General features: G+C 24.8%; 28 protein-coding genes, 1 long non-coding RNA gene and 8 other non-coding genes across 68 annotated transcripts in view; 20 read left to right on the top strand and 17 right to left on the bottom strand.

Moving 5' to 3' along the window:
* Positions 1–8,093: 8,093 nt before the first annotated feature.
* On the bottom strand, positions 8,094–9,087 carry LOC122854020 (apolipoprotein D-like). Its single transcript, XM_044154433.1, has 4 exons — positions 8,984–9,087; positions 8,769–8,902; positions 8,316–8,495; positions 8,094–8,232 (listed from the first exon to the last, which is right to left on the bottom strand). Exons 1-4 carry the CDS (start codon positions 9,005–9,007, stop codon positions 8,094–8,096), a joined length of 477 nt encoding a protein of 158 aa, XP_044010368.1. The 5' UTR covers positions 9,008–9,087.
* A 9,620-nt stretch (positions 9,088–18,707) lies between these two features.
* LOC122855481 (ankyrin repeat and SAM domain-containing protein 1A-like) lies at positions 18,708–46,454 on the bottom strand. 3 transcript variants are annotated; one of them, XM_044156865.1, is made up of 16 exons: positions 46,214–46,454; positions 41,216–41,296; positions 40,977–41,133; positions 40,750–40,895; positions 40,534–40,656; positions 38,516–38,742; positions 38,211–38,427; positions 36,507–36,722; positions 36,092–36,362; positions 35,305–35,991; positions 32,500–32,671; positions 23,287–24,122; positions 21,125–21,439; positions 20,868–21,026; positions 20,664–20,801; positions 18,708–20,438 (listed from the first exon to the last, which is right to left on the bottom strand). In XM_044156865.1, the coding sequence occupies exons 1-16, from the start codon at positions 46,315–46,317 to the stop codon at positions 19,857–19,859; spliced, it is 4,431 nt and encodes a 1,476-aa protein (XP_044012800.1). In that variant the 5' UTR covers positions 46,318–46,454; the 3' UTR covers positions 18,708–19,856. The 3 variants fall into 3 exon arrangements, with proteins under 3 accessions (XP_044012800.1, XP_044012802.1, XP_044012803.1); XM_044156867.1 differs by lacking the exon at positions 36,507–36,722 and having other exon boundaries at positions 46,214–46,453; XM_044156868.1 differs by lacking the exons at positions 36,507–36,722; positions 38,211–38,427; positions 38,516–38,742 and having other exon boundaries at positions 46,214–46,453.
* On the top strand, positions 20,539–20,611 carry Trnam-cau. The gene has a single exon. It is a non-coding gene; the product is annotated as a tRNA-Met (tRNA).
* Trnav-aac lies at positions 23,091–23,164 on the bottom strand. The gene has a single exon. It is a non-coding gene; the product is annotated as a tRNA-Val (tRNA).
* Positions 46,455–46,535: 81 nt separating the features above from the next.
* Positions 46,536–49,593, top strand: LOC122855482 (transmembrane 7 superfamily member 3-like). Its single transcript, XM_044156869.1, has 8 exons — positions 46,536–46,736; positions 46,835–47,167; positions 47,293–47,549; positions 47,614–47,785; positions 47,863–48,003; positions 48,068–48,217; positions 48,878–49,138; positions 49,201–49,593. The coding sequence occupies exons 1-8, from the start codon at positions 46,676–46,678 to the stop codon at positions 49,392–49,394; spliced, it is 1,569 nt and encodes a 522-aa protein (XP_044012804.1). The 5' UTR covers positions 46,536–46,675; the 3' UTR covers positions 49,395–49,593.
* A 1,967-nt stretch (positions 49,594–51,560) lies between these two features.
* On the bottom strand, positions 51,561–69,941 carry LOC122855483 (paired box protein Pax-6). Its single transcript, XM_044156870.1, has 10 exons — positions 69,286–69,941; positions 67,586–67,883; positions 63,307–63,553; positions 62,589–62,769; positions 60,399–60,675; positions 57,450–57,614; positions 57,251–57,333; positions 55,475–55,743; positions 55,121–55,377; positions 51,561–52,897 (listed from the first exon to the last, which is right to left on the bottom strand). Exons 2-10 carry the CDS (start codon positions 67,596–67,598, stop codon positions 52,809–52,811), a joined length of 1,581 nt encoding a protein of 526 aa, XP_044012805.1. The 5' UTR covers positions 67,599–67,883; positions 69,286–69,941; the 3' UTR covers positions 51,561–52,808.
* Positions 58,332–58,403, top strand: Trnad-guc. Its single transcript has one exon. It is a non-coding gene; the product is annotated as a tRNA-Asp (tRNA).
* On the top strand, positions 58,580–58,651 carry Trnad-guc. Its single transcript has one exon. It is a non-coding gene; the product is annotated as a tRNA-Asp (tRNA).
* Trnad-guc lies at positions 58,776–58,847 on the bottom strand. The gene has a single exon. It is a non-coding gene; the product is annotated as a tRNA-Asp (tRNA).
* A 558-nt stretch (positions 69,942–70,499) lies between the features above and the next one.
* Positions 70,500–73,521, top strand: LOC122855484. The gene is made up of 2 exons (XR_006374075.1): positions 70,500–70,695; positions 73,006–73,521. It is a non-coding gene; the product is annotated as an uncharacterized LOC122855484 (long non-coding RNA).
* Positions 73,522–79,017: 5,496 nt separating this feature from the next.
* Positions 79,018–79,089, bottom strand: Trnad-guc. Its single transcript has one exon. It is a non-coding gene; the product is annotated as a tRNA-Asp (tRNA).
* Positions 79,090–79,265: 176 nt separating this feature from the next.
* On the bottom strand, positions 79,266–79,337 carry Trnad-guc. Its single transcript has one exon. It is a non-coding gene; the product is annotated as a tRNA-Asp (tRNA).
* A 5,988-nt stretch (positions 79,338–85,325) lies between these two features.
* On the bottom strand, positions 85,326–88,408 carry LOC122855485 (calnexin). The gene is made up of 7 exons (XM_044156871.1): positions 88,193–88,408; positions 87,656–87,960; positions 86,618–87,576; positions 86,405–86,545; positions 85,814–85,936; positions 85,529–85,732; positions 85,326–85,459 (listed from the first exon to the last, which is right to left on the bottom strand). Exons 2-7 carry the CDS (start codon positions 87,906–87,908, stop codon positions 85,403–85,405), a joined length of 1,737 nt encoding a protein of 578 aa, XP_044012806.1. The 5' UTR covers positions 87,909–87,960; positions 88,193–88,408; the 3' UTR covers positions 85,326–85,402.
* A 231-nt stretch (positions 88,409–88,639) lies between these two features.
* Positions 88,640–93,662, top strand: LOC122855486 (probable phosphorylase b kinase regulatory subunit alpha). 4 transcript variants are annotated; one of them, XM_044156872.1, is made up of 7 exons: positions 88,640–90,284; positions 90,355–90,464; positions 90,558–90,708; positions 91,269–91,447; positions 91,517–91,667; positions 91,771–91,797; positions 91,871–93,576. In XM_044156872.1, the coding sequence occupies exons 1-7, from the start codon at positions 88,826–88,828 to the stop codon at positions 93,424–93,426; spliced, it is 3,633 nt and encodes a 1,210-aa protein (XP_044012807.1). In that variant the 5' UTR covers positions 88,640–88,825; the 3' UTR covers positions 93,427–93,576. The 4 variants fall into 4 exon arrangements, with proteins under 4 accessions (XP_044012807.1, XP_044012808.1, XP_044012809.1 ...); XM_044156873.1 differs by lacking the exon at positions 90,558–90,708 and adding an exon at positions 90,981–91,128; XM_044156874.1 differs by lacking the exon at positions 91,771–91,797 and having other exon boundaries at positions 91,871–93,662.
* A 17-nt stretch (positions 93,663–93,679) lies between these two features.
* Positions 93,680–95,203, bottom strand: LOC122855488 (39S ribosomal protein L28, mitochondrial). Its single transcript, XM_044156876.1, has 6 exons — positions 95,061–95,203; positions 94,704–94,870; positions 94,382–94,640; positions 94,168–94,311; positions 93,902–94,086; positions 93,680–93,822 (listed from the first exon to the last, which is right to left on the bottom strand). The coding sequence occupies exons 1-6, from the start codon at positions 95,082–95,084 to the stop codon at positions 93,768–93,770; spliced, it is 834 nt and encodes a 277-aa protein (XP_044012811.1). The 5' UTR covers positions 95,085–95,203; the 3' UTR covers positions 93,680–93,767.
* Positions 95,204–95,309: 106 nt separating this feature from the next.
* LOC122855489 (riboflavin kinase) lies at positions 95,310–96,295 on the top strand (the record flags this gene model as incomplete). Its single annotated transcript, XM_044156877.1, has 2 exons — positions 95,310–95,777; positions 95,848–96,295. A coding segment is annotated over exon 2 (438 nt), but the record flags the coding sequence as incomplete, so codon positions are not given.
* A 548-nt stretch (positions 96,296–96,843) lies between these two features.
* On the top strand, positions 96,844–100,037 carry LOC122855490 (clathrin interactor 1). Of its 2 annotated transcripts, none has more exons than XM_044156880.1 (7): positions 96,844–97,225; positions 97,335–97,414; positions 97,758–97,879; positions 97,979–98,978; positions 99,043–99,177; positions 99,245–99,466; positions 99,586–100,037. In XM_044156880.1, exons 1-7 carry the CDS (start codon positions 97,188–97,190, stop codon positions 99,666–99,668), a joined length of 1,680 nt encoding a protein of 559 aa, XP_044012815.1. In that variant the 5' UTR covers positions 96,844–97,187; the 3' UTR covers positions 99,669–100,037. The 2 variants fall into 2 exon arrangements, with proteins under 2 accessions (XP_044012815.1, XP_044012814.1); XM_044156879.1 differs by having other exon boundaries at positions 96,845–97,225; positions 99,571–100,037.
* A 1,184-nt stretch (positions 100,038–101,221) lies between these two features.
* Positions 101,222–103,250, bottom strand: LOC122855493 (nucleolar protein 56-like). Its single transcript, XM_044156891.1, has 2 exons — positions 103,031–103,250; positions 101,222–102,808 (listed from the first exon to the last, which is right to left on the bottom strand). The coding sequence occupies exons 1-2, from the start codon at positions 103,031–103,033 to the stop codon at positions 101,294–101,296; spliced, it is 1,518 nt and encodes a 505-aa protein (XP_044012826.1). The 5' UTR covers positions 103,034–103,250; the 3' UTR covers positions 101,222–101,293.
* A 491-nt stretch (positions 103,251–103,741) lies between these two features.
* LOC122855491 (conserved oligomeric Golgi complex subunit 7) lies at positions 103,742–110,476 on the bottom strand. 3 transcript variants are annotated; one of them, XM_044156881.1, is made up of 8 exons: positions 110,401–110,476; positions 109,291–109,454; positions 106,904–106,993; positions 106,217–106,402; positions 106,019–106,150; positions 105,767–105,950; positions 105,504–105,697; positions 103,742–105,425 (listed from the first exon to the last, which is right to left on the bottom strand). In XM_044156881.1, exons 2-8 carry the CDS (start codon positions 109,381–109,383, stop codon positions 103,998–104,000), a joined length of 2,307 nt encoding a protein of 768 aa, XP_044012816.1. In that variant the 5' UTR covers positions 109,384–109,454; positions 110,401–110,476; the 3' UTR covers positions 103,742–103,997. The 3 variants fall into 3 exon arrangements, with proteins under 3 accessions (XP_044012816.1, XP_044012817.1, XP_044012819.1); XM_044156882.1 differs by lacking the exons at positions 109,291–109,454; positions 110,401–110,476 and adding an exon at positions 107,095–107,551; XM_044156884.1 differs by lacking the exons at positions 106,904–106,993; positions 109,291–109,454; positions 110,401–110,476 and adding an exon at positions 106,489–106,575 and having other exon boundaries at positions 103,747–105,425.
* Positions 106,904–141,290, top strand: LOC122855492 (longitudinals lacking protein, isoforms H/M/V). 5 transcript variants are annotated; one of them, XM_044156886.1, is made up of 9 exons: positions 106,904–107,012; positions 130,489–130,567; positions 130,659–130,955; positions 135,693–135,842; positions 136,596–136,871; positions 136,954–137,037; positions 137,129–137,180; positions 137,260–137,533; positions 137,645–141,290. In XM_044156886.1, exons 3-9 carry the CDS (start codon positions 130,749–130,751, stop codon positions 138,267–138,269), a joined length of 1,668 nt encoding a protein of 555 aa, XP_044012821.1. In that variant the 5' UTR covers positions 106,904–107,012; positions 130,489–130,567; positions 130,659–130,748; the 3' UTR covers positions 138,270–141,290. The 5 variants fall into 5 exon arrangements, with proteins under 5 accessions (XP_044012821.1, XP_044012825.1, XP_044012822.1 ...); XM_044156890.1 differs by lacking the exon at positions 106,904–107,012 and adding an exon at positions 108,361–108,831 and having other exon boundaries at positions 137,660–141,290; XM_044156887.1 differs by lacking the exon at positions 106,904–107,012 and adding an exon at positions 108,383–108,831.
* A 4,021-nt stretch (positions 141,291–145,311) lies between these two features.
* LOC122855494 lies at positions 145,312–146,664 on the top strand. 3 transcript variants are annotated; one of them, XM_044156893.1, is made up of 6 exons: positions 145,316–145,406; positions 145,517–145,575; positions 145,784–145,870; positions 146,000–146,212; positions 146,312–146,462; positions 146,549–146,664. In XM_044156893.1, exons 1-6 carry the CDS (start codon positions 145,355–145,357, stop codon positions 146,650–146,652), a joined length of 666 nt encoding a protein of 221 aa, XP_044012828.1. In that variant the 5' UTR covers positions 145,316–145,354; the 3' UTR covers positions 146,653–146,664. The 3 variants fall into 3 exon arrangements, with proteins under 3 accessions (XP_044012829.1, XP_044012828.1, XP_044012827.1); XM_044156892.1 differs by having other exon boundaries at positions 145,337–145,406; positions 145,502–145,575; XM_044156894.1 differs by having other exon boundaries at positions 145,312–145,575.
* Positions 146,665–147,608: 944 nt separating this feature from the next.
* On the bottom strand, positions 147,609–154,270 carry LOC122854022 (bromodomain-containing protein DDB_G0280777-like). The gene is made up of 8 exons (XM_044154434.1): positions 153,470–154,270; positions 153,184–153,400; positions 149,844–153,098; positions 148,816–149,037; positions 148,440–148,622; positions 148,139–148,356; positions 147,903–148,058; positions 147,609–147,830 (listed from the first exon to the last, which is right to left on the bottom strand). The coding sequence occupies exons 1-8, from the start codon at positions 154,268–154,270 to the stop codon at positions 147,630–147,632; spliced, it is 5,253 nt and encodes a 1,750-aa protein (XP_044010369.1). The 3' UTR covers positions 147,609–147,629.
* Positions 154,271–156,127: 1,857 nt separating this feature from the next.
* Positions 156,128–162,073, bottom strand: LOC122854023. The gene is made up of 10 exons (XM_044154435.1): positions 161,745–162,073; positions 160,594–161,678; positions 160,358–160,517; positions 160,015–160,286; positions 159,729–159,940; positions 159,504–159,614; positions 157,668–158,023; positions 157,038–157,355; positions 156,681–156,949; positions 156,128–156,585 (listed from the first exon to the last, which is right to left on the bottom strand). Exons 1-10 carry the CDS (start codon positions 162,053–162,055, stop codon positions 156,209–156,211), a joined length of 3,471 nt encoding a protein of 1,156 aa, XP_044010370.1. The 5' UTR covers positions 162,056–162,073; the 3' UTR covers positions 156,128–156,208.
* A 1,200-nt stretch (positions 162,074–163,273) lies between these two features.
* Positions 163,274–165,605, bottom strand: LOC122854024 (nanos homolog 3-like). Its single transcript, XM_044154436.1, has 3 exons — positions 165,476–165,605; positions 163,474–163,699; positions 163,274–163,358 (listed from the first exon to the last, which is right to left on the bottom strand). Exons 1-3 carry the CDS (start codon positions 165,603–165,605, stop codon positions 163,274–163,276), a joined length of 441 nt encoding a protein of 146 aa, XP_044010371.1.
* Positions 165,606–166,961: 1,356 nt separating this feature from the next.
* Positions 166,962–175,747, bottom strand: LOC122855496 (transmembrane protein 230). Of its 5 annotated transcripts, none has more exons than XM_044156902.1 (4): positions 175,575–175,747; positions 167,479–167,600; positions 167,273–167,395; positions 166,962–167,194 (listed from the first exon to the last, which is right to left on the bottom strand). In XM_044156902.1, the coding sequence occupies exons 2-4, from the start codon at positions 167,575–167,577 to the stop codon at positions 167,057–167,059; spliced, it is 360 nt and encodes a 119-aa protein (XP_044012837.1). In that variant the 5' UTR covers positions 167,578–167,600; positions 175,575–175,747; the 3' UTR covers positions 166,962–167,056. The 5 variants fall into 5 exon arrangements, with proteins under 5 accessions (XP_044012837.1, XP_044012834.1, XP_044012833.1 ...); XM_044156899.1 differs by having other exon boundaries at positions 175,566–175,747; XM_044156898.1 differs by lacking the exon at positions 175,575–175,747 and adding an exon at positions 168,402–168,550.
* On the top strand, positions 169,493–173,600 carry LOC122855495. Of its 2 annotated transcripts, XM_044156895.1 has the most exons (5): positions 169,493–169,926; positions 170,956–171,067; positions 171,917–172,033; positions 172,236–172,747; positions 172,818–173,600. In XM_044156895.1, the coding sequence occupies exons 2-5, from the start codon at positions 170,963–170,965 to the stop codon at positions 173,221–173,223; spliced, it is 1,140 nt and encodes a 379-aa protein (XP_044012830.1). In that variant the 5' UTR covers positions 169,493–169,926; positions 170,956–170,962; the 3' UTR covers positions 173,224–173,600. The 2 variants fall into 2 exon arrangements, with proteins under 2 accessions (XP_044012830.1, XP_044012831.1); XM_044156896.1 differs by lacking the exons at positions 169,493–169,926; positions 170,956–171,067 and having other exon boundaries at positions 171,920–172,033; positions 172,196–172,747.
* A 138-nt stretch (positions 175,748–175,885) lies between the features above and the next one.
* LOC122855497 (GATA zinc finger domain-containing protein 14-like) lies at positions 175,886–212,208 on the top strand. 2 transcript variants are annotated; one of them, XM_044156904.1, is made up of 6 exons: positions 175,891–176,354; positions 184,037–184,288; positions 206,579–207,149; positions 207,998–208,417; positions 208,494–208,844; positions 208,920–212,208. In XM_044156904.1, exons 1-6 carry the CDS (start codon positions 176,340–176,342, stop codon positions 211,364–211,366), a joined length of 4,056 nt encoding a protein of 1,351 aa, XP_044012839.1. In that variant the 5' UTR covers positions 175,891–176,339; the 3' UTR covers positions 211,367–212,208. The 2 variants fall into 2 exon arrangements, with proteins under 2 accessions (XP_044012838.1, XP_044012839.1); XM_044156903.1 differs by having other exon boundaries at positions 175,886–176,354; positions 208,494–212,208.
* A 3,660-nt stretch (positions 212,209–215,868) lies between these two features.
* LOC122855498 (LIM domain-binding protein 2) lies at positions 215,869–257,958 on the top strand. Of its 7 annotated transcripts, none has more exons than XM_044156910.1 (10): positions 215,869–217,021; positions 217,111–217,807; positions 248,278–248,371; positions 252,705–252,807; positions 253,193–253,365; positions 253,432–253,662; positions 253,737–253,866; positions 254,615–254,739; positions 254,835–255,077; positions 255,171–257,958. In XM_044156910.1, the coding sequence occupies exons 1-10, from the start codon at positions 216,988–216,990 to the stop codon at positions 255,267–255,269; spliced, it is 1,929 nt and encodes a 642-aa protein (XP_044012845.1). In that variant the 5' UTR covers positions 215,869–216,987; the 3' UTR covers positions 255,270–257,958. The 7 variants fall into 7 exon arrangements, with proteins under 7 accessions (XP_044012845.1, XP_044012846.1, XP_044012847.1 ...); XM_044156911.1 differs by having other exon boundaries at positions 215,870–217,021; positions 253,737–253,860; XM_044156912.1 differs by having other exon boundaries at positions 215,871–217,021; positions 253,450–253,662.
* Positions 257,959–259,204: 1,246 nt separating this feature from the next.
* LOC122855499 (heat shock 70 kDa protein cognate 5-like) lies at positions 259,205–262,362 on the top strand. The gene is made up of 3 exons (XM_044156913.1): positions 259,205–259,456; positions 260,077–261,337; positions 261,549–262,362. The coding sequence occupies exons 1-3, from the start codon at positions 259,373–259,375 to the stop codon at positions 262,262–262,264; spliced, it is 2,061 nt and encodes a 686-aa protein (XP_044012848.1). The 5' UTR covers positions 259,205–259,372; the 3' UTR covers positions 262,265–262,362.
* Positions 262,363–263,280: 918 nt separating this feature from the next.
* LOC122855500 (ethanolamine kinase-like) lies at positions 263,281–266,189 on the top strand. Its single transcript, XM_044156914.1, is given in 7 exon segments — positions 263,281–264,209; positions 264,588–264,634; positions 264,636–264,711; positions 264,783–265,048; positions 265,170–265,396; positions 265,515–265,737; positions 265,816–266,189. Coding segments are annotated over 7 exon segments (1,023 nt in total). The 5' UTR covers positions 263,281–264,083; the 3' UTR covers positions 265,874–266,189.
* Positions 266,190–266,567: 378 nt separating this feature from the next.
* On the top strand, positions 266,568–269,321 carry LOC122855501 (heat shock 70 kDa protein cognate 5-like). Its single transcript, XM_044156915.1, has 3 exons — positions 266,568–266,839; positions 266,957–268,217; positions 268,424–269,321. Exons 1-3 carry the CDS (start codon positions 266,756–266,758, stop codon positions 269,137–269,139), a joined length of 2,061 nt encoding a protein of 686 aa, XP_044012850.1. The 5' UTR covers positions 266,568–266,755; the 3' UTR covers positions 269,140–269,321.
* Positions 269,322–269,913: 592 nt separating this feature from the next.
* LOC122855502 (protein ENL-like) lies at positions 269,914–273,680 on the top strand. 2 transcript variants are annotated; one of them, XM_044156917.1, is made up of 5 exons: positions 269,914–270,965; positions 271,046–271,219; positions 271,294–272,041; positions 272,120–272,250; positions 272,327–273,427. In XM_044156917.1, the coding sequence occupies exons 1-5, from the start codon at positions 270,843–270,845 to the stop codon at positions 272,447–272,449; spliced, it is 1,299 nt and encodes a 432-aa protein (XP_044012852.1). In that variant the 5' UTR covers positions 269,914–270,842; the 3' UTR covers positions 272,450–273,427. The 2 variants fall into 2 exon arrangements, with proteins under 2 accessions (XP_044012852.1, XP_044012851.1); XM_044156916.1 differs by having other exon boundaries at positions 269,917–270,965; positions 272,114–272,250; positions 272,327–273,680.
* A 741-nt stretch (positions 273,681–274,421) lies between these two features.
* Positions 274,422–274,492, top strand: Trnag-gcc. Its single transcript has one exon. It is a non-coding gene; the product is annotated as a tRNA-Gly (tRNA).
* Positions 274,493–276,207: 1,715 nt separating this feature from the next.
* On the top strand, positions 276,208–282,135 carry LOC122855505 (tumor necrosis factor receptor superfamily member wengen-like). Its single transcript, XM_044156924.1, has 5 exons — positions 276,208–276,822; positions 278,099–278,494; positions 278,587–278,767; positions 280,164–280,292; positions 281,052–282,135. Exons 2-5 carry the CDS (start codon positions 278,102–278,104, stop codon positions 281,216–281,218), a joined length of 870 nt encoding a protein of 289 aa, XP_044012859.1. The 5' UTR covers positions 276,208–276,822; positions 278,099–278,101; the 3' UTR covers positions 281,219–282,135.
* A 1,024-nt stretch (positions 282,136–283,159) lies between these two features.
* Positions 283,160–286,365, bottom strand: LOC122855504 (zinc finger protein ztf-16-like). Of its 5 annotated transcripts, none has more exons than XM_044156920.1 (6): positions 286,087–286,365; positions 284,900–285,119; positions 284,607–284,838; positions 284,276–284,544; positions 283,871–284,206; positions 283,160–283,804 (listed from the first exon to the last, which is right to left on the bottom strand). In XM_044156920.1, the coding sequence occupies exons 2-6, from the start codon at positions 285,076–285,078 to the stop codon at positions 283,333–283,335; spliced, it is 1,488 nt and encodes a 495-aa protein (XP_044012855.1). In that variant the 5' UTR covers positions 285,079–285,119; positions 286,087–286,365; the 3' UTR covers positions 283,160–283,332. The 5 variants fall into 5 exon arrangements, with proteins under 5 accessions (XP_044012855.1, XP_044012854.1, XP_044012857.1 ...); XM_044156919.1 differs by having other exon boundaries at positions 286,091–286,363; XM_044156922.1 differs by lacking the exon at positions 286,087–286,365 and adding an exon at positions 285,815–286,015.
* Positions 286,366–286,529: 164 nt separating this feature from the next.
* On the bottom strand, positions 286,530–288,073 carry LOC122854025 (testis-specific serine/threonine-protein kinase 1-like). The gene is made up of 5 exons (XM_044154438.1): positions 287,830–288,073; positions 287,469–287,772; positions 286,850–287,409; positions 286,684–286,776; positions 286,530–286,607 (listed from the first exon to the last, which is right to left on the bottom strand). The coding sequence occupies exons 1-5, from the start codon at positions 287,929–287,931 to the stop codon at positions 286,530–286,532; spliced, it is 1,137 nt and encodes a 378-aa protein (XP_044010373.1). The 5' UTR covers positions 287,932–288,073.
* Positions 288,074–288,150: 77 nt separating this feature from the next.
* Positions 288,151–288,358, top strand: part of LOC122855507 — an 805-nt gene continuing 597 nt past the window's right edge. The window contains exon 1 of the mRNA XM_044156934.1: positions 288,151–288,358. This exon is cut by the window's right edge and continues 78 nt beyond it. The gene's annotated coding sequence lies outside the window, so the exon portion shown is untranslated.

Below are 288,358 nucleotides of genomic sequence, written 5' to 3' on the forward strand. Positions count from 1 at the left end.
CGACCCTATTCAACGAACAATATAGAAAAAAAAAAAACGGTAACTCTAAAAAAATATATATATAAAATGAAATTATATATAATATATTTAATCAGCTCTTCACTCTTCATTCACAAAACTAATCATGTCTCAATTCTTTTTTTTTTCTTCTTATTATAGATACAAGATGCAAGTTTTTTTTTTTTTTGTATTTTAACAAGTAACAAAAGAATGTATCTTTATTTTTATTTTCAAAAAAAAATATTAAACTCAGAGGGTTTTTTTTTATTAAAAAAAAAAAAAATACTATTATTTTGGCTGGAGTGATTTTTTATTACTGGGTGATGATATATGTATTTTTTTTTTGCCCAAAGTTTTTTGCCAATTAATAAAATTTATATACAGTTTGTAAAAAACAAAAAAATGATTTATAAAAATTTGGTATTGGAGATATAGTTTTTCTTGAAAATATGTATTTCAATTCATAAAAGTTTTTGACAATTATAAGTTATACGTACTTAATTTTCCAATGTTCAAATTGTAATTTATCGACCAACGAACGAACCAAGAAACGATATTTAATGCTGCAAAAAGAAAACCTAAAAAGAATTGCAATTGTAAAAACTTGTCTTATAAAAAAAAAAAAATAATAAAAAGTTAGATAAAGAAGAGCTTTGGTATATTTTTTCATACACTCATATCTACTTTTAACTTTTACAAAAATGTATTTTCATCTTTGAATTTTTATTGCTTCTTTCAAAATAAAAATCTTACATTTTTTATCCATTAATTTTTCCTTGTAATTTTTTTTTTATTTATGTCGAGATTCCAACGCATCTTTCAGATCGTGGGAATTTTTTTTTATCAACTATTCATAAAGCTTTTTATTCTTTGAAATTTTATGAATAAAAAAAGAATTATATTTTCTTTAAAATATTGTGTAAATAAATAAAAATTGTTAAATGATTTTTTGAACTTTTAAAAAACATGAATTTCCAATTTGCCAACAATGCTGCTAAATATTCAAAATGTTTAATTGTAAATATATATTTTATGTAACACATTGCGACGTTTGTCAAATTGTTGGAGTTAATCCGGTTATGGGATATCATTTGGCTGATAAAAAGAGATAGATCTATGCTAGAGGGGGTGGACAGGGGGGTTGATAAAATTCAATGAAGTGAAAAACTTGGATATATGGTTGAAACAGTCAAGGGATGTATCCAGGAGACACGATCATATTTAAGTATAAAAAGGGAGAAGAAGAATATATATATATATAAATAAAATGAGTATGGACATTACATTGTTGGGGTAGAAAAATGCCTTGAACTGTTTTGATGATTGTATGTATATCTATATGTGTGTAACATGACAAGAGTATGAGGGAGTCGTAACGAAACGACGCTGATTGCAGGCACAGTAATGACAACTAGGGTGAGCAGTAGCCTGGAAGTAAGTAAAAATTTTAAATTTAGTTACAGCTCGCGTGCACCAACACCGGGCGTGTTTTTGATGTGGTCGTGGATGTGGAAAGTATCACTATGGGGGTTTTAAATGATCTTCATGACTCATCGTTTGAATTAAAAAAATTTTTTTATTTTTAAAAATTCATTTTTTGGCAATAGAAAAAATTGTAAAATTTATTTTTTCTAAAATTTAATATAAAGAAAGGAAAATTTATATTTTATATAATTTATACAGCTAAATTTTAATGAAAAAAAAAAATTATTCATGTATGAAAAAAATGTTTTTTATTTTTTATATAATAATTCAAGGCTTGCTAAATGATGAAAAAAAAAAAGGGGCGAATTTATAAAAAAAAAAGGGAAATATCAATACAGCTATAGGCCGTTTGATAATATTCGCAGCGCGTAGAAAAAAAAAAAAAGAAAAAAAATTATGTGAGATTGGTGGGATTGCGAGGGTGCGTCCGGGTTTAATAAGGGCTGCTGAATTTCACACTGACTGACTATACAGTGTGTGGTGAAAATAAAGAAGAAAGCAAAGGAAACGTAAAACGCGTGAAGAGAAAAAGGAAGTTTGAAGTCTGAAGAACAGAAAATATAGTAAAAAAAAATATATAAAAAATGAGAAATGGTGAAAAATACAAGCGAGGGAATAAAATATAAAATAAAAAAAAACAAAAAGAGGATATTATGTGGAACCAAGGGCATAAAAAGGGATCGAATTGAATAAAATTTGTGTGTGATACCGCCATGGGGGTCGTTGTAGAATCTATGAAACATGTATAATATAAATCCAAAATGTAATAGTATACAGCCTATTATTTTTATACTATTTATAATAATGCTTACCGATCAACAGCTTGATTATTAGTGTATCAGAATTTTGCACATAACTCATAAAACTAATGGTCTATGTCTACAGTATTTTTTTTCTTTTTTTTGCAAAAACTTTTAGCAAAAACTTTTATTATATTTCTATATAGAAATATATTTTTTTTTTTATATTTTCTTTGTGTTTTTGACATTGTATTTTTATAAGAAAAATAAGCTAAGGAAATGTTTGATTTTTTTTTTTTTTTATATTGTTCAAGATATCTGTAATTTATCATTTTTTGTTTTTTGCTAAAATAACTTTTTTTTACTATTTGATAGGTTTCAAAAAAAATAGAAATTTTATTATCATTTGCAAATAAAGATAAAGAATGATAAAAAAAAAATGTTTTAAAAATTTTATTATATTCGAAAGAGTATATAAATTATTTAATAAAAAAAAAAATTGAAATTCCTATTGGTGTTTTGGCAGATAATGGCACGTGCGATGATCTCTCTTGTCTCACATACCAGTGTGCCACTTTGGTTGCTTGTTGTCATGAGGGTAGATGGAAAATTCCGATCTTTTCGTCACTCTCGCGAATGATTTTCCACAAGAGCACCTCTCTTTCATTTCTATATAACCCCTCTTTGATGCTTGTCAGCCATCTACAAATACTAAAATACATGTATTGATATTGATTATATATAAAAATAAAAAAAATAAAATAAAACAAAAATTAAAATTAACATCAGAATGCAATAGAAATACACTTTAAACTGATTACTCTTTATTTACAATCTCGAGAAGGATTTAAATTTTTTTTATATGCGATTAAAATCAGTGAGTGCGTATTTATATATTTATTTCTTTACTCAAACAGCTGTGAATATATATACATTTTGTCTTTTTATCTTTTATGAAAGTAAATACTCGAATAAACTGGACAAATCATTAAGGCAAAATGGGATTGTTTTAATGCCATTCAAGTTAATCAAATTATATTTTCAATAGCTTGTTAATGAAAAAATATTTAAAATATTAAAATTAACCGTATGAAATATGAAATATTATTTAAAATATTAAAAATTTAACCGATTTTTATGATTTTTTTTTTGCAAATATTTTTTATATAAAATTGCATGAATTTTACTATGTCAGTTTAATGTATATATGTATTTTTCTTTTATATATATATATATTTTATTTCTCTCTTTATTTTTCTATCCTTCCGCAAATCCGCAGCTGCCAGGCGCAGCAATCACTCGACCGGAAGTAACACGACTACTGCCTAACACACGTATCTTCTATACCTCTTGTTCAGTAACTTCCCCTCTCACTCCCATCATCCCTTAAATCCACAGATATATATATGCCTTTTCATATACCATACGCAATCTAGCCACATTGTGTTTTTATATTTATTTTTTTTTTTATTATTTTTTTAAATCAAACAATAGAGCATTAAAATAATAAAATAAAAAAATAAATTATAACCCTTCTATATATAAATTTTTATAAAACATATATTGTTAATAATAATAAAAAAAATATATTAAAATTAAAAAAAAAAGAAAAATATATTTTTAATTTATAGCTTTATAGTTTTTATTTAATTTTTTTATATTTAATTAATGAATTAAATTTATTTTATATTTTTAAGAATTTTATATCGTTAGATTATTTTTTGACAATTTTTAAAAAAGATTTACATTGTTTTTGTATTATTAACAATATGTATATTTTGAGCATAACACATGTATATATGTATTTATAATAAAGTGTGACCAATGCGCATGAAAACACGCGCTTCTGTCCAACCCCTGTTTCCCACCCTTCAAACAAACACCCTTGTCTGGCCCGTTTCAACCCTCCTATCAGTATAGTATCCGCCCATCACTATATAATATCCACCACATTTTTAATATAAAAAAAAAAAAAACAAACGATATATATATTTACACATAAAAACATATCAATATATTTTTTAAATCAAAATAATATAAAAGCATATTTTAATACTTATTTTATTTATATTCAATAATCCTATTTTAAAAATATTAAAAAGAACAAAGTTAAAAAATAAATTCCACTGTTTTTTTTTTTGTTCAATTATATATTTAATATATTATTTATAAAGATTAGAAATTATATAAGATTTATAAATTTTTTTTTAAAAGTTAAATCATCAAAGACACTAAAAGTTTTATGTGAGTAAAAGTTCAACCCCCAATTTTATTTATTAGAATAATTTCAACATTACTCAACGTTAAAATTTAATTTTTTTTGTTTCGTGAATATTGGTTTATTCATTTAAAGCCACATCTTGAAATTAAAAAAAAAAAAAAAAGGGATATGTGTCGGTTATGTTAAAAATATTGTATAGAGTATAAAATTACCAGCACAATATTTTTGATATTGAATATAAGAGATGTATAAATGAGAATAAGTCTCTTTTCATTAGTTGAAGTAGTATAAAACCGCGAAGAACCAACCAATGGTTGTATAACGAGTCATGTCATTCAACCAACGAACCAGTCTCTTTCTCTCTTCATTTATATCTGAATAACTTGTACATCCTTCCATAGAACATTTCATGATCCACTCTTGTAGTATACAGATCCATGGACTCCTCATCTTTCGTGCGGTTGACTCGTTTTCAATGAATACAATGGCGAGCAGATCATATTGAATATGAAAACGGGAAATCAACGAGCAACGCTATATAGACCGAGGCGGATTTTCACGGTCTGCTCTTTGTTAAAAACAGAAAAATATTATATATATACATACAATCGTTATAATGATAATAATAAATCTATATGACGAAAAGAGAGAGACAGAAAATTAAAAAAGAAACTAAAAAAAAAAACTCCCTGATGATGGGTTGAAAGTAAAAAATAAATAAAAAAATTTTTAAAAAATGCATCATGATGGGGAGAATTATTATACACTGTGCCAGAAATTGAAAAAAAAAAAATAATACAAAAAGTGTATGGAGATTTTAGTCGATTTGCAAAATCGAAATTTAAATCTGCTGATATTTTTTTTTAAAAACATGATTTAAAAAATATAAACTATGTCGGATTATTTGTGTTGTTTTTTGTTGTTTTTTTTTATATTGGTGATGATAATCTTGATGGGTTTTATATCATTTGATTTTATCAAAAAAATATATATTTTTTTTTATATTGAAATAACGTGACTTTTTTTTTTTTTATAAGAAAATATTATTTCCTCAGGGGCCAAGAGGACTTTGTTTGAAGTGTACGAAATCGAGATATGGTATGTCTGACTAGAGGATTACATTGGGGGATACCCATCGGAAATCCTTGAGTTTGGCCAGAATGAAATCGAGAGTGATTCAACTGCGAGACTTATCTGGATTATTTTTTTTTTTTTTATTATTTTGTATTTATATATATTTTTTCTTTAACTGATGGGCCACCTACATTTACGAAAGCTGCAGCTAACAGTCGGTTGGAGAACCCCCTCGACAAAAATTCATTTATCCCTGGGCTATTTTACACTTGTAATTTTTTATGATTTTTTTTTTTAATTCAACTATCATGTTAACCACCTTTTCTTGTGATTTATCAAGCAAAACTTGAGTGAAATTTTTCCTACATGCTGCACTTTAGATTAACCAAAGTGTAAAGTTGAAAAATATGTTTTTTTAAAAAAACACATCTTCTAAATTATTGTATTATTTTTAAATATTTATTTAATTTATATACTAAATTTTCATAATTATTATGCTGGCTTGTCTTTCAAGCACTGCTTCATCTCTGGCATTAAATTACAGATTCAATGACACTCTAAAATTTGTCTTTTATGAAAATTAAAAAATTAAAAATGTCAAGATGGAAAGAAATTATATATGAAATTTATGGTAATTTATTTTTTTAAACAAATGACAATTTGATCTAGTGTTGAAATTATATATTTGGCATGAATTTCCCTGGCGATACTTGACCATTATTCAGCAAAATTTACTTTATCAATAAATATATTTTTATTTAAGAACACAATTTTTTATTTTGACTGTTTGGCAAAAATACAACTCAACAAATGTCGTTACATGAGATTTATTATATTAAATTGTTAAAAGTTTTTCGCTTTATTTCAGCCATTATATATTTTTCAACGCGAAAGCTTATCAAAAAAAAAAAAAATTTATATTGACAAAAGTTTTTATTGATTTTACGTATCAATTCGACATCCTTCTATAAAAGTCAAAGAAAAAAAATCCAACTTTACTTGTTTATAACTTTTAAAAAAATTTATTTACTGCAAAAATAAAAATATTTCATTGTAAAATAAATTAAAGCCAATATTTTGAGAATTTTTAAAAATTATTTATCATTATATTTATGAAGCCAATAATTTACTAATCAATAAATCTAAGTTCAAAATTTATTTTTCAATTTAGAAAATTAAGCTTCAATTGTACTTGACATTGTGTACCAACTGTCAACTCAATTTTAAATTATTCTCTTGTGTATACATAAAATATAATTTTATTATTCGGATTTTTTTTTTTTATATCAAGTTTAAAAATAAGAGATATACAAAGATATTTAAAACTTGAAGAAAGTATATTGGAAATAAAAAAAAAAAGCGTTAAAAGTTTTTGTTTTGTATATACTTACGAAACAAGTAAAGAGGAACGTCGAGATGACGCCAGTCTGTCAAATAGGGAGGGTTTTTCGGATATCATGAAAGAGGGTAAAAGTTGGGTGGTTACTGAGGGGGTGGGTTTTAGCAATAAGGCGGTTGAGAAAACAGGAGACAGTGGCAGATGCTGAAATTTTTCTTGCTTGGCTTGTTTTACCATCTCCCTTTTTCATTTTTTTTTTATCTATTTTTTTTTTTTTTTATTGTTACCCCTCTTGGTGTGGTATATATACCCTTTGGTCGTTTTTTGCTCCACCTCTTTATTTTGATCCTCGCCCTTGCTACAATATAAAAATTTTTTAAATAAAAAAAAAAGATAGTTTTTTGACGATGAAAAAGATTTTAATTTTTTTGTTAGTCTTGTTTTTTCAACTTTAAATGTCAACAAAATTTAATTTATTTAATTTTTTTTTTTTTTTTTTATATAATAAATAATGTGTTGTTTAAATTTTAATTCATTGGATTTTGTGATTATTATTTTTTTTTTTATTTAATTTCTTTAACAATTGTGAGAAAAATAGAAACGGAAATTTTTCATTATGAATATTTATTATTTTTTTTTATATTTAAATGTTAACACGCTTTTTTTATTATTAAAAAATTTTTTTAATTTTATTTTTGTGAAAATTGATGTAGCTTAGATTATGTACTTGAAATATTTGCTAAACTTTTTTGTACTTGATCAACAAAACAATGAAGATAAAAAATAATAAAAATCTTATTTTACTCTGTTTTTTCTTTGCTCATTTTATTTTTTATTATCTCATTTTTTTTTTCTACTGTGTTTTGGATTGTTTATTTTGTCATCAAAACGATAAACGTGGAAAAACGACATTGTTTGGATCAAATGAAAACTCGAGTAAAGAACATCAAGTCAAGCGAAAACTACACAGATCGCAGAAAAAAAAATATATATTTATATAAAAAAAAATAACCGGAAATCCTTGGAAATTTTCTTTAGCTAGTATTATTTTTACAAGAAAAAAATTACCAACAGAGTAGAATTTATTTTAAAATAGTAAATATAAATAAATTTTTTAAACGAAAAATTTCATAATTCAAAAAAATTGAAACATCAACTGAATTCATCAAAATATATATCGATGAAAAATTTTTCAATCATGTCAATATTAACAGCTCAATTAAATTTATTTTTTTTATTTACAATCTTTTTGATTTACATTTTCCAGAATATTTGTTGGAATATTATTGTCACGTAAAACTTCCATAACACGTTCATTATATTCCGGCGCAAGTATTGGTCTTCTTGAATGAACCCATAATAACATCAACGAACTGTTGAAAAAAAAACGATATAAACACCGTCAATAGATTATAAATAAATTACGTAATAAATTGAGTGAATAAAATTAATATACCTTTTGCCAATTAAAGGTAATACTCCCACGACAATTCCATAATTATCATAGTCGGTATCCAGCACAGTCAACTTGGCAACATCAATAGGCAGCCAAGCTGGATACCTTGCATGAAACACTGACTTTGGATCATTTAATTTTTGAGTTGCTGAAACCACCAATTTATGATTTTTTCCAGTTCTAAAAAAAATATAAAATATAATAATTATTAACAATATTTAAAGCAAAATTTATTAGTCATTTTATAAAATGAAAAACAAAAAAAATTAATAATAAAATTTGATAAACAAATAAATCATTAATATTTAAAATTAATTATGATATATTTTGATGGGGTTTTTAATGTTTAATAAATTCTAAAAGTAAACACAATGTAAATAAATAAAATAATATCAATTTATGCATGAAAAATCATTGAAAATAATTTTTTAAATAATATTCAATTAAACTCACATGCCACTCACAGCAGAAAGTGTTAAATCATACTGGTTTGATATTTTAGTATTGGAACGAATAGCAGTTGAACATTTATCATTGTATTCAAGAAAATCTGGAATTCTTGCAGTTATATACCAGCTATTTCCAAACTATTTTAATGAAATAAAATTTGATTTATAATTTACTCGAAATATAAACAAGTAATTAAATTATTTTTTTCGTAAAAATACCTTGGTTATATTGAAGTTTGACATCGGTGTAATATTTGGAGTATCAATAAAAAATTTTTGACCAAATGATTGACTTAAAAGTATTAAAAAAATAAAAACCACAAACATTGTTAATGATTTTTTTTCTATAAAGTAATGATAAGCCGATAATATTTTTAATTTTTATTTAAACTGATAATAAATTGAAATAAACTTTCTTCTTTATATAGAAAATATTATTGTTATGATTTTTGTTGAACGACATTTAGTTGAATCAAAAATATGAGTATGTATTTGAACAAGCTAAGAAAATATTTATCAACTATTCAAGCGTATGAATTTCTAGTAATTTCATTGGCTGAAGCTCATGAAGTCACTCTAAATATATAATTATTTCCTGGTATTCATTGTTTTGAATTTTATCAAAATGCTAATGATTTGTTTTAACAGATGATTCAATGTTATGTCTCTTCTGTGATATACACTTGATATAATATTTATTTATGATTAAATTTTTTAAACTAAAAATATTTATCAATTTTATTGGAAATTTTGTTATTATTTTTTTTGTAATATTAAATGGATCTATGATTGATCTTGCTTGGTTGTTGATCAGTACTGAATGTTTTTCTTGAAATTTTTAAATAATAAAATTTCAAATCTGTTGACTTTCTAATATTTATTTGTAAACTGATAGACACAACGTTAATAACACAGTGGCTTATTCAAGAAACTCTGTACCTTTTTTCTCAATTATTTATTTAATTGTTTATCAACTTGGAAATATCAAAAAATAGGCTAAAAAATTTCTCCACGATGTGAAGAAATAAAAAAAAAAATTTCAAAACAATTGGATAATTATAACATTAAATATATTAATTATTCAAAGAACATTATATTTATTTTTAAATACTAAAATTACAAATAATTACTCCACTAAACATACAATAAAATCTTTAAAAAAAAATCTTAAATAAAAAAAATAATCCACAAAAGAAAAACCCCTTTTCTTTCATCTTCTTTATTAAAATTTTTGACTTTAAAAAAATATATATGAAAAATTTAAATGATTAAAAAAAAATTTATCTCAATGAAAAAAAAAAAAATGTCAAATAAAAATAATAATAAATCATGGAAAAAATGTTCAAAGAAATTTACTATTTTTATTTTTTCTCAGCATGGGAACCCTTGCACTTGTTCTACACCCGATTATTCGTACAAAGTGCAATTATTTTTCAAAAGCTTCAACCCCAATCCACACTTAATTTTTTTTTTTTTCCCCTTTTATTATTACTATTTTTATTTTTCCGACATTTTTATTTTATTTTTTTGCAGTACATAATTTCACACCAAAAAACAATGATTCCTCTGATTTTTTTTTCCCTCATTTTAATCGATTCCCGAAGGGCCACTTGAGATCGTCTATAGCTGGCTATTGATATATTTGTTAAACAAAAAAAAAAAAACCACAACAAAAAAATAAGATCCAGTAAATAAAGGATCATTTTAAACAATACAAAAAACAGAACAATAGAAACAAAAACCTTTTAAATTTTTTGCTTAATTGACTTTGACAAATTACCAATGACATCCAGTCAAATTGGAGTAATTAAAACAATCAAAAAAAAAAGTTAAACGACATCAATTACATTAACTACCTCAAAATGCTACTCCAATTTTTTTTCATAAATTCGATTTACAACTTTCTATTTTTAACATCAAACAGAAGACAAAATTTATCACAAAAAATATCAATTTTTTGTAGTATTTTAAATACACATCAACATTACGCAATCATTCAACTAAAAAAAAAAGCAGCTTTCATATAAAATAATGCACCGCAAACTTGAAAAGTTAAATAAGAAAAAAAAAAAAATAAATAAAACTACTTTGATGTAAATAATTTAAATGACAAAATAAAACAAAGTTAAAAAATAAATAAAGTTTTGTCGCGCGTCGTTGTATCAAAAGACCGATAAACAAAGTCACCTCTCATCAATTCGCAAATAGTACTTGTAATATATTTTTTATATATAATATTTTTGAATTGTTGGCGGGGGTGATTTGCCAAGCAATGGTATAAAATACACCCTCGTTATTAATAGCAATACAAATCTCAAGAGTCATCGTAAACTCTTCAATCTGAATGCCTTCTGCTCGTGACGTCACACTCATACTTAATATTTTCCCCTTGTATTATTATTTGTCCATGAGTTTGTTGTGTTTTTGTGTTGTTGAATGACTCAATCGTTTCACCACGCGACTGAAAAAAATATAATCCAATGGGATATGCACTTGAAATATCAGGCATCAAGTCAGCATGATCAATCGACTGCGACAGAGTCATACACACATAAATTCAATAAAAAAAGAATAAATACAAGAAAGAACAACAACCACATATACATCAGACTAACTTCAATTAACTTTACTGATTTTATCGTTGAAATTTTCAATGGTAAAACACAAGTGTATATGAGGCACCTTCGTACCCTCATCATCATCATCATCTACATAATGATTTAATTGCATCACAAATTATTTTTATTTCTTTCATACTCACTTTCATTTCAATTTTCAAGATCCCCTCAGGGAATAGCCAAACGTTTTTGATTGACTGACGATGACATTCATAAATTTTCTATATACAAATATATAAACATCAATAACACATGAAATAATAATACAATTATTATATTTTATTTATTTCATTCAATAATAATTAATAACAAAAAAACATTTATATCAATTTTTTTCATGAAATTCAAAATACCATGAAATCACTTTTATTATATATACAATTGTGCAATACTGGCTGAGTGATTCCTCAGAAATATATTTTCCAAAAAGCCTCGAGGATATTTCATTAAAAGCTAATATTAATTACAAATAAATTACATTGTATTATTTAAAAATAAAAAAAAAAAAATAATCTACTTGTTGGTTTGTTGAGTCTATTGATAAAATTGCATAAGATTGCTTGATGGTTTTATATAATGCATTGGTGGTTAATCAGTAACTAGAGTGTAAAGAGAGAGAGAGAGAGCAAGAAGAAGTGAGTGAGATTAACCGGAAGTGTGCGGGTAGACTCAATAAGCTCAATATTACTATCATGTGTATATGAGAGGAAGGCAACAGTATATGTATAATTACAAATAGATGTTTATTCATCACACTATCAATAGGATCAGTATGAAAGAGGATACAACTACATGTAGAGTAGATGAAATTTTGCCATGAGCATATAGTGATATATCCAGTCAAATAACTAAAACGTAATTAACGGCTAATTATCAAATAGATATATAGCCCTGAAGGCATGATTTTGCTTGGTCGATGTGAAGAGTAGAAATGTCAGGTGCAGGTATTGCAGCCAGCAGCTCTGATGCTGTTGTTGATGATGTGTTGATGCTACGATGATGATGATGATGATGATGATGATGGGGATGATGATGATGATGTGAGTATCTATCTTTTAATATTATATATGCTTCTCATGCGAAACAGTGGACTAGTTGATGTGTGTTTATGTGTTTGTGTCTAGTTTATATATATATAAGGGTAAAAGGTATAGTGTCTATCGTCAATATTGTGAACGTGAAGGAGCATCGATCTTCCGGTTGTCTGGATTCTCAGTATCCGGGTATTCAATGCCTGTCATCCGGGTTTATATGCATACAACGGTCAACTGAACTTGTGGTTATCAAGCTTTGAGGATAGTTGGGTCTTGTAATGAGGTTCAAATACACTCTTGTTTTCCATCTCTTTATTCATCAATTTTCTATTATCTTATATATTATTGTTATTTAATCATCATGTGATAGTTTGATTAATTTTTTTTTCATTTTGATGGGTCAGTGATTGTATATAGTTTGTTGGCAAGCATATAGCTTTATGATTTGAGTACCTTTATATATTCTTCTGATATGAATCTTGATCCTGAATATTCTCACTCACTTTTAGCTCTCATAAGTATGACTGACACTTATTGTATTTGGATGTCCTCGTCAGTAATTTTATATATTTATATGCAGAGAGGAATTATCATTTGATGGAAAAATACACACGCACACACAAGCTTTTTGATATAATATATATCTGATGGTACTTTGACATCGTTGAACGAGCCAGTACTGTAAAGTATTATATAATAATAATAATAATTAAAAAAAAAAATACGAGGGATTGACAGTGGAAAAAAAATGGATAGAAGAAAAAGGGCGTTTTGTCATTGGCCTGGTCGCACTTACCCTGAGCCTAGAACGCTTCAATGATCACCAAATAAAATACATATACATACACGCACGTGGCTCAGTTTTTTACCTTATTTATATTTTTTTTTTATATTTATTATTATTTTTGTATCACTTGTGTATTTTATTTTATTTTTTTTTTCTTCTTTTGACCGTGTATTCAATGTATAAAGAGCGTGCGCGTAACGCCCCCGTGACAATAATACATAATGTCTCAGGCGCAACAGATTTCGCGGGCACGCACCAGTGGTATAAGCTCTGGCAGACTTGGAAATTATCATGCCTCAATGAGCTTTATATATACATATAAAAAAAAAAAAATATATATTTATCATCAATAATAAAATGGTATATTTATATTTAAATTTTAAGGGTTTTATTTTTAATTATGTATAATAATTTTAAGCATGGTTAAATGATTTTAAAAAATTCGTAAAGTATTGTTTTTATTTTTTTTTAAATTGTAGTTTTAAAAATAGAAAAAAATTGGTGGAAGGTAGATTGGTGATATTAATCTTGTTGAAGGAGAGACTGATATGTTTGTTGGCAAACATCAGTGAGTTTGAAGGATCGGATAGGATTTACACGAGATCCAATGACTAGCAATATATTATTATCTGTTTATTTTGTTTATAGATTTATATTTTGTATACGGGGTTGAAGATGAGGTGAGAGAATATACCAACCCTTCGATGACCTATCTATGTCACATAAATTTACTCGGGGATTAAGCTCAATAATTTATCCTTTTTTATTTTTATGTAAAAAATTTTTTATAAAAATGTCATTTGTTGTTGGTTTTTATGACTAGATATATAATTTATCATTTTTTGTCTTGAAAAAATGTTGATATGATTGATGTAATACTCGGTTGAATTTTTCAACACAATTTTTTTTTATATTTTATATATAAAAAAATTGGAAGCTTTCTTGAAAAAATGAGGGTAAAAAAATAAAAAAGTTACTCAATTTGTTTTGTTGGAATAAAAAAATTCAAGAAATCGAGCTTTCATCGCACCAATTCGCAGACACTTGCTGGTTTTTTTTTTTTTTTATTTTTCTTTTTGTTACTTTCATTTCATTTATTTCTAGCTGGTTTTTATTTATTTTTTTTTTAGCTGTTGTAGTGATCTTAGAGATGCCTCGGGAGTTTTATAGACAAGTTGCTTTTTTCGTTCGTGTGTATACGTGCATTGTAAACGGTATAAAGGTCCCACCGCAAATGTTGTTTGCACGCACTTATATAACAACGTCACGCACAAACCGCGCCCTCGTTTATTTCTTTTGTTCCGGGCTATAGTAAGGGGTGCTCTTGATCGTTTCTGCACTTTATATATGTTTTGTTTACTATGGGTGAAAATATTATATATTGTTGCCAATCATATTTATTTATTTTTTTTTTCTTTTGACTCTTTGTCGAGTTCCGGATATACTTACACAATCATTACAGCAAATAAGCTCAATTTTTTTCAAAATTATCATTTGTGTAGTTAATTTTTAATAAAATAATATTTACAATTTAAAAATTTTTCGATTAATTAATTTTAAATATATGATTAATAAATTAACCAAATAATTTTCTAAATAATTTATTTTTAAATCATTTATTTTAATAATAAAAAAAATATTTAAAAAAAAATAAAAAGAAATTATCAAAGAAATGTATTTATTTATTTAAAAATATGTAATTATTTTTTTAATATAACTTTATTAATATTAAATAAGTCTATATTAATTTTGTTTTTAATTATTTCTACAATGATAATTTTTAAATTTAAAAAATGAAAATAAATTCCAACAAGATAAACAAGATGTTAATAAAATAAAAAAAATAAAAAAATGATCCACATCTGGTAACAATTAACTGGCTAATCGAAAAACTTTATAGTAAAATCAAAACTTAGTTAATTAGCATCTTTTAATAAAACTTGCTTACAGTTGAGTAAAAGTTTTCTTCTTCTTCGACCAAGTCACACACAAAATTATTCAAAATATCAACATAATATTAACTCAACATTTAAACTATAAAAAAATACATGAAAAAGAAAAATAAATACATATATAAAATTTAAAAAATAATAATTCTTACCCTCGTCTTACACGTCAGTTACTTTGACTCGGTGATTTTCTGTACCGTTAGGCATTTTTTCTGTCAGCTGAAAAACTCGAGTTTTAATTAACACAAGGATCATGGAGTGGGAGGGGGAGGGGATAAATTAGCAACAATTTTTTATTCAGATATATATATATTTTATTTCATATATATATTTTTTTTTTATATTATTCTAATAAACATGAACAATAATAAATATAGAGCATACAATCATAAGAACATAGGATTTTTTTTTTTTTTTCATTTTTAAAATAATACGTCTATATTCGCATTCGTCGACGGTAATTATTTTTTTTGCACGGAATATTTTTTTTTGATTATCTCCGTTCATCACATCTATAATTTTGTTATTTTAAAATCTATAAATTTTTTTTTTTCCATTAAAACTACGTGATATAAATTATCATTTTTTTTTTTCATGACTATACATTTTGAATTTTAAGGATTATTAATTATATTTTTTAATTTGATAAAACCAATCGACGAATTAAAAATAAAATTTATTAATTTAAACAACATAAAGTAAATTTTTTTTTAAAATAATTTACCGATAAATAAAACTAGTTAATAATAAAAAAAAAAAAAATTATTAATAGACAAACAAAATATCACATCGGTTAATGATTGCACCGATCGAAAGTCAAGTACGAGTGATGTTAATTTATTATTATCAAATTAATATAAATTTTTTATTTGTTTATTATCGGAAGCACAAAAGTGCATTATTTAATTAATATTTATTTATTGTTTATTTATTGTTTATCTCTGTTAATAAATTATTAAATTTTTTTTCATTTTTTTTCACATCGTATTGCCTCGACATTGTTATACCCTATATCCTGCCACTGTAATTAATAATTATGACTGGTTTTTATTTTTATTTTATTATTATTTACCTGTCGAGTTACTCGTCTAATAATTTTATTTACCATTTATAAATATGTAGATAATAATTACAACATTGCACATTAATTTAAAATGAATTATTTTTTTACGCTTATTTTATATTATGCGTTTTTTTTTTTTTCATACTCATTCTATATATGTACATTATTTTTTAATTATTTTTATTAATTCATTGCATTTTGTTTTTGTTGATTTTTTTTTTTCACATAAAATTATTCTCATATAATGACTCGCAATCAATCACACTTTACATTATAATAATTATCTCAAAAAATTTTTCTAAAAATTTATTAAACTGGTGTTATTTATATAATAATAATTATCAATACTTGTGCGATATATTTAATTATTAAAAAATATTAACAAATAATATATAACAAAAGACGAAAAATTTTTTAAAAAATTAATTTTTATTTTTAAACTTATTAATTGATTTAAAAAACAAAATAAATAAAAAATTGTGCTGTTAAATTTTTCGTCTTTGTAATTATTAATAAATAATAAAAAAAAAAATAAACAAATAAACAAATAACAATTTCAAAAATAACAGAAAGTTATAAATATTGTCAGAGTTTGAAAAAAATTTTTTTCTATTTTATTCAAGAGATTGTAAATGATTAATCACATTAATAATCAATGTGATTTATTAATTTGTTTATTAATTTAATTAGTACAATAAAAATTGTTTATGAAATTATTAATAAACATGATTTTTTGTTGAGTAGATTTTTCATAATCGTATTGCTGTTCTATTGAGTAAAAATAGTGTTGGGGGTGTTTATCTCACCCTCTTGTAGCTATGTAAACTATCAAGCATAGAAAATTTCGGCATTTAATATTTTATCTCCCTTTAACATTAACAAAACTCTTGGATCCTTCTTCAAAGTTTGCCTTTAAATGCCTTTTTATATTTTTTTTATTTTTTTCACCCCTGGCATTATAACTCCGAAACTAAATTCAGTACAATACACTATCCACACCCTAAATCATCTTTCCAATGTTTGAGCTGCCGTAACAACAACAACAACAACAACAATATAATCACTATTCAAAAGTGAATTTTCATCGTTCATCTTGTGTTCATACAAATCATGTTATATCCCCCTTTTGTTTTTTTATATTTCAATTTTTTATTATTCATATTTATGTATTTGCACTTGTACATAAATTTATTAATAATGTCACTCATTTATATTTCATTTCTCCATCTCTATTTCTATTTTATTGTACCACAATTTTTGAAAAAAAAAAAAAAGAAATATTCAAATGTTTAATAAACATTCGTCCAAAATATTAAACAAAAAAAATTTTACATTTATTTGTATTTTATTAACTGAATGCTTGACTTGAAAGATTTATTTTCGGACAAATATTTTCATTATTATTTTTTTTAAAAATTGAATAATAAAATTTTTATATTTTTTTTATCAAATTATTTTTATTATTATTCGTTGAGATTTATTTCAGGCTTGATACTTATTTTTATATATTAATTTTATTAATGCATTGAAAAGATTTCTTTAGATATTTTTGTGAATAACGAATTTTTTGAAATTTTTTTTAGTTTTTTTTCATTTGCTAATTCTTGCAATGAATGCGCTATATTACTAAGAAGGTTTTTAATTTTTTCTATACGACTCTTGTAATTTCAATGACATGAAATACTCAAAGTTGCCAGTGCTAATGATGACCTCTTTTATATATATTTTTAATTTCTATCAGAGTTTATACATCAAAAGGATATTTTATATATTTTTTTAAATAATATTATATATTTTGTTTTTTTTATTAAGATTAAATTTGTTTAAATAAATTGAGAAAGGGATGAAAATAGATCTCAAGTATTATTCAGACTTTTATCAGTCTTTCATCAATATCTATTTATTTTTTTTTCTACAAACATTTATCATTTCTATATAAATTATAACGTAAATTTTTTAAATAAATTTACCATTTTTTTTAAATTATTTTAATTGTCGTTTTGTTATTGAGACAAAATTTATTTATATTGTTCCCAAATGTAATGGGATTTGATTGTGTATTTTTATACTTTTTAAATGTTTCCTGGACATTGGCAAATGAAATAATTTTATCTTGGCAGGAATTAATAAAAGCATTTTAAATTTATCAACAAAATAAAAATATATTTTCGCGTGCTCAACTTATATTCAATTCCAAAACACTGTGCATCATCTAAAAAATATTTATCTATCAACAAAAATTATTTATATAAATTATAAATTTTTTTTTTTTAAATTAATTCAAGTGCTATGGTATGTCTAGTTTTTAATCTTTAATTTTTTACGATACACAAATTTACGTGTAAAATGCTTTGGCGCGTGCTACCCTTATCACTAAATTTATTTTTGTTTTTAATTTCATTTTTTAAACAAATCGGTCGGCTCAATTTAATTTTTTATTTTCATTCAAAAATTTATTCTTTCAAAATCTTTAATTATTTTTTTTTTGGCAGTTATTATTTTATTTTTTTCTCAATACTATATATGCAATAATTATTTGAGGAATAATTTCTAGAGTACCTGACCCTTTTTTATTTTTTTTTTTTCTACGTCAAATGGATTTGCTAAATTCGATCTTGCCTCTTTGGTTTTCAGCACAATACAATTTGCTTTTGAATCTGTTTTTTGCTTTATTTTTCATGTCATCATGTAAGTCGTAATTATGCTCGAACGTTTTAATATTCAAATAAAAAAAAGTCTAAATTTCTAGGACCGTTTAGTAGATTTAATTGGGTTAACTAGCATGCTTGTCAATTTTATAGCTGAATATTTGGCTATGAAGATTATCTATCGCCTAAAAATTTTACTGAGTTATTAAAAGTTGATTTTATTTTTATTGGCAATACTTTTTTTTCAAATATTATTTCAACAAGAGCTCTCAGTCTTTGAGGATTAACTATCGAAAAATTTAGGCTGACACTATGTAAAATGATCTAAAAATTTACTTTTTGGTGTTGCGAATTAAATTTGTATACTTTTTGTTTTTTTAATGTTCAACTAACAAAATAAAAAAATCAATATATTGAGCATTGACGTAATTTAAAAAAAAAAATTTGGAATGTTAAATAATAATTTTTTAATAATTTAACAAGTCAGCAAGTTTGGCATATTTTACGATGATAAATTACATCATTATCAATCAAAAATAAAATAATCAAAAATTGTATAATAATGAGGCAAAACTTACCTCCTCAAAATTTCATATAAACAATTGAAAAATCCTGAAAAAATTTTATTGCAAAAATCACGAATAAAAGCATCATGAGTCAAAAAAAGAAAGAAAAAAAAAAAAAAAAAATCTATATATTTATTAAAAATCTAACACATTTTTTTAAATATTTTTTCTTATTATTTTTTTTTTTTTTCACTAAAAATAACTCGTTGCACATGACCGAGACAATTTAATGGACATAAAAATAATTGTCCAAGTATTTAATTAATAAATAATTCATCACAGTTTGGCCAACGTAAAATCACCTGGTGACATCAGAAGGATATATAGATAAATAATATATATATATATCAAAAAAAAATATATATATATAAAAGAAAATTCGTTGATTTTCATTTAAATTTGTTTGAAAATTTTTATGTTTTTTTTTTTATAACTCTTCAGATAGTGCAATTGGTGCACGTGAACCAGGCTTCATGTCTTTGACACCAACTCCAATATCATCAACTGGTGTTGGTACTAATTTTAATTGATTTCCATTAATTTTTATGTCATTAACTGAATGTGATCTTCCATGTGTTATCAATGGTTTTGTACTTGTACTTGAATTACCATTTGAACAATTATTTGTCGTTGTTATTTTTGGTGAATTTGTTATTAAATTTGAATTATTATTTATTATATTATTTTTTGTATTTGTTGAATTTTTAGTTAATGTATTTGTTGAATTTTTAGTAAGCGTATTTGTATTACTACTTGTTTTAATTTTAATTTTAGATTTTAATGTTCCAGTATTTTGTAAATTTTTATCATCATTTGTTGTTTTATCATTTGTTGAATTAATTTTTGTATTATTTATATTTGAATCTATTAAATTTCCCGTTGCAAGACTTGCCAATTGATTTGCTGATTGTGAACGTACTGTTTGACTACCAATTTTTTCACGTAAGGCCATTTGATATGCTACCTCGAATGCTTGTCCCAGGGTCAGTATTACTTCGGTTGCTTGGTCCTGCAAAAATTTAAAAACAAAAAACAAAAATAATATTAAATAGTCAATGTATTTTTATAAATTTTGCTTAGATAGACATTTGCGATGTCCGTAAACATAAGCCTTCGTAGCGCAGACGGCAGCGCGTAAGTCTCATAATCTTAAGGTCGTGAGTTCGATCCTCACCGAGGGCATTATTTTTTGCAATTTTACATGAAAAAAAAGTCAATAAATATCATTATTTACCATTGTTGGCACACAGAAAACGTGACAAAAGTGTGTACGACTTGCATGATCCTTAGTTATATATGCAAAATGTGTTAAATCATCAGCATCTTGACAGGCGCAATGAATATTACGAATTTCATGATCACATATTGGTTCCTATTAACACAAATTAACAAAAATAAATTACCTGTACAATTTACAATAAATAAATGTTAAACTTACACTAGTTGAAGCATCTAAAAATCTAACACCACGATATGATATTGCAAGTGTTATTCCCAAACTAACTCTTGGATCACGACATGTTTTTTTTAACTTTTGTATTGATTTTTTAGTTGATTCAGTACCCCTTAGTTCCTTGACAACAGTAGATCCCAAATACTAAATTATAAATTAAATTAAACAACAATTATTATGTGATTTAAGAATTAAAGTTTAAAAAATAAAAAAAAAAATATTAAAAGTTATTATCAACTTACATTGGCAATGTATGTAACAGTGCCAGTGACTAGAGCTTTTGGTTGATGTCTCCACTGTGTCTTGAGGGTTGATGGTACACCAAATAATAATTCTGATGGTGCACGTATTTCTAGCTGTTCTGGTGCTGTTGATGTACCATTATGAGAATTTGGTCGTTGTGGTGGTTGTGGTGCTGGACGATTTTTTCTATGTCTAAGTGTTCCGGATGTTGCTGCATTTGTTCCACTAACTGTAATCTGACTATGTCCATTGTCTTGATTTGCATCTGGTAACTTTTCTCGTATTTCCTCCTTCAATTGTTGTATACTACTCTTCTAAAAAAAAAATAAATAAATTTAAATTAAATCTTTGTTGAAAATATTACATATTTTAAATGATAATTTAATTTCGTTTATAAAATTCCAACAAGAAAACCAGTTTAATATTATTCCTTGTATCAATTTAAATATGCGTGTGTGTGTGTATTTCTTGTATGTGTATCTATTTGAGAAATCGGAGCCCACGATTTTTGTAACAAGGCTCCTCTCTTTAAATAACCACACAGGTTTTTACCACATTGAAATCAGACACGCCTGAATGTAAAATAAATTTAAAAAACCCTCAACCATTAAATCAATAAACATTTTTTTTTCATGTAATATTATTTAACAAAAAAAAAGAATGATTAACAATAAAAATAATAAATTATATGTAAAAATATATCCAAAGATTTTTGGGTAATAAAAAACATACCGTGTATAATAAAATTGAAATTAAAAAAATACTCAATGGTAATAAAAAACAAGTAAATTTATTGATACTGAAGTATAAATATATAAATAATTTTGCACTGAGCAATACGTTGAATTGAGTAAGCTAATTAATGCGAGTTAAAATTGAACAATGAACATGTTGATAATTACTAATTAGACAAAAAATAAAGGTGTGTTGAATAAACTTGAAAATAAAAAAATAAAAAATTGATGACAAGTTATAAAAGAGGTGGATAAAGTGTGTGCACTCAAATGGGAATCGACTAAAGTGTTGAATTCACACAATGTTCGAATCTCCAATTAGCCACGTTATTTACATTATCATATATACAAGATGAGCAATATATAAAGAGACTAAACAAAAAAATAAAAAAAAGGAATATATTTATAAAATAGATTTTTTTTTTTTTTGAATGAATGAAAGAGCAATTCGTCCCCATGAATATTTTTTGTAATACATAGAGAGACTGCGAAATGTTCTCATTGTATGAAAATATATATATAAAAAGGCCAGGCTTGTCTCCAACTCAGCACCCTGATATGACACTATGAAGAGAACGAGCTTTCTCCCTTGGTTTTCACAGTCACATACACCCCACTAGGGACACGTCTTTTCATCAGCAGACTGACATTCAAGGGATGTCAAACATGGGGAAAATTTTTGATATATATATACAGAAACACATATGCGGAGTATAAGGTCTAGCCAATAAAGTACTAATTTGATAGAAAATGATTGTCATGCCAAGGGTGCACTTGAAAATACCTGGTTTTACTAATTATCTTTACAAGACCCCCCCAACTGAGAGAACGATAAAATTTATCGTGATACATTGACAATTAATTTCAAACTGGTTACTATAATATTATGGGGTATATAAATTGATATCCTGCAGTGATCATCATCATCATCATCATCCTGATAAGCAGTGAACCGATTTTATTTTATTTTTTTCTCAAATGTTCTTTTATTTATTTATTTTTAATTATTTTTTCTTCAACTAAAAATTTATACAGGATTTAATTTAAAATTGTGCTTAATTTGTTTATCTAATTGGATAATTATTTTTATAATTAATTAAAAAAGCAAGAGTGGGGGAGGGGATTAAGGTAGGAAGAGATGATAGAAAAAAAAATTGGAAAATTTATTTGATTGAATTTGATTGTTAAATTGTTAATAATTAAATATTGTTGAAAATAGCAAAAGATAATTTGTTCTCGCCCAGGTTCGAACTGAGGACCTTCCGCGTGTTGGGCGGATGTGATAACCAACTACACCACGAGAACCGGTGTTTTGTAAAATGTTTCTAAGCTACTAGTCCGACGTGGTCACGTAGAAACTTGTCTACAGTGTTTATGATAATTTTTTAAAAATTAAATTTAATAATTTTTTATTGAAAAAAACATACCAGTGTGTTTAAATCTTTATTGAGATCTTCTAAATTTGGACCACCAGATCCATTTGTTTTTTGTCCACGTGGTGTTGGACCAGTTACTGATGATAATATTCTTTTTCTATGTCCTGGTTTTTGTATTTCTAATACAGCAGCTAATTCAACTTCCCATACTCTTTTAACACGTTCCATATCACAATATAAATGTTTTCTAAATGTTTCTGAATAATTATCAAGATGAATAGCTGCTAGCCATTCATCAACAGTCTTTGATTGTATATCATATTTTTTATCAATAAGTTTATTAAGTGTTAATGATGAATTCATAATAATAGCTCTATCATGTTCACTTGTTATTCCCATTTCTTTTAAATCATTATCTTCTAATATACCATTTATAAAATCTAAATCATCATATCCATAATTCATAAATAATGATTCATACTCAGTTAAATTTAAATTTATTAGCCATTTATTAATGTCTGTTGGTATACTTGGACTATTTAATGTATCATTTGTAAAACCAAGTCTTGATTGAAATTCTTGTTCAAGTTCAGTTACAAATACTGATTCACGAACTAATCCAGTACCAAATGATGCCATTATTTCTGATATTTTAGCCCATTCTTCTTGCTCATCAAATGGTGACATTATACTCAATGATTTATTATCATCTTTATCACGATTTATTTCATTATTACGAAATGTATTTTCATTTGTATTATCATCTAAACGTTCAACAGTACAATCAGCTCCAGTTCCCATACCGCAACCACCACTTTGACCATATACGTTTCGTAATCTTCGTAATGTTCGTGGTCGCTCGGCAGTCACCGAGCCTTTTAACAAACCTATTAACAAACAATAATCAATTAATTATTTATTAATTATTTCAATATATATTTTTGATTTTTTTCAATATCAATTGTAACATGTATAAAATATTTATTTCACATTTTATCCACGTTTTTCCTTTAAAAATATTAATTAATTTAACCAATGAAAAATTAAATTATTATTTTTTAAGTTTAATAAAATTTATCTTGGCTTTAGAATAGCTTCATAATATAGTAATGAGACAACTGTCAAATCTCACAAGTATAAAAAAAAAAATATAATATGAATACAATGAATGAAAAGAAAAAAAAATTAAATTAAAAAATTAAAATAAATAAAAAATGTAAAATACAAAGTGGATGAGGATATAAAAATGAAATAAAGTACCATGTCTTTTTAAAGATGCTCCATAGTGTTCATTGCTCTGTGAATGTTTTGATTATTATGAAAAGCTCATAAAAATATATACTAAATGGAAAAGAGAAAACCACTCTAGTTACAAGTGGTAACGTACGTAATTTTAATTAAAGTACCATGAGGAAAGAGGTAACATTCACGTTGTCAACATTGTCTCACCTTTCGTGTTTTTTTTTTTTAATTTTATTTTTCATTCTTCTTATCACTATTATTCTCAACCCTTTTTTTTTATTCTTTTTTTTTTACTTTACACTTGGTGAAATATTACTCAGGTAATTATTTAACTTATACATGAGTGAATTATATATAAATTTTTTCATTAAAAAATATAACGTTAATTCAAAAAAATTTTTAAAAAAGAAAAAGATAATAATTTTTATTTTTCATTTAAATATTTTAATCATCAAACTGATAATTATAATTTTAATTTATTTATCAAGGCTTATTTTAGTTGTTTTTTTTAAAGCTATTTTTTTTTATTTTTAAGATGCGTTAGGCTACTGACCGAGGATACAAAAATAGAAATCACGATGCCACTCAACCGAAAATATATATCCAAAGGTCAATCGTCTAAAAATCAAACTTGATACAAAAAAAAAAAAAATATATAGTTAAAAAAAATAGTAATGATTAATTTGATAATTAAAAAAAAAAAAAAAAAAAAAATATTATTCCAGCTGTGTCGACGGATGTGGCCGAGGAACAATAAGTCATTTGACATTCGAAAGCTGGTAGACAAATAAGCAAGCATGCAAGTCGTCTTCCATAAATAATTCATAATAAAAAATATATATGCGTGTTTATAAATTCAAGCTGCTAAAGTTTCAAGTTTAAAAAAAATATATTTGGCATTAAATATCAAGTTTAGTATAGTCAGTGTAATATGTCAAGTTGTTAATATATCCAGCAATTTTCTTGACTTGAAAAATAAAAAACAAAATATAATTTCTCGGTCATTAGACAAGATATTAAATAAAAAAAAAAAGTATTTTATATCTTTGAGCAATGAAGCATGATCAAAAACCAGCCTTGAATATTTTTTTTTTCAAATATTATCTATAATTAATGAAAATATAAAAAAGAAATGATCTATTTTTAAATTCTCAATTTATATAAATTAATAAATAATTTAAAATTATTGCGACTGCACCTGGATGATTGTCCAGTTTTGCGTAATGTTGTTTGAAGGGTATAAACAAAATAAAAATAAAAAAAAAGTTTTTATCCATGTAACCAAGGCCTATCGCAATGACACCAGTCGCATACATTGGGCATTGTCAATTTAAAACACAACGTGATATAGATGCCACTGTGAAATGTGTGTTCAACCAAGCCCAACGTTTATATATACTGTCAAGCGTAATCTAATAGACCGTACACCTTTATATATATGTATAAATATAACAACAAAACATAGACGTGATGCATTCATCCATAAATTAATGGGTGGCACTTGTTAGCCAATCATTTGATAGAGATTGTCCAGAACAGAGTCACCAGGCAACAGCTGCTGACAACCTGTTTTTCCATCAGGTGTAATATATAAATTTTCTAATGATTTTCTATTTTTTTTTTCATTTCATTTACTGTTTATCATCATCTAGGTATTTTTTTTTCTTTAAAAATATTACCATAATTTTTTAAATTAAATTTACCATCAACGTTTTATGGGCTTTTTTTTTATTTTGCAAACTTGGTTTTTATTATTGACGAGATAGCCACTTACCTGGAGGTAAATAAAATTATTATTAGAATTAAAATTGGCATAGTGGAATGCTGTTTTTAAAAATATATATACGCAAGAGTCAAGTTTTATGATGCTACATATAGCTCGCGTGATTTTCACGTGGAGTATGTAATTTTTATAATTTTTTATTTCTTTTACGGTAATAAATAGAAATCGCGTGTGTTATTTTTACTCTTGGATAAAATTAAATTCATAATCTATATTTTTATGGTTTATAAAAATATATATAATGTACATCTTGAATTGAAATTTATTTTGAATAAATTTTGATGAGACAAGTGTGAATTTAATTACTTGCAATTGTTTAAGAATTAAATATTTCTCACGATATTTATTTTATAATGTACATTGAGGTAAACATATATGAGTTGTTTGAATTAAATTAAAACCCATATATATATTGTCGTTTTCTTTGAGACAATGTTCACAAAGTTTGCGCATAGAATTATTTCAAAGTCAATGCGAAGATTTTATTTGTACATTAATTATATACAATAAAACTCAAAGTAGGAAGTTTTTATTGTTGTTTAAATTATACAATTATTAAAATTCATAATTATTTTTATCAAGGCTATAATGAAACACGTGATGTTCTGAAATATGTGTACGCCTCTTTTTAGATATACACAACATATTGATTAAAAATTTATCTAAAAATATATTTAATTTCGTTATATCATCATTGAGGAAGAGAAAAATTATAATTCTATATAATTTGGCTTTTTAATTAATATATAATTTTTTTTTTCTGTATTAACTCTTACGAAGTATATAAATAATAAATTGACTATTTTTTTTTTTTCTCATTTTCTTATGTAAATCTTTGAGTCAATTTGTAAATATAATAATAATAAATTCTCCGGGTTTTAATGAAAATCAATTTCAGTATTGTAGTCATATAATGAATATAGGTGTGTTGTAATATTGTGGGCGCTAAATTTAAAAAAATAAAAATTTTCTTCTCATCAGTTAAATTAGTGACGCAACTATTGTGAGGACAAGGCTATTATTACCTTTGGGCGTAACGAGAGCAACAAGTAAGCAAAAATTTTCATACGATATTTTAAAAAAATATATAAATAAGATAAAAATAATATAAATAAAATATAAATAATACAAGTAAACCATGTCACTAATAAATAAATAAACAAAAAAAAAAAATTGATAAAAAAATTTTTTCAACAAAAATAAAGCTATTGTCTTGAATAATTATTAATTAAAATATATAAACATTAAATAAACAAAATAAATATAAAATAAATAATTTAAATAACGTAAAATAATAATAAAAAAATTAATTAATTAAATAAACAAAGAATTAAGCAATCGATTGAATTTTTAAATAAAATTTTCATCTAGATTTTGAGCTCAAATAGTAAAAAAAAAATTTGATATTATTTCTGATGATAATGATAATAATGTTTAATTTTATAGTAGTTTTTTTTTTGTTAAAATTTTTCGAGTATATAAAAGGTGGTTTAGTTACAGACACATGTCACTTTGGTGTATTTGTAACCACCTGCAGGAAAATTAATATTAAATTATAACAGTAGACCCGCAGACAGTTGTCTTCTTTCCTGTTGACATGTCTCACTTGTTATTTCACATAAAAAAAAAAATATATTCAACAACCATTTACAGTCATCAACAATATATCAGTTATATACTCAATATTAACAATAACACTATATTACACAATAAAACCCACAAGTATTTCTATTATTTTTTTTTCGTCATATTGAGCTTAAATTCCAAACAACAAAAGATTAATATATACAAGTAACCGAGAATTCCAATCTTTATTTCCTTTTAATTTTTTTTATATTTCGTTATCATAATAATAAAATATATATTGAATTAAATAATAATTATTATCAATATTTAAATATAAATTAAAACTCTGTTTTATTAATTTTAAAAAATAAAAAAAAAGAAGAATAATTGTAAATTTTAAATAATCATATCAACTAGATAAATTAATTTTTTAAAAATTATTTCTATTATCAAATAATATATTTAAAACAATAATATAAATTTTACATATGAATATTATTTTAATATTTAATTGTCTTACCAATTTTGGCTGTTTGAATAAAACAATTATTTAAAAAATCCAGTGAAACGTATAATGTTTTTTTTTGTTTTTTATCACAATTTAATGTGGCTCAACAAATTGCAACACTGATGACACGATAAATATATATATAAACACAGTATTTTATTATTATTTTTCAATATAAAAAAAAGAGATCCGGTATAAATATAAAAGTGTAGTAATACCACGAGTTTAAATTGTATGAATATATTTAACATGCGTTTGAACTCGGTGTGTGATATGACGATGGCACGAAGCCAGTTAACGAGTAAGCTAATTCACCAAGCAAACAGCAATGTTGTTATTATTAATTATATTATTATTATATTTGTAAGTTTAAATTAAAGAGAATATGCGTGAATGTGTTATGTGTTACAAATAAAAAGTTGTTGTTGTTGGTTTTTTTTTCTTATATATCTTTTAATGATTTTTAGAGGTCAGAATAATATATGATATGTGTGTAATGTTATATTTACTTTTAAGTATAATTTTTAGTACATGTTTGCGCGACTATTGCGCGGGACTGACTAAGAAAAAAATACGGGCCCCAAGCGATACACACGGTAGCGCGAGCGTGCGCGCGCCAACCTTTACCGCGAGATATCAACGGGCCCAACAAATTCAAAAAGAAGAGGGGGACTTATAGCAGGTGTGTGTGTGTAAATAATTAAAAAATATATAAAGCTTAATTAAAAAATGTTAACAATTGTTTTTTTTTTTTCATAATTAATATACTTACTGAAAAATTTTAAATACATACGAGAAAAAGGATTAAGCCATTTGAAGCAGTAGCTTCCCCAAACAGCTGGCGTCTTTGAATGACTCATAACTATGAAGAAAAAATATATATATAATTTTTTTTCATTTAAAATAAATATATATATATTTTTAAATAAATTTTTTTATATTTTTCAAGAGGCACACACACACACAGAGAGCAAGAGAAGAAGAGCATCAGCAGGTCAGTGATTTAAGTTTTGGGTCAAGCATAGATTCTAGGCTTAGCTTTATATTTATTATTTTTGTATTTTTTGTAAGCAGTGGAATTTCATCTTGATATATTGAAATAATAAAAAAAAGGGTATAGAAAAATATTATATATATATTAATGGATAATAAAAATAAATAACCAGGGCTCTTGAGACTTGTGACACCGGCATGGTAACAAAGAAGAATTGAACGATGTGGACAGCAACGATGAATACAATATTAAGCTGACATTGCGAGATTATATACGTGTATATTTATTGTATGCACATGTACATACACACATGTGTATATTTAAATTGATAAATTATATGGGACCGTAATGATATAAAAGCGCCGGTAGCCAATGAAAAAAATATACACAAATAAGCAATAAGACCCTCATATTATTTATTCAAATAATTAATATCATTTGTGATGATAATTCTCAAACCATTACCGAATTTAAATAAAACATATGCATATTTTATATATTTGTTAATAAAATACAAATATTTTTTTATATTTATATTTGCAATTAGCTAAAATATAAATAATAAATTTTCTTTTAAATTTATTTATTTTTCTTTACTGAGAAAGTAACGTGAACCACATTATGATTACAATTGTAATTTAAAAAATAATATATATAAAAGAGTCACAGAATGATACTCGTTAAGCGGATAATGACTTTAGACGAATGTGAGACACGACAAACACTCCCACACTTAACAACGCATTTGTTAAACTGCAGCGATATTATATGCACTTGGATGATGATTATTATTGTTATTTATTTTAGTCGTCAATCAGGAAAAAGATCAACGTATTTGTGTGTGAATAATGATAATATTAATAATATTAAAAATGAGATTGGTAGAGAGAATAAAATTTAAAAAAAAAAAAAGGCGAAAACGATGTGCTGTCGTGTGAGTCATGTCTCACGGTCCACGCATTCCAACAGTGATGTCATGAATCGCCCGCCTGCTTGGATATTTAAAAAAAAAAATTTATATAAATTATTTATTTATAAACTAAAAATTAACAATTATTTGCACGTGTTTTTTTTTTTTTTTTTTTCATTATTTAAAACGAACAAATTGGTAGAAGAGATTTTTCGAATCGAAATTTTCTAGTGCGATTTCGATTACTTTCACTTTTACTATATGAAATTTCGAAATAATTTCTATAGAAATTTTTTTTTTTTTTTCATTGGTTTTTTTTTATGGCTTTTGTTGTTAATAATTGTGGATATTTTTTTATTTTGGTTGGTTTAATAGTAATGTTGTTTGAAGACGACAAACATTGAATGCATTTCGATAAGAATAAAGACGATTTATTGTTATCGGTGGAAAAAGATAGGAGGAAAAAAAAAAAAATGATAATATTCACTCTCGAAGGATCAATATAGAATTTTAGAAATATTATTTTGTATTTTATTTTTTATTTACTGATCGAATCGTTGCCTGATTGATGGTCAAGGTGAGTTTTTATTTTTTTTTTTTTCTCCTTTTCGTGTTGTTGACAGACAAAATTATCTTATCAAGGGGAAAAAAAATTATTATAATTTATCTATGATAATAGTCAATTAATATTTTTAATAATAGATATTATTATTATTATTATATTGTTGTAATATTTATGAAGAGCTAACAACAAATCATATGTGTTAAATAAATTAATTTAATTTTTGAAAGTTTTCTGGTGTAAAATTGTGAAAAAATTCTCGACACTTTCACGACTATTGTTGGATTGTTTTCTTTGATTAATAATATATAATTTTTTTTATAAATTAATTGCAAGAGTTTTAAACAATAGTGAGAATAATTTAATGTTTTTTAATTTTGTTTCTCACCTTGCTCTACTTATGGAACTCCTACGTGCAATTTCCATTGAGTCATTTAGTTTATTAATTTTATAAATCACAATTAAAAAAAATTAAAAATCTTACCTCAATTGTTGATTATTAGAAATACGATGCATGCAGACACTCAGCTATTTTTAAAAATAATAAATAAAAAATTTAAAAGCATTTATTTCCTGTTTTTTAAAATAAAAAAAAAAAAATTCACAATGTTAATTTTAAACATTATATTATGCAATAAAAATTCTACATTTTTATTTTTAAAGTTTAAAAATAAATTTAAATAACTCATAAAAATTCCGTTATCAGCATCATCTATAAAAAAAATTCACACAAAAACCAAACGAGACATCACAAAAGCCAACAGGACAATAAAAAAAAGCTTAAAAAAAAATTAAGACAAAATTTTAAAACATACATAATTTATTGACACAAAAAAAATGAAAAAAAAAAAACAAACCTAAAACAATTATTGCACAGTCCATTAAATTAGATAATATTATTTAAATAAATTATTTGTTAATACTTAGTAACTAAAAATAAATACTCAAAAAAAAAAAAACAAAAAAAAAGTACTGTGCTTTGAAAATGTCAATAAACAATAATTAATATTTCAATTGTTTATAAACAAAAAAAAAAAAATCTATTACACATAAATATTCTTTAACTATCATTAACATTATTCCATATAATTATTAATAATTTTCAATACAATAACAATCGAATAATTTGCTAATAAAAGACGAAATTTATATTTAAAATTTTTATAATTCAAAAAACATTATCGTAAATAAATTTAAATATCAATAACAATAATATATTTATAAATTAATAACTGTCTGATTGTTGAGTAAAATAAGAAATATTAAATACCATGAGCAAATGATTTTTTTAAATAGAAATTTAACAATCCAGGCAAATGACACACAATGCTTATTTTGCTCTTATAAAATTCATCGGGTTGGCACATACATATAAATTCACATTGAAGTAATTAACAAATGGCCATTAAAATTACTGACGTTTCAGTAAATAACAAATCCCCTCTGTCTATATTTAAATTAAAAAAAAAATATATAAATAAATAATAACAACAATGACAGCAATTACTCAAAATAAAAAAAATAAAAAAAATTTTTTATACTGTCAATGAGAACTTTTAATTTGGTCGTTAAAAAAAATTGTCAATGGTTAAATAATGTTTTTTAAAATATTCATAACTTTGTGATAATAATGAAAAAAAATATATAAATAATAAAAAAAAGCATCATGCGGTACAGCCAAGTGTTTGTTGGGATTTACCTGCAAATGGTACATCACCAAAGTACTCCTCGACATTGTCAGTTGACATACTCTTATCAGATAGTGAAACACTTGACAATGATCCACTGGATGCATCAAGTGATCCTGGTTGAAATTGTAATAATTCTTCTTCAGTTTCTGTCTCCATGTCTCTTGATCGTCTTTTGTAAACCTAATCAACAAACAAAACAAAATATAAAATTAATAATATTCATGATATTATCAATATTGATTTAAAAATTATACATATTTTTATACCAATATTTTTATTTTCCATCCAATGCCAAAAATGAAATGCAGCTAAGACACTTGATGCACCTTGATAGAAAGTATCATGCAACTAAATAAAAAATAAAATAGGAAAAAAAGCAAAAATAGAAAAAAAATATAATAGCAAAAAAATTAAAAATTGTTAAATAAAGCATTAATAAAAAAAAAAACTAAATAAAAATCAATGTAAATTTATGAAAAATATATATATTTTTTTATTGAAGCATAAACAAAAAAAAAATAAATAAATATTTTATAATATAAAAATGAAAACATGATGTGCAAATATGAATAGGGAGAGAGAAATATGAGTAGTGCGTGTTTCTCATCCGTAAATATTTAACACAGTAAATACCACACGATGTTAAGTTTTGTTGAACGTGTGTATTCATCAGTGATAAAATGCCTGAGGGAAAATATACACGACAAGAGAGAGATTGACGCTTGTATATATATTATGATTTTATATGCATTTCTATTTTTCGACAAGTTGACATGTTTAAGTTACAACAGGATCATAAGTTGTTTAAACAGTTATATAATACAATTTAAATTTAAAAATAAATAAATAAATTTAAAAATAAATAAATAAATGAAATACATTTGAATGAAATTTAATGTCAAATGTCAACCACCTAATTTAATAAAGATAAAAATTATCAAAATTGATGAATGAATTTCCAAGACACAAAGAGGTACTTGAATTAGAAGAAAAACAATGAGAAGGTGTATATTAAATGTATACTAAATAAAGACAAATTTTGAGAAAGATAGATGTAAAATTAATGGTGGTAAAATCTTCATTATTCAGAGGGTGTGTATGTTGGCATCTTGCATTTTGCTGCTTCGTTTAATACGCGAAAATCAACCAGCCAAAAATCATTTTGAAAACCCTTTATTTCTCTCTTGACTATACTCTCGTCATACACATAAATTTGAACTAAATGAACTTTACTTAAAACTTGTATATTCAATGTCTTTGTCATATTTAATATTGTATCATTTATTTTACTTGTAAATGACATAAAATTTTCATATTAAATAGTGATATAAAAATTAAATTAAATATTATTTATACATTTTTTTTTTTTACATTAAAATAGATGAGAAAAATTTAAATGAAATAATGTATTTAATTTTGTTTAATTTGTCATAAAGATCAATGCTACAATAAATACGTAAATCTTGTTTGATAAATCACATTTAGTCAAGTAGTTCATTTCTCTTAGCCACATAGGACAAGTTCATTGAATCGTGACACCATCAAGGTAAGTTCAAACGATCCAACACACACACACACACAGAGAAAAAGAGAGAAAGATGAAAACACATTGATGATCTTTCGCAGTGCTTGGATAGTGTAAAAGTCATATATGAAAGCATTCAAATATATATTTGACAAGAAGAAGAAGAAGAAGATGAAGAAAATAAAAAAGAAAAAAATACTTTTGACTTTACAGAAGTTTGAGTTCAATAAATATATATATTGACAGATATATAAATAAAAAGATAACCCGAGGCAAGTGAACAAGATTGAGAATGATTTTCAAGCAATTCAAATCTTCATGATCCATAGATATATATTTATTTCATAAAGCATGTTTGAATCCTTTTACGAATATGTGTATGATGAATTACTGGATTGATGCATATGCAAAGTTATAAGAAGATGAAATGAGATAAACTAAAAGAGAGAGAGAAAGAGACAAGTAATAGTATGTTCAAGTGTATTGCTGAAAATGTGTTATGGTTATATACAAAGTGTTAGGGTGGTTGAACGATATGACGATGACGACATTGAGAGAAGACGAAATATATATGCTTGTATACAAGAGAATGATCACAGGATGATACTGGCGTCAAACGGCTGATACTCAAGTGCCTGTGAAGAGCCAAAGTGTACACATATATACACACTGCCTTCTTGTAAATCGCATCAGAGATCAAACATGAATTTCTTCAGCTTCCAACGACCCTCAATATACATCCATCATATATATATAAATTTCTTATTCTAAACTTTTTTATATTTCGATTATTATTATTATATTTTTACGTCAATTATTTAAACAATATTCCTATAATTTATTTTGTTTTGTTTTTTGATTAATCAATTGCTTCAATGATTTAGATAGAAATTTTTGATATTTGTTGGACTTGACATTCTCACTAGCACGATGAAAAAAATATATATATATTTTTGTATTGAAAAAAAAAAGTTGAATATAGTTTTGAAATTCAGTACTTTTGCTTTTTGATGCGTGTCAATATATCTGGCATTTTGACGGTGATATTAACAGTACCGTGAGTAGTAGTACCACACTCGAAAAAATTCATTCATGTGTTATGAATTGAGCGCCGTTTGACATTTTATTCATATATAGTAGATATTTTTTCAAGTGAATTTACGGTATGAGAAATAAATCTTGATGCAACTGATGCATGGACATGAAATTTGATATGAATCTTTTTTCCTTTCGAAGAAATTTTTTTTTTATTGTCGAAAATATATATACATATTTTTGATTGACTCACCTGACTAAGCGGTCGAATTCTTTCGTGAATTGATTTTTCAGCATGCATTGCTGATGGTGGTGGATGATCTGGTGTTGGTGGTTGTACATAATGAGTTGGACTTGTTGGTAACATCATTTGTATACGTTTTAATCTTTTATCCATTGCTTCTCTACCATCATTAAATAGCTGTCCATAATTATTATCACGTTTTTTATCTAATAAACTTTCTTGTGATGTTTTTAATCCTAATAATGTATTTGTAACATAATTTTCTTCATATAAACCACTTTCACTACACGGTGATTCATCAATATTTTTTTTTGTAATATCATATTCAAAATTTTCATATGCTTTTTCACAATGTCGACGTAATTTTCTTCTTGGATTTTGTAATTTAACTAAACGATCACCATAAACAGCTGTCAATGCAACTGGCTCAATATCAGAACGTTTATTATTATTATCATTATTACGTGCATTCATATCAACATATTGATCAACACTTCTTGTAACATGACGTAATTGATCTCTACGTGATTGTAATTGTTCAAGATCAATGTGACTTCTTGCTCCACTACGTGCAAGAAATAAATATTCATAATTACTTGGACCAAGTGAACAATCAGCTGACAATGACATTTGTGTTTGTAAATGTGTTGGTGATACTGATAAATTTCTTCTTGGTGGTTTTTTTGGTGGTGTTGGCTAAACAAAAAATAAAATATAAGATTTTAGAGTTTTATTTTTTATATTTTTTCTTTGTATTTCAACTTGAATGATGGTATAGAAAAAAGTAAAATCTTACCGAGACTTTACTATTTGATGCTGGACTGTGCAAGGAACTGGACAATGGTGCCATTGGTAAATAAATACCAGGTATACCTGTATCATTTGGTAAAAAACGTCTTTCCCTTGGGCTTGGTCCACCAATACTTGAGGATGATGAAACACTCAATTGATCTGATTCTCTACCACTAAAACCCGGTGGTAATGTTAAAGATAAATCTTCTGAAGCGTAACTACTCTCTGTACCCCTTGGCACTGGTGGTGTTTGATATAATCCACTGTCAGAACCTCTGTTTAAATATCAATATATACATTTAAACAAATAATAATAATAACACAAAAATAAATAGTAATATTAAATAATAAACAATAATATTAATGTTGTATTTAATAATATATATTTTTCATGTTAAGTGTGCCAACAACAATCCTACCGTGTTGTGTTATGTGGTGATACTGGTGTTGTATTGCTAGATGTGTTAATTGGTCTATCTTCAGGTGTTTGATCATAACTATCAAACGTATTTATTGAATTCAATGTATCGGACATTGACATGAAGACACTATCAAATAATGAACTCAAATCAGAAATGTTGTCATCAGTTGTTGATGGAATTTTTTCATATAATCCACTGGACATCACAGCATCGCTGAAATTTTTTTTTTTTTCATTTTGTTTTATACTTGGGACCAGGTCAAATAATAATAATAATAGTATTTTTAATAAAATAAAATAAAAATAGTTGACAGAATAAAATAAGGTAAATCAACAAAAGAAAGTAAGCGTTAGAAGGGTGGTTGATGGTGGATTTCTAGTGAGGGTTGGCCGTCACCGAGGTCGGTGAGTACGATGGTTATGAGTTTTATGCTGAGATGGGCTAACATTTACATTGTTTAACGTGATGGATTCAGTGGCAGCGGTTATACAACGTCGAAATATATATATATGTTATTCAGAGAGCCAAACATTGATGGTGGTAAAGTGAATGTTGGTTTGACTATGGCTGGTACTTGGCAATGCAGTATTATACAATTTTACTTGAATATATATATACCATTGGGGTCTCTCTTACAAATTCAACATTTATATATACTGCACACATACACATATATTTATTTATCAATGTCTGTAGAAAGTTCCAAGTGAGGGTGACCCGAGAAGAGAACCACGCGGTTGGACTCTCTACTACCATCCCGCCTGCCTACATCAAGAAAATTAAACCAAGCCAAGCGATGTTTAACGCGCTGTAGCAACACGCTGCTACTATTTCTACAAACTATTCCTTCTTTTGCAATCCAACCTCTAGCTTTATATACTCACCCTTATATTCACAGTATAAACCACATGGTTATACCTCTCTCATCATCATGCATCAACATATATATTCTTTGCTTTTGTTTGCTCACATTTTATATATTAAACATCAAACCAGTATAACTATATCGAGCTTTTTTTTCACTTGCAAAATATTACAAACTTCAACGGTCAAAATACCATTTTTTATTATTTTTTTTTTTCATTAAAAAAAACAATTAAAAAATATTGTATATATGCTAAATAATAATAATTTTTTTCTTTTTTTTTTTTTTAATATAGATTTTTTATTTTTTTATTTTGCTAAAGGGGTTTTTGTTGGGATGCTCTTTTTTTTTTAACTTGGCTTTTCTTCGTGTTCTGATTTTACTGTTTGTTTGTTGCATTTTTTTTTTTTTCTTTAGAATATTTTTTGTTGTATATGTTCAGTAAGCGTGACACACGTTGTGCAAAATGTAAAAAATGATAATGAGAAGGCGGACTTAAACAAAGTGGGTAGTAGTACTGCTTTTCGTTATCATTTTTTATTATTATTATTGTTTTGTATTATTTATTTTTAATCTTGAAAGGCATTGTTTTTGAATGAAGGATTTTTATTTTGTTTTATGTCATATATAGAATTGTAACTTAATTGGATTCTTGCGAGACTTAATGTCAACAGTGTAAGAAGGATTTATACCTGTCACCATTGTTAGTATTATCATCCATCATTTATGCAAAAGTGTTTTGTATATGTGTTGTTGTTTTGATATTTAATTTATCATCATAAATTATTGAATTAAAAATAGGCTGTATTATATTATTATTTTTTTTGATAACTTACAATGACATGACAGAGGTGCCAGATACACGACGATCTTCGTCTCGTGGTTTATGATAAAATTGCCATTGTGTTGGTGATGAACCCTCAACTGGTGACATGTCATCACCGGGTCTAACATTTTCATATGGACTACCAAGTGAATCATTACTTTGAACAGGTATTGGTGGTAAATTTTCACTATCACCATCACTCTCACCTTCAGTTGGTGATCTGTGTCCTAATATAAATTAATAAAACAATTTATTATCATCAATTTCTTATAAAATTATATCAATAATCAATAATCAATATTATTAATAACTAACTTCTTATGACAGCAGTGATATCTTGTGTAACATGCGGTGGAAATTGACCCAATAAATCAAGCACAGTATTATGCCTTGAATCTCTGATACCAAGATCAACACCTCGATCAAGTAGGGTACGTACAACTTCCATTTTACCACAAAGTGCAGCTTCATGCATTGCCGTACCAGCTGAAGTTCTTGTATTAACATTAACTCCAGATGCAAGTAGCACTTCAACAACAGCTCTATGAAAATAAAAAATATTATTTAAATTATTATCAATAGTTGATTATTAATCAAACATAAAACTTTTGTAGATTTTTTAATAAATAAATTGACAATTTTGAATGATTAAACAGCGAATCAATTCCTCAGTGATTCAATGATCAAACAAGCATAGTTTGATACATAGCTTCATGACAGTCTTCCGGTATTGGCTGTGTGTCTATATGATGATAAAGCTGAATTGAATATAATGAAAGTGAACAAGAGAACCAAGAAGATAAAGAGAGAGAGATAAAGTAAATATCAATGAATCAAGCTGTAAAATCATACCATCTATTGTCCATAGAATTGTAACTGGTATATCGAATTCACATGTTGTTATTACTACAGCATATATACATCATACGGGTATTTATTATGGCTTACCAAAAGCATCGATATTCAATCTGATAATTGACATTACCTTACTCATATATCTCTCTTTATTATCATCTCTTTTTTATCAAATTCAAAATCGTCATTTATTTTAATATTAAATTTTCATTTTAAATCATTTTTTCTTTTTTTTTTATCCATTTGCGTAACATAACAATTCAATGAACATACACAATTTAATAATCCCATTAAATTCAACACATTCATCAAGAATTTCTCCTGTCATTGACAGACTATTTTATTTTTATTTTTAAACCCTTCAAAAAAATTAATTACAATGATGATTTTATTTTTTTTTTTCATGTTATTTAATTATATGATAATAAATAATTAATTTTATTATTGTAAATGAATTTTTAAATTGTATATAAATGATTATGGTACTTCAACATTTGGCTATTATTGTTAGCATCAAACTGGCAAATCCAGTGAAAATCATTCAACTGTTATGCAACACGATCATAGCATTATTGGCGAGGCGTTGTTGAAACGATTATTGGACTAGGTATAACGCGTTTTATGTTTAACAAATGAAAAAAAAAAAAAAATTAAATTAAAATACAAATAATATCCGGTTGAGCATTACTATCATTTCTCATTCCATTATCTCATCATATATTCAATTATTTATTGTAACTGACAATAGTTTAGTGGTAATTTTAATTTAACTATAAAAATTATTCCTCAAAAAACATGAAATTAACATTTGCATTAAAATAATTAATTTAAATTATTTATAAAAATTTAAATCAATTATTTATCGTTGTAAATTAATGACAAAACATTAACCAAAAAAATAAAATGATATTGATTTTAAATTTATTTAGTAATGAAAATTTTTATTGAAACAAATTTCTCGTGTATAAATTATAATTACGTAATAGAAAAGCAATCAGGCAAGATGAGCATTAAATAATTGTATATGAAGACATCTTATGTCTTTGTGACATTGTGCCAGACAAAGATGATATTCATGACAAAGGCTTGACTGAGAACTTGAACTAGAATACCAATTTAACCAGGTGGCTATAGACCAGTTACATCACCAACAACAATAACAACCACCATCATCACTACCACTACTACCACTGCTGTTAATATCATTAACTTGACAATATATGTATAGATTGAAATATCTATGTATATTCAACTAAACTATGTATTATCGTACTGAAATTTTAGATTATGCAATGCTCTGTGATTGGCTATAATCAGCAAATGGCTTGGTATCGTAACACAGCATGAAAAGGGGATCGTCTATTCGTTAAACATAAAGGGTAATTTATATACGCACCATGGTAACGTAAAGTTTACATCAACAAATACAATTTAATATTTTTTAAATGGAAAAATTAATAGAAATTATTTAAACTCACCTGTGGCCATTTCTTGATGCCAAGTGTAATGGAGTATGTGGAAATATTCTAGATGAGGAAGAACTACGAAGTGGTTCAATTAATTCTGGATGTCTTCTTACTAATAATTGTACTGTTTCTAATCTAGATAAAATAAAAATATATATTATTTTTTGATATTTACATTGTGTATTGATTAAATATATTTTAATTTATTTTTAAAAGTTTTTTATTTACCTGCCGTATTGAGCAGCAAGGTCCAAGGCTGATTCACCACGACTGTTACGAATACCAGGGTCACATCCGTATTGTAACAGCTGTGCAACAACTTCCGTGTGACCATATTGTGCAGCACAATGTAGTGCAGTCTCATTATGCAATGTCTGAATGAATAAAAAAATAATTATTTAAACATGTTTATTTAAATTAAAAATAGATGTATATTTATTTTTTGAAATACTAACAGCAAGATTAACATTTGGAATTGATGGACCTTGACTGAGGATTAGTTTAACAATGTCTGAGTTACCAGCCCATGCTGCCAAGTGCAGAGGAGATGATCCTTTAGCATCAACAACATTTGTTGATGCTTCATGTTGCATCAACAACTTGACAACATCTCTGAAAAACATTAAATTAATTATAGATATACAATATATTTTTGTACATGAAATTATTTATTTCTGTTTGTTTTTTTATTTACCTGTGACCATTTAGAGCTGCATGATGAAGAGCAGAGTATCCACTAGCATCTTGCACATTAGCTCCAGGTCCTCTTCTTAAACTATCAACAACAAAAAATTATAGGAAAGGAAAATTATTATTTGAACATAATCAGTCATGGATTTTTTGCAACTAGATACAAGTCTTTGTCATCATCTAAAATTATAAACACGTAAATTGTATATATGACTATTGTATTGCGTGAAAATTTTGAATTGTTTCGTTTCGCTTTGAGAGTTGAACTCATTTTCGCTTCTATTCGTTCAATTAATTCAACGAACGATCTCATTCACATCTCTCACTCCAACAAAACCAACCTACCCAATTCAAATTCTCATCCTCTTTTTATCTTTCTCATACATAAATATATATATATACTCAAAACATGTTTGTACTCGTCGAGCTTCATTTCCGCAATCAAGAATTCACGTTTACTCACGTCAACATCTGTGTGTCTCTGTGTGTGTGGATCCAGGACAATTTAATCGTGTGAAATTTGTAACTTAAATTTATAATAATATACTCTTGATAATATTTTTTATTTATTTATAAAAATAAATAAATAATTTCAAGCAGTATTTGTTAAATAAATTTTATTTTTTGATAATTTTTAATATAATTTTTATTCCAAGAAAAAAATGTATTTTTAAAATTACGATTTCTTCAATAGAAAAATAAAAAAATTTACTATTTTATGTTAATTTTTAATGATAAAAAATATATATATTTCAAAAATTAAAATTACTTTCAAGATAAAATAATAAATTTATTTAATTTCAAGGAATATTAAGTGAATATATATTTTTTTTTTTTTGGATTATCCATTTGGCCCATGTAAACATTGAATAACGTAACACATGATAAAATTACATGATTCTCGTCAATCTATTAGCTAACGAAGCCAATTCTCAAATACTTGGGTAACACATGTTCTCGTTAAATAAACCATTGTTGCATTTAGTTTACGTTAAAACTTTGACATTGAAGCTGAATAAATTCACAAGGGATGCTAAATAAAAAAAAAAGCAAAAATACATTTTTTTTGTATTTAACAATTGAACCCTTTCAATCATCAAAAAAAATATAATTTTATTATCTCATTAATAATATTTATGATTGAGTATTTGATGATAAATATCATGTGTTATTTGAGTTACAATATTTATACGTTTTTCGATATTTATTAGTTCTATGATATTAACACATATGTTCATCACCCCAGCTCTCATAAGACGATGACAAAGTGGCCCCCAGAATTTATTACAAATATATAAAAATATTATCTATTTATTTTCCATTCATCTAGTGACATTTCTCCATCATCGAAATGATTTTTATATTACTAATTTCCCATTGAAGCAAAGAAATAAAATTCATCATAAAAAGCCTCTTCATCTTGACTTGAACCTGAGCTTTTTTCAAAATGTCTCAATGATTATATTGCAATTTTATTTTTGGCTTTTTTTGTACGAAATAAATTTTGCCTCGTTATAAATCCCTCAGTTCATTTTTATATACTCATCATCAAAGTTCAAGATGAACCGCCAAAGCTTTCTCTGATCTCCATTGTATCAAAACATCAAAAAAAAAAAAAAGGATGAATTGCGGTTTGAGAAGGTCCTTTTTGTAATTCGTATGAGCAAATAAATAGAGGGAAGAAAAAATAGAATTTATAAAATGCAACGACTTGGTGACACAAGTTAGGAAAAAATATAAAAAAAAACTGGCACGTGGCATGTTTTCTCTGTGTATTTTTCTCTGGCTCGAGTACCTCTTCTCTTCTCTTGTTCATTTCTACAATTTTTTTTTCATTTTACATTTATGTTTTTCATGATATTGTCAAGATCACATACTCAACAACACACACACACATAAATTACTTCCCCATTGACCTGCACCCTCTAGCAATTCCTTTAGATATTTTTTTTTATTTTATTTCTAACGTTTCTTGATGTTATAATAAAATTAATTAAACTAATTTCGAAAAATAAAATTTAAAACAAGTATAATATTAAATTGTCGTAATAAATTTTCATGAAAATTATAATCCCTTATTTTCATTAGTTTTCTGTAAATATATCCTGCTGTGTGTGTGCCATTTGTGGCACTCGGATGTTTCCACAATTTTTCTTAATTAAATCTTATATGACAATACAACAAAAAAAATATTAAACAAAAGTAATATATATTTTTTTTTTCACTTGCTTGTTAGTAGACAGATAAATTCTACAATTAAATTTAATGCTAGTTTATTAAAAGATGTATTAAAATTATATCTTCAAAGTGAAAAAAAAAAAAAAAATATAAAAAAAAGCATTGAGTTAAAAATAAATTTTAAAAGGATGATAAAAAAATTATTGAAAAAGGTGTTGAGAGAAGGTTGAAGGTTTTTTTTTTTTTTATCTATTTATTTTTGTATAGGTGTGGGTTGGAACAAGGGTGGTGACGACGAGGCTATCAATCGATATTGGCAACTTCCAGCGAAGAGGAAAAACGATATGGACCGAGACGTGTATTCTTGCCGGCGGATACACTCTGGATAAAGTGCCCCGTCAAATAAACACAATAAATTTATTTTTCTCAGTGTCTTTTGCTTTTTATCAATAGTCACTTGATCGTGTATTGTCACTCAATTCACCTCATCATCATTATCCAGCTTGTTTCAATGATATTTAAGTATAAATACAGAATTTTTTTTTCAATTTTTGTATTTTTAAATTAATAATTAATTGAAAAAAATTCTACTCGAGTTATGAGTAAGTTGGTAAATATATTTATGAGGAATTTAAGTGTGTTTAAACAAGTGCACTTTGTCATTTGTCATTTTAAAAAGGAAAATTAAAGAGGAAGTGTAAATGACTAGAAATAAAAAAATTTATAAAAATAGTAATAATGAGGCAATTGAAGTACTTGACTTTAATATTCGCATTTATAATTTAAATAATTTTTTTTTTCTTTTTAAAAATTTAATATTTTATAAATATATTTTTTTTTTTCAATAAATAAATACATTATTAATTAAATTTGTATTTTTTTATATTTAAATTTTTTTAATTGCAATTGAGTGTGATTTAAAAAAAAATATTAAAATAAATAAATTATTTAAATTTAGCTAATTTTTTTATTGAATAAATTTAGTAATAAATTTTAAACAATTGACTATTAAATAAATAAAAAAATTAATTATTTAAATTTGTATTTTTAATAGTAATCGAAATTGATTAATAAATTTTTAAAATTTGAATTTTTATTACTACAATTTAGGGTAATTATTTCAATCAATTTTTTTTTTTTAAATTATTAACAAATACTATTATTTAAAAGTAAAAATATTTAACTATTTTTTTCTTGTTTCAAAAAATTACCAATTCAATTATTCAATTGGCTATGAATTTTTAACTATTACCTCATTTTTAAATTTTAAATTAAAAAATTATGAATAAAACACATGTAAAAAGCCATATTTAAAAATAAAAAAAAAAATTTGAAAATATTCTTGAATTAATAGTCGAGAGGATAATTAAGATTTAAAATTCAAGTGATGATAAAAATATTTAATGAGTCAATTATTGAGTGTGGTTGATGGAGAAGTGCATTTGCTGACACAGCTCGATTGGTCTTTGCTTGCTCAAGCATAAAAGAGACGAGAAAAAAAATAAAAAAAAATAATAATAATGAGAGACTGGGTCAGTAGTGTCAGGGGAACATGTATACATTTTCATAAACCACATGTACATAAAAAAAAATATACCATACAAATGAATAATGATAATAAAATTAAAGAAAAAAAAAAAACAAAATTAACAAACTAATTAAATAAATATTTAACAAATTAATTTATAATTTTAAATGAATTATAAATTCATGAATTATTAATTTAGTATTTAATTTTAATTGATGTTAACAACTTATCATTTGTCGAAAAATGATTTGTATAAATTTACGTTAGCCATTTGAATAATCAATAACAATTAATTTAACAATTGGAGCATAAAAATTTGAGTATAATTTAAATTTCTTTTTTAAAAATAAAAATTTACAATAAATATAATTTCAATGAGTCAAATTATTCGAGTAGAAACTTCCTGTCTTATCAAGTACACCAAAAATAAATTTCGACGTCTGTTAAAAAATAAAAAAAAATGTAAAAGAATTTTAATAATGTACAAAAAATAATTCCATCGACACGAGTCTCTCATTATAAATGTTAAAAATAAATTCTAAAAATAATATATAATATATTGAAATAAATAAAAAAAAATATATATTAATTTCATGTTGTCTCAATGAGTCATATGATTAAAAGCCAAATTATCAGCTGTATTATGATAACGTAGATAATTTGTTGTCCTATGTTCAAAAAACAAAAAAATTTGTTGGCTATATTAGTCATAGAAATAGCCAGTTAAAATTATAAACAAACTCGTTAATCTTGATTAATTAATAAATTTTTGAATGAATGAAAGTTGATCTCAAAGACGTATCGATTGAATTAGAAAGCGAGAGATGCGCGCGTTGTGAACAGCCGAGGATTATTAGCTCTGGTTAAGGTGGCAGACAAAATAATAATAAAAAACCAGGACACACTGTACACTTGTCCTGCTCCATCAATAAATAATTATTATTTTTTCAAAATTTAACAGCCAATATATCAATCCATAACCAACAATTAATCTCTCAACATTTTTAAAACAGCCTACTTATTTTTTATTAATAAAAAACAATTAAAGAAAAAAAAAAAAAAATACATGGTTTTTTCCCATCATCATCAGACATCTGAGGTCATGTTTGTTTTTTTTTTATTTTTTTTTTCAATATCAAATTGACAATTAAAATGACAAGTATTATAAAAATAATTTCGAGTATATTGTTAATAATATTTGTGGATATTTTTAATTAATCAAGTATATTTAATAAATAATTTGATGAAAAAAAAAAAAAAACAAATGTTGTTAAAATAATGATGGTTGACACCCACCTTGCTAGTGGACCACTCCTTTTAGCTCTTTGTCCAAGTATTTTCTCCACGACAGTTACATTTCCACTTCTTGCTGCCTCCAGCAGCTCTTGATCTTTTCCCATTTTCCATTTATTTATTAATAAAACAAACACTTAATAACACAATTATTAAAAACACACATTTGATTACAAATATTACTACGATACGATTGTTTCATTGATCCAACGTGGCCATCTTTGCCACGACTGATGCGACATCATGTGGTGAAATCAAATAATATTTATTTTCACCCTCTTTATACTTCACCACCCCTTGAGATACCCATATTTTAATGTTGAATTTTACGTTTCTCAGCTGTTGCGCCCTGACGTTTCTATAGAAAAATATTTCAGTGTTTATACACAACAACAACACATCAAGTTTCCTTGGAGGAAAAAAGTCATTAGCTGCTCTCTAATTTACATGAATGGATAATAAAAAATGAAGGAAATATTTATTATTTTATTGAGCATTTTATGCTTTGTCCAGGCACAGCTCAAAGGTATTTATAATCCAAACAAAACCGGTGTAAACATAACCTCAAATATTTGTTATATTTTTGATACATTTGTTGTTAATATTTTTGTTTTTATTATTTAGATAATGGATTTATCAATATAACAATAACAGGATTTAATGATAAAGCAATTAATGGTCAAGCAGTATCAAAAAAAATTGATCTTGCTCCAAAAAGTGTATCAACAATAAAAATTGAAAATATTCCAGTTAATGTTACATATTTAATTATTCAAGTACATACACATGAAGATGATATTATTATTGAGTATAATGAAACTGTTGGTAATCAAACTGAAGTTGAAGGATCCAATATTGGTCTTGTGTTAAATCCACAAGAACCAAGGACAATTATTAAAAATAAAAATAATAAAAATATAAGTGTTCTTGTTGCTGTTGTTTATTATTTATCTCAAGGTAAGCTGATATATTATTTGATGAGTCATAAACATTTGTGTTGTTATCGAAATGTGCATGAATAATAAATATTATAATCACTTTGGAATGTAAAAACATATTAAACATATTTATTTTATTTTCAGGACCAATACCAGGTGCTTGTAGTATAAATTCTAATTTAAATATATCACCGTATTTAAAATTATTACTATCAGATGGAAAAATTGAGGTTGATGCACAAGCAGCATCATTTGAAAAATTAAAATGTGATAATGATAATCAAATAAGCTATGATGCATATCGTTTATTTATAACTGAAGGTGATTATTCATCTGATAAATATTTTTCAACAATATTAAAAATGATTACTGTTGATGATATTATCAAAAATGGAATTAAGGTAATTTTGATTATTTAATTATTGTTTATAGAAATATCATAATGTATGTTAAATTAATTTGTAGATACCAGCTGCTGTTACGACAAGCCAAATGAGAAGAGTATACAGTGCTTATCCTGGTACTGGATCTGCTTATGCTATGATTGCTAATTATGGAAATTATTCATCAGCATATGTTACAACATTTTCATATGCTTGTGATCCATTTACAGATCCTGAATCTTGCAATTTATTTAGTAATTAAAATGAATGATAATTAATTAACAAAATACTTGATTGTATATTAATTTTTTTTTTTTTTATTTATTTTCAGGTGATACATTTACAAAATTTGTTTGTATTGTTATTCTAATAATTGGTAGTTGTTTAACATTTATTGGACATGCTGGACCAAGCTTTGAAATGTTTCTTTGGGGTTCAATAAATGGTGCATTTATTGGCTGTATATTATCTGGTAATTAAATGATATTTTAAATAATAAATTGCAACAAATTTTTTATTATTTATATTATTTACAGCTCCAATTGGATGGTCAATGTTGATTGGTCTTGCAAGTGGTATAGTATCACTGATATTTATTGGAATGGAAATATCATTTATTCCAACATTTCAAGCTGCCTTGACCACATCATCCCTCGCATTTGGAATCATCTATTTTTTTATTTCCGGCAAGTTAAAATACTTAATAAATTGCCAAAGAAAAAAAAAGAAAAACAACTTTATATATACACACACAATAAAAGCCAGTTGAGGAGGGTTTTATTTTATTTTTTTAAATCAGGGTGTAGGATAGACATGGAAAAGGAAAAAAAAAAAAAAAAAAATACTTGGTTCAAGGGATGAAGAGTAGTAGCAAAAAGGTTTTTTTATATATATATATTTTTCTCTCCCTGTGTTGGCCTTCTATCAATGTTATCCAGTCATGTGGAAATTCAGCCAGCCAAATCCCCCCATGCAGAAGCGGCTAGGGCACTCGTGTGCCTCCCGCCCTTTCTCACCATGACGCGCGTATTTTCCTGCAGCCACCCTCGTTTACACACACACATACATACAGATTGTTTCCTATTTTTAACCCCCCTAAAATTTCTATATTTTTACGACCCCTAAAGTTAGAATATGTACTATATATTCCATGATGTATACGATAACCAGCTTGAAAGATTCACATTTACCTAATTGCGTCCCCAATATTTATTTAGTCCACAACCTATTTAGATTACACGCTTGGTACATGGGTTATTGCATAAACTACATTATTCTGGTATGCTTTAAATCACAAAATAGAGCCTTAAGATATTTTTATTTATATTGCTAATTTTATATTTCAGATGGAACAGAAATTTTCGAAATTGATAGACAATTTTTTTTAATTTATTTGGTATTAACAATGATTGTACTTGTATTATTTTGCTCATTTCCATCATATTCAAATGTATTTTTTTCGTCATTCGTTGGAAGTTATATGATACTTTTGCCATTTGATTTTTGGCTTGGATCAAATCTGAAATATATTGTCATTAATATTGTCAGACGATTGACTGTTTATGAATTTAATATTGCAAGAATAGATCATCCATTTCAGACATATGGTTAGTAAAAATTAAATGTATTTTAAATGGTTTTTGATAATTAATATGTTGTTTATTTTTAGATATTATTTTGATGATTTTATGGGCTGGTTTGATGCTTTGGGGTATCAAAAAACAAAATGAAAATGTTGAATTTGTTACAACAGTAACATCAACTGGAAGTTTTCCAGTCTTGAGTGGATCTAGAAATAACAGACGTGTTTTAGTCATTCGTGATTCTGATGATGTAACACGAAGTGCTGGTTTTTTTGCTTAATTAAATTTAAAAAAAAACTATATCACTTTAAAAATAATTTCATGCACTTAATTAGTATATAAGAAATGTGTTTTTTTTTTACTTTTTCTATTTGACAAATATTTTTCTATAAAATAAAATAAAATATAAAAAAAAAAAAAATTTAAATAACAGTGTTGTTGATTAAAAATTAAGAGATAATAAAAAGGTACTAATTATATTTTTTTCTTGTTATTATTTCTTTTGAAATTAAAATGAAATAACATTTATTTAATTAAGACAGTGACACCTAACAATTGTTGATTAATGTTTTTTTTTTTTTCATTTTTCTACTTACAATCTTAGAGGTAATCACAGCAACAATATTATCTTCTTATTCACAACACTTACATTGATAACTGTCGCATTTAAATATTATATAATTCCATTTTCATTTTATAATTTATTTATTTATACGCATTACACTTGTGTATTATTTTTTTTGTTTTTTTAAATTTTTTTTTTACAACTACAAGTAATACAAGAGTACTCGAAAAAATATTCAAACAATTTTCTTGTCGTTTTTTCTTTTTAAGTACTCATTTATCACAAATAAAAAAATTTTTTTAATTTATTTAATGAAAATTTGTAGCTCGTCTGCATTATGATTATTAAATTATATATATTTTTATTTTTTTTTGTACAAATTCGTCGTTAATGAGGGTGGAATAGAATTTAATTAAGAATTTTTAAAATTTTATTTCAATTTGTATTATTCATTGGATAAAAAAATGGATTTTTTTTATGTTGGCTTGTTGCATCTTGGTTTAATGAGTTCCTTTTGTGATAAATCCTCTCTCCAATTAACACCTCCAACGAAAAATTAACGCCACAATGGCTTATTTTTTAAATAATTAAATTATATTTACAAGATACAGGAAAAAATAGGTCGTTTATCAATTCAATTATTTAATTTTCATTTTTATTATTTTTTTTTTTTTTTACAACCTATATTCCCTCACAACTATTTACCAATATATTTAAAATTTTTTTAATTTTTTTTTTCGTCATTTTAATGAAACTTCAGACACCATAAATAAACATTTGGATATAATATTTTTTTTTTATATTTCGATTTTGAATCTGTTACGTAACATTAAACTTTTTTTTTTTTAATTTTTATTTTTAGTTCCAAAAATATAAATTTACGACTAATTTACATTATTCATGAATTTGTTTGATCGTTTTTAATTAATTTTTTTTTTACTTTTTGTTTTGCTCTTTCGTCCCTATTTTTTTTTTTATATTATTATTACTAATTGTCATTTTATTTTGAAAAGGTTTTTTTACTTTTTTCAGTATTATTGTGAATTGGGAGGGTTGTGTATATATGATGCTATAGAATATTATTACATTTGTTTATTGTTTTTAATTATTTTGATAATGCTATTTTTTAATTTTAATATTTCCGTTTGAATTATATATATTTTTATTATTTATTTTGTGGTTTGTTAACTATTGAATTTTTATTATGAGACGTGCATTTTTATCCTACAATTTACAATGATTATTTAATTTGTTTATTTATTAGATTTTTTTTTTTTTTTTGATAAATCATTAGTCTAAGTATTGCTGGGGATTTAAATGAAAAAAATTTAATTGTTTATCCAAATAAAACTTGTTGAATTGTAATGCAAAAAAGAATTTTTTTTTTGCTTTTATTTCGAGGAGTATTTTGAAATACACAATGTACAAGTTGATGCCAATTAGTGTGATATTTTTACCTCGAAAATTCAAGTGACCAGGAGGTCCAGTATTTGAGGTGAATAAACTCCAAATTCACACAACCGCTTGAAAATTAATTAACTTTCATCACAGCTGACTAACTTTTAATTTAAAAAAAAATCTTTTTCCTTTATTTTTATTACCGAAAAATAATAATTTTGATTTATTAAAAATTGACTAATCAATTATCGAAATTTATTATTCTTCGATCATTAAAAATTATATGTACTAAAAAAAATTAACGCTTGGATTTTCCATTTTTTTTTTATTATTATTAATATTGTTTTTATTTATATATTTTTGCGACTATGAGAATTTTTTATATATTTTATTTATTACTTTTAAATGTTTGAAATTATTTACAAATTTTTTTTTTTTTATGTTACAATTATTATCTAACGAAAGTAACAAATGCTATTTTACATTTTCATTTTTTTTTTTTGTTTTTTTTTAATTTATACACGAATTATATTTATACTAATAATAACTACAATTTATTTTATGTTTTTTTTTTTTTATTTTAAAAATTTATTTAATTTTAACAAATAGAGAAGCGTACTTGCATAAGAATGAATGAATAAATTTATTGCTCAAAGTGAAATTAATTTCACAAATATTTTTTTAATTATTATTATTCTATATATATATTTATTTGTAATAATAAATCGCTTTTTAATTTTTTAAATTGATTTATTATTATTGTGTGTTTAAGTATGTACTTGATCAACTAAATAATTAACCAGATTGATTAAATAAATGAAAGAAATTTATATGAAAAAAAAATTTAAAAATAAATAACAGATTGAAGTAGTATGAATCAACGTTTGTGGAAACACGGTATAGTGGTTTAGATACGACGCCATATCTCAAATCCAAACGCGATGGCCGACCCCAAGAAAAGCCACCCTCAATGCTATCAAGAATCCTCCCCAATTTCACCCACAAAATATATACCTCGCTTCTCATTCCATCACCACCACCACCATCATTTCTTTTTTTTTTTTTTCTATATTTATTTTTTTCCCTTATCCCAAAACAGCTCATCTCGCGAATCAGTCAGCTCCCTTTTTTAAAATCTCGCGAGAATACCACCAGTTAACTGACGATAATAAAAAAAAAAAAATTTATTTATTTATCTCAATTGCAATCAGCAAAAGATTTTTATTTATATACTTTTTTTTTTTTTTTGATTTAATAAATTATAAAATGAAAAGAAAAAAAAAAATTCTATTTAATTTTTTTTATAATTAAAATTATTATTATTAATTTCTGAAACCCTGTACTTGTGACCCGGGTATTTTTAAAAACCCTGTCAGTGTTTTTTTAATTTTAAATAATTATGATGATGATGATGATGATTTTTTAATGAGGAATTTTATTGGATAATGATATATCCAATTTATAATTTCACTCACTAGTGTCAGATGTGTTAACTGGTGTTGTTGATGGTGTGATGCTGCTTTGATGATGTTGATGATGATTATGATGATGTAAAATTTGTTGATTTGTTGATGTTGGTGATTGTGATGAATGATGATGTATACCAAGTGATGCTAAAAGAGGTCTTGTCATTAAACTTGGTGATGATGATGATGATGGTGGTGGAATTTGTGGTGGCGGGCTTTCCTGACCAACGAGTAAACTCGCTGGTGGAAACCCGAATAGCTGGGATCACTGAAGTCTTGGCCAATAATTACCAGCTAAATCTTGACTTTGTGATGGTATTTGTACTGGTACTGATACACCTGCTGATATTACTCCTGTAATTATAAAAATTAATATTCATTATTATTATTTTATTTTGTTTTTCAAATTGTTTGATGTAATATTATATAAATAGATAAAAATAAAGTTATATTGTACATTGTATATATAGTGTAAAATCGATGATGGAGAAAATTCATCTCTTCTCAACATCAAACCGTGTAATAACGTAACTAGAGAGAATGTTGTCTGGATGGTGGGCGTTTAATGAGCAAGTGAAAGTTTTGTCGCGTCGGTACGCCTGCCTAAAGCGATTATGATGGATATAGTTGAAGCACGAAAGCACGTTTTACAGAACAAAGTGAGCAAAAACAAAACAAAGACTAAAAAAAAAAAAAAAAAATATTGAGTGGATAAAAATGTATAGTCAAGGGTAAAAAGAGTATATATATAAAACAAAGTCAAAAGAGATTTTTCTCTTTTATTTATTTTTTAATTTATAAAAAAATAAAAAAAAAAAAAAATATAAATTAAACAAGCAAGTTGTTTGTAGACACAAGTATCAACAATATGGTTTTCCAAGAGTGCTTAGTGTTTAACAACCGCGACATACAAGAATATATATGTTTAAAAAAAATAATATACATATGAAAAATATTCGTTTATCAAGGATTTAAAAAATAAAAAATAATATAAAAATATTAAAGGGAGGCTATAGGCAAATAGGGTTGTCCCTTGGTTCAGGTATCCGTTATACAATATATATAAATATAAATATTGTACCACCACCACCACCACCACCGTCACCACCATCATCACCACCACTGACATTCCCAGAATGTTCCACTCTATTCTAGTTGGTACATGCTATGCCTCCCTATTTCCTCCCCTTTGGGTTCGCACGTTATTGAGCGCTCGCCCAGCCGAGGCGAGACCCAACCCATCCACATTCTCCGTTTTATCCGTTTTCACCCCACCAATTTATATCTCTCTCTCTCTCTCTATTTTCTACCCCTCGACCAACTCTTCCATTCGTCTCGCCCTCTAGCAGCAGCTTTTACTAAACGCGACGTTGGCAAGGCGTAAAGGGGAAGTCGTTGAGCTTTGAGGAAAATGGAAAAATAAAAAAATTCAGAAGAAAAAGAATTTAAAAAAAAAAACAAGATATATAAAGTTTTTCAAAAAAAAAAATAAAAACCACTGAATGTTGTTGTTTTTTTTTTTTTCTACCAACCCTCTTGCACATCATCAAGTTCCATCTTTTTACATTCTACTGATGCTTAACGTAATTATTTTATTTTTAAAACTCATTCTTTCTATTTTACTTTTTTTTTTTTCTACCCTTAGTTGTGTTGGGCATTCTTTGATTCAAACCACGCCACCCAACACGAGATTTGTTTTAAAATCCTTTTACAATTCCGCTCGTTTATTCATGTGTATTGGTGTATTTGTTGATGCTCCTGGTGACCAACACCAAAATAGATACAGTATATATTGCGTGTGAAAAAGATTTTTTTTTTTTTGTCTTTGTTCTTTGTGGTATTTTTTTTATCTCACTTTTTCGATTGTAAAGGTAATAAGGGGTACACTGGTAATCCGATACACGCTTTATTTGCAACAATGAATTTACTGTGTATATATTATATCCTAAACTTTTTTAAAAAATCGTTTTTTTTTTTTTTTTTATATTGTAAATTTGTGTTTGTAAAAATTTTATAAACAAGTATTCAAAGAATTATTTTTATATTCTATGAAAAAAAAAATTTTATGGTAATGCTAACTGCACCAACATGTTACTTTATTTTCATTCAAATTAAAAAACATAATAATAAAAAGAGGATTTCCGTAATGCTAAATTCATAATCTGATATTTTTTTATACTTAAAAAAATATAAAACATTTATGCAATTATTTGGCACAGTAGCAAGCTTTCAAAAAAAAATACTAAAAATTAATTTTTACAAATAAAAATTAATATGTAAGCTTGGCTTAAAAAGTGGATAGTATTAAAATAAAAGTATATAAATAATTTGAAAAAAAAAAAAAAGAATAAAATGCGAATCCGGTGGTATATATAAATTTTCACTTTCCCCAAGAGTACACAATGGGGAAGCAAACTTTTTCATGTGTTTGACGACAAGTACCACATGGGATTTACCACGTAAATATATATAAAACTATAAGGGTTAAATTAATAATGACCCACCTGTTTAAAAAATCTTACAAAGCAAAAAAAAAAAAGCCGCTGATTAAATTAAAAAATAAATAAAATGAATTACCAGTAGCAGTGGAGGTAGTTGGCTGATAAGTTGCACCACCAGGTCCAGCTGGTTGTCCTCCTGGTGTTGTTGGTGTGACACCATGAGATGTTGGTATACCACGATGTGGTTGTGAATGTGCTGATGTTGTATGTGCATGTGAATATGATTGTGTTAATGAATGTAATGGTTCATGAAAAACATAAGCTGGATAACCTTCAGCTCGTTGTTGAAGACAACTACTTCCCATTGAACCACCCAAACTTCCTGACATTGAACTGGAATAATTCCCATATCAACAAATTTAAATTAACATTTATAATCTGTCATTTATTTATATTTTGAAAATTAATTTTAAATAATATTAATAATTACCTATAAGTATCTGGCATTGTTGCTATTGGTTGTGGTATTGATGAATACATTGCATTAAATCCAGCATTGAGTGGTATCCTTGGTGTTGCTGGTGCAGCTGCTGGTGCTGATGAACCACCTCCACCACCTCCTCCACCACCACCACCTCCTCCTCCACCTCCACCACCTCCGCCACCTCCACCGCCAACAACCTGATCAACAGCAGCACGTCGTTGATTACGTAATTTTTCTTCTCTACGCCATTTTGCACGACGATTACTAAACCATACCTACAAAAAAAAAAATATAAATATATATTTTTTTTTTATTCTAATAGGTATATTTGCATTGCTTTAATTTTTTTTTTTTAAATCTATTTTTTCTTTTAATAAATCAACATTCATTCTGTTCAACATTTATTCATGAAAAAAAATTTAAACTAATGATTTTCTATGTATATTTTTTAAAAATAATAAAAATATGAATTTTTTTCAGTCGATATATATTGTGTGATATTTTTTTTTATCTTTCAAGCATTGTTGGAGTAAAAGTTGATGGATGATAATCGGCGTGGACCCCTTGACGGGCAAGAGACAGGTTGGGAGGATGGTTTAACTGCTTGAAAAGTCAGTGAATGTATATAGAATAGTGAATTGGCAAGTAGTTTTGATATATATATACATTATTCTATAGAAAGACCAGAGGGTAGGTAGATATGAGAGGGGAAGAAGAAGCGGCCAATCAGAGACCAACCGTCCCCCGGGACACGACGTTGCTATGGTACCGTCCGAACCCTCTTAGGCCTCCAAAACCTCCATCTATATACCCTCTTTATTATATCTATATTCTATCTTTTTTTTTTTTTCAACCCTCTTTATTTATCCATTTTATCATACACATCCCGTAATGTCTACATACATGTAAATATGTTTTTTTATACATAAAATATGTATCTTTAGTTTTAGTCATTTATTCACAACTTGACATGTGATGAAATCCATGTATCATTAACACAAGTGTATTATTAATTCAGTGAATAAATTTAAACACTCGTGTTCAACTGACAAATAAAAAGAAAGTGTTTATTTAAATTTTTTTTTTCATAAAGAAATTAATTTTTTTAACTTGTAAAATATATTTTTAGTTGATGTCATTATTTTTGTTTATTTTTTTTTTATTTGATTTTATATATTGCCCTCTTATTTTTTATCATCTCACTTTGGTACCTCCTGGTTTCCTGCACTTAGCAAGATCAATACCAGCCAACGAGGCTTGAAAACATGCGTCAACATGGTCTTGCACTGTTAGCATATACGAAAACATATATAACGAATTCTAAATCTTTCATTTATATCAAACAAACATACATCTTTCTCATTCACAAAATACATATATACTGAGTGTGTATATTTATAAATCAAACTAGCTTTATGTATATACTGATTACTGATACATCAACACGTATTTGTATGCATTTACACAATGATAAAACAACGATGATAAATAAAAGCTATAGGTTTAAACAATGTCCGACAATTCTGCGCACATATTAGCTCGTGTTATATGTGTATGTCACCTCTAAATAATCTGAACTATCTGTTTATTCGACACATAAATTATATACATGATTTGATAGTGAATATATTTATTTTTCTATATAAATATTTTTCTAATTATATTATTTTTATGTGTGAATTTTATTAGGTTTGAATTTAAAATATAATGATTTTAATTATGATGATGATGATGATTAAATAACATTGGAGAAACATACACTCAACGCACATTCACACTCACCTGGATACGTGCCTCAGGCAATCCAATCTTCTCGGCGAGACGTTCCCGCGCAAATACATCTGGATAATGAGTCCTCTCGAATTCTGAAAATTATTTTAAATTATTTATATTTTATGTGTTAGTTTTTATTTTAATAAATAATTATTTATATTTATTTTTTTTAATTGGATATTTATGTTTTTATTTTTTATATATTTACCTTTTTCCAATGCGTCAATTTGTTCATTGGAAAATGATGTACGATTACGTTGAAGTTTACGTTTAAGCCTTAATCGTACTTGTGAATCTTCATCGCCTGATGAATTGTGCTCGGAATTACCGTCTGATGTTGTTTCTTGTTGATGTGACAATAGTGATACCGTATCTGTAAATAAAAAAAAAAAAAAAAAAAGAATTTAATTTTATACCAGTCAATTGAATAATTGTTGCAAGTTTTTAATAATTAGTTTCATATATAGTTTAATGATAGATCATATAGATCATGTCTCCGTGTGGTATAGGGGTTGGAAAAAAGGCGGAGAAAAGTGGACGAAAAACAGAGAAAGGTAGACAAAAAACGGAGAAATATTTCCACCAGGGACGTATAATATTATTACAAATATTATTAATTTAAACAATGATATAATTTATGAATAAATGAATTTAATATACATGGATCAAGTTGATGAAGACATGAAAGGTTGTTTATAGACAATTCAAATAAAATAAATTTCAAATTTTTTGAAGTTAATGAATTGTAATGTGAAAATAGTGGGATTATAACTTTGTATTTTTATAATTATACATTTTGTAAGTTTTTATTTTCATTTTTTTATTGGTGATTTTCTATAATAAAGCTTGAAAAAATTTAGCACTTTCTTTTATTTGGAATTTTTACCGGTAAAGTCTATATGTTTTCTATACGGAAAAATACAATTATTATTATTACAATTTTTCCGTATAGAAAACATATAGACTTTACCTTTAAAACAGAACTACTTTTTTTGGCCCTTAATGAAATATTTACTATGGTCAATTAAAGAATTGTTGTTATTTTTTTATCTCGAGCTTCATATAACATAAAAATGTCCAAGCATCCATATCTTCGGTAGTATAGGGGTGAGTATCCCCGCCTGTCACGCGGGAGACCCGGGTTCAAGTCCCGGCCGGAGAGTTTATTTTTTGCTTTTTTATTTTGTTTATTTATTTATAATTTTATTTCTATTTATTATTTACTTAATTGTCAGTTTAAAAATTTATTGAATTTTTTGTTTTGCTATTTTTAATAATTACATTTTGCATTTATCGATAATGGGTCTCTTATAGTGCAATAATAGATCATCGATCATCTCTTCGGTAGTATAGGGGTCAGTATCCCCGCCTGTCACGCGGGAGACCCGGGTTCAAGTCCCGGCCGGAGAGTTTATTTTTTGCTATTTTTTTTTATTTAATTATTAATTTTAGATAAAAAAAAATTAAATTTTTGTTATTATATTATATGGATAATATTTATGGGCCTTATTTTTATAATAATAGCAAAAATAAACTCTCCGGCCGGGACTTGAACCCGGGTCTCCCGCGTGACAGGCGGGGATACTCACCCCTATACTACCGAAGAAGATGGACACCACTATTTGTAAACCAAACAAAAGGCAAACATCATATTTCAAAATTACCAAAGAAAAAACTTTTTGTTTTGTATTAAACTTACTATTAAAAGTTTCCAACAATTATCTTTTTAAAAAATATTCATGTATTGTTATAGAGTAAAATTATAATTCATAAAAGCTGTATTAAATAAATAGAAAATAAACGAAAAAACTAAATGAAAGAAATAAGTTCAATTTGTAGTAGACAGTCGGCTGTCAACCAGTCCTGAGCGTCATGCGATTATATTCCGCTTCCGTGAATCGAACCCCGCGCGAATTTAAGCGTCAGCTGGTTGTTTTCTCACTTGCTCCTTCAATAAACCGGACATTGAGGGTTTCTACTCATCATCTATAGTTTTATCCTTGTATATTTGAAGCATTTCAAAAGTCTCTTCAGGAAAATACCAAGCTCTTAGTCCAGTTGACAGCCAACACCAATACAAACACAAAACACATACAAACAAAGATCCAAAGGAAAAAGAGAAAATGATAAAAATAAAGAGAGAAAATTTATCCAATTCAGGGAAGCTTTGTGAGTTTCGAGAAAAGAGGGTTGTAAAAGCAAGACAGTTGACACAGAGAAGAAGTCACCACACCAATATCCACCATCACGTATAACTAGCAGTAAAACTACTTGGATCATGGAACGTCTCGATTGCAGTTCGTCCGATTGCACTTGATTCCATTTCACTGAGTTTACTAGCTTCACCTATACACACTCAGTATCCCACCCCTTGTATTAATTTATATATACATCATGTCAACAACAGAAACAATGCTAATTTATCAAGTTTTGTTTTGCCCAAAAATACATACAACTCTCGAGGATTAAAAATAATTCAAAAAGTAATGATAAAAAGATTATTGGAGATTTTTACACCCACCCTATCATTTGCCCATCAGGTATATCTAAAGGTATATAAAGACAAAAAAAAAAAAGAAAAAGAGAAGGCTGTATGAGTGATGGACAATGGTGAAGAAGGAAAAAATATATTGGGGGAGACATTGAGTGTTGGAAGCCTCTGAACAGAGTCGATTTCATGGGTACATAGGTTAATCTGACTATTGAACATTTAATGTGGTACTGAGGAAAAATTCTCTAGCCACATCTGGAATCGTCATCTGCGGGACAATCTGTGCCGCAATCCAAAACGCTTGAATGATTTGATCCTATTAAATAACGTGCGAGGGCTGAGAATAATATAAAAATGAAAATATATATTTTGAATCATCCACGTGATGATATAACTTTGTTCTAACTCAAAAACTTGAAGAAGAAAAAAAAAAATTCCAAGAATTTTCATTTCAAAAATGTGTCACAATAAAAAAAAAGAATAAAAGAATTTTTATATACATGCGATGCCTTCTTGAACTTGTCCATCAACAGAAGAGCGATTTAAAAAAGAAAAAAAAAATCCAAAGGATAATACCCAAGTATTGCGCCCTCAAAATTCGGATTAGGATAAAAAAAAAAATCTAAAGTAACAATTTTAAATATAGAAAAAATGTGAAGAATTTACCAGAACGTTTTAATAATGAATCATCACGAGTATGAAGTTGACCAGTTGGTATCAATGATTGTCCTGATCCTGGTGCTGTTGTTGTTGGTATACCAGTTGCAAGTGGATGATGTGATGGTGTTGCTGAGTACCATGCTGGTGGCCAACCAGTAGCTTGTCCATTGAACATTCGTAATTTATCATAAACACTTTCAGCACCTTGATGTGCTTGTACTGCTGCTGCTTGTTGTTCCTTCTGTGATGCTAAATTTCTCAGTACCCTGTTTATCGAGGACACCTGCATTTTGATCAACACAAAAATAATTGATAAGACAATTGTTGTCAATAAACCATTTTTTTTATTTATCAAAATATCCCATCATTCTTTTTCTTTTTTTATTTATTGTTTATTTTTTTTTTAAAGGAAGTGAATTGAATTTTATATTAAAAATAGATTTTAATCAACAAAATTTTATTATTCTATATTTATAAATTTTTTATTATTTTTTTGATTGTAAAATATGACAATGAGGAACATTGTCATTGAGTGGATCAACTGGTCCAAAGAAACTCTATGGTTATATGAATATAACGGTTAAAATTTATGATGAAGAAAAGGGTCGGTGAAAAACAGAATTTGGACTAAAATGAAAGGACACTAGAGCTATCCAATTATTACATAAAACCACTTTGCCTTGTGGCTTGCTTCAATTCTCTGTTGTACATCGTATAAATATACAAACTGGTTAAGATAAAAAGTATACTTGTCTCTCACAGTCTCGAGTCACTAACACTGATTTATTCTACATCTATTCTACAGTTATATGTATATAAAATATAATACGAGACATAGAAACAAACCACTCGTAATAACCATCAAAAACTCTTAACAATATTCCACAAAGTTATAACGAATTGTCATCCAATTTTGCATCAATTTTCCATCTCTTTATATTTTATTTCTTTTCATTTATCCAGAATGAAAATTTTTAAAAATAAAAAATATATCACAGCTAAAATTAATTAAAATAATTTACATCTGTGATTGTAGAAAAAAAAAAAAAATAATAATCTATATTCCCCTTAAAAAAAATAAGGCAATTCACATCAGTCAAAATCAGCCAGTTGGTAATTGATTTGTAGGGTCGCGAAATAATTCAAAGGATGAAATTTTTTTTTTTTTTTTATTATTTCTGGCTCGTGCGGATGAGTTCTTGAAGGCGGGTGGCTGTATTCTCATCTGTTAATCGAAGCCAGTAGTTGGCCATACAAAACAGCCACACAAATCAGTACCTATGGCTATGAGTAGTGATGCAGGCCATTACACGCCTTACCGATCACGAATAATTGTTGAACACACACGCCTAAATGATTCCATTCATCATAGTATTATTTGAATGCTGCTGAAATTTCTCTTTTTTTTTTCCTTTTTTAAACTAACGTGTGGCAAAACTTTTTACCAACTATGTATAAAAAATTTCAAAGCTAATAAAATTTTATATTTTAATCATTAATAATTTTTTAAAATCGATAAAATTGGTTTGTTTATTTTCACATTATTATTAGGCTATTTTATTTTTTTTTATCCGGTAGATAATGATAGTAACGCGTGTCCAAGATATTAAATTGAAAATACGAGATCTTGTAAATGGTCATTTTCCGTTTACTTTGATGGGGCTGATGATGATGATGATAAAGATTATTCAACAATTGGTATAGAATACCAGGATGTTTAGAAAGATATATATATATTTTCTTTTCTTTTTATATAAAAGGGAGACAGTGAAACTATTTTATTGACTGGTGTAGGGTGGACACAGTCAGGATCAAGTAATGGAGCGATTACCCCAACCCTAATCGACCCTTTATCTATGACCCCCTGTCCACCCCCTCATCATGATCGTATTGACGAGACTTTGATTAGGGTCGAGTGCCAGGATCCGACGGGTAAGTGTGTCGATCTTCAACTTCTTTTTTTTTTGCTTTATAAATACACATGTACAAGATCTGCCTCTTAAGCTTTTGCCCCCTTTTTTTTTTTTCGTTACAAAATTGTATTTATCTAAATGTCGTTACATTTATATTTCTAAAGAAACATTTTTTTTTTATTTACTCAAAGGCTCATTTAAAATAAATAAAATTTTTTTTAAACTTTAACTAGTATAATGATAATTTTGATATTTAAATTTAAGTAAAAAAAAAAAAACTTACACTTGGTATATTGTCATTATTGCAAACACCCTCTTGCAACAATCTGTCTCGTATTTCCCATGCAAATATTGATGGACATTCACGTTTATAATCAGCAATTTTATTAACAACTGGTGTTGTTGCAACACGTGGTTTACTACCACCAATTGCTCTTGGTTTTATTGAGCCAGTTTCATAATATCTGTAAATTAATAATTAATAGCTGATATAATTACTGACTTGAAAAGAATATATATAAATTTTAAAAAATAGTATAAAGCATATGTGGCTCAACAAGATTTGGTGGATTGAATAAATTCGTAATAGTAATCTTGTATATATGTGTGAATAGTAATGACCACAAATTATATGTGATGAACGAGTCACAATGTGAATTCATTGTATTCCCCTTGCAATTTATATACACCACAGCTGAATATATATGTTCTCGTTAAAGATGAATAGCGTTTGAATGTCCTAAGGGTAAATTCAATTCTATTGGTATATTATTGTCAATGTATATGCGCACGCGTCTACACATATTACATGTCTGGATTACGAATATATTCAATCATCAAATTTACAATTAAATAAAAATAAAAAAAATTAAATTTATTAGCCAATGGCTTTCTTGATAAATCATTGTTTTTTTTAAATCTTCTAGATAAATTTTTTATCAAAGTAAATATTAAAAAATGTTAGGAGAGCTTTAAATTAAATTTAAAAAAAAATGACATACCTTCCAAGTATTTTAGAGACACAACCATTGCTGACTTGTAATATTCTTGATATATCACATGGTCTAGCACCACTGTGTGCAAGTTCAACAATTTTTTGTCTTGTTGAATCAGGCAATGGTCTTCCATTAACATAAACACCACCAAGTTGATTAACACCACTGTGTCCAGCAGCTGAACATCCAAATATTGAATTTTGTCCAACCATACCACCCATACCTGGACCACCACCATGCATCAAATCATCCTCTGTAAATTTCAATTTCATACAATTTAATCTGACACACATATATTCGCATACAAATGTTGGATTAACATTGGCCAAGCATTAAAGTGACACAATGTCAATATATACATGGTATAGTGCAATTTAATTCAACCACATAATTTATGCCTCATAAGATTTAATTAATTAAAAATTTAAAATCTTTAAATTATTTATATTCAATTATTTTGTAACAATTAAATGACAATAATTTTTAACTTGATAAAAAGTGTTACGCGCACCTTTTAACAAGTTAAAATTTGAAATGTAATTTGGTTTTTTAAATGTGTGATAAAATATTTTAATTAATAAGCAAAATAGTGGAAAATTAATTTCATCTTATTTTCATGTCTTATGTATTTCTTGCTTTTGCCTTTAAGATAAACACAAATATATTTTCATAAAATTATAAATGAGAAACATATTAAAATATTTTACTTTGAAAATTGAAATTAATTTTTGCTCTTAATATAATGTATAGCTTGCTTTATATAAATAATTTTAATATTAAATTAATTTTTTTTTTCTTTGCTTGTATAGTAAATAATTTATTAATTATAATATGTTTATTATTAAATTTAATAATGATGAAACATATTGATAAAAATAAAAATAATAAAAAATGTTATATCACACATTGTGTTAACTATGAGATACACATTTTTTTATTTATAATTTCGCGTTAATCTATGCAACGACCAGGCAAAAGCGAGTCATGCCGCAAAGTGATGCAAAAAGGTTCTACTTGGCTGAGCGTGAAACGGGACACAGATTAAATCCTATCCACTGACAGTGTGTGCAACGACGTCGCGGCGCTCGTCGTCGTCGTCATTCTCCAGCTTTTTTTTTATTATTTTTTTTTCTACCCTATTTTATATATATTTATTCACTTTTTTCATCCAAGTGTCTACATACTCTTTACTCATCCTCACCAACCAGCAGCAATTTTTCTCTTCATCTCTTTTTTTTTTTTACTTGTTTTTTAAAATATTTAAATTTTCAAAATCATTTTTTTTGTAGATGATTTAATTGTTTTAATTTTAATACAAGCTAATAAATATATTTTAATTTTATATACTGCTTTTTAATCGACAAATAAAATTATATTCTTTTTTTTTATTTAAATAATAATGCACTTTGATGTGCAATTACTTTTTTTTTCAATTTTTTTTTTTTTTTCAATTAAAGCATCCTCAACGCATCCAATTGAGCTATAAATATTTTTTTTTTATATTCACAATCGCTCTTTGAATATTCGTTGAACACATTAAGCCATAATGAGTCTCGATTTCTAAAAAAATTTTTTATTTCAATTTTTCTCTTTCAATATCGAGGGTACAAAATCATGCCGGTTCTCGTTAACGCGACAGCTCGAGTGTATTTTTAAAAATAATCATAAAAAAAAAATTGAACTGTGTAGTCAATGAAATTCAAGGACTTCGATGAATAACCCCATCATTTTTTTTTATTCAAAATACCATTTGAAAATAATTTCATAATTAAAAAAACAATTTTATGCGTGGAAAATTGGCGATTTAATTACCCTAGATTTTCATTATCCACTCTATGATCATATTCAACAAATGCATCGCTGATTTTTAAATTTTTTAACATTTATATTTTTATATATTTTTTATATGCAATTGCACGAAACTAGAATGAACATTATCCGCATCGTATCGTGTTTTGTTTCCATTATCGAATAACGATTAATCGCATGTTACCCATCCTCCATTATTATCTACTTTTGCATGTACATGCTAATGCCAAAAAGGGACGAAACATGGTAAAATTGTCAAACCAGTTGTATAAACACTTAAATTAAAACCACAAAAATAAAAAATAAAATAATTAAACTTCATGAACAAATTTAAAATCAAATTATATTTATATTCCTTTTATTTATTTTTTTTTTTTCATATCAAATATGTTTTTATCTAATAATTAATTAATTTAACATTGATTTATAAATATAATTGATTCAAATTTTTATATAATTTATTTTTTTATATATCAAGTATCTATTGGATAAATATTTTTCACTATAAATTCATTTTCTTTTGAGTTTTGCCACATGATACTTTGATTTTTATTAAACGTTGGATTAGATATTATAAAAAAATATAAAATGACAACAAGGGGTGCTTTTAATGCACGTGCCAATATACTGTCACATTATGTCAACATTAATAAATTTTAAATATCCATCAATAAAATAATAATTATTATTTAAAAAAAAAATTTATTCTAAAAAGAAAATCCATCAATTTTTTTGTATATTCTTTTAATTTTATTATTAATTAATTTTTAATGATAAAATATAAATTATATGTATTTTATCAAAACTCTAATGATGAATAAAATAATTATAAATATTTTTAACGATGATGATAAGAGTGTATAATGTATATCTTAATGAATAAGGGGAATGCCGCATCAAAAACACCCTCTTATCATTTTAAGTACATATTTTTACCTCGTTGAAATTTCAAGATCTCTTGTTAAATCATTTCACTCATTATACATATATATATTAAATACTGAAGTGTTGATAAACTCTCAACTAAAAATAATAAATTTCAAAAAAATTAATAAATATTTATAAACAAATAAATAAATAATCAAATTAGAAAAAAAAAAAATTCATAAAATTTGATTAAAAAATAAAAGAAAAAATTGATTATTAAATATAAATAATTAATTGTTAATAAATATAGAAATTAATTATGATTCTGGATATATATTTAAATAATTAAAGAATATTTATTTTGATGCATATAGAAAAGCAGTGACTGCGGTTGGCCCATAGGTTTTATCTTGTAACTTTATACATATTGATAGTTTGTTGGCTTCCGTCGGGGCAACAGCCCCAGTTCATGTATTAGATAATAAAAATATATAATATGAAATAACCAAGGGTGACGACATGATGTTACCTTTTTTACAATTTTTTTTTTTTTTTTTTATTTCAATGTTCACCTAAAACACCCACTCGGCCTCACTCGACCCCTAAGTCACGCCACTCTATACAACGCTCTTGCAGGGTATCGGGTTCATGATCCTACTGTTAACTTACAATACAAAAAAAATATATATTTTTATATAAGAGAACCCGCATTACTGACTTATTTTCATGTGGCTAATTTTTTTTTTTTTTTTCTATCTATTTTTTAAGTATTTTTTTTTGCATTCAGTTTGTCACTCGATTAACCCTAATTTTCCATTTTTCAATTTTTGATTTTCTATTTATTTATCAATAATTTTTTGGTATAGTATTATATAATAATTTATTTATTATTTGTTTTTAAAAATTGGCTTTTTTTTTTTGCTTGTAATCATTATTTATTCATGTATTCATTGATATATATAAATATTTTTTTAAATTATTTATTTTTAGTATTATCTTGTCGATAAAATTAGCATATTTTGAATTTTTAATGAGACAAGTATAGTATACTTGATCATTTCTTATATGTTGGTTTTTTTTTTTCGAAAAAAATTGAGATTTTCTTTTACGACTCGTTTAAATACAACCAAGATAATAATAGATTGGAGAATTTTTATTAAGTGCCGGCAAAATGCTTATCGTGTCGTTTTTTGGCTACCGAATCAAGAACAAATAAAATTAGTTGTATAAAAAAGACTAAAAGAGTTGAAAGAATTTTTATTTATTTAATTTCTTTTTTCTTTTTTTATTTAAAAAAAAAAAAAATGACTCCCCGTTGTTTCAGAGAAGTTGGGATATCCCTGATGGACATTCTCGACAACATTCAACTTGAAAAATTTAGCTAAAATCAATTTTGTATCCTCGTCAAATTTAATATGTATTTATATATACATATAGCCTGTTCATTTCAAAATTTAAAGACAACTTGATTCAATATCTTTAACACATATCTCATGATAAAATTCTTTGTGCAATTTTTTTTTATTTTTATTTTAAACTTTGACGTGTTTTTTTTTGTTAAAATATATTTGGATTGTTAATGGGATGATGATTTTTTTTTTGGACTAACCTTTGTGTGGCATTTTCCAAAAAGGTGGCTCGGGGGTGGATGAGCAAGGGTTAGCCACCCCCGCGCCTAACAGCGTTCTTGCCGCGTGCAGCGCCGCCGCGGCCGCCTCTCTATTTCTAACAGCCGCAGCGCTTGGCGGGTAATCTGAAACTCCGTCACTTCCAATGACACCACCACCACCTCCACCACCACCCCCGTTGACAATGTTTGTACCACAAGAACGTAAATTCAAGCAAAAACGTACACCACTATTTGATACACCACCACCGATGCCACCACCGGCAACGCTAACACAATTCTAAAAAGAAAAAAAAACATATTTTATTAATTAATTAATTAAAAATATATTTATACATCAAAATAAAGTTATTTAAAAAATATTTAATATATTTTAAATTACCCAAAATGATAATTTAAATTCAACAGATAATTTACAATGAAAATATTGAAAAAAAATATGAAAAAAAATTTTTATTTTAATTTGATAATATTTGTACAAACAAGCTGAATAATTTAAATGTTTTCATCGCTTAATTTTGTTGATATTGTTGTGGTTAAAAAAAAAAAAAATTTTATGTATTCATTATTGTATTTATATATTTTTTTTTTTGTACAAGTGAAAGGTATATAGTCTCGCGAAGGAGTATAACACGATATTGTACCGTCGGCCACTTTGAAAGCATCAAGATCACACGTAATAAAAAATAAAAAAAAATAAATTTATAAATGTATAAAGAATAATAATAAATTTTATGAAAAAAAAAAAAGAGCCTTTTCATTCGTAATAATGATCATAACTGCCTCGTAATCCTGAAGAGTTAAGCCCCTGCATACGCCAAGATTTTAGCCTTTAGCATGTATTTTAAATTTTTTAAATATATTTTTTTTAAATTTTCTTTTTAACTGTACAACTGTGCCATTGCCTCTTCATCACACTTCTATAAATCTAGTTTGTGAAAATATAAATGTAATGAGTTTTACGCGGTTGCTAACGAGTTTTGCTTTTCACTGGTTCAAAAGCCTTCAGGGATTTTATTTTTAAAAAAAGTATATCGCTCTATCTTCTTGCTTTTTTTTGTACAATAAAATTATAATTTTATTTTCATCTGGTTGTTACATATTTCATGAAAAATATGCCATTTAAGTGCTCTTTATATATTTTTAAAACTATTATTAAATTATTTTTTTATTATAATAGCTTTTTTGTGAAAAAAAAAAATCAAAATGTACATCAAATTGAATATTGTATACTTATAGGTAATATATCCTTCGGGTATATTTAAAAAAAAAAAAACATAATAAAAATACCAATATCAATTCCAAAAAATGAATTGGAAAAAAAAAAAATCCGCTTTACCAGTATTATCCTCAGTGTATTTTAAAAATGACAAGGACCCGCAATAAATATACAAGAGAAAAAAAAATAAATATAAAAAAGTATCAATCAGGTATTTGAAACCGAAGACTGAGTCTTGGGGGCTTAAAATTCGTCGCAAGCGAGACTTGTGGTTTTTTAAATAGAAAAAAAAACATAATAAAAGCAAAAAAATGATACACCAAGCCGCTCAAGTGCCCCACTATATTAACAACAATGCACACACAAAAATAACGAGTTTTAAAAGACACCGTAATTTCCCCAAAATAGATAAATTAATTTATAAAATTTATGTAATTTAATTTTCTAAAAAATAAACACATACCGTGTCGAGAATGGCCGTGATCAGGCCGGATCCTGTCACCAAAGAAAAATCACTCTACTCTTTATTTAAAAAAAAAATAAATTTATAATAATAAAAATTAATCACTGAATTTATGAAAAAATAAAAAAACAATATTCACTTTGCTCCAAAAAAATATAAATTCACTAAAAAAACAAATTTCGATATTTTCACTTTCACAGTTATCTCAACAAAAGTTTTCGAAATAATTTCTTAGAAATTTTTCGACAAGCAATCCACATTCACCGTCGATCATGTATAATTAATATTCACTTGTAACATATCCCGTTAATAAAAATCATCATCACGTTTACAACTAAAATCACAATTAAAAAATGTTAATATATTTGTTTTTTTTTTAATAAATATATATTAATGTATTTTTACAATTGAAAAACAAAAAAAAAATAAGTAAAATCGTTTCGTTATGGATAATTTATAATTTATCTGGTTGATGATTCTTTGTCGCGGATGATTGGACGATTGAGCGACGGTGCATTTAGTTGATGTTGATGTTACAGCACGTGCGATATATTTAAAAACCGGGGGTGCAATGACGCGTCGCTGTGCTGCGATGCGCGGTGCCCGATTGACCACCAGTGTCTGTTTCGTTACCCTTAGCTTAAAACGTAGCGCAGCGCAACACAAAATAGTCAGAAATATATTTTAGTATATTTCACATCTCTTTTCATCTCTCCCCTAGCCCTTATCCCACCCTTCATCCCCGATTTATACATATATATTAATCCCCTCTCTTAATTTTATTTTTTTTTTTCTCTTGCTCTCTCTTTACTATGTTTAATAGTAAAAATATTATTCCCCTTATTAACTATCCTTGTTTGACACACAGTGATTTTGTATTGCTCCAAATATTTTGTCTTCACCGTCGGCACGTTGGAGTAAAATGTTGGCGTGGCTTTGGGTACCAGAAGAAGGAGAACTATCGAATCGACAAGGCATATTAAAATTTATACCCTCTCCATAATTTTACTTGTGTTCTCTTGCTCTCTTTTTCTCACTGATGCTTGCAAGCTCACTCACTCACTTGCGCTCTTGTTCACTTTACTCAACTCAAAATTTTATTGTCGCGATTGCGGAGAGATGAAAGAAGGGATAAACCGTGGGGGCGTTACCAAGCTTGCGCTGTTGGCGGGTTGATTCACAACATGAGAAGACGCCATTGTTCTATTGCGAGTACTGCCTTCCCCTGTTTTGTTGTCGACGATTTGACGCCGGGCGTCCCGACGTCACTTTCATCCTGCCGACACAATTTTTTTATACTTATATCAAACCAATATTTTTTTTTATTTATTTATTTATAATTATATTTTATTTTTTGGCTTATTTTTTACAACATATTTTACAATCACATCAATCTTTTTGGCAGACAAGGTATTTATTAATTTTTTAAATACACTTTTTTACAGTCTTGTATTTTTTTTTCAATTTGAGTTACAAGTTTGTTGGTTTTTTTAAATTTTTTTTTTTTTGCATGATTTTTTGTTGTTTGGGTTTTTTTTCATGTGGAAATTTTTAATTTTAATTTTTTTTTAAATTAGGTGCTTGATTTTTCAGCGACGGACGACATCGCGACGCTTAAAATTAGAAATTTTATTTTTTTTTTTTATTCTCAAATTTAGAATATAGTTTGAGCTTTTTTATTTGTACAATTACGATACGTGTTTTTTTTTGTATTTAAAAGTAAACTGTAAAAATGTGTAATTTAAAAAAATAGTATTCAATAAATTTAATCGGCGTAAATTTACGTTTTTTTTTTCTTTTTGTATTATAAATAAAGCGCGGTTTTTTTGGTGTGAAATAAAAAAAAAATGTATAGTGATCTTTGATATATAAAAACTTGGGGGTTTGTAAATATTTTCAATCTCAATGTTACATTTTTATATCATTTTTTTTTCTTTAATTTACAATATAAAACCATGTATCATCTATTGTATACACAAAATGATCGACGCCTCTCTTATACGCTTGAAATAATCAATTGTGATTACCCAAACGCGTAAATATATTGTGCAGTGAATAACAAACCAACAAAAAAAATAAACCAACAGAATATATTTCTATAAAAAAAATAACAAAATTTATCAAATAACCAAAAAGATAATCTTGACAATTTGAAAATTATCATTTAATTTTAATTTGAAAGAATAAATTTTATATTCAATTTATAAATTTTTGCTGATTTAAAAAATCCATCAGCTATTTTTCTATTATTTTATTCAATTATATAATTAACAAATTAAATAGATTTATATTTTTTTAATTAAATTTAGATAATATATAATTTCTTTTTAAAAATAATTTAAATATATTTAATTGAGCTTTTTGTATTGTTTTTTGTAGTCTCAAGTTTAGGGATGAATTTTTTTAGTTAGAGTTACAAAACAGGTGGCTTGACAATTTAACTTCAATTATACTTGTGTACCTAGTTCTTACGTAACTTCCTCACACCCACATACGACAATTGAGGTGTCAACGTGTGGCAACGCCCAAGTCCAACTGCTAGTTGTCAAGTCCAACTCAATTACAACCTGTAGAATATAAAAAACTTCATTTTCATCTACAACAAATTATTTTATTTAATCCTGCTAATTAATCCATCCACTAAATAAATATAATTAAATAAACAGCTATATAATTATCTATTAATAAAACTCTACTTAGATAAATATATAATTGTTTAATTAATTATCAATAAACCATTAGATTTATCGGAAATGTCAACTGTCATCTTTAATTCATTAGAAATTTTTTCCTCAAAATTTAAACTGGTTTCTTATCAATTCAATAATAAATCATTCAAAAAAACCATCAATCGATTTGACACCACTCTCTCCCTCCCTCTTCTCTACTCCCATTACCAAAAAAAAAAAAAAAAAAATCAAAGAACTTTTATATAAATTTCACTTGTAAAATAAACAAATTCAATTTAAAAAATTTTAAAACAATAAAAATCAATAACAAGTTTTAAAACTATCAAAAATTAATTCATTTATTTTTTAATTATTGAAAAAAAAATTTTTAAATACCACCAAATAATTTACAAATTAAATTGTAAACTAAAAATAAATAAAAATAATTTTTTTTCTAACATATAATATTTATTTATTCAGTATATTTATAATAAAATTATCCTAGCATCAAAAATTGGCTGATCAAAAGTCACGTGCCCCTCATCAAATTTTCTATGAATAAAAATAAAAAAAAAAAAAAATAGCTATCGTATATAACTATTTAAATATATAACATATATATTTGTGATATAACTGGAAGCTCAACGAAACCATCAGCACTTCAGTCACGCCCATCTATCTCGCCTTTTTGGCTTATCCATCATCTGATTCGATTCGTTCCAAGTATTACTCACTTTTCATGCCTCTTCACCTACATATCCATATCCATTATATTTTTTTTTTTTTACGTCATTGTGTTTAACTAGCCCCAACTTTTATCAAAATTAAAATAACAATTCAATTTATTATCAACAACAAATGTTTATAATTAATTTTCAATTCAAATTTCAATTGGAAATTTTCTATTTTCTTTTTACCATTTCATAAATTTCATTTATACGTAATTTGTTTTGAGACATTTAATATATATATTTTTTTATTTTGTCATAATACAATTGTATAATACCATGTGTATTTTGATATTTATATATTTTTTTTTCTTCAATTACAGGGTTCACCAAGTCTGCCAATGTTGCAGTGTTTGTAGATCAGTGTATGAAAGATGCTACAAGAAAAAAAAAATATATACCGTCCGCCATCTCGGTGTAATCAGACACCGTTGGTAAAAATAAAAATGTATTTTTCAGAAGAATAAAAAGGAGATATTGAATGTAATTGAAAACAGAAAGATCGTCTCTTGTGTGATCTATGCCGCGACTTGTTACCGCACGCGCGATCATCTTATATTCAAACCGGTGTCTTTCATTACTCAATTTATATTTTTTTTTTTTGTTAAATTTTGCTTTAAAATCATCTACGTATTTTTCCTTTTAACCCAATTATATTCATTTAATTTTTTAACAAATAATTTTCCACTTGGAAAAATTAAAAATAAATATATAAAGTCGAAAAGTTTTAAAAAAAACAACAAACAAATGATAAATATAATCCTTTGAATTTTGTTTAAAAAAATTTTTGTATGTCCATTGGTTTTTTAAGTAGGTGTAAATACTGTAGACGAGCTAAAGATGATGGTCGGCAAAAAGATGAAAAAAAAAATTAAGTAAAAAAAGCAAAGCCGCCAAAAAAAAGGCCGGCTTTTTTTTTTTATTCTATTTCTTTTTATTATAAAAATATATATTTTTTTATAATTTCAATGGAAAATATTTTTCTCACAGTTTATATTTATCCTTCAATTTGTTGAAGAAAATAAAAAAAAAAAAAAGCCGCGGTATATATGCATAGAGAAAAGATGAAATCCTACTGATTTTTTTTTTTTTTTTTTTGATATTTATTATTTAAGGGATAAGGGTGTAGAGGGGATGATGAAACATGAAAGAAAAGCGCCAGCCTACTGTCCTCTATTAACAATTGGGAACCACAACCAGTGGCCAACATACGTCTACATAAATCACCCTATAATATTTTTCTTTGTTCATCATTCAACCAACCACCAGATAGATATTCTTTTAACCCTTTCACACCCTTCAATCAAATTTACAAGCTTTATAAAAAAATATATATATATTTATATATTTAATCATTTTTTATAATCATTTAACAAATTTTATTTTTTGCCAATAAATAAAACTAAAAATCAAAGAAATTTGTATTATTTTATTATTAATTTAAAAATAAATAAATATTTTTGTTCAAATAAATCGATGAAATATTAATTAATTTTATGAAAAAATTGTACTTCTATTTAACAAATTTTATTGATGAAATTTTTTCATTTTAATATACTTTTTAAATTGTTTTTGATAAATATATAATTTTTTTCATTTATTTATAGTAGTACATAATGTATATAGGTATATGATAATTGGAAAAAAAATTATTTTAATAACTTATTTTATCAATTAACTAATCAATTTTTTCTAAATGAAAAATTAAAAAAAATAAAACAATTTTACATATTTTTTTATATTAAACTAGTTAAAAATAAATGTATAACATTTTAAAAATAGATAATAATTTTTATCTATTTTTGAGCTAATAAAAATAAATAAATACTGTTAAAAAATTATATTTTAATAATTTAAACTATTCCAAATTTTAAAAATATAAAAGAAAAAAAAATGATTCAAACAATTTTCCTTATCAATTAACCAATCAATTTTTCCTTAATAAAAATATTAAAAAATAAAATGTATATCATCAATCTAAAAATGATTATTTACCTAATTAATAATTACATAAAAAAAAAAATTTATTTCTAATAATTTAAATTAATAAATTTTATAAATATAATTTTTAAATTTATATCATTTATCCAAATTATTCCATTACATGTATTCATATTTGTACTCTATATATTTACTTGATAATAATACACAAAATACACAACACTTGAAAAAAATTTAAAAAATATATATGCAAATACAAAATACACATATTATTTTTTTGTTTATTTATTTTTTCATTTTCTAAATGGAACATGATGGTAGTTTTGAATGAAAAGAAATAAAAAAATATAAATGAAAAAAAAAAAAAAAAAAATGGTGGTCTGCAGTACAACCCCCGGACTCATTATGGCAACATGCGGTAAGTATGCTCGTGCTTAAGTCGTGCCGACAGCCATATATATATAATACTAAACCTACATGAGTATGTACAATGTACATCTATCTATCTGTATATATAAAAATTGTAAAAAAAAAAAAAAAAAATAAAAAAATATATTTTGGGGGTATATAACATCCCTTATTTCGCGGCGGCTCATTGCACGCCTCGGCGCATCCCAATGCTCACTCCTCCCGTGTATATATATTCCTTCACTTTATCCCCCTTTATTTTCTCCCTCTTTACTGCTCTTGGAACACTACATTTTCTCTCTGATAGAAACTCCAGGTGGTTTCATCCCTCAAAACCAGGCCGCATTGCATTTTTTTTTTTTTTTTCTTTTTTATATTTCAAATGATGATAGAGCCAAAAAGCAAAACAGACAACTACTCATAGTGAATCTTCTTCGATGGGCTCAGGGGGTCGCAGCTGCACTTTTAAAAAATTTTTTTTTTCACTCTTACATATCAACTATTTTACAAGCAACAATTATTGTCACCTTTAAAAAATTTTTTTCTTTATTTTTTGCTTAAAAATTGTTTTATTTTTTAAATTTAATAAAACTTCAATTAATTAATGTTAAAAATAAAAAATTATATTACATTTATTATGCATTTTTTAAATAAAAGTTTTATAAATATTTTTTTTTTAGAAAAAGCTTTTTAAAGTTGCATTTTTTTATTACATAAAAGTTTTTTTTTTATATTTTTTTATATTTTTTTATATGGAAAAAATAAAGGACAGCGATTTGAGTGTATGTCTATATATAGCCTGTATATATTTTCGATATATTTTAAAAAAAGAATAGCCAAGATAAGCCGTTGAAGCGGCGCCATAAGAAGCATCGATACCGCGGCTAAAAAGTAATCTCTGATGCTTTTACGATGCCGGTGCGAATAACGTTCTTACCGCGTGCGATCATCCGACCACGGATTTCAATGGCGGTACCGTTTTTACAAATAAACTATTATTATTATCAAATATATGTGTGTGTGTGTTTTTTTTTTTTTCATTTCTTTATTTTTTTTTTTAATTTTAAAAAAAGCGAACCCCATGGGGCCAATACGAAGGAGAGTATTAGAAGACTCTTCTCAGTTAAGAAGCGAAGGCTTAAGGGAGGCCCGTGTTTCCACTTCTTAGCATCACATGAAGAAAAAAATATAAAAATACATGAAAATGAAGAATGAAAAATATATATATATCTATCACGCATCGATGTACATTCGACAATAAAAACTCCGTCGTTTTGGTACTGGTGTATATTACTTTTCAAAATAGCCGGTGTGACGTAAATTCAGCCGCATATTTTTTTTTCTTTTTTTACATTGTAAAATAGATATATTTTTTTTTTTCTATTTTCTCCATCAACAAAGCAATGTTTACCGACAAAATTTTCCTTGGATTACTCGGCCTTTTTGATGCAATTTAATTTTTTTCAAAAAAAAATCAAAAAAATTGTCTAAATATATATTTTAATTTTATTTATGAAATTTAATATAAAAAAATTTTCTATATAGAATTTATTTTCTTCAGGTAAATTTTTCAACCCCATTTTATAATTTTTTCTTTTTTTTTTTGGTTTTTCGATATTACATGTATTTTTTTTTATTATTTTCATTTTTCAATACAAGTCTACCGACCACTTATCCAATATATTTACCTTCGATGATTATTTTTTTTTTTTTTTTTGAATTATTATTTTTATTTTATGATTTTTTTTGAAGACTGTCTTTGTCATCAGTCATGCGTGATATACAACGGTCCCTTGAGTCAGTCTAATGGAAGGAGAAAAGTCTTTCTTTGATGCCATGCCGAAGATTCGATAATTTGATAGTGATTTTTCTCTTTTGGATCAACACCGATCTGCTATTACTTCGTTTCCTTCGTGACACATTTTTATTTTTTTTTATTTTTTCTTTTTAGTTGACATGGATTCCATCATCAGTGTCCATCAAAAAAAAATACAAGAAAATAAAAAACCATATACAAATAAAGAACTAATTAATTTTTAATATTACAAATATTTTGAAAAAAAAAATTGATTATCTATTTTTAATATTCTGCTATCTTTGATAATGATTTTAACTTGATGATAAAATATTTTTTTTTTCTTTTTTTATTTCATCTTTTGAATAGATTTAGATTTAGCAGTTTTGATGTTTAAGTATTATGTTTTTGTTTCGGATACTTCAGAAGTTGAGAGTGAGTAAAAAAATATATATCTTTTTACATTCCTCAAAAGCTTATATATGAACACATCGACTATCAGATCGTTCATCGGCTTCTATGTTTTTTTTTTTTTTTTTTTTGTATATAATGAAAAGGTGGTGGATTTGTTTCTGGGACTTTAGCAAGGGCAGCAGACTCTAGTCGCCTCATGTCAAAAACCAAAAGAATAAAAAAATGTATATATTTGTCTAAAAAAAAAATAAAGAAACATGATTTTAGAGCTTTATTTCAAATATAAAAAAAGATAATTTACAAAAATACACCAGTAGCTTAAAATTCATCAAGCGAAAAATGAAAATATATAATTTTTCTTACAAAAAAAATAAAAAGTGCAGAGTAAATGTTACCGTCTTATTTTTTTTACTTATTAAAAGTATTGAAAGGTTTTCTTTATCAATGTGGTGAATAAAAAGTATGTCGATTCTTGTAATATATATATATTTTTTTATCTTTCTTCTTTATAAATCAAAACATAGCCCTTTTTTTTATTTTTTTGGCTTTGAGAAAAAACGAACAGTTGCTCGTCTGACGGGTCGTCCAAGTTGTATCACCCACATTATACGCAACAATGATCACATCGCGATATATACTCGGGTTTTTATATTCATTCAAAAGAATCTTTTCCCCCTATCAATGATTATATACAACTCGTAAAATGAACAATTTCACCAGCATGAATTTCCCAGAAATAAATCTGCAGAATAAAAAAATATATTAGAAAGAAAAAAAACAAAAAATTGATCCTATTCTTGAATTTGGATACAAAAAAAATTATATTAAAAAATTATTGTCAGAGATTGAATAATTGTCAATTTATTTATTGTTATTTGTTAAATTTGTGTATTTATTTATCAATTAATTATTATGAAATTAAAAAATAATTACCATATCGAAATATAAAATAAAATATGATTTTTTTTTATAAATGGGAATGGTTTTATTTAATTTGAAAATAAAAATAAATAAAGGTCAACGTATGAAGAAGATATTTTTGATGACTTGTGCTACTGGTTGCGATGCTGTCTTTTTGAATTTTAAATACATAATATTAAAGTTGATATATAAATATGATTATTATCAGTCTGAATATTTTTTGATAACCCTTTTTGTCTTTTTCATTATATTATTATTTTTGATCTTGATAAATATCTACTCTCTTGACTGAATAACTCGATCAAAAGCCGCACAAGATCACAGCGTGTGGTGGTCATTTCATTATGTATATCTTGAATGTCCCTCGGTATATAAATATCTTTGCAATAACAAGATGTTGACTTGGTACATCTCTTGGTTGTATTTTAAAATGAGAAAAAAAATTAAATTCATAAATATATTCAAATAAAGGTGTATGAAATTTAAGCAGAAATTAAAATAACAGCATAAATGAGATGGAAAAGATATTATCTTTTATCAATCAAATTAAGATATGATTGTGTTTTTTTTTAGGAATAAAATTTTATTAATTTAATATTTGTCCAAATGATCAATTAAATAGCTGTTGTTCATTTTTAATCTCGAGCTTGATATAGTGTATGAATATCTTTGTGTCCTATAAGTCAGTGTATCCCGCCTGTCACGCCGAGGTTCAAGTCCCGGCCGGAGAGTTTATTTTTTGCTATTATTATAAAAATAAGGCCCATAAATGTTGAACAGATGATATAATAACAAAAATTTAATTTTTTTTTATCTAAAATTAATAATTAAATAAAAAAAAATGGCAAAAAATAAACTCTCCGGCCGGGACTTGAACCCGGGTCTCCCGCGTGACAGGCGGGGATACTGACCCCTATACTACCGAAGAGATGATCTATGATCTATTATTGCACTATAAGAAACCCATTATCGATAAATGCAAAATGTAATTATTAAAAATAGAAAAACAAAAAATTCAATAAATTTTTAAATTGACAATTAAGTAAATTATAAATAGTAATAAAATTATAAATAAATAAACAAAATAAAATAGCAAAAAATAAACTCTCCGGCCGGGACTTGAACCCGGGTCTCCCGCGTGACAGGCGGGGATACTCACCCCTATACTACCGAAGATGTGGATACTTGGACATTTTTATGTTATATCAAGCTCGAGATAAAAAAATAACAACAATTCTTTAATTGACCATAGTAAATATTTAATTAAGGGGAAACAAAAGTAGTTCTGTTTTAAAGGTAAAGTCCATATGTTTTCTATTTGAAAAAATTGTAATAATGATAATAGTATTTTTCCATATAGAAAACATATAGACTTTACCGGTAATACAGGACCAATTTTGCATAAGACAGAAGAAATGAATTTTTCATCGCAATTATTTAGTATATTATCAATATATATTCTTCGATACCAAATACTACTCTTGACATCGTTAAGAATAATGCCTTAAACGCATACTGACCATATATGTTGATTTATGAAACACTTCAATCAAATTGTATATATTGAATTTATTACAATACATAAACTGATTAATTTATGTTATCCACATTCCACATGAAAAAAATTTGAAATTAATTTTATTTGAATCATCTAAACAACATGGTGATGAGTCTTTATGTCTATCTCCATGTTATCCATGCATATTAAATTCATTTATTCATAAATTATACCATTTTTTAAATTAATAATATTTATAATATTGATATACATCCCTGGTGGAAATGTTTCTCCGTTTTTTGTCTACCTTTTTCCGTCTCTTTTCCATCATTCTCCGACTTTTGTCCAACTTTTTCTATTTTTTCCGAAAATGATCCATGGTTGGAGAAATTGCCGAGAAATATTTTCACCAGGGGTATTCTTATTGTAATTAAATAATATAAAATTAATAATTAAATAGCATGTTTAATGGGCATATGTCTCAAAGACATGACAAGCTGCATTGACAGGCTGCATTTCTCTATGTCTCTCTCTCTCTCTCTTTGAATATTCAAATGTAAAATTTATATATATAATTTTTTAATAAACTTGTGTGAGCTGCATAATAATAAAACAAGATCTTCCAGAATACATGAAAATAAAAAAATTATTTACCAAAGAGAAACACACGATTGCGAGACCACCCTGCCTTCAAACGATCATGTTTTAAACACGTAAAATTGCCGCCCTCTCATCCATCATGTGCACAATCAAAATCAGCTTGTCGTCTTGCAACGAGACCTTGTTAACTATAATCGCAAATATGTTTTTCGACAATATATATCACAAAATTTATCATAAAAAAAAATTAATTTCTAGCTTTATCAAAAAAAAAAAAAAAAACAAATTCATTCAAGTTATATAATCCATTAAAATTCCATCATTAAAATAATTTTTTTATAAATATAAAAATTATAAATAAAAAAAAAAAAATCATTTTAAAGTTATGGATAATATTAGGATCAAATTTCAAAAATTTAAAATAAGTATAGGTCAAAGAAAACCACCTGAAGAAATTTGATACTATTTGTCACCCACTGTGTTAAAGCTAGGGTCAACCCAGGGAGTCTCCCTCTATTTTTAATATTTTTTTTTACCTCTTGAAAGTGGCATTTACCCGGTTCATATAGAAGAGTTAAAGAAACAAGATTATAGGTATCCAAATATCCAAAACCCTTGGCTATAAACCGACCTATACTCAGATCAAAATCTTTTTCTTTTTTTCTCAGTTATATATTTAAAATGTACGTATTGATTTTCAACATTTCTTTTTTTTTTTTTTTCTTTTTGACAATGGTCCATTCTTGCTTTTTTTTTTTTTAGATTCATTACACTTAACGAGAAGATTATTATTTAAAGAGGATTACACTAATTCGAGTGGGATCATCAAAATATATTCTTAGAAAAATTATTTGTTTATTTAAAGACTAATAAATTATAGACATTTATTTATAAAAACAAAATATAATTTATTTTTTTATTTATTTATTTTTCAACTTTAGTTTATCATTTATTTGATCAGTGTATATTTTTAATGTATGGCTATCACAACGATGACACAATGATGGATGATATCCACCATCAACATTCGAAAAAAAAAAAAGAAACCAACTTCACACTATTTTAAAAATAAATATAATATTATACATTTAATCTTTCGTAAAATTTCAGCCAACCAAGTAAAATATATTTCTGAAAATAGTAAAATTTAAAATAGAAAAGAAAAGGTAAAAAAAAGTATTCCCATGTGGCAATATAAAAAATAAAAAAAAAAGAGCTAAAATTTTCAAGACAAGTAGAAAACAACAATGGGTTTATTGATAAGTTGATTTGCCACATACAAGGGTTCAAAAAAAAAAAGTTTTAAGTTGTAGACAATAATTACGAAAGCTCGTTAGTAACCCCCAGGGATAATTCACCCACCTGTCTTTATAGAAAAGAAAAAAAAAAAAAAAGCCGCCCTGCATCACTTGTGGTTAGTCAACGCACGTGCCATCAATGTATATATATATTTTGTTCGAGCCCTTTCAAATTGCAATTGCATTGCTCAACTGTAGTCTGTACATTCATTTATATATACAAGATCAAAGACACCTTATTCCATTAAATATAAATATAAAATTTAAAGAAATTTATATCGAGGGAATTTACAAAAGATGAGTCACACAATATTCGATGATTAAATACATTATATATTTTGCGTATCATACACATCTAATTGCGTTATTCAATGATGATCAATCAGCCAATTACTTCAGCAATGACGCTTGTCGACAAAAAAAAAATATATTATAGAAAGTTGTTTGTGTTCATCAGTCATATCTTGCGAATAAAAAATATCTAAAATTCAATAAATAATAATAATATTATTATATTATTTTGAATATTATTATGGTAAAAAATAAATAAGATACATCCTCATCACAACAAATACAGAGCTTTGTAGCTATATGTATTATTTTTTTTTTTTTAAAGCGTTGAATTGACAACGGTTTCCTTTGATGTTTTTGTCGGTTTCTCATGAAGAGACTGCAAACATGTTCACTGTAAAAATTATTTAAACAAAATTAATAAATGTAGAAAATTAATTATAAATTAAATTATTTAGTTAATGTTTATTATTTAATTATAAATAAATGAATTATTTATTTATTAAAAAAATTATGATAAAATTTAAAAAATAACATGGTATTTAAATACTGTATTAATTATTTGAATATAAAATTATAAATCGACTATTGTCATTGACAGCTAACAATATATCATTCAATGAAAATTTTTAAAAATAAAATCACATTATTTCGTTGATTATATTGATATTTATTTTATTTTTTAAAATTTTACACTGGCAAATCTTACGTAAGACAAATTATATTTTTAATTTCTATTATTCTTCAACGAAACAATTGACTATATTATTCTTATTGTTAAAACCAAATTGATAATGAATCTAGACTATTGAATCACATGAGTGATTATTGAAAAATGAAAAGAAAAAATAAAAACATAATTTCGTCGATTTATTTATATACAAATTTCAACCTGTCTGGGCATTTTCATCACGTTGTCAACACAATGTATCAAATAGTCTACGTCATCCAGAAGTCATGAATTTTTTTTTTTTCTATAGATAAGTACACCATTCATTCGTTCATATTTTTTTATTATAAAATATAAAATGAACGTTGAAATAGATGATGATATCAATATGTCTATTGTCAGTGTTTAAAATCATTCAGAGTTTTCATAATTCTTTTAAGAATCATGACATTATTGACTGGTTTTAACAATTGTTACTGGAAGAGTCAATTCAGGGAGTTGCTTCAATGGAATGAAAAAAAATAAATTCAAATGTTTGTGTGTTAGAAATAAAAAATAGAAAAAGGAACGAGAATACGAACACAGGTGGGAAATACATAGCTAGATATATTATTTTCTTTCTCTTGTTCGATCCAATTCATTCATAAAATTTAACAAAAAATATAATTTTAAATTTCATGGCAACTTTTACCATTGATAGACACATTAAACTTGGTATATTATTATACCTAGACTATATATTTCAACAAGAATTTATTATTTCTTTTGGGGTGAACAAGAAGCACCTTTTACAATTTTTTTTTTTCTTTTTTTTCTATTTCAATGTGACAATGATGACCAGGGGGGCAACGTTTGGCAAAAAAAAAAAAAATCTTCACAATAAAGCCATTTGTCAAAAGATGACTAGGTATGAGCACTTCATTTCAAGTGGGCGGTTCTTTAGATCCTCAATAAATTATAAAAAAAAATTCCCAAGATTTTAAACATTTTTTTCTTTTTACTTTGTAGCAATTTATATATTTTTTAAAATTTTTTCCATAAAATTTCTATATAAATAATTAAATGAATAATTAAATAGTTGACTAAATTTATTTTAGAGTATTTTTTTTTAGTTTAAAATTACATCGTCAAAATAAATATGCATGAAGAAAAAAAAATATATATAAATTGATAGTTGAAGCGTAGATAAACGTGTTTCATAACGTTCATGTTAGTAGGGGTGTTGATATTGGCATTCCCCTTTTTCTTGTACCTCTTGAAAAGTCTCGATTAACCCAATCCGATTATGACAAAATCATGACAATGACTTTGATGATGATAATAATAATGTATATTTTTTTTTGGAGTGAATACAATGATGGGATAATGGACAACGTAACGGGGTTTTATGATGACATTAGAAGGAAAAATGATCGACTGCTTGTGGACGATTCTCTAGGTTCAAATAGGGATGAACATTTAACATCATGCAATATATACTTCAGGAGGGTATATTCATTTTTTTTTTTTTTTTCATAATTTTACCTCTCCCTGACACTCGAAAAATTCGCCACGGCCAGCTGTAAGTACCCTGTGTTTTTTGACATCGAAAAATTTTTATTTTATTCATTTTTTTTCATTATTATAGATGTGTATTTAAAATTATAAATAAAAAGAGAAAAAATAAATTGACTGAGATGATTTTCGACTGAATTTATTGTGAAAGGAAAAAGTTCTTTAACGAAATTATTTTTTGGAGTAATAAGTCAATTAAATTTTGTAATTTTTTTCGTTTTAATAAGTTGTAAGTTAAATTTAATAAGTAAATTAAATTGTTCTTAAATCGATTAGCTGATAAAACGACTTTATGAAATCTTACAACCTTCGTTTTTAATAAAGAGACAATCTAGTTTTAATTTTCAATCCTTTTTTTTTATCGAAATGACAATTTTTAAAAATTTCTTTAATTAATATTTATCAAGTGTTGCAAGGAAAATTTATATTTTTATGTAAATAAATTAATTGTTTATTAAATTTTATAAATGGAAAATTTTTATATTCAATACTGTCAACGTCATCTAGCGATACACAGCTGTTCGTTTCGATTCGAAAATTCTAAATTACCAACCCTCAAAATGATCCTCTTTCTCTCCTTTTTAATATTATTTATTTATATATTTTTTTTATAAATAAAATACTTAAATTTCTAATAATAAATAATTTTTCATAAACAAATTAAATGGTATAATATTTTTATTTAAATTTACAAACATGATTATCGCGAGTGCGAAAGTCAGTGAAAAAAAAAAAAGGTATGAAATTGATTTGATATATTATTTAGATTATTATTTTTAATTGCAATGAGATTACCACATTAAGTGTTGCTAATATTCATTCAATAACAATATTATTAGTGATGTAATGAGGCCACTTTTACTATAATTAAACAAAAAACAAAATTCACACAAAATCAACACTAAAAAAAAAAAAATCAGGAAACTTAAAAAGTTTTAAAAAAATTAAAAAATAAAATAATTAATAATGATTATTAAAATTATTTTTAAATACCAATTAAACACAAATACACTATGACATTAAAATATTTGTTCTTAATCTTGTTTTGATGCTGATTGAGAATTTTCTGTTATTTTTTTTTGTTTTTTTAGTGTATTAATTGTAATAATTCTTATAGAAACAGTAAGAAATAATTCATCACACTTATTGTGGAATGTGAATACTGTATTGATTACGTAAAAAATCATGATAATTTAATTCGTAAAGTAATTATTATCATTATTAATATTATTTTTCCTAATTTTTTTTTCCTGTTTTATATTCTTTTTTTTTTTTTTCTATTAAAAAAAAAGAAAAGAAGATATTGTTTTAATCTTTACAAATAAGATTGTTATTCTTTATTTGGCTTTCTTCTACGTGGTCCATCAGTGTCTCCCAAATTTTCATCCTTAAATTACAAAAAAAATAATAATGAAATATTCAATATTTGAGATAATTTTCTTAAATTATTATTTACCTTTTCTTCACTCTCTACAACTTGATCAGTCTCATTGATGTTATCACTGTCAACATCATTTTCACTCTCTGGTGCAGCCTCATTTTCTCGAGGACTTTGTTCAGGTGTTTCTGGCAAAACATCACCAGGTGATTCATCATCAAGTGGATCAACATCATTGCCATTATCAAATTCTTTTGTTGGATAAGTATCTTCCATTGAATCCTAAATAAATTTATCATTAAGAATAAAATTTATAAATAATTATCAAGTGCAATTGAGGAATTTAAAGCAATTATAAATTACCTGTGTACTAAAGCAGCAACAATAAACAATTAATAATACAGGAATAAACGCAACGATAATATACACAGCCCAAATCCAAGGATTTTCACTTGTAAAATTAACCAATTGATTCCAAACGCTCCACTAAAATAAATACAAACAAAAAAAAATAAAATAATTAAAGCAATGACTAATTTACTCTGGCTAATAATCTAATCTAATTTATAAATTACAGCAGGGCCTGAGGAATAATTAAAGATACACAATTAATAAATGTACAATTATCAACGACAATCAACTGGTTCCTAGCTTTTGATTGTTTATTTATTTTTTGGTGCTGGTGATGGTGATTTAGTTGGTACCTCTCTTGCACGTTTGATTAGATACCAGATATATATTACAACTGGTATTGCACAGTAGATAAAATACGCTGCCCACCAGCCCGGTTTGTAGTTCATTGACTTCATCATACGACCCCACAAACTTGCCTGTTTTACTCGCATAATTATTCATTTAATTTAAATTGTATGTGTTTATAAATAACACATTTAAATTAATAATAATATTATAATAATGATTAATAAATATATAAATTTAAACATAAAAACTTACACTTTCTCTTGCTATTTTATTACGACGTATTTCAAATGTATCATCAGCCCATTTTTTAGCAGTAGCTTCATCATCAGTTATGATTAAATTATCAAAAAGAATATTACCAGATATTGACCACAATTCAAATCCAATTGCTCGCTAAATTATTCAATAATAAAAATAAATTATTATACAATTAAAATGATGAAAATAATGATGATATTTACTTACAATTGGCATCATTTTAAATGGATTTACATCATTAAAATAATCTGGATTATGAATAAGTCTTGGTTTCCATTTACCCTTGTAATTGACATTGTTTATTAATGGTGCACGCCATTTACCTTTAAATCTTGGATTATCAATTAGCTTTTGTTTATATGGACCACATCCAGGTGCATTTTCACATTTTGGATTAGCTATTTCTGGTGGTTCCCATTCACCATCAATTTCAATATCCCAATCATCTGGTTTAACTGAATCTGGATTTGGTATATTTATTGGTTCATCCTCAAGCCAATCATCTGGCATTTTATCATTTTCATCAACAATTTGAGCTGGTGCATCTTCATCCCAATCATCAGGTTTAACTTTTGATGGATCTGGTATTTTTTCTCTATCATCCCAATCTTCTGGTTGTTTATCATTTGGATCTTCAATTTCTAATGGTGGATTAACTGGTGGTTGAAAATCATCAAGTAATGATCCTTCATTTATTATTTTATTATCAATTTTAATTGTAAATGTATTATCTGGTCGTACAATTAATGTATATAAATGTGGTAATTTATCTTTAAAAAAATCTTCAAGTCTATCTTTTGGTTTTTTACAATGTTTTTCTTCAATTGTACCATTTAATGGATTTTTATGACGGAATATAAAATGTAGTTTATGATCATTACCACATTTATCTGGTCCAAACATAATTGTATATGGTGTTTTATCATGAAATTTTTTTAAATCAATTTTACCATTTGAATCTTCAGTTAATAATTTAAGATAAGCACCACCACATTCTTGTCCTTCTTGTAAATAAACTTCATACTGTACAATCAATGGTTTATCATTAAATACAAATGGTTTATTTAATAATGATGATATTGCAGCATGACGTGCTGTACTTTTTAAAACAAGACCAAGGTCTCCATTTTGTACACTTCTTATTGGCTCTTCAATTGCCCAAGTACCTAATTTATCAAATAAAATAATTAATTTTATTTTATATAATTTAATGTTAATTTAATAATAATACAGGTATTTAATTACCATCATATTTTGCTATTTCCTCATCGATTCCCTCTTTTTTGGCCTCGGATTTAATCCAATTTCTTGAAAAACTATCTTGATCATCAAAATGCTCAGCTAAATATGCAAAACCTGATAGAATTGGACTTGTATAAGCAACTACTTTTTCTTCACCATCACTAAAATCTTGATCATGACTTAATTTTTCATCATCTTCAGCAATTATACCACTAATTAATAGCAAAACTATTGTAAATACAAATAGTTTAGCCATTTTCGTTTTATAATAATTCAACTATTTGTTATGTATTTTATTTTCTTGACCCCTGAAAATCGATTAAAAACAATAGGCTTATTAAATATTTATTCATTTGTTTTTAAATAGGCCAATAAAAAATTTTTAAGTTTTAAATAAAAAAAATGAATAAAATGTGTAAATGTTCACATGACTCGCCCATCATTCAACTGATAATAAAAATTAAATGATGGAAAAATATATATGAAAATAAATCAACACATAAATTATTTATAAAAAAATTAATAAATAATTAAACTTACCGGTATTATTGATGATTAAATATGGCAGTGAACAGACATCGTTTGTCAATAAAATTAACTGAAACCAAGTATCGAATTTATTTAATATAATTATAATCTAATCTATTTACACGTAGCTTTTTTTTCTTTTTATTTTACTGGATATCATGCGATCAAAATGATGATGAATATAAAAGATCACAAGTCTACATGTATATTGTTAATGAACAAGACAGAGAGAGAAAAAAAAAAAAAAAACAAATATACGTGGACAATTTACAAATCCAAGATGTCGTACAATTTTTTTTTATCAACTTTAAACAAGCTAGATCTCTTTTATTCCTACATTTTCTATTTATTTTTTTTTGTAATTTGACATTCATTCAACATTGTAAATATACGTAAATAAATATTAAAAAAAAAACAACAAGTATAAATTATTTTCAATTAATCTTGATAACTTGAAGAAGAATATAAAAATAAAAAAATGACAATTGCAAATTATGAATTTTGATACAGAATAAAATATAAGATAGAAACAAAAAAAAAAAAAGTAAGTAAATAAAATTTAAAAATCTATTACACAACGCAATATAAATAAATTATATTTTTTCAGTAATAATAAATATAAATAATAGAAAATACAAAAGGAAAATGAGAAGCCGAAGTAATTCTGGTGTCCGTTTGGACTATTATCAACGTGTTGTTCATAAAATAATAATGAATCATCAAAATCCAGTGACTGGATTATTTCCAGCAAGTATGGAAAATAATCATGCATGGATACGTGATAATGTATATTGTATATTAGCTGTATGGGGTTTATCAATGGCATATAAAAAAATAGCTGATGCTGATGAAGACAGAGCTAAAACATATGAACTTGAACAAAGTTGTGTTAAATTAATGCGTGGTTTATTAATGTCAATGATGCAACAAAAATCAAAAGTTGAAAAATTTAAAATAACACAAAATCCACTTGATGCATTACATGCAAAATATAATTCAACAAATGGACAAACAGTTGTTGGTGATGATGAATGGGGTCATTTACAAATTGATTCAATATCATTGTATTTATTAATACTTGCACAAATGACAGCATCAGGACTACAAATTGTATTTAATTTAGATGAAGTTGCTTTTATACAAAATTTAGTATTTTATATTGAATCAGCATATTGTACACCAGATTATGGTATATGGGAACGTGGTGATAAAACAAATCATGGTTTACCAGAATTAAATGCAAGTAGTATTGGTATGGCTAAAGCAGCAATGGAAGCTATGAATGAACTTGATTTATTTGGTGCAAGAGGTGGTCCAACATCTGTTATTCATGTATTAGCTGATGAAGCACAAAAATGTCAAGCTGTATTACAATCAATGCTACCAAGAGAATCAAATTCAAAAGAACTTGATAGTGGTTTATTATCAATAATATCATTTCCAGCATTTGCTGTTGATGAACCAAATTTAATACAACAAACAAGAGATGCTATAACAAAAAAATTACAGGGTAAATATGGATGTAAAAGATTTTTACGTGATGGTTATCGTACACCAAAAGAAGATCCAAATAGACTGTATTATGAACCATGGGAATTGAGAATGTTTGAAAATATTGAATGTGAATGGCCATTATTTTTTTGTTATCTCATTTTGGATTATTGCTTTCAAGGTAATACTGAAGGTATTAATGAATATACAAAAGCACTTGAAGATATTATGATTAAAAGTGATGATGGTATGAAACTTGTACCAGAGTTATATGCTGTTGCACAAAAAAATGTTGCTGCTGAATATGCTGAACCTGGTAGTCAACCACGTGAGGCACTTGGTAGAACACCATTTAAATGGGCACAATCATTATATATACTTGGTAAACTTTTACAAGAAGGTTTTTTAGCTGTTGGTGAATTGGATCCACTTAATAGACGTTTATGTAGTGAAAAAAAACCTGATGTTGTTGTACAAGTTGTTATTTTAGCTGAAGATTCTGATATTAGAGATAAAATATCACAACATGATATACATGTACAAACAATTGCTGAAGTTGCACCAATTGAAGTACAACCAGCAAAAGTATTGAGTCATCTTTATACATATCTTGGTAAGATTTATCATTTTTTTTTTGTATATAACAATAAATAAATATTTAATGGTTTTTTATTAATGACAAGGTCGAAATAAAAAATTGGGACTTTCTGGAAGAAAATCTAGAGATGTTGGAATACTAAGTACAAGCAAATTGTATTCACTTCATGATAGAATATTTGCCTTTACTCCTCAGGTAATTTAACATTTAGAAAACTATAATTTATAATAATAAAATAGGGTTTATTGTATTATTATTATTTAAAACAAATAAATATATTAATAACAGTTGACGGACATGACTCGCTTCTACATCGCATCGGACTATGAACTCATGATCGATATATTTAAAGGCGAAATAAATTTCTTGAAGTCTAGCTGGCAAAATATGTTAGGTCGTCCTCTAGTTATTTTGCCCATCAAAAAAGGTCATTTAAATGGTAAATTTAAAAACAGAAAAAGCAAAAAAAAAAAACAAGCTCAAATAATACATTTTAATTTTTTAATTAGTTTGAAATCTAACAATTTATTTATTTTTTTTAAATAATCATGCTTTAATAATTAATTTTTCATATGCAAGTATTGACATTATAACTGAGACAATAGTTGAATATTTTTAAATTCTATAATTATAATATAGAAAAAAATATAGAGTGTTTGTTGGTTGGTTGGTTTTTTTTTTTCTTTTTTATTTTGTGCATGTTTACTGTAGAACTTTGATGCTGATGAATTCTACGTGACAAATGATGCAGCATTCTTGGCTGATACATTTACAACAAATTTGGCATTTCTTGGTATCAATTGGAAACAAATGCTTGGCAGACCAACAGTGGTAATTGTTGCTACCCATGGACTAACTGGTCTGTTATTTTTATTTTTTATTTTTCATTAATTTTTTTATGTTTATCATCATGACTAATATAATTTTTTGCCAATAATCCAATTCATAATCATCAATAATTTGTTTATCAGTTAAGTTAATTGTTTTATTTGCTTACAGATCAAGGAAAAATACCACTTGCAATGGTAACAACAATGAAAAAATTAAAAAGTGGATACATCAATGGTACCAGAGTATCATTGGGTAATTTAAATGATTTCTTGAGTACATCTAGTATAACAAATTTAAGTTTTCTTGGTAGTTCAGAAGATGGACGTCCTGATAAACTAAATCCCCAGGTAATTTTATTAATTTAAATTAAATTATAATTCAACAATTAATATGTACTTTATTTACAAAAAATTTAGGTACATCAATATCTTGAGGAACACTTGATGCGAGCATTTCCACATCGTACTGGTTTACTTAGTCGTCCAGCAATTCGTACTAAACCAAATATACGAAGAAGAATGTCTGTCAAGGGTGCTATTAAAAAAACTCGATCAATTGCTGTTGAATGTAAGTATTTAATTTGTTTATTAAAAGAAGCATGAATTTTTCATTTAATAAACTGTCGCATGCTGCCTGATAGCTTAATAAAATAGTTGTAATTTATATACAGCTGGGTTTCCCACAATTCTTCAAGAATGTAAGTGCATGATGCTTTGAAATAAAACAAGAAAAAAAATAAAATTAATATAAAAAACGTTTAAATTATTTAGCTGAAATATTAGGAATGGCTGGTGAAGATAGAAGACCATCAGTTGTACTTGCAACAAATCCATTTATCGAGGTGACTGATACAAGTGCAACACTGAGTCCAAAATCAACATCACCAGATTTATCACGTTCAACAAGAACACCATCACCAACAGATGAGCTATTACCATGGAGAACATCACCAAAACCTCATCATCGTGTTCGTAATTCATCAGAGACACAATATGCTGATACTGAGGTTGAAGAATTAATGGCAATGTTACGTGAAACAGAAAGTTTAGAAGAACAAGGTGATATATTACAGTATCTTGTTGATTCACAAGGTTTAATGTTTAATACTGGAATGATTGAAAATGGACATCCTGTATTAGTTAAAGATTTATTAAAAGGTTTATATGAAAAAGCATGTCAACAAAAAATGTGGGGTATTGTTAGACATACTGCTGGTATGCTTGGTAAACGAGTTGAAGATTTAGCAAAAGCTGTTACTGATTTATTAGTACGTCAAAAACAAGTTACTGTTGGTATGCCACCAACAAATGAACATACTATTATTGCACCATTACCAGAAAATGAATTACGTTCATTAATACATATGGCATATGGTGATGATGAAAGTACAGCAATGTTAACACAAGAATTACTTGTTTATTTAGCAATGTTTATTAGAACAGAACCACAATTATTTTTAGAAATGTTAAGATTAAGAGTTGGTTTAATAATACAAGTTATGGCAACTGAATTATCAAGAACATTAATATGTACTGGTGAAGAAGCATCAGAACATTTATTAAATTTATCACCATTTGAAATGAAAAATTTACTTCATCATATAATGAGTGGTAAAGAATTTGCAATAAGTAGTGTTGGACGTGGTAATTTTTCAATAATAAGCTGTAAATCAAGTAGAGTTAGTAAAAAATCACAAATTGGAGGTTTTTTAAATGTTGATCAACCAGATGAAATTGAACCAGATAGACAAGGACAATGGTTACGTAGAAGAAGACTTGATGGTGCATTAAATCGTGTACCAAGAGATTTTTATCCACGTGTATGGCAAGTTTTAGAACGTTGTCAAGGACTTGTTATTGAAGGTAAATTATTACCACAAAATTTAACACAAGAAATGACATCTGGTGAATTAAAATTTGCACTTGCTGTTGAAACAGTATTAAATACAATACCACAACCAGAATATCGTCAATTAATTGTTGAAGCATTAATGGTATTAACACTTGTTACTGAATATAATGTTGTTGCATCATTGGGTGGTCTTATTGCTGTTGAACATTTAGTACATAAAGCAAATGCAATATTTCTTGAAGATCAAATGAAAATTGATGGTGATGCAACATTATGTTGTGCTAAACCAAAACAACAAAGAGAAACAACATCAATGGGTACATTACTTTGTGGTGGTGCTGCTTATATTTGTCAACATTTTTATGACAGTGCACCAAGTGGTACATATGGAACAATGACATATATCACCAGATCAATTGCTTCTTTACTCAATTTTTTTCCAAAAGACGGTGATATTGAGTGCAGTATTTCGTAATTTCATTGTTTTATTTTGTTTTTTGTTTTTGTGAGTATATTATTTGTTGTTTTTATTAGAGAAAATTATGTATAAAATATTAATTAAAAGCTATTCATAATTATATTATGTATTATTTTACAATCTTTACCAAAAAAAAATATGACTCACTTGTCTTCCTTTCTGTTCTTTGACCACCACTTTGAACGATACAATTAATAAAAAATAATAAGACTTCTAACGATTGAAAGAAAAAAACAAATGATATATGATATATTTTAAAAATTCCATTTATTTAATTTCAATGGTTTTTTCATGATGATATTTACAGTATTAATAATTCTCATATTTCTAATTATAAATTATTCAACACTTGGAGATTTAGAAAATGGATTAATCTTTGAAAGCCATGAACCACTGTTGAAACAAAAAAAAAAATACATCAAACAATCATCAATTTATAAATTATAAATAATTTTAAATAATATTAAATTACCTTGGTTTTTCAACTTCAACATCAGCAGCTTCAGCAATTTTAGCTGCTTTTAATTTAGCAATTATTTCTGATCTGTAAACGTGTTTTAATGGTACTGGTTGAACAGACCATTTGTTAATCCAAAGATGTTTTTCTATAGCTTGTTTGTATGTCAATCCATACCACTCAATATCCTCTCTTGTATACTATTAAAAAATATATTTAAAAATTAATGATTATTTTTAAAAAACAATATTGTTAGTTTATCAAAATATTTTTATACTAACTGAGCTAAGATAATGCTTGTATTTGTTATAAATTTCATCTCGTTTTTCTTCATCATCTGGATACAAAGTTTTATCCCAAAGTGCAATTAAAATTTGACGTTTTATTGCCAATGCCAGGGCTGATTGTATGTCACAAGCTGGTGTCTAATTAATACATTAAAAATCATTATTAATTACAACAACAAATAATTGCAATAACTAAAACAATAACAACCTTGAGTAAATAATGATCAAATCCATAATTTTCATGAATCAAATCAATGGTTCTTCTTGTAACAAGTGTAGACATATGTTTGTCCAATACTTCACTATAAACAGCTGATCTTAATAATTTTGGTACCCAAAATCTTGGTGTTCTTCTGTAGTATCTGCCTTTTTTAATAAAACCCTGTACAATAGCTTCACCACCCCATATTCCTTCATGCATTTGTTTTGGATATCTCAAAGGCAATGCATGATTTTGTACTGGTAATCTGATAAATAAATTAAACAATTAATATTGCTATATCATTTTTTTTTTAATTTTCAATACTTACACACGACCATGATGATCACTCCATTCATATTTTTTAGGATTTTCTATGTAATGTACCGGTTTTGGTTTTTGGATTTTCCATTCATTGTAAAATTTTTTATAACTCTCTGGCAATTCTGCACCAATTCCATTGCGAAAACGATTTGGAGGTGGGAAATAATACATACGCTAAAATAAATCATTCAAATAATTAGTCATATTAATTTTTTAAATTTTAATAACACAATTGACATTATTGTTGAATTAACAATAATAAATTTTTCTTATGTAGGTTAGAATTATTGACAATAAAAAAAAATTATTTCTACAAATTGATTAATCGAAATTCATTGTTTTTTTTTTAAATTTTTATACTCACATTTATGTGCCTAATTCTTGACATTTTATAAACTTTTATTTAAACTATTAAACAATTAACAATTTCATGCAATTGATGCTCTCTTTTTTTATATTTTTATTTTTCTTTTTTTTTATTGGGAAGTGGGAACACTTATCCGTAAGATGGCAGTACTTAAATTTTTTTATTTTTTATTTATTTATTATTATTAGTTTTAAGTAATAATTATTATTCAATATTTGTTCATTGATAAATAATAAGCAATAAGGATAAATAATTAAGTACAATATAATAAAACTACGAGTGGAAAAATATATTAACAATTTTTTTTTACTATTTCATCATTTAGGTATTTTATTGAGGAATAATCATCCATTAATTATTCTCTCTGATGTTTGTTATAAATATATTATTAAATTGTTTAAACACGTCAAATATATACAATAAAATAACAAAAAAAGATATACATTATTGACCTAATTTTATCAAGTGTTATCAACAAGATAAAGTTAAAAAAGTAAAGTATTATTAGCCAAGTAATCAAGTATTAATCTACAAAAATCAAGTGAAAATTCCAAGTTGAATTAACAAAAAATATCAAATAAATATTAACAACAATATAAAAAAAATTAAAAAACAAAAAGCTGGAAAATTTTTCTGGTTTTATCAAAAGGTAGCTTTACATTAATCCAACCTAATCAAAAAAAAAAAAAAGAAAAACAATTGTGAAAATCAAATGTAAGTAAACGTCTTTTGTTAAATTTATTTTTGCAAAATTATTATTAATTAATTATTAAATTGTTTATAGATAAGGCAAAATGGCATACAAACAATTTCTACCATATTTTGCATCTGGAAAAATAAACAAAGGATTTGGAAGAGGTTCAGCTGCACTTGGTATTCCAACAGCAAATTACCCTGAAGATGTTGTATCAACATTACCAGCTGAATTTGATAATGGAATATATTACGGATGGGCTGGACTTGAAGGAAGTGTTTACAAAATGGTACTTAGCATTGGTTGGAATCCATTTTTTAAAAATATTAAAAAATCCATGGAAGTACATATTTTACATAAATTTTCCGGTGATTTATATGGAAAACAATTGAATATCATAATAACTGGATTTATAAGACTTGAAAAAGATTTTTCATCATTAGATGATTTAATTGCTGAAATTAAAAATGACATTAAAATTGCTGATGATAAATTAAATGATGAACAAATGTTAAAATATAAAAATAATGATTTTTTAATAAATAATAGATAATTAATATTATTATTAATTATAATATTGTTATTATATATTTAATTTAAATATATATTATTCAAGTTTTACAAATTTTATAATTATTCAAGTATTTTTTAATAAATACAATTGTTACTTAAATTTTATGATAATAATTCTTCATTATTTCATAGATATTTGTGCTTAATTATACCTAAAATTTTATTGTCATTATTATTAATAATGTGTTACTAATAACAATTAAATTTAATGTTTTATTTTATAAATATTGTTAATTTTGTTTCGAATTCATTGATGATATTTTTAATTGAAAAAATAATTCATAATCAATTGTTGTATGTGGATTTAAATATATTTTATTTGTTTAAATAATTTTCTGTTATTTGCATTTGGTCTATTGTTGTTGTTTAATAAATAATCATGAAATTTTGACAGTTCATCATGAAAAATATCGAAAAATATACACACGTGATTCATCCATGAATGATAATAATAATAATTGTTGGAATGATGTGAAATAAGGTACAAGAAGTTACAATCGAACTCGAATATGTTTATATTTTTTTTGTAGCTGCTGGATTTCGATTTTGATCGAAAATTAATCAAAAACATCTCATCGACTGCGTGGAAGTCAGGCAAAATAACATGGCAACTTTACTGATGACGTTCCAGTTGTTTTTTGTGATTAAAAAGTGAAAAATAATAGTATCAAATGCGCCTGATTAGTCCATCTGGTAGTAACCAGACAGTACATTCATTTGGTAATTAATTAATATAACAAATTAAAAAAAATTGTTATCAAATTATCAAATAATTCATAAAGGAAAAAAAAAAATTTGACAAATATTATTTATACTCATTTATTTTGATTGAAAGCTAATAAAAAAATATTATCATCATGAACATGTGGAAAATGCGAGAATTAATGGACAAGGCGTAAGTTAAATAATTAACAACAATTATATATTTTTTTTAAATAATAATAATAGTTAATTAATTAATAAATTGTTGTTTAATTTTTTTGAATATTGTTATGGAAATTTAGGACAAATGTCGTGATGAATTACACTGAAACAGAAGCAAAAGTACGTGAAGCTACAAATGATGATGCCTGGGGACCAACAGGTAAATAAATAAACAATATAAAAAAAAAAATTGATAAATAAAATAAATAATAATGACGTCAAATTATGCCGAATCACAAGCTTTTATTATTTTCTTATCTAGATGTCTTATTGAGATTAACAATTAAATGACAAAAAAAAAAATATCAAATAAATACTCAACGACAATAATAATAATGTTAAAATGAATATAAAAAATTATTTGATATTATTTGTTTGTTAATAACAATTGATGAAAAAATAATTTTTTTAAATAAAAAAAAAAAATCTTTTGTTAATTGTATAAAATAATAACAGCCTAATAAAATTATAACAATAATAATAATGATACTTGTTTTTAACAGGTGCTATGATGCAAGAGCTTGCTCAAGCAACATTCACGTATGAACAATTTCCCGATGTAATGTCAATGCTTTGGAAGAGAATGTTGCAAGAAAATAAACGTAATTGGCGTCGTACGTACAAGGTAACAAAATAAAAATAAAAAAAATCATTCCATTTTGTATTATTTTGATGTTTTATGGAAATAATTTCGATTTAATTCTTTTTTTTTTTTTTTTGATAGGCATTGTTGTTGTTGAATTATCTTGTACGTAATGGTTCTGAAAGAGTTGTAACATCATCACGTGAACATATATTTGATCTTCGTTCATTGGAAAATTATAGTTATGTTGATGAAACTGGTAAAGATCAAGGAATAAATGTACGTCATAAAGTACGTGAGCTAATTGATTTTATTCAGGATGATGATAAACTACGTGATGAACGTAAAAAAGCTAAAAAAAATAAAGATAAATATATTGGTATGTCAAATGAAGCTATGGGTATGAATTTTGGTGCTGGTGATAGATGGTCAGATAATCCAAAATGGACAAAACCAAAAATTGATTCATACAATGATTGGGATAAAGATATTGGTAAAAATAAAGATAATAATTATGATGAACATAATAATAGTGATGATGGTGAACGTGAAGATTCAGATAATGATCAACAACATCAACCACATCAACAACAACATCATCATCATCAACAACAAAGTCCTAATAAATTTAGTGAAAAAGATAAATCAATTGATAAATTTGATAAAGTTAAAAAAATAATAACAACAAATAATAATTTACATATTAATAAAATAAATAGACAAATTAAAAAAGTTGATCTTGGTGCTGCAGCTAATTTTGGCAAAGAACAACAACAATTATCAAATAAAAATACAGATTTAATAAAAACAAAAAATAAAAATGATATATTAAATGATTTATTTGATAATAAAAATAATGACAATAATAATACAAGATCAATTATTGATAATGATGATGATGATGATTTTAATCCAAGAGACAATGATTATACACCAGTTGTTAATAAAATTAATAATAATTTTGGTGATTTTACAAATGCATTTAGTGGAGTTAATAATAAAAATGATAAAAATGATGAATTTGCTGATTTTACAACAGCATTTGATTCAAATTTAACAATTGGTAATGATAATTGGGGAACAACAACAACAAATTTACAAAAAAATACACTAAATAATTCTGTCAATTCAAATGTTGGAGGTAATTATTTATTAGCAATTATATTTAATTAAATATATTTAATAATCATTTAATTTTATAACAGGTGGTTCACTTGGCACAGATTTACTTGCTGACTTTGATGGCTTCACATCATTTAGCTCAAATACATCAAGTAATAATGTCAATGCTTTTAACTCAAATAATATGATGATGAATCAAAATGCAAATTTAACAATTGGTAATATTTAAAATTTAATTATCATTAATAAATATAATATTATTTTATATTAATATTGTTATTTTAGATACAAATTTATTATCACCAATGAGTGTTAATAATTCTCATACAATTGGATCATCAAATAACAACATATTGACAACTCAAGTTGGTTCAACTTGGGCTGGTGCAGGTTTAAATATTGATCTTGATAATCTTCTTGGTAATAAAAGCAAACAAACTGGTGCAGTATTGAGTATGAATCAACTTGCTAGTAACAGTCCAACTCATCAAGCACCACGTTCATTTGGTAAATAAGTTTTTATTTTTTTTATTTTTTTGGATCATATTTCATAATCATTGTGTATGTCATTTTCAATTTATCATAATCATCAATGAATTCTCTCAAAATAGAGGATACAATTACAGTGCCAACAACAACAATGGGACTTGGCAGTCCAAGAGCTCCAACAACGCAGCAATCAACTAATTTTTTTCCAAAATTTCCCTGAGATATAAATTTTGAATTTATAACATCACAATTAATTTAAGTTATTATTCAGATTGTTTATCAACAGCTAGGTATGTTAACTAACAAAAATTTATGATATTTTGTTTTTTTTTTTTTCTTTTTTAAATAAAAATTATACAATTAATTTGATCAACAAAGTTTTTGTCATGTTAATATTGTAAAAATATATATACAATCGAGTAAAGTGTCTTTCAATAATTAATAACAAATGAAAGATTTTTAAAATTGTTAAAAATATATTATATATCAAGTCGCTAATGTTTATCGTTTTTTTAATTATTTTTTTGCGACAAAGAGTGATGGACAATACGTGCTTCCCCCCAAAATATTAATATAATAATTGCACCAATAATACGTATGGTTTTTTTTGTTTGTTTTATAATTTTATATTTGAATTTATGTTTCAAATAATTATTGGCTATTGTCGCACAAAGTTTATCAACTTTTTTTTTGTTCTAAATTTATTAAAGTAAATTTTTTACAATTATAAGCATATCTTGATGAAAAATTGAATCAATTAATTTCAAGTATATTTTGATGATTAAAATAAGAAAAAAATATCTAACAATCAGTTGATAATAATTTTGCTAATTTGTAAAAAAAAAATTAAATAATCAGATATAATAATTAACATTCCAAGATTGTTAATTGCAATTAAATTTATTTGTAATATATATTGTATAAAAAAGAAAAAAAAAAACTCGTGCTAAGTGATTTTAACATATCCATAGTTTATTTGTTGATAAAAAAACAAAAACAATTATAAAAACAAAATGAATTAATTCCATTTTGCTGTCAGCTTTTCTTTAAGTTTTCAAATTTTGTTTTTTAATTATCATTTAACTTCCCAGGGGTAATTCAATGACGACGATGATGATTCAATTTAATTTTTTTTTTCTTTTATACAAAGATTTTTAAATGAATATCTTTATTGCATTTTATTTTTAAATAATATTAATAATTTTTAAATTATAAAAACACTGGCAGGGTTAATTAATAAAAGAAAATAATTAAATTTGTATAAATTTAATATTATACTATCTTTGCAATAATAGTAAACAAATTTTAAAGAAAAAAACTAGAAAATATTCAGCAGAAAGTAAAAAAGGTATTTTTAATTGTTTTTAAAAATTATTGTAAATATTTATCTGTTTGAATGAGTGAAAAATTCACGAGGCAATTTGATTGATCAACGAAATAAAAATCAACTGAAAATTGTAAACAAAATAAAAGTAAAATGTAAACTTTAAAAAACATCTTGGTAAACTAAAAAACAACCAATTAATACAATTACATATTTAAAAAAAAAAGAAATGAATGATTTTTTTAAGATTAATTTAAAATTATAATTTTTTTGTTGTTTTATTTTAATTATTATTAAAGTTTAATTGGTGCTGGTTAATTATTTTATAAATTATTATTAAAATTTGATTATATTATTATTAAAAAAAAAATAACTAAAAACAATTTACAATAAATTTTAATGGATTTTTTCGTTATTTATTTATCATGATTATATAAAGATACATATTATTAAGCTATATAAAAAAAAAAAAAAAAGAAGAGAAAGAAATATTATGAATAGAAATTAGTGAACAATGTAATTTATTCATCAGCTGGTTTATTCTTTTTTTTCTTCTTCTTTTTTGGAGCTTCTTCAGCTGGTGCATCGTCAACTGGAGTTTTTTCAACATTTCCATTGCCATTTGTTTGTCCATTTTCTTGGTTTTCACCATTTTCACCATCTTCAGAACGCTTTCTCTTCTTCTTCTTTTTCTTTTTTGATGATTCTTCAACAATACTTAAATCTTTTTGATTTTCAATAGCTTGTGCAGCTTCTTGAAGTGCTTCTTTCATAACTTCAATATTTTTCTTGGGTACATCACCAGTTTCATAAAACTTGAGTCTATCCTCAACTTGTTCCTTTAATTTTTCACCAAATATACTTGATGGTACGTCAGTAAAACAATCAATTCTTGATGCAATTGAACATTTATTTGCAAGGTATCTTGATATTCTACCTTTATTTTTAGCACCAGCACGTCCAATAAATGTCGAGTGGAATAATAAACCATATTTTGGTGTATTACCTTTTGTCTTGAGTGCTCTAAACAATGCTTTTTCAGCACCAAGAATTTGTACTGTTGATGCTGGATATTTAGCCAAATTTGTTAATGAACCAGCATGTGAAATAAGTCGAGCACCAACTTGATCACCAATTAATGTTGCTAAATTTGGTGCAACTGCTGTCATTTTATCACTCAAATAACCAGCAAGTTGTTTACGATAATCAGCAAGTTTAACAACACGTTCAGCAAACGTTTCAATATTAAGTAAATCAACTGGACTTATATCCATACCCATTGATGATTTTGATGCATCAATAATTGCTTGTACTTTAGCACTATCCATAACAATTTCTTCTAATGCTTCACGTTTATCATCATTAAGTTCTTTACGATTTTTAATTAATTTTGTAATTTTAGCATATGTATAATTATCTGGTACAATTTTGACGAGTTCTGGAAAATGATAACCGTACCATTCACGTATTCTCATACTAAATGTATTAACATCTTTATCCAATTGATCAAGAAGTGCAATTGATTGTATAATCATATTATCAACACGATTAACATTAAACTTAACCTTGGCACGTGAATAACTATGTCCAAGACCAAGTTGTGCAACACCAGCTGTTTTTGGTGTAAAACCTTTGACCATATGACTAAAATGATGTCTTATACCTCTTATTATTTCAGGTACAACACCAGTATGATCACATTTAAAACCAAGTGCTTCAGATATACTTGCACCAAGTTTTGGATCAGATACACCAATAACAAATTTTGATTTTTTTTCAGCTTTTGGAACAGTTGTATCAAGGAAAATTTTTAAATCTTCTGGTACAATACCTTCTGATATTGAATTAATACCTTCCAATGCTGATGCTGCTGTTTTAAATGGTGAAAAACCAATTAAATTAACAAGTCCATTGAATCTTGATAAATCAGTTACTGATGCTTCAACTTGTGGCAATAACATACCAACTTCTTCAAATTCTTTTACACTAAATAGAGCATAGCCAGCAGCATGCTCATAGAGAACATGGAGTCGCCCCTAAAAAATAATAAATAAACAAAAAAATTAATTAATTTGATTATTTAATAATTAATAATAATTAATTATTTATTTATTATAATTTGTTTATAATTCAATGTTAATTAGTTGATTAATTTTTTTTTTTTTTTATTTCTTTTGTTAATGCCTCGTGTTGAAACATAACCCTAAAATTTTTCTATAGTAAAATATTTAATTAATTGAATTAATAATTCAACTTACCATTTTTGATTATTGTTTTAATAAACAATTATAAACGTCGATATTTATTTAATGTATATATTTTTTTAATACATTATTTATTTAACAAATTGGAGTTTTGTTGTATAATTTATTAATAGGCCGCCGACAAATGGTGAACCATGTGTGCCAAGCGGTGTTTTAGTCTGTAAAAAAAATAAAATCCAGCGTGATCCTCTCTCTCTCTCTGCTTCTCTCCCGGAAATCAAGACCAATCATCGCCATTTTTTAATGATGGATATCCGTTTTACATTTTTTTAGTTATCAAAATGGACGGCATGATGGTGCCACTTGATGAAAGAGAGAGAGAGAGAGAGAGAAGAGAAAAAAAAAAAACAAAATAATTTGTGTTTATCTATTTTTTATCATGATGATTTATACGCGCATGCTTTTGAAGAAAAAAAAAATTCAAGTTATAAAAAGAAAAAAAAAAAACATTTCAAAACATACAAAGTTTGTGAACATGGCTGCTATTCGTTACCCAGACAGCTCTTGACTTTTCACTAGGTAACTATTTATCATTCAATAATTAACACTTGAAAATAAAACAAAAATTATATCAATTTTTTTTATCCAAAAAGTTATTAACAAAATAATAGTAAAATTATCAATCAAAGCTTGATTAAATTGAGTTAAAAATAGTGATATTTTTGGACGATTCCAAGATCGATGACAACAAGATAAAAATAACTATTTATAAAATATTATTTATTTATTGACAGTATGATAAGGTAATTCAAGTTTTAATACAAACAAATAATTATTAATAAATTATATAACAATTAATTTCAACAATTTACATCAATTTTATCAGATAAATTTATTAAATTATAAATCACACCCTTTTTTTTTTTTTCTTTCAAAATTAGACATTTTCTTCTCGAAATAAATAAACAATATAATAATATTTAAATACTGAATAACAAATTAAATTATCAATAACAATTAATTAGCCAGATGATGGAATATTTCTCATTTGTCTAACAGCAGCAACAATTCTTGGATTACATCCAGCAGCACCAGTTTGATACTCTTCACTTGTTAATCTCAATAGCATTGACATTTGTTGAAGATTATCAGACAATGCTAGACCAAGTTCTTCAAAGACATTACCCAAATAATCAATGTCAGTTGCAAGTTGTTTACATCCACTGTTATTTATTTTATCAATACCACCAATTGTTTGATCTTGAAACATTTGACATGTACCTTTTGCAATAATTCCCAATAATGTATCAGTAAAACCAGACTCAGTTGAGCCACGTGTATACTGTGAATCAGCTGCTTTTAATGCATGCATTAAACTTGGATTATCACGTAATAAAAATGGCTCTAAATGTTGTGGCAATGTCATTAAATATTGTCCAACTTGTGTTATGTATTCTTGTGGTGAAAAACTATAATCTGGAAGATCAATAGCATATGTTTGTTGATGTTCATCATTTGACCATGCTGGTGCTTTTTTAATTGTCAATAATTGTGTATAAATTGGCGAAAATATAACTTCATATGTTGTACTATGTAAATCACCACAAATTGAATGAATCAGCTTGATAATTTCTTCCAATAATGTTTTATCATTTTTTTTTAAATTCATTAAAAAATCATCAACTTCTTTTATATCATTATTATCTAATAATAATTCTTGATATTTTAAAAATACATCATTTTCATTATTATTTTTTTGTAATTTATTTATATCATCAATGATATTTGTTGTTAAAAATTTTTCAAATTCTTCAATTTTAACTAATACATCACCAATTATTTGTAATAGCGTTAAACACATTTGAAATAAATTCCAATCTTCATGTTTTGTTTTAATTTTATTAAATTTTTTAATACAGCTACGATATTTATCAAGATATTTTTTAAATAATATATCAATTGATATTATTAATTTTTGATAAGCACAATTATCTGTAAATAATTTACATCTTTTATATGCATCATTAGCATATTCAATGATTTTTGATATACTCATTGATAATGAATTAATTGTATCACTTAAATCATCATGATTATCATCAATTGTATCAACTTGTTGTGTTAAATATTCAGTCTCATATGTGTTATATTTTTTAACATAAACAACATATGGTTGATAAATTGCTTTGGCAAGTTGTAGTAATTTTTTTTCATTGTTTACCTTTTTTTTAAATGACATATCTATTGAGCCATTTAAATTAACAGCAAAATGACGTGTTATTTGTTTTAATTCAATGAGAAATGTTAATTGCATTGATGTTGAATATTGTTTTAATGCTGTTGATATACAATCTGGTATACTTGGCTCTAGGCTCTGCAACAAGTCTGTATAAATATCCAAAATTGTTATGATTGATGCATCAGGAAATACGTTGTTTGACCACTTGACCTGTTTGATAAATCATTGTGTTTTAAAATATGTTTAAAAATACAAATGGCAATTATTATTTTCAATATATTTTCATACCTGATCATGCCACTCGGATAAAAGTTTATCATAAAAGGCATGAAGCCAGTAGGATATATTTTCATCTTGTGCGATTTCTATGATTTTTCTCCACTCTTGACAAAGTGATACTTTTAAACAATTATGATAGTATTTCAACAACTGAGGTAGACGATTCATCTTATCAAAAATTGTCACATATAATTTTGATGAATCTAAATGAAAAAAAAAAAGAATTTTAATAACAGTTAATGAAGAAACAAACAGTTTTTTTGATTTATTACCTAAATTTTTAGCTGTAAATGCATGAACAATTTTTGGACTAATAACAGCCTCAAGACGATTTTTAAATCCATCAAGTTGCATTTTTTTATCCTCATAATCAATGGCATTTGATAACATTGACAATGATTTTTGCATACTACATATTTTAACAGCAATATTTTCAATATCATCTGTTTCAAATAGCTAAAAAAATTAAATATATTTTTCAGATAATTTAATCATTGATGTGTTTAAAAAATAAAAAGTTCTACCTCTTCAATATCATTGGCTAAAACACTCCAATTATCAGCCTCATGAAGACTCTGTTTAGCCAGTTGAAGACTCATTTTTATTTTGTCAATTTTTTCCAAGGCCATCATGGATGATGAAGTGTCATTATCAACCTGAAAACAATTGATATAATGTAAAAAAAATAACAATTTAAATTATTTTTATTTTGTCAAAAGTACCTTGGCTATTTCTTGTTTAACTGATACCATTTTTTCTTTCAGTGATAGAGCTTCCTGTTGAAGAATTTGTGTATCCCGAAGTATTCTTGGTAAACTTGACAATACAGATTGACTTGTCTCTTCAAGGGATCCATTAAATTGTTGTACGTAAAGTTGTAATTTCATAACCAACGTCGAAACATAAGCCTATCGAAAAAATGAAAATCGAAATTTTAATTTTTCATGAATATTTAAAGAAATAAATAAATTTAATATTATTTTATCAATTTTACAGATGGAGTATGATAATGTATGGTATATTAAAAGAAAAAAATTTATCATCACCAAGTTGTATGTTCATTCAAAGAAGAAAAGAATACAAATTAAAAAGAAGGGGATAAAATGAAGAAAAAAAAAAAAATTGAAAAAAAAAAAAAGAAAAAATATATATTGAAGTAAATAAAATTGAATTTATCATTTAAAAAAAAAATTATGTATGGTGTCATTGACCGGGTACGTCAATGGGCCGATTGAGAACACTCAGACGAGGGCTTGTTACTGAATTTAAAAAATTATATTCAGTACAAGACACTAAAATTTATATCGTGGAGCCACTGACACCCATCATACACAAAAAAAAAACAGAAACAAATTAATTTTAATTAATTATTTTGATTATTTGGAGTTTTTTTTTGCATTATCACTTACATCTTTATCACCCTGTGCTTCAGTGGATTTGAATTTCATGTTTATCCACTTCTTGACGTCAAAATCATCATCTGAAAATGCTGATATATCCTGTTAACAACATTTCAAGGTTAGAAAACATTTTAATAACATTTAAACATTTATTTTTTTTATCTATTTTCAATACTAATTGAGTCTTATCAATTACTTGCCATTATGTTTTATTTTAGAGCCAAGTTTATATTGTTTATTTTGTTTTTATTATTTATTTTTTTTTTTTAAAAGAATGGCTATTGTTGTCCGGTTTTGTTTGACAGAAAAACATTGGCTTGTCTGAAGTTGGCTACGAGATAATCGATTTATCGAAAAAGTAGACAACTTCTTCTTCTCGTTTTTTTTTTTTGTATTTTTTTTTTTAATTTAACATTTATTTTTTTCATATCACACATCCGCGTTCTATGATAAGATATGTATTATGTCAAATTTCAACATTTTTTTTTTTAGAAAAATAACTCGAAAAATAAAAGTTTCAAGTTATTTTTAAAAATCAATATTATCCAGGTATCTTGTCTAATCTTATCTCACAATTTCTCATAATAAATTTGATGATTTCATCAAATTTCATGGTACACTTGTGAATGATAACATTATTTATTTTTCTATTTTTAATCATATAAAAATTGAACAAAAATACATAGATATTCTTGATAAATATTTTATATTTTAAATTTATAGAAATTTCAATCGATTAGTGCATTATTGAATTGCCCGAACAAATAAAAAAAATAAAAATAATAATGCATAAAGATAAAAAAATTTTTTTATATATTTTTTGCAATATTAAAATGAGAAGGAAAAAAGAGAGCTTCGTTATCGTATGCTTCCGTTTTCTAATGACCACGCCTCCAATCAAGTTTTGCGCCTTATCAACTGCGCAACAATTGAAAATACATATTTTTAATATTCAAAAAAAAAAATTAATAATAATTTTAAATTAATGATAATATTATAATTAAAATGATGATTCTTTTTTCATTATTTTTTTATTCATCATTATTGTATGTTTTATTTAAGCATACATAAAGAAAATAAATTTAAATATCAAAAAAATATTATTAATAATTATGTAGGATGCATTATGTTAGTTTGCAATTATTTTTATAAATTGAGTTTAATTAGTGGTAAATTTGTGGTCAGTACCGAAACCAATAGACTCGAGTTTGCGCGTCGCTTGTAATATTAAAAAATAAGAAATTAAAAATAAAAAAAAATAGTTAAAATTATTCGTTGCGAAATTGCTGTGAAAGAATTTAATTAATAACTTAATTGATTAATATTCTTTTGAAGAATTTTTTATTAAATTTTATAGAGAAAGAGGGAGAGAAAGTAGAAGAAGCTAGATGTTGATGGTATTGGCAATTGATTTAGTTGATTTTTTATATTTATTATTTAGTTTAACTAAAATATTTCATCAGACTTGTCGCGAATTTCATTGAGATATTAGCTAGTTTAAAAAAAAAAATAATAGTAATAATAATAAGAGGAGGCTAGTCCTGCTCCGTTGATGATTTTCATCATGAAAATTTGTTGAAGCACGCAAGGAATATTATTGTGCCGGTCAGTTGCAAATTGTTATGTATATATGTGTGTAGTCCCAGCCGAAATGTTCCGATTGATCCCGAGACAGGGTAAAATAATTCCCATCGTAAAATGAGATAAAATAAAATCATTGGGACCAATCTCTCTCTTCGTGTTGCTAATCCATACGATGGCTATTTTGTTCCGGTATAAAATTGCTTCAACACAAATTCAACACAACACGAGGATTCAATATTTAGCTTATTTCATTCATAAATATTCGGAGCCATTTCCAACTTGATATACATATATTTATTTACTCCAAATTCTTCGCAACAATTAACAGCTTGATTGTTAATAAACTCACCAAGGTAACCTCAAAATATAATAATATTTTAATAATAATTTTATTTATTTATTTTTGTTTATTGAATGACTCATTTTTTTTTTTTTCGTTTTTTCATTTTTTTTTTCAATCTGTATCTAACAGTTGTGAGTAATATATTTGGACCAACTGTTGATTCAGAATTTTCTTAGAAAAAAAAAATATAAAATAAAACAAACAGTGAATACAATGAGTGAGAAAAAAATGTTTTTCTTAGTCTTGCTCATGTTTTGCTGGTAGAATAATTATTTAATTAATTTAATTTTTTTAATTTGTAGTTTTTTTCTTTTTCTTATTTGCAATTATTATTTTAAAATTACGTTGCATTATTTATTTAGTAGAAAAATATCTTGCATTACAAAATATTATTTTTTATATTTAGCTGTAAATATAGTTTTTTTTTTTAAATATAAAAATAAATAATAGTTAATTTTTGAATTATCACCTTTTGTTCATTTTGTTGAGCATGATCATGACCGATCGATACTCTTCGAGCGTATCCGCAAGGGTCCTTGACCCATTCCATAACATCGTCCATGTCTTGATTCAATGACAATGAAACTTAAAATACATAAAATGAAAAAATAAAAAAAAACGTAATCACCTTGTCTGGAATAAAAAATTACAATTTAACATTGTCATGTTGAATTTTTCTTTAAAATAAAAAACTTTAAATTCAAATTTAAAAAATATATTTAAATAAATTTTTCAAAAGATTAATTGTTTTTATTAATCACAAAAACTGTTTTATCGACTGTGAAAAAATAATATAGATCAAAATAAAGGAAAAAACAAAACGGCGGCAAAAAATTACTCCAAATTGATTAATTCGATTTCATAATATTGCCATTAAATTTTAGGCCCCTTTTTTCTTGCTTAAAAATAATTTAACAATGTATTGATTTTTAAAAATTCTTCAGTAAAAGAATACATAACCGGCGTCTACAGTGTAGACCCCCGGACAAGAACCGCGTCGGTTTTAAAAACGAAAAAAAAAAAAGAGGCTAAATCGGCAAGAACACGGACAAAAGCGAGACAAGCACGAAAATAAAAAATTAAAAAAATATATATAAAAAAGAAAAAAAAAAAAACAAGACCAATGGTGGAGAAAGAGAAAAAAAAAGTTGAAAAAAAAAAAAACGGCATATATATATTTGCGCGGTTCGTTGTTGCGAAGTTGTCCGAACATTAACGAATATATATTGCAAAAAAAGGGGATGCAATAACGAACAAAATAAATTTCCTCCACTCATCTCTCTCACTCTCCCACTATTGAAAATTTATATATATTTTTTCTCTCATTTCCCCTTAATGCGTCGACTCGTGTATAAATTCCCCCCCACCAAAATACTATATCAACTTTTTCACTTTTTTAAAAAAATTTTTTCTCTCTTCATCTCAACGTAACGTGTTTTTTTTTTGTATTATTTTTAACATTTCACCGCATCACAAAATAGTCATCTTGTCTCTTTCTTTTTATATATATTTTTTTTCCCCTCTTATTTCACCCTCTTGTGTGTGTGTATGTGTGTGTGTGCCTTTCCCACCAACAAACCTCTTGCCAATTCAATTTTTTTTTCATTTAACTATCTTTGTCTATCACTGTGTATTATTTAGCTTGTCTCTTTTCCCACCGCGTTCTTAACGTCAAACCACTTAGGACCGTGGTGCTGTGAGCACGTACATAGTAAAATTCAGTAAAATTATTTAGTCTCTCTCGATCTTTCGTGCTTTCGTGTTAATACTAAAAATTCCGGCGTTTTCCACCTGATCGAGTGCTGGCGGTCCAACGCCATCTTGTCTTACACACTAAAAACAAATAATAATAATAATAAAAACAACATATACACACACGCGTTATATTATTAAATATTTGTTTTTGCAATTAAACATTTTTCTTTTGTTTCATTTATTTTGATAATACTAAACACACACACACATCTCAGTGGCAAGAGTTTAATTTTATTTGTGTTTTTATTATTCTTTTTTTGGAGTGAATTATAATAATAACAACAATAACAACAACAACAACAACAACGACCAATTGTTTTATTAATATTTATTGTTGTTATTTTACTGTGTGATTGGTTCATTTAATTGTGTTTTATTTAAGACTGGAATTTTTTTATCTTTATATTGTTATTATATTTTTTATTTCCCCGTATTATTTTTTTTTTTTTTTATTTTACTTTTTTGAATTTCTTTTTATTTTTTTCGTTCACACGTCACACATGTACCAAGCGATAATATGTCTCAACAATGTGAGTGTTGGAGGACCGTGAGTGTGTTCGGTTCAGTGTATTTACTTGAGTGCGTTAGAAAAAGGGGGCAAAAATAAATATTAAAAAAAAAAACACAAGATAAAAAAAGAGATATATATTTTTTTTTTTTACAATTTTTTTGTGTGAGGGGAGTTTTTGTTAACTTGGACTTGCCTGAATAAATAAATATCTTTTTTGGACATTTTTTTTTAATTATTGTCTACGTTGAAAACAAATATGTGAGTTATTTTTTAATACTTAAATTATTTTGGAGTAAAAGTTTTTTTTTTTTTTAAATATTTTTTATAATTTACGTATTGTTTGTTGTGTTATTCTGTCAATCTGATTCTCATGCTGCTCTCAAGTTCATGCGCGTGCGTTTACCCGCTCTTTTATGTGTCTTCACATGTTCACGTTTTTTTTTTTTTTTAAATTTATTTTAAATACCTAATTTAATGCCTCTAACATAATTTAAAAAACTATATATAAAAAACAAACATCCAATTCTAAATGCGTAATTTTTTAAAAATAAAAATATTGATTAAAAAAAAAGTTGATAATGAAAATGGAAAAAAAAAAAAATAAAGTTTTATGTTTTTTATTTTTCTCCACTTAAAAAAATAAAAATAAATGATAAGAATTATTTTAATACCTAAAAAAGAGTTAAAGAAAAATATAATATTTATATTTTTAAAAATAAAAAAGTTCTAGTTAATTTTTAGTAAAATTTTTTAATTAAATTTTTTTTAATTTCAAGTTAAATAATGGCTTCTTTTCATTTGAGGTTTTAACCTCGCCTTGAAGCCAATATACAACGTAGTATATACGTATTTAAAAAAATTTTTTTAATAATATTTTTACGTATACTTGTAGAAAAAAAAAAAAAAAAAAAATTAAACCCCTCCGTATATTTTATCACGGTGTTTTCGAGAGGTAATCGCGCGCGCATGGGCGACGACGCCACGTAAGATGGGGTACTCGCCCTCTTCAACCCCCTCCATCACCCCCTATTTTTTTTTGAATTTTTTTTTTTTTTGCAAAAAACCCGTAATACTCCACCTCTTTTCTCTATACCAACTCAACTCTTTTTCTACACTGGGCTTCCCACCTATCCCGCCTTTTTATCTCCTTCCTTTTCCTACAAAAATTTTTATTATTATTTTTTTACTTTTTCTCGCATATTTTTCATTTTTCTGCTTCTTGTTTTTTTTTTTTTTTTTTTTTTTTTTTTTAACGAAGCCGACGGGGTATCGAATCAATATTAATTTCATAGATGCTCAGCTCGTCGGCTGGTCGACACTCTCTTACGTATTTCGAAAAAGAAACGAAAAATTTTAAATTTCTATTAATTAGGTCGTTGTATTGTTCGGTTTTTACTTAAAAGAAAATTAAATACTCGATTTTGTGTTGATTATTATTATAGTAATTTAATTTATTTATTTTATTTTTTTTAATTAATTAATTCATTTATGAATAATATTTGTGTGTTGATAAAATGAGTCAGTGAGTTAACAGTTTAACGCACAATTCACATGGTGCAGACAAGTGGAAACTGTGTAGGTCAGGTTAGATCTCATCTTGTTATTATTTTCTGGTATGTGAATGAATTCATTTTTATATTTTTAAACATGTTTATTACGTACTTTGCAAATTAATATACATTTTTTAACTCTAAATTAAACGTGTACCTGAAAATATTAGCTTTTTTTATTTTTCAAAATTAATTTCAAGTGTTATTTTAGAAAATATTTATATATTTTTATCAATTTTATTAAATACGTACTTTGAACTATGAAAACTAAAATTTATGATTAATTTTTAAAAATTATTTTAATCATAAATTTGTATTTTAAAAATAATATGTATCAAATTAAACACTTTGTACTTTGAACTCTAAAATTCAATTTTTTATTAAAATATATATTTATCATAATTAAACTGTTATTTTTAAAATTTTTAAATTAATATTTTGTTGTTAGTTTAGTTGGGTATTTTTTTTTTTTTTAATTAAAAGTAAAAATTATTTTTATAAAGATTGATAAGTTTTTTTTTTTTTCATTTTATATTATTTCTATTGTTAAGTTTTTTATTTTTAATTTAATGACGAAATAACAAGATTAGTATGTTTATTTAATCATTTTATTTCTCGGAAACAACAATAATTATTATGTGGATTTTTTTTTTTTTTTATTATTACTCTCCAATATCAATTTTTTTATTTTTTTCATTTCAAAAATGTTTTTTATTTAATCACGCAGTTTAATTTCTGTGTGCAAAATAAAAAATAAAAATTCTTGGAAAAATAAAAAACAAGATAAAGTTATATACATATATTTTTTTTTTTTTTTTTCATGATGAATCATTATTTAATCAGTAGGAAAGCGATAACCAAAGTGTTTCATTTTTAACAACAATAAAATAAAAAAATTCTAGAAAAAATAAAAAAATCCCTCAGCAAAAGTTTAACAATTTTTTTTCGAATATTAAATTTTTATCTGTCTCTAAACTCTTCACTAAACAATTAAACAATTCTATTTTTTTTTTCTAATTAATATATCCTATTAAATGAAATTTTTTAAAAATTGAAAAAAAATTTCTTTCACAACTGTATAGAAATTGTTACGCGCTGTTTGCTCCAAAACACCTAGAGTACTTGTTAACTTGAAAATAAAAAATTTATAAAAATCAACAACAAGTCGAGACACCGAGTATTTATACACCGGAAATAACTGCAAAAAGATCGCGAATAAAGGGCAAGGGGTAACCCGGGGGAGGAGGAGAGAAAAAGCGAGAGAAAAAAAAAAAAAAATGATAGTACCAAGGTCGCCGCACTCGTGGAAATTCTCAAGTGCAATCCTCACTTATTCTTATATATTATTCCAACATTTTTATTACTTGGTTTTCCTAATTTTTTTTTTTTTCCAACTCTTACATTTTTATTTATTCCTCATAGATGTTTTATATTCTCACCGGATACTTTTAAAAAAAACCATCTCACACACAACTTGGTAATGAGACTCAATTTTTTTTTTATTTTCATTTTGATTTATGTCTTGATTTATTTCATAAAAATTATATATCTTTTTGTTATTGCTCGGAAGTAGATTTAAATTAATGATAGAATACTAGAAAAATATAAAAATATATTAATTTAATTTGAAAATATAAAATCAATATATTTTAATTATTTTAATATCTAATGTATTTATTTTTTTTGTTTTTTGATATGACTGGTCAATGACTCGTAAGATTGACTTGTCAGTAACACATGTATATAAAAAGTTTACGTACATGCACATTCAACATTTGTATATATTTACATTTATAATTTTATCAATCGAGTCAAGTATTGACATTGTCGTCGTCGTCGTCGTCGTCGTCATGTGCAAGAAAAAGATAAAAAAAAATATAATTTCCTCATATCATTTGTGACATGATATTTATTATTATAACATCTTGGTAAATTTTTAATGATGATTATTAATTACACACCCTCATAATCAAAATATTAATTGATTGATTCAATTTTAATATATGAACACGCATATTTTTAATCAACATTTCCTTATTATCTTGATTTTAAATTGGCCATTTATTTTTTTTTGCATATTCATTTATATATTATTTTTCTTTACTGGTTTACTTTTCCAGATAAATGAAAATTATCCAAGTCAATCGAGCATGCAATGAACATTCAAAAACAGATTATAATATTATATATTTTTTCTTTGTTAATTTTATTTATTAACATTCTGATTGCATTCTAATTATTTAATATTTTCAAGTACCTTTTTTTTTAACAAAAATTAATTGGAAATTTTAAATATTCAGCAATTATCAGCAATTATCGATCTCGTTATTATCAATTATTATCATTTCTCGTTTAAAATATTATATTTAAAAAAGACAATTTAAATATTTAACAAAAAAAAAAACATTATAATTGTACTTTTATATTATTTCTATTTTAAATTGTTCTTTTTGTTTTGCTTTTTTGTCCCTTTTGGCGAGATAGAACACTCGACTTTTACCGCATGGCAAAGCCACTTTTACAAACAAATCCCAAGTCACGTGGGAATTTTTATTCAAGTAACTTGTCTGCCAAATAAAACTTTATGTCAATTATTTATATACCCTTTATTTATACTCGCAAAATGATAAAAAAAGTTAATCAATATTTAATTTAAACTATAAAAAAAAATAAAAACATAATTTGAAAATTCAAATTTTCTAATGTTTAATTAAATAAATTAGAAAATTTTTTTGGTTTTATTTATTGAGGTTGATTTATTAGAAAAGTAACTAGTATTTTTGTTGGTAAATTTTTATTTATTTATATATTTTTTTTTGTCACTTGGAAAAAACTTTAAATTCTCGAGTTTGCCGGGGGCAAAAAGTCTTGACTATGATTAATGGCCAATGTTGGAATTTAGCAAACGTGTGCGATAGAAAATTCTCAAATATAAATTATTATTATTATTACAGTTGAAAAATAAAAAATTAGAAAAAAATAACATATTTATCATCAAAGAAAAAGGAAAAATTACAATTTTAATTTTTTTATTTTTCAATAAAAAATTGTTATGAACTTTTTCATATTATTTTTATGGTATTTAAAATATAATTTATTTAAATATATAAATAAAATATTAAAATTATTCATTTTCTTTAAATATTTTATCATTTTTTTTTATTTTAATATTTTTTTTTGCAATACTTGTGCAATTACGATGAATATTGCATCGTTCAAAAGCTGATATGGCTGATAAGCCTGTGTTATCTCGAATATAAAAATACAACGACTGATGCAGTATAAAATTTTTTTAAACATTTTTTTGTTATTATTTTGAATTCTATATGAATGATAAATATTTCACCATTTAATCATTGTTTTTTTTTTTTTTTATTTTTATCATTTTGCACAATGCAACGAAATTAATATTTGCATTTTCTCTTTCATTTATATAAAATTCCAAAAATTATATCCAACAACAAGCATTCAAAATAAAAAATCAATTTTTCAATCTCTATTTTTTTACCAAAAGTAAATTATTTTTCAATGACGAGTTTAATATATTTTTGATTGTCAAACCTGCAGTATAATTACTCTGATTTTTTTTGTCCCAAAAAACAAAAATTATTTAAATATAAATAAAAAACTTAAAAATAAAAACACATGCGTGTCTGTTTTGCGATAATAATAATCCATATTTTTTCATTTTAAATATTCGTGATATACCGGGAGGGGGAGGAGAAGGCATCAAGTATGATAAAAAAAAAAAAAGGATTGAAGAGGGGGTTGCATAAAATGATAAAAAAAGAAAAAGGAAAATGTAGAATATAAAAAGAAAATATATATTGGTAGGGGTGTGTAAATAAAAAAAAAAATTTTATATATATATAAAAAAAAAAGTAATATATATGAGGAAACAAAAGAGGGAGCGCAATGAGGAAGAAGGGGTTGCAACTTGGGAGGGATGACCGACGTCCAAAGTAGGAGGCTTGATCGAAGGCGAACAAGGGTTGTCGCGAGGGGGTTCGATATTTTTTTATATAGATATAAGAGAGGGTGAAAAAGAAGAGCCAAGAGAATATTATAAAATCGTCAAAGCATTTTTTTTTTTTTTTTTTTATATTTATTCTTCTTGATATATATTTATAATTTTACTTGTTTATAATTTTTTTTATTTATTTTTTCTTCTACTTACGTCACTGCTAAGATAAATATTTTAAACAAATAATGAAAATTGATTTTTCAATTTTAAAAACCAATGAGTAAATAGCAAATATATATAGACAATTTTTTTCCCCTCTTTTTATATATATTGCAAATTTATATCCCTCTTCAATTTCCCAATAGCAATTATTATTTATATTTTTTTTATTTTATTTTTTTTGATCAATTTCCGAGTTATATTATTGTAATTTATATTTTTTTATGCTGGTTACATTTTATTGTGTGTGTGTAGAATTTTTTTTCTTTTGACATTTGGCTTTTGTTATTATTTATTTAAGGCTTTTGGCAATTTTAAGGGTAGTTGCGTGTCTACTTGGCTGCTCGTATGAATAAGTGCATTGACAATAATTATTATATACTTTATAGAGACAATTTTATTTATATTTATTTTTTGCACAAACTGTATTGATAAAAGACGCGCCAACATATTATTTTCCAGAACGTGTTAACCTAATTTTTTTTTTTTTTTTCTTCTTTTTTCTCTCCTTTGTGAGAGAGAATAAACGAGTACACAATTGTGTATAGTCATTTGATTTATTTTCACAAGCTTTTATTATATTTTACCATGTATTTTTTTTTTTTTTTTTTTATAACATTTTTTTTTTTATTTCAGTTAGAGAGATCTAAAGTAAATGTAGCATTGATTTTATATATTTTTTAATTCTATCATTGTTATAGTTTTTTTTTTATTATTTCAAGACTTTTGGTTTTCATTGTACAACAGTCACATTGTTTTTTTTTTTTTTAATATATTTTTTACAATTTTTTTACGTTTTTCTATATCAATTCTTTGACTAGTATTATTATACTTTTTTTTTGATTAATTTTTTTCTAAATAGTAAAGAAACACAGCAGTGTATATTTGATACCCAAATAATTTACATTTGAATAGGCTCTACTGTCGACAAACTAGCAACAAAAAAAAAGTAAAAAAAATAAAAAAAATATTTAGAAGATTTGAATCAAGTCTCATTACCATGATAATGACATTTTTTTTTTTTTTTTCCTCCATATTTTTAAGTTAGAAAAAAAAAATAGAAACCATCATGAGTTTTAACTATTTTTTTTTTTTCTAATGAAATTAATTGTAGCTGATGGGAACAGAGTGAAATAAGAAATAAAAAAAATTGGAGTAAAAAAAAAAATCGACATGTAGGAAGAAGCTCAAACAGGGTTAATGCACTTCGGGCTGGGTTATAGTTTTTTTTTTTATATAGAATTTTACCCAACTGGGTCTTCTTGCTGCTTCGGATACTCAATTCTGATTATTATTGTATTTTACTAAAGTCCAACGGTTAAATCTAATTTTGTGGAATAACCTGCAAGCTCTTATTTTTTTTTTTTTTACTCAGTATATATATATTTTTTTTTTTGTATAAAACCAGGGTTGGAGAACGGCTGTTGTAGACAACCCTAGACTAGAGATTTATTTCCTCCTACCAAAAGTAAAAAAAATATAATTTTTTTTTATATACAGCTTTATCTTAAAATTTTTCTAATTAAAAATAATTTTTGTATATTTTTATGAAAAAGAAAAAATAGTTTTTTAATTTAAATTTTCTCTCTTGGTTAATTGGAAAAAAAATTGTTTTAAATATTGTTAGTGTTAAAAATATGGCAATGCCAGAGGCGATAAAAACCTTGTAATCACAATTAATTAATTGGCCAAAGTCAGCTGGGAGAGAAAAATAAATTAAAAAAAATATACTGGTAGAAAACATCATCATGCTTTTTTACTCTCCTTAATTCGTCGACGAGAAGAGGGATTTAATCATTCAAGCATTCTCATAAATTTATATTCACAAATATAGCTTGTTTATTTTTTCATTAATAAATTTGACAAAAGTCTCTATTAATTTAAATTAACATGTTCATCTATCAAATGTCGCACGTAACCATTTATTTAATTTTAATAAAAAAAATTTTCTAAAAAAAAAAACCCAAGACAAATATAGTATGAAATTTTATCTTTTTGTTATTTAAAAATTTGAGTTTGTCTGTTATATTTTCTTAGAAAAAAGTCGGCAGTTTAGAAAAAAAGATTTTTTTTTATTTTTTTTGTTGAGTCAGAGAGTAAAGAGGGACAGCATCAGATAATTTTTCAAATTTTTTCAAACTCTCACAGCTCAACTTATCTATCTCTTTTAAAAAAATATAAAAAATATATTAATAAACTATTGTCATTATTCTTTAACAAGATAATAATAAAAAAATAATAATAAAATTCACGAGAATATTAATTACAAAGATAAGAAAATGAAAAAAAAAAAAATAATAATAATTTTCTTTTTTTAAATTTATTTCGCATCAAGGCGTGCTTGGTTTTTAAAAAAAATATAAAAAAAAAGATAATAAATAATAATAATAATAAAATAAAAAGTGTATATGTACATTTATATTTTTAGTACAAAGCACAATTGCCGCCCTGACATCCTTCTTGCCCCTTATCCCTACCCTCATCTTGTTTGTCTCCCCTACCTTAACTTTAATTTTTTTTTTACAATTTTTTTTGATCATACCTCTCCTTCTTTAAATTACCCATCACCCTTCTTACCCCCCACCCTTAATAAAAATTTTCTCAACATACACATAAACAAGCATACAAACTCCTACTACTAAAAATTCTCACTCGCGACTTTTATTCACCCCACCATCATCACCACTGCCACTAACTATTTTTTTTTTTTTTTTTTTTTTTTATCATTTATTTTTTTAATCGGCGTATCTTTTTTTTTTTTTTTTTATATGTATTCTTTCTCTCTATCATTTTTTTCATTTACCTCCCCTTTATTTCTCCTCAAAATTTTTTTAAATTTTTTCTTCTTTTTTTATATACCGACAACTACCACACTCTGAAATAAATATATTGGGAAAAAAAAAAAAAGACCTCGCAACTTTAATGTTACATTAATAAAAAAGCAACAATCAATATCTTCCCGGTAAAAAATTTTTAATCTATAACAGAATTTCCGAGGAAAAAGCGCGCGGCGCGTCGGTCGAAGAAGGAGGAAAAAGAGGAGGATGAGAAGGAGGGAGAAACCTCTTTGCGACGTTGCCAGTATTTTTAAAAAATATATATATATTTTTTTTAAATGCAAAATATAAAAGCAATTTATCTGTATCTCACGGTTTGTCTCATAAATTATTATTTTACTCCGAAAAAAAAAAAAAATGAAAAATTTATGATTTTAAAAAATGTCTATTTTTATTTATGGAATAGTTGATTGATAAATTAATGCTTTTTTTTTATTTTAATATTTTATTTATCAATTTGTGTAATCTTGTTTATTTTGTAATAATTTTTTTTTTTATATTTATATTGTGATATTGAATATTTAATGCAGCCAATTATTGTCGTTGAACTCAAGTGCATTTTGAAAATAAAAAAAAGCTGATATATCACGTGTGCGAATATGACCAGGTGCGTGTGTAGTATAACCAAATAGGAAGGAATATAATAAATAAATAAAAAACAAGTAGAAAACAAGCATTGCGTGTGTATTTTACAACAACCGGATTTTTACGGTATATATATATTAAAATAACTACACGTGAAATAATTTTCATGATTTTTAAATATTTTTAAATACTCTTTTTTTTTTTTCCTTTTTAATATATTTAAAAAAAGATAAAAAAATATATATATTATTTTTTTTTACACTACTGATATCACTAAAATATTCTCCAAGTAAATTTAATGAAAAAAAAAATATATGTTATCTCCCCTTTTGACTCAGCACTGTAAATAACAAACTCCAATTTTTGAAATAGAAAATACACACAATATTTTTAACTACAATATCCACCCACATTATAAAAATAAATTTTTTTTTAAAATATCAATTACACAATTTTTTTCTTATCAAAAATAAAAATAATATTTTTTATTCTATTTACTCTATTATTATTTATTTATTCGTCTAAAAATAGAAAATGAAAAAAAAAAAAAAAAAAAATGATATTTCTATTTTAGTCAATTGGGGACAGGTTGAGGGTTAAAGTATAATATTACCTGTGCAATTATTAAATAGTACCAAGGGGTGGATAAGTCATGTAAAAGGTGTGTTTTTTAAATGTCTCGTCGTAAAAAAAAATAATAATATTGTAACACACGTAACGTAAAGTGGCGGGACCATTGAATGAGAGAAAAAAAAAAAAAGAGTGATTGCGGTGAATTGAGGACAAGGGGGTGATTGGGGGAATAAAAGAGGGAGTTTGACTGAATGGAATGGTACTCTGTATGGACCAGGGGATCTAGGGAGGAGAAGAGGCGGGAGGGAGGGTGACCGTCAGTGAATAACATGTATATATGTTTTGAATTAAAGGGTAGGAAGCCGAGGATGGAAGAAAGGGAATAAATACAAACCGGGGTACGGAGGGGGATTACTACACACGTGCGTCGTGCTATTTTTTATTTATTATTTTTTATATTTTTCATTGCAAATATAACCTACACTACGTGTACAATTGTTGCGTAAATTTATATTTTTTTAAAAACTTATTTGATAATGTTAAAATTACGTTTTGTATTTTTGGAGTAATTTTTTTTATTTGGAGTTATTAAAAAATACTCCAAAATGGTAAATGAAAAATTTTTTAATTTATATTTTTATAAAAGCTAGAAAAAAAGGGTTGATAAATGAAAAAAAAAAAAATTGAATGATATTTTTATAAATAAATTTTGTCATCGTTTGAAGTTAGTTGTTTTTTTTTTTTTTTTTTTTTTTTTAATAAATGTACATAACGAATTGATTGCAGGTTTCTTCTCCCCTTATATATGAATTTTTTTTTTTTTTTTTTTTACTATTATTCAATGACAAATGATTCATTCTTTTATCATTTTTTTTTTTTAATTTAAAAATAAAAAATACATGATATAAAAAAGTAATTTTTTTTTTTTTATTCATGTACACAATGGTATGGGGTCTGTATGAAGTTGACAGTGGGTCTTTTGTACTCCAAATAAATATATATTTTTTTAAAATGAATTTAAATGGCGAACGCAACAATGACTCTTTAAATACATATATATTTTTAAAGAAAATTATTTATTTTTTCTAAAGTAAATTGTTTTTTAACGAAAAAAAAGCAAATACATATTTTTTTTTTTTTTGTATTTTTTCTGTTGAAAATTTTTGACATTAATTTTATATATTCTCAAGTATAGTATTTTTATGTGTTAAAATAATTATCAAACTTCCGGCTAGTTCTATACTGTCAGTCAGAATAAATAATTTAAAAAGTTTGAAAATTTAAAAATATAAAAACTGAATAAATTGATACAAAACCACTTTAAAAAATTTTTTATTATTTGAAAATAAAAAATTTAACATTAAATTTTCAATCCGACATCGACTTCCGGTGAACAAATCACCATCAATAATGCATTCTCGACCGATCGTTCATTCACCTCACTTAAAAAAAAAAATGATACAGAGTAATAATAAAAAATGAAATAAATATACAAAGAATAAAAAAAGAAAAATTCAAGACCCCTTTGAACGTCATTCTGACATCGATCGTTCAAGTTTCTAGCATGTACAATTTAAAAAAAAAAATTCAATTCGAATTATACATTTGATTGGCATTTATTGTTCCAGACATACAAATAAAAAATATTATAATATAAAAATAAATATAATATATAAACTTGAAAATAAAAAAAAACTACAAAATAATTTGCTCGAAATAATTTATCAAGGACAGTATCACATCTTTCATCATCATCATCTTCATAATAATTTACAGTAAAAAAATTTGCTCGGAAAAATTTATTTAAAAAACAATTTGATGATGATGATGATGGGGAGTTGAGGAATTTCCCCATCAAAGACAAACGTGAATTCCCGGCATGTCTTTAGTTTAGATTCTCAAATAAAAATAAAAAAACAATTTTTTTTTTCTTTTTTTTCATAAAATTCTTCAAGTCACAATGGGTATGTATATAAAACTCTTTATACATATTCGCATATCTCAAATCTAGGGAGTCGTCTAATGATTCTGCATTATAAATTTAACATTCGTATATAAATATATAATTTTTTTATAATAATTTTATTTGTATTTAATCCCACGATGCTTTGATCTACCTTAACAAAATGCGAGATTAAAAAAGTAAATGGTATAAATATGTATAATAATATTACATTGCGAGTGTATAACACTAGTTGGAATATAGGCACTTGGAAAGGCACAGTTCAAGTGTGTATTAACAACTCCAGTGTCTTTTCTTGCTTCACCACCTCCATAAACTCCTGCAACTTGGTACATTCGCAATGCTTAAAAGCTGCACACACAGTGGTGGTAGACAAAAGAAAAATTACCCACACATATATAAATTTAAAAGTACATACACATGAACAAAAAAAAAAATTAAATAAAAACTCGAGCTGCGAAAGAGGTGAGAGAGCCTTGATATAATAAGAAGAGACAAAAATTAAGTTAAAAAAATGAAGAAGATTTTTTTCAAATAAAAAGGAAAAATGAAAAAAAAAAAAGAAAAGAGAAAATAATAACATTTATAAAATTAAAAATAAAAAAAACCACGGTTTGGATGATAATAAAAAAAAAAACCCCCCATCGTCCAGATAGTCGTCTACCCGGGTTTCGACCTCGACGATGATACGACAAAAAATCAGATGCACGGCCATTGGCTGTTCTCAATTCGAATTATTGGCTTCCCCTGGTTGTCGTTCGTCAGATACTCCCCCGACTTGCCCCCATTTCCACCACCTAACATTTTTTATTTTTCTTTTTCTCCCTATTTTTATTTTTCTTTAATTTTATATTTTTCTTTTTTTGCAAAACCCCCTTGTGCACCATCGTTTCTCTACTGCTACTCTCGTCGTCATCGTCGTCGTCGTCGTCGTCGCCGTCATCTCATCCTATCACTTTTTTTATTTCTTTTTTTCATTTTCTCTGTTATCTTTTTCCTTTTTTTTTTTTTTATACCCCACCCCCCGCCCTCTTTGGAGAACGAACGCGCCGTGCTTTCGACCCGAGAAAGGCCGAAAAAACTTTGAAAAATAAAAAATTAAAAAAAAAAAAAATCCAATTTCGTTGCCATAGCGACCGGCGTGTGCGTCGACTTTGATAAAGATCCCCCCTGTTGCCACCCCATCAACCCAGTCCTCCCTATGTCCCCCCTTTTATCAACCCCCCCACCTCTTTACCCTTCTTCTTCATCTATGGTCTGTATACGAGACCGACAAACGTTGTGTATGTATATATTTCTTCCCTGGTTAAAAATTTTTTCTTGTTTCGGTCCGCGCCACACAGACTCCATACTCTTGTTTTAATTTTTTTTTATTTTTAATAATAATAAATATATTTTTTATCTTCAATTTCAATTGGTATTTGTCAAAAGAAAATTAATAATAAAAATTGTAATTATTATTATTAAGAAAAAATTAATTGAAAAATTATTATTTTTTAAAAATTAGTTGTTTAAATTTTTTTGTTTTCCATTTGTTTTTTTAAGATGGGTTTAATAATAATTATTATATGACTATTATTATTTTAATGTTAAAAATAAAATAAAGTTTAATTTCTTTTTTTTTTTATTTTTTAATAAAAAAGTTTATTCGTAAAGTAATAATGGGAGGAAGCTTCTCTCACATGCATGTATATGAAAAACTTTTTTTATTAACATTAATAATATTTTATGGTTTTTTTTATTTTTTTATTTAAAAATTAACAATATGAGTTGTGGTTGATGTTTTTAAATTATTTTTAACAAAAATTTTTTTATATAGACTTTTACGTAACTATTTGTCTCTCTTTGTTTTTCTCTCTCTTGCTCTCTCGCTCGTTTTCTCTTGAGTATCGTTTACAGATAGTATGTAAAAAAGTATCTAAATAAAAAAATTAATACAAAAAAATGAGAAAAGCAATATCCAACTGCGTTTACAACATTGCCTCGTCTCTCTATTATAATTTTTTTTCTCTATTTATTTTTTTTTACGTCTGATGCACCCCCTTAATCGATTTTTATTTTTTTTTTTATATTAAAATTTTTCAGTCAAAATGGAATAAGGTTTCTCGAGGATACTTTTACATAATTGTTCAATATAGAAGATTCATTTTAATTTTATTTTATCCATTTTCAACCACCACTCCAACTAAAATATATATTCTTCTTTTATTTTTTCAACTCTTTTGTCTCTCCATCTGACTCAAAATTTCGCAATATATATTTATATTTTTCTCATAGAAAAAAATTCTTCATTCAACCCTTTTATTTTCATTCTAGCAAATTTATTTTTAATTATCAATAAATATATTTCAAAATAATCATTGACATGCACTAATTAATTCAAATATTTTAATTACCATTACTCCAAACAAATTTATATAAAAAAAAAGAAAAAAAGGTATAATTTAAAAAACACTTGTATGTTTTTTAAAAAAAAAAATTTTTTATACTATCATCATACAAGTGATTGTACATGAATGCAACTGTGTATGTAAATTTTCGTTAATACAATAAAAATGCAACAAAAAAAAATGATAAAAAAAATATTAAAAAGACTTAAAAAAGAAAAAAAAAATTGAGAGAGATCTTGTAAGATTTCCAAGAAAAACATGCATATATTTTACATAGATATATATTTTTTTTTAAATGTATGAATGTGTGTACTAGTACTAGTATTATTATCATCGTAATATGTATATAAAATAATGCCCACACACGCTCAACCCCGAGGGGATAATGCCATGAGATATGAGGATATTACCGTTTGCAAGAAAAACCAGTCGACGTTGTTGTCGTTGTCGTAGTTGTTGTTGTCGATACTCTTGTCTCTCTTGCACAACACACACACATACACACTTTTACATTATGTATATATAAAATATATTATAAATGTGTGGAATGTGCTATAGACGATGAACCAAGACTACGATTACGGAACAACGTTGACCCAGGCTCGCGCTTATTTTTCTTTCTCTTCTTCTTCTTCTTCATCATCATCTTCATCTTTAATTCACTTTATTTATTATTATTATAATACTTTTGCTGGCGGCTTATGATATTTCATTTATTATTTATTTTTAAAACTGTTATTTTTTTAATTAAATATTTTTTTTTTAATTTTTAATTTGGTATGTGGCAAAGAGGTACCACAAAATTCCGGAGTTATTGAAAATTTCAAAATTTTGGAGCCACAAGTATTTCAGAATTTTCAATAATTCCAAGAATTTTTAAATTTTGAAAATCAATATTTTTTATTATTATTATTAAATTTATTTATAAAAATAATAATTTTTTATTTTCAACAACTGTTTTAACATCTGGCTAAATTTAAAATGTTAATTTTTTTTTTATTTCATTTTGAAAAATCAATACGTGATGAGCAAAGCTTGACCCCTTCAACAATTTCATCCCCTTTTTAAAATTTTTTTAAAAATACATTTTTTTAATATTAACGCTTTAAAATCATATTTAGTTTTTAAATTATACATTGATGATAAAATTATATTATTCGAGTTCCGGGATAATGGTAATATATTTTTTTCATTTTTATTTTTTGTTCATATGTTGCTGCTTGTGGATCTTTTCGTTCCCATGATATAACAACGTTAGAATATACACTCCAGCTGTATAAAAATATTCAAGATAAAAAAAAAATTATAAAAAGACAGAGAGCAATAGATAAAGAATAAGAATCGTGAAAGAAAAAAAATAAAAAGTGGCGGTAAAGAAATGTAAAAGTCGATAGGAAGGGTAAATTGTTTTTTTAGATTTTTTTTTCTATAAAACTGGTTCAATTTTATTTTATTTTAATATTATTATTTTAAAATGCGGGTTAATACCAGCTAAAAACCGGTTGTATCTACGATGCAACACACCGAGAATATTTTTAATTCTATAAAAATGAGCAAAAAAAAAATATTAAAAGACGAAGATATATAAGTTTTGAAAAAAATAAAATTATTTTCAACAAGATATTATAATTTTTTTTTTTTATTTTTAATTAATTAGAAATCTTGTATCTGTTATTATATTCTCTCAAAGAAAAAAAAAATAAATTCTCCATATATTTATTTTTCTTGAATTATCTTTTAGCAATTTTTAATTAAATTTAATTTTTTTATTGATAAAAAAAAAAAGCTATACTACATTTTATTTATTTCTATTTTGAGGATGTTGTAATTTTGCTATAATAATATTATTTTTTGCAATATAATGTATATAAACAAGTACCACGTGTTTTTGTGTTAAGTGAAGTCGATGACGTGCTGGATCTACCTCACGTGCTTCAAGGTTTTCTCCTCCTCTTTTAGTCTCCCTTTGTGGTGGTGATAGTAGTGGTAGCCAATTCCCTTCCTCAACTTCCTCAACATCAACTCGTTTTTTTTTTTCTACAACATTTATATAACTGTGTGTGTGTGTGTGAAGCCACTTTTCAACACTCATTCATATGCAATAACTGTGAATGATACATACACACACATATATATTTATTTTCGCACCAACAAGTGGCCCTTGTTGATCAATCCTCCTCTTCACTCTACTCTTGCCTCTCGTAATATCAATTTTTTTTTTTTACACATTTTTTACACCGTTGCAAATTAATCTTGTTGTTTTTCTTTTTTTAATAACAATTTTCCTAATTGATTCATTAATTTTTATACTTATTAATTTATATTTTTTTATTAATAAATTTTTAAAATTACAAACAGTTTTGTTTTCAAAATGATAGAGAAATAACTTTTTTATAAAATTTTAAATTATTATCTATTTTTATCAACTGTAAATACACCTGTTTTTTTTTTTTTTTGCTTTACTCTTTTTTTAAAGCAAGCTTTATTTTTTTTTCATATCGGTCAATTGATTTTTCTTTTTATAAAATTTTATTTATATTTAATAAAATTGTTATTATTATTATTTTTATGCTTTAAATATTTAAATTTTTAAAATTATTTTAAATTAATGTTGAGAAAGTGCAAAATATTTTAACAAGATTTTTAAATTAAAAAATTGCTTAGAAGAATTTTAGTATTATTATTGTTGTGAAATATTATTGCTTATTTATTTTTTTATTTTATAATGTGTTTATTACGATAATATTTTTGTGTATATATATTATCACCAACACAACGATCAAAAAATACCGTTGAAAAATCATCGTTGATCGTGAATCGCAAGAGTACATTGGACTTGGCCTCTTTCATCTCTCTCTCCCTCTCCCTCTTTCTCTCTCATATTTTAATAAAAAATATAAAAAACAGTAAAAAAAAACGTACACTCAATTTATCTGTTAATTTAAAAAAAAACAAAAATTTTTTTAAATAAATAAATAAAATAGTTTGAAAATTTTTTTTTTTAAATTATTTTTAATTTTATAAATTAGGTCGTTTTAAATATTTAAATTATTATTCAATTAAATTATAGATTCGGTCAAGGTAGAATAAATATACTATATCAATATAAAAAAAAAAAAAAAAAATTATAAAAATAGATTATATATAGATTAAATATAAAATTGAGGAAAAAAAAAAAAAAAAAAAATCCATAAATTTGCTTTTTACGAGTTTGTTTTTTTGCTATTTTAATAAATTGATGATGAATTTGATAATGAAGTTTTTAATTTGTCAATAGAATGATCTAATGTTTACATTTGATGTAACACGTGTGTTATACATACAGTTAAGTTGTATTTAAATATTTAAAAAATCCATGTGTGTGTGCGCGCGCGCGCGTATTTACGTTAAAGTTGTGCGTGCGATGGTTTGTTTTGAAGTGGATTGGCATGCTGGTTGTATGATTGTGTGAGTTTGTGAATGGAGCTTTCATTTATTATATGTGGTGTAGATAACGTGATATCAGCATTCAGCAGTAACACGGTGCGAGCATTCAGTGTGAATTAAAATGAAAAAAAAAAAAAAGCGTGCATGAATTTGTTTGACGTCAATTTAAATCTACTCTGCATCATTCATCTTATTTTTTAATTTAATTATTTTCATATTTTAAATTACATGTACTTGTACATATTCAAGTGATAGTAATTTTTTTTTTTTTTTTAAATTCATATTAACCAGGTGTGAATTTTTTTGTTATTTTGATATAAAAATATTTATTTTATCAAAATGATAATTAAAGTTATCTTTTTTTTTTTTTAAAACTCGTAAAAAAATATTTAATCTTTATGTTTTTTTTTTTGCTTCTTTATTTAATTTAATTTTTTTATATTTTTAAAAAGTTTTTCCTTATCATGTATATTAATTTTAAAATCATAAAAAATTTTAAGTAACTTGTTTACAATTTTAATGACAAAAATTTTTATATTTTTTACAATGAAAATTTATTTATCAATGTGAGAACAATATATGACGAAAATTAAATTTATTATAAATATATATTACTTTTACTATATAGCCGGAAACAATTTCATGTAAACAAGTTTATTAATAATTTTTTTTTTTTCCATAATATATTTAGTTTATATATATTTTTTTATTTTTAGAAACTTTTGAATTGCTGTGAATTTTCACCAGTCAGTAATCAGAGCCTCCCCGACATAATAGAAAGTACCAGTTGAATCTGGGATACATTTTACCTCAATGAACAAAGACATGAAAAAACAAATTAATGAAAAATAAATTTGCAAATATCACAATTATTTATATTTTTAATTTTCTCGATAAATTTTTTTTATCATTTAAACTAAAAAAATAACATGCAACAAAGTCCAATGATAAAAGAATAAATTTATATTTTGTTTTGTATTTTATATTCTTTGATAAAAAACTTTATTAAAAGTAAAAAAAAAAATGAATATAAATATTCTCCCCAGATGAATAATTTTCATTTGCTCACATGCCATTTTTAAAATTACGTCTATGCAAAATTTGCTGACCTTCATCCCCTTGTGATTCTTTTGACATCAGGGATGTAGTTTTTTATTTTTTATCTCTTCATGAAAAGAAGACAAATAATATAAAAAAAAAATATATTTAAAAAAAAAATAGATTATGAGTCACCCTAGAAAATACTCGATCGATTTCATCCGAACATTTTCTGGGGGTTGTTCCAATTTTAAGCCTCCACCCTCTAAATTGAAGGGCTTTTACATTCTCCACCCTGTTCTTTTTTACTCCCTACACCCCCTGTGAATTAATCGAATTTAAAAAAAAAAAATTTTGTCATTTTAATTTGCTTTTTTTTTTTTTTTTTCTTTATTTCCTTTTTATATAAAACTTTTTTTTTATTTATTTTTTCATTGAGATAAAAATTTCGCATAGTAATTTTTTTTTTTTTTTTTCTCTGCCTCGGGGGATAAAAGGGGGTTGATGATTCAAAAAAAATAAAATATAATAATAATAATATTAATAGGGGTATTAAAAAAAAAAAATTATATTTTTAAGAAAATTTTTAAATAATAATTTTTATTATTAAATAAATTCTTTGTACTTGTTATTTATTTTAATTTTTTTGTTTTTTTTTTTATTCTTCATAGTAAAGAATAAATTTTTCTGTAAAAAAAAAAAAAAATTAAATATTCATAACGTACACGAAGCATCGTGTAATAAAGCTTCTGAATTTTTTAATTTTGTAAAATGAATTATTATTCAGTTTTTTTTTTTTAATTTTTCTACCAGTTGAAATTAAAATTTTTAATTTAATTTTATTTTTTGTTTACAGATAAGAGAGTTTATTGCTGGAAAAAAAAAATATAAATATATACAGTGCAGGAAGAGCCAAAGAACTGCAAAAAACTTTGGTAAAAAAAATATAAAAAAAGAGTAACATTTTTAATCATAAACAAAAGTAATTAAAAATGAATATTAATATATTATTTTTTATGTTTTTAGGTGTAAAAAATACTGGAGGATTGGAATATAGTTAATTGATAAAAATTAACTGTTAAATTGTTGATTAAATTGTTAATAAAAACAGTTCGTATGCAACAACGACGTAGTAGCAGTGTTTCCTCAACCCAATCAACGACACAATCATCAACAATGTCGAATATATTTCCACAACAATATTGTCTACGATGGAAATACCATCACAGCAATTTACAAACAATGTTTTCACAATTACTTGAAAGACAAGCATATTGTGATGTTACACTTGCTTGTGAAGGACAAACACTCAGGGCACACAAGGTAAATTTATTATCAATATTTATAAATCATTAACTTTAACATTTCATTTTTTTTTTTTAAATTTAAAAAATAACAATAAACAATGGGGCTTGCAAACAAGGGTGAAAGAAACTATTGATTTTAACTAAAATGAATTAATTTTTGAATTTTCTATAAAATAAATAATAAAAAAATTTATTAATTTAAAATTACTTGTATAATTCAATTAAATTACGTAGAAATTAAATTTTAATAAACAATTAATACAACGGTAAATTAATAATTAATATTAATTAAAAAAAAATTTATTGTTTTTCGTTTTTATTTTGCAAATATTGATTTGATTAAAAATAATGAAAAAAAAAAATTATTTCTTTCAATGGAAATTTGATAAATAAATTTTATAAAATTGCTAACAATTCATAATATTTTTTTAACAAATAAAAAAAATTAATTCAATAACAGACAAGCCATCAGACTGAAAATAAATAAAAAAAAAAATTTTTGATGAACGATCGAATTTCTATTTCTTATTTCTCTCGTCTGTTTCTGCAGACACAAAAAATGTTAAAAAATAAAATAAGCCATTTTTATTATTTTTATTAATTTTTTTTATTCATTTTTTGATATCCCCTCTTTTTTCACCTTCCACCCAATGTCATATTATATTTTTTACCATGTTATACGATTTCTCATTCCATTCTCTCATTTATTCTCTTTTCGTCTACGTTTCGCGAAAAAAAAAATATATTTTTTTTCATTTTTTTAAATAATAATAAAACTAAGAGAAAAAAAAAAAACGTACTCCATCAAAGTTGAGTATTTGGCTGTTTTTTTTTTTATTTTTCATATTTTTTTTTTATTTTTTACTTTTGGTTAAGCTCCAAATTGTAAAATCAATACTTTAGTAGTAAATTTAGAATAACCGGGCATCGTTGTCGTTGCCATTATTATATTTGCGTGTATAAAAAAATAAACTAAATAAATTTGCAAAAAAAAAAAAACGATATTACAATGTTTTTTGTAATAATTAAAAAAGTAAAACATTGAAAATTAAAAATTAAAGGAAATAATGAATGACTGTGTAACCACGGAAATGTTAATTGCAACATAAACAATAAAAATTTTAACTTTAATAATGGGGTTGATGAAAATTGTCCTTTTCTAAGGGTTGTAAAAGGGTTTATTGTCCAATAAAATATAAGGGTTTTATCCCAAGACAGTTGTAATAAATTATCTCTTGACTATTTGTTTATTTTTATTTGTTTTTTCTATTTGAAAATTTTTTTCCATCAACTTTTTAACATAATATTTGGATAGCTTTAATTATTATAAATAATATTAATTATATATATTTGTTTTAAATAATAAATATATAATTTAATACTTTTTTTCATTTCATAGCGTGTTTTTTAATTTCATCGTCTATAACAACTCTGATATAAACTACATTTAATTTTTTTTTTTAAATTTTTTTAAAATTGAGGTAATGTACGTGTCGATAGCCTGATTGTTTCGCATTAAAACACTATAAAGAGAAATTTTTATTTCAATATAAAAAATAATGTTTTTTCTAATTTAAAAAATCATAAATTATTTTTTTTTGTTATTTAAAATAGTAAATTAATTTTTTCTATATTAAATTATCGATATTATTTATTGTTAACGAGGATGAAAATTATTGTAAAAAAAAAAAGAAATTTAAATGAATATTGAAAGATTGATTGATAAATGCACGTGTTAATTGAAGTTTATCGGATGAACAAGTTACCACATAAACTTGATATAAAATTAACATTTAATTCACTTGTTAAATCTTCATTCAGCATCATCAACCCCATCCAGAATAACCAATTTATTACATTCAATTATTATCACAAAAATTTTCCAGTAAATTAAAACTCCATATCAATTTCTCTTTATTATTTTTTTTTTTTGTTAACATTTTAAAACACTTCAATATTCTCAATTTTAAAATAAAAAAAATGTGACTAATTTCCGGCTTGAAATTATTATCATCATCCTAAAAACTATATGTTAAAAATATATATAAAATACATGTCCAGTATTATCTACAAGGCTATGATAAAACCCAATCTTTTAAAATATTTTTTTAGTACTTGACTATCTACGAAAAAAAAAAAAATATATATTAAGAAAAATAAATTTTATCTTTGTTATACTTACTGATTTTTTTAATTTCGAAAAAAATATTATTTACTGAAATAATAATAATAATGTAATATCTTTGTAACATTCCATTTTGTATATAATTTTTTTTATCTTTTCGAAAAAATTTCATCATCAATGAGTCATTTTAATTTATATTTTTTTTCCACTAAAAAAAACTTGCGTCATTAACAACTCAGCATTTTTTAGAATTTTTTTTTTTTTCGAATAAATTTATTTTTTATTTTAAATGTGTGTTTGTGTGTGTGTATTTCTAACGAATTTCGATGATGGAAATTTGAACTAACTTTGCGTGCTAGTATCCGCTTGTCTATATTTTTTTTTCAATTTTATTTTTTATATCCTCGTTTTGCAAAATAGAAAAAAAAAAAAAAAAACTATGTATACAGTTTTATTTTTATTTTTTTATCATTTCAACGTATGTGTGACTCATTTTACGATCGATATTTCTAAACGACGAAATAGTCTTCCACGAGACAATAGAATTTATTTTCACTGGTTGTTGATCTATTTTACAAACCTTTTATATTTTATCTCTTTTTTTTAATATAGATTGATGTTTATATTCTTGTGCTGTTATAAACAATATGACCCGATCTTTTATCTAGACAACGTAAAAAAAAATATATAAAAAAATTCTAATACATATAAAATAAATAAATGTTGAAGCTTTTACAACATGTCTTTGCATTTCCCCCCGAAGTGTTAGATTATAATCTAAGTGATACACAAAATCGAAATTTATTTTTACTTTTTTTTTCGATAGAAATTTTCCATAATAATTAATGAAAAGAAAAAATTCTGTAGGTGATTTGTATTTATCTATTTCAATACTTTATAAATATATCGATTTATCATTTTTTTTTATTCTCAGTAAAATAATATTTTTCTTTATACATAAAAAAAAAAATTTATACTGTTTTATATTATTTTTTTTCTATTGACATTTCTATTTTGGAGTAGAGGCGTTTTGATATGAATTATCTTATAGATAACTATGGTTTATATATTTTTTATTTATCGTATATATAATTTTTTAAAAAAACCATTCCATCTGCTGTCATCGACCCCATCATTATAATTTTTATCAATTTTATCTTACAAAGAAATATCAATTTTTTTGTTAGCTACAATTTCGTTTTTTTTTTACGTCTCGATAATCTGTAATTTAAAATATTTTCTCTTTGTTAAATTTAAATTTTTTTTAGCAAGTGTTAAAGAGAAAAGAACAAAGCAGTGATAAAATATAAAAAATATAAAAAAAAACTGTATAAATAAATATGAAAAAAAAATGAAAAAAAAAAAAAAATTTTAATAATAAAACGCACGAAAATTGTATTCATTATTTCCGGCCAGTAAAAGATGTAAAGACAGAAAATAAAAAAATATATATACTCAAGTGTAGAATAAAAAAAAGGATGATAAAAAAAAATTTGAAAAAAAAAATTAAATACAAACGAACGCGTACAGCCGTTAATTAATTCCGCGCCCGAAGGGACATGTACGTGAGTAGCAATTCCACTGAGTGACTCATATCTCGGAAAATATATATTTTTTTTTTTCAAAAAATCACCCAAGATATTCATTCGATTATTTCAAAATAAAAATAATATAAAAAACTAACTAACTTTCGTCTCAGCATAAAAAATAAATTACTATATACCAAAAGTAAAGTAAAAAAAAAGGTAGCATCGAAAAAATTTTTCATTTTAATTTTATTTTTTTATAATCCTCTCCCCTTGAGCTGAATTTTATACGTTTTTTTTCGACATTCTCCATTTTTTCTCCTCTGTTTCTCATTTCCCACCCCTTTATCCATTTATTTTATAAAAAAAAAAATATATATACACCCAGGGGGGGAAAGGAAAAGAATGAAAAAAGAAAAAATTAAAAAAAAAGGATAGCTGCGCTGTACGCGAGTTTATAGAGTTTATTACCAGGAAGAAAACGAAGGTGGAAAAGAGAAGCCAAAGTCTGGAAGAGGGCAGACATGAGAGGGGTAAATATTGAGGTAGATGGAAAAAATAAAAATAAATATAAATAAAAAAAAATTGTATGCGCCTTGGTTCACAAGGTAGAAAAGACTCGGAATATTTCGATATGAAGTTGGCGGTATAATTTCAATTTTTCTCTCCTTCCTTTTCTCGCATTTTCTCTCTCTCGTAATAAATTTTTTTATTTTTTTTTATTTTTTCGTTACTTTATTGCTGTATTTCACCATAAAAAAAAGTCAGTATAGATATAATAAAACGATGGTATAGTGTACTCGTTGAGTACTGAAAAGTTGACGGCCAAAAGAGAGGCGGCGCTTTCCTTTACGGCCTTATTTGCGGACGATGTTAAATTTCAAGGAAAATCAATACAGACTTCAACTTGGGCATTAAATATTCAGGCTATTGACTAGTCTTCCTATATATTTGGGCGGGGCTGAGATAAATAATTGCCCTGATTTATCATTTATCTTAAATTCATTTAAATTGGAACGAAAAAAAAACAATCTTTTCCTTAAAATTTCCTTTTTATTTTTATTTTTTGTTAATTAATTAATTGTCTTTTGGCTGATTACAGGTTGTGCTGAGTGCTTGCAGTACATATTTTGATACAATATTATCACAATATGAGGAAAAAGATCCAATTGTCATAATGCGAGATGTCAAATTTTCAGACATAAAAGTTCTCGTTGAATTCATGTACAAGGGAGAGATCAATATCGATCACGTAAGAATTTTTTTTTTAATTTAATTTTATTATTATTATTTAATTTACGTGGGATGGATTTTTAATTAAAATTCTTTTATATTTACCGTATATTTTTCTTTACATTTAAATATTATTACTTTTATTTTAACAAATAAGAAATTATTTTTTTCACAACAACAAACTACCTACTGATTTTTATTTTTTAATTTCTATTTTTTTTTTTTTTTTTCATCGAAGATACTTAATTATTCAATTGGAACGATACCGTTCAACAGTTGAACACTGTGTGTTCTCGAGTTACAGAATTTTAAAAAATAAAAAAATTATTTCGAAATAGTAATATTATATTTGTTTAATTTTTTTTTTTGTTTTTATTTAATTTCACGATATTTTTTCTATTATACGGCTGTTAGAAGGGAATGTATATATTTTGTTCGAGAACATTTATTTCAGCGTGTGGCGCATAGAGGCCTTGTGACCCACATTCAAAAATATATATATATTTTTTTTTATTATTTTATCATATAATTTGTTTTTATTTTTCCGCTTTTTTTTCAATTCAGCGAGACGATAGAAAGCTGCATAGAAAGTTACAGCTATCAATTTGTATTTTTTTTATTTTTTAATAATATTTCAAAATATATTCTGCGGTTTTTTTTTTAATTAACACATACACACATACCTACAAACTTACAATGAGATTATTTAAATGTTATTTTTCTATTTTTAATTAATCAATGAATTATTTTTTTTTTATTTTTTCAAATATAGACAAGACTGTCGTCATTATTAAAAACAGCGGAAGATCTTCATATAAAGGGTCTTGCTGAAGTTAGTTGGCGAAGTGATCCAGTACAAAATGAATTAAGTAATAGTGGCCATAGTCCTGGTGCATCATCAACACCAGGTGTTGAAGCAGTACTTCGTGATGATGGTGATGAATCACCACCAGCAAAACAAAAAAGAAGAGGTCGTCCACCACTTGATGATCCACCAGCAGCACATGATGTATTTACACCAAAAATTACATGTGTTACCGGTGCAAATGTAAAATTTATTAATCAAATAATCAAATAATATTATTATTTTAATATTAGCTTTAATTAATTCATTTTATTTTTATTTTTAGGATGAAATGTTGAGTGAGGGTGATCATGAAAGTTGGGACGATGAAATGATGATTAATGAAAACCATGATAATCCAATGCCACCGGTAATTAAAAATTAAAAAATTAAATTTTAATTATAATTATTAATAAGAGGTTAAAAGTATTATTAATAATTAATTTACATATTTTTTTTAGCTATCTTATATGAAAGACGATCCAGCAAGTAATTCCGATCAAGACAAAAAATGTATGTTACAATTTTTTATATAAAAACATTGATTAATAATAATTGGTTAATTAATTTGAATATATATTTTTTTGTTTAGCTACGACATCAACAACACCAAACACACCGACAAATTCAAATGCAACAAATTTAGCAATACCAGAACAATTTCGTGATGTTATTAAAATGAATGATTATTTAACAACTGGACGTAGACAAGAATTTTGGGAAGAGCCATTTACAAGACGTGTTATGGATGCAATTAAAAGTAAAGAATTAGAAATGAAATCAGCTGCTGAAATTCTTGGTGTATCATATGGCACACTTTATGGAAGATATCGTGACAGTTATGGTTGTCTAAAACATCCATACAGGTAATTAAAAAAAATAATAAACAATATAATTTAAATTTGATTAATGCATTAATTAAAAACAAAAATAAAAAAACCAAATTGTAAATAATAATATTAACAAAAATATTAAAGTTTTAATATATTTAGAGTACGTGATTTTTGGTCTGAGCCTGGACCAGCTGAGGTATTATCAAAATTACGAAGAAAAGAAATAACTCTATTTCGAGCTGCTGAATTTTTAAATGTCACCGTCCATACATTAGCAACATATTTATCAACACTACAAGGACCAGATAGAATATCATTAACTGGTGAATTAAATTTATCATCAATTGATAATAATGATGAACAAAATGATGCTGCTGTTAATGATATATTACAAAAATTAAATTCACCAACAACAACACCACCAACAGCAGCAGCAGCAACAACAACGACATCATCAACAACAATACCAACAACATCATCAACATTAAAACGTGGTAGTAGTAGTGTAGGTGGTTGTAGTGATAATGGTAATAGTTTTATTGATTTACAATCATCAATATCAAAAGCAGCAACATCAGTACTTGAAAATAATCCAGATATAACTATTGTTAAAACTGAAAGTTTATCATCACGTAAACGTGAATATTCAAAAATTATTAATACTGAAAATAATAATGCTAAGTTAATGAGTGGTGGTGGTGTTAGTGAAGTTACACAACAAAAAATTACTGATCCATTGTCATTAAATAATGATCATAATAAGCCCTAACTATATAGACCATATTTTACACAATTAAATGATACAAGATTATTTAGAAATCATGATTACAGAAATCAAATTTCTCCAACAAGATTTTATTCAAATTTATTTACTCGTTTTATCACTAATTTTCATTTCAAATAAACATTTTTTTTTTTCTTTATTATATTATATTATTTATTACGATGATGATGATGAACTCGTATTTTAAATTTGAATGAACGTTTTTTTTTTTTTTTTGTAACGTTGATTTATATATATATATTTTTTTTTCAATTAGTTTACACATCTATCTTAGTGGTGTTATTATTTTCTAGATCATCTTGTCTATCAACCAAAAAATAAATTTTTTTTTTCTTCTGTTAATTCGACTGAAAATTGATTACAATCAATTATGCATTTAATTTTTTTTTTTTAATTTTTTTGTCTACACGTCGAAAGAGTGATAATGGCCTTCGAATAGTGAGATAAAAAATGAAAATTTATAAAATAAAATTTTCTTTAAATAGTATTATCTATTTGGAAAAACAATTTTTTTATAAATTCTTTTTTTTTTTTCATTTTTTTTAAATTATTTAAAAAAATAAAAATCTAATTTTTCAAATAATAGATGTGATTTTTTGTCTGCAAATTGATGAGCAAAAAATTTGTTAATATATTATCGCATATGTGTGTATAAATGAATAATAAATATGCGAAAATATTTAAAATTAATTTTAATATATATTTAAATATATCAGCATTTAAAAAACAAAAAAAAAAAAAAATTAATTATAATAATAAAGACTATAAAATGTATATTTTAATTAAATTTATTATTTTTTAAAATTTTTTACAAAAAAATTACTTTAAAATTATATTATTCATTACTCATTGATGTTGAAAAATTGCAATTATATTTTTTTGTTTTATTTAAAAGAAAAAAAAATATTACAAATAGTTTTTTTATTATAGTGCACTTTTCATTGACACAAAATACACACAGGAGAATACATGATTGACCTAGTGATTTAAAATTTTATTTATATATCAGAAAAAAATATGAAAATAAAAAAAAAAAAAAATGTTTAAACACAATCCAAGTGAATATATTATTTCTTTTGAAAGATAAAATTTAATTTTTCAATCAACTCGAACGTTTTAAAAACGTCATTCGAGGCGTACTGTCGATAAGCATGTATAAAAATAAATTAAAAATTAAAAATTGATACACGCAAAGCGAATTATAAAAATTATTTAAAAAAAAAAAAAAAAACTATGCTTATCAGAGCGTTTAGAAAACGGTAAAACAAAAAAAAAAAATTATAATAATTATTATTATTAATATAATAAAATCTAAAATTAATAAATAAAAATTGTATATTTTTTTTTCCATTTTCTATACGAGTACATAAACAAAAAAAAATAAAAACCATATGTACTGACTTTTTTTAGGTATTTTTAGTATCATTGTTAGATATTAGAAAAAAAATATAAAAATTGTACGTGAGCTTTTTTTTTACACACAAAAATGTCAAAGAATTATGAATGATTTTTAAATTTAATATATATTTTTTTTCTATTTAATTATTTAAGTGTGACCAATAAGTTTAACTGAAAATTGGTCATCGATCAATTGTATATCAAAGACATTTAAATAATTATCTGTAAATTATTATTTACCATTTTTTTTTTTCCTATTTTTTTTTAATGTTTAAATTAAAGGATAACGTCCATTGTAAATATCAGTGCAATAGCATGAATAAATAAACAATTTAAATTAATAAAAATGAAATAAAAAAAAACAAAAAAAAATATTATTTATCTATCAGCCAATTACAAAACAGCTAAATGAAAAATACAAAAATAAAAAAATAAAATAAAAAAATATTGATTGTCGTTATAGCATAAATAAATAAAAGTCAAATATATTTTATGGCAAAGTAATAACGGAATCTTCAACTGTAATAATCTAGGTCAAACTAAAAAATTAAAACAAAAAAAATTATTAAAACACACAATCATATATATATCATTCACAAAGCCACAAATCAATTGACTGTATTTTTATTTAATCCGATTTTAAATTGTTATTATTATTATTATTAACAAGAAAATTGATTTTTATTTTTTCAACGTGTTATCTACTCGAGCTAAATTCAAATAACAAAATAAAAAAAAGTTATGAAACCAGGTCGGCCGTACTAAATGTAATAAATGTGGAATTGTTCCGACTAAAAAAAAATAAAACAAAACTATTGACTGGACAATGAGTATTTGCTGATTGTTAAATGATAAATATGTTTAAAGATTAATTTAAAAATAGTAAGTGGTATTTTTAATTCAAAAAAAACAAATTAACAAATATTTAAAAATCAATAAACAATAAATAAAAAAAACAAGACTGTTCCATTTGGAATGTCTCATGACGACACCTTGGGCACTTGTACGGAAATCGAGGACAAAATAATACAAAAAAAATGAAATATTTTTACGTTTTCAGTACCACGAATTATTTTTATATAAAAAAAAAATGAAAAAATGACAAAAAAAAAACATTAAAAAACTTAGAAAAAATGAAAAAAAAAAATGGATAAATAAAAAAAAAAATAATTTTCTATATTTAACTAGAAGGCAAAAGCATTGTGATATTTTTATTTCATTGTAAATTTAGTTGAACTTGATTGATGATGTTTTTTATATATAATTTTATGATTTTTTTTTTCTATTTTTTATGTATGACCAATTGAAAATCAGTTCCAAAGACTGTTTAAAAAAAAATGGAATAGATCGGTTGATTGATTCACTCAAAATCGTGTTCGATTGCTTTACGAGTGCCCCAACCGATCGTCTAGAATTATTTAAAATATATTATTTAAAAAAAAAAACAATTCATATGATTTTAAATTAATTCATGAAAATTATGGATCTGTTGTTCATTCATAATTATCATTCAATTTTTTTTTTTTATTAATTAAACTCATTGCGTCTCATTGAATGGTGTATAAAGTTAAAACAATATTAATCATCAATAAATATTAAAAATAAGACTAAGACATACCAATGAGAAATGTAAGAATATTTTAGTTTTTTTCTATTTTTTTTTTTAGCCTTAGTTCTATACCTATCGCATATCAAGTGAAGAAAATTTAAAAAAAAAAAAAAATCGAATACTTGAGAAGCACTCTGTATTGCCTGTGAAAATGAATTAAAAAAAAAACAAAAAAATAAATAAATAATTGTCTCAATGTAATGGTATAATACTGAAAAGAAAAAAAAATCTGTTTAATTATTTTTGTTTTTTTTTTATATTAATTATTTGTTTAAACATGACATTGGGACACAAAAAAGACCACTTACTCTAATGAGTATACGACTAGAAGTATTAAAAAAAAAAATATTAAAATAATTAATTAATAAACAAATGAATGGCCATATTTTCAAAATAATTATCTGATTTTTTTTTTACTTTATTTATAACTTTAATATATTTATTTTACATAGATAAAAAATATAAAATATGTTTAAAAAAAAAAAACACATCACTGTATACATGAGGTATGATTGAAAATACATCCTCTTTCCTCTCGATAATAATTTAATTGTACAAATTAAAAAATATATATAAATAAAATAAAATTGTTTATTTTTTCTTTTGTTAAAAAAAAAAGCAAATTGATTTTTAATTAAAAGTGGCTACTAATTATATGAAAAATTAATAATTTCTAGATGTTTTATCATAAAAATAAATAAAATATTTGAAATAATGAATAATAAATAAATTTTGTTGGCCATTCATTTGTACCTTTGTATCACTATCAAAAAAATAATTCATTTTGAAGATTAAATAATGAAAATAATGTGTGAATTATATAATTAAAACTGCAAAAAAAAATATAAATAATTGAGATGATTATATTGATGTCCACCCGGTCATCACCACCATGAGACTAAAAATAAAATAAATTTAAAAAAATATCATATGTGTCATTTGATATGAATTAAAAGATAATTGATTTATAGAATATAGTAATGTATCATCGTTTTATACACAAAAAAAATTATAATTAATTATTCTGCGTACACCAACTGTTAACGCAGATAATTAATGAAATATATTAAAATGAAATTGGCTTATACAAATAATGTATAATTGATAAATAATTAAATATAATATATATATATTTATACTGTATTATTAATTTGGAACGGACCATCATGAAATTGGCATTTAAAATTAATAATCTTTGAAGTATAATATTGTATGATTAATTTTAACATTAAGAAAAACAAGTAAAGTCATATATATATTTATTTATCGAGAAAATTGTATCTCGAAATTTTCAACAAGTGCCCATATACATTTATTGTACATATATGAGGAATTTTCAATTTTCCTTCTGGGTAACTTGATCGTCGCTATTATTAAAAAATTTATTTATATTTTACTATTAGTCATGGAAAATATTTTTTTTTTTTTTTTTCATAAATTATAAGTGGATATTTGATTTTATAATTATCTTGTTTGTCAAATTAATTGTAACTTGATTTATTGTAATAATTTTTAAGTTTATAATTAAAAAAAATCTAAATAATTGATAAAAAATAATTAAAAATAATTCATAAGTATATATGAAATATATTAAATAATAAATGAATAAAAACAAATTATGATGAAGATTTTTCATTGTGTATTTTTTTATGTTTCGAAGAAAGTAAGATTTCCAAAAATTTAAAATACCTCTTTGTTCATTCTATGTTCCTGATATAAAATTATTTTATTTTTTTTTTTTAAAATTCCTACAGAAAATTTAAAATTATCAGGAAAACATGGAAGAAATAAAGTAAATTCTCTTTGATTTGGAAAAGTATGATATAAATTTGATATTATTTGTACAGCAACATCCGTTTTGCCAGTACCCGGTGAAGCAACAACAAGTGTTAAACCTGGTTGCATACCAGAATGTATTGCTTCAACTTAAGTTGGTGTAAATGGTATTTGATTATTTTTAAGTTTATTTTATTTATATGGTCTTCTACTTAGGAATACATGTGATTCAGCAGTTATTATATTTTTTTTTTTTTCATAATTATCATTATTTGTATAATAATGATTATTTCTAAAATCTAATAATGGCATTCGATAAAACTCGTCGAGTTAGAAAAAAAACGAAGAAAATTTTTTCACTCATTCCTCCGCATGGGTCAATTTGGGAGAACTTCGGAGTAACCGCGGAGAAATTCGGAGTAATCGAGGAGTAATTAGGATAAATGTTTGCGTATAAAAAAATTACCATCAATACAATGCAAAAATTGTTCAAATGCTCTTTCGCACTTAGCATATACTCTCCTCCTTTTTTGATCGATGTTGGACGTGATAGTAGCAAGTTTAATTATTCAAAAATGAAACAAGATATTCATTAGTTTTAACTTGTCCTGGAGCAGTTTTAATTTTTTTTTAGCGCCTGCTTTTTTGGTGTTATTGATATTCTTGGATCATTGAAAAGAGATGCTAGAACAGCTTCGTGTTTATCATCTTGAACTCGACTTGTTTTACTGCCATATGATATCATTGCGATACCTCTTCTTGCCACGTTCATATCACACTCGTGGAATTCATATGGCAATCCTGCAGTGCATACCAAATTGCACCATGATAGAACAAATATTCCACAGTTATTGTTACTCTTAATTCCATCTCTTTGTCTTGGAATATCTTGAGGTTCATACAAGGACCATTTGTTCCAATCAATATTTTGGTTAATTTTTTCATTTTCATCGGTTATCAAATTCATGAACCAACAAACACCTGATATAAGTTCAGATGGAGTTGTTTTTTTTAATGAATCCAGATACATTATTTTTTTCAATTTTGGAAATACTAATAATAATGTCCAATGTTTTTTTTTATGAACTGGCAAAAGCCATAAACGTTTTTCCCACGGTCTTACTTTTTTTGCCCATGACTTCAAATTCAATTCGTTTCCTGGACTATCATCAGTGATTTTACTAGAATACATGGAAATGGCAATAATAGTAATCCACGTGTTTTTTCCCCATGATCTTGTAATAGTAATAAAAATGTATCTATCACATTATCATCAATACATGTATTTAAATTCAATGTTTCCAGGTTACTTGTTGGGGTATGCAATGGGGAAGCAATACGTATGAGGCAACCCTGGTAAAAATATTTCTCCACGATTTCTCCTCAATTTCTCGCGATTACTCCGAATTTCTCCGAAATTGACCCATGCGGAAAAATGAGTAGAGAAAGATATCAAAATTTTTTTCCGAATTTTCTCCGAATCGACTTGGGTGAAAGAACGTTCGGTAATATTTCTCCGATAAAAAAAAACCCGTGCAGAAATAATATATACAATTTATTTATCATCTCCTGTCCCTCCTGTTTTCCTGATATTTCAAAAATAGAATTTATTTCTTTAAAAAATAATAGAAAAAATAATAAAAAAAATCTTCTAATTGAACAGGATCATAGAACAAGCAAAGAGGTATTTGATACAATTTATGGTTGTACTCCAAACATTCCTGTTTTCCTGATATTCCGAAAATAAAATTTATTTCTTTGAAAAAAAATAGAAAAAATAATAAAAAAAATCTTCTGTTTGACCAGGATCATAGAACAAGCAAAGAGGTATTTGATTTAATTCATGGTTTACCTCCAGTTTAAAAAAAAAAAAAATATTATCTTAACAATAAATATCAAGTTTGGTGTGTAAATATTAGCTGTGTAACAGCGATCCCGCGTCTTCGGTGCGTGATATATTATATGCATATTCTTGTAAATCTTTTTCCTCATTTTTCATTTTCATAACCCAAACTAATTAATTGCCGAAAATAAACAAACGTAGCAATACCACACAATAACATTTAAGAGAGAAAACAATAAAAGGGTAATTTACCGCTTATAATTATATTTAATTCATGGTTTACATGAAAACTGTCGCACGACACTCTCCTGCTTGATTCGCTTTATAAAAAAATGCTAAAAAATTTCAACCAATCAGATTACGAATAAATTACGGTCAAGTGCCCTTTTTATTGAAGGGGAAGCCTTAGGCTTGCGGAAGCTGGACAGAACTCGATGGAAGTTGATGGAAGTCATTCAGATTTTTGTAGGACGATCGACTGTACAATTTTCCATAAGTACGTAATTTTGTCATTTTAAATAAGAGTATTAAACTCAACTAATTCAGTTGTATATAATTATCAGTCTTTGAATTTTATAATTACCAAAAAAGTTTATGTTTTCGGAGATCGTAGGGCGTGCAAAAAATTTAATATGACCACTACAATGCCATCGACAAATGAAGAGGTTAGTTGAATAAATTAATTTAAACTTCAAAATATCTTAAGATATTAATAATTATAATTATTAACTAATAATTATATTCATAACGCTATTTTCATAGTTTAAGAATTTAAAGGTTTTAATTATCAATATGTGAAATCGAAAAAATATAAAGATGAAATCTTGCATTTATCAATCAGCTGTTTATATGATGTCATTTATTTTTTTATAGATAAGTCGTCGGAATACTTTCTTCAGCATCTGCAGTTCTGTTGATGATGCTGCTATACCTGCTATATGTACCTCACTCTATGGCATTGTAAGTATATAAAATGTGTATAATTTTCTTTTGACCAAGTTCAAAATTAAGTTAACAGTTACAATAATAACAACAACAACAACAACAACAACAACACCATACTAAGAAATTAATCTTTTTACTATTTAGATTTCAACTCTGTTGTTACCATTAACGGTACGAGGTCCTATTGGTGGTCAATATGGTGTGTTGATACTGGTACTCGCGGACCATGATGACCCATCTACTACTTATCAAGAATTTCATTTACTGACTTTGACAGATATGTCCATTTCACTTGAGATGTTTCTGATAAGCATGCTCTTTTTTGCGCATTTAATAGGTTTTATTAGTGTGATTAAGGTTCGTTGAAAAAATAGCAAAGTTATGGTGATTTTATTTTTTTCTATGATATAGATTTTTTTTTTTTAATTGTTAATATTTTTTTTCCCTTAATTCTAGAAATGGATGAGAGGCTTAGTATTTTATTCAATTTTCTGTTTCGTCGAATTTGTGCTAAGTTTATTATGGTTGGCCAATGTGTTGGGCGGACATATCAAGTCTCATGTTATGTCACAATATACATTGGGATGGTATTGCTTCTTTGCTGTCGGTATGTTGAAATAATCATGTTGAATTTTATTTTTTTTACTAATAATTCTCAGCGGTCAATTTCAAAAATGTATTTTTTTTTTTTAGTCATCCAAGTCATCTCTTGTAACGCAGTTGATTCTTTTTGCGATGAAGGAGCAGGAAAAAACAAGAAATCTGATGAAGAATTACCAAGTATCATGGTTGTTTAGCGATGATCTTTTATAATACAAAATATTTAAAATATTATTATATTATTATTATAAAAAATTATTATTTATATTATTTATAATTAGTATAAATTTATAAAAAAAAAAACTACAAGTTTGAAAGCAGTTTACGAAAAAACTAAAAGTTTTTAATTTAATTATTCTCAAATAATAGTACAAACTTAAAATAATACTATAAAATAAATATAAAGTGTAAATTATCACTTTTATAACAAAAAAAAAAAATCCTTTTTTAAATAGTAAAATAACGTTTAATAACGATAGGAACTTCTACGAATGCAAGTCCATAAACAGCAAAGATACATCCAGACAATGGATGTTTCTCAATAGAAATAGAATACTTCTACTTTCTAGACATAAAAGTATATCAATTCTGTATTATCAGCAACAGCTACAATGGTCGAAGAAAAATCTTGTATTTATAAAAAAATAAACAAGTATAATGTAAATTTAACCATACAGCTATTTATAATTATTAATTACAGTTATTTATAATTATCAATTACTATTTAGTCATGTATTTTTTTGTCAAATTAATATTTAATATAAAAAAAAAAACAAGTTTGTAATATAAAAAAAAACACACACACAGTGTGATAATCTGTAATGAAAAACAAAAATTCTACTAATTTTTTAATAATTCTAAACTGAAAAACAAAAGAAAAAAATAATACTATCAATTTAGTGTTTTTTTAGTTAGTATATATACAATAGTAAAATATTTGTACAAACGGAAAAAATAATAATATCAAAAAGCAAGATGACAAATTATCTTAGATTTAAAAAAGAAAGAAAAAAAAAAAAAGAAAAATTATTTAAAATTACAATTGTATAACCAAGCAATAATTATAAAATATTAAACGAACTAGTAATTATTACTGCTTTGTTTTTTTTTTTTAAATCGAAAAAAAAAAATAATAAAACGAAAAATGGCGAAAATCAAGTAGATAAATAACAACTTAAACTAATGAGTGATTTGACTTGACGTAATTGACGATTGAATAGTCTAAAATTTTATAAATCCTTTCATCAATTTCAATCATTTTAATTTTTGGCTCAAATTTATCAAGTACTTCAAGTAGCCTTAATTTTGTCTCATCAATAATATCTTTATTATTGCACTCAGTATAAGTTGGTTTATTAAATTCACTGGGAACAATCTGTCAACAATAAAATCAAAATTAAAAAAATTAAATTAATAAAATTAATAAATAAAAAACAATATATTTTACCTCAATCGTTAGATAAACTGAAAATTCTTTAGGTCCTGGACGTTCAATAAGATGCCACAATTTATTTGAAATATTTTCAAGTAAATCATGTATTCGTAAGTATATTTCTTCCTCATTCCATTGAGTATGGATGACCATTGTTGTCAAAGTACCAACCTTCATTAAAATAAAAAATAAAATAAATATAAAATATCAAAACTCAGCACAGCTTAATTAACAATAAAACAAATATTTACTTTAATTATTGAGTATGCACCAAGACCAATTGCATATGAATACATTTGATGAGCAATATATCTATTGATGTAAAATAATTTCATAACGAAAATTCTTAATGTTGATATAAAAATTGGTACTTTATGTTTGAGCATTAGTAATCCCATTGACATCAATTGATCATCATTATTATGTCGTACCAATGATGCAACAACATTATGAACATGTTTACGTAAATCTATAAATAAATTTTCCATTAGCTATTTGATAATTAAATAATTAAAATTAAATGATAATATATTTTTGTATTATTTTTTTTACCAATTGGCTCACAACAACTGCTTTGTTCTTTTAATAATCTTTCAAATAAATAATATGCCTCTTTTGGATAATCTTTACACAAACTTTTAAGCAATAAATTAATTAATGGTCTTCTCAAATATTCCAGCTTAGCATATTCTTCTGGATTCATTTTACTTCGACGTACAAATATTAAATTATGTTCTGAAATTAAATTTAATATAATTTTAATGAAAATTTATATTTATATGGCTTTTTTTGTTTTGTATTATTATTAACTATTTATATGTACGTACTTGATTATTAATTGATTTATTAAATTTTTAAATAATAATATAATCAAAATTGAATAAAAAAATATATAAAATGTTATTTTAAAATTAAATGAAGAACTCACGTTTTACCAAATCAAGGGCTTTCAAAAGATGACGATTTGCAATATAAATTTCGATAGTTAGAATTATATGTGATGTTGATAATTCAATACGATAAGGTTGTAGAGTTTTGACTAATTGATAAGCAAGTCCCATTGCACCAGTATCAGCAAGTTTTACTAACAAATAATTACCAACTTTTATCAACAAATTCAGAAGTTTAACAACATCGTTTCCTTTGTGCACTAAAAAACCGTCAAATAACAAATATATATACAAATTATATCAAGGAAATAATAGTAAACTTAAAACTATTAATTGTGTTGTTTGAAATAAAATAAAACTTTTTTTTTTTTTTTTTTTTTTTTTTTTCATGTTTTAAACACATTTTTTTTTTTTTTAAAAGAAATAACTTTTATTAAATGCGATAATCGCTTATTACATAATTGATTACACTTATTTTATTTTTTTAAAAAAATTTGAATCATAATTAGTAAAGCATTGTCTTTGTTATTTTCTAGATTAGTTTTTTTTTTTTTTTTTTTTGTTTTTTTTTTTTTCAATTAGCATAATTTAATATATTTTTAATTACTAAAATAAAAAAATGTATATAAAAAAAGGAAAAAAAAAAAGAAAAAAAAAAGAAATTTATATTTTCAAAAACCAATAAAGTCTACAGAATAGTTTTAACAAAAAAAAAAAAATAATTTTTTGGTTTTTTTTAAATTAACTTGTCAAGATGCAAAAAAAAAAAAAAAAAAAAAGAGAAAAAAAATCAACCATCAATTATAAATTTCATTCAATGATGGTTGACGGTTTTAGAATAATATATATACTGATATTATATATTTTTTGTGATTTTTTTTTTGGTAAAAAAAAAAGGAAAGATTACATAATAATAAATTTTTGAATAAAAAAAGTAATAATGATAATATAGTAGTATAAGTAATAGTAATACTTAATAAATATATAAATAAATATATATAAACTTAAAAAAAATTAATTTCAATTTGGTCAAATAGATCATCATTTATACGAAAGAATTTATTACCTGATAAATGTATAATCTCAGCCAGATGATGAGTTGCCGTCATAATTTCTTTGCATAAAATTGCATAAAAACCACGTGCAAATGGTGACAATTCATTTGTATTTATTTTAACATCATTTAATATTTGTATAACTGCTTTGTAATTATTTTTTTTTAATTCATTACGAATTATTTGTAAATTATTATGAAAATTAAACAACTGATTTTGATAAATACACACTGGTTTACTGACATTATCAACTATTTCAATTTCATATCCATGTTCATCATCATGATGATTATTACTTTCAATAAAATCTACATTATCAATTTTATCATCATCATCATCTTCATCATTATCATCAACAGCACCAGCTGCTTCATCATGATTATTATTATTATTATTATCGTTATTTAATAATTTATTAAGTTTACCAAGTCGTTTTTTGATTCCAGTCATAATTGGTGGTAAATTAATTTGTGGTATTGTTGCTGTTGATGAACCTGGTGACTCAATTGATGGTGCTTCAACCTTATCATCATATTTCTCAATTGTTTTATGATCATTTAAATTATTAAGCTCATATTTATCTTCAATTGTTTTTAATAATTGTGACCAACTACGTATTAATGATTGATTCAAAGTGTTAGTCACCTCTTGTGGTAATTTACTCATCATATTTTTTTGAACATCAAGTGCTTGTTCAATACTTACTTTGCCCAATAAACACTCATTTAATATTGATGGTATTATTTCATTTGGTGGTTGTTCCAACATCAATATCAACTCACGTAATGTTATCCAATAATTACCATTTTCAATGTAATTTTTAATTTTTTTAATAATTATTTTTGGTTTATATGAATCATCTTTTTTTATTGTTTTAATTAAAGCATTGACAATATGTACTGGTGGCATTTTTCTTTCAGCAAGTTCAATAACTGTTGGTGCTAATAAACCATATACTGGCTCATTTATTTCATCAACAAATTTATCAACAATATCATTGTATAATTCAAGTATTAATTTTGTAGTATCCATATTTTTAATTGCATTTTCATAAACACGTGTTACATAACAATGCCATCCACGAAATATTGCATAATCCATACGTAATTTAATAACATATGGCTGTTCGTCATTTAGCAATTCATCTTTTGGTTCTAATATATGCTGAAAACGACAATTTGATATTTTTGGACAACGTGAACGTTTCAACATACCAAAACAATAACCATTAAACATTTTAATTACACCTGGTGGATATTCATTTATTCTTGTTTTTTTATTATCAATATTATCATTGTTGTTTATCATGGACTTGTTTGAATTATCAAATGTTATTAATTTACGATTGTTATTGTTATGATGATGATGATGATTAATTGGTATTGTGTTTATTTGATTTTGATTCATTTCGTATTCATCAAATACTTGATTAAATTCAGCATTGTTATGTTCAATAAATGGATCAATATTATTTAAATGCATTTTTTTATAATTATCATCGTCATTTGAATGATTTGACATTGTTGCTATTGATATTGGTGTTGTTTTTTTTTCATCATCATTATTGTCTTCTGTTTCAATGTCATCAATATCACCACCAAATAATGATATTTCATCGTCATTATCTTGATTATTTAATTTATCTTTTACACTTTTGTCATCTAATTTTTCACTCAATTGTAAATCTTCAGTGTCTGTAATGTCTTGATCAAATGACATGGCATTATTTGGCTTTTCAATATTGTCTTTCAATAAATTTGATGAAGTTTTATTTTGTAATTTTGTTGTTGATCCAGCATCACATGAACAATCTGTTGGACAACATGAATGACTTGATGATGAACTTGATAATTTATCATCAATTTCTAATTTATAATTGTCACTTGATGATGATGATGCTGATAATTTTTTATTACTTGTTACTGATAAATTGTCAATTACTTTTGTTGAACCAACTGATAATTTTTCTGTTGGTTGTAATTCATCATCAGTTAATCCATCTTCATGATAGTCAAGTATTTCATCCACTAGTTGTGTTTGATCAACTGAAGCATCTTCATTTTGTTTTACCTCATTATTAACAGTAAATAATTGTAAATTATTTTTAGTCAATTTTGGTGATACTGATTTGTCATCATTCGTTATCATTTTATCTTTATCAACAGTATTGTTATTATTTTCAATCACTGAATTATCAATATCTTTATTTAGCCATTTCATAATAAAATCATCTTGAACTTTTGTACCAGCTGTTGTTTTTACTGCTGCAATTGGACTTTTACTTAATGAACGACTTGATGAATTTTTTTTCAATTTATTTAATGAAGATTCAGAACTACCTTCTTCTTCTTCATCATCGTCATCTTCTTTCTGTCTTTTTCTATCAAATTTAAACCTCTTTGGACTTGGTGATTTAATATCTGTTTCAATTTTTCTTTTTGTCTTTTCATTATTAATTATTTGTGAACCAGCCACATTATTAATGACAGACTCTTTTACATTATTATCATCAACAGAATTATTTTTAATCATCAAGTTTTTTGGCTCATTAAATGTATGTAATTTATCAGTGTCAGTGGTTTTTATTATGAATTTTTTATCAGCTGACGATTTATCAAATCTAATTGGTGAAAATCTTTTGATTTTAGATGGATTTTCATTTGGTGGTGTTGTTGGTACCGTCTTGTCAGTTGCACAACTTGAAATTGATACATTTCTTTCAGCTGTTATTTTATTTGTCATATCAGTTGACATTCCAGATGATTTACGTTGATAATGTTCAATAATATTTGGTGTTAATTTTTCTAAATCAACAGACAATGCTTTTTCTGATATTGATGTTCTACTACATCTACTTAGTCTACCATCATCAAGCACTGAATGACGTCTACCAATTTTTTTTTCACCTTGATTTTCTTCATTTTCAATTGTCAATTTATTATAATTATTTTTAATGTCTTTTTTTGATAAACAATTATCAACATTGTCATTATCAGTTAATTTAATTTCAGTTAAATTACCATTTGTGTTTTTATCATTATCAGAAAATTCAATTTCATTGACTTTTTCATCGTTGCCACGTTTTTTAACTGGTATTTTTTTATTTGCAAATTTAATTGAACCTTTTGGAAGTATTTCAACTGCTTTTACTAATGGTTTTGGTTGTGAATCATCAACATTTTCATTTGTATTTAATTCTTTGTCTTCAATTGTACTTACTACTTGATTAACATTCATGCTAATCAATATTTTGTTGTCACTTGAGTCTAGGTATTTAAAAAAGAAAGCAAAAAATAAATTAAAATTATAAATATAATAATTGTATTATTTAATTATAAATAAATAACTTACCATTAATTGGTATTTGTAAAAGCTCAACAACGTCATTTGTAACATCTGGCAGGTCAGCAACTGGTGGTAATGATAGTGTTACATTCAATCTCTCACGATTGACACAAATATTTTCATTGCATTCAGTATTTTCACATGAACAAAGTTTTGGAATTGGTAATTTTACAACTTCAGGCTCAACAACAACATCATCTGTCAATAACTTTTGTCTTTTTTTATATTTTCTTGGTTCATTTGATTTTTTTTTTTTTCTTATATTACTTTTTTTTTGTGTCCATGGTCTATCATCATCATCAATTGTTTTTCTTTTACGTTTTTTATTAACAATAATTATTTTTTTCTCTTTTTTCTTTTTAATAAAATCATCTTTATTAACACTATAGCCTTTTTTAACAGCTTGTGTTTTAGATAATATATTAAATGTTTGTATTGTTCCATTAAAAGAAACTTCACGTGTTGATATTGTTGGACTTGTTGATGCTGTCTCTGGTGATGATGGTGATGATGGTGCTAAATTATTTTGATTAAATGATAATGATTGTGGTGGTGGTGGTGTTTTTGATGATGAACATGAAGATGTTGTTGATTTCTTTTTTTTAATTTTATCTTTTTTTTTTTTTCGTATAATTAATGGTGGTGCTGATGGTGGTGGTAGCAGTGATGTAGATGTAGATGGTAGAGGTGGTGTTTTTGGTTGTTCACAAGTATTTGGTGGCCATGGTATTGGACCAGGTCCAGGTGGACTAGCTGATGATGATGTTGCTGATTCAGATATATAATAATTATCAAATTTTGGCATTTCACATGATGATGATACCCTTGTTGATATTTGAGTTGATACACGAACATTTCTACTAATTTGTTCTTGATTTTCTTTTTGTTCTTGTTGTTCATGTTGTAATGGTGCTGTTGATAAATCATTTTCATTGTCAGCCATTGTTAAATTATCTTCAATTATTTTACTCATTTTTTTCCATGGTGTCCTCTCACGTTTACCAATTATTTGTTCTTTAACTTGTTTAATTTTTTTATTAAACAATTTAACATTATTTTTCGATTCAATAATTTCATCATTATTTTTTTGCATTATCATCTCATTATTATCATCAACAATTTCATATATTTTTTTACCAATATTATCATCAAGTTTTTTTTTAATTTTAATATTTATATTTTCATTATTAACACTGGTTTTTTTTTCTTTTTTTTTTTTCTTTTTATCTTTTTTTACTTTAACATTTGATGATAGTCCAGGTAGACTTGGATTATTTGATGAACTATCAATATCATCATCAATAATAAATTTATTTTTAGTACTACGACCCATTAGTTTATCGTATTTTTGAAATAATCTATTTTTCGAATTGTTCATTGTGCCACATGATGACATTGAATGTGAATCATCAGATAAATACAATAAACTTTGCATTTTTGGTTCATTAATAATACCACCAATTCCATAACGATTTAATCCATTTTTCATATTTTTATTTTTATCATTTTTAACTAAAAATTCAGCTGAACTCCATGAACCTGGGCTAGAATTTTTTTTACCAAGTAAACAATCACCACTAGAATTATTGTTATTATTATCGTTGTCATCTTCATCGTCATCTTCATTTTTTTGACTGTGTAATTCAACTTTTTGTTTGACTGTCAATTTTGGATATATATTTATTAGCTTAACAACTGGTATGAGTGAACCTTGTGATGATGTTCGTGATATTTCATCAGTTAAACCTGATATCTTTGATAATTCAACAAATTCATCCGACATCTTTAATGATTTAATTAATTACCTTTTTTGTTTAAATGACAAAATTATGAAAATTTTATGAATATTATTTAATGATGTGATAAAAAAATCATGATTAGTTTAATTGATTAATTAAAAAATATATTACGTCCTTAGTTTAATGGACGCGACACAAAATGGGATCAACTTTTTGTGCTTTTGTCTTGACTGTTGACATTTTATTTTTTATCTTAACGAAATTTTTTACTTTTTTTTTTTTTTTGTTATTATTATTTTTTTTTTTGTCCTCTAACTGTATTATTTCTTAAAAACATAACAGCTTAACTTGGCGATCAACACAAAAGAATCAGCACCGCATGTATTTTATTTCTCGACTGCGAGAGCGCCCGAGAGAGAACAAGAGAGAGAGAGGGAGAGAGAGACCAAAAGAACCACAGTAAAATAATGAAAAAAAAAAAAAAAAAAGAGAAAACCGTCACTTGGTTAATTAGTATTACCAACAATCAAAAAACAATATTATAAATATTAATAATAATCGTTGATTTAAACTTGATAATTTTTAATGACTGACAATTGTTATTTTATTTTTTTTTATTCACTGAATTTACAACTAATTCTCGACGTGATAAAACGTGCCTGATAAACGTGTGCTCACAATGTTTTTTTTTTTTTTTTTTTCGACCGTTTTCTATTTCCTTTGTATGTAACCTGAGGACTGAGAGGGGAGAAGAGAGGAGAAGAAGAAAAAAAAAAAAATAAAAGAAATTCAATTGGTGCGCATTGTGGTGGCGTTTTGCGGAGGGTTTTTGAACTAAATTCAAAACTATCAAAATTATTGAATGTTTTTATTAAAAAAAAAATAATTAAATTGTTTAAAAAATTATGTATCTAATTAACTATTGATTTATAAAATTAATAAAATTAATAAAAGCTCAAAAATTTGTTGAATAATTTTTTTTTTTCAACAAGAATAGGTTGTCTCTCTGGAATAATAATAATAAAAAAAAAAAAAAAGCGTAAATTTATATCTGGATGACGATGATGATGACGATGACTTGTACGATAATATAAATACTCGATGAAAAATATGAATGACTAATAAGTTAAACAAGGCATCTGTTCAACTGACTGATTAAATCCATTGATGTAAACAAAAATTAAAAAACTTGATAAACAATGAAATAACGTGATTAAAAGTTTATTTATTCTTCTCAATAATATAACTTTAATATGAAAAATGACATCATTTACAATGGATATATATTTCATTTAATAATTGTATGTTATTGGTGATGCAAGACCTGGATATTGACGTAATTGTTCCATTTTTTCATCAATCCAAGGACGTGCATTTGCAATGTTGGCATAAACACCTGGTACACCATTTTCACCACATCCAATACCCCAAGCAACTGCTCCAGCTTGTACATAACGACTTGGATTATTACGAAGTGGACAAACAAGAGGACTACCACCATCACCCTTGCAAGTGTCTTTTCCAGGCTCACCACCAGCACAAATAAAACTTCTATCAAGAACAAAATGTTTTCCTAATCTTGTATTACGTAATTTTGATTGACAATTATCACGACCAACAACTGGTAGCTCAACTCGTTTTAAAATAACTTGAAAATGTCCTTCTCTTCCTAATGAAAATTAAAAATAAATTATCAATTAATATATTTGCATATAAAATATATTGCATTATAAAAATATATATAAATAAAAAAAAAATAAATACCAAATACATCTTTTCCCCAGCCAGATGCAAAACATCTACTGTTGTCAAATATGTCATTGGCTTGTGGTAGACAAACAACATCAACATTATCAGACAGTGCAAGTGGTTCTCTCAAATAAAGTAATGCAAAATCATTTTTCAATGAACCAGCAATATAATTTTCATGTACAATTATTCTTTGTACAGCTCGATCTTGATGAGGTAAAATTTCATTTTTTGTTTGTGTATCCCATTCACCAGCTCTAATTTCTAAATCACCTTCTTGAACACTGTCAATTTATTAATAAAAATAATTAAATTAGTAAATTGATTTATTGTTTAAATTAATAATAATAAATAGTAATAATTGTTACTAACGTTGCAACACAATGAGCACCAGTTAATACAACTTGTGGATGAATCAATGAACCACCACATTGATAGACATTCATTTTTTCTTGGCTTGATCCAATAATTTGTTTTTTTAATACAGCAACCATCCATGGAAATTCACCAAATTGTGCTTCATTATTTGTTGCTCCTGTTATTCTAAAACCAATACCTTCTGGATTACGATTACCACAACCACGTGATTGAAATGGTGGTGGTCTAACAATATTTTTTTCATCACGTATTATTTCTGGTGGTTTACAGCAAACATCCAATGAACTTATTTCACATGAACCTGGTTTTAATCTGTCAATAAAAAAAAAAACAAAAATATAAAAAAAATAAAAATTATTTAATTTCAAAATTCAAACTAATAATATAAATTAAGTAACAAAATTTTTTTTATTATATACAACTGGTTTTAATCATTATCAAGAGATAATACACATTTTCATGTAGATAATTAAATTTTATAAAAAATATATTATTGATGTATCATCATCATGAAATAGTTGTAATAAATCTTCTACCATAATTTGTGTTAAATAATTATCTAGATAAAAAAATTAATATTTAAATAAAATAATAGGTTTAATTATATTGATAATATTTACAAACCTAATGTCAATAATTCCAACACCATCATCAACAATTGTTTGATTTTGACACTGATAATATGGTACACATTCACAATAATCATTGTCTGAAGTTTGTAGTCCATTGTTACCACCAAAACCAGGACCATTATTATTACCAATAAATCCACCACCTTGTTGTTGTTCTTGTTGTCCATTATTTGGTATTTGAAATACATTATTTATAAGTTTATCCAATTCTGGATCTGATTTAACTGGTGGATTTTTATTAACAGGCTTTGGAAATGTTTTTTCAATTAATGCTGATAAACCAGCATTTTGTGGTGCCCCAATAGTCAGTCCCACTGAGGCTAATAGTAAAATGTACCTCAGCATTTTTTTTTATTTTTTTCTAATAACTACCTGAAAGACAGAAAATAATTTTTTTTAAATAAAATTAACCATGTGTGTTACGTGTCTTCTTGGCAAATATAACAAAGTTTAATTTAATATTTTTTTTCATTTTATATCTTGTGATGCGTACATTAGCATAACAGGATAAGCAACTCGATAAATACAAGTGATAAAAAAAATAATAAATATTAAATAATATATAAATTTAATTACACAATATTTATTCAAATAAAAAAATATATTAATATTAAAAATACTACGTTGTGGTTTTTTTTTAAATAAAGTTAAAAATATATTTGAATCAATAATTTAATTTGAATTTTAAAAACGTTGGTTGTATCAATTAGAAAGGCAAAAATGACCTTAACGTTTGTATAAAAATAAAACAGCCACGCAATATTCCAAGAAAACATCATTGGTTTTTTTTTTTTAAATAAAAAAAAAAATGACGTTGAGGATTTCCCCAAAGATAATAATTAAATAATTCAAATAAACATGTAATTATATTTTTCTAACAGTAACAATTAACAAGAGTTTTTTCGAAACGAAAAACAACAAAAATAAATTACTATTAATAGTAAATAATAATAAGAAAAACAAATGATTAAAAAATATTTTAAATTAATGCTAAAATATTGAAAAAACTTACGTGGTAAAATTGATGTTAATATTGAGGATGTCAAGAAGTCAATAAGTGTTGTGTTGACAACGAACGTCTGTTGACTGTTACGATGTTGGTCCAGCAGTCGTCTTCTATATATCTCTCCCTACTCAATGGCCAATGCTCATCATCAATTAAAATCCCCACCAGTAGATTAATAATCCCCCGTTCAACTACATCATCTACATGGTCACCAAAAAAACCCCATTGCGAAAATCAAAATTCCATCAGTATAATCCTATTAAATATTTATCATTTCTTATAATCCATCATGAATTATATTTTAAAATTATTTCACCTTGAAATTATAATATAATAACCAATGATTCATCGAATTATATAAAAAATATTATTAAAATAGATTTTATTTCATTTTGTTTTTTAATGATAAAAAATTCATTTGATTTCTTTTTTTTTTTTTATTCACAATAAAATTATGTATTTATCACGTCAACAATTTTTACATATAATTATTTGAAATTTAGATATGCTTCCATGACTTTGAATGATTATTTTTAACTTGTCATCAATTATTTAAAAAAGCATGATAATTTTAAAATTATATTATTTTAAATATTGTTTTTTTTTTAAATAAATTTTTAATGTGTAAATTTATTTGTATTAAAATACGCAATACTGTGAACTAGAAACACGAACTTTCACCCTTGACATACTGATAAATATTAAACACAATAATCATATGAAAATAAAAATAAATAAAAAAGCGCTGTGTAAAATATTAAGTAAAAAAAAAAAATATTAAAATTATTTGGTTTAACCGAGTGACAGACAACATCATGAAACACCGTAATTAGCAAGTTGCTGATCAATCCATTGACGTTGTTGAGATACATCTGTATAAACAGCTGGAACGTTGTTCAAGCCACAGCCAATTCCCCAAGATACAATTCCCGCCTGAATTAATTAGATTAATAAAATATATTAATTAAAGTTCAATGACTATATATGATAAATATAAATTACGCAATTAATTGTACAGCTTTTTATTAATTTTTTTTTCGTTTTTACCTGTATAAATTGTCCAGTTGATGTTGAACAAACAAGTGGACCACCACCATCACCAGTACAAGTGTCTTTACTCAATTCACCACCAGCACATAAAAATGTTTTGTGTAGTTGAAAATATGGACCAAGTTTTGTTGCCTGTAGTCTTGTTTGACACTCATTTTTTTCCACCATTGGTAAGTCAATTTTTTTTAATATTGTTTGATATTTTCCTTCTATAAAAATACAAGAAAAAAAAAACAAATCAATGCTTAAATTTAATATTAAATTATTTTAATTAAATACTAACCAAAACCACTTCGTCCCCATCCACTAGCAACACACTGTTGACCAGGAGAAAATGTCATTCCTGGTTGAGGCAAACATATTGGCTGAATATTTGAAGTATAAGATACTGGTGTTGATAAAATTAATACAGCAACATCATAATAAAGACCTGGACTATAATATTGTGGATGTGTTACGATTGATTCAACATCAGATTCTTGAAATGGTAATGGCTCGTCATTATTTGCTGTATTCCATTCACCAAAACGTGCAACCAAAACACCAGTTGGTCGACTAAACATACAACAAAATTTATTATTAATTTGAAAAAAATTAATAAGAATTATCAATATGTTAAAACGTACTCTGTAACACAATGAGCAGCTGTAAGAACAGCTCGTGTATTTAACATTGATCCTCCACATCTAAACACAGCATTACCACCAGGTTGTCTTATCAACAATGCAACCATCCATGGAAATTCAGCAAAATAAGTTTCTCCATAATTAGCAGCACAAAATGGACCTTAAAATACACAAAGGCAAATATTTTATATCAATAAAATAAATAGTAGATAAAAAATAAATTATTAATTTTTTACCTCCAGTACAAGCAGGTCCTTTGACACCACAAAATCCATTGACTTGATTATTTGGATAAAGATTTAAGTTAACAGCTGAAGTAACAACTGTTACTGTTGCAAGTGGTGAACCAATTGTTGGTTTATTATTACCAATAATACCAGATGAACGACAACAAACAGCACTAGCAGACATACATGGTCCAAATCTTGAATCAATAATACCAGTTAATATATTATCACCACCAAAACTTGTTACAACAAAACCATCTTGACAAATTGATGGCTGTACACAAGTACATTCATTTTGTGTTCCAATATTTTTTTTAACACCAGTTACATTACTTCTTGGATCAATTGATGGTACTGGAAGTGTTGGTAATAATTGTTGAAATGTATTTGTAGATGTAGCATCAGAATCTTGTCCATTTTTTGGTAATTTACAACATATTTGTCCACTTGAACATGATGTAAATGTTTGTCTTCCACTTGGTAATCTTGGATCAATATTACCAGCTCCTGATACAATAACAAAACCATTTTTATCACATTGTATTAATGATACACAAACACAATTTATTGTTGCTGGTGGTTGTGTTGATGGAATTGATATTTGTGTTGGTGCTGGTGATGGAATTATAACTGTTGGAAAATTAATTTCAGTTGTTGGTAAACGACAACATACTTGTCCTGATTGTGTACAAGGATTTAATGATTGTCGAGGATTTATAATACCAGCACCTGATATTATAACAACACCATTTATATCACACTGTGATGCTGGAACACATACACAATTTGATGGTAATGGCTGAATTAATGGTAAATTTGTTGTTGTAATTATTGGTGGTCTAGTTGTTGTCGTTGTTGGAGCCATAGTTGTTGTTGTTGTTGGAGCCATAGTTGTAGTTGTTGGAGCCATTGTTGTAGTTGTTGTTGTTGGTGCCATAGTTGTTGTTGTAGTTGGAGGCATTGTTGGTGGATTTGTAAAAATAATTGTTGGTGAATTTGTTGGAGTTACAATTTGTTCCATCATTGCTGGAGGCTTTGTAGTTGGTGGAGGTAATTTACAACATACCTCTAAATCACCAGTACATTGTCGAATTCTTGAAATAACAAAAAGTCAATTAAATTTATATTATTTTGTATTTTTTTTTTGATGAAATACATACCTCACGTCAATGACTCCAATTCCATCAGTAATTAATGTATTATTAACATTACACTGATAATAAGGAACACAAATACAATCAATTGGTACTGGTGTCATTTGTGTTGTTGGAATTTTTTCAATCATATGAACTTTAAATTTATGTTTTAATAAATGAAATATAAATGATTGTTCATTAATTGTTTTTGTTTCTGGCCATTTCCATGGTCTTCCTGATGTTTTAATAAATTCACTTGAATTATTTTTATTTAACTGATGATATTCACCATTAATCTGTATCACAAAGACAAATAATAAAATTATAATAAACATTTTGAAAAATCGATAAAGTCTTTTAGCTATGAACAACATCAGTTAAATGACAAGCAATGTCCTCATTCAGGTGTTTATGTAGTCAGGATGTGCGCAATTGTTGAGAGGGGTCTCTATTGATGATGTCACACAACCCACCAGGTCACTAAGCTGGAATTTTAACGTATCACTGATCAATCTCTTAATTTGTTAATACAAATAATTAATTATATTTTCTTTTTTTTTAAATTTTCATTCATTTCTTTAAATTAATAATTTTTTTTTTTTTAATAACATCAGTCACCTTGAAAAAAGTCGTAAAATTTATTTGCTAATTTTTATGATAATTCTTTCTTTTTTAAATGAGAGAAAAATTACATTGGTACACTGACATGACCTACTTGTTTTTTAAATAATTGTATTCACTTTTTTTTTTTTTTTTTTTATGTGAACAGGAAAAGTGACAACATTATATATTGTATAATAAAAAGTTCCGTCTGCTTGATCACTAATTTTGTAACAGGGATTACTACCACGGAAATATCAACATTTGACACTTAATTTAATATTATTTTTAAATATTTCATTGTCAACAAATAATCAATTTGACATTTCTTTTTTGTTTATTTATTATTAATTTATAATGATGCTTGGCTTGATAAATACTTAGTAATAAATGTGTCAATTCGTGTTTATCATCATGAATAATCAACAAGTACATTCAATGCACATGAAAAAATAAAATTTCATTTCTAGATCAATCGATTGTGTCCCTATTTTTTTCAACCATATCAAATAAAAAAATCAAGTAAATCAACAACTTAAAAAAAATATTTATATATATAAATTTTTTTATTTATTATATTGTAAAAAAAATATACAACAATTATCATATTATTCTTAAAAATCTAATCATTCACACAGTGATATCAATTTTATAAAAGAGAGAAAAAAAAAAATAGTTTTAAACATGATTCAGAAAGTCAAAAAAAAAAAAAAATTAAAAAGAAAAATTAATTCAATTATATTTTATGTTACAAAAAGAAAAAATTAATTGTTGTTATTTTATAATAAGCATAAAATTAAAAAATTCGAAAAGAAAAAAAAAACAGTTACTGTTAATTAATTAAAAAATACTAGATTGACACACATCTTAATTATAATTTTTTTTTTACATATTTGTTAAAAAAAATTGAGGTAATTATAGTTATATGACAATGGTATAAATATTATTAATTTTTAATAGTAAAATGAGTATAAAGGACAATATTTAATTGTATGAGAATTGTCACCACTAACTCCACAGATAGGACACTTGTAAGCTCTATAAAAATACAAAAAAAAAAAATAAAAATAAAATAAACAAATAATAGAAAATAATTAGTATATATTAATGATGAATAATCGTTAGTTAATTGTAAATTGATTTCGATATTTACCTGAGAATTGGGCAACGAATGATACCATCAGTGTCTTTTAAAATATGACATTTGTATTCGATTGGTGATTTTCCATTGTTTCTACAGAAAACACATTCAGATGGACCCTTCTTCTTCTTACGTCTTGGACTGATGACAGTGTCATCAAGACAATCATCAGATGATTTATCAGGAACATACTCGAAATCACGTCCATTGTGGCGAAAATCTTCTCGAATTTCTTCAGCTAAAATACAGAAAAAAAATTAAATAATAAATGTTTATTTTATAAACAAATTAATTGTTTATTTTCTTATTTTATTAGGTTGTTTATGCTATTGTTTAAATAATAATAATAATTATTATTGTGTGAAAATAAAAGACAAATTGAAATTAAATTATAAAGAAAATTCAAGATAGAAAAAAATATTACAAATTAACTTTACTATTTGATAAAAGTGAATTATTATAAACAAAAAAAAAAAATACTTAAAGTAATACTTGAAATATTTTCAAGTATCAAATTTCATGTAATAAAAATTGGGTGGTATAGACATAAATTAATTTGACATTTAAGTACTATTTTAATATATATTTCTTTATTTTTCTTGGTAAATGCAAGTTTGTTTATTTTACATTGAAAAATAGTAAAGTCGTAAAATAGTAAAATTTCAAAAAGAAATAACATTAAATTTTAAAACACATATTGTTGACACATTTTTTGTAACTTGTCCTTGAACAAAGAAGAAAAAAAGAAAAAAAAAAAAAACAATTTTCAAGTATTTACCAAAAAATGGGGGTAACTTTGAGGGAAAAAATAAAAAAAAAATAAAAAAAAATACTTGTTGAATATATAAAGTCGTAAAAACCAAAAATGGTAAATCGTATTAAGCGTGAAGAAAGACAATGTGATTTTTATTTTTTATTTTTTTTTTTTTTTTTGAGGGCCTAGACAATATGAAGGACAAAAAATTTATCTTGATATATAGGGGTCTTTGTTTACCGTATTTTAATGGTGATGTTTTGCAGATGCCAATAAAAATTACATGAAAGAAAAAAAATGGTAAAAAAAAAAAACGAATAGAAAAAAAAAAAAAAAAATACTTTGAGACATTTTTAACATGTGTTTTTGCACCACCCAGGTATCGATGGGCAAATACGCTATTATGCTGTGGGCCCGTTAGGTCACGGACAACGGGTCGCAAAGAAAAACTTCTGTTTTTTTATTTAAATAATAAAAAAAAATAAAAAAAAATAAAAATAGACCTCTGTTTTCTTGAAATTTTAACAAAGAAAATATTTTATCTAGAATTTTCCATCGTTTAACAAAGAAAATACTTGAACCTTTTATTTTTAATTTTTTTTCATAATTAAAGATTAAAAAAAAATTTAGTAATTAAAATTTAATTAGACAATTTTAAAATATAAATCACTGATAAATAATTATTTTTAAATATCAAAATTATTGTTTATAAATCATCACGTACAGAATTTTTTTTTAACTTTGAAATTTGATACAAATAAAAATATCGAATAATCTCCTACAATGATAAAACTGATAAGCCATCAAAGTAAAAAAAAAAAAAAAATACAAATAAATTATTAAAAACATTAAATGACTCGTGTGGGAATGATGACGACGATTGATGACGATGTGCCGATACTGCCGATGAAACAAAACAAAAATATGTTGCCTCCTTTTTTATTGTTATTTTAAAATCATAAAAACAAGTTGTGACTTGTCACGCATCAAAGTGACCAACAAGCCCCCCTATTATATCCGCAAGATTAAATACCATATTAAAATATATAAATAGTATACTAAATATCAACACTTTGACAATACTAAATTAATAAAAATTAATACTTGAAATACTAATGACACTGTTGTATTTTTATCAACAAATTAATCAACATTTTTTTGCAACAAAATAAAATTTATACAGACTTTTAAATTAAAAAATAAGTTGATTTTTTGATGAATTAATGAATAAATAATTTAATTGATAAATCAAGTACTTACCACTTGGTTGAACTGGTTGTTTGATGATTGATAAATCGGCAAATAGACGTTTCAATTCATCTTCAAGACTTGCATTGTGTGGATAATAAACAAATTGTTCAAAAGCTGGTACAAAACTAATTTCACTCATTTTAATTATTTAATAAAATACAATTAAATTAAAAAAAAATATTAATTAATTGATCGATTGATTGATTGATTAATTGACAATGTGTTGGTATTTGTATATTTTTTTGACGATTTAAATTTCAAGATCGATGTGAATCCTTTGACTAAACATTCAAGAAGAACTTGAAGATGAAGATGAAGTGAGCTTGAAGGCTTGATCTTGAAGCACCCACGGGCCGCTGCGTGTGGACACAAATTAAAAGGGTGGGGATTATAGGGCTGTCGTTGGCTCGTGCCACTCGAGAATCGAGGAATTCAGAGAAATTCATCGGGGTAAGGCCCCAAAGCTGGAAAAAAAAAATAAAAACTCTATTTGCACCACGCTGCACTGACTATTTTTTTTTTTTTTTTTTGTTTTTTTTTCTCTCTCAGTTCAACTGCAAGACGTAAGGGTGTTTCTTTTTTTTTCTTTTTTTTTTTTTTTTTAAATTTTAAATGTGGTTTTGAACGTGAGTCAACGCGTGCGCACTAAGACTCAAAAATTTCAACGCACTTTTGTGCACTTCTGGTTGCTTCTGGCGTTTTTTTTTTATTTTAGTGCACAGTGTTAGACAAAAAATATTATCATTATTGAAATGCTGAAATATTTCTAAATACAAATTGAATTGTTATCTATTTTTTTTTTTTTTTTTGTTTTTTTTTCTCTCTCAGTTCAACTGCAAGACGTAAGGGTGTTTCTTTTTTTTTCTTTTTTTTTTTTTTTTTAAATTTTAAATGTGGTTTTGAACGTGAGTCAACGCGTGCGCACTAAGACTCAAAAATTTCAACGCACTTTTGTGCACTTCTGGTTGCTTCTGGCGTTTTTTTTTTATTTTAGTGCACAGTGTTAGACAAAAAATATTATCATTATTGAAATGCTGAAATATTTCTAAATACAAATTGAATTGTTATCTATTTTTTTTTTTTTTTTTCATAACTAATTGATATAAATTTTATAATTTTTTAAAAGCAATTTAATTTGTCATTTTACTTTGATTATTGTTGATTTTTTTTTTCCAATTTAAATTAAAGATAATAATTATTTTCCTTCGTGATATAATTCTATTTACTATTTTTTAAATTGTTTATTTAATTATTCTTATTTATAAATAATTTAAAAAGTATTTTTATTGGTTTAAAAAATTTATAAATTTGCGTCTATTTTATTTTTAATATTTTATTGAAACACACACACGTAAATTTACAAATAAGGTACATTAAATGACCTTATTTAAGATAAATGCAATTATTATTATTCATTAATAATAAATTTTAAAATAATTTAATACGTATTTTATTTTTAACAAGTAAAAAATAAAAATATATTTATGATTGATAATATTGAATTTGTGTGTTGGTTTGTAGCATGATAAATTAATTTACAAAAGCACATAGTGGCATATTTTTATGTACAATAATATTATGATATTAAATTTAATCAAATTCTGGAATATCATCAAATGAATAGCCTGGTACTTGTCTGTATGCCATAAGTGCAACTCTCACATGATATGCGCCAGGTATAAACATAAGTGCGCCCAATATTATTAGTGGCCACATTCTATCACCATACTATTAATAAAAAATAATAAAAAAATACATTATTATTTTATGAAACTATTAAATTTATAATTAAGTTAATTATTTAACCTTGGAATCAATATGACCACTGATTATTAAACTTCCAATGATGAGCATCACAGTACCACCAATGAATAACAACGAAGCTAGACCAATTGCTTTCCATGGTATTTTAACTGGTGGACCCACAAACTAAAATTTAAAAAATAATAATTAGTATTTTTTAATTATCAATTAACAAATGTTTAAATTTTATAGTAATATTATTTATTTACCTGTGAATCGACATAGCCATGATCAGTTTCAGTCAACTGTGTGTAATCCACGTTTTCAAATATTCTTTCACCGTTGTTTACTAATTTTCTTTTTGACATACTAAAACCGTACTGTATTGAATCTAAAAAATAAAATTCATTATTATTTTTTTAAAATTTAATATATATATATTATTATAAAACAACAATGGATTCAAGTAGATTAGTAGAACAAAAAATAGAACAACTGTCTTGCGCACTTATTTATCATAAATAAATTATATTCAATATTGCAACATGTTGTATACTAAAATATTAAATTAAAAAAATTATTTTATAAATAAAAAGATATTAATAAAGCTGGGTAATTAATTGTAATTGAAAAAAAAAAAAATTAAAACAAGCTTGCAATTGTTTAAATAGATTTTAAAAATTGATGAATTCATGACAATGAATAATAACGATTGTTCCACTTTGAAAGTATTAATTAAAAAATTTAATTATTTAAAAAAAAACAAACGTGATTCATTGAGCTTGAGTAGAGGATCCAGGATGACAAATAAATAATATTATTAAAATGAAAATAAATTATTTTAACTTGTTGTAACAATTAACACTTGAATTGCGTTGTTGATTTTTGATAAAAAAAATATACTGATGATGTACATGGCGCTGTTGTCCAGGAGTTAATGATTTAAAAAAGTCAATGATTTTTATTTTTTTCTGGGAATCTATTTAACCAGCAGGTGATGATTTTCTTATTTTTATTTTCAACTCAATTTAATAGCTATCAGCTGATTTTCTTTTGAATAATTTATCATATTAAAAGAAATTTATTTTCCATTAAAAAATTAAAAATAAAACAAAATCACCGATTGGAATAAATAATAATTGTGTAAATTATTTTTAAGATGTAATAATTTATCAGAAAAATTACAATTTACCTCGTCGAAACCATGTTTTCCACATTTTTTCCACAAAACTGTTCAACAAACTAAAAATATTTTACAATTTTCACTGTTTAAAATATAATACTAACTATTTAAACCTCATCACTAATTAATTTTATTATTATTTATAATAATATTTGCTAAATGTTTATATTTTTTAGATACCAAAAACATTTTACATGTGAAATATATTTAGGGGTTGATATTTTTGTGACGTGTGTTTGTAAATAATCGATCCTGGGTAAAACGATTGCGACGTTTACAGCGCACATTTTCCATGCCCAGTATAAAATTAAAAAATAAAAAAAAAAAAAAAAAAACCATACAACAATTAATTAAAATTTAATCAAATCATTTGTATAATAATTATTTTTTTTTTAAACACAAAATCATGGTGAAAAAGTTTACTTGCAAACTTCTGCTCATCAATGTTCATCAAATTTATTTCATTAACCCATTTCACGTGAGTTTTTATGAGATTAGACGATAAGTCAATAGTCTTTCATTATCAAGTCAATTTTAAACTATTATTATTTATTTTATATTTTATCAAAAAACGATTGAATTAAATTAAATTGACGCATTAGCTATCCAGCTTCAAGAATAATCAACAATGACAGTATTAAATTGGACGAAAAAAAAAAAAAATTAATAAGCTTTTTATATTTTGGGATGGTCATAGTGATGTACTATTGTCTATTACACGTGGATGTTAAAAAAAATAATTAAGGGATGAATTTAACAAGCGCAAGCGCAATTAAACAAAAAAAAAACAAAAATTTAAAATTTATTTTTCTTAAAATCTTTAATAACAAATTATTATCTTGCGTATATTTCATAAAATAAATTATAATAATTATAAATAATAATAATAACAATTGTTATTAAATTTATTGTTTAAAAATAATAATTATAATTTAATATAAAATACGCATGAGCAGATGAGAGAGCAGAAGGAGCATACGGTCTGAGCGTAATGTAACTCGCAGTTGTGTTGGCGCATTGATAAAAGAAAAAAAAAAAAAAAAATTATTTGGAGGGGTTGAAAGTGGTGGTAGAAAATAAGAGGGTTGGTGTATGATGTATTGGGGTGGTTTTAGTTCAGTGCGGGTTCTGAGGGCGGTGAGGGAGGTTTTCTTTATTTATAAAAAAAAAACTACGTACATTTGACGACAGATAAGCGCACAAGGCAGCCCGGCTGCTCAATATTATTTATAACAAACAAATAAATTATTATTAAATATTTATTTTATAATAATTAATTGTATTTTTAGAAAAAAAAAACTTTGAGATATTGCACCGGGCTTGCCTTTGCGTTGATTTTAATTTGTTGTAAATAGTGCAACTGAAAAAATATATTTGTATATATTTTTTTTTATCGATTAAAATTTTGTAATTAATTTGAATATTGATAAAAGTTCTGATAAAATTATTGGTGTTTTTTTCCAAATTAACAACAAGATATTATCTTGGTAAAATCATCCCTCCAGCAAATCCGTCGCTGATCGTCTAGTCTCAGGTAAATCAATAAATATTTCATTCAATTTTTGTTTTTTTTTTTTTTTTAATTGTTATCTTTTGTTGTTTTTTTAAACAATAAATTTCAAGTGTGGCTAATTAATTAGTGTTTTTTTTTTGTTTGTTGATAATTAATTTGTATTTATTTGTTGTAAAGATTTAGGAAAAAATATATACTTTGTTGGGTTAATTGATTTTTAGACCGGCGTTTGTTGATTGAACCAGCAGCTGTTTAATAACGTAAAAGAGGGGATCAAGTACAAGGGTTGTTTGCTCAAAGAGTCAAATTTTTTTGCCAGCATTTTAAACAATATTTTTTTTTCATATAAATTTATGATAAAAATCATTCACACACGAAATTTGTCAATGAAAGTCTTTTTTCTTTGTTGATTTTTTGTTTAGTCATTGTTTAATTGTAAAACTAGTTTAAAAAAAAATATTAAAAAATTCATATTGTTTATAAAATCAAGGTAAATTTATTGTTTATGAATTTTATTATATTTTAGTGTTAAAAAAAAATTGAAAATTCAAATATATAGGTATTATTCAAAATAATTTTTAAATTTGAATTTTTTATTCTTGTTTTTTAGCTTTAATTTTCATTGAAATTTGATAATTTAGAGATAATTGATAATTGATTTGTTCAGAGCTATAAATTGTGAGTATAAAAATTGATGAAAAAAAAATTATTTTTTTATAAAATTTGTAATAATATTGAGGGTGGGTTGACAAACGTTTGTCAAATATAAAGTACTTGTGACTCAACGAGAATATAAATTGATTGTCAAATTGATATCTCTTTTAAGAAGCTAAATAATTTTATTTTCCCTTGATACAAAAAAAAGTAATAGATTAAATGCTCAGCCATATTATTTTTTATTTTCTTTTTAAACTCTTATTTTTTATAGCTCAATTCATAAAAATATTTATGTATAATCCAATTTTTCAAAGTATTTTTTCTCCTTAAAACTTCAAGACTAATACCTATATACTAAATGATTTAAAATTATGTTTTTTTTTTTCATTACAGAGTCAATATGGAAGGTCCAATTGAACGAGGTAGAAATTTTCATCTACTTGGTGATGATGAATTGCCAAAGCTATTGGAATTTTTAACTGGACATTTACCCGAATCACTAAAAGTAAGTTAAATTCTCAATGATATTGTATTTAATAAAAAAAATTATAAACTAATATATTTTATTTATTTATCCTAGAGAAATTATAACAATAGAAAAAAGACATTTTTAAATAATCCAATCACAGCAAGATGCATTAATTAATATCAACGTTAAAAAAATAAAAATAACGACTTGGCACTCATCAAGTTGTATAAATTTCTCAAAGTTTTTTAACTAGTAAATTACTGGTTGAACTTTTAAAACATTTAATGTTTATAAAATTTCCATTGATTTGTTTTTTCTATTTTTTATATTTATGTCTAGGGCCAAGGTCACACGTGACATTATTTTTTATTATCAAAAAATCGACGCATTGCGACCACCCTAAAGATCAAGAAAATAAATTTTTCTTTTTACATATAAATTTCTTAAATTTTCTTAATTAATTATCATAAAATATATTAAATTAATTAACAATTAGGATAAATATTTATTTTAAAATATAATATCCAAATATTATTTTAATAAAAAAAAATAGAAAAAACAAAAAATCATGATTGACAATTTGACATGCAAAGTTCATTGATTATTTTGATTTTGCATTTTTACTGCAATAATATTTACTTTTTTCTATTATAAATATATATATTTAAAAAATAAAATTTTTTACACGTGTGCGTCAATGACTTGACCTTGACCGTATGATGATTTGCCATTTTGCCAAGTTATTAGAATTAACTGCATTGTTTTAAATTATTATCAGGATCATAATGTCGTGTTAAGAATTTAAACACGCATATCACACAAATATCTATTATTATAAATTCATTAATAACATTATTATTATTTTTATTTTTGCAATATTTTTAGTTTCAACAAACCGTCCTGACTTATATGAAAAATAAAGTTTGGGATTTTTATTTTTACGTTGATGATGATTGGCCAAATGTACCAATATGTTTGCATTTTCCAGGAATGACACAATCTGTAAGTTATTTAATTTATTAAAATTAAATTAATAAATAAATTTACCTTTTTTAAATTAACAAATAATAACGTCATTTAAATAAAACCCTAAAAAGAAAAAAAAAATGATTGATGAAAAAAAATAAAATAATGATAAGAAGAAATATAATATAAATTTTCCAGTGTTTATTAAAAAACAAAAAATACAATTGGCATGTCTCAGCCGAACGGTCTACTGTACGAGAGTTTTGGAGTATTCTGTCCAACAAAAAACCTGGATTGTCTGCATCAACTACGAAGTGAGGACATGCTGATCAATTGGAGCAAACCATTGTACATAAATTTTGTTCATTGTGAAATAGCTAAAGAGTTATTTAATCTTTATGAGGATACTGGTAAAATTGAACAAGTACTTGGTGATGTATGGGCATGTAAAGAATTAAAATATCAAGATGAACATGATGAAGAAGATGATGATGATGATGACAATTCAACTGATGGAAAAGTGTTACAATTATGTGCTGAACATGCTGAAAGTATACATGAATTATATCCAGCAAATGATATGGAATGTCATGAATTATTTTTACGTTTAATTAAATTATTGCCAGCAGCTGGTGTATTTGTTGATGGTAAATTAGCAGCATGGATGATACAATCATATTATGGTGCAATGTTTTCAATGCAAACAAAACCAGAATATAGAAGAAAAGGATATGGAACACGTTTAGCAAGGTAAACGCATATATATTTAATTTAAATTGTTGATTATTTATAAATATATTTTTATTTAAATGATTATTAGGTACCTGACAAGAGTTGTTGTTGATCGAGGCTATACACCATTTGTTGTAATACGACCAGAAAATGAAGCTAGTCAAAGTTTATATAAAAAATTAGGCTTCTGTAAATTATATCAAACAGTTAGAGCAACATTTATACCATATGGTTATAATGAATGTATTGATAATAGTATCACTTGTTTTGTTGATGCTGTTAGAAATATTAAAATTGATAATAAAATTGTTGATGAATTTGAAAATGATAATATTGAGCAAGATGATACCAAGGAAAATAATAAAAATTGTATTATCAAGTGTATTGAAAATATTGACCATCAACATATTGATGATAAAAAAATTATTTGTGATGAAGATAATGATGTGACATGTGATGATGCACAAGTACCAGACAGTGGTGGTGATGACTAATTTAATATTTATTATAATAAAGTAGCTTTTTCATTTTATTATTGAATTTTTTTTATGACAAAAAGAAAAAACAAAATCATATCTAATTTTTTTGTTGTTTTAATTTGATGATTGTGTCTTCCTTTTTTGTTTTTTTTTTTTTTTTCGAATATTGATATTGGTCAAACACCAAGTAGATTTTTTTATGATAAATTATTAAGAAGAGGTCCCGGTGTATTTATTAACCTACATCATATCATATTTTTTGAAATGAAAAAAATCTAAAAGATAAATAAAATATACATAAATAATAATTGCGTATAGATTCAGGTTCAAGACCAAAGATGCAGTTGTAAAATGAACCAAAAAAAAAAAAATTAACCGAGCCTTTTTTTTTTTTAATAGTAATTGTGAGTCATGGTTGGTGAAAGCAATCTGTGATTATTATTTCTTTGTATATATAAAAAATATTGAAACATAAAATATTGTAAAATTGTGAAGTAGTATTATTGATTCAAAAATTAATTATCGAACAAGAAAATTTTCCGGGGCCTCGAGGAGATACGTAAAATTTTGAAATAAAAAATTAATAATAATAGTAATGAATATATTTATTGTAATTAAAATTATATGACCAACTCAAATTTAATATTTTTTTTTGGATTTTAAATTATTTAGTTTTTTTTTAATTATCAAAAACTAATTATTATTAATTTTACCGCGAAAATTAAAGACGGGTTAATTATACACATGCAAAAAAAAATACAAAATAAAATTATTAAAAAAATATTCCGGCTCGATTGATGATAAAAATATTTTGAAATTCACATTTTGCTAAATTTTTTTGATCAATTTCTAAATACCATAAATCTATTTGAAATTATTAAAATGATTCATTAACTTGATTAAATTGCAAATGAATAAAGTTTTATAATTTTAATTGATAATAAAGTTTCTAATTTTTTGCAAATGATGGAGAATCTTTTGGAGACTTGCCAATTTGATTGACAATTGAATAAAAATAAACTCGAGTCGGAATAAAAAGCCACTGATAATCTTTATAATTATCAAAATAAATTAAAAATTAATTATTTATTTATTAATAGAAGTGAATAAATTAATTTAAATAAAAAAAAAAATGTCTCTCTATTATTTTTGTTTTTATTATTTGAACAATTTATCACTTGCCATGAGGGACATGCTGTGATAACTTAATCCAATTTATTTAATTTATTTATAATAATAATTTTTAAATGATATAAATATTAGTAGCTTAAATAAATTTATAAAGATGCCTTTGGCACACAGTAAAATGAAAAATTATTAAATTATTAAATAATAATTTTAATCTAAATATATAATCGAAATATTTTTATTATTTTAATAATTCATTGTACAAACTGTGTGCCAGATACGAAGATTAAAAAATTAATTAATTTAATTTTTTTGAGATGGATATAATGATGAAAAAAAAATATTTTAAAAAAAAAAAGATTTGTGATTAATAAGTACTTGTACCCTTCCAGGAATATTAAGTCAATTAGAATTATCTAGAGAAAAAAAATCATTTAAAAAACTTTTTGCAATAATCTTTCACGAAACTAATATCTTTTTTTTAATTAACAAATTAATTGTTTATAAAAAAAAAAAATACTTAAAAATTGACACCAATATTTGTACAGTAATTTATTAAATTTATTACTTTTTTTTTTTAATTTTTATTCCGCTAATATTGTTAATAAAAAATAGCACATTTACTCAAAAAAAAGAAAATAATTTAACTCAATAAATAATGTCTCTTTTTGTGTACGAGAGAGACACACAATAATAATTGTTAAAAAAAAAATATTTGTTGTGAAAAAAAAGAGCAACGAAGTATCTATAAAATTGGCGAATGAAAAATTTTTTGAATAAATAATAACAACGCTGGGTAATAAACAAAAAAAAAAAAAAATTATAATTATAGATTATATATTAATGAGTTTAAAATTAAAAAAAAAAAAAATTATTTAATTTATCTCGCATTTTAGAGGCCTAATTAACACAAAAATAAAAAAAATTGTTTAAAAAAAAAAAAATACAACAAACACCTCATAAAAATTGTGTAAAAATTAAAAATAAATGAATAAATAATTTCTCTTTTATGCACAAAATTATTAAAAATATTATTTTTTAAAATAAAACCTCAATTTGTGTTTATAAACAAAATTAAACAAGAAACTGCTGCCACCTGGGCGGCAGAATCCCCAATTTATTTCGTCAACAATCAAAAATAAAAAAAAAAAAATAAAAAAAGTATTTTAATTCTAATCAAATAAAAAACAGTGATAAATAAAAAATATGATAGTTATAAAAATAATTACATGACAAACCCAAAATATGATGACAGTTGAAAAAAAAAAGAATAAACAATAACAATAAAAAAAGATAATTAATATAGATATATAAAAATTGTATAAAATAAAATTATAAACTGGTCAATGGGATGACAAACTGCACTCTCATGTGTACCACCACCACCACCTTACCCAACAAACACTGACTTGCACTGACCAACACATAAACAAAAAATTTAAATAATCCAGTGTCGTTAATACTCGTATTATTTCGTTTAAATTCGGTACAACGTGCTAGTGGAGAGGGGAATCGCGCACAGTGTACTCGTGACGTCACATAATTGGAGTAAATACAAAGTAGTCTTGATAGGACGGTGGCATGCGCCGCACCGATTTTCACAGAGTCTTAGAGCAACGTCTATTCGCGCGTTTTATATATTAGTTAATATAATATAATAATTTTATAATTTAAAAAAAAAAAAACAATCTAATAATTATTTATTAAAAAAAAAAAATTGTGAAACATAAGGTGTTTTTTTTTTAACAGTGAGACAAATTTTTTAAATTAATTTATTTTTTTTATTTACAATAAATAGTAATTTCTTAAATTAAGTGAAATTTTTTTTTTTTTTTTTTCAATAATTTATTTTCAATGTCATGTTTTACAAGTGTATAATTTAAAAAAAAATAAAAAAAGTGATTGATTATTATTAATATATAAATAGATAAAAAATTAAAAATAAAATAATAAAATAATCTAGATGAATGTGAAACAAGTGTGTGTCAATCGGCAAAATAAAAATGGATAAGATTGAGGTAAGTAAAAATTTTAAATACATAATAAATTAAATTATAAAATATAAATATTAATTTTATTATTGTAAAATAATTATTTGGAAAATTAATGATGTTCCAAAAGGAAATGATAATTGTGTGGGTTAGACATCTGGCAATATTTGCCGGGTAAATTATAAAGAGGCGGGGGGGCAAGGGGGAGGGTGTACGATTAGACGTTATTTTATCGTTGCTTTCTCACTCTCTTAAATATTTTTTTTTTTTTTTTTTAATTTTTTCTCTCCCTCGTCTCTCAACCCCTCTCTCGATTTTTTTTAACTTGGCACTGGCCTCGCTTTGCTTTACTAATGCCATCCTCTTTTTTCATTGCTATTTGCCGATTTTTTATCTTTTTTTTTTTTTTCTTTTTTTATCCCCTCTGCCCCTACTATTACTGCCTAATTCATTTTTTTTTTTTTACTCATTTTTTTGTCTCTCTGTCTTGTGCATATTATAGCCACATTTTCCATCTCATTTCAATCTTATTATTCTTATTTTTATTAAGATATTTATAGATGTGCCTTAACCCGATTTAACGTCACCACTCGACTCTTTATTGTCTTAACAATGAATTTCAAAAAAAAATAATAATAATATTAATAAGATTCTCGAGTGAGTATATTTTTTTATTACACGATTGAATAATTAATATTTTTTTAATATGAATTTTTAAGTTGAAAAGAGAGAGGGAATTTAGAAAATATATTTTCGGTTTTTAAAGGTTTTTGAGCACTTTTGGGCCGATTTATTCGAGGCAATTTTGAGATAACCATTTGGGAAAAAAAAAAAAAACACCATAAAAAAAAAAAAGGTATATTTTCTTAGAGTCCAATGCCAAACTGTCTATTACGTGGAAACGAGACAATGGCTTTTAAAAATTCCAACTTATACTTAAAAATTTATTTATTTATTTGAAAATTTTATTAAATATTTTAATTTTTTTTTAAAACTTTCCATTTTTTGTTCTATATTTAAAAAAAAAAAATAGCTGTATTATTACAAATGATGAATTAATATTTAAAAAAGATTTCTATTCATTAAAATAATTATATAAAAAAAAAGGAAAAAAAAAAAAAATGTAAATTTGAGTAATTGAGTATTTTATTTATTTAAAAAAAAAAAAAAATTTAAATATAATTTGTTTGAAATTAAATTTAAAAAATAATATATTTAGTTTAAATAAATAGTAAATATTTTCATTTATTTCAGCAGGGCTTAGTCATGTTGGAGTAAAAAAAAAAATCAAATAAAAATTAAATATAAAAAAAAAAAAATTATTCCGACTGCATTCGTAATGCAGCCGTTGACTACGGAGATGTGTGTGTCTGTGTGTGAATTTTGTTGGTATGTGTGGCTATTTAATATTTGTTTGTGTGAAAGCGTGAACGAGTTTTTCAACGTGTTTTTAGAGAGTAAGAGAGACACGTGTATATCATTGTCATATAAATGTGACACACACACATATATTATTATTTTTAATTTTTTTTTCATTTTCATCATCATTATTATTCCGGATTCTTCACTTTGTTATTTTTTGTTAATTTTTTTTTTTTTATCTTTCTGTTCTCTGTCGCATTTACATTACCACGTAATTGAATTATTATTTTTTTTTTTTTTACTTATATTATTTTAATTACAAATAAAATAAAATAAAATAAAATAAAATTCATGAATAAATAGTCAAGTGAATTTATTATATTTAAAAACTCCATATTTATCTTTAAATTTTTTTTACTCATTTTTATTAAATTATAATTTTTCACCCATGTTATTATTTAAATTATTAACAATTTTTTTTCAACAATAATATTCTCTTTTATTTAAAAAAAAAAAATAAAAAACTTGCTAAAAAATAAATCTATAATTTTTGTGTATAAAAAAAAAAAAAAAAAAAAACTGATTTTTATTTATTTTATATTCTTCCCTTTGGCTATAAAAAGTTTTACGATTGACTGTTGCAACCTCCTTTTTTTTTAAAAAAAAAAAAAACATAAAAAAAAGTAAAAAAAACGTGTGTATCCAAAGTTTTGCTATAAATAATAAAATTAAAAAATAAATTTAAAACGAAAAAAAAAAAAAAGGGAAATCAAATGATTATAAAAAAATAATAATAAAAATAATTTGATACAGTGTGTATATATATTTTAATGCTAAAATTATAATCAACAAAATTAGAGTTTGTCGAAGGGGGGTGGGTAGAATAGAGAGGGGGTAGGGGGGGACATGAGTACAGTCAATGTTGAAAGTATCGTTGACCGCGATTCACGTGGATAGGAAAGTTATGAAATTCAATAAAAGCAAAAAAAAAATAAATAAATAAATTAAGATGCTGGAAGAATTAAATGATTTTTAAAAATTTATATTTTTAATTATCTAATTATAAAAAAAAAAAAAAGAATAAATAATTTAATTAATTTATAAAAATGGAGTTACAAATAGATTTTTTTATGATAAATTAAATATGTGTGTGTGTGTTTATTAATATAAATAAAGTTGGATGACCGAGCACTACACATCAAAAAAAAAAAAAAAAAATTTTTCAAATAAAAAAATAAGATAAGAAACGAGCAAGATGAGAAGGAACCACACTGCGAGTGTGACAAAGAATTATGGAGGGGGTAGTTTGTTGAATACATACATTATATTTTCGACACATTGAAATTGTGAAAACTCGATTTGATCTTGGTGGTGGTGGTGGTGGTATATGGGCCTACTTCTCTTTACATGTTTCTATTCTTTTTTTTTTTTTTTTTTTTTCTATTTTATTTTTCTGGTTGATGTATATCCTTGAAAAATATATTCGGGAATTTTCAACTAGCCCTTATTATGAGCCTGAATTTTAAGTTGTTTAAATCCTTCATTAATTAAAGATAAAAAAAATAATTTATGAGTTTTTAATTCATCAAAATATGGCCTGTTGGTTTTTAATATTTTTTTTTTTTTTTTTATCAAATATTTATATAAATGTTTAAATATATAAAAAAAAAATTATTGCGTAATAAGAATAATTGATTGTGTACCGTGACGATATTCATGGAAATAATAATTTAATAATAATAAAAAAAGAAAAAAAAATTAAATACTTGTATTTGATTATACAAACATTACAAAATGTCGGTCAATTTTCAATTGCAATATTATATATTTTCTCTTTATTAAATTTAAACAATCAATAAAAACAAAAAATTAAATTAATCAATATACAAATTAATAACAATAATAACAATGTGTGTGTGTGTATTTAAAAAACATTTAAAAACAGATAAAATAAGAGTCTCTTTAATTTCAAAATAAAAAAAAAAAATGCGACCAACTTGAAAAGACATTGGGAAGTTGCAAGCAAATGTAATATCACAGAAGATATATACTCAATACAAGCATAAAAACACATATATATATAAAATATATACAAAAAAAAATTACATGTATTTGTTAGTGACCGTGAGAGAGTGTGCAATAGGAGGGAGAGAAAATAACAAGGACGTGCCATGAGTTTGGAGGACCCGTTATAGTAAATTCAATTTTATCTTATTAAATAAAAAAAAAAAAATATAAAATAATAATAAAAATGAGTAATTTAAAATAAAATATATCTATCAATAAATTATAATTATAATTTATAATTTTTTTTCAACATTTTATATACATAAATAATAATATTTTACATAATACAATAATTATTATCAAATAAATAAACAAACAAATAAATAAATGTTTAAAAAAAATAAAAAAAAAAATATTTATATAGATAAAGCAATTTCTAAGTCGTTTTGAGAGGATAGTAAAGAGAAAAAAAAGAAGATACGTGATGAGAAGAGCAAAGAGGGTTGTTGTAGCAGTGGTTTTTTAAAAAAGAAGGGGAACTATGTTTATGTGTGTGTGTGTCGAATTAAATACATATATATCTACAGTGTTTATTGTGTAGGGTGGGGCAGGAACAGCCACGAGACGACATACTATTATATGAGAGATGAGAGAGAGAGAAAGAGAGATGAATCAGGAGGGCGAATGAGAGAGAAACATTGACAGCGGTGGAAAAGCCGATAGCGAGGCTCAATGTAATTACCATTGGGAATTGAACAAATAATAATATATGCATTCTATTATTATAACATATTATTTTTTTTTTTTTTTTATAAATCAGGTTGTTATAATAACAATTATTTATTTATTTTTAAACAATTATTATTATTGTTATAATTTAATTAGCTGTTGGATATTTAGTTAATTTATTTTTAATGATTTTGCTTAAAAAAAAATTGGGGTGATTTATTTTATTAATTTTTTTTTTTTTATTTTATTTGACGTTTTATGATAACGACTATTATTTTTTTTTATCACATTTGCTTGGAATTATTTGTAAAACGGTTTATTTTTAACGTTTAAAATTTTTTTTTATTTATTTTAGACAGTTATATATTTTTTATAAATAATAAATGAATAGATGTTTAAATATTTAAATTATTTTTTATGTCAAATGATGATTTTGTTAGTCACAGTTAAAATTTTTATTGGCTTTATAAAGTTGTATTCTCACCGTAAAGAAAAAAAAAACCTTTTGCTTAAATTTTTCAACGATAATGATCCCTTGATATAATAATAATAATAATTCATTTGGCGGCGAGAGATGAACGATGTCGATTTTTTTTTGTGTCGAGAAATAAAAATTATATACATTTTTTTATATGTAAAAAAAAAAATAACAATATTAATAGAATTTAAATGTCTGCAAAGTTTTAATAACATCAAGGTCAGGAATAAAAAAAAGGAGTATATATATATTGCAACAAAATAACAAAATAATTTATTTTTATCAAAAAAAAAAAAAAGAGAAACTTTTAAATTTAAAATTAAATTAGTTTACTTTTATTTTTTCAAGTAATCTATTTTTGGTTTAATTTAAAAATATATTGTTAAATTTGTCTTTTACTCCAAAATGGACATTTTTTTTTAAATATTGATCCTCCCCTTTTTTAATATATTTTTTTTTCTTTTTTATTTCTCATGTATGGTACATATGTGAAACTACCCTCTATATATTATTTCTTTTCTTCTATTTCAGCTTTTCATCCTCATCTCGATATATAATCTAAAATCCATGTACACATGTCGAAAACGTTATAAATATAAAATTTCCATTTCAAACAATCTCATTAATTCACATTTTATTTTTTTTTTAAATCTAAAATTTCATTCTCAATTTCAATTTTAAATATTAAAATTTTCGTTTTTATAATACATTATTATATATCGACTTATTAAACCAAAAAAAAATTATGTTTTATTGTAGCCTTGAGGAGGTTAGTTCGGACTTGATGATAAAAAAAATAAGACAAAAGAAAAAAAAAAATTATTGAGATCGGAGTAAAATAAAACTAAAAAAACAGGGTGAAAAGATAAGATTGGAGTAAGAGGAACAAGAGAGAGCAAGAAAGAGGGAAAAAAAAAATATATATTTTCATAAAAATGAGTGCAAGTGAGATGGTCCACTGTGTGTATATTAAACATCAAAGTGTTAGTAATGAAGAAAAATAAATATATATATACCGAGTAATAAAAAGAGATGCTAGATAAAAAAAGAGCACACGCTGGTATTGGTTTATCAGTGTGTTATATTCGTTTATATATTTATATATTTTTAAATGTATATATACAGTGTACATTCGATTACAAACGACAGGGCTAAGTTGATGATGGAAGGGGCCATTGCCCCATATACCCGTCTCAAGACAAACGTCAAATAATAATTTTTTTTTTTTTTTTTTTTTTTTTCTATTATTATTATATATTAACTATTATATTAATATTTTTTTATTGACATTGAGAAAGATAATATTTCAACAAATAAATTTCACAAAAAAATTAAATTATTTTTTTTTTTTTTTTGTAAATTTTTATTTCCGGTTATTACACGGACGTATAAAATTTAAATCAAATTTTCATTTTATATATAAAGTTTATTTATCTTTATTTAAAAAAAATAAATACATAATAATATTATAATTTTTTTAAAAATTCTGCACATGGTGGCCTCGAACACTGTCGCAAGAGTTATAAAATAATAATAAAAATATAATAATGATAATTTTTGTCTTGTCGAATGCACACACATATATAACGACTGTATATTTTTTTTTAATTTTTTTTTTTTTTTTCATCGAGTGATTCATCAGAATATACGAGTGGTACACTTGATACGGTCATTAATATTACTCGATATTAATAAAAACATATAATTTTAATATTATGAAAATTTATCTATTTATTTTTAATTGATAGAAAATTATAAATTTATATATTTTTGTTGATTTTTTTTCGAATATGCAGCTGCTCCGAAACCAGATTGAGTCTAAAAATATATCCGTCGTATTTCCACCTTACACAAACTCCCAAAATGACTGCATATTGAATTTTTTTTTTTTTTTAAATTAATTAAATTGTATATATATTTTTATTAAAAATAATTGATTTTGTTACTTTTGACAGTGATTGTATTGAAAGCAAAAAAAAAAATAGTCATTCGAAAGTGGTTCTCATTTTGTTTCATCATTCAATCATATCATTTAAATTGCGCAATATATTTAAATAAATTTATGATCAATTTTTTATTTAATTTAAAAAATATTTTAATTAATTCATTCAATTTTATATATATTAAATTACGTAAATTAATTGTTTAAATAAAATAGTGAATAATATATTTATCATTTTATTTTTTGTATTGAATAAATTAAATATAATAATAATAAAATCAGACGCCCACCTATTCTCTGTGCCTCAGAAATCCGTTGAATTTCAAATAGCTGGTAAATAAAAGAAATAAAAAAAATATAAGAAGGTTGAAGGTGGATATAACAGGGCAAACTTGCCAGTTGAAGCAGAGAGACGCGTACAGTCCAACTCGAAAAGAGGTCAAACGATATTATTCATTATTTTTTTTTTTAGTCACGTAAATAAAATTATATTTTTAATTTTGCATAATATTGATTTTTCGTATTTTAAATTAAATTTTTCAAAAATTATTTATAAATTAAATTTTCTAGCCTTGATGAAAAAATGAAGTAAAAAAAAAAAAATTAATCAAGGATTTTTCCTTTTTTATTTTTCATAATTAAAAAATATATTTTGATTAAAAATTTTTCCTCTTTTTTTTTTTCTTTCAATTAATTTTTCCTTTGTTTTTTTTTTTGCTAATTAATCTTTTTTGTTATTCAATAATTAATTTTTTATTGAATTAACATTGTTACTTTGTTAAATTAAAATATTTTCAATTGATTAGATATAGAAAGAGAAAATATATGAAATATTTTGATGAAAATGTAATTGAATTTTTGAATATTGTCGATAAAATAACAAATGGATTTAGCATTTATCCTCTTTGCATGAGAGGGAAAGAGGGAAATAGCACGAGCCTGGGTCATCCCACAAATACTCTGTCATTTTTTAAAATATTTTTTATTCCTCATCTCCTCCTCTTCCTTTTTCTATCCATCCTCCTACTCATCCTTATCATCTGATTTTCCCTCTATTTTATTCTGACATTTTTTGACATTTTAAAATGCCATTTTCAATAAATATATAATTTATCTTTTATGAGTAAATATTTAAAAACAAATTTATAAATTTAACTTTTGATTGATTAAATTATTTTTAAATTATTTCAGTTACTTGGAGATGCATGTTTCAGTCATGGTCCATACACATTTTACAAGGCTGTGAGAATTAGTAATGGACGTGTATTACGACTTGGTAATTTTTTTCTAACAAAATTATGGACAGATGCTGATCTTGTTAGTATTGGTGAACTACAATTATTATGGCTTGATAGTCGTGGTTCAAATCAACCATTAGCATCATTGAGACTTTATTTTCTACCTGAAAATACACCTGATGGTCGACGAGATACACACGGTGAAGTGAGTAAATCATATTTTTTTTTTTTACATTTATTTCTCTTTTTCTTTTCATATATTTTCACTATTATTTTATTATTTTTTTACATTATTATTCGTAAGTGGAATGGAATTTTTACGTGGTATGTTTATCAGACTCTGAGTAATCTTTTTTCCTTTTTTTTTTAAATTGTTTAAAATATAATAATAATAAACCAACAAATAAACTAACTGATCGTGCGTTTTGTAAATGAAAAAAAATATTAAATCCCCGTTGACCTGCGGCAATAGTTTTTTTATTTTTTATTTCTACATTGTCGTGTTTATTCATCCTTTGGATATTTTTTTTTTTTTTTATTTAAAAAACTCGTTTCTGACCAACACACACACGCACACATGAATTAAAATACAAATATAATCAACGACTGACAATTTTTTATTTACGATGATCCGGAAAATATGATTATTCATTTGAAAAAAAAAAAAATACATAGTATTTTATTATTAAAATTTATTTAATTGTAAATTTTTAATGAAAAAAAATAAATAAAAAATTTAAAAGTAGAATTTTCAAAGTTTTAAAAGTTTGCTGAAAAAAAAAATAGAAAAAATAAAATTTTAAAGGTTTTTAATTAATTATAAAATACAGGTTAATGTACTTGATAAAAAAATAGAAAATTAACAACAAATATAAACAAATATAATAAATTAAAATAATAATCATTTTAAAAATAAAAAACAAATTGACAAGTATTTAAATTAATAGTTGAAAAAAAAAATAAATTGCATGACCTCTGGATACAATATACAAACAAAACTATTAATAAATAAAAAATATAAAAAAAATCAGGTGTATAATTTATTTATTTATTTTCATAAATATATTTATTTGTCGTATAGACAATTTGTGTGTATGAGAGAGGTAAAATTGAAGAGGGTAAAATTGTCGACCAAAAAAGGGGATGAAAATTTAACTTGTATATATAGAAAAGCATGTCGAATTTTAGATAAAAAAAGATAAAGAAAAAAATAAATAAGAGAAGGGGAATTTAAATTGGGGGATGAAAGAGGGCGGAAGTGTATGTGTTATTGGTTTTTGTTGCGCATGTCCATTGCCGGCGCCAATCTGGCGAATTTAGCCAACTTTAAGCCAACCCTCTCATAACATAAATTATTATCATAAAATATGTCATTCAATAAAATTTATTATTTATTTATTAATTAAATACAATAACAAAAAAAAAAACATAATCATTGATTTAATTTACAATGTGACCTAAATATTGCTTTTATTTTTTTTTAAATCAATTGATTAGTTTTTTTTTTATTATCTTGAAATTTAAAAATAATTTCCGGTTTGTTGTGTGATTTAATCGATTATTTTTTAATTGTTTTTTAATTTTATTGTTTTTGAAGGAGTTATAAAAATTTAAAAATTTTAATTTACTTTATATTTGCATGATAACTATTTTACATTGTCAATTAATATTGTCTAACCACACACAGACTAGAACTAGATAATTCTAAATTTATTTGAATTAAAATTATTGTGGCTATTGTATGGCCTTTGACTAGATTTGCTCGATGAAGCGTTTTCTTTCATGACTCATAAAAAAAATATAAAACAATAATATAAATAATTATATACACATTAATAAAAAAAAAAAAAACAACAACAACAATGGAGTAATAAACAATGAGCTTCGCATTCATTTTATATATTCCGAAATAAAATAATAATAAGAAATTATAAATTCTTCGTCATTATAAACTTATATTCATTTCTAAATTTAAAAAAAAAAAAATCTCAATTAATGTTTAAATAAATTACTTGATTTTTATATTTATTTATTATATTAATTTATATTGTAAGTTTTATTTTTTAAATTCAATATATAAATGTAATATTATATTTTTTTTTTTTTAAAAAAGTTTTTTATTTATTTTCATGTGAAAGGATTTTAATTTCGAAATTTATTCGACACCGGGAGGAGTAACACACACACATACACATTCTCACCGCAAAAATATTTCAAACTTTTTGAATAATAATGAATAAAATAATAATTTGATGTACGTCTGGCCTTGGTATACAATATACACACACAGGACGAGCAAACGCGATTATTTTTTTTTCAAATAATTTATCTTGTTATTATTATATTACTATTTTTTTTTTTTTTTTATAAAAAATTATTGGTTTTATTGTAAATTGATAGTCAAAACATTTTTAAATTAATATTTATAAATAATAATTAATCATTAATATTAGAAAATTGAAAAATATTTTTTTTCTAATTTTTAATTGTTATTATTACTATTATCATTTTTTTTCTACAAAGAATTATTGATTTTATTGTAAATCAATAGCTTTGTAATATAAATTTTCAAATTAAATATTTTTTTCTAATTTTGTTTTTTAATTTTTATATTTTTTTTTCATTATTAGGGATGTTAATTTTGACAATTGAATTATGGGATGCAATAAATAAAAAAGAAAAAAAAAAAAAAAAAAAATACATGCAGACCGCCTTGATGTCCATTAAGGAATGAGGCCCTAAAAATGAAAAAAAAATTAAAATTTAAAAAAACGAAAAACCAGTTGACGCTCGTGAATATATGTCTCTCTGATATATCTTATATTTATTTATTATTATTATTTATTTTTGTTTATTTATTTTTTTCGGACATTCTACGTGAATGGCTCTCGAGAGGAACAAGTATTTTCTCAAGTATGCCTCATTGACTCAGCGACATTGTTACAACAATTTATTTTCATTTATTATTTTTTAATAATTTTCATTTATTTTTATATACATCAATGTAGTATTATTTTTATATTCACGCGAATAAATTTAATGGTAACGTTGTTATCTCAAGATCTCATCACTCAGATATATTTAAATACAAATATACAAGTACAAATATATTTACACACACAAACTATACATAATTATATTTAATTTTATTTTCAAACAATGATATAATAAAATCACAAAAAAAAAAATAATAAATTACCTTTTTTATTATTAATTAATTAAATCAATTAATTAAAAATTATATTTTTTACTCAAAAATTAAAATTATTTTTCTACTCCAAAGACCAAAATAAAAGTAAATGCATTTAAATTAAAATCAAACTTGTTAAATGCCTCCAAGTTGTTAATTTAAATTTAAAAAAAAAAAAAGAAATAATAAAATAAATTATTAGGCAATGGTTAAGTACATAAAGATACTCGTTTATTAGTATGAATAAATATTAACACATGCATATAAATACATGTATATAAAATTACTGTTTATGAGTAGAATATAATTGTGGGCTTGTGTTTATCTCGTGTGTGTGTGTGTAGTATGTGATACGTTCTGGCATGTTGTTGTAGTTTATATACGAGGGAGGTTTAAGAGGGGTCGTGGAGAGAGAGGAGGAAAAATTGTGGAATAGTAGTAGTAGTGGAAAGAGGAAGAGAAAGAGGAGGAGGAGGTTTAGATGCGTGTTGCCATAGCAACTTAATTCCCTCTCCTTTACTCACTCACTTTCATCTCCAACAATTTCATCTCTTTTTTCAACTATTTTTTTAACTATTTATTTTTTCTATATATTTTAAAATATATATTATCATTATTTTATTTATTTATTTATTTTTTTTTAATTCAAAACTATTCGCATTGCTAATATCCTCATATTTGAATTGAACAACTTTGATATTCAACAAACACATATTATGTCTCAAGATTACCATATCAAACTTGAACTCGTTAATAAGATATTCATGGTTTTTAAACTTTTTTAATTTAATTTTTTTTTATTTAAAAATATTTTACATTGTTACGAATTATATTTTATCTATCTATTTATTTAAAGATGATTAATTGATTAATAAATATTAATTGAAATTGATTTATATAGAAAAATTTGTCGTTGATAAAATTTAATTGATATATATATATTTTAATTTTTTAAATAGATAAATAATTATAATAAATTGTTGTTACTATTTCCGTTGTACATATAGAGTTATTACCGCATTTAAAAGGGGCATCGATAGAGTCAACATTGCCTGGAGACTTTAGCCAGCAAAAGTGAGAGTCTGAGATTTTTTTTTATAACATAAATAAATAAATAAAAAAATTATAAATATATAAACATTTAAAGTAAAAGTCATGTTTGAATATAAAATTAAACAAATTATAAATAAATTGTTTTTAATTAATTTTTTGTTTTGATTTTTTAATAATTTAAATTCATTAGTTTAAATTTATATAAAAATTCACATGAAATTTTTTATTTTTTTTTTCGATCATCTTGAGTTATAAACACTTAAAATTTTTGGACATTGCACTTGGCAATAATCCAATAATAATTTTTAAAATATTCATCTTCTTTTGATGCATATATTTATTAACATAATTACATCTAAAAATAATGCCTTATTTTTTTATAAATTAAATTTAACAAAAATAATATTATTAAATTGCTTTTATATATATTTTTTTTTAAAATAAGAAAACGAGCCATTGATATGGCCGCCAATGTAAGCGTCCTTGGCACTCGTAAAGTGAATAGTGGAAAAATCATTGTCCAATATTTCGTTTATCTCCTTGCAAAATTGGAGACAAAACATCTTCTGTCATTTTTAAGGCGAGGGGTTTCACAATAATAGGAAAAAAAAAAACGTCGTTCTTTTCACCTCTTCGTGTGTTCTCTACCCTCCTCAATTTATTTTCTATTTTTTTTTACACATCTATACCACCCAAGTGTATTTTTTTTTTTTTTATTTCTATAATTTAATTGTCTCTACATACATAAATTTATTTATTTTTATTACACCATTACAATTTTTTAAAACAAGTTATTTTTAAATTTCATTTTACATATCCATTATAATCAATAATATATAATTAAAAATTTTCTTATATTGATTAATAACATACAGACAAAATCAATTAATACAATCTTCAAATTTTAGAAATAAAAATTTTTTAAATTATTACAAAAATAACAGAGAAAGAGATAAAAAAAAAAAAAAAAAAAAATACATAAACTGTCCGGATATGGCCTCGTATCGATTTCATTTTCTATCCTTATTTATAAACATATATATACATATTTTCATTACGTATTATCATGATTAAACATGAATAAAAAAAAAATGAAAAAAATCTCATTAAAAATAATAAATGAAAATTTAAAAAATTCATGTTTTTTTTTATTATAAAAATTTTAAAATATATATATTTTTTTAAAATGATTGAGGGTAATTAATAATGGTGTTATTAATAGATGAATATAAAATTAAAATTTTTATTTTTATTATTAAATTGAAATTTGCCTTATAATCTCGAGGCATTGTTATCAGTTTGGATTAGCATGGTAAGTGTTCTTGGTGTTCACTGTTGCAAACACGCACATATACACACAAATAATAATAATAAAATGATGCTTTAATATAAACTTTATAATTGTGTTATATTTGTGTGTAAATGTGTTGTATTAAACAGACGATACAACAAACACAAAAATTTATATATGTATTTGTTATGCCACTGAAAGTTATTTATAATGCGACGTGCTTGGACGTGGTTGAGGTTGCTACACAAATTGTATGTGTATATTATGATGATGATGATGGAATCAAGTGTGATATCAACTACTTTGGTTTCATACATACATGTAATTTTTTTTTTTTTATTTATTTTAAAATTAAACTCTATATTTTTCTCTTCAATTAAAATGACAATTTTTTTATTTTTTCTATATGTTATTATTTTTTTTATTTTACAATTAAATAATAATATAAATTACAATTAAAATAAATGGCTTATATAGTTTTTTAAATAATTATTATTATTCTAGTTTTTATATTATAGTTTTTATTTTTTTTAGACAGATGTTTATGATCAAAGTAAAAAAATATTAACTCAAAAAAAGATGAAAAAATTGAAATTTAGTTGTAGGAAAATTTAAATTTAATTTTTTTTTTAAAATAAATAAATAGTTTTTGTTATTATTATTATTTATGAGAACGATGACATGGTTGAGAATCGATAAATGTTATAAAAGCCGGGTCATACCAAGTTAGTTTCATGTTATGTCTCGAAACTCAAAGCCACCCTCTTTTTAGATGCACCCTTTTTTCACCCCATCATATATAAATTTTACTTATAAACATGTGTATGTGTATCTCACACAAAAAAAAAAAAATCCCTACCTCACATTGACAATAAAAAATAATCAGTATTCACCGCATCACTTGCAAAAAAAAAAAAAAGAAATATATCCATTATTTATTTCGATGGAAAATTTAATAATAAAAAAATAAAATTGATTAAAGATAAATTTACAAAAATTTTTTTTCATAATTACAAACACATAATATTGTGTTGTGATAAATAATTTTTTATATTTTTTTCATTTTGTGTATTCAAGTTTTGTCTATATCTTTTATTTGATAAGGCTTATCACAGCTCGATAAATTTAGAAATAAATTTTTTTTCCTTTTTTTTTTATTTATCATTTATACTTTGATTATTATTTAAAAATATTAAAAGTTGTTTTACAAGGATGCAGCTGCATAATTTCTGGCTCTATATTTAATTCAAACAATAGAATAAAAAATTTAAATTAAATAAAATAATAATTATTCAGGAAATGAAAAAAAAAAAAAATATATAATAATCATTGTTTAAATTATGATTCTCTTTTTTTGCTATTTATTCATTCAATTATTATTTTTATTATCAAAAGAATGAAATAAATAGAAAAAAAAATAATACAAAGTTAAAGAAGTTTAAATGCCGAAAGAGAAATGGGATAAAAACGTGAAAAAATGGAAAAAAAAAATTACATAAAGTTTGATAAAAAAAAAAAATAATAAAATTGTGAAATAAGAAGGATAAAATGATAAAAAAAAAAAATAAAATGTGACGCATGGGTTTTGTAGTTGGTCGAAGCAGCTACTTGGGGTTGAAAAGGGGTGGAAAATGAAATGGTAAAAGTGAGAGGATAAAATACATGTTCAAATGGAAAAAATAAAAAATTAAATAAATAAAAGCTTACTAAAAGAGCACCTCAAAGATTATTTTTATAATCAATTTAAATTTGGCTTAAAAATATTTTCAATAAATTTATGTTAAATATTATTTATAAAAATTTCGAATGAATTTATTTTGACAATTTTAATGAAGATAATACTTTTGTTTTGTCAATTTTTCAAATAAACATTTTTATTAATAATAAACACTTTTATTATTAATAAAAACACAAGTGATGTTTATTAAATTATAATTTTTAAATGAAAAAAAAAAAAAATAAATTAATATAAATCATAATTATTATATTATTTAAATTATAAATAATGTAATATTATTTTGACAATAGATGTATATATTTATAAAGCTGTGTGTTTGTATTATTCGACATGATGCAGCATTGTTATCTGAACTTGTAATCAGATAAGGTACATAGATAATAACACAAATACAAACTTTTGTATTTAACTTTTGTTTATGACTTATAACACAACTATATATTTTATTGATAATGATTAAATACTATTTCGTCACTAAAATATATATTTTTTAAATATAATTAAAAAAAAAAAATGAATATAAAAGTGTTGATTTATGTGTTTATATATTTATGCTGCAACTTGACGAGGACATTTTTATTTTCAACTTTCAATTGAATAAATTTTTTAAAAATTAATTTTTATTATTATATAATGAATTATTATTATTAATAATTTGTTTTTTAATTTTTTTAAAGCATTTTTTATTTGAGGAAAATAAAAAATTAGAATGAAAAAATTCATGTGACATCTCCGGAAATATTGGATTCTTTGTTCACGATAAAATTCGTCAGAAACGATATATAAACTACTCTCTAGCGACAAATGAAAAGAAAAAAAAAAGAAAATTCAACTTGGTATTTTATTTTTCCTTCATCTTTATACTCATTTTTCTGTGCAGATATTCAACTTTTTGATTTCAACTGTAAATACATGAAAAATAAAATACTTTTCCTCATTTTCTTTTTTTATTTTTTCTATTTTTATTATCGTAAAAAAATTTTTTCTTTATAAAATATATGTGATTATTATTATTATTATATTTTTATGTAATTTTTTTATTCAATAGAGTTGAGAAACACTGGGTGTATGGTATGCAAGAGGTCGCTTGATCTTAAACTAGACAAAAAAAGAAAAAAACGTATAGAAAAATAAAATACATTTTGGAGCTGAAAAAAAAGTTTTTAAATTTTTACATAATGTTAATTAGTTTTTATGACAAATTGTCAATAAATTTTTTAAACTCTGAAATGTTAATTAACACAAATAATAACCATCTGTTATAATTTTTATTTATTCAAAAAAAAAAAAAAAATACAATTTCATCATTTTTAAATATCAAATTTATACCTGCAATATTGAAAATTTAATTATCATTTTTTTCGTGTTAAAAATAAACGATAAATTCACCTTATACATGACGAAATTAAAATATTTAAAAAAAAATCTAATTAAACAAGAAAAAAGTAAATTAAATTTATAAAAAAAAAATAGAAATCTAATTGAACAATTTTCATTATTATAAAATATTTCTATTAATTAATAATAACTTATTAATTATTTATAATTATTCAATCAAAATATAAACAGTTTATTTAATATTTCTTTTTTAATTATACATATAATGCATTTTTTTTTTTTAAATATTAAATAAACTTGTCCCTCATTTGGCATTCGAGCAAGTAGAATAGGGCGGTTATATGCAGACATGCATTAACAGCTATATGTGCATGTAAAATTGTATAAAATAATTCAAGTATATGTGCACACACAGTTTCAGCAGGGGACGAAATAAAAAAAAAAAAAGATCCGAGTGTATCCGGTCGTTGCCACGTCCCAGGGCTCGTTTACTTGATCTTTTTTTTTCCATTTAAAATTTCCTTTTTTTTTTATTTTATTTTATTTTTCTACACCCTGTCTTGTCCACTTAAAATTTATTATTATTATCTCATTATTTAAAAAAAAAAAAAAATTGTTAATTTTAAAATATTTTTATATTTATTAATTTGATAATTTTATTATAGAAAAGAAAAACATTATATAACTATTTAAATTTTCATTTAATATTAACAATTAATTATTTTATTTATTGCTATTTTTATTATTGTTATTTAATAGTTAATTTGTTTATTTTAAAATTGAGTAATTTGATATTATTTTATATGAATAATTTTTGTTTCTTTTTGCAAATCAAATAGCTATTTAAATTATTAGCTTAAATTAACAATTAATTATTACATTTGTTGTTATTATTATGTAAAAGTTTTAAAATTTAATTTCAATTTAAATAATTATATTTAAATAAAAAAGATACTTGAGTATATTTACTTAATTTTCAATTTAAAATAAACAATTAATTATCTCTTTTTTTATTTTTTCAATAATTATTATTATTAAACTAATTTATTAAATTAAATAATTTAGTTTTTAATGAAATTTATTAGTACTAGTAGTAGGTAAAAGTATATTTATATTTATTTAATATATTTTTTATGGATATATATTTAAACTTTGTGATGGAAAATTCAATTGATCGTACAATGTTTGGCTTTGGAGTTTCAAAAACTATTTTCAACTCAATACCAGCTCTCCCAGCAAGAACTATATAGACTCCAAAAGTGAATATACATATATATGATATATACATACATAACATACACTATGATTTTCTCTTTGTACAGATGAACAAGCTTTTGCTTGGTCAGCACTTTAATTCACTTAATTGCTTCAATATGCTTTTCGATAATATATTTAACTATATATCTATATCATTTTTTTTTTATTTTTAAATTTCAATTAAATATTTTACATTTTTAATTTAATTTATTATCTACTATCAAGTGTACTTAGTTGTTTTTTATTTGAATTAATAAATAGTTTTATTTTCAAGTAAACTATATTGAGAATATTGCAAGTTAATAAAATTTATTTTTTTACTATTTTATTTTCATTTTAAAAAAATAGAAACAAGTATATTTATTTATTTTTTTTAACTTTATTATATTACTCTTTTTTTCAATTTATTTGTCTATTATTATTTTTATTTTTCACGTATGATAGACGAATGAGAAAATGAAAATTGAGAGTGAAAAATGATTTATTAACTGAATTCTCACGATAGGCAAAAATGAAAAAAAAAAAAATTTTAAACAAATAAATTATTATTGAGCTTTAAAAATAATATAATATACAGGTTTTTTATTTATTTATATTGGTTATGAAAAATAAAAAAAATTTGTTTTATGAGATCAGTGAAAAAATAAAGGGTAAATTATTATTTGTGGTTATTTCTTGGGTACTTTTATTTTTATTTTTTCATAAATTCTCACTGGTCTCATACCAGTATATATTTATTTTATATAATTTTATATATTTTTTTTTTTTTTTCCTTTTCCACCCACTATTTTTATCCCTTCTACCTACTTCTTCTTTGGACAATATATTTTACCGGTTTTCACGTTTCCATAGCAACTACAAACTCTAAAGTCTCTGACTTTTATTTTTATATAAATTTTTCTTTTTTTTTCTATTTTTTGATATTTATTTTTATTATTTTTTCTTCTTAGTCTTCTATTCGCTTTTGCACAGTTGCAAAATAATAAAAATAGAAAAAAAAAAATAATAAAAAATTATCCAAGTAATTCACTGGATATTTGATAATTTAATTTAAAATTATAATTAAATTACAAAAAATAAAAATAAAATAAACAAATTTTTGAAATAAATTTTGTATAAAACTTTTACAAGTATCTTAAAATATTATTAAATTAATTAAAAACTTAATTTTCATAGTTTTATTTTAGTTTGAAAATAGAAAATTTATAGCTATTATTTAAACAATAATAAATTATTAACAAATGACAAATATATTTTGAATTTTTTCTTTATTTGTTTTTTAAAAAGAAGATTGTTATATTGTTTAAACAATATGAATTATTATTATTAAAAATTAAACAAATAATGGAAAACTATTTTCCCTTCTTTTTTTCATGATTTTAAATATTATTTATTAATTTATTTAACAATAAATAATGGACTTTTGAAGGAAATTAAAATTGTATAATTTGACTAGCATAGTAACGATCAAAGTTTATTGATAAAGTTTGTATTTAAAAAATAATATAATATATACATATTCATACGTGAAAAATATATATATATTGTGGCTCTTTCAGCTTTAACAACCGGTGCATTTTTTTATTTTTTATTTTCCCTTGAATAATGCATTATTCAAGTCACTATTTTAAACAGTTTATTATTTAAATACTTGTTCATAAAATTTGTGTGTTTATTATTCTACATTGTTTCAATTTAAATATTTAAAATCAATTTTATATATTGTGTATTATAGTTTTTTTTTTAAATTAATAATTTTATATTTTTTATTATTAAACAATAGTGTTGTTATTGTTGTAAAATTTTATACTTTTAGAAGCTTTTAAATGACAATAAAATGTTCTTGTAATATGGCACTTTCTTTGTAATTATACACAACAAAACTACCTCTTGATTTTACGACAAAATTAATCAACTAAAGTACCTTGAATTTAAATTTTATTTATTCATCACTAATTATTTTAAATATTAATAAATTTAAAATGGAAAAAAAATATTCAAGATTAAAAAGGAGAAATAAAAATTGACCTTAATTCAAAATTTTAATTATTATAAATGATAAAAATAAAAAATATTTAATGACTTCTTTTAAATATTAAAATAAACAATTAAATTTTTTTTTTTTTACATCAAAATTTGATTGATGCTATAAAAAAAAATGCTCCAATTTTAATAATCGATATTTTTCTGATGACAATATAAATTTTCCAAGAGTTTCGTGATCATTTAATCGTGAATAGTTTTTTATAGAATGAAAAAAAAAAAAATGTATTTTATGTGGATAAATGTCTCTTCCTTCAGTGTAATTTTCAATATTTTTCTTTCCACAATTTTCTCTCCTTCCAAGTTGTTTCCAAGCGAGAAAGAAAGAGTGAGAAAAATATTAAAGTGAGATGTAGGAGTGGCAAAGAGTCGTTAAAAACTTTTACTATCATAAACTCTCTTTCACGAGACTTCCAACAAAAATGTTTCTCGCATGTTATTGGATATTCAAATTATTTTTATTATCATATTAATATAATGAGATAAATAATAATTTATAAATAAATAACATATATTTTAATTAATTTAGATAATATTATTTTCAATGTTTTATAATTATTTTTTTATTTTTCATTCACATCATTTATTATTTTATAACTATACTCATATCATAAATGCAAAAATTATCCTCAAAAAGAAAAAAAAAAAAACTCGTTAGATATAAAAAAAAAAAATTTATAAATAATATTAAAAATTACTGTGAATATATTTTTTTTTTCAATTATTTATTATTATCTATTTTTTTTTTTTATTTATCTACTATTCCGTTATATAAAAAATTTAGTTGATTTAAATTCTTTCACGAAAAAAAAAAAAAGAAAAAAAAACTTTTCATTGTATAATAAAAAAATAAAAAGCTGAATATATTATGCAAAAAACAATTTTATACTTGGAATATTAAATTCCGTACTTGTGAAAGAAAAATATCATAAAAAAAAAAATTAAATAAATATTGATAATAATAATGCTAGCTGACAGTGATTTATTTATTAATATATTTTGATAAATTAAAAATTTTATGATAACAAATATCAAAAGGATGTTGATAAATAAAATTAAAAAATAATTTTCATATTTTCAAATTAATAATTAAAAAAAAAATAATTGCACTACCGGAAGTGAGTGTGTACGATTAAAAAACGGTTTAAAAATTATCATCATTATAAATCGTATCATTGACACCAAGGATTTATTTGTTTCAATAATTCGCATGATTAATCATCATGCATCGTAAATTCAAACTATAAAAAAAATATGAAACACAATAAGTATATAAAAAGAAAAAAATATTTTTTTCAAAATAAATGAGTTTTAAAACAGAGTTATAATTTTTTTTATAAGATATCAAATGCAACATTGATTTTATCAGTGTGTTTGTTAAATGTGCATTGAATATATGTGTATATCAAAGTGATCGATAATATTTTAAATCATTGCGCGTAATTGACTGCGACGAGTGAAGTTAATTGCGCGCGACTGAACATTTCGTTCATCCTCAACTCTTTTATTATATTCTCTTTTATTTTTTATTTAAACCTCATTTTTTTTTTTTTTTTCATTTAGCCAAAGGCTATTTTGTCGTTGACACATAAACCCTACAATATTATTATAACCATATAAAAAACTAATTAAAAATAAATAAATAATTATACAACAAAGAAGAAATATATAATTTATTTTTAATTTTGTCGTGGTTTAAATATTAATCTACTTGAATAATAAAAATAACCAATCAATATAATATTTTTTTTTTTTTATCAAAATAACAATAAATGTATTTTAAAATTTTTCATATTACTCATGATGGTGATAATGATGATGACACACAACGATCACATGATTATTAAAAAATTTTAAAAAAATGATAAAAATAAAAGACATTATAAACTAACAAAAAAAAAATAATTTATCAAGTTAAATTTAACAAAAAAGTTTGAAAATTTATTCATTGTATAATGTGATAAATATAAAATTGAATAAAAAAAAAAATAATGATAAAAAAAAATTCCATATGCTTGAGAGCATAGAATAATAATATAAGCCTGAATTGAGCGTGCGCAAACGAAATATACAATAACTGTTTTCCCCTTCTCTATTAAAATTGTTTTTCCTCCCCTAAATTCACCCTTATTTACCCCTTATTTCACCCCTTGTCATTAACCATCCTCGAAATTTCGTCCTATAATATTTACGGAATTTCATATCGACCTAAAATCATTACAATTATGGAATTCTACAAATACAAACATAATAATTGTTAAATTTATTGTCAATAATAATTGATAAGTATATTTTGTCAACTAATAAATTATTATTCATTATTATTATTATTATGAAAACATACAATTGTACAAAGGACTTATTGTATTTTTAATATTGATAGATAATTTTTTGTCGTTTAATTAAATTTGATGAACATTTCTTTTTTTATTTGCTCTTTTTTTTTTTTCACCACCCACGTGGTGTGGTGCTTTCTATAGCTCTATTTAAATTTTAAATTAATACTATGTTATTTATTTTTTTTTTCTATTTTAATGGAGACTTTAAATAGTCACTGGGTTTTTTTTTATATAAATTTTATTTATGCTATTTTTTTTCTTTTTTCTTTTAGTACGTAATATAATTAGTTGAATTTATTTTTAAATATTTTTAAAGTTGTTTTATTTAAAAAAAAAAATTGTTTTCTATTGTTTATTTAAAAATAGTATATTGATATTCACTTTGTTCTATTTTTATCATTCAATATTTTGAGTTAAAAAAATTTTTATTTTCAATTGAAAATATCTTAAGTATATACACATTTGTAAAAAAAATTTTTTCGTGTTGCAATATGGCAAAATCGATACACCAGATTCTCGACATTCATACATAAAAATGAGTATTTTTGAAAAAAATAAAAATAACATAGTTCAATGTGCATAAAGCGAGTAATAAAAATAAAAATAAAAAATATCTAAATTGATAAAATGCAAAAAATAAAATTTATTTATTTACCGAGTGTATTTTTATTTTTTCCTATCAGCTTAATATAATTGAAATAAAAAATAACAATTATTATTATTATTTAAAGAGTTAATATATTATATAGAGAGGTCATTGTGAATAAAAAAATAAATCAATCAATTAATTAAAATATAAATTTGAAATAAATAAAAGTATAAATATATTACTCAAATTTTTCTCACCATTATAATTAAATAACCCTTTAATCTTCTTGTTGCCTCCCCTTGCCCCTACCCATAATTTTCCCTTTTTTTAAACACCCTAAACTTTTAAATTTTATTTTTTTGATACAACGGTATTTAATTTCTACGACAATCGTTGACAATGTGTACGTGTTTTAATACATTTAACCTGTGTTGGTTATATTTTTTTTCCTCTTTTTTTTTTTTATTTAACAAACACACAAATATTAAATACACAAAAGCATCTCTGCATAAATATGTATTTCGTATATGTATATTTTATCAACACATATTGAACATGTTTTATTTACGATAAGACGCAAAGTCACGAGTGCAACCATATAACATTTTGATGCCAGAAATAACAGAAAAATTAAATTTTTTTATTTGCAAATATTTCAACAATAGCAATATACATTTAAATGATAATTATTTATATTTTTTTATTCAACTAATTGTATTATTTCAAAAGTCCAAATTAATTAAATTAAGAATACACTTTTAATGAATTTTTTTTTATCTTTAAAATTATTCAAATTTAAATAATCATTATTATTTTAATAATAAAAAATAATAAATTTATATTTTTTTGATAAAATAATAATAATTTGACATTATTATTTAAAAATTATGATCTCAACGTGTATATTATACATGTAGTTGTAAATTGCTTTGAACCGTATCTCGTGACGCACGCAATGATTTTCCTGACTAAAAAAAAAAATGAAATAAAAAACAATATTAAAAATTAAATAAATAAAAATAGTAATAAATAAATTTTTTAAACGAAAAATATTATAATAATATGATTGATTGAAATTTCTTGTTTTAATCAACTATATAATTATTATCATATTTATTTATTTAAAAAGCATTTGTTGTTTTTAAAAAATATTTAAAATTAACGAGTCTTATGTAATGATAAATAATGCAATTATATTTATTTAAAATATTTGATGAGTATAGTGATGAGGAGAACAGTGGGTGGTATAATGGGAGGGGGGAAGATGAGAACCACTGTCAGGAGCAGGTTGACTCTCCCTCTCTTATCTTCTTTATAATTTTCTCCTCCCACACCACCCCACTAACCAATGCCAAGACTCCAAACACCAATATTATTATTAAAATATATTTTCAATTATATAAAAATCGATACGTTTAAAATTAATTTTAATAAACTAAAAAATATATTTATAATTTTTATAATTACTCTAATAATTATTACATTTTTTTTTTCTTCAAATTATATTTAACAAATATAACTATGTATTTTTTTTTCTACATTTATTTTTTAATTAAAAATTCAATTAAAACTTTCATCAAAAAAAAATAAAATAAAACAAACTAAAATAATTTTTTTTTAAATTAATTTTCACGTATGATTAAAAAGTATATGATTGCACAAAAAAAAAAAAAAAAAATATTAAAAGATTTATAAATAATATTTTTTTATAATTTTATTTGTTTTATAATTTTTATCATTGTACAAAGTATCTGGCACTCTGACATTGTTTTTTCATTGTTTATTTAATAAAGGAAAATAAAAAAAAAATAAATGATGAGAAGTAAAAAAAAGGAAAAAAAAAAATGAGAATTGGTTTTTTAAAAATAATTTTGTACGTAACTGTACTTGAAGTTTTTGAGGTAATTGAGGGGAGTACATGTTGAAGGGGAATTGAGGGTGAATATATATATATATGTATTTGATATATTGTATATATTGTTCAATTTGAAGGCGAAATTGTGATGGGAAACTTGTCGAGTTGGCTGTACCATCATCATCAAGACGATTAAAGTTTTAATAAACATTGTGTGTGGATACATACAAAAAACCTATCACAAATTCAATGAATATTTTCAACATAATAATACACTTTACAAAAGGCGTAAGGAAAAAAAAATTGATAATTTTAAATATATAATATTTTTTTTTATAAACTTTTCATTCGTTTTTTTTTTTTTTTTATTGATTTTTTTTCTTCATTAATATACTGAACTTTGATTGAATAATTCAGATTAATTATTTTTCTATATAACAACACCTCATTATTATGTTGCATAAATTAGCAACATTGTTTTTTTTTTTATTTCGCAATTTATAATTTTTTTAAAAACTTTATTTACTCGTCTTTGTGTAGAATTGTTTTTTAAATTTTTAATAACTTTATTTATTATTTAAACTTTAATTTTTAACAATTAATTGATAATAATTTATCTATAAATTAAAATTCATTTAAATCATTTTAATCTACATTTTATTCAATTAATTTAAATTTATTCTCTCATTGTTTTTCAACTAATTAACAATTTTTTATTTTAACTACAAATCAATAACAATGATTCTTTTATTTTTTATTTATTCATAAAAAAAACAAGTCAAACGTGAACAAGTTTTATCGTTTTTTATCATTATTATCATTATTATTATTTTTCATCTTTGATTATTTATTTATTATTATTATTTTTTTTTTAAATTTTATTATTTCCGCAGCTTGGCGTTTACGACAAGGCCATTACGTTTCTACGTTTCTTCTGTTTACACTTATTTATAATTATATTTTAACATTGCGATAAATTATTTTTCATTATAAATAATATTTAAAATTAATATTATTTTGTATATATGAGAATAAAATTGACCTAAATATAAAATTATTTATTTTTATAATTAATTTTATTATTTTTAAAATGTCTGTTTATTGATTTTTTAACAGTTCAATTAATATCTATATTAAAATTTGTTTGATAAACAATTTTCATGTGTGTGTGAGATAGACATGTCAACCCACTCAACCTCAAATAAATAAAAATAACATATATAACTTACTAATAAATAAACTTTAAATAAAATCAAAAAAAAAAAATGAAACAAAATTTCAAAATTAAATTCCATCAATGTCAATTGTTTATTGATATAACAACAAATTATAAAATAAAATGAATAAAATTATATATTTTATAATAAACAGATTGACATTGAAATGTTTAAATTATAATTCATTGATTAACTTGATGTAAATATTACACAAACGGATGTGTAATACTTGATCGACAAATTACAATTGTAATGTAATTCTATGATGATGTATTTATACAAGTACCTCAGACTCATCATCATGCAAATGTCAATTATTTTATTCTCTGATAAATCCACTTGAATAAAATTCCCATTATCCTTTTGCTAATAATTAAAAACTAATTAAAAAAAAGCAAAAAACTATTTCATTGTTTTACTTTTCTACTTGAAGCTAATTTTATTTGTTTAATAATAATTATTAATAAAAAATTATAATTATTATTTGTCAGTATTATGATATATTTAAAAAGAAAAATGAAAGATTTTTTTTACAAGTTTTGTAATGTTACAATTTATATGTATTGTTGAGGGTATGTATTCATGCAGGGGTTGTTCACGTTGTTCGACCTCGAGAGGGTTTAACTTGACGGGGTCGTACGTGAGCACAACAAAAAATAAAAATAGTTATAATAATAAAATATCCAATGAAAATACGCCATCCCTTGTCAAATGTATAAAAAAAAAAAATAATAAAATAATCAATTTATAATTAAATACTAATAATAGTAATATTGAAAATAAAATTTTAAATTGTTTAACAAAATTTTGAGTTATTTTATAAATTAGTTGATGATAAATTTTGTATACATACATGGTTAATTAATAAAAAGTTTTTTTCATAATTATTATTTAATTATTAATATGATAATTAAATTTTTTAATTAACAAAAGTATATAGTTGAGTTAATAGCTAATTTTTGTTATAGTTGTTTTATTATTTTCGATATAAAATTGTGCTTTCAAGTTGAGTTGAATTTAGAATGTCATTTAGACAATATTCCACTGTGTATTTGGCAAGTGCAGATAAATTGTAAATATAGATATCAATATATATGTGAAGAGTGAATCACTGAATCGAGTTAATGTCATGGCAATTGAAATAGCAAATGTACAACTAAACTTTTGAGTATGTTATGTATGTCGTCTATTATATTCATAACTTGTATATACACTTGAAATAAAAATAAAAACGTTGTAATTTAAAAAAGTATTTTAAATAGAAAGAAAAAAAAATAGAATTTTTATGAAAAGACTCAAAAAAATTCAACTTTTCTCATTTGAAAATTTTTTAAATATTTTCTTTATATATATATTTTTTTTTTCAAACTCTTTTAATAGTTTAATTTTATTTTTTATTTTTTTTATTTAATAAAAAGTATTTTTATTATTATCGTTTATTTGTTTTTAAAAGTTTATTTTAATTTGAGAATTTATTGATCCAATTAAAACAAAAGCTTTCAATGATATTAAATTCATTTTCCAATTTTCCAATTTGTACAAAAAATAAAAAACATAACTTTACATTAGCTTTTGTAAATTAAAAATAGAATATATATTTTGTTAATTATTTATTTATAATAAATAAAGTGAAATTAATTAATTGGGATAATTGAATTTTTATTCAATCAAAATATCAAACGAGAATTTAATTAAAAAATATTTATCCATTATTGTGGTGGTGGTGGTGGTATTTATGTTGTTTTTTTTATAAATTGTAGTTTTAAAAATCTCAATATGATTTAATAAAATTGGTTGTGTATATACAAACACCTATCGTGTAAACTTACACATAATCACAAAGACGATCAATAAACCACCCACCACAAAACCAGAAGCCCTTCTACCATCAGAATTACATAATTATCAAAGTAATATTAAATATTGATTTACAATTTTACCAGTATCTTTTTCAATATAGATGCTTACAAAAAAAATAATATACAATCAATTATAAAAATTTATTAAATATAAAAATACTTTTTATAATGAAAATTAGATTTTTAATTTAAATTTTTTATACGTTTCTTAAATTAATTTTAAAAAGAAATATGAAAAATTAAAAATAGCATAATTTATTTATAACGTAATTTAAATATATTTAAATTTAAATTAAAAATTATATATTTTATTTTTTTTTTGATTAGATAAAAGATGAAAAAAATTGTAAAAAAAAATTTTATATTAATTTTATATTATTTTATATTTGATGAGGAGAAAAAATTACAAATCAATAAATTCAATTTATTTATAAATGAATATAAATTTTTTATGATATGAAAAAATTAATAAAATTTATTAACAAGTAAATTTATAATTTATTTAAATTAAAAATCATATTTATTATGAAAATAAAATACAAATGTTTTGGATGAATATTAGTTTTAGAAATTTTATATGAGGATTTGAGGTTTGTTCATGCTTGAATATCATCCCTCTTATTTAACCCCCTCGTATTTCTCCCTTAACTTGAAATTTACAATTTCTGTCAAATTTCATTTTACTCGGTTTTACTGTAGTAAGAAAATTTTCACTCGGAAAACCATGAGAGCCAATATTCAATGGTTAATCTAACCACCGACTAATACAACATTTACACGAATAAAAAAACTTTTTTAATTACATTATATACTAATTAAATAACCAAAAAAAAAAACAATATAAAAACATTTAATTTAATTATGAAAATTTCGATTTAAAAAAAAATTTTTAATTTCAACTAAATTCATGTGAAATATATTTTTTTTATAAACAATCAACTAAAAGAAAATTATTTTTTTTTTAATTAAAATATTTGGCACAATGCCCATTATATCTATATACATTTTTTTTCCATATTTTTCCAATTTTCTTTTTTTCTCAACGAGTGGTTTTTTGCCTGGGTTATTTTCGATAAAACGTTTTACGACGACAGACTACATATATACTCGAGGGCTTGATGGGAAGGTTATTTATGAGAATAGGACATAAAGAAGAAAGAATAATAAATAAATATAAATAATAAAAAAGAAAAGTTAAATTGGAAAAAAATATTATTGACATTTAAAAATTAAATACAACAAAAAAAAAAAGAAACGAAAATTAATCTTAAAAGTTTTTATTTAAAAGTCTATCAATATTATTGATTATTAATTACTTGATAATTATTATTTAATTATTTATATATTTATTTTTAATTTATAATTTTAAAAATTATTTTTTTCATCATTTTTAATATGAAATTTTGTGTGTTGGGAGTGTGTTTCTGGCAGATGGTGAAATCGAGTGAATGTTCAAAATATATGTGCCCTCGATGATAATTGCATTATGTTACATTTACACATACACACAAACACATATACACCCACAAATAAAAAAAACCTGTAAATGAACTATTTAAAAAATAATAAAATGAAAATTTTTTTATAAAAAAAATCAATTAAACAAGTCTATTGATTATTTTTAAATACAAAAATAATATTTTCATTTCTTTTTTTTTTTCGTTGATTTATATTTCCAGGTTTTTAAAAATAATTAAATAACTTTTTTTTCGGTTTAATCATTGTTAATTGTTATTGACATAATATTGATGATGATGATATAAAATAAAAGTAAAATTTATATTATCACTTGGATATAGAAATAGATTAAATTTAATATATAAAAATTAAATTCACATGCACTAATTGACGTATTTGTTAATTGAATGTTCATTATTAAATTACTAATTTAAAATAATATATGTATTAATTAGTTTATGCACACATTTGTGTTGTATTTTAATGTGTATTGAATATTATTATAATTATATTTTACTTGCCATCAAACTTGCTGCAGATGTTGCATTAATATTTTCATTATTCACAATATTTAAATTTATTTGTGTTTTATTTTGTTATTGTTGTTGTTATTAAAATTAAATAAAAAAATACAAAAAAGATTTTAAATTATAATCAAATAGTCATTTATACTATTTTTTCTAATTTTAATAACAATAATACTTTTGTGTTTATTTCGTTGAAAAAATAAAAGAAAAATTAAATTTTTTCTCTCTTTCAAAGTAATTGGGAAAAAAATGATAATAAAAAATTTAAGGGATGGAGATAATCAACCCTTGTATTTTTTTTTTAAGTATAATATTCACAAGCTTGAAAGATGAAAGTGTTATTTGTGGTGTGTGTGTATGTGTGTGTGTTGTGTATGCAACTACACAATTTTCAATGAAAAACGTTTTAACAAAAAAAAAAACTAAATGAGACTTTTTGACAATAGATTTTTTTTCTTTTACACTAAAATTTTAATTTACATGTCTTTTTTAATTGCTGACATTAATATCTGTATTAATTTAAAAACACAAAGTAATAATTGTATAAATTATTTGTATAAATAATTTCGAAAAAAACCAAAAATAAATTTTTTAAATTTAAAAAAACAAAAATGTAAATTTAAAATAGGGGTTGTTATTATCGTCAATTGGCGAGGGGGTTGATGATAAAGCTAAAAACTACCCTTATCAACTGTAAAAAAAAAAAAAAAATCTAAATAAATATTTGTTTGTTTGTTACAGGATGAAGTGTTGACAATATCTGAAAAAATTGTTGTACGAGTGCATGATCTTGTATCATGGTTATCACCAGATTTAGAATGGTCATGTGGTCGTGAAGTTGCATATCCACCATCATCAATAACAGGCACATCACCATCAGACAGTAATACACAAAAATTCAATGGTACATTACCAAAAATATTAACAGATCCATGTATTGATTTTACTGATGTTGATAAACAACAAAAAGAATACAAAAGCAACATAAATAATACAACAATTGATACAAATAATGATGTAAATAATACAAATAATAATGTCAATCAAGCTGATGATAATGATAATGACAACAATGACAATAATGATATTAATAATTTACAAAAAAAAGTTATTGTATTGTCATACTCAAGATATTGTAGATACCGAGCAATGTTGAGAAGATTAGAAGGAAGAGAACCAGCTTGGTTATGTTCATCTGTTGCTGCAGCACTTGGTGGCTTTACAGCATTACCAGGAACAAGAATATTATTTTGCAGGGATACATTTGATTATCCTGATCTTGAAACACATGAATTACTTTGCAATCATCTAGGTAATTAATATATGCTTATTTTTTAAATTTAAATATTTTTGTTGGTAAGTTACCGACAGTACATGAGAGGGGAAAAGAGGAATTCCTGGTTATTTAAATGTTTTTTTTTTTTTTTTTTTCTTCTTTTTTTCCCCTCAATTTGTTCCACAATGTGGGGGCTTTGTTCTAACAACGTGTTGCGTCTTGTGTCTCGTGAATATTATCGTCGTCAGTCACATCAAGGCACATCTTGTTTCATATTTGTGACATCATATTTTATTACTCGCGTCATCACAAATTTAAACAATTATCAATTATTCTTGTCTAATAAATTCAGTTTAAAAAAATATATAGGTATTTAATTTATCAGCTGGTTTGTTTTTTCTTTTTTTTTTTTTTTTCTTCGGCTATTTATAAGTTTCGTCATGTTGGATTTTTATTTTATTTTTTTTTCTTCCAAGTAATATACACACGTGGTTTTGCAGCAGTGAAAAAAAAAAAAATTATATTTATTGTATAATTATTTATTGGATTATTATTTTTTTTGTTGACAATTGGAAAATGTTTTATCATAAAAATGCCGATTGTTATGAAAATACAAAAAAATCGTGTTGTTTATCTCGATTGTTCACCTGAAAATGGTAAATAATTTATTATTTGTTGAATTAAAATGTTAAAAATTAAATTTTTTAATATTTAAAATTAGGATATATTAATTTTTGATATTAAAATTATTTAAAGTTGTATATTGTATTTCAAAAATTATGCTTATTGAAATATAAAACCATTGATTTTACTTCTGGGAATGAAAACAAATATTTAAAAAAAAAAGATAACATGTATTAATTGTTGTTAATTATATTTTTCAGCACCAAAATTAAAAGGTAGACCAAGAAGAAAACGTAAAAAGCGAAGTGTATCACCTGGTGAATCAAGTAATGAAAGTGAAGCATCAGTTGCATCAACATCAGTATGTTCAACATCAAATTCAACTTATGGAAAACCATGTAAAACAACAATAATTGGTGGTATTAATAGAAAAACAGAAAGAAAAATAACTGGTGAATCAAGTAATGAAAGTGAAACATCAGTTGCATCAACATCAGTATGTTCAACATTAAATTCATCATATAGAAAACCACGTAAAACAAAAACTAGTAAAATTGTTAGACAAACTGAAACTGAAGAACCAGATATTGACGAGATTAATTTTATCGAAAATGTTACTGGATTTATGAATGAACGTGGTACACCACTTGGTAAAATGCCACTATTAGGATACAAAAAAAGTAAGTTAAATTAAAATAAAAAATAAATAAAAATCATAATTAACATAAATTAATATTTGTTTTTTGTTTGTTTCAGTTAATTTGTGGTTGTTTTATTTAAGAGTAAGAGGATGGGGAGGATATAACAGAGTATGTGCGTTTAAACAATGGAAAACAGTTTATAAAGATATTGGGGGTAATATAACATCAACAAGTGCAGCAACAGTAACAAGAAGACACTATGAAAGATTATTATTGCCATATGAAAGGTATTTGAATGAGCTATCTGATGATGATGATGATGATGATGATGATAATAATGGTAATGCAACAAAACTTGATGAAAACTCAATTGATATTAAAGATAAACAATCATCAGAATTAACAGATGATACATTATCAAAAGAAGATATTATTAATGATGAAAAATTAAAAACAGATGAAAATGGTAAAACATTAACATCACTTAGAAATGTTAGAGTTAAACCAGAACGTATTAAATCATTAAATACAATAATTGCAGGTCAAAATGAACCACCAAGTCCACCACCATCATCAAATAATTCAACCTCATCAACAACACCATCAACAACACCAACTGGACAATGTCAAGAAAGTGCATTAGAAAAACAATTAAATAATCCATTAATTAATCAATATAATAATAATTCAGTATCAATTGCAACAGTTACTAATACAAATACAACAACAGTTGTAACATTAACACCACCACCAGATAATGAAGATGTTAAACAATTAAAAAATGATGTAATAACACTACCATTACCAGCAACAACATCATCAATAATAATACCAACAGCAGCAGTAACAACAACAACAACAACATCATCATTAACAACACCAACAACGACAACGACAACAACAATTAAACAAACAAATATACTTGCACAGGGTAAAGAAAATATACCAGTATATACAAATGATAAATTAACATTACCAGAATTAATTGATCTTGAGCCAGAATTACCAAGTCCAAAAAGATCAAAACTAGATATACTTAGAAATGGTGGACTTGAAGTAACAGCTGTTGATGTTGATATTAGACCAAGTGTTATACAAGCAACAATAACACCAGTAAATGTTACAATACCATCTAAAAATGATAATGATAATGATAAATTAAATACAACAACAACAACAATAAAAGAACCAACATTACCAACAACATCAATATGTGATACCAAATTAAATAATAATAGTAATAATAATGTACCAAAATTAATATCAGTTACAGTTACACCAGATATTGGACATATATTACCAACAAAATATGATCAACAATCAAGAAATATAAAAATTAATCAAAATAATAATAGTAGTAATAATAATAGTAATAATAGTAACAATAATAGCTGTAGTAGTAGTCCAAGAATTATTAATCTTGGTGTATCAAGTAATTCAAATTTATTAAATTTATATGGCAATACAAGTAATGCTACAACGACGACTACGACAACAACAACGACAGCTATTACAACAACATCACCATTACCATCATCAGCACCAAGATATAATCAACAAAATGATAGAATATTACCACTAAAAGTAACACAATCAAGATCAATATTTTCTCACAATGAAAGAACAATTTATGGCAATCCAAAGGATATATTGAACCAGCCAAAATATCAAGCACATCATCATCATCAACAGCAACAGCTACAATCACAACCACAACAATTAAAACCACAAGTTAATAATAATAGTAATAATAATAATAGTAATGTTGATATATTAGATTTAACATCAAGAATTGGTGAACCATCTAAAAAATATTCAAGACCAAATTTGGAAATAGTACGTGTACCAGTTGTACAAAGACCAAATATATTGAATTTAGATATTAAAAAATATAATAATAGTAATAATAATAATATTGATAACAATGATGGTAAATTATATGATAATAAAAATTATTGTTATAAAAATATGCTTGATAATAATAATCGTACAATAACGACAAATAATTTGGAAATAACACTTGTTAATCCAAAACAACAAAGGCATCAGGTTCAAATTCCTAGTCATAATACAAGAAATATTACAACAAATGGTGTTCACAATAGTGTCAACAATAATAACAATAATAGTAATAATAATATTAATAATCATAATAGCAATTTAAATAACAGTGTTAGTAATAATAATAATAATTCATCAATTCAACAAGGAAGATATTCTAGACAAACAAGTGATAATAATAAATATTTAATTAGACAAGCTGATAAAATGTCGTCGTATTTATCAAGAAAAGCATCTCAAGTTATTGTACCAAATGTACCAAATTTAAATCATTTACAATTGCAACAACAACAACAGCAACAACATCATCAACATCAACAACAACAGCATCATCATCAACAGCATCAACAACAACAACAACAACATCATCATCATCAACAACAACAACACCACCACCAACATCAACCATCACCTCATCATAGTAGTTATCAATCACCAAGACTTCATTCTCAACAATTACCAGTTGGTAAAAGAAAATCAAATGATGTATCAAGAGATAATCATCATCATCATCATAATAATCATCATAATCATCATCAAAAAAGAATAGAACATCAAGCAAGACAACAACAACAACAACAGCAGCAACAGCATCAACAACAACAAGATTCACGAAGACATAGTATGCCAAATATACAATCTGGTTATTCATCAACAAATAATATACAACAAAGTGGAAATAATAATAATAATAATAATCAAAATTATTTACCACAATTACAAAATTCTGGTAATAAATATTTACCACAAATGATTGATCCTGTTTATTATTCAGCATTGTACAGTGGTTTTTTACCACCATTACCACAAGGACCAACACCACCGTATTTATCACCAGAATTTAGTGCGTATTATAAAGATTTGATTGCTTCACAACCGAGAATGTCAATGCCATCACATCAGCCAACAGTACCAACGTCAAAATAATTTGTTTTATTTTTATTTTTTTTTATTTTTATTATTTATTGTTGCGTTTAAGACTGGATACAATTTATCAATATGATTATTGATATGAAATTTATTATAACTTTTTTTTTTTTGAACAAAATTGTGTTGAAATTATATTTTCTTTTTGAAAAAGTGTATTATCAAGATGATATGGTGATTATTTAAATTTAGGTGCTATTTAAATATTAGCTAATTTATAATGATAATATTTTGAGATTTTTTTTTTCCTATTGCCTTTGGAAAATTTTTTGCTAGATGATTTATTTTTTTTTTTTTTTTCATTTATTTATTTATTTCTTTTTCAATAAGTATGCCAATTGAATTTTTAAACATATTAATAGATAAATTTTTGTTTTCAAATAACGTGATAAATCGCGCAATATTTTTTATTATTAAAAAAAAATTATTAACGTTAATTATTAGTCAAATAAAATGTTTAAAACAAAGTGTTAAATTAGCAAACATGCGATATCATTTAAAGGCAATTATAAAGTGACTGTAAATACGGTAAATAATATAATAATTATTATTAAATATTAATAATAAATAAGTTAGTTAATAAATAAGAAATAAAACATAGAAAATTTGCGAGTATATTTGAATTTTAAAAATTCAAAATTAAAATTTAAAAAATAAATAAAATACAGGTTGGAGAGACAGGCTGTACATGATTCTCGTGGCTCGCGTCGATCCAAAATAATAAAAAAAAAAAATATAAAAAAAAACCGTCCACATGAGAGAGAACGAGATCCTGTCAAACAATAATTTTTTAATTTATTATTGTTTTATTAAATTTATTTATGAGAAAAAAAAAAAAAAAACATTTAAAATCAGACTAAAAATATTTCTTTTGTTTGTTTGAAAAATAAAATACAACAACATTGTTTTAAACAATGTCAATAATAATAATATTTTTTTTTTTATTATTTAATTTAGCTTAATGATTTTCTTGTGATTTTATTGATTTAACTGATCAATGATCGACACGTGCCACAAATAAAATAGTTTAATGTTGATAAAAAAAACTAAATAAATCTTTAAACTTTATGTATAAAAACTATCCTTATTAAACAAAAAAAAAAACGAAAAAAAAAATATATATATATAAAAAATAAAAAAAAGAAATTGAAAAAAGAAAAACAAAATTGTTGTGTTAAATTAATTTAATTTATTTATAAATATTAATAATTAATTGTGTCGAAAAAAAAGAAGATATTATTAAGTTAATCTTTTATGCAAGTAAGTATTTATTTTGTTGATAATAATTTTTTTTTTATGGCTTTATTTGATTTTTAATTAATTTTTAATTACGTATCAATCAAATTTATTTCTTTTGAATATTTTTGTCAATAAAATGTCAGTTATAATGACTTGCTTTGATTATTTATTTACTCATTATTTATTAATATAAAATTAATAAAAAATTACCAAGCTGGATACAATAAATTTTTATTTATGTATAGAAATAATGAGTCGGTAAAATTAATAGAAATAAAAAGCGAAATTCAAATTTATACTCGAAATAGTTTCGAGATAAAAATCGAAATGATATTTCAAATAAATTTAAACAATTATTTCTAGTTTTTTTATTTATCTTGGACTTTGATATGAATTTTTTCTACAAAATTTATCTTTTAAATTTAATGATTTGTAAAATTAATTAATGAGTTAATTATATTATTTAAATAATATTTATGTAAATTTTTTTATCAACTGTAACTTAACTAATAATTTAAAATAAAAAAAGGGAAAAAAAAAAGAAATAATAAAAAGGGTTGGAATGTATGTGCCGCGAAATTTAAAATTGTTTTACAACCAGCTATAAAGTGGTAACCTGTTAAACCAGTCCAGTTTTGCAAGAGAGAAAATAAAAATAAAAAAACGACAAAATGCATCAAGCCTTGCAATTTTTTTTTTTTTATTCTTTATATATTTATACATATTTTTTATTTTTTATATATTTATTTTTTCCATTGCATAAAAATGACATTCAGGATAATAAAAAAAATTAAAATTAAAAATACCAAGAAAAGCTAAATAATATTAAAAAAGAAATTTTATTTTTTAAATAAAACAAGAGATTAATGATAATTTTTCAAAAATATAATAATTAAAAATTAACTGTAGGATCATTGTTGAATTAAAAATTGAAAAAAAATTATTTAAAAAAACTCGAGATGCTTGATTTTATTAATTTCAAAAATAATAATAATCCCAAGTTATTAATGTTATTTTTTTAATTTTTTTTTCTGTCATAAAAAGCAAGAAAAACTGGTGATTTAAACAATTTTCCCGTTTTATTTTATGATTTTTTGCTACAGTTGAGCAATCATTGGAAGTGTTCCAAGTCTTCCGGTAAAGTTGGATCAGTGCAACGCAGTCATTTGCGAACGAAAAATTTATTATAAAACAATGCTGAAAGATTAAATTTATAACATTTAAATAAATGAAAAATAAACCTTTCATCAAGTCCAAATTAATTATTTAAATAAAATTTAATTATTCAACGAAATCCCTTAAAAAAATTCGAAAAAAAAAATTGAAAAAAATCACATTATTTATTTTTCCATGGAAATTATTATAAACAAATAATATTTATAGCTGAAAAATATTAAAAATTTAAATTTACAATAATTTCCATTAAACAATAACAAGTTAATTAAAAATCGAAATTTTTTTTGTTACTAGAAATTATTCCAAGACAAAATTAAGATAATTTTTTGTTTTTTTTTTTCGAATTAATGTTCATTAAATACTACCCGGTGTAATTTGTTATTGTTTTTTTAATTTTTTAAATTTTTATATCGTGTTATGGCTAAAGCGTCGTCCTCTCCCACCAATTCCCTCGGGTCGAATGCCAGGGTTGTAAAAAGGGCCGGGACTGTACCTTATTGATTTTTAGGGTGACACTGTCAAACGACAGCGGCTTTATTCACAACTTAAAAGTGCATCTAAAAATTAACCCCCTCTTATTGAACCCTTATTTATTAATAATTAAAAATTTATAAAATATATATTATTAATAACTATATCCATTTTTTAATTTATTATATTATTTATAATAGTTATTAATAATTATTATTTATATTTTCTTTTTTATTTTTTTAATTTTTTTTTAACTACCCCTGTTTTTTGTCAACCACGACTCCACGAGCCGGCGCAGCTTGTTCATACACTATTTTATTATTTAATTTAAATTTTTTATTTTTTTTTTTTAAATTTTTTTACACGTTAGACTTGCGCGCAAGTTACAGCACCACTTTTCCGCTGCTCACTCTGTTTTTTTATTTTTTTTATTGAGAAAATTTTTTTTTATTTTTTTTATCATTTGCTGTTTTTCCTGGCGTCCATGACGTATTTTTTTTTTATTTCTTTTTAATTATTTTTTTATTCTTTTAAAGCTTGCAGGGACGTGTTGGAAAATTTTACTTGTATTATTTGAAAAAAATAAAAATAAACATGCATCACGTGTCAATGAAAAATAAAGAAAATATAATTTTTGAAATTTTAAAAGTATTAATTAATTTTCACACGTGTTTATTAATTATTTTTAAATTAAGGTATTATTGATAAATGAATTTTTCATTGTTAAAGAGCAAAGTAAAATATGTGTTGACGTCCCTGAAGAAAATCGTAGGTCAGTCGTTGAATATAGTCATTTTTTTTATAAATTTTATTTGAAAAAAAGGAAAAAAAAAATGTTTTTTTTCTGCGCAATGGCTACTGATCCCTTAGCCAAGCAAAAGTTTAACCACAGAATGTGTTAAAAACGTATAACAGTCGAATGCGATATCGCAACGTGAAAAGATCATTTAGTTTATTTTTTTTTTTAATAAAAATTTTTCTATTTAAATAATTAATAAAAATTAGAAATTATCTAATTATTAATACAATTGTTAATGATGTTTTATCTCTTGATTAAGTATTTTTTATATTACACTAATAATTTGTTGATACTTAATTAGAATTAAAATAGAGAAAATAAAATTGATAAAAAAATTTGATAACTGAGATGGTGCATGCAACAGGCTACACAACTGTCTCGGAAAATTTAAACTTTTTGATAAATCGATCATCTTGGATAATAAAAACAAAGCAAAAAAAAACAAGTGTCATTAAAATGTCAAAAGCCAAAACAACAATCAACAAATTTTCTATAATTTTAAATGATTTGTTAATTATCATTTAATTAAAAACAAAAAAAAAAACATTTCAATTAAAAAAAAGAAAACAATTTTTCGTAATTTTGTGATATATATTTTTTTTTTATAAACAAAATAATATTTAAAATGAAAAATAGTGCAATAATGTTATCAATCAACATGATGATGAAAAAAATTAAAATACATGTATCCACGTGGTTACCTGTACACATTGACAAAAAAATTACAAAAATCCCCTGAAAAAATTTAAAAATAATAAAAATTAATATTTAAATTGTTTATAATTTATAAACAAATAATTTTTTTATTTATTTTTAAAAGTGTAACGTGAATCAAATGCAGTCTTAATAAATATAATTTGAATATTACCGCCAAACGCTAGAGTGCGCTAGTATCGGGTAAACAAATTTGACTCACGCAGTTGTCATTCTGTCGTGTATTTCTGTCTCTGTCAAATGCGCTTCCAGTGCCGCCGCGGATAGTTTGTGGTGTTTGTGTGTGAATATCGTGAAACGCAAATGAAAAAAAAAAAAGAAATATAAAATAAAATAAAAAAATAAAAAAGAATAAAAAGAGGCGCCTCCTCGCTCCCTTTTTGTCCCCCTCCCAACAAATCTCGTTGATTTTTTTTTTTTTTCTTTTTTTTTTTTCATTAATTTGTGTCCCCACAATATCAGACGCGAAAATGGAAAAAATAAAGGGGTGTGTTTGGTGTATAAATAATAAATATAATAATGTAAACAAGTGTTTATAAAAAATAACAACAAATAATGTTTAATAATTTAATAATAATATAATGCAAATATTGAATATTATATATTGCAAAAACGCCGGTAACGCGATACTTGAGTTGCCAAAAATTAATAATTGGATAAAATATATTGTGTTTACAAAAAGCCATAAAAATCATCATCATATATACAAGGATTAATAATTAGCTGTTTGTGTTATTAAATAATATATTAAATTAATTGAATATATTATTTTTTATTTATATATTAATAACGGTTGTGTGTTTTTTTGTGATTAAATTGGACTCGCGTATCGCGTTATTTTGTGATTCTATTGTAGGTTAGGTTGCCGGCACATAACCTTCAGTGGTTTTTTTTTTATAATATTTATTATTTCAAATTATATTTGTCAAACAAAACGTGAATTAATCATTAAATAATACCAGTGTTTATATTGTTTTTTAAATTTTATTCAATTCAATCAAGTGGCTTGCCTTTTTTTTTACATTTTCATTTGATCAGTGTGAAATGCTAAAATTATCAGTAGTAGTGTCATAATCAACAAAAGTTTTAAACATAAATATTGTGATTTTTTTTTTTTTTTTTATTATTTTCTTTTCTTTTTTTTTTACAAGAAAGAATAACTAAACATATAGAATAATAAAAAATATAATTTATAAAAAATGGAGTAATAAACAAAATCTAAATGCAAACAATGAAAGCAAATGGTACAAATAATGGTAAATATAAATGAAGCATTTGTTTGTTGTTAAAATGCCAAAATTAAAATTGTTTTATTTATATGAATAATTTTGTTGTTTTATTTAAGGCTGTAGCCGCTTGAATACGCCATTGGCAGCAACAACAACACTGGAAGATCCAGGTACACCAGCATCATGGAAAGGTCCACCACCAGGTTCAGAAGCATCACCATTTACACCAAATTCAGTTGGTCAAGGTGGTGGACAAAATTCTGGTTCATATAATAATTCTGGTGGACCACCAAGTAATACAGGTGGTTTTCAAGGACCAAATCAATTTCCTGGTGGTGCTGGTAGTCCAGCAGGTCCACCATCATATCAAGGTGGACCACCACCAGGTTCAGCAACACCACAATATACAGCATCACCAGCACCAAGTGGTTCATCAACACCTGGACCAGGACCACCACCAAATACAAGTGGTTTTCCACCACCACCACAACAACAACAGCAGCAACAACAGCAACAACAAAATAATAGTGGTCCACCATATAATGGACCAGGACCAAGTCCATTTGGTTCACCGTCTGGTGGTCCACCACAATTTGTCGGTAGACCTGGTTCATCTGGACCACCATTTGGACCACCAACTGGTGGTAATCCACATTTTTCATCATCTGGACAACCATTTGGTGGTGGACCACAGTATGGCATGCCACCAGGAAGTCCATTTGGACCAAGTGGACATCCAATGGGAGGACCAATGGTACCAGGACATCCAGCAATGATGGGACCTGGTGGACCAGTTGATAGAATTGATCAAGGGTAAGTTTATTTTATTTTAAATATTCTATTCATTTGTTGATTATATTTAACAAAAACATATGCTGATTATCTAGTGACACACTCAGGTGGTCTTGGGTTCATTATTTTATTTTTTTTTTTACATTCTTTCTTATATTTTTCTTGGTACCTAAATGAACCATGACAACTTTCAACAATTGACATTTATTTTACACTAAATTTTGATTGATGAGGTCAACTTGGTAAAAATCATTTCTTTTTTTATTTTTTTTTGTTGAAGGACAATATTTAAAATGCTTTTTTTTTTTTCTACAATAAAAAAAAATAAAGAAAGCATTATGTTTTTTGTATTCAGCACGTGTTGTATCTTGACCTCGAGGACAATTTTTCGTACTTAACACTCTTAAAGTATCTTTATTATTATTTTGGCGCGAAATTTTATATATATTTTTTTTTCATTCTCCATTTTTGTTGAGTGCATCAACTGAAAATAGAAAAAAAAAATATTTATTAACAGCATAAAAGGAAGATGTCACGCGACTTTTGTACTTGCTTGTACGTCGACTACCTCTTCTCCCATTTTTTTTTTTTTTTTCTTTTTTTATTTCCAACACTCTTGTTCTCTTTTCCCCTTCGTGAAAAACCCTCATAGTTACCCCCAAGTGTAACAAGAAGGGAGAACTAATGATGGTTCTCACAAAAAAAAAACTCCAAAATTCAACTAAACTGTCCTACATTTTTTTCGATTAGATTTTTTTATAATAAAAAAATTATTTCGAATAATTTTTCATTGAAAAACAATAAACAAATAAACTTGTTTTATAAAAAATATTTAATTAATATTTTTTTCTCCATTTAGAGCTTAGAAAAAATAGAAAAAAAAAAATGAGAACCACTTGATTTTTCTGTCTCACCCTTGTTAGTCTCTTTCACCTTTGCGTTGAAGCAGGCTTTTCCCCCTCTTGATACATTTGATGCTGATGCTGCTGCTGCTGTTGTTGGTGGTGCTTCTGATTTTGCTTCTGCTGTTGTATCTGTCGTTTAGGATACAACCACAAGTACGTTTCTTCTCGCGTTGTCTGGCACCACCTTCGTTTACACTATTTCGCGTGGATGCAATATCCTATCCTCAAACAGCTCCAACATCTTAACCAGCATCACAACAACAACGCTACTACATTTTACTTCCATTTTATATATTTTTTCTTTATCCACTTTTCTTTATTCTTCATGTGATCACCCTAATACCCCAAATGGTTTCAAGAAAACAGCCAAATTATTATTTCTATTATTTCCATTTGTCACTACCAAATTACTATGAAAAAAAATCTAAATTTCTAAATTAGCTATCAAGTAATTAAAATTAAATTTTATATATATTAATTTTTTTTAAATTCTCAATGATAAATTGGTATAATAAAATAAATAATTTGAGAAGGGATAATTAAGGAATCTCGGTGGCAAAAAGGTTGACTTCGCGGTCAGCTCGTGACGACCCACAATTTCTCAGAGCACTAGATTGTTGTTGTTTTTTGTTGTTGTTGATATACATTGTAGTCGTCGTTAGTAGTAGTCACGCACGTACATCAAGATACGATATCATTTAAAATGATAATAATAATATGATAGTAGATAGAGCCAAATGAAAAAAAAAAGGGTAAATTAGTGCATCATAATGATAATAACAATATTACTTTGAGAGTTGAATTATAGTTATATACATCTGTCTATATGGAATATACATATTCTCTTTTTGTGGCTGCGTTGGTGCGCCGCGGCAAGATAGTATTGATTTTTACCGATATTTAGTCGAGGAATTATCCCCTCTTTATTTGTATTTTTTTTTTTTTATATTCCCTTCTTTATGTCCTTTTGTGTGGCCCTTTTTATTTTTTTTCCTGCAACTGATTCTTACCTTATTGCCAACACATTTTAAGGAAAAAAAAAAAATATTATATATTTTTTATAAATTTAATTTAAATTTGGTTTTTGAGTTTTAATATCTTGATGATTTTTTTTATTACTTTTTTGGAGCATATGTATTTAAATGTTTAAAAGAGACAAACAATTCTATTCATCTTCAATTTTTACGACTCGTATAAATTTAAAAATAAAAAATATGAAAATTACAATAAAGTAAGACAATAGAAAATCACATGATTTTTCACACGTGCTACAACTTACAAATCCCCATAAAATGCAGAACATATATATGTACAATAAAAATAAAAAAAAAGTCATGAATCGTTAAATATTTTTATTGACCATTGAAAAAACATTTTTGCGGTTGCTTAAATTTTCATTATTATTATATTACTTATTTTTTTTTTTTTTCCTACAGATAATTTAACTATAAAACCTCAAAAAATAAAAAATAAATAATAAATCAATTTTTAAAATCAATAAAAACAAATACCATTTAAAATAAATAATTACAATTGATCAAAAAATAAAAAACAATTTTAACGATTTAAAAATCAAACTAAATAAAACCAATATAAGAAAAAAAAAAAAAATAAAAAAATTTGTAATATGATTAAGACTTGAAATGAAGAATGAATGGATCGCGACTCGCGAGTTATTAGCACTTGGGGGGGTCACGCTGTTATTAAAGACAATGAAGCAAACTTTATACAGTACATAGAGAGAAGAAGAAGAACAAGAAGATAAAGATGAAGAAGAAGAAGAAAGAGAAAGACCAGGGGGGTGGGTTAACAGAGGGAGGGGGGTAAGTATGAGGCCAATTACTTGGCAATTAGTTGAGTAAAGCAACAAGTGAGTGTTGTCGTCATCAGGGCCACGTCTTTCCACTACCCTCAGGCCAACTAATACCGGAACAAGACAACTAAAAGAGACAAACCTAACTCTCTTTATATAATACACTATATATTCTTCCTTAAAACATCCTTTTTATTGTGTGTCTTTACATAAATACTTGCAGAAAACAACTTGATTGTTTTTTTTTTTACTAAAATATATTTGAGTATATTTTTAAGTGGGTTAATTGGTCGATGGACAATGAACCAGTAACCTTTAATTTTATTTATATACACTTACCCCACTCTATTTTTATATGCGACAAGTCACAATGACCCTTGTTAATAATTATTTCATTACATTGTTGAAAAAAAAAAAAAACAAGATCGATCTTTATTTGGTTTTTAAATATGTACCTGTTTTTCCCGCCCTTTTTTTTCATTGGAAGTTAATTTGAACCAACTGATATATACGTATTTTTGGCTTTGTAATATTAACCCCTTGTCAACAAGTTTATTATTTTAAAATTTCTTTTTATAAATTATTGTTTTTTTTTTTTTTTAAATTCTTTTTATAATGAAATGCAAAAAATAATTTTTCATTTTACTGAAGCTTCTTGATGATAGAGGCGAGGCTTTTTCAAATAATTAAATTGAATGTATATACAGGGGGGTAAAAGGGGTGTAGTCACGTGTCGCCATGACAACCATCATGCCTTCCAGCATCCCAGTAAACTTTTTCATTGCAACAGAGCTTGCGCAAATTAAATTTTCTATATTTTTTTTTTTTTTTTTTGCATATAATCTATTACATTTATTAAATTATTTTTTAATTTAAAGAATTGTCGTAGTTGTTTAAATATAAATTAATAATTAATAAAAGAAATAGCTTGAAACTTTAAAAAAATATTAAAAATATGATTTTCATGTTGTTTGGTTTTTATCTAATAACAAATGAATTTTATGGGCTTATATTTTTTTTATATCATATGCTGTTGTTAATCTTGAAAGATGTGGTCAAGCTAGTAGCATAACCCCTAGCCTCAGCCCCCTATTAAATCCTGTTTCTTCAGTGGTATGTAAGGTTAGCTCATGACACGACCACCTGTAGAAGAAAACCACTTCCCATTTGTTCAAAGTTTCGTGAAAACCATCACCTTTTGTTCATAACTCGATCAAATGTTTAAGTTTTTTTTTTTTTCTTTGCTTCTCTTGTAATCGTCATTCAATATACACAATATATATAACCAATAAATTCTTATCGATAAACTGATAGCCTTCGTTATTATTTTTTAACTCTTATGTTTTTATTATTTTTTTTTTATCATAATTCTCTCTGTTCTCATTATTTTTTTGCTGAGTATGTCAAGTAAAAATAAATATAAATAAAAAAATTAAATAGGCCATATGAGATTACGATTTATCTTTCTACAATTATTACGTCATTTTTTTTTTTTTTTTTTTTAATTTTATTTCAATATATATACATAAAATATTTTTACTATTTATTTTTCATTATAATTTTTTATGGTTAATTTTTTTAATATAATATTTAATTAAAATTATATTTCTTTTTATTTATAAATATTTTTTTTTTATTATAAATTATTGTTTTGTTGTTGCTTGTGATGATTTTTTTTTTACTTGAGAATTTTTTTTTTTTTGGTGAAAAGAATTTAGTTTTTTTTTGGGAAAAGGATTTTATTTTATTTTATTTTTTTTGTACAAAAGGTATTAAAGTCGACAAAGCTTTCAATTAATCAAGGATTATCATTCACATGTACTCGTTGGCTTTTAGCATACCGATCATCACTTTATTCTTTTTTTTTGATAGCTCAATTTTTTTTAAATTTTATAAATACATTTTAGGCTGTTTGTATTTCCATCCCCTTATGCAATTTAATTTTTTTTTCCTTTTTTATTCATCTTTATTTTAACAACAATTAATCATCATATTTTTTTATGCTAGATGTACTTTTAATCTATTGAATAATGTGTCAACAAAATATTTTATTGAATAGCTTTTTTATTAATATAAAGTAAAATTTTCATAGTTGATTTTTTGATCAATTGTATTTTATTTTCAAACTATTTATTAAATTAATTATTATTTGAAGAAATTAAATTTATACTAGTTTTATTTTTAGGCTACCAAATTTTTTTAAACGATTATTATCAAAAGATATTTTTTTCATAAAGATAATCATATTATTTTTATTTTTTTGTTTTATCTTTTATCTAGGTATTTTATTTTTTTCGACTATATCTCGTCGAGCTTGTCTGTAAATTTTCCAGGGCTTTTGTGTGCGTCCTCTTTGTGACCTTCGTATTGTGCATCTACTTTTTTTTTTTTTTACTCCCCCGACATACCCACCCTTAAAGCTTTATTAAATATAATTTTTTTTCACTTAAAATGAAAAAGAATAATGCAACTTGGTGCGCAAAACATCTAGACAAATAGGCAAAAAGTTTTTTATAAAAATTAGAAATGTTTTTTAATGATTTTAGAAAAATTCAGTCGAGAGAAAGAGACAGCACTAAAAGTAGAATAAAAGGGTTGTTTTTTTGCTTAAAATATATTTTTTTTTTTTCAACTAAAAAGCTCGTTTGATGGTCGAAAGACAAAAATAAAAAGCAGCTTTTTGATTTCTACAATTTTGTCTTTTTAATTTACTCTTTGACGATCTTTCTTTAATTACATTTTTTTTTTTTCTACCCTTTATTCATCTTGAACAAAATATAGAATATATATCTATTATTATTTTTTTTTTAATTTTTCTATTATTTTTTTCCACCCTCGTATTTTGCGAAATACAGAAAAATTCTGTACATATATGTGTTGACCTGAAATTTATAGTCCCAATGCTTTTTCCAAATGGCAGCAAATAAATTCTATAAAATGTCCCACAAAGTGTCTAGGCATGAAAATAAAAAAAGTGTCACGATAAAATAACAAAATTTTTGTAAACTTTTGACCAGTCGTTTTTTAAAACTTAAAAAAAAATACAAAAAACAATTAAAACCACAAAATAATTAACAGTAAATTGAAACAACTCGATTTAACAAAAAAAAAAAAAATTACATGAAGGATTTTCATGTCGTTTTAAATTAAATTAAACCTTTTTAAAATTGTAATTATTTTTTTTCTAATTAATTAACAAGAATTCCATTATTTTTCCAGTTATAGTTATAATTTATTTTTTTTAAATTACATTATTCTTCAATGTCTTCTTCCCCATATACAAAAATGATACTCCATAAAAACCAAATTGATATTTCTAAACAACAATTCAAAACTAAACTCCCAATAAAAATAAAAAACGTCAAAAAATTCTCCTTTCTTGCCAAAAGTTTAGTTATTTATCACCCCGACTAAAAATTGTTGACTCAATAGTCCACATGTATCCTCCGAAAAAAAAAAATTCTCTACATCACATAAAGATGAAATTAAGCTTGATAAATCGTTTTTTTTTTTATAAATATATAAACCTCTAAAAAAATTGATTCAAACTGCCTGTTGCATCTTATTTATTTCCTCAAACAACTGTCCATTTCCAACCAAAGAAAAAAAGCAACAACTGCAGCTAATTACACTCGAGTTAGATAATTTAAAAAAAAAACCCATCAACTTATTCTTATCAAGCTCAAACGAAAAATTTATATAAAATAAAAAAAACAAAATTATATAGCAAAAAAAAAAAAAAATATAATAAAAGCGTATAGAAGATTCGAGCAAATGGCAAAAGATAAAAAAAATAAAAATGAGACGATAGTTTCCACGTCTCCTCATCTCTCTGTCTGAACATAACACATATATATGTAATTTTGCGATATGGTTTAAAATGTATATGTGTGTGTATATATATTTGCAAAATATATAAAATACATTGAGACTGTTAAGGTTAGCATGGACAATAATATTGCAGCTGAGTCAGTTTATAGCTGATCATTCGACCCTGGGAAAGCTATGTATACATACGAAAATTTTCATGTATATATACAAAATTTTACATAGTCACTTGTACATGTTAAAATCGCATATATACATCTGTACATAATTTCATACATGTACCAAGTACATAGAGCTCGTTATATATACATTTTATACATGTATTTTTTTTTCATATATTTTTTAAAATATATAAATAAATATACACACACACAGATGAAAAAGTGTATTTTTTTTTTTTTGGTTTTTTTATAAAAGGGTATGTTTATTTATATTTTTTTTTTACATAGAAATATTTACGTTTTGTACATATGTATGTACAGCTAGTACGATCGAAATTTTGTATGTACAATTTGATGGTATTGCATAGTTGTGTTTGTCTCTCTGATGATATATAAATTTAAAACATGAAAAAAAATGAATTTTATCATGAAAAAATATTTATTTAAATAATTTATAATATTTATATTTTTTTTCTTATGGTGAAATCAAAATTTAGTAGTTAATTAGTAAATTTGATTTTTTATAAAAAAAAAACATTAAGATAATATACAGATTACAGACAGACAGACAAAGTGGTTAAGGTATTTAATGGTCAGACAATTTTGTTTTTGTTATTGGAATTAAATTAAGGCTTGTAATTTGTTTGGGCTTAATAAATATATGGTAGGGATTTTAATTCTTGTAAAGAGACAGTTAATCGGGGGCGGAACAAAACAAGGGTGTTGTAATCAAAGGGTTAAAATGATTTTTTAATAGATAATTATTATAAAATTGATTAGAAAATTTAAACAAATGATGCTTATTTAATTTTTAAATCAACTGTATGATGATGTCAATGATGATGATATAAAAATCTCATCATGTGGAAAATTATCTCTTTTATTTCTACCCCCATTCATAAATGAATAATTCATGTGTCAAAGATTTCTAGTTTTCTCGGACGTGTTTTGCAAAATACAGACAAAAAAAATATATATATATAAAAAACAAATAAATAAAAAAAAAGAAAATTTTCTTCTAGTATCCGCTTTTTATTTTTACACTCTTCAACCCTACAACTCATTCCCCCTTATTTCCACTTCCTTTCCTGTTTATTTTTATTTTATTTTTTTTTGTTTTTCTATTTTTTTTTTTTCATTTTCTTTCTTCTACTCTACGTTTCATTTTTTTTTTCTTTCTTTGCTTTTTTTTTATCCTCATTTTCATTTTTTTTTTTTGTTTTTTCAAGCGCTCCTTTCACCCACCACCCTAAATTTTTTTTCAAGCCACCCCATTGTATACACAATGTGGACAATTTCATTTCATTCGTGATGATATATTTTTACCCTTGGGGACTAACAGTTGCCACGGGCAACCCTCAACAATGAAAGTAAAATAATTGTCCCTTTTGGAAAATATGGGGTTGCAGTGTGGGTGGTAAAGTGGGGTTTAAACAGGAGAACATTTGCCAGGCGTGGGTTGGTTGGAGGGATGAAAAATACGAGGGAGAGGCACTTGCGCATCCAGTACCATGAGCTCTGCGTCGGGGAAAAATTCAATCCACCGGTTAAAGGGGATGTTCTCATTGCCCTTTCTCCCCTCATTTTCTTTTCTTTTTTTTTTATATTTCAAAATAAAAAACAAAAAAAAAATCTCTTATTTTTTAAGAAGCAAGGGAGAACTTTCCGGATGAGCTCGATGAAATGAACAGGGGTAAAAATAAAAATCACAAAATTTCAGCATCTCTCGAAGTCTCAACGATATATATACTTTGACTTTAAACTTTCTTTGCTTTAAATTTTTTTTTTTTTTTTTTTATTTCTTTGATTATACATGTAGCTTTAGTTTACCCTTTACACACAGGGGTAAATAGAAACCCTTCATAATTCTCAATTACATCAATAGTTATTATTTTTTAAAATTAATTAATATTTTTTTTTTCGTTTTTAATTTAACCTGAATGAAAAATAAATAATATTTTTTTTTTTGGTCTGTACAAAGATTAATATATTAAATTTATTATTTTACAAAAAATAATTTTTTTTTTTTTTTTAAATATGATGATGATTTTATCGTGGACTTTGATGGTACCATGCGCTTTGATCTTTGTAAATTAGACTTTATGCATTTTTATTATAAAAAAAAAGATGGTAAAAGTATCGTATTACTTTTTATTTATTTTATCATTATGATTATGTATAAAAATTTTTAAAAATATTTAATATTCTCTTGGTATTATTACGAGAAATACAAGGATGAAATAAAATTGTGATTTCAAGTAGGATCATGATGATGATGCTGCTGCTGTTGTTGATGGAAAATTGTAGAGTTTGCGTGATGATGATCGATGATTTTTGCATTTTTTAAAAATATATAGACACTTGCTCGAGTGCATGCACACACTAGCATTTGTTATTAACAAAATAGGAAGAAAAAAATTATAATTCACATGATTTTTTTAAAAGAAAAAGATGCTGAGTGATGAAGAAGAAACAACACTCGATGATTCCAGGTTTCGTTTGGTTGTTTCCTTCCTCTCGCCTTCTCTTTTTCTCTCTCTCCCTCCTTTTTTTTTTGCTGCGATTTATTTAATTTTTTTTTTATATATATCCTCAGTAGGTATTTTTTTTTTGTTGTTAACTCCCGTGAGCTCTATGTTCTGCAATCTGGTTTGTCCAGTTCTTCGTCCCTCAACTATGTAAGATAACCTCCTAGCATCGCCGGGGGCCTTTCTATAACTCGAATAATCCTTAAAAAATAAAGTAAACAATTCAAAAAAAAAATGATTCTTTTTATTTAATAATTATTTCATTTATTTTTAAAGTCATGAATATCATTAATTAAAAGCAATTAACTGAACTTCGCTGAAAAACATTTGTCTTATCAATACAAAATTTTCTGCTAATTTTCTTGTTTTTTTTTTTCATTTGACTAGTACTGAATTTTCTGCTAATTATTTATCTCGATATTAAAATGATATAAAAATATTTATTCCTCGAATAAAATCTTAAACAATAGGGTTCATTGTTTAACGTCTTCGACAATTTCATGTATCCATAAAGTCTCATCGTGTGGTTCTTCATTAAAAAAAAAAAAAAAAAGCCGTCTTTCAGGGCGAAAGAATCGACGCGCGGCAGTTGTCGAAGGGCGAAAAAAAAATATATATATATATACGCATGCAAAAGGAATGAAAATAACGCCAAAGAAGGCAAAAAAGATGATAAAAAAAAATAAAAGTTATACTCCCGACGAACCGGTGGAATAATAGCCGAGGGAACGTAAAAGACCCGAGAGCGAAACGAAGACGAATAAACTCAACTAAAATAAGAACAAAAAAAAGGATAAAAATAATATAAAAAAATAAAATAAAAGTGGATAGAACAAAAGGAGTGAAGAACAAGAAATGCAGAGGGAAAATGAGTAAAAAAAAACCAAGTCAAAGAGGCGTTGAAGAAAAAAAAAAAATATACGGCGAGTACGCGGGGGGGTTACGGGAGGTAAAAGAGAGAAGCCCAGTATTTGAAATGTAGGCCTGCCACCTTGGTTGTGTTTCTACTTTTACCTTTCCATCCACTTGTACCAACACATGCAGGTTGTACACATCCAAAACCATACAAACTACCCTGTATCTTATGCCCATCTCATTTTTATCCACACTTTTGTCTTCATTGACGTCAAACTGAAACAAACCTCCACTTCATCGCAATTTTTTTTTTTTTTTATTTTTTCATTTATATTTACAATCAAGCAAGCTAATTTTTTTATGCTCATTATAAATAAATAAAAAATAATTAAAAATAAAATAAGTAATTTTATTTTTATGTTTTTATCAAGTATTTTTTATTGAAGCTGTTTGCTAACGAATAAACCGGGAGAAGCATTTCCACTTCAAATGAAAAAAAATAATTTAAAATAAAAAAAACGGTCATGTAATGAAGAGAAAGATGAAAAAGAAAAATCAACTCAAGAATGCGGGAGAAGTGACGAAGGCTTCCTTCTTTCCGCTATAGTGGGAGGGGGGTGGCTAGCATGTCGAGATGAAGTTGAAGAAGAAGAGGAGGAAAAAAAAAATTATATACATGGTAGAAACACGCGGCTGTGAACAATGGCATCGCGTGAAATAAAATTCCCTTCTCTCCCGCCAACAAAAAAATATAAACAGCGCCATCTAGATGATTTTTCTTTCAATCTGAAGATTATTTGAAAAAACTGTTTGAAGGTATCATGAGAAATGAAGGCGCTATAGACATAAATACATTTTTTTTTTTTCTTCATGAATATAATTGTAAAATAAAAAATGAAAAAGTTTTTTTTTTGAAAAAATAAAAAATAATAGAAACTGAAGTATTACGAGAAGTGTGTAGTCGATGAGCGAGTGAGCATAGCTCAAGTCTCATCGTTGAGAACAGGTTCCAATGTTGGTAGAAACGATAAGGGGAAATATTTTTTTCAAATGTAGTTGCTATGATGGTGGCAAGTTTTCAAAATGGAGGGGAGAAATATGACAGAGAGAAAGAGATAGAGAGAGAGAATTTAAGAGAGAAAATAAGGAAGGTAGGTGGGGGGTGGGTGGTGGTGGTGATGACGCAGTGGGGAAAACTGGAATTCTGAGTAGCAACGGCGTAGCCGCGAAAGAACCTGCGGCTTAAAGCGATAGATCACTCTTATTCACTATTTTATATATATATTAAAAATTATATTCAAATATTAAATAAACAAATATATATTGATTGATAAATAGCAATCAAAATATTATACAGCAAATTATTTATTTACAAAATAATTAAATATATTAATTTTATTTTTTTTTTTAATACATATTGCATGTTGGTTTTTTTTTCATTTTCTTCTTTTCAATTTGTTGTTGTTTTTTTCTAACAGCTGCTCGTTGACAAATGATTATAAACAAGTTTCATTATTTATCTATTTATATATTGATCAATCTATCTACACTTGATGTATATATTTTTTTTGCTTCAATTTTATTTTTTAATTCATTTTAAATTTGATTATATACTTTGATAGATTAAAAAAAAAATTAAATAATCTCTTCTTTTGTTGGTTTGTCAAGTAAATTTTTTGACATTTTATTTAAATATTTAGCTGTAATAAATTTAAAAAAAAATCAATTACAATTTGATGATATTTTGATGATTTTTTAATTTACAAATAAATATTAAAATAAATTAAAACAATAATTTAAAATGATAAATTAAAAATGCAATTAAAGCTAGTTGATAAAATTATAAAAATATTATACAAGAGTATATTGACCCGTGTTTAAATAGTCAATGGTGATTATTTTAAAAAAATATATTTAAAAAAAAAAAATATGAATGGATTTAATAAATAGCAAATCCTCGTATAGTTTGATCATATGGTTTCCTTTTGGTGTATTTCATTTGTACATCAGTGGACTCAACTCTCTGTACATATATATACATATATAGTTTTGGTTATTCATGGTGGTTGGGTGATTTTATGGGTGGTAAATAAAGAGAGGATGAGAAAGAGGGAGTGAGAGAGAGAGAGTAAGAGAAAGAGGACATGGTGTTTCCACCGCGAAGGGTGGTTGTATGAAGTTGGTATGAGAAGAGGGAGGGCGAGATATTGATCAAAACCTACCCTGGCACCAACTTCACCCTCTCTCTGTACTGTATCCTCCTCTTCCTACTCCTCTTTTTCCTCTTTCAACTCCCGTGTTGCTGCCACCCTCATTCGCGCACACCACCACCACCACTACCATCATCATCATCATCCCTCTAACTTCAGCCCGGACGAGCGCAGCCAGTGACTCTCAAACAATATTATATTATTTTAATTATTATAATTATTTTTATTATTTTACATACGTCATATGATATTTCATCCCTTATCAACAACAACAATATATAATTATCTGAATTTTAAATTTAAAATTTATTTGGTATTTGCATTTTTGTTTTTATTTATTTATTTATTTGTTGTTTTTTTTTTTTCAATGATATAATGTTGAATGATTTAATTTAAAAGGTTTTTCTTTTTTCTATTGAGATTTTGAAAATTATGGAAATAAAAAAATACCCCGTGACCTGGTAACCAAAATTCGCGAGATGTATTTATTATTCATGGTGAGAACGTGAACGGAATGTCAGTGTAGCGACATGAAAATGATTTGTACACATCGTTGGGGATTTTAGCGTATATGGCTCTTGGATAATTGATACATTTACGACTTCAAATCGTACTGGATTATTATGGTTATTTTTTTTTTTTGAGCAACAGTTATAAAAAAAACGAATAAATAACAGGATTATAGCTGTGTTTGATCGGTAGGCAAAGTTTGATATTTTATTTTTATTTTTTTTTACGATTCAATATATTTTTTATACAAATAGTATCTTGTCATTTGTCTATTTGACTCAAAAACGAATTTAAAAAAAAGCATTGTCTTCAAAATTCATGCTTTATAATTACAGATAAAATTAAAAATTAAATTATTTCGAAAAATAGTTTAACAATTATAATATTTATAAATTTTTTATATTTTTATTATTTACGTCTGACCATTACTGAATTTTCTACTTTTTTAAAAAATTATTATGTCTGACCAATATCGATTTTTCTACTGATTTAATTTTAATCATTTGCATTTAAAAAAAAAAAAAACAAAATTAATTTTTTTCGATAACGATTTATCATCAACGCACAGAGTGTCATGTCTGACCAATACTAAAATTTCTACTTGTTTTATGTTGTCTTAATTTGGCTTGTTTTTTTATTTTATAAATTATTTTTTGTTAATTAAGATTTGTCGTCGAGTCACACGCATTAAGTGCCATGTCTCAGTCGTGTTTAACGTTACTCCCTGCGTCGCGACGCAAAAACACAATACTTTGGCGCCAGTTACGACGACATTGTTGCGATGTTATTTATTTAAAGCTCTTTTTTCTTTCGTTTCTATTTCAAGACAAGTTAGTAATTTCATTACAACCCAACTTTATGATTAATAACATGGTATTTAGGGGTAGAAAAACAAAAAAATTTTCACCGAAAAAAATTGACAATTGCAAATGAATAAATAAATAAATTTGTAATTAATAAATCAATTATAATTATCAATAATATTAATTTTCAAATTGCAATAATATACTTGACTATTTATCTATTTTATTTACAAAAAAAAAAATTAATTTATCAACAACTTAGTTACGCATTTGCACATTTAATAAATCCATGTCTTAAAGTAGCGTGAAATTTTAACACGTGTATTTATTTATTTATCTATTTATTTATTAATATATTATACAAAAATTATACACGCGTCAATATTTATCATTTTAAAGGTATTTTATTTTTAGTTGTAATTTGTCATTTGATATTTAATAAATACTTAACAATATAAATAAATAAATAGTATATTTTTTGACAATTTCCCGGGAGACTCGTGGATGAGATAAGAAGATAATCGGAAACCGCACGTACGTGGTGACGACACATCAGATTAATGGTTCCTTTCTACCAAGTGAATTTGTCTTATTCCTGTTTTTTTTTTTTTTTTTTTTCTTTCTTAGTACTTTGTGTCAGTGTTTTTTTAATATCTCTGTTTGATGATGGGCCAAATCTTGTGTTTTATTTTATTTATTTACATCGTACAATGATTTAATGACCTGCTATAAATTTAATAGTGATTATTATTATTTTTTTTTTAATAATTTGATGAATTGTTCTTTTTAAAATAATTATATGTATATTTTTTAAGGGTTGAATACTTGTTGACCTAAATCAAATTTTCAAAAAAACTTTTCTTCTTTTTTTTATCATATGAAGAGCAACTTTGAATGTAAATATATTAAAAAAAAAAAAAAAATGATAAAAAAAAGGGCTGATAGTGAGGGAGGGAAAGTTTTCCTTAAGAGGTGTTTGACACTAACCACTAAGCATATCAGTCACCCGATACCTCTAGCGTGTCTTCACCACTTAACCTGTTTGACTTCCATCAAGTGTTTTTTGTGTCCTCCAAAAAAGAAGCTGCAAAAATTACAAAAAAAAAAAAAAAAAACAAATTAAAAATATTCTCAATTTGTAAATAATATTTTAATAATTATTTTGACGTTTTACATAATTAACCATGAAACAAGATAACTTGATTATTATGTTCCTAAATCATCTAATTTAAAAATTCAAAAAAAACCACAATTATTTATGTGAATATAAATTTCCAAATTTTATTATTTTACAAAATCAAAAACTATAAAAAAAATTTAACTAATTAACATATTGATGATATATATTATAAAAAAAATAGTTAAAAAATTGAGTATTGAAAATTGGGTCTGAATATGAAGATTGAAGTCACTCAGTGATTATTCTTTGGGCGCAGCCTGAGGGCCCTCATTGCGAGAGAGGGACATGGTGGCTTCAATCGAAAGAAGAGAAAACAGCTAAAAAAAATAAATATATATATATAAAAATAAAAGAAATACACATACTTGTGTGTTACTTGTATAAATATATATATATACAAAATACACATACTTTGTGAGAGAAAGAACGCAGAGTAAATGGTTTTCTTCTACTGGCGTTGTTGAGGTCAATGTACAGTCGGACGGCGTGACCGAAATCACACACACACATACATAATACACACACAAATATTTATACATTTGTTGCAGATCACTCAACTGTGACTTTAATCATCATTTTTTTTTTTTTTTGACTATAATTGTTCTTATAAACTCTCCCACCACCCTCATGTTTATTCAAATTTTATGACAAATTTATTTTTCTTTTTTCTATAATTATTGTAGATTTTTTATTTAATTTTTAATTAAAGAGGGTTTATAAATTAATTGCAAATAAATAAAAAATTAGACATTTCTAACTGCTTTCCCTTTCGACCTACTTTTATTTAAGACATTATTTTCTTTTTAATAAATAAATTCTTTTTATTTATATTTATTTTCTATTAATTTTTTTTTTTATTAATGTATGATGACTTGCTGTCATTGCTACCACCTTACAAAGGCTCTACTTGTTTTTACAATGTATAAAAAAAAAATTTTATGTATTTAATGTTTAATGATGTCCTGTTGTTTATCTGTGAAAGTTTATAACTTTATAAACTGAGTGATTACAATAGGTCCACTTTTAACATAGTCAGCCTCTTTTAGTGTCATTGTCATTGATATATAAATATAAAATATTTATTTTAGACTTGATAATTTATTGGTCGATGATAAAGCTGAGATATTTGAGGGTGAATTTCTTTGTTGGTCTGTTGATTTAGTTTACAAGTAAATGAGAATCAGGTTGGACTATGACGCAGTGTTATAGACAAGTGGAATGAAAAATATAAAAAATAAATAAGAGGGACTGTAATATTATAGATATGTCTACCTGAAGATGAATATTTTTTTTTTTTTCTTATGGTGGAGAGAGAATATGGGGGCGGTCGCTCTAGTGTCGCAGAAGAAGAACAGATCTATACAAACTGTAAATTCTTGGTATATGTGCTATGGTTAAACCGGCTGCTGATGAACGCGCGGCAAATCTGTCGCCTTCGACAAAAGGTTGTACGTGATCATCATTTTTTTAAAAAAAAAAACTAAATTATAACATACCGATTTAAACAATTTACAAATGAAAAAAAAATATATATCTCAAACCTTACGTAATTATTTAATTTAGTTTGAAATTAATTTTATAATTTATCATCAACTATCCCAAATCTGGAATGTAAAATTCAATTATTTTTTTTTGTTAATCAAAAAAATAAATTTATCATTGTATTATTTAATTATTAAATACTTGTTTATATTAATTTATAAATTTACAATTAATATAATCAATAACAGCCCTTCAATAAATCAAAAGAAATACATTTTTTTTATAAAATTAAAAATCGATATTTCAGCAATTAATTATTAATTATTTTATAAACAAATTAATTACCGGTTTATTTATTTATATTTATTATTTATGGAATAATATATTTGAAAATTTAAAAGTTGTTAAAATAGTATGCATAGGTATTTTACCTGGGACGTCTTAGGTCGCGGTTAAGACCTCGTTATTGCTGGTACCGTTCTTCTTCTCTTCAGCGCGGTGTGCAAGAGCAAGGGGGGAATGAAATTAAAAAAAAAAAAAAAGAAGAAATAATAATAGTAAAAAAAAATAAATAGAAAAAGATATATAAAAGTATATGTATACCTGGTGGCAAGCACTCCCTTTCTCTGTCAAAAGAAAATAAAAAGAAAAAAAGACATAAAGGTAGAAGAAAAAATGAAATTCCAGGAAGACGTGGTCGATGGTCGATGCTGGTGGTGATGGTGGCTGGTCTATTGAAGATTGAGTGGACCATTTTACGCTTTTGAGACTTATCGTTTGTTAAATTGAAGGCACTTCATTGATTTAATATGTGATTTTCACCCAATTTTATTTATTTCTGTCAAATAATATATTTTATTCTCCAAAAATTTTCATATTGATTCATCAACAAAGTTTTTTTCGATGCCATTAGATATTGGTTTATTGATTAAATTAATTTTCCGAAATAGATAGTTTTTACTGAGGTTAAAATATGACATGTCTAAGATGATTTATATTTTAAGTAGTCGTCGTCGTATTCAGTCAAATGATTTGTATGAAATTAATGCAGTGGAAAATATTTATTTTTCTTTTTCCCAATAATCGTTATATGTACAAAAATATATAATAATTATATTTATGAGCAAGTAGTTGTAGTAGATGATGTGTGTGACAGACTTGCTGACAACGACAAAATGCGTAGGGGGGTGTTGGGAATATATATTTACCGCGGGAGTAAAATTCTCGCGAGATAAAACCATCCAAGCATTTTGTGATCGTGCGCAGCATCATCATCATCACCATCATCATCAGCCTGGAAAATCATTCGATCGAACAAACCGACAACCTGCAATTTCAACCCCCTCAATTGTACACATATCAAAATCATCCCCAAACAACAAAGTATAAATAAATTTAATAATCAAAAAAAAAAAATATTTATATAGATTTTTTAAATGTTTGTATACATGAGCTGAGATCTCAAAGAATTCAAAGTGACTTTGCTCCATTCTACAACCGGTTTTTTCGTCACATTATCAATCGACCTTCGCATCTTCCAAAGACTAAGGACATTGTATCTGGAAACATATTTAAAAAGAGAAACTTATTTCAAAAAAAAAAAAAAAAAAAGCTGTTGAGAAAACTGATGAAGAAAAAAAGAAGAAAATTTTTTTTTACAAAAAAAAAAGTTTATTTGTTAAAGTTTAAATAACAAATCTAACTTGTTTCGCAACCAACCCTACAGACTTCTTCTTCTTCTTCATGTAGATATTCGATTCTTGAAGAGAGTCCACCTCACGTGGCAAACCCTACCATCACCACTGCAAAAAAAATATAAATAAATAAATAGAAAAAAAAAAATAAAATACTAGCTTGCTCACCCTTCAGACAATATATTTCCCCCTTGATCTTTTCCCCCCTTACTTCCCTTGTGGACAATTCACCCCGCCATCACCATCACCACCACCACCACCATCACTACCAGCAGCTACATCGTTGAATCTATATATTTACTCTCTGTCTCAGTGTTTGTATGACAAAGATATTACAGAAGCAAGATGAAAATATTCGATCGTAGCGCCGCCAAAGTTAGCCATTCCGCAGTAACGCGACCGCTTCGGTGGAATCAAGTTGTATTTAATAAAAGCTGTGTATATTTGATTCATTCAAAAATTTATAAACACTTTATTATTATTTTTACTGTCAAAATAATTATAAATATATATTTAAATCAATTTTAATTAAGCATTTAATTATCATCAAGTGAATTAAACTTTTTATTATTTTTTTTTTTTTCAAATTATCATTTTTTTCCCTCCCAATTTTGTTTATTTATTTATTGTTTTTTTTTTTATTTTTACTTTAAATTTTATATTGTTGATTGAGATTTTATAATGTGTTAATATCTATATAAATATTTATATAATTTTTTTTTAAATTAAAAATATACAATTTAGTGAGATTTTTTTAATTTATTTACAATAATAATATTGAGCTTTACGACTGATTAATTTTATATTAGTGTACAATTGGATTGATATAATATTGTACATTTAAAAAAGTTTAATTTATTGTTGATATTATTATTGCTGTTATTGTTATTGTGTATTATTAAATGTTGGAGTCGTGGATGAAATTAAAAATAAGGGATATGGATGAGGGTAAAAATCGCGACGGAGGGCGTCATGATGACAGTGACTTGATGGCCACGTGCTGCCCTAGCTGGCGCACTATCAACTGAGGGATAAATAAAGGATTTAAAAAATACAAAAAATAATAATAATAAAAATACAATACAAAAAGAGGGACAAACAAATAAAACAAGCACCAACGAATGCATAAAAAAAAGAAAAAAAAAAAAAAAACAACAACAACCAACAACAAAATCAATGGATAACAAGTGGTTTAGTGTATACATGAATGAAGTGAATATTGTGTACATTGTGTGATTGTTTTTTATATTTATTTTATTTTTTTTTTCAACTTAAAAGTGAATAATAGTTGTTAAAAAATATTGGCTCTTGGAGTGCAGCAATACACTTTGGATGCTATAGAGTTAATTATCGAGTGCAGAATTTTTTTTTTTTTTTTTCCTATGTAATTAAAGTGGATTTTCAAAAATCAAAAAGCAAAAAAAAAAATATACATATAGAAATTATTTGAAAAAAAAAAAATAATAATAATAAAATTCCAGTCGTCGTCGAGATATCGACGGGACCGGATACGTCGTGGAGGGGGGAGTAATGCCGGTGAGGGTGGCGCAGCGCCCCCCAAGTGGTCTACTCCACTCCGGCCCAATATCACTATCAAATACAGGACCAACTGGCCAAGTTACATCGGGCCGTTGCCTCGGGGGCCCTACCGGCTCCCCACCACTGCCGCCGGTATTATCACAACTTACCGGCAGCAATAATAATAATATACATAATTTAAATAATAATAATAATAATAATAACAATTCACATCAAGGATTAATAACAAATAGTGTACAAAATCCATTAGCAGCAATGGCCTCGGCGGCGGCCTCACTTACACAATTAAATAATATGGCAAATGGTCCTTTACCGCCATTGGGAAGTGGTCCCAATGGACCAAATTTGCCACCACCACCACAACCAGCAACAACACCAACTCATTCACATGGTGGACCACCAACACCTCATGGTCCTCATGGTCCACTTGGTGGAGGTGGTGGTGGACAAGGCCCACATTTAAATGGGGCATCACCTAGTCCTCATTCAATGCCACCACATGGTATGATGGTTGGTTCACCTCATCCTGGTCATATGATGCCTGGTGGCGGAGGTGGAGGTGGTGGTGGTGGTCCATCACCTCATTCACATCATCCAGGACCACATATGGTTGGTTCACCTCATCATGGTGGTCCTCATATGGGTGGACCAGTACCTGGTGGTATGATGGGACCTGGTGGTGGTGGTGGTGGAGGAGGCGGTGGTATGCAACCTCAACCTGGTGGACCAGGTATGTGTCCACCAGGTGGTCCACCAATGGGACCACATCAACATCCACATCCCCAAGGACCTGGTGTACCGGGACAACCACATATGCACAATGATCCTTTCTACTGTTCGCCATTTGGCTCACCCTATTACAGGTAAAAAAATATAAATGAAAAAAAAACAAACATTATCATATTTCAACGGAAGACACACTTTTTTTTATTTCCGTTACTTTCTCTCTAATTCTTTGCGAATTTCAATAGAAACTTTTTTTTTTTATAAAATTACGCACTTGTTCGTTATGCTAGAGTGTCAGGTGGTTCTTTATTTTCATCAGGTGTTTGCAAGGTGCACCTGCTGATCATGCATAACAAACTTACCCTTAAAAATTTATTAAAAATTAAATTGAATAAATAGAGTTTATAATAATATATATTTAAATGTTTTTTTTTGAATTGTTGTGACGATGAAATATATATATATAGACTCTATAAATGTTGAATTCTTTGGTGGCAAGTTGTTATCTTATCGCTCTTATATATACACTCTCTGCTGTTGGATAAGGTGAACCTTGATCGTTTTACCCGGCATCAATGTTCATATATCAGTAAACACATTTTAAAGTGCAGGTGATTTTTTTTTTTTTTTTAATAATAATTTGTGATTTATCATTTAATTTATTATAATAATTTCATTTTTTTATTTTAATGCAAACGTTATGGAATTTGAAACTTTTTCCTGAAAAGTGATACTAATGTTGTTTCATTCAATATGAAATATATATATCAAATTTCATAAATTTTTTATTATTTAAAAATCCTCATATTTACACAGTTGCTCAACAACTCTATTATGTTTTTTTTTTTTTTTATTTTTCAAATATATTTGTTCATTTTTTATTTATTTATTTTTTTTGCTTTGGAATGATAATTTCTATAATATTGATGACATTTTTTGTTGTCCAAGTCAACCAAGATAGTCTTCACTTGTAAAATAATCAAAAACTTGACCAACTTTTGTTGGGACTATCGTCTCAGTTACGCTTCCTAAGCATAATGTCAGAAAATAAACTATAAAGTAAAAAAATAATCATGCAGGTGTCCAAAAAGAACAGGTGGAATTTGCCAAATATCTCAAAACTTTAACACACACTATTTCAATTTACCAAACACAAAAGTTACAAAATTTCTAAGAAAAAATTTTTCAATCGATAAATTTTTTTCGATTCGATTTGAGCACGTATATCGAAAAAGTTCTAAAAACTTGAACAATAGTTTTTTTTTTATTGTTTCCTTCTTCTCCTCTTCTTTTTGAAACAAAAACGAAAATTAGTTTAAGTAAAATAATATCTTGCTGATGGGCCGATCGCAAAAGAGAAATAATAAAAAAAAAAAAATACGTTAATAATAAGACTCGTTGGTTTTTCCCACGTTCGTCTGGGTTCTCCTGTGTGTAACACATATAAAAGCAACCAAACGAAAGATCGTTGCTTTGGCTTTGCAATGGCTCGTGGCCATCGAAGAAGTGCATTCCCACGAATAATACGCATACGCATGGTTGATGTTGTTGATGTCGTTGATGTTATTGTCGGTTGTCATTAAATGATAAATAAAAGCTCGTTAATATTTAACATATGTCATTGAATATAAATAATAAATAAATAATATTTATATTTGATCAACAAGGACACTTGAACAGTTGACTTTATTGATAATAATATATATTGATATTTTTAATTTTCGTTGAGTTTAGCAAGGATCAACATAATACTTTTCTTATCACAAATTTAACGATAACCGCGTTAGGGTTATCGTCATTTTGATGATATACCGAGATATCAAGTACCACATATAACCACCGACAATATTAACTCAAATTTATGATACAATTTTACTCGGTATTCATTGCTTTAATAAATCAATTATTAATTTATATATCGGTTATTAATTTTTTATATTATTGCCAAAAAAGAAGCCAAATAAACAGCTTCATATTTTTGATTTAGTTGATCAATCAGAGTAGAAATATTTTTGTCTATTTTGGCTGTTGATTTTTTTCATATTTAAAAAATATTCTTCTCGACAAAAAATAATATTAGAAACGCACGTATATGAATGCAGAAGCACGTGACCTCGCAGACCTCGTCCAAGAACCAAGTGTGTTCTCTCATATATACAATACAACAACAATATTTTACAGTATAAAAAAAAACACGCGGGATTCATTCGATCTACCTGCGACGCGTATACTCTGCGAGGGTCCAGAGGTTCCCAACTCAATCAAAAAATTATTAATAATATTTAAACAATTTATATAACAAAATAAAAATATCAAAAAAAAAAAAATATTTAAATTATTTAACATCATATAATAAATAAACAATATAAATAAATAATTGAAATTTTATTTTGAAGAAATAATTTTATAAATTTTAATTTTTTTTAAAATTTATATTTATTTATTTAATAGATTAGGATAAATTAATTAAATTAAGAGATTTGTTTTTTTATTTTTTTTTTTTCTTTAATTAATTAATTATTTTTATTTTTTTTTATTGTTAAATTGAGAACCACAAGTGATTTGCCAGTGAAGCCAGCAGTTGGTTCGCATTGGAGTTGTTTCTTGCTTGGTGTACACATTCGTTGGGGCCTCTCTGTGGTCCGTGTTCTCAAGGCCGCCTCCTCGAATCCTCTTTTTTTATCTCCCTTACTCCCTTCTTTATTTTATTATTTTTTTACTCTTTTATCCTCTCCCTAAATGTGTCCCCTTCCTGCCTGTCCCGTCGCGCCATAGCTTCTTGTCCTTTTTTTTATTTATTTTTATTCTTTATACCTCTCTTACCTCCCTACCACCCTCCTCGACAACATCACCTTCTCTGCCACCTTCAGCTCACCTCAATTCTTGATATGACTTACCAACAATTTCTCATGCTAGAAATTATATTTTATCAATTTTTTTTTTTTTTTTTCCTAATCTTTTTCTTTAAATAAACAAAAAATGTTTAGAAATTTTTTTTTTTTAATCTAAATCAAGTACAAAGTTTAGTTAAATATTAAAGTATAAAAATAGAACGTCATATTTATTAGACACATGTGAAATTAATTTTTTTTTACTAAATTTTTATAGGCTGAGTTAAAAAATAAATGCATTTATTCAAAACAGAAAATTTTTTTTAAAAAAAAGCTGCTGTTTTATTTATTTTCTTTGACAGTTGTTGTATGTATTTGCCTTTGGGTGGTGGTTTTTGTGTTTGCAAATATATAGTTGGCTATCGTAAAGTATCGTAAAGTTTAAACAACCGCGAACTAGGATAGTTTGTGTGTATGTTGAGTATGAAAATCACGAGAGAGTGAACGGTTAAATTCAAGTTCGCGTTATACAGCATAGAAGCAAATACCACTATTTCATAAATAAAAAACTTCAACAAACATCTGATTAATATATTTCTTTTATTTATAAAAATACATCAGGTAAAAATATCACCTTGTGCTGCCCAAGGTAAATATTTTTAAAACCGATGTTAATTCTTTTCTCATTTTTACTTTGAATATCTCACTTGCAATTGAACATTTTAAATTATAAAAAAAAAAATGTTTTGAATAAATATATAAAATATATTTAATGTTTATTATACTCGATGTACCTATGGGAGTATATTGTGGTGGTGGTCACATACTTCATTGGCTGGATGGTCAAGTCACGATTTCAACAAAAGTCTCAGACCTCATTCTCAAGATGTGACTATATCCTCATTCACATTTATGTACTTGATACTACATCATCTTGATTTGAAGAAAAATAATATATATCTATCAATTAATTCATTCATATATATTTTAAATTCTGCAGCGTTTATTTATTTATTTATTTATTGTAAAAATTTATATACTATTTGAAAAAAAAAAAAAAAAAAGAGCCATAAATTTTATTTGAATACTGTAAATTTGTCATTTGAATATTGTCTCAATATTTTAACTTGTTTTTAACTCGGTCGTTATCCTCGTCTTGAAATCTGGTCTGCAATTCGTGACCGTGAAAAGTGGTGAATAGCCCAGAGGAGGGAAAAGAGAAAAGAAGTATCGTTTGCGCACCGACTATATGTTTAATATGACTTTGTATTAACAATATATATATATATTTATTTAATAAACGTAGGAGGACTTTGACTGTTATTTACATGATGTGAAGAAAGAAACACATATGAAATAAACATATTTTAAAAATATATTTTTATACATTATATATTTAATTGTGAGACCTTGATGTGATCAACAATATTATATCTGACATTGTAACAATTATCATTTAAATATTCATGTTTTTTTTATTTATTTAATTATAAATATTTGACGTTTTTTATTTTTCAAATTGATATTAGTCTTGTGGTTATTCATCCAGCAGGACTTTTCCCATAAATTCATCTGGGAATGAAAAAATTGAAAAAAATAAAAAATAAATTCAACAGACGCCCGGAAATCCGTCGCGTCTCGACGACAACTATATATATATATATTTTTACGTTTTTATATACAATGTTGGAAAACGAAAATAGAAGATGAATATAATATGTATATATATTTTTTATTTTATATTAGTCGTGGTAGGCAAGTCATTTATTTTCCTCACAAATTTTTATTTTTTATTATTTTCATCTTTTTTTCTTTTAATTTTCTATTTTATATTACTCGCATATTCAAAGAGAAATTTTTCTTTTTATATGTTTACCTCAATGGTTTTTAATACATTTTTTTTAATTATTAATTTTATATACCAAAATGAATTTGACGGATTAATTATTAAGCAATTTTGAAAATTATTTTTCGTTATTTTGGAGCATTTTTTTTTTTGGTTAATTTTGTTTTTCTTTTTTAAAGAAATTTAAATTAATTCTTATTAGAATTTAAATTGACAAGATAATAATTTGATTAGCTGTTTAATTAATTTATAATTTATTTTATTTTAATTTTTGGTATAGCTTAGTAATTTTTGTAATAGAAATTCGAATGCGAAATTTCGATCGAAAATCGAAATTTTAAGAGATTATTTATTTAATAAAATTATTTTTAATTTAATATTTATTATAAAAAAATAATAAAAATCTCAATTGAAAATTTGATGGTTTGTATGTCAGACACATTGGAATCGCGACTCCCTCTCGACCTCATCTTACAAATGATTTATTGTGGCTTTCTCATGAATGCATGTGCGCGCGTGCCTCCTCACTCAATAGCATCTCAACTTCCAATATTGCCCTCGGCAATGTGCAAACTATTATCATTATAAAAAAATATATTTTTAAATAAATTTTACATACATTCATCAATTCCACATTTTTATTATTCCCATCTTAAACAACTCTATACTTTCAACAACAAAAAAAATCAAAAAAAAAAAATCTCTGCCTCTACATTTTTCTATTTAAAAAAATTTTAAAAAAATTTTTTTTAATTCTTTCATCATTCTTTGATATAAATATAAGTATATATAATTTTTTTTATTTTTTATATATCCATCAGTGACAGACACACCTAACCCAGTTCCGTATTTGGCCTGACTTCGGGCAAGTCCGGTCTTTCTGGCTCCCTGCAAATTAAATAATAAAGAAATTAAAAAAAATTAAAAATTCCAATTTCATATACAAATTAAAGTATAAAAATTCCAGATACAAAAATTGCATATATTTCTAATAAAAAATAAATACCTCTTTTTACTTTTTATTAATCAACAATTATCTACATAATTTAAAGAATATTTTTTCAAATTAAAAATATTATCTCTTATTAAATTTGAGATATATATTTCGTTTATATATGCTTCAAGCATGGCGTTTTATTTATTCACATATACACTAAAATTCAATACACTTAGTGTATATATTTAGAGCGATAAAAATATACCATCATACCTCCCGCATGATGCCCTCCCAGTTCGTCATTCCCGATTTAACATACACTATTAACACTCCACGAAAATCATCGTATTATAAATCGTCAAAAATATTAATTTAACCCAATAAAATCCTTAATTAATACCTCAACATTAACTCTAACAATTTATTAACTAATAAAATTTATTATTTCGATTTTCAATTAATTATCCAAGTAAATAGATTTTTTTTTTTCTTCACTTCCGGATATAAATGTCCCTGAATGACATGTTAGATGATTTTTTTTTTATATATCTTGACATTAACATTATTTATTTATTTATTATTTTTTTATTTATTTATTTATTTATTTTTTTTCGTTTAAAGAGCTTGTGTATATCTGTGTATCATGCATGACTCTCGTCACGATTCGCGTGCACGACTGCATTGCCTCATTGCATAATGATAACGATGCACATATACATACTGTCAAAATAACACCAACGTGACAACAACTGACATTAACACAAATATTTTTTACTATTAATTTATATTTTTTATATACTGATAATAAATATATTTTTTTTTTGTCTTTTTAAAAAAATTCCTTGACATGTTTAATATTTTTTTTTAAAATAATTTATATTATTATTTTTTTCCATAACAAGGAATAATGTTTTTTTTTATTTTTTCCAGTCTTGGTGACAAGTAGATTCATTATATAATCGTTTTAAAAAAATATATATATGTTTATGCAAGGACGTGGATATTTTTATTATTACAAAGAAGAAGAAGACTTTGATTTTTTTTTTATTATTTTTTTTCTTTTTGCTAAAGTAAGCAATATATTTTTATTGAAATTTTGCAATGATATGATATTATTTTGTGTGATGACAATGTGACACACCTGTTCACGCGTGAATGATAATTAAAAACACGTGTTTTATATTGTAATTTTTATTATTTTTTTTATTTTCTGCAAATCAGCAAAAAAAAAATAATTGTTGGTTGTATTTTTGTATTTATACGTCAGCATTTATTATTGGAAATTAATTTATACTCAAGAGACAATATTATTATTTAATTTAGTTTAAAAATGATATATCATTTTAAATGATGTATAAATTTTTTGATATATATTATTTTGAAATTAAATTTAAGATAAAATATATACGCATGTTGTATTAAGTTGTGCTGAATATTTCAAGATTTCTATACGCGTCCTGGTTCCCCGAAACGAGGGTTAGGCAGTTCCGATTAGCCGTCAAAATCTATTCTCGTACAGACTTATTTTGAGATATTTAACGCGTGTCGCATGTACATATGTACATGTGCATCACTGCCTCGATATCTATCTATAAACATTTTCAAAAAAAAACACACATTTAAACTCTCCAAAAATTAACAAAAAAACAACAATTAATATATCATAATTTTTCTTCAACAAAGATGAAACAAACAAATGTATTTTTAAATGAATATTAATTTTTAAAATTTAATTCTTTTTTAAATTTGTATTATTAATTTTGGCAGCTAGCTATTTTCACAAATGATTATGCAACACACAAAAAATAAATATAATTTTTATTCAATATACCTAGCCAAACAAATTACCAATAAAAAATATTTTTCAAGGTTTTTTTCTTCAATTACTAAATCGAAAAAATTGATTTATTATTTTTTAGTTAAATAATAATTATTATTCAATTTTTAAATAATTAAAAAAAGCCATTTTTTGTAAATGAAAATGATAAATTTGATTGTTTTTTTTTTAATTGTTCAATTATTTATCATATTAATTTTAGTAATAATTAAAATCAACACATTTATATAGTTGGTTAGATTGGTGGGTACATGTTGAGGCCTTGTTTGACTCAATTAATGTCTCAATCAGAATCATGTTTGATTGAGTCTTTATAAGGGCTGGTAAACGCGTGGCTGGACTCAGCAATGCGTGTATTACTCAGAAATCCACCTGTACTTGTTCATCAACACCAAACACTTTATTACTTTGTCTTTGACACAAAACATTGAATCAATTATTCATCATTAATAACAAAAACAATTAAATTAATTTACTATCTTTATTATAAATTAATTAATTAAAAATTCATCAAAATATTTAGAATCTATTTTATTTTTCTAGGCTAAGACTTGATTTTGAATTTTTAAAATTTTTAAATTACACTCCTAGACAAGTGTAATTTAATTGAATAATTTATGTTTTTTAAATTTTAATTTTTAAAAGTATTTAAAATATTTTCTTGTGTCAATGCACTGTTAATGTCTTGATGTAATATTGCAAAAACGACCCACGATAATTGTGTGTCTGTAGCTCATTCAGTGGCTATGAAATATTTCTATATATTAATATATGTATAGTTTTGTATATAGACTTAAACTATACAATATACATATGGATTATTATTATTCGTATGACCAGAAAAGACAAGTGACGTTAATGTGCAATAAATTAATATCCACCTACGCGCAGCAAACATTATTTTTCCCTTCATCATACACACAGCCAATCATTTTCTTAATAATATTATTATTTATTATTTTTTTCTCTTTTGCTACTATTTTATAACTACATCAGAACTAATCATCAACTGTCATCATCATATAAATAACACAATAAAAAATAGTAAAAAATGAACTTTAAAATTAAGATGTCATGACAGGTTATCATATTATTATTGTTATTTTATTTTTTTCAAGTTGGATTATCCAAAGTAGCATGTGGGATTGTTGAAAAATCAATCGTGTCTAGATTGCAATCCTGTAAATCACCCAGTCCAGTTTGAACGCATATATTCACTGAATAAAAATAAGGGCTACAAAGAAGGGTGATTTTAAGAGAAATAAAAAAAAAGAAAAATAGATGTTAAAAGGGGGGTTCTTTTTATTATTATTCTCTCTCTCGAAAAAAAAGGGGGCAATGAAACTTACTTACAAATAAAACTACATATAGTTTGATGAATCACTGACCTTATGTCGTCCCATGAACAAATTCATCCAGACAATATGAGTATTAATTTAAAATAAAATATCAACCACCTGAATATTTAAAAAACAACAACAACAACAACAACAATTTAACTATTAAAAAACAATTAAAAAAAAAGCTTAAAACTTTTTTTTTTCTTTTCAATAAATCAAACAGCTTCAAAGCATATCCCATTTTAGCAAAGAATTTAAATTGTCTAGTTTATAAGACAGTAGTAAATTCATAAATATTTCCATCATCATCTAAATAAATATATTAAAAATCTAAAAATTATCAATCTACAAAATAAAAAAAAAAAATGTATTGTCATGGTGTATATCCACGTGGGTGTTTATATATAGACTGCGAAATACATATATAATGGGGGGGAAGTGGGTGACTAGCATGACTCTGTGGCATTGATCGTAGCAAGCACATCACCCCATGAGCAAAACCAACCCCTAATATACTCTACCCCCCTTAAACATTCACCTCTATGTATATTTCCCCACTTGGCTTCTGTCTCTCACCCAAAATACATATATATCTGTATGTATATTCATGAAACTGCTGCGCCTTTTGGTTAAAACCAATCTGAGGATCCTTACACATATATATATTTCAGTGGTTCTCATAACTCTAATTTTTTTTATCATAAAAATCATGTTGTTTATTGATAAATACAATTGTTATCAGCTGGTCAACAGTTGATTTGCTGATTTGAAATAAAAAAAATAAATATCTAATTTATATTTACATCACCTGTTTTTTATTTTAATTTTTTTTATCATGTACTTGTTAATTGATATCAATATTATATACAAATTATTAATGATAATATTTGTGCAATATTTTAATATCATAATCAAGTTTTTTGTTTAATAATTATGTTGTCGCTTGTGGCTCGTGCCCAGGATACATTACTTGATATTAATATTATTTATCTAAGCAACGAGTCATACAAATCTGACACTAATTGACGATGGGTTAAGCGACGTTTAACCTTGTTTTATATTAGTTATACTTGATCTATCAATCTATTAAAATTATTTTATTTATTTTAATTGTGTAATATATACAAGTTTTTATTTTTTTTTTTCAATTTTTATTTTATTTCAAATTAATTAGAATATTTGTTTGGTACTTGATTAGTTTTTTTTCTTTTTTTAATTTTTTTCTTTTACTTGGCTACATTTTAAATAAATGATAATTTTTTTATTATGAATAATTTCGCCTTGCGTGTCAGACAGTCATATGTGTGTTGATACTTGATGATCTTATCATGTCGTTATTATGGTGTTTTTTTTTTGTTTAGATTAAAATTTAATATGGAAATTTTTTTTATTTTTTTGTAAACTATAATTGAGTTATGCAAGATTTGTTTTTTAATTTATTGAATTTTTTTTTTGTTTATTTTTAGATCATTACCAGTACCCAGAAGACCTACTCCGTATTTTGGACAACCAGATATTCGGTTATACGAATTAAATAAAAGGCTGCAACAACGTACAGAGGTAAGTTGATTAAAAAATCCAAAAAAAACTTTTAAAAATTTTTTTATAATAAAAATTAAAGCTACATGAATAATAATATCAATTTTAATAACAAAAATTACATTTAAATTATAAAATTATGTTAAATTTAAATTTTAATTACTACTAAAATTTTCACTCACTTTAATTGCTAGAAAAAAATTAAAAGAAAAAAAAGGGGTTATTTTATAATATTTAATTATTATTATTAAAAATTATATAAGTTTATGTTTATTAATAGAAAAAAGAAAAAAAAAATTATATAATAAAAAACTGTCGCGTGTCATTTAGTAATAAATCATATTTTCTATTCTCATTTCTCTCTATCATTGGATCTTTTCTTGGGTCGGTGGCGAGATCTCTGGTCCGTGAGCGGTTTCTTCCGTGGTTCACCCTCGGTCTAGCCAGTCTTTACCCCTTTACCTCATTCCTCATCTACTTCTATTTTTCATTTATCTTTTTTTCACTATAAAATCATCCCTTCATTTTACCTTTCAACCAACCAACCAACTTTCTTTCTTTCAACTTTATCACTGTACTTTTTATCATTATTATTATCATTTTAATTTTTAATTTAAAATTTCTTTTTGGTTTTAATATTAAATAAATAAATAAATAAATATTTTTTTTTAATTTTTTTTTATCAATAAAATTAACAATTTTCTTTGCCTTTTTTTTTCTTCTCACCCTTGTCAAATGTTGACCTCGTTTTTCCCATGTCTCCCTATGTATTTTACGACGACTGGTTGTCCCTGACCAATGGCCCCTTTCGATGACCACTGTATTACCCTGACATTCACCCTTTCTTTTTTTTATTTATTGACTTTTATTTATATTTTTAATACTAAAAATAATAAACAAATTTTCACTTGCTGTTATTAACGCAATACTGGTTTTCTTTTATTTTTTTATCATGATTTTATTATCAAGTCAAGGTCAAATGCAATTAATAATTGGTCATTTATTTTTCAATTACTATTTCTTTTTTTTGTATTTATTTAAACACTTGTATTCAATTTTTTTACTAATTTTTATTAATAGTAAAACAGTGTTTAAGCTATTCACTGGAAAATCAAATTTTTAATATTTCTCATCTTGAATTTTGATGGTAATTGTTAATTTTAATTGTAGTTTATTATTATCTTTTTCTGTAATTTTTTTATCTTTTTTTTTAACTACTATTATTTCTCTTTTTTTTTTTGTAATTAAAATTTAATCATTTTATTATTACTGAATTGGGTATTCTGAATAGAAATTATATTTTAAAATTATATTCACATGATCCTTGGACAATTGGATTTTATCATATCACTATTTTTTTTATATATTATTAATGAAATAATTTTTTTTGCAATTCAAAATAGTATTATACATTTTTTAGTATTTTTTTTTAAACGTTAGTTGTTATTTTTTTTGTGAAATACTGTATTCCCACAAGACTAACTCGTCATATTTTATCTAAATACTTTTTTCTCATTGTTCAATTCAAAAGGATAAAGATGAGTAGCAGTAAAAAAAGTAAAAAAAAAAAAGAAATGTTGAAAAAGTTTCTTCAAACGTCGAGTACGTATTCCATACCTTCATCCCTTAGAATCAACAATAAAAAATATGTATACACATTGTCATCAAGTAGTCAAATAAAAAAAATAAATATCAAAAATATAAAATGACAATTGTTATTAAAAAATATATAAATATTATAAAACATCTAATTTAATTAAATAAAAAATACCCAATTTACAAATCTAAATTTAATAAACTAAATTTATAATTTTTCCTTAGAAAAAAAAAACCAAAAATTATAGGGTAGTTTATTAAATAGCCAATACAATATATTGTCATCTTAAAATGCATCAAGTATATAATACAAAAGACAAGTAAAATGTCTTGTTTACACGACATATAATTTCATGATGAAAAGTACTTGGTCAAAGTTGAGAACCAGCCAACAATGTCAAGGGACGAGGGGGGAAATAGACTGGGTAATAAAATGAGGGCCCCTGTAACCTCCCTAAAAAATAGAAAAAATAGAAAAAAAAAAGGGTAAGGGGAAATATAAGAGAAGAGGGTGAGTAGGCCTCCTCATTCTCTTGATATTTTTTTCCTCCTCATCCTCTCTTTATTCACGTTCTCCTCATTCTACTATTTATTTTTTACCTCTCTTCGTATACATCTCATCCCTCTACTCCTTTTTTTTTTTTTATCTTTTTTTCTTTATATATATACATTCTCATCCCTCTCACTCCACTCTGTACTCTTCTCGTACTTTTTTTTTTTCTTTTATTATTTTTTTTTATTTTATTTCACGTAACTATATAATATATATATATATTTTTTTGTTCATCTCTCTTACACTTTCATCTCTTGTGAATCCCATCGTAATTTTCTTCTCTCTTTTTTATTTTTCCTCTCTTTACTCCTCTCATCGTCCCTCGAATAACCCATATTGTATTTCCCTTTACCCTTCTTCATCTCTCTTGTATAAAACCTTTCTCTTCACGTCTCAACTGCCGCCACTACCATACTACTTTTCTACCACCATTGCTTCGTTTTACTATATATATATTACTATATGCAGTATATATGTATATATGTATACAGTTGAATGTACCAACTGGATGAGTTTTGTCCATGTTAACATACACCAGAGACAACTAAACATAATCATTTTTTTATCATAAATAAGTTGAATTAATTTATGAAAATTGATGGGTTTATTAAGAACATTTTTTTAAATATTATCATATTTTTTATATAATTTTTTAATAATAATATTATTAATTATAGAATTTTTATTGTTAATTCAAGAGATAAAATGCAAGGACAATACTTGTACTGTTGTCGTATATATGTACGTTTATATACCACCCCTATATCTCCCTTTTTCCATTTACTCTTCTCAACCTCCTACTCACTCACTATGTACCACCCAACCACCCCACCACCTCAACAACATTGGGGTGGTACAGTCAATGACAAAATTCTCTTACTCGTACAATCAAATACAAAATTTATATATTTTTTTATTTTATTTTTATTTTTAATTAATTTATATTATATTGAAGGGTTTTTTTTTTTGCAATTATTTATTTTTTTTGTAATTATGCTAAATTTTTTTAATTGAAAATGTTTTAATATATATATTTTTTTTTTTCTTTTGTTATTGGAAAATTAATTTTTGATATTTGGGGTTTTTTTAATTATTGTTAATTTTAAATTATTTTATTGTGTCGGTTAGAAATTTTAAATTGGTAGCACTTTGGATCGTTGATTTGCACACGTTTGATGTGGCTAAGGGTTTAAATATATACAAGAGAGAGAGAGAGAGGGAGAGAGAGATGAATTTTTTTTTTATTTGAAATATATTGGTTGCAACAGTTTGATTTGGATCATGTCCATATCATTTATCATCTTGTATTTAATATCTTACTATTGATATAAAATATTATTGAATTTTTATTTTCAACAAAAATAATAGTATCTTTAATATTTAATACATGTATAGGTATATTGATTTGGAATATTTTTTTTAGCAAAGACATACATCGATTTATGATTTTAATAATTTCTTTTACTTGTTTCTATTCTTGGTTAAAAATAAAATACAGCTAATATTTGAAAAAAAAAAACAAAATTCAATAAAATTATTGTAAAGAAAATTTGGAGTTTTTTATTTTGCAAATTGAAAATAAAATTATTAGTAAAAACTTTTATATTTTTCAACAAACATTTACAAGTTTTTTTTTTATTATTTTTAAGCTTTTTTTTTTTTTCTTTTAAAGTTTTGTGAATTAAGTTTTTGGAGTCTTTAGAATACAGTAACACAGTCTTGATGCCAAAAGTCTTATTTTCATTTCTTTGATGATGGCTAACTCTCTAAAACTTTTCAATGTATGAAAATATTCAAATGGCTAAAACTTTATATCAAAAAAAAGATGTAATCATCGTTACACACTTTGATATATATTTTGATTAATTTTCTTTTTTTTTTTTTAAATACATAATTGAATGAAAAACGCGCGATGGAAATAGAAAAGAGATCCTGGTTTTTGTTTTTTTTGTTTTTTTCTGAGGCACTCCCATCAGTCGTCGTTTTTCCCTCGGTTTTTCCCTTGGATATAAAAAAAGGGGTTGGTTGGCGATGCAGCGATAATTTCAGACCAGACAGTCATGCGTTATTCAGATGACTCTTCTTCTCATAATATATATCTTCTTCTTTATGAAAAAAAAAAATAAGAAAATTATTATTTTCCTTCTCTCTCATTTCTAATTTTCCAAAATGTTAATTATATTTATTTTTTCATTATGTCAACAGGAGAGTGATAATCTGTGGTGGGACTCATTTGCAACGGAATTTTTCGAAGACGATGCAACGTTGACATTGGCATTTCTTCTTGAAGATGGACCCAAAAGATACAGTAAGATTTTCTTAAATTTCATTATCGAAAAAAAAAAATCTACAAGTCAATTAATCACATATAATTTCCACCAAAACAATCATCAAAATTTCGATTAAAAATTTTTAAAATAATCAACAATTAATTCACACACCTGATAGATCCACTGTGATTTAAAAAAATTAATTTTACATTCAATTAATCCTAATTAAACTGTAAACAATAATTCATTATCACTTGTAAGATAAAAAATATAAAATTATCTAAAATAAACACTGCTAACAATTATCCAACAATTAACACTGCACTTTTAAAAAAAAAACAATTATTTATTTAATTTTATAACTTTAATTTTTAAATTTAAATATAACTAATAAAATGTTGTTTTATTTTTGTTAAAAAACAGCAATAGGAAGAACATTAATACCCCGGTATTTTCGTTCAATATTTGAGGGTGGTGTTACGGAGCTTTATTATCACATAAAACATCCAAAAGAATCATTTCACAATACAACAATAACTCTAGACTGTGACAATTGTGTAATGGTTACGCATCATGGGAAACCTCCATTTATGAAGGTAATTAAATTAATCATAATAATTAATAAATATAAATAGATAATTACATAAAATAATAAATATTAGGAAAATTTTTGGTTTCAGGTGTGTACGGAGGGTAGATTAATATTAGAATTTACATTTGACGATTTAATGAGAATAAAATCTTGGCATCTATCAGTGAGAACACATCGTGAACTTGTACCAAGATCAGTTGTTGGTATGCATACTGCACAACAGGATCCAACAATGCTTGAACAATTGAGTAAAAATATAACTAGACAAGGCATTACAAATTCAACTCTCAATTATCTTAGGGTAATTATTATTTTTACAATTTTTTTTTTAACTAAATTTATAAATTATTAATTGTTGTTTTTGTTTTCTTCTAGTTATGCGTAATATTAGAACCAATGCAAGAATTAATGTCACGGCATAAAGCGTATGCATTGTCACCACGTGATTGTTTAAAAACAACATTATTCCAGAAGTGGCAGAGGATGGTTGCCCCGCCGGGTAAGCGTACGTAGAAAGACAGTTGCTTTACATGATAAATCCACCAGCAAGTGGACTATCATCATGATTTCATCAAAGATAATTTATCTAATATTTTCGAGTCTTTTTTTAATCAAAATATAATTATTTCCATGATTCTATTGCTTGTTTTTTTAAAAAGTATATTTGTATATTTTTTTTTTTTTACAAAATGTAAGTTGTTTTAATATTCGCATGAGTGAATCAAGGGGCCTTTGCACTGCACTCACTTTGTGGCCTGTTTGTGCAGACGAGCTTATCGCAACCAACTTCCGTTTCTTAAGAAACAATAAAAATATAAAATTGAAATAAAAAGAATATAATATATATAAATAACAAAATGAAAAAAACAAAATGATTTTAAAAAATATTTATATTTCTATTTATGTTTTGTATTTTTATTTGGTTTTTTTTTTTGCACATTCAAGTCAACAAGCGTAAATCCTTCAATAGAATCATGGAATAATCTGAATATATATTTTTGTTGTTTATTTTAAAAAATTATTTATCAATAAAATTTATTATGAAAAAATAAAGTAAAGTATCTGTCTAATTGTATGTAGTGTGGCATGCATGACTGCGTGATAAATTTTAAAAAATAAGAGACCTTTGATGACACATAAAGGTCCACAGCTGGATTGAATTTTATTCAATGCTTTTTTTTCGTTTGTTTTTTACACCATAATTTATTTAAAAATAAAATATACTAATTAATTTTGTTTTTGTTTATCAACAGAATCACAAAGGCCGGCAAGTAAAAGAAGAAAGAGAAAGGGTAGTACATCAGGACCAGGAAGTAATGCACCACCTGCACCAAGTAAAAAAAGATCACCGGGTCCAAATTTTTCCCTAGCATCCCAGGTAAATTGCTATTTAAATTAAATTATATATAAAATGATTGTGTTGGCTTTATTAATTAATGAATAAATATTTATTTTTTTCTTCAAAAAAAAAAGGACGTGATGGTAGTGGGTGAACCATCACTAATGGGAGGTGAATTTGGAGATGAAGATGAACGGCTAATAACAAGGCTTGAAAACGCCCAATATGATGCGACAAATAGTCTGGACCCACACAGTCATGATACGTCCGGTGGACCACCACCACATCCGCATCAATTTCATTCAGAACCAACGCCAGGTAATTCTTGGCCACCTGATCGTGGACCAGGACCACCACAAGGTGGACCAGGAAATCAGGTAAAATAATAACAATAATCTTTACATTTTAATAATATTTTTGTTGTTGTTTTTGTTGTTTTATTAAATAATAAATAAATTAATAATTAACAGGGTGTACAAGGATCACAAGGTGGAAGTGGTGGAGGTGTACAAGGTTCCCAAGATTCAAATCAATCACAAGACAAAAAAAGCCCCGCAGTGAGCCAGTGAGGCCAGGAGTCCCCGCGCCCCCCAACCAGGGGGCGACGGGGGCGCAGGCCCAAAAATGTAACTCCCTAGCGGGGCGAGAATACAAATATCTCAATGACCTCCAATCTGACCTCACCATTAACGGCCTCAAGTCGTTATTCTGTTGAAACTGATACACCAATATCTGATTTACAAATAATTCCAGATAAATATAAACAAAATTACATTACAAATGGATTTATTAATAATCAGCAAACTGGTGATGATACAGTTACACCAGTCAGACAATCTCATCAGGGACAAACGGCCGATCCACTTCAAAGTATCGTACAACAATTGCTGTATTTACATCAATTCGAGTATCTTCTTTCACAACGTAACCACTCGTAATAATCCTTTATTTTTATTTTATTTTTTTTTCTCATCGTTTATTTATTTTTATCATTTAAACATTTAACGAAAAGCTAAAACCCTCATTATTTTAAATAAACAAGTTTTATTTATCTGTTGATAATGATCAACAATTTTGGGCACATGGTTGTTGTTGTTGTTGTTGCTGTTGTTGCTTTTTCTTTCAAATTTGAAATTTGTAATACTTTTTGAAGCATGAACTTCAAAGTATTACAACAAGGTGCAAATTTCAACTCAGGGTTTTACTAAAGTGTGGTTTCCCAATTGAAAAAAAAATATATAAACAATGAAGTTGTTTTTTTTTTTTTTAATACATTACGAAACAAATATTTGTTTCATCAGGGACTGGCTTAATTTTATATTTTTGTTTTTGTCAATTTTATTTTATTTTTTAAAATGGCAACCACTAGGTTGTCCAAACACAAGTGATAAAAAAAAAAAAAAAGAAATTAATGCACAAAAAGCAAGGTGAATTAATTAAATAATAATTTTTTTAAATAAATAAATTGTGAAACTGGTGAATTGATCGGTAAAAAAAGTCACCTGAATGGGAAAAAAGTAAAGAGAGTTTGAATTTGAAAAAAGTAAAAAAAAATGAAAAAAAAAAAAAAAAGAAAAATGAAAATGAGAAAAATAAAAAAAAAATAATAGTTGCAAAAAATAATGTGAATGAAATATAAAAAATAAGATTTTAAAAAATAAATAATAAATTGGAAGATAACACTCAACACAACGTGCACAAAATGGGACGATATAATGTGAAAAATGAAAAATAAAATAACACAAGAAGAAAAAAAAAAGTAATAAAAATATAAAAACAAATTGATAAATAATAAATAAATAAATAAATTGCTCTGTAGTGCGCGCGCTGTGAATGAATCTCTATCCGTCATCAGTATTGATATAATTATAGAGTAAATAAATATAATACCATAAGAGGTTTTGTAGGTAATAAGTTACGTATTTGTGCAAAATGAAAAAAAAAAAAAAAAAAAACGATTACAAGGACGAATGATAAATTGAATATTCTCATAAGTATGTGAATGAATGCAAGTAGAAAAAAAAAATGAATTTTTAAAAACAAATTGTACGGAATTTTTAATTAATTTGACCGAAATTTGTAAAAAAAAAAACAGAAAAAAAACGAAAAAAAAATACACAAACGCGCACAGATTTTATCATCCTCCTTTTTTTTTTTTTTTTTTTTATTATTATTTAAATTGCTATTTATATTTAAATTTGAAATTATGAATATCGAAAATAATGGAGGACACAAAGTGCAAGTAATTTTTTACATCATTTAATTTTAAATTAAAAAAAAACCTCCTAATCATGAGATAAAAATAACGATCATCACATTGATGTGATAAAAATTACTAGATAAAAAATGAATCAAATTCATTATACAATTTTATTTTATTTTTTTAACCAATGGCATAATTTTAATTTTTTTTTTTTACAAATAAATCAATTTTACTATTTTTTTTTTTAAACATTTTAACAAAGATATTTGTTTCTTTAATAAATTGACCAATTTGAAAATAATATATTTTTATTTTTTATATATCATCAATCATGAATAAATTTTTTTTTATTTATTTATTTGACAAATGAAAGTAAAGTTTATTATTTTTCATGTCAAATTACAATGATTATTGAAAGACTTAATATTTTTTTTACAACTTTTTCAATAATCATTGTCGTAAATTATTTAAATAAAAAATTTATAATTTAATTATCAACGCACATGATTTTAATAAAGCTGCAAAATTTAAAATCAATTAATTTCGACATTTATTTTTTCATAGAAAAAATAAAATTATAATTTTTTTTCGCCTTCAATATGAAGGATAATAATTGTAAATTTATAGGTACAAAATCATCACGAATCTAGTTAATTTTTTTTACTTATACAAAGTTTTTTTTTAATTTTATTTTAAACATTTTAAAACATTAAAAATTGTACATCACTATTTTGTTGTTTTGTAAAAACACACTCACGGTAAATTTTAAATTTTAGAAAAATAAATAAAACCAACAACAAATATATAAATTGCATAAAAAGCAAATTAGTTGTATAAAAAAATTGTATAAAAAAAAAAAAAAAAAGAAAAAGAAAATAAAGGAGACGATAATCCTACTGTTTCTTTTTTTTTTTTTCTTTTTTTAAACACAAAATCGCGACTCGATGAATAACAACGAGCAAAAAAATCAACTGACAATTTGTCGTCAAAAAAAAAAAAAACGCATAAACCGAAAAGATAAAAAATTAATTATATAAAAAAAACACATCATTTTGTATAAACAATTAGTTGAATAATGACACCCTGTGACGCCAGATATTGCCCCCAGTGTAAATGAGCAATTGAAAAATAAAAAATGAAGAAAAAATTAAATATAAAAATTATAAATTTAATTGAATAATTGATTTAATTATAATTAAATGATGAAAGAGATGCGAAGAAAATTGAATGAATTATAATTACAAGTGTGGTGAGGTTTAGAATAAATGATTTATTAAAAAAAAAAAAAAAAAAGAAATGTTGTATATTACTACGAATTATAATGACACTATAATTAATTAATTATTCTATAATAAATAATGTGAATTGACTCTAAAACAAGAAAAAAATAAATAAAAAAAAATAAAATTAAAATACATGAATGATAAGTTATAGGAAATTTTTAATTGTTAGTTAAAAAAATAAATAAATAAATAAAAAAAAAAATTAAATAAAAGATGGCAAAAAAAAAAAAATTGATTTAAAAATTAAAAATGAAAAAAAAAAAAATACAATTTTAAAATTAATTCATTAAATTAAGTGCACGAGAAGCGGTCAATGTGACAAATTAGGATTTTCAAATCGATAGAAAATAAAAAATAAAAAAATCAATTTGTGTTTTTATGAAAAATTTGAATTGATCATGTCATTTTTTAAAAATTTATTAATTTTATATATTTATTTTAACGAATGTCGGGACCGCTAATTCCGAGTGTACTTTTTTTTTTTTTTTCAACGTTGATAAAACGTTACAATCTATATATATATATATACTTTTTTTTTATATTTAAATTAATTATTCGTTGGCTGTCTTCGGATGTAAATAAATCATAAATTATTTCATGCTTAATTGTTGTTTATTTATTGTTTCAAGAATATTATTTTTTATTTTATTATTTAGATGAATTTGAAAAGGCTCATATTATTTTAATCATTTAAATATTTATAATTTTCTTTGGGGTTTTTAAATTCATATAATTCTAATTCTAGCTGAGAATTGAGTTGATAATTTTATGGAGTTTTAAATTGTTTATAATAAATTAAATTTTTGAATGGATAAATCTAGAGAGGTTTGTAGCTTCATGATTGGTTTGTGTTATGCTGGAAAATTCTAGATTATTCTCAATCATTCTTGTGGATCCTAGAAGCCATTTGCTTTCTGATGTAACCGCCAATGGAATTACGTGTCGTCGCGAAATCATTGGCTGTTGAAAGCTAGCCACTCGCTGATTGGATAAAAATGAGAGAACTCTAACGGGCATTTGTAGAATTACAAAAAGTAGCTGGGTTTCTTAACCCGTGATTTCGTCGGATTTTTCTTCATTGACGATTGCATCATTACACGTGAAGTTCGCACTTGGATTAAAAAAAAATTGTGAATTAATATTTTATAAATTGTTTGAAAAGTTATTAATTAATTAACCAATTAAAATGTTGGCTGCATCAAGATTATTGACACGCAATTGCGTTGAAATTTCTCAAGGAAAGAGATGTTTTAGTGCATTAGTTAAAAATGTAAGTTTATATTTTTATAACAACTGCGTTTTTTCTTGTTGCAATTTATTCATTTGTTAATTAATTATTTATTGGTATGTCATCATCTTCGTTTGCTCGAAAAAAAGTTTTATAAATTTATTTTAATGTAACTTTATGTACTTTAATGTAATTCTCTATTTAATCTGAGACTTATTTCTTCGAGAATAATCTTTCTGATATAGTAATTATCACCGGGGCGTCCATGGCCGGTGACCGGCATGCTAAATGTTGTTGACTTATTTTTTATTTGTCATTGATTCTGTTATAAACTGATACATTGACATTTACTAAATTTTACAATATAATTTTACATTATTTACTTTCTTTCTTAATTTACAATTGATAATCATTTTGTTGTTGATAAACCCTTTCTGCTACTCACGTGTTTTATGTTTAATAATTTTAAACAATTGTTGAATTTTTTTTTATTAATTATGTTCTCTAGATGATGATATATTAATTAAAATAATTTTAAAAATTATTTGATTTCTATATACATATATTGCTATCATGAAAAAAACTTGTTACGTAACGATTAGAGAATGGATAAATTTTTTTACATGATATAGATATTTAATTTTTATTATATTTATCAACAGGCCAACTCAACAGCATACTATGCACCCAACAACAACAACGAAGTTACTCAATACAGATATAAATCAGACAAAGTCAGTGGTAATGTTATAGGAATTGACTTGGGTACAACATTCTCCTGTGTATCTGTTTGGGAAGGTGGTGCAGCTAAAGTTATTGAAAATTCTCAAGGCTCAAGAACAACACCATCATACGTTGCCTTTGCTGAAGATGGTACTCAACTTGTTGGTATTCCAGCGAAACGTCAAGCCATCACTAACCCACAAAACACATTTTATGCAACCAAAAGATTGATTGGACGTAAATTCAATGACCCAGAGATTCAAAAGGAAATTAAAACATTGTCATATAAAGTTGCTCCAGCATCAAACGGAGATGCCTGGGTTCAAGATAAATCTGGCAAATTACATTCCCCAAGTCAAATTGGAGCTGCTGTCTTGAGAAAAATGAAAGAAACTGCTGAATCATATTTACGTACACCAGTTAAAAATGCAGTCATCACAGTACCAGCTTATTTCAATGATTCTCAACGTCAAGCAACCAAAGATGCTGGTCAAATTGCTGGTTTAAATGTTCTCAGAGTTATCAATGAACCAACAGCAGCTGCTCTTGCCTATGGCATGGACAAAACAGAAGACAAAATCATTGCAGTCTATGACTTGGGTGGTGGTACCTTTGATATATCAGTTTTAGAAATTCAAAAGGGTGTCTTTGAGGTCAAATCAACAAATGGTGATACATTCCTTGGTGGTGAAGACTTTGACAATACTCTTGTCAATTATTTGGCCAGTGAATTTAAAAAAGATCAAGGAATTGATGTTACCAAAGATCAACAAGCTATGCAACGTCTCAAAGAAGCTGCTGAAAAAGCAAAGATTGAATTGTCTGATGACTCACAGACTGACATCAACTTGCCATACTTGACAATGGATGCCAGTGGTCCAAAACATTTTAATCTTAAGCTCACAAGAAGCAAGTTTGAAACACTTGTTGCTGATTTGATCAAGCGTACAATTCAACCTTGCCAAAAAGCTATCAGCGATGCTGAAGTCAGCAAATCTGAAATTGGAGAAGTACTTCTTGTTGGTGGTATGACAAGAGTACCAAAAGTTCAACAAACTGTACAAGAAATCTTTGGTCGTCAACCATCCAGAGCTGTTAATCCTGATGAAGCTGTTGCCATTGGTGCTGCTGTACAAGGTGGTGTTCTTGCTGGTGATGTCACTGACGTTCTTCTTCTTGATGTTACTCCACTCTCACTTGGTAAGTTACTCAAGAAAAATGTCTCAATTGAATAATAAAAAATAACATTAATTTGCCAATGATGCTTTAGATCTAATCTTCTCTCTGAGTTATGATGAATTAATTTACTGAGCAATTTAAATTATAATTTATTAAAAAAATATTTGAGCAATTTGATTTTTTGTTTGATTATGAATAAATAAATTAATTATTATTATTATTTAATTTACAGGTATTGAAACACTTGGTGGTGTATTTACAAAATTGATCACACGTAACACAACAATTCCAACAAAAAAGAGCCAAGTCTTTTCAACTGCTGCTGATGGACAATCACAAGTTGAAATTAAAGTACATCAAGGAGAACGTGAAATGGCTGCTGACAATAAGTTGTTAGGTCAATTTACATTGATTGGTATTCCACCAGCACCAAGAGGTGTACCACAAATTGAAGTTACATTTGATATTGATGCCAATGGTATTGTACATGTATCAGCTCGTGACAAGGGTACTGGCAAAGAACAACAAATATCAATTCAATCCAGTGGTGGTTTAAGCAAAGATGAAATTGAAAACATGGTAAGAAATGCTGAAAAGAATGCCAAAGAAGATAAAGTAAAGAAAGAACGTGTAGAGGCTGTTAACCAAGCTGAAAGTATTGTCCATGATACTGAAAGTAAAATTGAAGAATTTAGACCACAATTACCAGGTGAAGAGTGTGATAAATTAAATGGTCTTGTTAGTAAACTCAAAGAAACACTTGCCAACAAAGACAACGCAGATCCAGAAGAAATTAAAAAACAAACAAATGAATTACAACAAGCTAGTCTCAAGCTTTTCGAGATGGCATACAAAAAAATGGCTGCTGAACGTGAAAACAACCAAGCTAACCAAGGTACCCAAGATCATCAACAACCAGAAGGTGAAAAGAAAGAAGAGAAGAATTAAAATTAACCAAGGCTTTATTAATTCTTCTCACACAAACTTATATTAACTTCTAATTATTATTATTATTTTTTTTGCTAATTTTATTTGGTTACTCATTACAATAATTACCTGAGTCAAGTCTTGTTAAATTAGAAGTTGTTAGGTTTCATCTTCTATCAACATCAGCAATATCAAATGTACTTGTTAGTTTTTAAATTCACTGACAAGTTAAAGTTCCAAATATTTTAATGTCACAAATTTTTAAATTGCAGTTTTAATTTTCAAAATATTGCATAATTAAATAATACAACTTTTTATTTCCTTTCTCAACAAATCATTACTATCTACCAACTGCAATTTAAATTTGAAGATATTATAAACAATCAATTTAATTGATGCTTTTTTTTTTATTTATTAAGACTGTATTTGGCAAAAAATATATTACCATGTTTTATTATCAAGAATGAATGTGTAAAGACAAAAAAAAAAAAAAAATACTTTTAAAATTTGTACATTCTCCTGAATGACAAATAATGTATGATAATATCTGAATTAGATTAAGAACAAATTAATTAAAAACTACGTGTAGATTATATTAATAATAAAATATATTAATTAAGAAAAAAAAAAAAACAATTGCTATTAGATTTTTTTTTTTTTGTTCGTTTTTTATTATTGTATACAAAAGATTTTGAATCTTTTTATTTTGTGTTTCGTTGTTTAATAAAAAAATAAAAAACATTTACCTTGTCTTTATACATATTTTCCGAGTAAACCTATTACAATTAAATTTTAAAATTACTTAATTACAATACATAATTTACCTGCATTTAAAATCCTATTATAAAAAGGACGCATTTCATTAGTAATCTAATTGGTCAAAAATTTGTAGCATTTGAAATAATTCAATCAAATTAAAATATTTAATTATCTATTTTATTTTTTTGTTAACAATAACATTGTTTAAATTATTTTTTAATTGAAATTCTTTTAATGTTTTATATCTTTTGAAAAACCTAATAATTATCAAAGTCAATTTTCCTTTTTATAAATTCTCAAATTAAATTTAAAACCTGGTAGTTATTTCTGGTAATAAACATTCTCATCTAGCCTAGAGAAAAAAAAAAAAAAATTCATTCACTCTTGTACGCAATACGCATGTCCAGTATATGACACCACAACATTATTGTTTAATAATAATAAATTGTGTGTAAATTACTGTCTTCCTGCTTAGCTCATTATATTATTAAAACATAACAAAAAAATAACAAACACTATGATACAATAATTAAAAATCAAGTAAACATAAGTTAATATTAAACATAAATAAATTGACAATCAATGTTATCACTTAAGTAATCCATTAATTTCATAATTTATTGTACATCAAGTGCAGTAATAATTCAACATTATTATTATCTTTATATTTTTTAATTTATTTATTCAAATTTACTTGGCATTGAATAAATTTGATGCAGCTTTGTGTGTTCTATTCATTGAATTCGACCTCGAATTAAATACTGGAGGGACATAATAAAGTAACGTTCAAAGTCCATTATCCACCAACTCTTAGTGTCTCAGTGTGTTTTATTTATTTTTTTTTTTTTTTATCAAACTGTGATTATATATACATTTTTTAATATTTATCAGTCACAATTGAACAGTCAGTCAGTGTGACACAAGGTGCTCCAACATCCAGTATTTCTAACTCCAAATAATTAATTTTTTCTCAATAAAAATATAAACAAACATTTAGTAAAATAAATAATTAATTTTTTAAAATATCATTTGTTTATTATTTTATTTATAAGCAAACGTTTATCATTTATTATTATTAAATATGGATAAATGTCATGATGATGTGTATCTTGATATAACAATTGATGAAAATAATATAATACCTGGTGCAACTGATGTTGTCAAAATATTAAGACCAACTTGGCCAATTGATAAACTACAATTCAAGGTAATTTTATAACAGGTGTTTATTTAAAAAATAAATAATTAAAATACATTTATTTATAAAACCTTGAATGTCATTTATATTAATCTAAATTTTATGAATTTTAATTCAACAATTTATATATTTTATGTTGTTAATTATGATGTCACGTTATTGCCACTTGACGACAGACATGTGACTTGATTATTTATTTTTATTATCATGAGTATTTGTTTATCGAATTTTTTATTTTTTCATTAATGTCAATTGATAAGATAAAATAAAAAAAAAAAGTAACCTTACTGATCCTAATTAGAAAATTAATTGATAAATAAATTGATGTCTATTTGTTTAATAATAAAATAATAATAATTGTTGTTTTATTTAAATTTTTAATTATAGATATTTACAAATGGAATTACAAATAAACTTGTTGGTGTTTATTATCCAGGTGGTACTTGTCAGAGTTTATGGACATAAAACTGACATGTTGATTGACAGAAAAGCTGAGACAAGAAATATCAGGGTAATTAATTATAGCTTAATTAATAAGTATTGTTATTGTTTATTTAATTTATTAATTATTTTATTTTGTAGATATTACATAAAGCTGGATATACTCACAGTTTGTATGCAACTTTTAACAATGGTCTTGCTTATGAATTTTTGGAGGGTGATGTATTGACATCAGCCACTGTTAGAGAACCAGAAATATATAATTTAGTTGCTAAAAGAATGGCACAAATGCATAAATTAGAACCAAATGATTCGGATATTATTAAAGAGCCAATGCTTTGGAAAAAAACTGAACAATTTATGGATTTAATGCCAAGAGGATTTGATGATCCTGTTAAACAAAAAAGGTTTATTAAATTATTTATTGTTTTAATATTTATTTAAGATTATTATCATAGAAAATTAAGAGATAAAATTTTAATGTTAAATATGATAATGATAAGATTATAAATTAATTTGTATTTACAGATTTGAAAGGATGATTAAACCACATGATACACTTAAAAATGAGTATAAAAAAATGAAAGATAAATTAATTCAATTGAATAGTCCAGTTGTATTTTCACACAATGATTTATTACTTGCAAATATACTTTATAATAAAAAACAAAATACTGTTACATTCATTGATTTTGAATATACAGCATTTAATTATCAAGCATTTGATATTGCCAATCATTTTGCTGAATTTCCTGGTAATTTTTTTTCTTAAATTTGTTTGTTTTATATTGTAGAAATTGTTGTAAATTTCTATAAAAAATTATTTGAATATTTTTAATTCAATTTATAATTTTAGATTATATTATTTTTCAGGAGTTGATGATATTGATTATTCACTTTATCCTGATGAGAGTCTTCAACGATCATGGCTGAGAAAATATTTACAAAGTTATAATGAATCGAGTAGTGTATCAGAGGATGAAGTTACTAAACTTTATAAACATATTGAAAAATTTGTTTTAATGTCACATTTTTTGTGGGGATGTTGGTCACTTATACAGTATAAACATTCATCAATTGATTTTGATTTTTTAAAGTAAGTTAATTAATGTTTAATTATTTAATTTGATAATTGAAAAATTAATGTTATTTTTATTTTTTTTTTGTTGAATAGATTTGCTGCTGTTCGATTCGATGAATGTTTTAATAGAAGAAAAATTCTTGATGATTGACGATAATTTATTATAGCAATAAAATAATTAATTTGTTGATAAAAAATAATAAATTATTCATACAATATTTTTATAGAAAGTATCAGTATTTCAATTTTAAATAAACAGGTTGCTTTTTTTTTTTTTTTCTTTCTTTTCTATTAGAAATGATTTTTATTATTTTCACTGGATGAAACTTTTTATTTAGAGTCATAATTTATAACAAAAATTGTATATTAATTTATTATGATCATTTTTAAGAAAGTTAGTCTACGTGAGATGTTTCATATCAAATTTGTATCCAATAGTTGACTAATAAAATATTGTTAATTATTTATATTTATATTTGAGAATTGTTTATTGTTTTTCCCTATTGTTATATTGAAAAAAATATATAAAAAACTCTTTTAATTAATTCTTATTATTTCATTTAAAAATTAAGTTGATAATTTTCTGATAATATTTATAATTTTATTGAGTTTTAAATTGTTTCTAATAATTAAGAACAATTAAGAAATTAAATTTTTGAATTTATAAACTAGAGAGGTTTGTAAGTTCACGATTGGTTCATATGCTAGAAAATTCTAGATTATTCTCAGTCATTCTTGTGGATCCAAGAAGCCATTTTGCTTTCTGATGTAACCAACCAATGAAATCACCTGTCGTTGCAAAAATACTCGTTGATTGGATATAAAATGAAAGAACTCTAACGGCCATTTGGAGAATTACAAAAAATAGATGGGTTTCTTAACATTTCTTAACGCGTGATTTCGTCAGATTTTTCTTGATTTCTTCATTGACGATTGCATCATTACACGTGAAGTCCGCACTTGGATTAAAAAAAATTGTGAATTAATATTTTATAAATTGTTTGAAAAGTTATTAATTAATTAACCAATTAAAATGTTGGCTGCATCAAGATTATTGACACGCAATTGCGTTGAATTTTCTCAAGGAAAGAGATGTTTTAGTGCATTAGTTAAAAATGTAAGTTGTTAATTTTTTATTATACAATCGACAATTTTATTATTGGGTTATGTGAGCGTTTAGATAAGAGATTAAATTCAATATAATTAATATTCAATTTTTATTATTTATTAACAGGTAAATTCAACTGCATACTATGCACCCAACAACAACAACGAAGTTACTCAATACAGATATAAATCAGACAAAGTCAGTGGTAATGTTATAGGAATTGACTTGGGTACAACATTCTCCTGTGTATCTGTTTGGGAAGGTGGTGCAGCTAAAGTTATTGAAAATTCCCAAGGCTCAAGAACAACACCATCATATGTTGCCTTTGCTGAAGATGGTACTCAACTTGTTGGTATTCCAGCAAAACGTCAAGCCATCACCAACCCACAAAACACATTTTATGCTACCAAAAGATTGATTGGACGTAAATTCAATGATCCAGAGATCCAAAAAGAAATTAAAACATTGTCATATAAAATTGCTCCAGCATCAAATGGAGATGCCTGGGTTCAAGATAAATCTGGCAAATTACATTCCCCAAGTCAAATTGGAGCTGCTGTATTAAGAAAAATGAAAGAAACTGCTGAAGCATATTTACGTACACCAGTTAAAAATGCAGTCATCACAGTACCAGCTTATTTCAATGATTCTCAACGTCAAGCAACCAAAGATGCTGGTCAAATTGCTGGTTTAAATGTTCTCAGAGTTATCAATGAACCAACAGCAGCTGCTCTTGCCTATGGCATGGACAAAACAGAAGACAAAATCATTGCAGTCTATGACTTGGGTGGTGGTACCTTTGATATCTCAGTTTTAGAAATTCAAAAAGGTGTCTTTGAGGTCAAATCAACAAATGGTGATACATTCCTTGGTGGTGAAGACTTTGACAATACTCTTGTTAATTATTTGGCCAGTGAATTTAAAAAGGATCAAGGAATTGATATTACCAAGGATCAACAAGCTATGCAACGTCTCAAAGAAGCTGCTGAAAAAGCAAAGATTGAATTGTCTGATGACTCACAGACTGACATCAACTTGCCATACTTGACCATGGATGCTACTGGCCCAAAACATTTCAATCTTAAACTTACAAGAAGCAAGTTTGAAGCACTTGTTGCTGATTTGATCAAGCGTACAATTCAACCTTGCCAAAAAGCTATCAGTGATGCTGAAGTCAATAAATCTGAAATTGGAGAAGTACTTCTTGTTGGTGGTATGACAAGAGTACCAAAAGTTCAACAAACTGTACAAGAGATCTTTGGTCGTCAACCATCTAAGGCTGTAAATCCTGATGAAGCTGTTGCCATTGGTGCTGCTGTCCAAGGTGGTGTTCTTGCTGGTGATGTCACTGACGTTCTTCTTCTTGATGTTACTCCACTTTCACTTGGTGAGTTACTCAAGACAAATGTCTCAATTGAATAGTAAAAAATAATGTTTAGTTGCCAATGATGCTTTAGATCTAATCTTCTCTCTGAGTTATGATGAATTAATTTACTGAGCAATTTAAATTATACTTGAATTATATTTTTAAAAAATCTTTCCCTATTTAATTAGGAATAAATAAATTAATCATAATTATTATTTAATTTACAGGTATTGAAACACTTGGTGGTGTATTCACAAAATTGATCACACGTAACACAACAATTCCAACAAAAAAGAGTCAAGTCTTTTCAACAGCTGCTGATGGACAATCACAGGTTGAAATCAAAGTACACCAAGGAGAACGTGAAATGGCTGCTGACAATAAAATGTTGGGTCAATTTTCATTGATTGGTATTCCACCAGCACCAAGAGGTGTACCACAAATTGAAGTTACATTTGATATTGATGCCAATGGTATTGTACATGTATCAGCTCGTGATAAGGGTACTGGCAAAGAACAACAAATATCAATTCAATCCAGTGGTGGTTTAAGCAAAGATGAAATTGAAAACATGGTCAGAAATGCTGAAAAGAATGCCAAAGAAGACAAAATCAAGAGAGATCGTGTCGAAGCTCTTAACCAAGCTGAAAGTATTATCAATGATACTGAAAGTAAAATTGAAGAATTTAGATCACAATTACCAGGTGAAGAGTGTGATAAATTAAATGGTCTTGTTAGCAAACTCAAAGAAACACTTGCCAACAAAGACAACGCAGACCCAGAAGAAATTAAAAAACAAACAAATGAATTACAACAAGCTAGTCTCAAGCTTTTCGAGATGGCATACAAAAAAATGGCTGCTGAACGTGAAAGCAACCAAGCTAACCAAGGCAACCAAGATCAACAACAACCAGAAGGTGAAAAGAAAGAAGAGAAGAATTAATAATTATCCAAGGCCTAGTTAATTTTTTTTTTTACCATTTAAAACTGATGTCAACATCTACAATCAGATAATTTTTTTTTTTTTTTTATATTTAAATTAAAAATATAAAATTGTACAACTTTTATAGTTGAACTCTTGTCATGTTGACGAGTCATACTGATGATTAACATATTACCTTACAACCATTAATATGATCTTTTGTATATTGTCATTTTCATCAATTGTAAAATATATATATTATATATCTCTTATAAATGTTTTCTTTATTATTCACTGGAATATTCTTCAACCAACCAACAAACAAACCAAGTCACCCCAGTATTTATCTGTATTCCTCCACTTTTTCATCATTTTATTTTCTAGCTTCATAAAGTTGAACAAAAAACCTGATTAATTATACGTTTTTCTTAAACAATTTATTATAAATAATTATTTAAAAAAATAAACATTTTTCCAATTTAAAAACATGATGATTCATTTTTTTTTTTAAATTAATTAACAAGACAAATTTAATTTTTATTAACAATAGTTTAATAACAATTTATTGACATAATTTTTATTTAAATAAATAATTTTATTAATTATAAAAAAAAAAGATAAACAAAAATTAAATCTGGCGCTCAAAACTGTACCATGTGCTCCAACAATCAAAAAAAAAAACTTGAAATAGCAATTAATTCAATTCAACATGAAGAACAATATTTAACAAAGACTGACTGGGTTTGAATAGTTGAATCGTGATCAAAACACATGTTTTTTTAAGTATCTATTTTGATTTACTCAGTATGTTTTTGTGTTGAAAAAAAAAGAAGCAAACACCTATTCACACATGCACACACAAATTCCCATAAATCAGTATGTTTATTTTTAGTGTGTAAAAAATAACCATCGTCTTAACTTGTTATTATTTTATAAATTTATTTAAATCATTAAATGTAATAATAAAAATAAAAAACAAGCACCTGATAAGACAAACAAGCTTGACAATTGCAAAACAACAAGTTGACAAATTTATTATTGTTCAACATTCTTTGACTGTTGATTAAAAAAAAATATTATTACATCAGATAGAAATAAAAAAAACAAGTTACAAAAATATCAAGTAGTCTTATTATTTTTTTTTTTTTCTAGCGTCATTTATAAATTATTTATAACAATTTCATTTGATTGTTTAAAAATAAAAGCTCATTATTTTAATCAACACACTCAAAAATATATTTTATTTTTTTTTCTATTTTTTGTTAATTCAGTGAATAAATTTTAGTGCCATATTATTAGTGTTTATTATTAATTTTTATAAATTTATTTAATAAACAATTTTGTTAAATTTTTGTATTATTAATTTAATTATTAATTAGTGTTGAGGATTTTTTTTTAAAAGACATTTAAAAGATATAAATCATCTAGAAATTGTGGCTTTTTTTTTTGTATAAATTTATTTAAATAACCGGTGGTTTAATGTTAGTTTAAAAATTCAACATCACAATTTTATGCTTATCATCTAATCAACTAAAAAAAAAAAATACAATAAATTTTATTTATCATCATTAGACATCGTTAGTCGTTAGTCGAAAGCCTTTGTTCTCGTCGAAAAAAAAAAAGAGAAAAAAGTTCCACGTTAATATCTTTTCGATGAAAAAATAATTAAATAATATATTAATAATAAGTTAATAATTGTTGTTGTTAAAAACATATAAATAAAAATGTACGTGACATGCAAGTGCTTGAATGTGTCTATCAAGACACGAAGCAGTGAATTTAAAAATTTCAATGAGGATGATATTGAGTTATCACCAATTGAACGTGCTAATGAATTTTTTAAAGAGGTATTTATCATTAATATTTAATATTTAATAATACAATTAATTTATAAATGATTAATTTTATTTTTTTGAATGTTTAAAAGAATCTAGCAATGGCCTCGAAACTCGAGGGAATCAACAAGGAACAAAGTGGCCTTGTTGAAAGTGAAAATATTGGCTCGTGGGTTGTTAATAAATGTAATAATTGTAACATGTTAACACATGCTGTACACAAAGATCATGGAGCAGCAATGGTTCTAATAAATACAAATATGATTGTAAGTAATGATAAATAGCTAAAATAATAATAATAGAAAGACGTATATTATAAGCTAAATATTTAAAATTACAGATGTCATTTGATGAAATTCAAAAGCTAAAAACAAGTCCAAATTATAGTAATATATTTAAAATAATTATTGATCATAGTGGTGATGACAGTGAATATCTTCCAGCACCGACAAAATATTCTGTATCTCAATTATCAAATAATCTTCAATTGGCATTGACAAATATTCAACATCAACTTGAACAATCTGTCCAACGAAAATCATCAGAAATTGAAGAAAAAATTCGTGAATTTACTGCTGAACAATATCAACACTTGGAGGAATATCGTGAACAGGCACACAAGGAACATCGTCTTTTAGCTAGATTAATATGTAACCAGACATCAACAAAAACACCATCAAAACCACCACCACCACCAACATCATCATCAACAATAACAACAACAACAACAACGTCAAAAACTTCAGCATTAATAACACCAGCGCCAACTCCAGTAACACTAACATCATCAACAAAAATACCAACACCAATTAAATATAAAGAAACTATTGATTCTCCAATAGTTAAAAAACCACTTGTAACAAGTGAAACTGATGGATCATTATTAATTAATGAAAGTAATATTGCTATGAAAAAATCAGGAAATAGTTTAATAAATAAACTTGTTAATAAAAATGATAAAAAATTAAAAACAATATCAAATGATAATGATTTTTATGATAATGGAGCATTATTTCCACTTGAAGGAATGGATGATACATTGAATGTTGATGCTGCTAATTTGTCAACTGATGAATCTGATACTGACGGTAATTATTTAATTAATTTTAATTGACAATGTGTTATTTGTAATGAATATTAATGGGTCCCATTTTGGGTAGATTCAGGTCAAGATGAGGGAATTCATATACCAAGAGGACAACGAATTGGTCAATCAACTCTTGCCAAATCATTACCTGTTACTGTACCTAATTTTTCATTTGTTCGTCGAACATTACATGATCAAGATGAAGATCTAGTAAGTTTAATTTTATTAAACATTGATTCATTTTAATTGATTCTATGTTGACTAATATTTATTATTAATTTAATAGCTACCAATGGATCAACTGGATCCTCATGATATACGTGCCTCGATAAAAGCACTTGCTAAAAGTGTACATGGTGATACAGTCTTTGGTGATTTACCACGTCCAAGATTTTCAACTCAAATCTGACTCTAATGATCCATCAATATCATCATCGTAATCATCATTGTACTGGACATTTGGTTACTAAAACGACATTTAGATATAAGTACTATTCTACGTTAATTATTACTACAACGTTTTTTTTAAAAAATAACTATAATTTATATATTATTATTTCGTTTTTAAAGTATCTTTATCTCACTACGTTTTTTTTTCTTTTTCTTTTAAATTTTTATTTAACTTTTTTTTTTTTTATACCTAATTAACAAGCAATAAATAATAAATCAATATTTAAAATAATAAAACGAAAAAAAAACGAATTATTTAAATCGAAAAAAAAACGTACTGGTAAATTTGAAATTATTTTTTATTTTTTTTTACACTGTTGACTGTCAAATGAGATAATAAAAAACAAAATATAAAAAAGTTAGTATACCTGTGGTATTACTAGACTCAATTATTTTTAAAAATGAATTAAATTAATCAACGAAACATATTTGAAATTAAAAATACAAAATTAAATGTAGTTTTTTTACAATATAATAATTACACTGTTGACACACCACAGTGATTATTGAATCATTTGCCTTTAATGTAATTAATTGAATTAAATAATAATAATATGTAAATTGTTAATCCATGACTTGTGGATCAACTCAAGTTATTAATATCAGGTTTATCAAATATTTTCAAATTAATATAAATTAATGTAAACGATTAAATTTCAACGTTAATAATTGTGGAACAATGACCATCATAGTACAACAATTTTATGTGATTATTCTAATTAAATATTATTATTTTTTTTTACATTAATTATTAACTTTTATTATTGAAATAATTTTTTTTTTTTCCTTTCTTTTCTCTTATGAGTTTTATTATTATTATTTTTAATTTTAAAAAAATTTTATTATTGACGATTAATATTATGAAAAATTTAATGTATAAAGTGAGCTTTTTGTGTAATTGCTGCAATTATTATTAGAAAAAAAAAAAAAAAACAAATCGTTTATATTCTTTAAAAAAAATTGTTTAAAATTATTTTTTTATAATAATTTAGATTATACTTTTTTTCGTTTTTTTTTTTTGTTTCTTAGAATTGAGATAGTAATAATTATTTTTTTTATAATGTCAAATATTATTGTTTATAATTATTAATTTTTTAAATATGAAAAATCATCGTGGAATTTTTTTGTTTTTTTTTTTAATGTATTTATTGGATTCAATATTGAAAAAAATAAAAATGTAAGAATACAGATTTTTATTTATTTATTTATTTATTTATTAAATTAATTAATAAAGTTTTTTTATATGACTGGCAGTTTCGAACAGAGAATCCATTATTTTTTTGTAATAAAATTTCGTACTGTTATTCTGGATATTTTGTGTTAGCATTTTACAGTATTGTGCCAGGATAGGAGTACAAAATTATAATACAGAAAAATAATGGGGTCTCTGCTGGGAGATAATGATAAAGGCAATCTTGAAGATAATCTATGTAAAATTTTTTTGCATACGGCATTTTTCAATTTTCTGTTCATAATGCTTTAAAATTTCTAGTCTTTTTCCAAAACATAATGAATTCTCTGTTCTCAAGTAGAGACTGGTAGAGACATACGTAAAATTTTTTGAAAGTTTCACGAATAAAAAATCGCAATTCTATAGATCAAAGTTTCTAGTTTCGTCAAATTATATCTCCAAAATCATATATTCTAGATAAACTGCTTGATTTCCATGCGATTCATTAATTAAATATCATCATGATATTTTCGATATCTCGGTACAAATATTTCTCCGAATTTCCTCCGTCAGTTCTCCACGTTTTTCCGAAATGACCCACCGTTGGAGGAATTGCCAAGAAATTTCTCCGACTTTCTTCGACCAGCAATTTACTCCACCTTTCGACTGCCAGTCATTTAAACTAACAAAATTAAATGAAATTAAATGAAACAATAAAATAGTAGGTTGATAATAATATTTGAACCTATTAAAACCATCAGCATCGGTGGTTCAGTGGTAGAATGCTCGCCTGCCACGCGGGCGACCCGGGTTCGATTCCCGGCCGATGCAACTCTCTCTATTTTTTGCAACTTTTTCCTATAATTTTGACAATCAATTTAAACAATAATTATATAGTCATTTTTAATGTAAACATAAAATATTCATCTAATTTTTATTTATTTAAAAGTATACACCTGATAATTGTTTTTTACCTGAACATTTAAATTTTTTGTTTCATTCAAGCTGATCGCAGTCGTTCTTGCCGAAGGATTCCCTTGAAAATTTATTATAATATACTAGAAATATTACTCAAAAATTTGGCCCATCAAAATTCTAATGCCAAATGTTCCTTTTTTTTAAATTTTTGGTATTTGATGATTTTTTTCTTGCCACAGGCGATTAGGCGAATCGATAAAGGGATTTGCTTGAAAATTTAATATAGTATACTCGAAAAGATCCTTAAAAAATTAAATTATCAAAATTTCAAAAGAAAATTTAAATATCTCGGAAATACAATAACCAATATCTCTAAAACAAAAAAATTAATAAATAAAAATTATATGTTATATAAATAGTTTCAAGTAAGCTTGAAAATATTTTTAACTGAGTATATTCATTGGTCAATTAGACATTGTTTAATTTCACAACCAATTGTCAGAATTAAAAATGAAAAAAAAAAAAAACTTTTTAAATATACCAGTATATATTGCAATTAAAATTATTTAACCCTTGTATCTTGACCTTAGAAAAAAAAACTAAAACCCATTTATCTAAAATGTAAATAAAATTTTTTTAAAATAAACAAGTTTATAATTAAAATTTATAATAAAAAAAATATGTTTTTTTAAAGACAAAAATAAGATATTTTTTTATTTTCTTACTTCCCAAACAAATAGAAAAAAAAATATTGCATCTATTTTTGTACTTCCTCTTGATATATATGTATTTAAATATAACATCATGACTTTGAGAATTTTTAAGTGTCTAAAATGAATTTGACTTGTTCACTGGTCGTAATCAAATTTCAAAATGCAATGGACATGTGTTATCTCCCTGGAAACACAAAAAATTTCCCTCGATACTTGAAAAATTTGTAAATTCAATAAATCAAATATAAAAAATTGAATAAAAAATAATTAAAATCATTAATTGCATCATTTATGATTGAATATAAAATTAATAAAAAAAAAAATCAAATTTTCATATTGATAAATGAAAAATTTATATATAATATTAAATTACCATTTGAATTTCATTGATTATTTTTTGTTTTACTAGAAAAAAATTAATAGAGGATAGAAAAAGGAAATGAGTAAAGAAAACAAAAAAAAAAAAAAATTCTTGCCCGGTGAGAAAATCGCGTCGCCAGATGCTATACACTGGCATTCGTTTAAAAAATCCTCTAACATATATCGTATAGTTCTCAAAATACTTTAGGATATCCTGCCGGAAAGTGTAGTTTCTCTCACATTCGTATATGATCAAAAAAAATAAATAAATAATTAAAAATATAAATTTTTTAATTTACATTAAATTTTTGCTATTTAAATAATTTTTAAAAAATTATTTTGTGAGTTTCCTTTCGTTTCATTCACTCCAAGCACATGAATAATCAGATAAAATTTTTATATAAATTATTAAGAGAGAAATAAATCCGGTAGCTTTTTTTTTTATTTATTTATTTTCTCCCACTCAAATGGATATATAAAAAAATCATAAAAAATAAATAAGTATAGAAGGAAAAAGAAGAGAAGTATAAAATAAAAAAAAAAAAAAAAAAAAGAGGAGTAAGGTAAAGTGAGGAACGTGGTGTGTGTCTAACTTACTCTTGCAACCAAAGATAGAGAGCAAAAGCTTTGGTCGAACGTTGTTGCACACATCGAGCTGTAGTATTTATCCAGCAATGTATTTACTGTGAGCGGAAATTAGTATAGAAACCAGTCGAACTAGTCTCAAGACTTGGTACAACCAACCAAGCTAGCCATTGAGGGCATTGTTTAATAAATTTTTATCATTCGAGAAGAATCTTTCAACAAGAATCTCTTCAAAAAATCAAATACTTTTTTACTATTTTTATCCTTTTTTTAAATACCATTAAACTGTTATTTTTTTTATCAAAGTTATGTTTATTATAAACTAAATATTCAAACAAAAATCTCTAAATGAGATAAGAAATAAAAATTTCTATTTAGTGATCTATATGTGAGTAATGGAAAACATAAATTTGTGGTGTTAGAAATTTTAATTTTTACTATCAAATTTCGAAATAATGAAGTGACAATTTCTAGTGTAATTATTATAATTAATTTTTTTTTTTAATTATTCATCTTTAGTACATTGTTAACGTCTAAAAATTTTTGGATTTACATCATGACTGGAATAATATTATTCAAGACATCGTAAGTATTTTTTAGCACTATTTAAAAAAAAAAAAATCAAATATAATTTGAGATGAAATATTTATTTTTATCTATGTGTTTATTTTTATTTTATTTATATATTCACATATTAATATAGATATACACTTGAAGTTTATATTACACATTATGAATAATAATAATAACAATAAATAAATAATATATAAAAAATAATTCATACACCAAAAATGTAAATACGACATGCGTAAAATTTAAAATTACTATATGATGGAGAAATCGTTTTTATTAACATACACAATAAATAAATATGGTAACATCGACATAGATAATCAATAAAAAAACAATAATAATAAATAAATAAAAATTTGCATATTTCATTGACAAATAAAAACGAAAAATAAACAAATTAAATTTCGAAAAAAAAAACGACAATTTCTATAGAGAAAAAAATTTAAAATAGAAACGAAATTTTTGTTAGATTAATTTGCATGTTACATCGGTTGATTGGCAATATATGTAAATAAACATTTGAATTTAAAATTGCCAAATAAAAATTAAAATAAGAAATATTTCTTGCAAATAATAACGATAGAAATTTAAAAATCGAAATTCATGCAGAGAAAAAAAAAGGAAAAGAAATGAGAAATGCTTGTTGGATAAATTTACATGTTACATTGTAACATCAAGTAATTAAATATATATATATATATGAAGATATTAATATATGTAATAATGATAAAATATATTTTTATATTTATTGTAAATGATTATGGTATGTATAAAAGGTGTATGAATTTAATGCTCAATCACAGAGCGTAACGGTGCTACGTGAGACACGTAATAACATATAAAGGCGAAAACGGCTTAAAAACACATCAACAAATTTAATTAATGTATATATATTTGTTATATATATATATATGTATATTATATAGTAATGATCATGATGATGATGATAATGGTGACGTAGACCGGATTACGATTAATGTGCGCGGATGTAATTACATTATAACGTAAATTTAATTTATTTACCGGAAGTTTTAAAACGTCAATATTAAAAATTTTTAAAAATCAAATTGCATTAATTAATTGCTAATTATTATCATCTATATTATTTTTTTTTTTTTAATTATTAATATGCTTTAATTATATTGATTTATTTAATTCATAAAAAAACGCAATATTAATCATTTTTTTTTCATTTATTTTTTAGTTTTAATGTAAAATTAATTATAAATATATTTTAATTTAATGTTTAATAATTTTTTTTAAATATTATTTAATTTTGTGTAATAAGGTGATGCTGAGAAGCTATAAATTAATATCCAGGCTGTTGACAGTCTGCCTGGTATTATTATTAATATGTCAATATACAAATCAACATCCAATATGTAAACCAAGTCATGAATATTGGTCATCAGAATTATCATCATGTATTAATTGTACAAAATGTGCACCTGAATTTACAATAAGTCCATGTGCTATTGATAAAAATTCAGTATGTGGACCATTATCAGCACTGGAACTTGACTGGTCATTTTTAAAAAATCGTAGAAAAACAAATAATATTAATTTACAATTAAATGATGATAATAATCATCCAGAGAGTCTTAAAAAAAATTATAATGATAATTTAAGTCATAGTAGTATTAATAATGATTATAGTCAATTTGATGATTTACAAAAACTTCAAGTAAGTTTATTATTTTTAATTATATATTTAAATTATACCTGTATATTTGTATTTTTTTTTAAATTTATTTTTTTTTTCTTTTGGTTTATTAGATATTACCGGAAGTACCAAATGACCGTCAAATTGACGATTCATATTATTTGCCATGGGATTGGCAAACAAGTGTTTTAGTACTTGCTGTTATTGCTTGCATTATATTTTTTATGGTTGCCGGATGTTCAGCATTGATATATGTACGTCAATGGCGTCAAATGAAACGAAATTTTGAGCCAGGTAATATAAAAAAAAAAAAAAAATATACAATAAGTCAATAAAATTAAAATTCTTGGTATTAAAATAATCAAGATATTTAGGCTCGTTAAATTGCGGCATATTTAAAAGCTCAATGAATTTCTTGGATTTTAAATCTGAAGATGCAAGACGATAAAAAAAAAATTATTCATTAGAGGGCCGATCACGGTTTATCCTTCAGCTGAGTGTCCGGATATGCCGCATCACGTTCATCAAATACTATACCTCTTAAAACTATTTATTTATATTCATTTAAACTTTTAATTGCAATATTTAAATATTATCATAATTGCCATAAAATATTTCGATTAAAAGTAAAATTTTTCAGTGCAAAAATAGAAAAATCATTTACAGTTTAAAGTGATAGAAATTCAAGTAGAAAAAAAAATAATATAATAAAAATATCATCATCAACAAGTCCATGCGAAATTTTAATAAATAATTTTGTTTTTTTTTTTTTCATTTGAATATACATTGTGACATGGACATCCCGTTGTAAAATCAAATAAATAATTCAGTTATAATCAGTTCATACAAATAAATTGTGTACACGTGGATTAAAAATAAAAAAAATAAATAAACAGTTACCAAATTCAAATGCATTATCACGTTTATCATATAAAAAAAAAAAAAAGAAATTTCGTGGGAAATAAATTTGCAAGGTATATAATAAAAAAACATGCGCGAATTTTAAATATTCGAGAATTGACCAAGCCAATATATACTCAAAATAAAAATAAATATATTTATGTACACTTTGAGCGTGTATACAACAACGTGACATTTAGCCAAGACAAGTCAATATATTTTATTAGCCTTATCCTGAATGATGTATTTATGGAGGTAAACATCAGCTACATTTGTTGCGATAAATTTTAAATTTTTTTTTTATTTGTTTAATCGTTGTTTGTTATTTTTTATATAATCAATAGACCATTGTTTAAAATATTTTTTTATTTATTTTTTTTTATTAAACAATATGTAGTTTTAATTTATTTAATGAATTATTAATTTATTGTTTTTATTGATCAGTCAACGCATACAATTGACATTAAATTCTTGAGTTTATTTTTGCTGCTTTTTTTTTTTACATTTAAATATTTAATTGTTATAATTAATCGCATGTAATTTTTTTTTTTTATTCAATTTAAATTTTTAAACAATGGCAATAATTGTACGTGTATTTTTTCATAGCTGGGTTTTTTTTATTTATTTATTTTTTTGATAGAAAAAAAAAGGTTTTAATTTGATGGAAAAAAAAAGCTCGAGTTAACGTTTCGAAATTATATTTCTAAGAGAAAAAAAAATTATTTAATACCAAGAATGTATATGTGAATAGAGTAATTAATGAAAAAAAAATAATTAAATTTTATTGCAGCTGGTCTTGAGGAGATATCAGCTCGACTGAATTTAATGGTCAAAGCTGAACTTGCTGAGTTGAGTGCTGGTGCACCAATGAGTCCTGGTGACCCTGAGACAAGGTGCCAATATCTTGAAAAATTATTAGGTAAATAAAATATTATTTATTTAGATTCATTGTGTATATGTAAATAAAAAAAATAAAAATATTTACACACAGTGAAACTCGTTGAATGAATTCCCTCAACGAAAGCTTGAAACGGTTACGCGCAATTCGTGATTTGAATTAAAATATTAAGTGTAATTTATTATTGTGCGAAATGAAATGTATATAGAGACTGTTTTACGTGGCGGTATATGCCTCTATAATTATTATCTTTTTATCTTTATTTTTTTTTAATTTGTTTTTATTATTCTCCCTTATATTTTCATCAACTTCAAGCTCTCACATATCATGCCGACTTTCATTCATCAATTTACATCTTACCACATTTAAAAAATTATTTTTTTTTAACTTAAATAATAGCTTGTTATAAATTAACAATAAATATTATAATTATTCAAAAATATATATTTGAAAAAATTATTTTAAATAAACACTTGACATAAATGTTTATGTAATTTAAATTTTTACATTTTTAAAATGTTTTATTTATCAATTAAAAAATATATTAAATATTGAAATTTTTATAAATAATAATTGCATGTAGTTATTGTGTTTATTTAAAATTATTTGATCAAATATTGAATAATACTTTGTTTATTTTAAAATAAAAGGAATTTGAAAAAATTATAAATTTATCAATTTAAATATTTTTTATTAGCAATAATAATTTAAACTATATCCTCAATTATATGTGATATTTTTTGATGATTATAATACGCCCTTTTAACTATTTGTCGACAGACAGGAAACGAGAGACACCCGTGTTAGCTGGATGGCCGGAAACAGGGGGAAACCTGTATATTGAAGCGGGAGAAACACCCAAGACATCAAGAAATAAACGAGCACAGATTGCTCAAATTCATCGTAATATTGAGAGTATTCTCAGTCACAAAAATATTCAAGAATAAATAAAATAATAATTATATTATATTTTTAAATTTTATATCATAATTATTAATTAATTAATTAACAAGAAATTATATGCCAAACTTGTTAATTTTATTTTTCATTTTTGAACAACAAAATCTTCATGATTTTTTCATTAAAATCAATACTATGATTTTTGTTGTTTCAATATATTAAAAATGTAAATCTTTTTTTTTTTTTTTTTTTAATCATATATAAACAGTATGTAGTTATTATAAAATAATATTTTTTTTTTTGACTCAAATTGCCACATGAAAATATACATAAGTACCAATATTGTAATATAATGAAAAAAAAAAAAGAAAAAAAGAAAGAAGTAATTAATTAATAAAATAAGATATATTTATAAGGTAACTCGTGTAATTGTTTTTTTTTTTATTATAATATACATAAATTGTTTTTAAAATTATTATTTAGCTTGTACCCATTACACCCTAGTAACAACAACAATTATTTTATTAAATATATATTTATTTATTTTTGTTTTTTTTTTTATAGGCAAATGTATACGTGGGCAGGGTGTGCACCTAAGGCTTTTTATTATTTTCTAAATATTATTAATTAATATATATATTTGCAAGAGAAAATTCATCATATTTCTGGTAAATTATAAATCATTTTTTTAACAATATAATTTTTCTTTGTAAACGTCATCACAGTGTAGATCGTTTTACCCTACTCAAACAATCCGGGCATGTTTTTTTTTTTAAATCAAACAATGGTCCATAAATTGTTTTAATTATAATTTTTTTTTTTTATCATCTCAGGCACTTGTTGCTATTTTATTTAACACAAAAATATGATGAATGACCTGATAAGTCATGTAAAGGTTTCTAAAAAGACTCAATTATTAAGGTCACTGAATTTTTATAATTGTTTTTCTTTTATCCTATTGTTTATTATAACATTCTAAAATTTTAATTCATTTATTCTATCACGTTATTTAAAGTTCTGAGTGCCAAAAATAGTGGACAAACGATCCTGCATTAAAAAATAAAATAGTGTTTTTTCTTTTCTTTATAATATATTATAATTAATCTACCGAAATTACTTGTACTAGTTTTTTTTTTTTTTTTTAATTTTTTTCTTTTCGATTTATGTCTACTTGTATTTTTTGTTTTTTGTTAATATTTTCTGGAATGCAAGATACAATAAATTACTTAATTAATAAATAAAATTTTTAACATTAAATATACATAATTGTTATGAAATTATGAACAATTAACACAGGTGTCAAATATTATTTATAAATTCTGTGATGAAAATTATTGTGTATATAAATTTGCTTTAATTTTTAAAATAAAATTTACACGTTTTATTTATAATTTTAGCGTGAATATTTTGTGTAAACATATATATTTTTTTTGTTTAATATTATTTCACGCGTTAATTTTTTTTTTTAATACTCTTTTGTACAAATATTTATATATAAAATATCATAATAATGACGTTTACCCAGTTGATTTCCATTTATGCCAACAATTTTTTTTGTAATTTTTCTACAAGCCTTGCTAAAATTTATATTATCAATCGTGATCAATTTAAAAAAATACAATCAGCCATGGGCACTTTGTTTTTGTAAATTTATAACTTTCATGATTATTCTTCAAGAAAAAAAAAAATAAAATGTAAAATCTTAATTGTAAAAATTAACGAAAATATTGCAAATAAAAGTACTATAATGTAATTTAATAATTGACTTGCCATATCAATTATCATCACTTTTGTCTAATAAAATAAAATATGCTCCGAAATAAAAGAAAAAAAAAAAAAAAACCAAACGAAAGTACATGTGCATTACCAAGTAATAATTTAAAAGATAAATATTATTTAATTTTTTTTCTTTTCATTTTGATCAGTTGTAAAAACTAATTAGAGCTTGGAATATTCTGTGTGAAGCCCTCTGTGGACGGATCATAATTAATGAAAATTTACGGTGAAATAATCACGATGGACAATTGTGTATGTGAATGTTGGCAATAATTAAATTTTAGTATTATTTTTTTTCTATCAAAAAGGCACAATATTCAAACAGCAATAAGCTGCGCTCAATGATATTAAAGTGTTAAAAAATAATCAATTATTTTTTTTTTGTTCACTGATGACTTTTGCTCAATAAATGCGAATTAAATTGATACAAATTACAGCATTGTTCACCACAAATATTACATTTCCAAGGATTACTATCACTGTGACAACCCTTGTGTAAAAAATACAATGTCTGATCGGGAAATGTTATTCTGCAATATGTACATTGTAAACCACTTGTACGAGGATCCGGCCTCGTTGATGTTGCTGGTTCACCACGTAAATTACCCGTTACAATACCATTTGTATTATTATTACAATTATTACTATTACTATTATTATTATTATTACTAGTGTTTGTTAATTTACGTCGTAAATCATCACGAAGTAAAGATTTTAATGGTGATACCTTAATTAATGATGGTAACAAATGATTGCTTGATGTTGCTGAATTATCTTCATGACCATTACTATTTGGTTCTTGTTTTATTGGTATTAATGATATTGATGGTGTTATTGAATCCTCATTGCCACCAATACTAAAATTTAAAAGGATTATTTAAAAAATTATACTATTATTTTATTATTTTTTTAATTTTAATTACCGATGAATTGTTGTACTGTTTATTGGCAATTGATGATGACTACTACTTGGTGCATTACTATTGCTATCAGTACTTTGTGGTGAATTTGGATCATCACCATTTAATTGTACTGGACTTGAATTACGTTGTCCGTCATTATGTTCAGTATATGGTATTGATATTTCAACATGTGGTGTTAAAAAATGCATTGGTGGTGTTGCATTATCAGCTGAACGATTACCAGTACTATCACCACTGTCTGATAATGTTGCTGATGGCATTGCTTCACCTGATGTACAACTATTTATCAATGATGTTGAACTATTTGGTCCTGGATTATCAAGATCTATTCCATGTCTAAATAAATTATTTAATTTAAATTAATTAATTATTTAAAATACAATTTATGATGAAAAATTTTGTTACCTATTAAAAAAATGTAATCTTAAACATTTCATTGTTGCTGCACGATAGTTACATAGTGGACATGATTTAACCATATCATGTTGACCAACATGTTCATTTTGAAAGTGTGCCCTCATTGCAATTTGTCTTTGAAAACCTCGATTACAAATTGGACAATGATATGGCAATGTTTTTGAATGAGTTGTAAAATGTTCAGCAAGATGATCTTTACGAAAAAATCTTTTTTGACATACTCGACATTCATATGGCTTAACACCAGTATGTCGCATCTGTTGATGATTAAAATAAACAATTATTATTTATATTTTTTTAAAAAATATGATTATTTTACCTTGTGACGTCGCATATTTGCACCATTTGAAAATTTCATATTACAAACATCACATTCAAACATTTTTCTATGTGAACGATGTCCAGATTGACTATCATCAGCATCATTATAATTATCGTTATTTTCCATACCTTCAGTACTTTCACGACCTTCAATATTTGATGTACATTTTTCTTGATGTGTACAAAATGCTGTTTTATTCATTGTTTCATAATTATCACATTTATCACATCTATAAATTGACAATTTAGATTATTAATTATTGAAGTTTATATTTGTTTTTTGATAATAACCTGAATACAGAACTAGCTCCATCACCACTGTCATAATTTGTATTAAGTCCAGTATCGTTATCAGGATCATGTGTTTCGTCCTCTTTATTATTTGATGATTCACCAGGTTCAATTTTTGCTGAGGAATTTGAGTCGACCTCGTTATCCCCACTTCCACCATCAACTTCAACATCAGGCATTATTTTGTCCCTCTAACTATCTTTTGGTTCCCTCATTTACTCTACATTGGAAAATACATGTTAAATAAAATAATATAAACACTATCCAACACTCACACACACACTATGATTTTTTTTTTTTTTTTAAATGTTATTCGATATTGCAGTAATAAAATATATATAGGCTATATAAATATATAATAAATAAGTAACCTCACTTGTCGAAGGAAAGTCAATGTACGTCACTTAAAAATTATTTCGAAACGCCATGCTCCAAATAAAAAATAAAAAAAAACACCTCAATGTATTTGGAGCACATATACTTGCAAATCAGATCACGGGATATATGTATATTTTTATTTTTTATTGTTATTATATTGTGTAAATAATTTGTATTATTATTCCATAAATAAAATACAAAAAAAAAAAAAAAAAAGAAAGTATTGTTGTTACGAAATTATCATTTTTTTTTTTTTCGATTAAATTAAATTTATTTATTTATTGATAAAAAAAATTATAAATAAATTTGACTTTTGTTTATTTATAAATTGAATGTGCTATTTTTTTTTGTAAATATTATGGCAAATTGTTGATCACTCAGTTGTTGTTGTTATTGTTGACTTAACTAGAAATAATATTTCTATAAAAAAATTAAGATAAAAAAAAAAATGGATAAATGTTTGTTTGAAACTTTGAAAGTCAGGTATTTAAGAGTTTACTTGTCAGAGCAAGGTGCAATGTATACAGGGGGTATTACCCAATCCTGTGAAGATTACGGCATAGAAACACCTGGTGGGTAAGATCGCAATGCCAGAGTGCATTACACTTTGTCCCAGTTTTCTACTAAAAAACCATCACGAATGACGTAGCTTTTCGCGGCTTTTCTCTCCCGTAAATAATAATAATAATAATAATTGTACTAATTAATTGTTATTGTTTTTTGATTATTTTGTTTTTAATATAATTAGTCAATTTTATTTTTTTATTTTTTTTATTTAATGACACAATCAAAGACACAATAATACTTACGTACATTTACTTGAGCTGTTACACAGATAAATAATTCATTCCAAAGCCTGATTAATTTGTATTTTTTTTTTTTTGTATATTAAATCGTAACACTCCCCAATCACCTCATTCCAGAGACACCTCTTTTTTAACACAATTGTCAACGCATCCTTTCGTTTTATTATTATTTTTTTTGTCTTTCTCCTTTTAGCTTAATTATTTATTGTTTTTTTTATTCCTTTTTTCTTCTTTTTTGTTCTTTTTTCAACACTGGACACACATACACACACACACCATAAATAAAATGTAACGGAAGTTGAAGGAAAAGTAGAATTTTTTTTTTTATTTTATATTTTCCGCCATTTTTATAAATGGCGGTTGATATTAAAAAAGCGCGCTAATTTTTAAAACTTGAACAAGTAAAAATATAAATAAATTTTGGATTAAAAGATTTTTTTTTTTATTTATATATAATTTGGTATGTCAGGAATTGTTGATGTTATATTTTTTGAATAATCAGAAATGAGTTCAGCTGTATCACGCTGTTAAAAAAAATAATAATTAAATTATAAAAAAAAATATTGTAAAATAATTATTTGTAGAAAATAAATATTATACCCTGAGACTTGGATTTTTGATAATTGTTACTTCTTGAGCTTCAACAAATCCACTGATAGCTGGATGTTCAGCAGCTGCATCATGATGAAAAACCTAGTGTCCATAAAAATATTAATTTTAACAAATTTTAATTAAATAAAAATGAATTATTTAGTATTATTATTACTGATTTTTTATTATTTGTATGATCCTTTTTTTTTTCACGTTCATTAATAGCATGATTAAGTGCAGCTTGTTCAACATGTGTCATAATAACAAGCCTTGGATCCATAGCAATCCAATTACACCGAACAATTTGATCAATTTTCCATCTTTTATTACAATCAGGAAGTAACATATTTGTAACAACTTTTTTAACTTGTTCACTTAATGTATCAATAATTTTTCTTCTAAATTTCCATCGACAATTAGTTTGTAATTCATATAGTTTTTTTAAATTTGTTTCATCAAATGGCATTGCTTTATTTAGCATTATATAAAGTATAACACCAAGTGACCAAGTGTCTGATAATTTTGGATTATATGGTGAACCACGAAGTATTTCTGGTGCTGCATACATCAATGATCCACAAAATGTATCACTCAATATTTTTTTACCTCTTGCATCAACAACATAACGTGAAAATCCAAAGTCTGTTATTATGACATTTAAATGTTCAGTTATCAATACATTTTCACATTTAATATCACGATGAGCAATATCAAGTTCATGAAGATACTGTAAACCTTTTAAATAATAAACTTTTTAATATAAAAATTATTTATTTGTTATTTTTTATAAATACCTAGAGCTAATTGACGAAACCAAATTCTCGATTGTGTCTCACTTATTGGACCATGTTTTAAATTATAATCAAGAAGATTTCCCTTTTCAGCAAATCTCATGAAAATAAAATATCTTGCACGTCTTTTAAATATACTATGTACATGAATTAAATATGGATGTTTTAATTGTTCCAAAATATTTAATTCTCTTGGTAAAAATTTTTTAACAAAATCTTTTGGGGCTTTTGTTGTATCAACAATTTTACATGCAAGTTTTACCTCACGTTCAGAATCATTATCTGGTCTGTATTTAGCTAAATAAACCTACTTAAATTATTAAATAATAATTAAATATTTCTAAATTAATTACTAAAAATTTACCTTGGCAAATGATCCTTCACCAAGTTTTTCTAATACTTTATAACCACGTGCTTGAAATACTTTTTCTTCTGATGGGCTTTGATTGATTTCTAGCTGCGACATATGACATCGTTAAAATAAATAAATTTTTATATATAATTAAATAATAAATAACAAATAATTTTAATCAACTAATTTTGTTGCATATTTTAACGAAATAAATCAAGAAAAAAAAAATAGTAAAATTGGTTAAAAAACAAATGAATTGTATTTTTGAATTTAAAATAATAATAGTAATGAAATTTATAAAAAATTTATAATGTCTATGCATATATGAAAAAATTGATTGGTTTAATTAATTCATGATTGATTTAATTAAACTGAAATATCCTATATTTATCTCACCCTCGATTGAACATTAAAGATAACGAGTTAAACTCGTGTGTTGGGTTTTTAAATCGATACTTGCACGTAGGAATACGTTATTGCAAATTGAAAAAAGATAAAAAAAGAAAAAGTTATAATGGTCAGTTTGATGTGAGACTTCTAC

The sequence above is a fragment of the Aphidius gifuensis genome, linkage group LG4 (genome assembly GCF_014905175.1).
Source record: "Aphidius gifuensis isolate YNYX2018 linkage group LG4, ASM1490517v1, whole genome shotgun sequence".
In the NCBI taxonomy this organism is placed as follows: Eukaryota; Metazoa; Arthropoda; class Insecta; order Hymenoptera; family Braconidae; genus Aphidius; species Aphidius gifuensis.

Bases quoted from the DNA above. Each gene is read 5' to 3' on its own strand.
- LOC122854020 (XM_044154433.1), bottom strand. From the start codon at position 9,007: ATGTCAAACTTCAATATAACCAAG. The intron at 8,903-8,983 runs GTATTTTTACGA...TCATTAAAATAG, and splicing joins CAAACTTCAATATAACCAAG to TTTGGAAATAGCTGGTATAT. The intron at 8,233-8,315 runs GTATATTAATTT...TTTTTTCAACAG, and splicing joins TTACCTTTAATTGGCAAAAG to TTCGTTGATGTTATTATGGG.
- LOC122855481 (XM_044156865.1), bottom strand. From the start codon at position 46,317: ATGGGAAAAGATCAAGAGCTGCTGGAGGCAGCAAGAAGTGGAAATGTA. The intron at 32,672-35,304 runs GTGAGTCAATCA...TTTGTTGATTAG, and splicing joins GAATTCGACCGCTTAGTCAG to GTTTACAAAAGACGATCAAG. The intron at 20,802-20,867 runs GTAAGTTTAACA...TTGTGTTAATAG, and splicing joins TTTTAGATGCTTCAACTAGT to GAACCAATATGTGATCATGA.
- LOC122855482 (XM_044156869.1), top strand. From the start codon at position 46,676: ATGAAGGAAATATTTATTATTTTATTGAGCATTTTATGCTTTGTCCAG. The intron at 46,737-46,834 runs GTATTTATAATC...TTTATTATTTAG, and splicing joins TGTCCAGGCACAGCTCAAAG to ATAATGGATTTATCAATATA. The intron at 48,218-48,877 runs GCAAGTTAAAAT...TTTATATTTCAG, and splicing joins CATCTATTTTTTTATTTCCG to ATGGAACAGAAATTTTCGAA.
- LOC122855483 (XM_044156870.1), bottom strand. The intron at 62,770-63,306 runs GTATGTCATTTT...ATTAATTTACAG, and splicing joins GTCTCTAAAATACTTGGAAG to ATATTATGAAACTGGCTCAA. The intron at 55,744-57,250 runs GTGAGTGTGAAT...TTTTTTTTGTAG, and splicing joins TGCCTGAGGCACGTATCCAG to GTATGGTTTAGTAATCGTCG.
- LOC122855485 (XM_044156871.1), bottom strand. From the start codon at position 87,908: ATGGCTAAACTATTTGTATTTACAATAGTTTTGCTATTAATTAGTGGT. The intron at 87,577-87,655 runs GTAATTAAATAC...TTGATAAATTAG, and splicing joins GGAAATAGCAAAATATGATG to GTACTTGGGCAATTGAAGAG. The intron at 85,460-85,528 runs GTAAATAATAAT...TTGTAATTTAAG, and splicing joins TTGTAGAGAGTGAAGAAAAG to GATGAAAATTTGGGAGACAC.
- LOC122855486 (XM_044156872.1), top strand. From the start codon at position 88,826: ATGAGAAGCCGAAGTAATTCTGGTGTCCGTTTGGACTATTATCAACGT. The intron at 90,465-90,557 runs GTAATTTAACAT...TATTAATAACAG, and splicing joins TATTTGCCTTTACTCCTCAG to TTGACGGACATGACTCGCTT. The intron at 91,798-91,870 runs GTAAGTGCATGA...TAAATTATTTAG, and splicing joins TCCCACAATTCTTCAAGAAT to CTGAAATATTAGGAATGGCT.
- LOC122855488 (XM_044156876.1), bottom strand. From the start codon at position 95,084: ATGTCAAGAATTAGGCACATAAAT. The intron at 94,641-94,703 runs GTAAGTATTGAA...TTTATTTATCAG, and splicing joins AGTGATCATCATGGTCGTGT to ATTACCAGTACAAAATCATG. The intron at 93,823-93,901 runs GTAATTTAATAT...TTGTTTCAACAG, and splicing joins GTTGAAGTTGAAAAACCAAG to TGGTTCATGGCTTTCAAAGA.
- LOC122855490 (XM_044156879.1), top strand. From the start codon at position 97,188: ATGAACATGTGGAAAATGCGAGAATTAATGGACAAGGC. The intron at 97,226-97,334 runs GTAAGTTAAATA...ATGGAAATTTAG, and splicing joins CGAGAATTAATGGACAAGGC to GACAAATGTCGTGATGAATT. The intron at 98,979-99,042 runs GTAATTATTTAT...ATTTTATAACAG, and splicing joins TGTCAATTCAAATGTTGGAG to GTGGTTCACTTGGCACAGAT.
- LOC122855491 (XM_044156881.1), bottom strand. From the start codon at position 109,383: ATGGACGATGTTATGGAATGGGTCAAGGACCCTTGCGGATACGCTCGA. The intron at 105,698-105,766 runs GTAATAAATCAA...TTTTTCATTTAG, and splicing joins ATTTACAGCTAAAAATTTAG to ATTCATCAAAATTATATGTG. The intron at 105,426-105,503 runs GTATGAAAATAT...TTTATCAAACAG, and splicing joins TATCCGAGTGGCATGATCAG to GTCAAGTGGTCAAACAACGT.
- LOC122855492 (XM_044156886.1), top strand. From the start codon at position 130,749: ATGCAACAACGACGTAGTAGCAGTGTTTCCTCAACCCAATCAACGACA. The intron at 137,038-137,128 runs GTAATTAAAAAT...TATTTTTTTTAG, and splicing joins ATGATAATCCAATGCCACCG to CTATCTTATATGAAAGACGA. The intron at 137,534-137,644 runs GTAATTAAAAAA...AAAATATTAAAG, and splicing joins TGTCTAAAACATCCATACAG to TTTTAATATATTTAGAGTAC.
- LOC122855494 (XM_044156892.1), top strand. From the start codon at position 145,355: ATGGAAGTCATTCAGATTTTTGTAGGACGATCGACTGTACAATTTTCC. The intron at 145,576-145,783 runs GTTAGTTGAATA...ATTTTTTTATAG, and splicing joins TGCCATCGACAAATGAAGAG to ATAAGTCGTCGGAATACTTT. The intron at 145,871-145,999 runs GTAAGTATATAA...TTTACTATTTAG, and splicing joins GTACCTCACTCTATGGCATT to ATTTCAACTCTGTTGTTACC.
- LOC122854022 (XM_044154434.1), bottom strand. From the start codon at position 154,270: ATGCAAAAAAATAATGATGAAATTATTGAATCGAAAAATAATGTTAAA. The intron at 148,623-148,815 runs GTGAGTTCTTCA...ATTTAATTTCAG, and splicing joins AGCCCTTGATTTGGTAAAAC to AACATAATTTAATATTTGTA. The intron at 148,059-148,138 runs GTAAATATTTGT...ATTTTAATGAAG, and splicing joins GTGCATACTCAATAATTAAA to GTTGGTACTTTGACAACAAT.
- LOC122854023 (XM_044154435.1), bottom strand. From the start codon at position 162,055: ATGTTTATTATAATTTTATTATTTGTCTTTGTGATACAGATTAATGGT. The intron at 161,679-161,744 runs GTATGTATTTCA...TGTTATTTCAAG, and splicing joins ATTGGAGTCATTGACGTGAG to AATTCGACAATGTACTGGTG. The intron at 160,518-160,593 runs GTAAAAAATTAA...GTGTATTTTAAG, and splicing joins AGGACCTGCTTGTACTGGAG to GTCCATTTTGTGCTGCTAAT.
- LOC122854024 (XM_044154436.1), bottom strand. From the start codon at position 165,605: ATGAGTGAAATTAGTTTTGTACCAGCTTTTGAACAATTTGTTTATTAT. The intron at 163,700-165,475 runs GTAAGTACTTGA...TCTGTATTTTAG, and splicing joins ACAACCAGTTCAACCAAGTG to CTGAAGAAATTCGAGAAGAT. The intron at 163,359-163,473 runs GTAAATATCGAA...GTATTTTTATAG, and splicing joins ATTCGTTGCCCAATTCTCAG to AGCTTACAAGTGTCCTATCT.
- LOC122855496 (XM_044156898.1), bottom strand. From the start codon at position 168,426: ATGTGGAAAACATGGTTTCGACGAG. The intron at 167,396-167,478 runs GTAAATAAATAA...TTTAAATTTTAG, and splicing joins ATGGCTATGTCGATTCACAG to TTTGTGGGTCCACCAGTTAA. The intron at 167,195-167,272 runs GTTAAATAATTA...TTTTATTAATAG, and splicing joins GTGGTCATATTGATTCCAAG to TATGGTGATAGAATGTGGCC.
- LOC122855495 (XM_044156895.1), top strand. From the start codon at position 170,963: ATGGAAGGTCCAATTGAACGAGGTAGAAATTTTCATCTACTTGGTGAT. The intron at 171,068-171,916 runs GTAAGTTAAATT...CAATATTTTTAG, and splicing joins ATTTACCCGAATCACTAAAA to TTTCAACAAACCGTCCTGAC. The intron at 172,034-172,235 runs GTAAGTTATTTA...GGCATGTCTCAG, and splicing joins TTCCAGGAATGACACAATCT to CCGAACGGTCTACTGTACGA.
- LOC122855497 (XM_044156903.1), top strand. The intron at 184,289-206,578 runs GTGAGTAAATCA...TGTTTGTTACAG, and splicing joins GACGAGATACACACGGTGAA to GATGAAGTGTTGACAATATC. The intron at 208,418-208,493 runs GTAAGTTAAATT...TGTTTGTTTCAG, and splicing joins ACTATTAGGATACAAAAAAA to TTAATTTGTGGTTGTTTTAT.
- LOC122855498 (XM_044156905.1), top strand. From the start codon at position 237,286: ATGCCGGTGAGGGTGGCGCAGCGCCCCCCAAGTGGTCTACTCCACTCC. The intron at 248,372-252,704 runs GTAAGTTGATTA...TTATGTCAACAG, and splicing joins GGCTGCAACAACGTACAGAG to GAGAGTGATAATCTGTGGTG. The intron at 253,867-254,614 runs GTACGTAGAAAG...GTTTATCAACAG, and splicing joins GGTTGCCCCGCCGGGTAAGC to AATCACAAAGGCCGGCAAGT.
- LOC122855499 (XM_044156913.1), top strand. From the start codon at position 259,373: ATGTTGGCTGCATCAAGATTATTGACACGCAATTGCGTTGAAATTTCT. The intron at 259,457-260,076 runs GTAAGTTTATAT...ATTTATCAACAG, and splicing joins TTAGTGCATTAGTTAAAAAT to GCCAACTCAACAGCATACTA. The intron at 261,338-261,548 runs GTAAGTTACTCA...TTTAATTTACAG, and splicing joins TGTTACTCCACTCTCACTTG to GTATTGAAACACTTGGTGGT.
- LOC122855501 (XM_044156915.1), top strand. From the start codon at position 266,756: ATGTTGGCTGCATCAAGATTATTGACACGCAATTGCGTTGAATTTTCT. The intron at 266,840-266,956 runs GTAAGTTGTTAA...ATTTATTAACAG, and splicing joins TTAGTGCATTAGTTAAAAAT to GTAAATTCAACTGCATACTA. The intron at 268,218-268,423 runs GTGAGTTACTCA...TTTAATTTACAG, and splicing joins TGTTACTCCACTTTCACTTG to GTATTGAAACACTTGGTGGT.
- LOC122855502 (XM_044156916.1), top strand. From the start codon at position 270,843: ATGTACGTGACATGCAAGTGCTTGAATGTGTCTATCAAGACACGAAGC. The intron at 270,966-271,045 runs GTATTTATCATT...AATGTTTAAAAG, and splicing joins CTAATGAATTTTTTAAAGAG to AATCTAGCAATGGCCTCGAA. The intron at 272,251-272,326 runs GTAAGTTTAATT...TTAATTTAATAG, and splicing joins ATGATCAAGATGAAGATCTA to CTACCAATGGATCAACTGGA.
- LOC122855505 (XM_044156924.1), top strand. From the start codon at position 278,102: ATGCTGAGAAGCTATAAATTAATATCCAGGCTGTTGACAGTCTGCCTG. The intron at 278,495-278,586 runs GTAAGTTTATTA...TTGGTTTATTAG, and splicing joins ATGATTTACAAAAACTTCAA to ATATTACCGGAAGTACCAAA. The intron at 278,768-280,163 runs GTAATATAAAAA...ATTTTATTGCAG, and splicing joins GAAACGAAATTTTGAGCCAG to CTGGTCTTGAGGAGATATCA.
- LOC122855504 (XM_044156920.1), bottom strand. From the start codon at position 285,078: ATGCCTGATGTTGAAGTTGATGGTGGAAGTGGGGATAACGAGGTCGAC. The intron at 284,839-284,899 runs GTTATTATCAAA...GTCAATTTATAG, and splicing joins GGAGCTAGTTCTGTATTCAG to ATGTGATAAATGTGATAATT. The intron at 283,805-283,870 runs GTAATTAAAATT...TTTAAATTTTAG, and splicing joins AACAGTACAACAATTCATCG to TATTGGTGGCAATGAGGATT.
- LOC122854025 (XM_044154438.1), bottom strand. From the start codon at position 287,931: ATGTCGCAGCTAGAAATCAATCAAAGCCCATCAGAAGAAAAAGTATTT. The intron at 287,773-287,829 runs GTAAATTTTTAG...TAATTTAAGTAG, and splicing joins GTGAAGGATCATTTGCCAAG to GTTTATTTAGCTAAATACAG. The intron at 286,777-286,849 runs GTAATAATAATA...TATGGACACTAG, and splicing joins ATACAAATAATAAAAAATCA to GTTTTTCATCATGATGCAGC.